The sequence below is a fragment of the Jatropha curcas genome, chromosome 5, assembly GCF_041381405.1.
Source record: "Jatropha curcas cultivar XTBG-Jc1 chromosome 5, XTBG_Jcur_1.0, whole genome shotgun sequence".
NCBI lineage: Eukaryota > Viridiplantae > Streptophyta > Magnoliopsida > Malpighiales > Euphorbiaceae > Jatropha > Jatropha curcas.
The window spans coordinates 18,779,483-19,067,840 of record NC_143155.1 but is presented as its reverse complement, the minus strand read 5'-3'; the positions used below and the strand labels follow the sequence as shown (position 1 = coordinate 19,067,840).

Sequence of the window (288,358 nt, the reverse complement as noted above, 5' to 3'; positions counted from 1 at the left end):
GATGAATTCTTTGAAAAAGAATGACACATATGAGCTGGTGAAACTTCCAAAAGGGAAGAGAACACTCAAGAACAAATGAGTGTACAAACCGAAGAAAGATGATGGAAACCTAGTGAGATACAAAGCTCGATTGGTCGTCAAAGGCTTTACTCAAAAGAAATGTATTGACTTTAATGAGATTTTTTCACCAGTTGTGAAAATGAGTTCTATTCGAGTTGTGCTAGGTCTAGTAACCAATTTGAATCTTGAGTTGGAGCAGCTTGATATAAAGACCGCATTCTTGCATGGGGATCTAGAAGAAGAAATCTATATGGAACAACCAGAAGGATTCAAGGTCAAGGGAAAAGAGGACATGGTTTGTTGCTTGAAGAAGAGCATGTACGGGTTGAAACAAGCGTCGCGACAATGGTATAAAAAGTTTGATTCTTTCATGGTGAATCAAGGTTACAAAAGGACAGATGCAGATCCTTGTGTATATGTCCTGAAATTCCCTGATGGTAAATTTATCATCCTTCTCTTATATGTTGATGATATGCTAATCGTTAGACCAGATGCACACATTATTAGCAAGTTAAAGAGTGATTTGTCAAAAGCATTTGACATGAAGGATTTGGGATCGGCAAGGCGAATTCTCAGAATGGAGATTATTCGAGACAGAAAGTCCTGCAGGTTATGGTTATCGCAGGAAAAATATATTGAACGAGTTCCAGAGAGGTTCAATATGAAGAATGCTAAATCAGTTAGCACTTCGCTTGCCGCTCACTTCAAGTTGAGTAAGAAATCCTATCCATCAACAGAGAAAGAAAAAGGAGATATGTCAAATGTTCCATATTCTTCAGCGGTCGGAAGTTTGATGTACGCAATGGTGTGTACAAGACCATATATCGCTCATGCAGTTGGTGTTGTGAGCCGATTTCTATCAGATCCTTAGAAGACACATTGGGAAGCAGTGAAGTGGATCTTCAGATACCTAAGAGGAACTTCAAAGTTATGTTTAACTTTTGGAGGTGAAAAGTCTGCACTTGTTGATTACACAGATGCAGATATGGCCGGTGATCTTGATGAAAGAAAATATACATCAAGATACCTATTTACATTCTCAGGGGGAGCTATTTCATGGCAGTCAAGATTACAAAAATGTGTTTCATTATCAACGACTGAAGCAGAGTACGTTGCAGCAACGGAAGCAGGAAAGGAAATGCTTTGGTTAAAGCGATTCTTTCAAGAATTGGTGTGCAGCAGGAAGAATATATAGTTTATTGTGATAGTCAAAGTGCGTTAGACTTGAGCAAAAATACTATGTATCATGCACGAACGAAACACATTGATGTAAGATATCATTGGCTTAGACTTGCCATTGAAGAGAAGCAGTTCCAATTGCGAAAGATCGACACAGACAGAAATGCTGCGGATATATTGACAAAGGTCGTTCCGAAGGAGAAGTTCGAACTGTGTGTTAAAGCGGCAGAGATGAAGAGTCCCACCATGTAGTCGGGAGGGGGAGAATTGTTGTGGGGTCCCTTCGACATGTGAGACCCACAGAAGTTTGAACAAAGAAAAAAAAAGGGGCACATTTTTTTTGTTGTTCAAAGAAGGCTGAAGAAGAAAAGTAAAAGGAAAGAAAAAATTGGCATGAAATTTTGACAAAGATGGAGAGCCGTAAATGAGTTACACATGGCTCTCTCGTAACCTCTTCTATAAATAGAGGTAGCGAATCCCTCTTCAATGTACAAAAACAAATAGAATAAGAATACACGATTAAGTGTAAAGAATTTTAGGAAATGGTTCCTAAAATTGGAAAAGAGAGAAAATAGTGAGGATTGTAATTTTGGGTTGTTTTTGGAAAACACTTAAAGTGCTACTATTTTTGTAATCTCTTTTGTATCTACTATTTTTAGTAGAAGAATTATTCAGAGTTTTTGTCCCGTGGACGTAGCCAATAACAGTTGAAGGGTGAACCACGTAAATCTCGGTGTTCTTATTTTTCATCTGGCATTTACGGTAATTATTTAATTTTTACCGTAGTTATTATTTCTGGTGGATTCGATCGTCAATATCCAATACGAAATTATTGGAGGTATATGTGGTAATAGTAATTTTAATTTTACTTTTACCACCGATATTTTTCTGCTGGCCCCACTCAGGATCAGTTATATTCCCAACATGAATATATGTATTCTAACTTGTTTTCTACAAACTGATTCTGCAATGGAGGCCTCAACAATTGATGCCAATGTCTTTCTCTTATAGAAAACTTGTGAAATTAAAAGCAACTAAATAAACTTAATTTGCTGCAAAACAAAAAAAGAAAATCCAACCTTTTCTCATATAAAGCATGTAGACTTGCAAAATTAACAAAACCGCTAAAAAAGAAAATAGACATTAACTAAAATGAAACGAAACTAATTGAGGCAGTGGTTATAGGCTTGTGTTTAAATTGCTAGGAGTATGACTGATACAATATTCTTACAAATTGATTTCCGGAAATAGAAAATGGCTATGAGGAAGAAGATGCAAAAATTGTTTTGATCAACAAACTTATAGCAAGATAAATTTTTGCAGTGTTTTTCAATTTTAGGAAACAACTTATTCGAATTTGAAACTCTTCTTAGTATAATAGTAAGAGATTCAAACTTTTTTAAATAGATAGATTACAAATTTTATAAAAAAAAAGGAAAAATAAATGTTAAAAAAGAGATTAAAAAATAAAAAATTTGTAAAAAAAAAAAAAGAAAAAAGTGAATGCTGAAAAAGTAGAGTGCTAAGTCAGCTTTTTAAAGAATTTTTTTTACTTCAAGATTATGTATATGTTGAGAACCAAGCTCTGATACCAGTTGTTAGGCATCAGCTCTAATACCACTTGTTGGACCTCAGGTACCACTTGTCTCAACTCTGATACCACTTGTTTGGCCCTTTCAATCAATTAAGAGAAAATTAACGCAGAGAAAAAATAGAAATGGGACACACAGAAATTTACGTGGTTCAGCCTCAACTGTTTAGGGCTACGTCCACGGGACAAGCTCCGAATAATTCTTTCACTATTAAAAATAGTAGGTACACAGAGAGTAATACAAAAATAGTGGCACTCAAGGTGTTTTCCAAAAACACCCAAAAACAATTTCCTCACTATTTTTCTTTCCCCTAATTTTAGGAAGGGTTTCCTAAAACTAGATATCTCTCTACATTTTTTTTTCTTTCTGCTGTGTGCTTTACTTGAGGCTTCGCTAACTCTATTTATAGGAGAGGTTAGCGAATGAGCCGTGTATAACTCATTCACAGCTTTCCATTTTGTCAACAATTGCCTGTAATTGTTGATTTTCCTTTTTCTTTCCTTTCTTTCTTTAAAGAACACGTTTTCCTTTTAGTGTGTGTCCCACATGTCAGAGGGACCCACAACAATATATATATATATATAGATTCTGAATCTATCAAATGGTGCGGTGAGCATTGAACACTTCCCTCTCAACAAATCAAAAACCCTTGATCTTCATAAACATTTAACAAATTCTGAATCCACATTCAACTTAGGTATAGACTAAAAATCAGAAGCTGCAAGTCGCGGCTGTTCAGTCCGGATTATTTATCCTATTTCAAATATCTTATTACTTGTGGTGAACGAGTCCCAAAATAAGGAGGACTCACAAACTGCACATCCATTTCACTTATGAGAGCCAACGACCGATGAATAAGACAGTTTATTGCCCGCAATCAAATAAAAATTTGAGTAGGTTTAATCCGCTGAAAGAGACAAGAGACAAGTTCAAGATTCATATTTCTCTCTTTCTATCTTTCTCTCTTTCCTTACTTACAGGCAGGCAAAGGAATTGATTTAGATGTTAATTTTCATTCTGAATACATTTTGAGCCAGCATAGGCCAGGTATGCTTGGTTTGGAAAATTAATTTTCCATTGTTATCATTTTGGTATCACATTTACACAGGAGTATGCCCGTGTGTCATTATTAAGTTCCTTCGTTAATAATTCTTTTCTGTTTATTTTCGTTGAGGAAGTAGTAAGCCAGCAATGGTCATTAATAGATGGTCATTGACGTTTCATATAATCAAAATAGAAGGTAGATGGGATTGCCAATGCAATATTACTTTATAAAAGATTTTTGAGTAAGTAGAATAATTTTCCTATCTCTCTTTATTATGGTATTATCTAATATTCTTCTAACCACTTTTATTATATTATTATTATTATTAGAAATAAATTTATCATTTAACTTTATCTGCTGAAGATTTTTTCTTTTATATTAGCATGATTTATGAAGGAAACATGAAAAGGAATCTAGAGCTGCATTTTCATTCTACTGTTGAAAGAAAATATTATGTATGGCTACACTCCTTCAGTTTGTAAGGAATATATTTATTATTTATTACTCGAAGAGTTGGCAAAACTATATAAGTCTTACCAAATTATATCTTAGTTGAATAAAATACAGAATTACACCAGAAAAAGCTATATAGCTCTAACGAGATGAACAAAGTCAATAGGCAAGTTAAATGTTGCTCGCCTTGCTGATAAAATATTTCATATGGTATCACATTAAATATGTAGTTAGCACATCCAAATCAATAAATTGAGTGATAACACCTCGAGCCATAACGCTCATTATCATCGAGCCACGACGCTCATCATACCAAGCCATGATGCTCTTCAGAGTTTATATGCTCATAAAAGAAAGAATACCCAAGCTTAATCAGCTACAGATGAATTTACAATTTGGTTATTTTTACAACTTTAGCCAAATGTTTTAATTTTGACAATATTGAATTTATTTTTTTTCGATTTTTCAGATTTTTAAAAATTATTTATTTTAAAATAAATTATTTTGGGTTACAATAATTCATTTTTTACTTTTAAAATTTAAGTTAAATGAAAATTATACTATGTATTCGTGAGTTATAATGTTATTTTAGTATTTTGAAATTAAATTCTCATTTTTGTGTAATATATTAATTATTAATTAAGTAATAATTGAATAATTAAATTTAAATAATAAATTTTACATGAAATAGCCTGTAATTTAGAGAATCATCAAAGAAAATCTAAATTTTGATTAAACTATAATTAATTATCTGCTATGTATGTATATGCAAGTACTTTGAAACAACTCGTATGATATTTCTCAAATTAAAAAAGAAAAAAGAATCGGCTAAAATTGGAAAAACAAACAAAGTTTAGGCCTTTTTTGGTTATTTAGCGCTTTTTTTTGCTGACATGGCATGTTGATGTGTCGAAGTGTCCCACTACTAGCAACATTAGGAATTTTGTAACGGACGTAGGACGGCAATTATGATTGCAACGAAAAAATAAGTTCGCTGCTATATTGACAAAATTAAAAAAATTGGCTAAAATAACAAAAGTGACTAAAGTTTAGGTTTTCTTTTATCAATTAGCTTGTATACTACATAAGTTATATATAAAATATAGGCATATAACAAAAAAAAAAAAAGCTTGAATTTCTTTATCTTTTTATCAATTCTAGCAAATTCTTTTAATTTTATTAATTAATACCACGCATTTAGTTTTCTGTATCAATTCTAGCCTCTGTTTGTCTTCCGTCAATTTCATACTAATGTAGCACTTATCTCTCACAAGTGGGTCCTATAGCATCTGATGTCAGCGTCAAGTCAAATATTCACGTATATTAAAAAAAAGCTTGAACTTTAAAGTTTTTATCAAATCTAGTCAATTCTTTTAATTTTATCAATCAATACCGCATACTAATTAATCTCTATCAAATGATTTGGTTATATTGATATTTATTCAATTAAATAGTTTATTAATTAACTATGTATATTAAGTGTCACGACCCGTTTCCATAGGTCGGACCAGCACTAGGGTCCAGGTAAGCTTAAAGTCCCCGAGGCCCGTAGTAAACCTAACTAAAAACAAATTCAATTATATCAATGTAAATTATAAGTATTAAGCCCATATTGCCATGAGAAAATAAACCTCATATTCATATTATAATTCGGCCTCAAATTATAACATCTTAAACATTTACAAATTAGCCCAGCTTACAATACACCATATTGATAATATGGGCTCACAGAATTATTTCATCTATATTAATACACGACTAAATGTATACAAATCCTATAACTGTCGAGTTCACTAACAGATATATACAGATAAGTTTTCGGACATTTATTTATTTAATGAATTAATACTAAAATTAGAGAATTCTTTTCTAACAGTGAAGGAAGCAGAGCTTTAGCTGGGATTTAGGAAAAACTAATTTCTGAAAGATTAAGCAAAAGAGATGTGAGTTTATTAATGAATAATAATTATTGCACAACACATGCATTCACACGATTGTATAAATAATTAAATCTAGTCATCCGACTAGTTATATGATCACGCGGTCAGTCACACAAATGGCATATCACCAGCACTCACAGTTATTAACATCTTCACATAATCACATCACGTGGAAATTGGTCTGTGGCGTCACCGAAACCCTTAATGAGCCGTCCTCACACATGGACCACCCTCTCATAACGTGTGCACCAGGGAGCCGATCCCCCATACAGCTAACCGGCCTAATCCTCACTTGACCAACCCTCTCATTGTATTTTTCATTCTCTCTTTTCTTTTCCATACCAACAGGAGGCCACCCTGTAGTTTCTCCATATTGTCCATATCATATCATCAGGTGTACACGGGCCGCCGATCTCCCATACGGCCAACGGTCTCGTAGACCGCCCTCACAAACCCATGGTAACTCACTTCATTCCAACTCCACACAAACATGGCAAAACATTGTCGCATCACAACTAATCAAGCATTGCAATTAAATGCAGACATATTGATCAATTAAACATCATAATGCAATGCACAATTAGACATCCATACTCAAATGCAAATAAATAAATAAGTAGTATTAACAATAAACAACAATGATAAAATAAATAATAATAATAAACAATAATAATGAAAATAAATAAATAATTGAATAATTAAATCAATAATAATGATAATAATAAAATAATTAGAGCACTTTATTTATTATGTATTAAGTTATAAAATTAATCTAAATAAACTTATTAATTATGTTATTAATTAAGACTAGTCTAGGTTCTTCAAAATTTCAGCAGCACCTTCCCTAAAATTTGACTAAACCTCAATTCAACAGTACGTTTTCAAAGCCCATCCTTCGGGCAAATCCAAAATAACTAACCCCGTCCGCCATAATTAGTATTCATTCATTTACTCATTCACTCAATTCACACAGCCCATCCGTCGGGTAATCAATCAATTTAAGTACTCATCCTCCTTAAACTTCAACCATAAATTTACAAACCAATTCCAATAATATCCATATAATATTATTTAATAAATCATAAGTTAACTAAATTAATAGCTTTATAGTAACTAATTTTGCTAAGCTGTTAAAACTTACTACCTATTTAAATTCGATTATTATATCAATATTGAAAGTGGTTAGACCTCCGAACCTTAATTTATCAAAATTTCGCATCTAACTGTTAACCGACTAAAACTCATCTTACTTTTCTTATGCACAACCAACTAGTTTTAGACTAATGATCATCTAATTAACTAAATAATTAATTCTAATTTATCTCCTCCTCAAGTCACCTAATTATAACATTAATTCATGTAGTTTATTTAACAATGTTAAAAATTAATTTATAACTACATTATACCAGATAACTAATTCCTAGCAAGGATTATAGTTGATTAATTATCTATGCAAATTCAATTTAATGAATTAATAGTTTTAAATTTGGAGTTTATAACACAAATCGAAAAATAGGTCTTAGGACTTACCGATTGAAATTCGGGCGACGAATCCAGGATCCACACGAGGAGAGGAAGATTCTGTCTCTTGGTGCCTCGACGGAGTGTCGCTGGACCCCGCCGGCGCCGCCGCGCAGGGTGGCCGGAAAAGTTAAAACCACCCAGAATTGACCGTTCTTCACGTCACCCCACTCAAATTTCATCGAGGAATCCGTTTTTGATGTCAGTTGTGTGAGGTCGGTCCTCCATCTGGCTGGAATGGCCCCTACAGTAGCTTGGTACCGCTATTAATGGTGGTTTCGCCATTTTTCATCAAATGTTCGATTTATCAAAGGGGAAATGTTCGTGTGGATGAGAGGAGTCGATTGAGCCCAACCCCAGCACTTGAAGTCGACAGAAATGATGAGATTTCGCCGGAAAACTCCATCGCACGGTGGCCAGCATTCCAGTCACGATCTTTCTCGATTCCAGCCCTTATCGCGCGAACCAATACCACAGAGGAGTTCGTTTCGACGAGAGGATCAAGATGGAGTGCTCGTATGCCGAATTCTGTGCCCGGTGGCCGGAGATCGCAGTGAACCAGAGGGAAGAGGCCGTCGCTCGAGAGGAAGAAGAAAAAGAGAGGAAGAAAAAAAAGAAAATAAGTCGGTTTCTAGATCATTCTGGTTCGATTAATCGATTTGGTTTGATTCAATGATTTGACTCAATTTTCGCTTGGTTTATGGATTTTTCACTGGTTTTCGAAAAATTAAGTTGGTTTCCAGGTTCAATTTGATTTATGAATAATTTTTTCTGTTAGATTCTAGAACACTTCCTTGATTTGTTCAATAATAATAATAATAATAGTAATAATAATCATGATATTTGATTTTAAGATATTTAATTTATATAGTAGTCACCCGCACAAATATATTTACTAAAATAAAACAATTAGTAAATTGGAGAAACGAGATTTCTACAGACTGATTTGACTAAAACAAACACTGTAATCCCTAAAACTATTCAATGGAAAGATATTACTCTTCTAGATGAATGGATATTGGAAGGGGTTGTACCTCCTCCTGTTCCAGACCCAGTAAAACCAAATGTCAATTTACAAAAAATTGAACAATTTGAAGATGGTAAAGTAACATTAAAATTTAATCGTAATTAAAGTATGAGGTATACAGGGTCATCTTCTTCTGTGACAACAGATGACAATGATAAACCAAGTTCCTCTATACCTTCTGTGATCTATGCTAAATATAAAGAACCTGAGCATAAACCTATTATTCAGACTTTGGTAAAACCTAGGTATTCCACTTCGGACATTCCAAATAAAATGAAAGGAGTAGATTATAGTCATTCTATCCCACAAGCAGTTTATAATCCTGTAGATAATTATGTTAATCAACAGTCCAACTTAGTAAATACATCTCCAGAATCACCAACAACTTCAGCTATAACTGAAAATGTTAGTGATATCAACAGAGAATTAAATGTCCTTAGTAAAGACGATATTGAAAAAAGTTTAATAAAAGAAATATCTAAAACTAGGAATTTAATAAAAATAAAAAAGATATTAAAAACTTATACTTTCGAAGAATTAAAATGTGAATATTTAGATTATAAATTAAGTAACTCAACTGAAATTAAATTTTTTGATTGGTATAACCTCATTAAGAAGAAACAATCTGATAAAAGTTTAAATCCAATCACTATTCGTGATAAAAGACCAGAATGGATAGTAAATGAACAAACAATAAAAAGTGATTTTCCTCCTAAAACAATTAGTAAATTAAAAAATCAAGATCATGAAATTATATGTGCACCATATAAAGTCGCTCGAGATAATGATACAAATAGTAAGATAATTGAACAAAATAACTTTAGTAATGCAAGTTTAATTTGTTTAAACTCACAATTAAAACGAATAGAACATATGCTAGAAGATAAACCTTTAGTGTCAGAAACCATAAAAGGAAAAGAAACTGTAAAAACTCACATGTTTAAACCTTATCAAATTTCTCAATCAAGTAAACAAGAATTTGTAAATAAATTAAAAGATCAATTGAGTAAACTTGAGGTTCATTCAGCAACTAATCAACATATAGCTCCTGACACTACTGAAGCCTCTAGAAATAGAAACACTATAGAAGAAAACACCAACTCTGATGACAGCGAACCTGACTCAGAAAATGATAAACAATTTGAATTAAATCCTATAAATCATCATAGAGAAATAGTAAATAGGGCACCAGACTTAGGCATTATTGATAAACCTAACACTATATCTCAATTTAAATATAATGCTTCAACAATCTATGAATGGAACATAGATGGTTTAAGTGAATATAATATATTAAGTATTTTGCAACAAATGACCATGGCTGCAAATGCTTATAAACCGCAGTCAATTATTTCTAATAAAGCTATTGCAGAAATCCTCATTGCTGGATTTACTGGACAACTTAAAGGTTGGTGGGACTATCATCTCACTGAACAACAACAACTAGAAATTTTAAATTCAATTCAAATAAATGATGAAGGTGAACCCATATATGATGAAAATGGTGAAGTAATTCAGGATGCTGTGTCATCTTTAATTCTCACTATTTCACTTCATTTTATTGGGGATCCATCTCACTTAAAAGATAAAAATGCAGAATTACTTAGTAATTTAAAATGTAAACACTTAGGTAATTTTCAAGAATATAAAACTACTTTTCTAACTAGGTTAATGTTAAGGGAAGACTCTAATCAAAGCTTTTGGAAAGAAAAGTTTTTGGCTGGACTCCCTTATTTCTTAGGAGAAAAAGTTAGGAACAATATTAAACAACAATATGGTCAACCTATACCATACAATAAATTAACTTATGGTCAATTAATTAGTATAACTCAAAAAGAAGGTTTGCAGATTTGTCATGACTTAAAACTTCAAAGAACAATAAAATATGAAATGCAGAAAACTAAAAAAGAATTAGGATCATTTTGTAAACAATTTGATTATAGTTTAAAATCTCCACAGAAATGTGATGGACAATGCTTGCGAACACATAAATCTAAAAAACAGTATAAAAATAAATATCATAAAAGACAATACAGGTCTACACCTAGTCAAGATAAATTTTATTCTAAAGAAAAATATAAACCTCATAGGAAGCCTAAAAGAAAGCAACAAGCTAAAAATTTCAATAAAACCTCTTATAAAGATTTAACTTGTTATAATTGTGCTAAAAAGGGACATACTTCAAAATTTTGTAAATTTAATAAAAAGTTAAATGAATTACATTTAGATGAAGAAGTGTTAAATAAAATCCACGAATTATATCTTGATTCTGATTCTTCAGAATCTGAGGTTATGGAAAGTGAAAATCAAATTGATGAATTAGGTACAACAACTAGTTCCTCTGATTATTCTATAAATATGTTAACTAAAGATCAGAGTATGCTTTTGGAAGTAGTAAATTCTATAGATAACCAAGACACTAAAGCTAAACTCCTTCAAAAACTCATTAAAAGTTTTGACGAAACCCAGATAGTAAAAGAGGATATAACTCCTAAAATTCAACATAATACTTATGATCTCACAACTATATTAAATAAAAATAAGCATAAAAAAGTAGAAGCAGAAAATTCCACTAGTAATTTAACAAATGAAGTTAGAAATCTAAAGAAGGAAGTTAGTGAATTAAAACGACAATTTCAACTTCATGATAGACTAATAAAGGTATTAGAATCTCAACTTATTTCTAGTTCTTCTTCTGATGAAGCAGAACCAGCTTAAGATGAAATAAATCCATTAGATGAAGATGTAGATCGTAATTTTCTAAACTTATTACAAGAAATAACTTCAAGAAAATATTTGGTAAAAATAAATATTCAGGTAAATGATTTTGTGATAGATGCAATTGCACTGTTTGATACAGGTGCAGACTTAAACTGTATAAAATCAGATTTAATCCCTAAAAGACATTGGTCAAAAACTAATGAAAAACTAAGTACTGCAAATAAATCTAAATTATAAATTATAGGTAAAACAGATGCACAAATAGTAAACCAAGGTTTAGAAATAAACACAGTATTTTTATTATCACCTCAAATAAATTATATGGTTATATTAGGAAACCCTTTTATCAATTTAATAACACCATATTCAGTTAAACAGGATTGTATTAAATTTAAAATAAGAAATAGTACAGTTAAGTTAGAATTCACTGAAAAACCTAAGAAGAAGCAATTAAATCTCTTAAAAGCTCATTCAATTAAAATATTAGAGATTAATTCTTTAATTAAATCTAGAGAAGAAGATTTAAAAGATGCACGAAATAATATGTGTTTAAACACAATTAAACAACAATTAGAGACTAAAGAAATACAAGATAAAATCACAATATTAAAAGAATTTATGGAAAAGGAACTATGTGCTGATCATCCACATGCTTTTTGGGATCGTAAACAACACATAGTAGATTTACCATATGAAAAAGATTTTGATGAAAAAACTATTAAAACTAAAGCTAGACCAATTCAGATGAATCCTGAATTAATAGAGCATTGTAAAAATGAAATTCAGGATTTACTCAATAAAAAATTAATATCTAAATCTAGAAGCCCATGGTCTTGTGCGGCTTTTTATGTCAATAAAAATGCTTAAATAGAACGTGGTGTTCCGAGATTAGTAATAAATTATAAACCATTAAATACGGCTTTAAAATGGATTAGATATCCAATTCCTAATAAAAAAGATCTTCTAAAAAATTTATATAAAGCAAATATTTTCAGTAAATTTGATATGAAATCTGGATATTGGCAGATTCAAATTGATCCTAAGGATAGATATAAAACTGCATTTACAATTCCATTTGGTCAATATGAATGGAATGTAATGCCTTTTGGACTAAAAAATGCTCCTTCTGAATTTCAGAGGATTATGAATGATATTTTTAATCCTTATTCTAAATTTTGTATTGTATATATTGATGATGTACTTATTTTTAGTACAACTCTTCATGAACATTTCACACACTTAAAAACATTTTGTATGGTAATTCGACAAAATGGTTTGGCCTTAAGTAAAACTAAAATGAATTTGTTCAAAACCAAAATTAGATTTTTAGGACACTATATTGAACAAGGTAAGATCCAACCCATAGAAAGAACACTTGTTTTTGGAGAAAAATTTCCAGATGAAATTACTAATAAACTCCAATTACAAAGGTTTCTTGGTTGTTTAAATTATGTCATTGATTTTTACCCTAATTTAAATTGTATGTTAAAATTATTGCATGATCGATTACGAAAAAATGCTAGTCCTTGGACCGATAAGCATACTCAAATAGTTCAAAAGATAAAATCTTTAGTAAAAGAAATACCATATTTATATATTCCTAATCCTACAGCATTTAAAATAGTTGAAACTGATGCTTCTGATATAGGCTATGGCGGTATTTTAAAACAAAAACTTGATAATAAAGAGCGTATAATCCAATATACTTCAGGACATTGGACTCCTGCTCAAGTTAATTATTCTACTATTAAAAAAGAAATTTTAAGTATAGTCATTTGTATAAACAAATTCCAATCTGATCTTTTAAATAAAAATTTTTTATTACGTATCGACTGCAAATCTGCTAAAGATGTTTTACAAAAAGATGTTCAAAATCTTGCCTCTAAACAAATTTTTGCACGATGGCAAGCATTATTAAGTATTTTTGATTTTGATATTGAATTCATTCCTGGTAATAAAAACAATATTCCAGACTTTCTTACTCGTGAATTCTTACAGAACAATGGGCAAGAAAAAGGATAAGGGAAAAGCCATTAAAGAAGAATCAGACTCACCCACTAAAGCTCTTTCTGAGCATTCTGAAGACCTCACTAAAACCCCAGCCTTAAACACTAAAACCTCTAAAGATCTTCAAAAATGGATTGAACAACTTAGTCAATCTCCTGAAGTTTTAAAGGCGTTGCAAGGTATAGCATCTTCTTCCACAGAGGATGCAGGTATGTCTTCTAAACTTAAAACGATCGTACCCGTTCATGGTACGGCTAGTCTGTCTCAAACGGTAGACAGTAAAGACTTATCAAATCCGTTGATGGCTGTGGATTTGCCAAAAATCCAGTATACCACTCAAGGTATACATAAATGGTTTGTTAAAAATATTTTTGATTATGAAATAGAAATCGAGGATGGATATAATAATATTAATCCTTGGTCAATTTTAAAACACTATTACCCTGAGGATTGGTATTTTAATCCAAATGATCTTTCAAAACCTTAGGAATATTATCATAATATCTTACTTGATACTGACTCTGTAAAAATTAAACATAATTTTGATCCTAAAAATAAATCTATTATTTTGTACTCTTCCATAAAAATCCACAGAGTCATTCATCCTAAAGATTGGCCTGCTCCATCTCTTTATACTCCAGTAAAATTCAAAGTTTTATATAAGCATGTGCATAGTACTACTTATAATTATTTTGACTATAAAGAAGCATGGGAAAAAGTTTTCTATATTCAAAATCCCACTGCTACTCATTCGTGGTTAATTTATTTTGATCAGTCTTTTCGTACTGATTTAAAGATTCTAAACTGGTTTAAAAAATGGTGGCAAACAAGGGGTTTATCCAATGATATTCTCCCTCCTCCTATCATCTCTTTATATCAGTACTTTAAAACCCGTTATAAACCTAGACCTGAAGAAGCCCATATTCCATCCTTAATGTACTATTGTATGGCCTTCTTTACGCCCTGGGTATATCAATGGTATTTGGACACTCAGTATGCTATAGGAACTCAAATTCCTATGTTGGTAAAACGACACAAGATTAAATGGTGGGGCTCTTTCAAGAACTCTACCACTGAACTTAAAATCGATCAATGGATTAGAACTAAACTTTCTGGTACACCTGCATTAACCTATGCTACAACTCTTGCTTTAAAGGATCAACCTACATTTGGAATCCAAAAAGCACAGTGTCAAGCCAGGTTAGCAGCGGCTAAAACACCTGATGAGTATAAAAGAATTTGCCAGGAAATGTTCCAGCAGCTTTCCACAGGTTCAGATTCTCCAATAAAACCCTCATCAAGTAAACCGCCAGCAGTCTCTTCAGATAAATCGTCATCCAAACCCAGTCTTAAAGGCAAAGCCAAATGGGTAGACATGGCGTCCTCATCTTCGTCAACATCATCATCTTCCCTTGTTTCAAGTAAAGATAGCAATGATGATATTCTTCAATCAATAATAGTAAAAAGTAAAACTGACAAAAAAGAAAAAGGAAAAGCAAAGTTAAAACAAAAAAGCAAAGTGAAAAGAAAAGAAAAGAAAAAGAAGGACACTTCGTCCTCATCTGATTAAAAGGCAGAAGGAACCTTATTCCTTCACGTGTCTCTACAGTAAAATTTCATGGTAAACAGAGTAATGTGCATCAACAGTAAAAAATAAACAGTCTACAGGAAAGAAGATTCTTTGTTTTTTCTTTATAAAGGGAGCCTCTCCCCTTGTGAAGGCATAAGTTTAGTTTTAGTTATTACCCATAATACCTCTCTCCTTCGGTGCTCCTAGTTCAAGTTGTAAGAGTTCAAGTTGGAGAAAGTCTAAATCTAAAACGCTTGTAAGTTTTAAATCTTGTATTTATATTTTATAAGTAAATAAAGTTTGTATTTTCTATTAAACTGCTACGAATATAAGTCCATGTTTACGGCACCTTTCTCTTCTCCCTCCACACTCTGACTTAATTCTGGGGATCCCAGATTAAGGTTGCAGGAACCCTAAACCTTTGTGCTAAATTGTTGATTAAATTCGTTATAAGTATGCTCTGTGGATGCAGCTTAGTCTGATCTTCCACATCAGAAATATTGTGTAAACTATATGTTAATTCTGAAGTAAAATCATACTTAATGAATTATATAAGTATTCATATAAACCCAATTAATCATAGTATTTTAGTTCACAGTTATAATTTATCTTTAAATATTTGTATCTGTATTTATTTAAATCCTAGTAATAATCTTAGCTCTCTACATATATATGACTTGTAATTCATTAGTCTTTATCTTTGGTTTTGTTTCAAAGATAGGATAAAAATTAAAAAGTATAAGTCTTTAGTCATTCTTTTGTTGAGCATAAGTCTAGTCTTTATTTTGTAAATATAAGTCTAGTCTTTATTTTGTAAATTAAAAAGTATAAGTCTTTAGTCTTTTCTTTAGTCTTTTGTTAGTATAAGTCTTTAGTCTTTTCTTTAGTCTTTTATTTTTGTGGTCTTTAGTTTTTGTTGTTTTTTATTTATTCATAGATTGTTGAAGCATTATATTTAAATTGAGATATAGTGTTAGGTTTATCAATAATGCCTAAGTCTGGTGCCCTATTTACTATTTCTCTATGATGATTTATAGGATTTAATTCAAATTGTTTATCATTTTCTGAGTCAGGTTCGCTGTCATCAGAGTTGGTGTTTTCTTCTATAGTGTTTATATTTCTAGAGGCTTCAGTAGTGTCAGAAGCTATATGTTGATTAGTTGCTGAATGAACCTCAAGTTTACTCAATTGATCTTTTAATTTATTTACAAATTCTTGTTTACTTGATTAAGAAATTTGATAAGGTTTAAACATGTGAGTTTTTACAGTTTCTTTTCCTTTTATGGTTTCTGACACTAAAGGTTTATCTTCTAGCATATGTTCTATTCGTTTTAATTGTGAGTTTAAACAAATTAAACTTGCATTACTAAAGTTATTTTGTTCAATTATCTTACTATTTGTATCATTATCTCGAGCGACTTTATATGATGCACATATAATTTCATGATCTTGATGTTTTAATTTACTAATTGTTTTAGGAGGAAAATCACTTTTTATTGTTTGTTCATTTACTATCCATTCTGATCTTTTATCACGAATAGTGATTGGATTTAAACTTTTATCAGATTGTTTCTTCTTAATGAGGTTATACCAATCAAAAAATTTAATTTCAGTTGAGTTATTTAATTTATAATCTAAATATTCACATTTTAATTCTTCGAAAGTATAAGTTTTTAATATCTTTTTTATTTTTATTAAATTCCTAGTTTTAGATATTTCTTTTATTAAATTTTTTTCAATATCGTCTTTACTAAGGACATTTAATTCTCTGTTGATATCACTAACATTTTCAGTTATAGCTGAAGCTGTTGGTGATTCTGGAGATGTATTTACTAAGTTGGACTGTTGATTAACATAATTATCTACAGGATTATAAACTACCTGTGGGATAGAATGACTATAATCTACTCCTTTCATTTTATTTGGAATGTCCGAAGTGGAATACCTAGGTTTTACCAAAGTCTGAATAATAGGTTTATGCTCAGGTTCTTTATATTTAGCATGGATCACAGAAGGTATAGAGGAACTTGGTTTATCATTATCATCTGTTGTCACAGAAGAAGATGACCCTGTATACCTCATACTTTGACTACGATTAAATATTAATGTTACTTTACCATCTTCAAATTGTTCAATTTTTTGTAAATTGACATTTGGTTTTACTGGGTCTGGAACAGGAGGAGGTACAACCCCTTCCAATATCCATTCATCTGGAAGAGTAATATCTTTCCATTGAATAGTTTTAGGGATTACAGTGTTTGTTTTAGTCAAATCAGTCTGTAGAAATCTCGTTTCTCCAATTTTAGGTTGTAATTTATATTTAGTTCCAAAGGCTGAATTCATAGCTTTATAATGAATTTTATAAATTAAAGCGATAGGAATAGATCCTTGCTTCATATTATAATTATGAGTTTTAATTTCTAAAATAATACTTTCTAATATATTTAAATCATTTAATGAGACAGTCATATCTGGATAGACCTCAAAGGAGATCGGTCCTTCACTTAAGCTAGTTTCAATTGATCCTAATAAAGAATCTTGAAAATTTAAAAATCCAGCATCTCTTATTACTGCAAGAATACTAGTATTTAATCCTTCTCTGGTTAAAGGTTTTATTCCTACTTGAATTAATCCTATATGAATATATTTATATTTTTTACTTTTATGATGTTACAAAGTTTTAGAAGACAAAAAAGTTATCCTTTCAAAGGGTTTACTTAATTGAAAATCTCTTTCTTCGGTTTTAATTACATAATCTGTTTTAAATAGATTAAATTTAGAAACTTTATAAATTTGTTCTTTATCAACTTTAGGAATTTCCCATTCATCAATTGCTTTACTAAAATCTTGCAAAATTAATTCATTTCTATTTATGACTCTTTTAATTTCTGAGTTATCTTAGTCTTCAGATCTATTACTACTAGCCGATCTACATAAGAAAGGATCCATTTTATAATATACGATAAAATTTTTTGACCACCTGGTTATACCCTTCCTGGTTATACCCGTTAGATGCCACTCACATGGGACTTACTCATGGGTTCAGTAGGCGTGGGTTCAGTAGGCAAAGCCAAAACCTTTTATTATATATCATAAAATGAAGACTTTTTATGTATCTCTACCACGTAGCACTAAATCTAATGGCTCTGATACCATGATAGACTAAAGACCACAAAAACAAAAGACTAAAGAAAAGACTAAAGACTTATACTAGCAAAAGACTAAAGAAAAGACTAAAGACTTATACTTTTTAATTTACAAAATAAAGACTAGACTTATATTTACAAAATAAAGACTAGACTTATGCTCAATAAAAGAATGACTAAAGACTTATACTTTTTAATTTACAAAATAAAGACTAGACTTATATTGACAAAATAAAGACTAGACTTATGCTCAACAAAAGAATGACTAAAGACTTATACTTTTTAATTTTTATCCTATCTTTGAAACAAAACCAAAGATAAAGACTAATGAATTACAAGTCATATATATGTAGAGAGCTAAGATTATTACTAGGATTTAAATAAATACAGATACAAATATTTAAAGATAAATTATAACTGTGAACTAAAATACTATGATTAATTGGGTTTATATGAATACTTATATAATTCATTAAGTATGATTTTACTTCAGAATTAATATATAGTTTACACAATATTTCTGATGTGGAAGATCAGACTAAGCTGCATCCACAGAGCATACTTATAACGAATTTAATCAACAATTTAGCACAAAGGTTTAGGGTTCCTGCAACCTTAACCTGGGATCCCCAGAATTAAGTCAGAGTGTGGACGGAGAAGAGAAAGGTGCCGTAAACACGGACTTATATTCGTAGCAGTTTAATATAAAATACAAACTTTATTTACTTATAAAATATAAATACAAGATTTAAAACTTACAAGCGTTTTAGATTTAGACTTTCTCCAACTTGAACTCTTACAACTTGAACTAGGAGCACCGAAGGAGAGAGGTATTATGGGTAATAACTAAAACTACACTTATGCCTTCACAAGGGGAGAGGCTCCCTTTATAAAGAAAAAACAAAGAATCTTCTTTCCTGTAGACTGTTTATTTTTTACTGTTGATGCACGTTACTCTGTTTACCACGAAATTTTACTGTAGAGAAATAGTGCTTGGTCGGCCATTGGAGCTTGCCTTTTACTGTAGAGACACGTGAAGGAATAAGGTTCCTTCTGCCTTTTAATCAGATGAGGACGAAGTGTCCTTCTTTTTCTTTTCTTTTCTTTTCACTTTGCTTTTTTGTTTTAACTTTGCTTTTCCTTTTTCTTTTTTGTCAGTTTTACTTTTTACTATTATTGATTGAAGAATATCATCATTGCTATCTTTACTTGAAACAAGGGAAGATGATGATGTTGACGAAGATGAGGACGCCATGTCTGCCCATTTGGCTTTGCCTTTAAGACTGGGTTTGGATGACGATTTATCTGAAGAGACTGCTGTTGGTTTACTTGATGAGGGTTTTATTGGAGAATCTGAACCTGTGGAAAGCTGCTGGAACATTTCCTGGCAAATTCTTTTATACTCATCAGGTGTTTTAGCCGCTGCTAACCTGGCTTGACACTGTGCTTTTTGGATTCCAAATGTAGGTTGATCCTTTAAAGCAAGAGTTGTAGCATAGGTTAATGCAGGTGTACCAGAAAGTTTAGTTCTAATCCATTGATCGATTTTAAGTTCAGTGGTAGAGTTCTTGAAAGAGCCCCACCATTTAATCTTGTGTCGTTTTACCAACATAGGAATTTGAGTTCCTATAGCAAACTGAGTGTCCAAATACCATTGATATACCCAGGGCGTAAAGAAGGCCATACAATAGTACATTAAGGATGGAATATGGGCTTCTTCAGGTCTAGGTTTATAACGGGTTTTAAAGTACTGATATAAAGAGATGATAGGAGGAGGGAGAATATCATTGGATAAACCCCTTGTTTGCCACCATTTTTTAAACCAGTTTGGAATCTTTAAATCAGTACGAAAAGACTGATCAAAATAAATTAACCACGAATGAGGAGCAATGGGATTTTGAATATAGAAAACTTTTTCCCATGCTTCTTTATAGTCAAAATAATTATAAGTAGTACTATGCACATGCTTATATAAAACTTTGAATTTTACTGGAGTATAAAGAGATGGAGCAGGCCAATCTTTAGGATGAATGACTCTGTGGATTTTTATGGAAGAGTACAAAATAATAGATTTATTTTTAGGATCAAAATTATGTTTAATTTTTACAGAGTCAGTATCAAGTAAGATATTATGATAATATTCCTGAGGTTTTGAAAGATCATTTGGATTAAAATACCAATCCTCAGGGTAATAGTGTTTTAAAATTGACTAAGGATTAATATTATTATATCCATCCTCGATTTCTATTTCATAATCAAAAATATTTTTAACAAACCATTTATGTATACCTTGAGTGGTATACTGAATTTTTGGCAAATCCACAGCCATCAACGGATTTGATAAGTCTTTACTGTCTACCGTTTGAGACAGACTAGCCGTACCATGAACGGGTATGATCGTTTTAAGTTTAGAAGACATACCTGCATCCTCTATGGAAGAAGATGTTATACCTTGCAACGCCTTTAAAACTTCAGGAGATTGACTAAGTTGTTCAATCCATTTTTGAAGATCTTTAGAGGTTTTTGTGTTTAAGGCTGGGGTTTTAGTGAGGTCTTCAGAATGCTCAGAAAGAGCTTTAGTGGGTGAGTCTGATTCTTCTTTAATGGCTTTTCCCTTATCCTTTTTCTTGCCCATTGTTCTGTAAGAATTCACGAGTAAGAAAGTCTGGAATATTGTTTTTATTACCAGGAATGAATTCAATATCAAAATCAAAAATACTTAATAATGCTTGCCATCGTGCAAAAATTTGTTTAGAGGCAAGATTTTGAACATCTTTTTGTAAAACATCTTTAGCAGATTTGCAGTCGATACGTAATAAAAATTTTTTATTTAAAAGATCAGATTGGAATTTGTTTATACAAATGACTATACTTAAAATTTCTTTTTTAATAGTAGAATAATTAACTTGAGTAGGAGTCCAATGTCCTGAAGTATATTGGATTATACGCTCTTTATTATCAAGTTTTTGTTTTAAAATACCGCCATAGCCTATATCAGAAGCATCAGTTTCAACTATTTTAAATGCTGTAGGATTAGGAATATATAAATATGGTATTTCTTTTACTAAAGATTTTATCTTTTGAACTATTTGAGTATGCTTATCCGTCCAAGGACTAGCATTTTTTCGTAATCGATCAAGCAATAATTTTAACATACAATTTAAATTAGGGTAAAAATCAATGACATAATTTAAACAACCAAGAAACCTTTGTAATTGGAGTTTATTAGTAATTTCATCTGGAAATTTTTCTCCAAAAACAAGTGTTCTTTCTATGGGTTGGATCTTACCTTGTTCAATATAGTGTCCTAAAAATCTAATTTTGGTTTTGAACAAATCCATTTTAGTTTTACTTAAGGCCAAACCATTTTGTCGAATTACCATACAAAATGTTTTTAAGTGTGTGAAATGTTCATGAAGAGTTGTACTAAAAATAAGTACATCATCAATATATACAATACAAAATTTAGAATAAGGATTAAAAATATCATTCATAATCCTCTGAAATTCAGAAGGAGCATTTTTTAGTCCAAAAGGCATTACATTCCTTTCATATTGACCAAATGGAACTGTAAATGCAGTTTTATATCTATCCTTAGGATCAATTTGAATCTGCCAATATCCAGATTTCATATCAAATTTACTGAAAATATTTGCTTTATATAAATTTTTTAGAAGATCTTTTTTATTAGGAATTGGATATCTAATCCATTTTAAAGCCGTATTTAATGGTTTATAATTTATTACTAATCTCGGAACACCACGTTCTATTTCAGCATTTTTATTGACATAAAAAGCCGCACAAGACCATGGGCTTCTAGATTTAGATAATTGAACAACAGATAAATTATAACTGTGAACTACATAAGAAATATATATATATATATATATATATATATATATATATATATATATATATATATTATTTTCTAAGGGTTCTCAACTCGGTAATTCCGATAATATGTTTTGGGCTTGAGCCCAACTCCGTAAACTTAGGCTCGAATCAAAATTAAACAGTATTTGCAATCCAAACAGTCGAAAATTCAGATTTGTAATTTTATAAAGATTCAAAAGTTTTGAAAATAAAAATTAAGGGTGTTTCATTAAGTGTCTAATGGGATTAACCAATTAGAATTCTATTTTACTGCAGAGTCTTTTAAAATGTTTATTTAATCAATTAGTATATTTAAAAATAACATTTTTAAAAGACTCTTTAGTAAAATTGAATTATAATTGATTAATCTCACGAGACAATTAATATACATAATTAATTAATAAACTATTTAATTGAATAAATATCAATATAACCAAATCATTCAATAGAGATTAATTAATACGCGGTATTGATTGATAAAATTAAAAGAATTGACCAGATTTGGTAAAAACCTTAAAGTTTAGGCCTTTTTTTTAATATACGTGGATATATAATTTGCCGCTGACATTGGATGTTGTAGGGCCCACTTGTGAAAGATAACTGCCACATTAACTGAACTTGTCAGAAGACAAGCGAAGGCTAAAATTGATATAAAAAATTAAGTGCGTAGTATTGATTAATAAAATTAAAAAAACTGACTAGAATTAATAAAAATGTCAAAGTTCAGACTTTTTTTGTCATTAAGCCTAAAATATAGTAATATTATTTGGTTCCACCTTTCTTATAACTGAAATCAGCAGTCCTGGAACCATGGTCATGCCTAGCATATACCTAATGTAAATTTTTTTTAAAAAAAAAAAAGTTCAAATCCATATAAAATTTTTATAGATGATTAGTAAATTTCATAAAATTCAGCATTCATGTATGTAATTTTCTACTTAGTGTCAAATTTATTAGAAATGAGAAATTTGGATAAAATGACTAAGTACACTTTTTTGTACCCTAACAAGTCAACGAAATCCTAACCTAATATTCAAAATAAAGATCGTTTACGTCCGAATTTGAACCTCATCCTCACCCTCTTTAATTTGTTACCTTATTTAACAATAGTGAATTTTTCACATAAGTAATTGAAAAATATTGCAGCTAAATGTGGAAAATCTACATATTGATTGGAGAGTTTTAAATTTCTTACAATATAATACATAAATATTGCAGTCAAATATAGAAAAATTAATATGTACCTGACAATTTGACTGTGATTTTCACAAGTGTACAAAATCGCAACAAGTAATATAGAATAAATAAAGTATCATATCCACAGGGATTGTATACCAAGTACCAAAATTATGTTAACCTATTATTATTTAAACGGCGATTTAGGGAAATTGTTTTAAGAAACTAAATTAAATAAATAAAATAGAACAAAAAGAAATCAAGTAAGAATATTTAACGAAAAGAAATCAAAGATTTAAAGGCAACTAGGGATTCTGATTTCACTTAATTCTATCCAGTTTATTCTATTAGTCTGATAATCAATTTTAATTGTTCAAGTAGGACGAATCAACCCTTAAATCACTAACAAGCTCTCCCGATGTATTGTTAGCTATTTTAATCCGGTCTAACTACCTATCTTCCAATAGCGCAATCAAACATGAATTAATCATTAAGTTTTATAGTCTGTTTTGTGAACTCATAACCTAAGGTTTTTAACTTATGAAAACCCCCCATGAGTCAAACCATATAGCTTCCGCATCAAGTTGTTATTCTCATGTAGTTTATTATCTTTTTCATATCAAAAACCCTTTTTCGGATAGTGATTAATGAAATAAATCAATCCAGGGGAGAAACTCTGCCTGAAAGCATTAAGTTCAATAATAAACTATACTTTGAACAAAGAAAAGCAAATCTAACATTATAAATTGAAATCGAATTTAAGCTACATCAAATCCTTAGTTTAAGAATTTAGTTCGACATAGTATTTAAATAAAACTCAATTAAACTTGAATATAATTCCATAATCAATATGAATGATGAAAAGTAAAACAAAATTAAGAGTTTAGAAATAAAAACTAGTCAACAGATATGTGGACGGCTTCCTTGAATCTTCATGACAAATCTCGAACACTTAAAAAGTCTTGGAGAAAGAGAGAAAATAATAGAGCAAAAGAGTGTAAAACTTGTGATGACCTCTACAATGAATGGCTCCTCTTCTTTATATAGACTTCCTAGGAGAAAATCCGACTTCATTTAGGAAATAGAATCCTCATTAAGTAAGAAATCTTCTTGGAAATAGAAAACTGTTTAGGCTTTGGATTGCTTCTCAATTAGGACTCTTCCATCCGCCTAAATAGGATTAGAACTTGATTTGCACGTCAAGAAAGTATCTCAGGTGGGCCCATGTAAGTGATAGGGACTGGTTGGCGTTCTCGGCTTAACACAGTACTTGATTCACAGCACGAGCATGCTGTGCGGCACGGTCAGGGCGTGCTGGAGTCTGAGTTCTAAGGACGATTTAGCATGGTTCGTGCTTCGGCAAGCACGCCTTTATGTTGATGTCCACTTTTGGCACAGGCGTGCCAGATAGTACGGTTTGGGCGAGCTAGAGTTTAAGTCTCCATTTAATTTTCTTTGAATCCAGCACGAGAGTGCTCCAGAGCATGCTCAGGGCGTGCTAAAGCCTAAGTGTTTTGCTTTATTTTGCTCTTTTCTGTGCCAAAACCTTACAAATTTCCTTAAGATCAAGTGGATTGTGATTTAAGGAAGCTTTACACAAAAACATAAATAAAACTGAAAATAAAAACTAAATAAGCAATAAAAAAACTAAAAATCCTAATAAAAAATATATTAAAAATACTATAAAAAATAAAACTATCACAACTTTAGAGGAAAAAATCAGCTATATCAATTGGTTATCCATATATTTACCAAAAGCAATATGTTATATTTTTATGTAGAAACTATCCATCAAGTAATTATGATCTTCTTTCTGCAAAGTGCAAAATAATATCAAATGTAAAAGTGGGAATCGGTATATATAAGTGGGAAAACTTTAGGATTGCTAAAATCTCCCTTACTCTTTATTGATTGATAGAAATGTTATTAAGGATTTTAATTTGATTAATTGAAAATAAAGGTATTCAATTTTGATTGGTCATATTGACAAAATAAGAAATTATATTATATACTATATAAGGTACATAATAAATATGGTAAGAATATAAATATTTTTTAGGATTCTACATTTATTGGTTAAAAAATAAAAGTAATTTGATTTTGATTGGTATATTAATTTCATATTTGAATTTAAATTCTATTAGATAAATTAAGAAATTATATTATATACTAAATAAGCTATATATTAAATATGGTAAGATTATAATACCTTAAAGGATTTTAATTTTATTGATTAAAAAATAAAAATAATTTAATTTTAATTATTATATAATATTATATAAGGTACAAATTAAATATGAAAGAATATATTAAATTTAATTATTATTTTTAATAAATTTTTAATTTGATTGATTATAATTATTTCTTACAAGTAACTTATTCTAAAAAAAATTATCTATAAGGAAAATATTATAAGGTTTATTATTTTATATAAAATGAGAATAAAACTCACTAAAAATATAAATAGAATATAAAATTATGATATAACATGATTTATAAGCAAACTATATAATATGCTGCGATATATGTTGTTTAATTTTGTCTAGAAACAACAATTAGAAACTAAAGAAATACAAGATAAAATCACAACATTAAAAGAATCTATGGAAAAGGAATTATGTGCTGATCATCCACATGCTTTTTGGAATCGTAAACAACACATAGTCGATTTACCATATGAAAAAGATTTTGATGAAAAAACTATTAAAACTAAAGCTAGACCAATTCAGATGAATCCTGAATTGATATAGCATTGTAAAAATGAAATTCAGGATTTACTCAATAAAAAATTAATACCTAAATCTAGAAGCCCATGGTCTTGTGCAGCTTTTTATGTCAATAAAAATGCTGAAATAGAACGTGGTGTTCCAAGATTAGTAATAAATTATAAACCATTAAATACGGCTTTAAAATGGATTAGATATCCAATTCCTAATAAAAAAGATCTTCTAAAAAATTTATATAAAGCAAATATTTTCAGTAAATTTGATATAAAATCTGGATATTGGCAGATTCAAATTGATCCTAAGGATAGATATAAAACTGCATTTACAGTTCCATTTGGTCAATATGAATGGAATGTAATGCCTTTTGGACTAAAAAATGCTCCTTCTGAATTTCAGAGGATTATGAATGATATTTTTAATCCTTATTCTAAATTTTATATTGTATATATTGATGATGTACTTATTTTTAGTACAACTCTTCATGAACATTTCACACACTTAAAAACATTTTGTATGATAATTCGGCAAAATGGTTTGGCCTTAAGCAAAACTAAAATGGACTTGTTTAAAACTAAAATCAGATTTTTGGGTCATTATATTGAGCAAGGTAAAATTCAACCCATAGAAAGAACTTTAGTATTTGGAGAAAAATTTCCAGATGAAATTACTAATAAACTCCAATTACAAAGATTTCTTGGTTGTTTAAATTATGTTATTGATTTTTATCCTAATCTAAATTGTATGATAAAACCATTGCATGATAGATTATGTAAAAATCCTCATCCTTGGACGGAAAAGCATACTCAATTAGTTCAAAAGATAAAATCTTTAGTAAAAGAAATACCTTATTTATATATTCCTAATCCTACAGCATTTAAAATTGTTGAAACTGATGCTTTGGATATAGGATATGGTGGTATTTTAAAGCAACAACTTGATGGTAAAGAGCGTATAATCCAATACACTTCAGGCCATTGGACCCCTGCTCAACTTAACTACTCCACTATTAAAAAAGAAATTTTGAGTATAGTAATATGTATAAATAAATTTCAGTCTGATTTACTAAACCAAAAATTTTTATTACGTATCGATTGCAGATCTGCTAAAGATGTTTTACAAAAAGATGTTCAAAATCTTGCCTCTAAACAAATTTTTGCACGATGGCAAGCATTATTAAGTATTTTTGATTTTGATATTGAATTCATTCCTGGTAATAAAAACAATATTCCAGACTTTCTTACTCGTGAATTCTTACAGAACAATGGGCAAGAAAAAGGATAAGGGAAAAGCCATTAAAGAAGAATCCGACTCACCCACTAAAGCTCTTTCTGAGCATTCTGAAGACCTCACTAAAACCCCAGCCTTAAACACTAAAACCTCTAAAGATCTTCAAAAATGGATTGAACAACTTAGTCAATCTCCTGAAGTTTTAAAGGCGTTGCAAGGTATAGCATCTTCTTCCATAGAGGATGCAGGTATGTCTTCTAAACTTAAAACGATCGTACCCGTTTATGGTACGGCTAGTCTGTCTCAAACGGTAGACAGTAAAGACTTATCAAATCCGTTGATGGCTGTGGATTTGCCAAAAATCCAGTATACTCCTCAAATTATACATAAATGGTTTGTTAAAAATATTTTTGATTATGAAATTGAGATCGAGGATGGGTATAATAATATTAATCCTTGGTCAATTTTAAAACACTATTACCCTGAGGGTTGGTATTTTACTCCAAATGATCTTTCAAAACCTCAGGAATATTATCATAATATCTTACTTGATACTGACTCTGTAAAAATTAAACATAATTTTGATCCTAAAAATAAATCGATTATTTTGTATTCTTCCATAAAAATCCAGAGAATTATTCATCCTAAAGACTGGCCTGCTCCATCCCTTTATACTCCAGTAAAATTCAAAGTTTTATATAAACATGTGCATAGTACTACTTATAATTATTTTGATTATAAAGAAGCATGGGAAAAAGTTTTCTATATTCAAAATCCCACTGCTACTCATTCGTGGTTAATTTATTTTGATCAGACTTTTCGTACTGATTTAAAGATTCCAAACTGGTTTAAAAAATGGTGGCAAACAAGGGGTTTATCCAATGATATTCTCCCTCCTCCTATCATCTCTTTATATCAGTACTTAAAGCCCATTATAAACCTAGACCTGAAGAAGCCCATATTCCATCATTAATGTACTATTGTATGGCCTTCTTTACGCCTTGGGTATATCAATGGTATTTGGACACTCAGTATGCCATAGGAACTCAAATTCCTATGTTGGTAAAACGACACAAGATTAAATGGTGGGGATCATTCAAGAACTCTACTACTGAACTTAAAATCGATCAATAGATTAGAACTAAACTTTCTGGTACACCTGCATTAACCTATGCTACAACTCTTGCTTTAAAGGATCAACCTACATTTGGAATCCAAAAAGCACAGTGTCAAGCCAGGTTAGCAGCGGCTAAAACACCTGATGAGTATAAAAGAATTTGCCAAGAAATGTTCCAGCAGCTTTCCACAGGTTCAGATTCTCCAATAAAACCCTCATCAAGTAAACCGCCAGCAGTCTCTTCAGATAAATCGTCATCCAAACCCAGTCTTAAAGGCAAAGCCAAATGGGCAGACATGGCGTCCTCATCTTCGTCAACATCATCATCTTCCCTTGTTTCAAGTAAAGATAGCAATGATGATATTCTTCAATCAATAATAGTAAAAAGTAAAACTGATAAAAAAGAAAAAGGAAAAGCAAAGTGAAAAGAAAAAGAAGGACACTTCGTCCTCATCTGATTAAAAGGCAGAAGGAACCTTATTCCTTCACGTGTCTCTACAGTAAAAAGCAAGCTCCAATGGCCGATCAAGCACTATTTATCTACAGTAAAATTCCGTGGTAAACAGAGTAATGTGCATCAATAGTAAAAAATAAACAGTCTACAGGAAAGAAGATTCTTTGTTTTTTCTATATAAAGGGAGCCTCTCCCCTTCTGAAGGCATAAGTTTAGTTTTAGTTAAATTAACCATAATCCCTCTCTCCTTCTTCACTCCTAGTTCAAGCTGTAAGCGTTCAAGTTGGAGAAAGTCTAAATCTAAAACTCTTGTAAGTTTTAAATCTTGTATTTATATTTTATAAATAAATAAAGTTTGTATTTTATATTAAACTGCTACGAATATAAGTCCGTGTTTACGGCACCTTTCTCTTCTCCCTCCACAATCTGACTTAATTCTGGGGATCCCAGGTTAAGGTTGCAGGAACCCTAAACCTTTGTGCTAAATTGTTGATTAAATTTGTCATAAGTATGCTCTGTGGATGCAGCTTAGTCTGATCTTCCACATCAGAAATATTGTTTAAACTGTATGTTAATTCTGAAGTAAAATCATATTTAATGAATTATATAAGTATTCATATAAACCCAATTAATCATAGTATTTTAGTTCACAGTTATAATTTATCTTTAAATATTTGTATCTGTATTTATTTAAATCCTAGTAATAATCTTAGCTCTCTACATATATATGACTTGTAATTCATTAGTCTTTATCTTTGGTTTTGTTTCAAAGATACGATAAAAATTAAAAAGTATAAGTCTTTAGTCTTAAAAGCAAGTCATTAGTCTTTAGTCATAAGTCTTTATTATTTTTAGTCTTTTGTAAGTCTTTAGTCCTTAAAGTTTATATACGATAAAAATTAAAAAGCATTAGTCTAGTCTTTAAGTCTTTTAGTCTAGTCTTTTAGTCTAGTCTTTTGTCATTAAATATCTTTTGGTTTTTGTTGGTATCAGAGCCATCAGAGCCATTGGATTCATTGCTACGTGGTAGAGATACATAAAAAGATTTCATTTTATGATATATAATAAAAGGTTTTGGCTTTGCCTACTGAACCCACGCCTACTGAACCCATGAGTAAGTCCCATGTGAGTGGCATCTAACGGGTATAACCAGGAAGGGTATAACCAGGTAGTCAAAAAATTTTATCGTATATTATAAAATGGATCCTTTCCTATGTAGATCGGCTAGTAGTAATAGATCTGAAGACTCCGATAACTCAGAAATTAAAAGAGTCATAAATAGAAATGAATTAATTTTGCAAGATTTTAGTAAAGCAATTGATGAATGGGAAATTCCTAAAGTTGATAAAGAACAAATTTATAAAGTTTCTAAATTTAATCTATTTAAAGCAGATTATGTAATTAAAACCGAAGAAAGAGATTTTCAATTAAGTAAACCTTTTGAACGGATAATTCTTTTGTCTTCTAAAACTTTGCAACTTCATAAAAGTAAAAAATATAAATATATTCATATAGGATTAATTCAAGTAGGAATAAAACCTTTAACCAGAGAAGGATTAAATACTAGTATTCTTGCAGTAGTAAGAGATGCTAGATTTTTAAATTTTCAAGATTCTTTATTAGGATCAGTTGAAACTAGCTTAAGTGAAGGACCGATCTCCTTTGAGGTCTATCCAGATATGACTGTCTCATTAAATGATTTAAATATTTTAGAAAGTATAGTTTTAGAAATTAAAACTCATAATTATAAAATGAAGCAAGGATCAATTCCTATAGCTTTAATTTATAAAATTCATTATAAGGCAATGAATTCAGCTTTTGGTACTAAATATAAATTATAACCTAAAATTGGAGAAACAAGATTTCTTCAAACAGATTTGACTAAAACAAACACAGTAATCTCTAAAACCATCCAATGGAAGGATATAACACTTCCAGATGAATGGATTTTAGAGGGGGTTGTACCTCCTCCAGTTATTGATAAAGTAAAACCAAACATCAATTTACAAAAAATAGAACAATTTGAAGATGGTAAAGTTACATTAAAATTTAATAAAAGTCAAAGTATGAGGTATACAGGGTCATCTTCCTCTGTAACTACAGATGAAAATGATAAACCTACTTCATCTATACCTTCTGTTATTTATGCTAAATATAAAGAGACTGAGCCTAAACCAATAATTCAAACATTATTAAAACTGAGATTTTCTACTTCTGATATTCCAAATTTAAAAATGAAAGGTGTTGATTATAGTAATTCAATCCCACAGGCAGTTTATAATCCTGTAGATAATTATGTTAATCGACAGTCCAACTTAGTAAATACATCTCCAGAATCACCAACAGCTTCAGCTATAACTGAAAATGTTAGCGATATCAACAGAGAATTAAATGTCCTTAGTAAAGACGATATTGAGAAAAGCTTAATCAAAGAAATATCTAAAACCAAAAATTTAATTAAAATGAAAAAGATATTAAAAACTTACTCTTTTGAAGAATTAAAATATGAATATTTAGATTATAAATTAAGTAACTAAACTGAACTTAAATTCTTTGAATGGTATAAATTAATTAAAGAAAATAAATCTGATAAAAGTGTAAATCCAATTACTATAAGAGATAAAAGACCAGAATGGATAGTAAATGATCAAACATTAAAAAGTGATTTTCCTCCTAAAACAATTAGTAAACTAAAATATCAAGACAATGAAATTATTTGTGCACCTTATAAAATTGCTCAAGATAATGATGTAAATAAAAAGGTAATTGAACAAAATAACTTTAGTAATGCAAGTTTAATTTGTTTAAACTCACAATTAAAACGAATAGAACATATGCTAGAAGATAAACCTTTAGTATCAGAAACCATAAAAGGAAAAGAAACTGTAAAAACTCACATGTTTAAACCTTATCAAATTTCTCAATCAAGTAAACAAGAATTTGTAAATAAATTAAAAGATCAATTGAGTAAACTTGAGGTTCATTCAGCAACTAATCAACATATAGCTCCTGACACTACTGAAGCCTCTAGAAACATAAACACTATAGAAGAAAACACCACCTCTGATGACAGTGAACCTGACCCAGAAAATGCTAAACAATTTGAATTAAATCCTATAAATCATCATCGAGAAATAGTAAATAGGGCACCAGACTTAGGTATTATTGATAAACCTAACACTATATCTCAATTTAAATATAATGCTTCAACAATCTATGAATGGAACATAGATGGTTTAAGTGAATATAATATATTAAGTATTTTGCAACAAATGACTATGGCTGCAAATGCTTATAAAACGCAGTCAATTATTTCTGATAAAGCTATTGCACAAATCCTCATTGTTGGATTTACTGGACAACTTAAAGGTTGGTGGGACTATCATCTCACTGAACAACAACAACTAGAAATTTTAAATTCAATTCAAGTCAATGATGAAGGTGAACCTATATATGATGAAAATGGTGAAGTAATTCAGGATGCTGTGTCATCTTTAATTCTCACTATTTCACTTCATTTTATTGGAGACCCATCTCACTTAAAAGATAAAAATGCAGAATTACTTAGTAATTTAAAATGTAAACACTTAGGTAATTTTCAAGAATATAAAACTACTTTTCTAACTAGGTTAATGTTAAGGGAAGACTCTAATCAAAGCTTTTGGAAAGAAAAGTTTTTGGCTGGACTCCCTTATTTCTTAGGAGAAAAAGTTAGGAACAATATTAAACAACAATATGGTCAACCTATACCATACAATAAATTAACTTATGGTCAATTAATTAGTATAATTCAAAAAGAAGGTTTGCAGATTTGCCATGACTTAAAACTTCAAAGAACAATAAAATATGAAATGCAGAAAACTAAAAAAGAATTAGGATCATTTTGTAAACAATTTGATTATAGTTTAAAATCTCCACAGAAATGTGATGGGCAATGCTCGCGAATACATAAATCTAAAAAACAGTATAAAAATAAATATTATAAAAGACAATACAGGTCTACACCTAGTCAAGATAAATTTTATTCTAAAGAAAAATACAAACCACATAGGAAGTCTAAAAAAAAGCAACAAGCTAAAAATTCCAATAAAACCTATTATAAAGATTTAACTAGTTATAATTGTGGTAAAAAGGGACATACTTCAAAATTTTGTAAATTTAATAAAAAGTTAAATGAATTACATTTAGATGAAGAAGTGTTAAATAAAATCCACGAATTATATCTTGATACTGATTCTTCAGAATCTGAGGTTATAGAAACTGGAAATCAAATTGATGAATTAGGTACAACAGCTAGTTCATCTGATTATTCTATAAATATGTTAACTAAAGATCAAAGTACGCTTTTCGAAGTAGTAAATTCTATAGATGACCAAGACACTAAAGCTAAACTCCTTCAAAAACTCATTAAAAGTTTTGACGAAACCCAGATAGTAAAAGAGGATATAACTCCTAAAATTCAACATAATACTTATGATCTCACAACTATATTAAATAAAAATAAGCATAAAAAAGTAGAAGCAGAAAATTCCACTAGTAATTTAAAAAATGAAGTTAGAAATCTAAAGAAGGAAGTTAGTGAATTAAAACGACAATTTCAACTTCATGATAGACTAATAAAGGTATTAGAATCTCAACTTATTTCTAGTTCTTCTTCTGATGAAGCAGAACCAGATAAAGATGAAATAAATCAATTAGATGAAGATGTAGACAGTAATTTTCTAAACTTATTACAAGAAATAACTTCAAGAAAATATTTGGTAAAAATAAATATTCAGGTAAATGATTTTGTGATAGATGCAATTGCACTGTTTGATACAGGTGCAGATTTAAATTGTATAAAATCAGATTTAATCCCTAAAAGATATTGGTCAAAAACTAATGAAAAACTAAGTACTGCAAATAAATCTAAATTAGAAATTATAGGTAAAACAGATGCACAAATAGTAAATCAAGGTTTAGAAATAAACACAGTATTTTTATTATCACCTCAAATAAATTATATGGTTATATTAGGAACCCCTTTTATAAATCTAATAACACCATATTCAGTTAAAGATGATTGTATTAAATTTAAAATAAGAAATAGTACAGTTAAGTTAGAATTCACTGAAAAACCTAAGAAGAAGCAATTAAATCTCTTAAAAGCTCATTCAATTAAAATATTAGAGATCAATTCTTTAATTAAATCTAGAGAAGAAGATTTAAAAGATGCAAGAAATAATATGTGTTTAGACAAAATTAAACAACAATTAGAAACTAAAGAAATACAAGATAAAATCACAACATTAAAAGAATCTATGGAAAAGGAATTATGTGTTGATCATCCACATGCTTTTTGGGATCGTAAACAACACATAGTCGATTTACCATATGAAAAAGATTTTGATGAAAAAACTATTAAAACTAAAGCTAGACCAATTCAGATGAATCCTGAATTGATAGAGCATTGTAAAAATGAAATTCAGGATTTACTCAATAAAAAATTAATATCTAAATCTAGAAGCCCATGGTCTTATGCAGCTTTTTATGTCAATAAAAATGCTGATGTAACGCCCTATTTTTTCTGTGTTGAAATAGTAGTTTATCTGTCTGTGAATAATACTGTCGGTCCGGGAGTCGGTATTATTTTGGTCCAGAAAAATTATTATATATGGTTACTATTTTATGTCACATTTTTGGAGCATGCATGCATGCATGATTTTTATGGGTAGAAAGTAAATAATGAATATTTTTGGAGAATTTTAGAGAATTAGTGAGTAGTAACTTAAGATGTGATATTAATTAAGGAAATTAGAGGCAATAGTTGTATGGACTAAATTTGAAATGGTGTTATATTAATTAAGGAAATTAGAGGAATTATTTTTATGGAGTAAATTTGAGAATTTTGTTGTGTTATATAATATTTTGAAGGAATTTAATTTGGAGAATATTTGGAGCCATTAGATTAGATTTACATTCAATCCTAGCCATCCAATTTTGGTGAAAAGTCCAAACTACCCTTTAGTCAACTCCATTATTTGAGCAATATTTTTCTTCCTCTTCTTCTCCATCTAACGTGAACTTCATCTTCTTCTCCTCCATTTCACCTTTAGCCTCTCTTTCTCTTCTCTTTGTTTTCTCCATTTTCTACTTGAATAATTCACCAAATTCACTCCATTTACCTTGAATAAAGTAAGAAAATCTAGAGATTAAAGCTTGAGAAGTGGTTTTTAGGGATTAATTTCAAGGAATTTGGAGAATTCATTAGGTGAAGTAAACTTCATTATTTTTGGATTTAGAGTTTTCTTTTAGCATATACATACTTAATCATGCTCCAATTTCTTCTTTTCTTTGTTTTCTTTGTTTTGATTTTGAGCTTATTACATGTAGAGGGTGGAGAGCCTTCTAACAAAGATAAAGGCAAGACCAAAGTTTAAGGAGCTTTGATTCAAGTTGTTTTAAAGGTTTGTGTTCATAAACACACTAACCTTACTTCAATTTTTGGATTTGTGAAGTTTGTACTACTTTGTGAAAATTTGGGATTTGGTATGAAATGATTTGATTGCTGGAATTCGGTTGTATAAATGTGTTCTTGAGTGTTTTCTAAGCCTACCTATATGTTGAATTTATGAAGAAATTATTTTTCTCTTCTTCTTCCAAAAGTGGCAGAATTTTACCAAGGGAAAATGTTAATGGGTGTGTTTAAGGACTGTTTTTCTATTCGTTTTATTTTCCCTCTGTATTTGAGTCCTTCATAAAAGTTGTAGGTATATTTCTTAGCTTTCCAACCCATCCTCGTGTGTCCAATTTTGATATATATAGCTCAACTTATGACTAAAACACCTAAACTGACTCTGTTGTAACGTACCACATGCAGCAATAGATTGAGTGACTATTTTGACCACCATAATGGCAAGATTAGGTGTTGAGCTCTTCATGAGATTTGTTACCCTGTGTCTTGAGATTTCCCTGGTGTTGGATTGGTTTAATTTGAGTGTCTGGTTACGGAGAAATTCAATAAACATTGGACTTGGTTCTGCTGAATCCGGTCTGGACTATCAGTCTGTGTTCCTAGCTTATTTTGCCTATCTTGCAGATTTATCTGGGTTATGGTTCCTTCATAACAATTGTATAATTGTGTCTTATCTTTCTAATGAATCTAATTTCATTCAATTTGGAGATATATAACTCAAGTTATGTATTAAAGCGTTAATGATTTTATGATTGTAAATCTTTTGATGAAAATTGATATTTTACGTGTGTTGCCATCGCAACATTGGTTTGTTGTGTTTTATGAGCACCACTGAGTTTTATACTCAGCGTGTTGAATTTTATCACGCGTAGGTTGGAGTCTATATTACTGATTGAAGACCAAAAGAGTAGCATCAGAGCTGAAGAGATATTTTGGTAGTTGATTAGTGTGTTATGTAATTAAGTATTATGGCATGTATAAGTAGTCCATTTTTGGAGACTCTATTATGTAATTTATACTGTAAGTATATTATTGTAAATTAATTGGGTGTATTTATTGGAAGATAGACTTGGAACTTATTTATTGTGCAGAAAATTCAAAGTAATATGTTTAACTAAATGTATCTAATTGATGCATACGCAAATGTTGTAGTTAGACCTTAGAAGAGTGTTATTGTGTTGTTCTTGGAGTTTGATGGAGTTTGGAGTTTTGAAATTGGGAGTGTTTTGTATTCACTTGTTTGGCAATGTCTATGTTTAGGGGAAACTCTTGCAGTTTTTCTATAGGTTTCTCCCAAATCATTTTTTTTTTTAAAAAAAATAATACTACTTGTTAAACTTGTGAATATTAAATCACTTCTAATTCATACTAGGATTTTCTGATTTATATGTTAAGTTAAGACGGTGCCTCCGGCACCGAATGTGACATCCGCCGTCGGGTCTCTCGGGACTGGGCGGTGGGTGTTACAGCTGAAATAGAACGTGGTGTTCCAAGATTAGTAATAAATTATAAACCATTAAATACGGCTTTAAAATGGATTAGATATCCAATTCCTAATAAAAAAGATCTTCTAAAAAATTTATATAAAGCAAATATTTTCAGTAAATTTGATATGAAATCTGGATATTGGCAGATTCAAATTGATCCTAAGGATAGATATAAAACTGCATTTACAGTTCCATTTGGTCAATATGAATGGAATGTAATGCCTTTTGGACTAAAAAATGCTCCTTCTGAATTTCAGAGGATTATGAATGATATTTTTAATCCTTATTCTAAATTTTGTATTGTATATATTGATGATGTACTTATTTTTAGTACAACTCTTCATGAACATTTCACACACTTAAAAACATTTTGTATGATAATTCGGCAAAATGGTTTGGCCTTAAGCAAAACTAAAATGGACTTGTTTAAAACTAAAATCAGATTTTTGGGTCATTATATTGAGCAAGGTAAAATTCAACCCATAGAAAGAACTTTTGTAACATCCTCTTGAGTTGAGTCGGGTTGAATCAAACCTGGTTGGGGTAGAATGGATGATAAGTGGACTTATTTGCATGGAAAGTTTAGGACTTGTTTGCCTCCAAACATATAGCTTGGGTAGTAAGTTGTGTCTTTGTACACTTGAGGTACTAAGTAGATATGTTACACAGCCAAGTCATTTCTTCTAGAGACTACCCGTTCTTATCAGCTCACTTTCCCATTTTCATATTCTCTTCTTACTTTCCCTCCCGTTTCCTTGCAAGTTTCATGCACGTTAAGCACTAAGTCCACTCCAAGTAAGTAGAATTCCTTGAAGCTATATGTTAACCACTCTTTAATTGAGTTATATTGGAGATGAGTTATGAGAATTCTTGTGTATAGGAGAAGAAAGTTCCAAGGCAGCAGAAAAAAGAAGTTAAAACAGCGCCCCAGCTTTGTGGCAAGACAGGTTTGATATCTCTTGTTATTTCCCATGTTCTTTGCATGAAAAATTGTGTGGAGTGTTGCTCATGAGATGATATGTTGCTTGTTGTTGGGTGGAAGTACTGGAAATGATGTGAAAACAGGGGATGAATATATGAAGCGGAAACAGAGTTTGCTGGAAATGTTACCAGCAACTTCATCTTGATTTTGAACCCATATAATGATAGAATTAGGAATTGTCATAGAAGAGTTATTTGTTCCTTTCTGTGTTAGCTTTACATGGGCTTTTGAATCATTTAATTTGGAGTTGTATATTGAGAGTTATGGCCAAAAGAACACAGACTGCAAAATCTGGAATCACGTCGCGCGCTCGTGCATACTGGAAAGCAAGTCGCGCTCGCGATTTCCTATTGCGCGCTCGCGACTTGAGTCAGGTAGCTCTCTGACTCTCAAATGGCACAACTCGCGCTCACGACTTTCACATGCGCGGTCGCGAGTTTGGCCAGAAGCTCTCTGACTCTCAGTGTGCGCATCTCGCGCTCGCGAATCACACAAGCGCGCTCGCGACTTCATCTCGCGCTCGCGACTTGTGCTGCGCGGTCATGACTTCAGCCAGAAACACACTGACTCTCAGGATGCACAAGTCGCGCTCGCGACTTTCACATACGCGGTCGCGACTTGTGCTGTGACCCTCTTTTGCCTTTCATTTGCTATGTAATTACATTCCTTTGCTCAACATGCATGCATCCAATCATTTTACAACAAAATATACAACATAAGAACATGGATTAAAACAACATGTAAGCATTTATATGGTGTGAAATCAAATCAATATGATGAACGATGACGTTGTGAAACCATTTATGTGCTATTGTGTTACATTGTTGACATGCTAATCTTAAGCTCCATTGAGGTTAGGTAGAAACCATGTAGATAAGGCTATGTCGCGACATAGAGTAGCAGATCTACGCCCCATACAGTTTGGAACTCCGGCTACAGGCCGTTGAGTGGATATGATTAAACCGTGCGGTGCAAATCCGGTTAGGGGCACCAAAACGGACATTATTGGCATAGGCGAATCCGGTTCGGGGCCTATAGCATACAATTTCACCCAGTTTCATACAGTTTATCTTATCACTTCGGTTTCACTATAACCTTATGGAGCCATTCAGATATCTTGACATAACATTTCATGAATTATACAGGATTATAAACAGTACAAAAGATAATCAAGATATCATGAAAGTATCATAATGTGTGAGCTTATATGTGCCATATATGTTTCCATGGTTCTTTCTATATATGTATGTGTTTAATTGTTTCTTTATTTGTTGAGATATCCACTGAGCATTATTTGCTCAGCGAGTTACCTGTTTAACTCGCAGGTTTTTGAGACTGGTCCATAGAGAGTCCGCGTACAACTGCTGCAGTTCATCTGTAGAAGACTCGGTCTTCAGGGTAGAAACTCATTTTGTTTTTCTTTTTATGGCATGTACAGGGCACACAGTTGGGCCCATTTCATTTTGTAAACTTGTATCATGTTTTGTAAATATAAATTACATTATTTTTGGAAATAGTACCAGCATGTTATTATATTCAATATACAGTATGTTTTCAGCATGTCAGATCATACAGTCAACCAGTTTTGTAACATCTCGACTCGGTTCATTCGGGTTAACGGGTGGACCGGGAAGGGGTGTTACAACTTTAGTATTTGGAGAAAAATTTCCACATGAAATTACTAATAAACTCCAATTACAAAGATTTCTTGGTTGTTTAAATTATGTTATTGATTTTTATCCTAATCTAAATTGTATGATAAAACCATTGCATGATAGATTATGTAAAAATCCTCATCCTTGGACGGAAAAGCATATTCAATTAGTTCAAAAGATAAAATCTTTAGTAAAAGAAATACCTTATTTATATATTCCTAATCCTACAGCATTTAAAATTGTTGAAACTGATGCTTCGGATATAGGATATGGTGGTATTTTAAAGCAACAACTTGATGGTAAAGAGCGTATAATCCAATACACTTCAGGCCATTGGACCCCCACTCAACTTAACTACTCCACTATTAAAAAAGAAATTTTGAGTATAGTAATATGTATAAATAAATTTCAGTCTGATTTACTAAACCAAAAATTTTTATTACGTATCGATTGCATATCTACTAAAGATGTTTTACAAAAAGATGTTCAAAATCTTGCCTCTAAACAAAATTTTGCACGATGGCAAGCATTATTAAGTAATTTTTGATTTTGATATTGAATTCATTCCTGGTAATAAAAACAATATTCCAGACTTTCTTACTCGTGAATTCTTACAGAACAATGGGCAAGAAAAAGGATAAGGGAAAAGCCATTAAAGAAGAATCCGACTCACCCACTAAAGCTCTTTCTGAGCATTCTGAAGACCTCACTAAAACCCCAGCCTTAAACACTAAAACCTCTAAAGATCTTCAAAAATGGATTGAACAACTTAGTCAATCTCCTGAAGTTTTAAAGGCGTTGCAAGGTATAGCATCTTCTTCCACAGAGGATGCAGGTATGTCTTCTAAACTTAAAACGATCGTACCCGTTTATGGTATGGCTAGTCTGTCTCAAACGGTAGACAGTAAAGACTTATCAAATCCGTTGATGGCTGTGGATTTGCCAAAAATCCAGTATACTCCTCAAAGTATACATAAATGGTTTGTTAAAAATATTTTTGATTATGAAATTGAGATCGAGGATGGGTATAATAATATTAATCCTTGGTCAATTTTAAAACACTATTACCCTGAGGGTTGGTATTTTACTCCAAATGATCTTTCAAAACCTCAGGAATATTATCATAATATCTTACTTGATACTGACTCTGTAAAAATTAAACATAATTTTGATCCTAAAAATAAATCGATTATTTTGTATTCTTCCATAAAAATCCAGAGAATTATTCATCCTAAAGACTGGCCTGCTCCATCCCTTTATACTCCAGTAAAATTCAAAGTTTTATATAAACATGTGCATAGTACTACTTATAATTATTTTGATTATAAAGAAGCATGGGAAAAAGTTTTCTATATTCAAAATCCCACTGCTACTCATTCGTGGTTAATTTATTTTGATCAGTCTTTTCGTATTGATTTAAAGATTCCAAACTGGTTTAAAAAATGGTGGCAAACAAGGGGTTTATCCAATGATATTCTCCCTCCTCCTATTATCTCTTTATATCAGTACTTTAAAGCCCATTATAAACCTAGACCTGAAGAAGCCCATATTCCATCCTTAATGTACTATTGTATGGCCTTCTTTACGCCTTGGGTATATCAATGGTATTTGGACACTCAGTATGCCATAGGAACTCAAATTCCTATGTTGGTAAAACGACACAAGATTAAATGGTGGGGATCATTCAAGAACTCTACTACTGAACTTAAAATCGATCAATGGATTAGAACTAAACTTTCTGGTACACCTGCATTAACCTATGCTACAACTCTTGCTTTAAAGGATCAACCTACATTTGCAATCCAAAAAGCACAGTGTCAAGCCAGGTTAGCAGCGGCTAAAACACCTGATGAGTATAAAAGAATTTGCCAGGAAATGTTCCAGCAGCTTTCCACAGGTTCAGATTCTCCAATAAAACCCTCATCAAGTAAACCGCCAGCAGTCTCTTCAGATAAATCGTCATCCAAACCCAGTCTTAAAGGCAAAGCCAAATGGGCAGACATGGCGTCCTCATCTTCGTCAACATCATCATCTTCCCTTGTTTCAAGTAAAGATAGCAATGATGATATTCTTCAATCAATAATAGTAAAAAGTAAAACTCACAAAAAAGAAAAAGGAAAAGCAAAGTGAAAAGAAAAAGCAAAGTGAAAAGAAAAAGCAGGACACTTCGTCCTCATCTGATTAAAAGGCAGAAGGAACCTTACTCCTTCATGTGTCTCTACAGTAAAAAGCAAGCTCCAATGGCCGACCAAGCACTATTTATCTACAGTAAAATTCCGTGGTAAACAGAGTAATGTGCATCAACAGTAAAAAATAAACAGTCTACAGGAAAGAAGATTCTTTGTTTTTTCTATATAAAGGGAGCCTCTCCCCTTGTGAAGGCATAAGTTTAGTTTTAGTTAAATTAACCATAATCCCTCTCTCCTTCTTCACTCCTAGTTCAAGCTGTAAGCGTTCAAGTTGGAGAAAGTCTAAATCTAAAACTCTTGTAAGTTTTAAATCTTGTATTTATATTTTATAAATAAATGAAGTTTATATTTTATATTAAACTGCTACGAATATAAGTCAGTGTTTACGGCACCTTTCTCTTCTCCCTCCACAATCTGACTTAATTCTGGGGATCCCAGGTTAAGGTTGCAGGAACCCTAAACCTTTTGTGCTAAATTGTTGATTAAATTTGTCATAAGTATGCTCTATGGATGCAGCTTAGTCTGATCTTCCACATCAGAAATATTGTTTAAACTGTATGTTAATTCTGAAGTAAAATCATACTTAATGAATTATATAAGTATTCATATAAACCCAATTAATCATAGTATTTTAGTTCACAGTTATAATTTATCTTTAAATATTTGTATCTGTATTTATTTAAATCCTAGTAATAATCTTAGCTCTCTATATATATATGACTTGTAATTCATTAGTCTTTATCTTTGGTTTTGTTTCAAAGATACGATAAAAATTAAAAAGTATAAGTCTTTAGTCTTAAAAGCAAGTCATTAGTCTTTAGTCATAAGTCTTTATTATTTTTAGTCTTTTGTAAGTCTTTAGTCCTTAAAGTTTATATACGATAAAAATTAAAAAGCATTAGTCTAGTCTTTAAGTCTTTTAGTCTAGTCTTTTGTCATTAAATATCTTTTGGTTTTTGTTGGTAATATATATATATATATATATATATATATATATATATATATATATATATATATATATATATATATATATATATATATATATTTCTACGTTAGTATATCTAAAAGGGCACCCGTTACCTGAAATAGCTGCTGCCCACCAAGAGAAATAGCTTCTACTTGACTTAAACTTATATATAGTAAACAAACTAACTCATTTCCCATCAAAATTTAAACTTAACAACAACATATAATTCATATCAAAGCAAAAACTCAAGGGAAAAGCTGAAATGGTCGCTGCCATCCAAAGTTTCGAATTTCTTTCGCCAAAATCTGCTGTAAATTAAATAATTGATTCATATAGGTAAGACTTCAGTTTATAGTTCGATTAAAATGATAAAGAAAATCAAGCATGGCTAACTGGCTACTGGGAATCTAACAAATGCTCAACTTTTCATAAAAATTTATAATAGAAGAAATAACCTAACCATTTATATATGGAAAGTCAGTTTATAATTCAACTTAAAATAGTAAAATCAAAGCTTCTAATTATTTACACTTAAATAGTAGCTAATTTAGGGATTTAAACTCTACCCAACTTGATTTATGCATCAAATCCTATACTCTTGTTCAAAGAATTCATTAAATGTATTAAAGAAGGGTGAAATTCGACTTACCCAGCTGAAAAACGCACTGAAAGACTGAGATTTTCCGATTAAAGTGACCGGAAGTGAACTTCAAAGCCAAAACCCACTGCTGCCAGCAATAGCTTGACTGGAGGAGACAACAATGGAGGATGAGCGGCAATCGCAAGCCATGATCGCGCATCTGCTAGCTTGCTGCGCTAGCCGGAAAGGGAAGAGAGCGAGGTATAGGAACTTCGCCGTCGACGAGACGAAGCTGGAGTCGACCGAAGAGAGCTGGAGTCGCCGGAAGATCGAGGAGTGAGTTGCGACGCGATTTCCAGATCGAGTCTCCTACAGTTGCTGCGTCAGCCATAAACGAAAAGAGAAAGAGGGGAAGAGAGGAAGAGAGGCCGGAGCTGTGGTGAGGCGACGGCACGACAAGGAGGCGCGGCGAGGAGGCGCTAGTCTCTGGTGATCGGAAAAACGAGAGGAGGAGAACGGCGAGGGTGAGGTCGACGCTGCTCCCCAAAGAAGAAAAGAAAAAAGAAAAGAAAAGAAAGGAGAATTCTAAAGCTTCTAGACCATTCCGGTTCGATTCGAACCGGTTTGGTCTAATTCTATGATTTGGCTCAATTTGCTTGGTTTTCGAGTCTTTCGCTTGGTTTTTGAAAAATCGAATTGGTTTACGGGTCCAGTTTAGCAATAATAAAATACTAGCTGGTATCATCTCATTGGTTGAAATAAAAATTTAGTTTTTGAAATGAAAATTCTACGAAATTAAATTTTCGGGTCGTTTCAAATAGACTCTCAAAAAACGGACGTGCTATTGTTTTTCTGCCCACTCAGGAAAAATAGAATTCACAGAATCAATTAAAGTCACATAGTAGAAGACTGTAGGGTGACTTGAAGAATTCTGAAAAGAATTTTGGTGAACAATTATGTGCTACAACAAGTCAATTTTTGTGTGATTTGTGTGGTTAGTTTGCTTTCTTACTTGTTTTGATCCTGAATTGTTTCCGCTGCTAAATTCCCGGCTTTCATCACTATTCTCTCTCTCTCTCTCTCTCTCTCTCTCTCTCTCTCTCTCTCTCTCTCTCTCTCTCTCTCTCTATATATATATATATATATATATATATATATATATATATATAATTTTAATTATTCTTGGCTATCACAGATTTATTTATTTTTGCTATCAATAATTTTTTATTTTTCTATCAAGAAAATATTCTTATTGGCTTAATAATTATATTTAAAATAATTTTATAGGAGATACCAATGATATGAAAGACCAAACTAATATTCAACATGATGATACTCACAAAAAAAAATAAAGTATTAGAGTGTTTGTGATACCAATGGATTTTTAAAGAAAATAATATTTGTTACTTTTAAAATACATATTATATTCTATTATCTATTTGTTTTTATATTTTATTTTAGAAAATAAATATTACATTCTCTAACATTCAAATTCTGAATTTCAGAAAATAAATAGTTGAACATACCAAAATCCTATAAATTATATATTATATTAAGTAAAATATTGTAAGAACTATGATTTTGATTGTAAATTTTACATTTAATTAACTATTTGACTAAATCTAACATTAAATAATAACTCATTGTACATATTATAAAATTATGATAAAATACGTTACGTTAGTGAACCATTTAATACGTCGAAAGGTAAAAAAAGACAACCATAAATCATAAAACTAATTAGATAGTTACAGGCTTTAGCAAAAAGTAAAAAAGATTTAAATGAAAAATACTCAAATTATAAATGATGCTATAAAAAATAATTCATATATATATATATATATATATATATATAATTAGTATAATAGTTATCGATCTATAATATATAATAATATAAATTGAAAATGTAATCAGCTAAGCCATGTTAATCAACGGTTTGAGAAAATTTATTATTATTTTTATTCTGTTGTTTTAATAATATAAACAGTTCATAATCTTATAATTTATAATAATAGAAAATTATTTATAAATTAAATTTATTTACTTGCAACAAATAAAAACCAACGAATACAAACTACGTGTAATATATATTCGATGTAATATATATTCGAAGAAATTAGTAATTGCACACCTCCTTATACTAAAAGAATAAATTTTAAAATTTTGACTTTTTTATAATATTAATTTGACATGTGGTTACTTTTGGAACTATAGTTTTTATATTTTTTAATTATTTAATAGGTGTTTAATTGATATAATTTTACAAATTGAGGTGTTCAATGAATTAAATAAAGTGTTTAACAAGTTTAATTTTATAAGTTAAAATATTTAATGGGTCTAATTAAAAGTTAATGATAACATAAAATTTTCTGTGAAAAGTACGTATTAAGCTGTTAAAAACTAATATTTAAACTTATTAACTCAATTACAAATACTCGTTAATGATTAATATTTTATAATTTATTATTAAAAAAAATTGTTAATGATTAATATTTTATAATTTATTATTAAAAAACTAATATTTGAACTTAATTACAATCTCAATACTATAATTAAATTATAATAATAAACAACTAATAATTGAACTCATTTATTGATTTTTGACTAATATTTATATTTAATATTAAAAATTAAAAAAATAATGTCTCGATATTAAAATAAAATATAATTTTATTAAAGATTAACATTTAAATACAATTAGAAATCATATATGATATATACAATTAATTAAATTTAAATTTATTATTAAAACATCATGGAGCTTTTAGATATTCGTCTAAGAGGTGGAGACAATTTAAATAATTTTATCAAACATTAAGCACTAAATAATTAATTTTTCTAAAAGTAAAAAGAAAAAAAAATGTCTCTCATCATGCAAGTATTCTTGGTCTTCTTCGAGTAAGGGGCAGGAAAACCCTTTCTTGCACAACAGAGCACTACAAAGCTTAAAGAGCTTTCCAGCAATTCACCTCTAACAACTATTAAACCCTTCTCCTCCGTTACATATCCCTAGTAAACGCAGCAGCTATATGGGGAGGCAGAAAGGAGAATCCGGCAGGAGCAAGTCGCGTCCATCAAGCAGCAGGTACTCAATTTTGCCCAAAACTTTTTATAAGTTTTACAATTTATGTATGTTTCATCACAAAAATCGATATTTATTTATTAATGATGATTTTGGATTTCATTCCAGTCTCGCCGCTTCGTTATTGCCGTCGTCGAGTTCTGCCGCCACCGTTGGATTTGGTGGTTATGTTGGCAGCTCACGCCTTGATATTTCTCTTGCTTCTAGCGAAGAAGCGAGCCCCTTTTTGGTATAACTCGCGCTCTCTTCTTTCTGTTTGGTTTTTTACTTTCAGTACATAGCTTTTTGGCGTTGGCTCTGTTAGTCTTTGTGGTTTGAGATTTGTGGTATAGTTAGGAGGAGTTTGGGGATTGTTATAATACAAATGGTATCTATAAGATTTGATACCTGTGCAATTACTCGTTGGTGTTGCAGGATGTAGACAGTGAAGTGGCACTACACTTGAAGAGGCTGGCTAGGAAAGATCCTGTGACCAAGGTAATTTATACACACAGAAAAGTATTTGGCGTAATGCATAAATTTAACCCTGAACTTTGGCCAATGGAGTTCAATCATGGCCCTGCATTTTCATATTTGGCAATAACTATGGAGTTCAATCATGGCCTTTATTTTTACATTTTATTTTGGCGAGGGGCGAAGTTATTACTTAAACGTGAAAGTGCAGGGTATGGAGTTCAATCACGACCCAGTATCTTTTACATTTTATTTTGGTGAGGGGCGAAGTTATTACTTAAATGTGAAAGTGCATGGTCCCAGCAAAGTTCCTTTTTTTGGGGGGGGGGGGGTGGCCGGCATAATGATAATCACCGAAAGTATATGATGAAAATATTTATATTTGTATGAGTAGATGTATATACATGTGCAGAAGCACACATGAGCATTTATCATTGTGGATGCTGGATTTGAACTAAATTGGCATATAATTTCTTGCAGTACAGTCTAATTCTCTTTTAATTCTTTAACAGCTTAAAGCTCTGCAGTCTTTGTCTGTTCTTTTCAAGCAGAAGTCTGGAAAGGAATTGGTGCTAGTTATTCCTCAATGGGTATGCCTCTCACTCTCTCTCTCTCTCTCTCTCTCTCTCTCTCTCTCTCTCTCTCTCTGCTCTTTGAGTGGATATTATCAACATGCTATCTAATAATGTAGTTTATTTGCTCAGTTGTTTTTTTAAAATGTAGTTCATCTCCTTTCTTTTCGAATAAGCAGAAATAAAAGCAATGCTTTAACTTTTTTTGTTATCTGTCCTTTCCCTGTCCACCTGCATAATTAGTTTCAACCTAGAAACTGCTATGGATATGCTATGATTGATGCATTTGCTTAGGTTATTGTAAAATTAGGAGTTATAGTAGAAGAGGAAGAAAGTGAAGCAATCTGTGGCCTGGCCCCAATCAACCACCCACTGCCCTGTGGGCGCTGCCCGAGGGTGTGTGTGTTCGGTGGCAGTATAAGGAGAATTATGTTTACGCATCTTGAAAGAATCATTATGCAACCCTGTTTGCTGATACTTAGTCACCTGTTATGTGATATTTATTTAATTATTATTGCATCCAGTTCTTTTAATTTTTTTATTTAAATTCTATTTTATCTATTTCTTTTCCTTCTTTTCCTGTGAGATTGAAGTGATAAAAAAATAAGGTTAAATTGTCGCCAAAGAAAAATCCTTTGTTGTCCATAAACAATGTGTACCTCTGTCTAATTATAATTATAATTACTCTACTTAATTTAAATTTGTTAACTTTCAGAAGTTATAATCAAGAAAACTTGTAGCTATACTGGTGGTGTTGGATATTTATATATATAAATCTCATATAGTTATTGATCTGTAACTATCTGTATGGAATGTTGAATAGTAGTCGAGGACTCAAGGTAGTCAAAATCGTTTTTTTAGCTAGAATTGGTGGATAGTCCATAAAATTGAATCATAATAAAGAAAAAGTAATATATATTTAAATAGGGAATACGTTACGCATTTACATACATCAAATTCTAAATAATAATTATAATTAAGTAAACATATAAGTAACTAAGTTTAATTTTTAAAGCTTAATATTTATAATGGAAACAAAATAAAAAATGATACAATTTTCATAATACAATAAGAATAATATTACAAATTATAATTATTAGAATAGATACATTATAAAACCATAAGATTTTATCATAAATTCGTAAACTTGTGTTGATTTTATTATTAGACACGAGATGTTAACCCAATTCTATTTGATTCAGAGTTTATGCATGTTTTGATTTGTTGGTGTGTGATAACTTGTAAAACTGTATATGATCGTATGATTCAGCTCACATTTTTAGAAATACAACGATGGTAGTTACTGATTCCACATTTTTTATGTGATCTTTGTGTTCTTACGCACTGTTTGTTTTTGCTTCTTGTAATTTTTATTTAGCTTTTGATATTTCTCTTTAGTCTGAAATTTGGCAATTTTTTATTGCTGTTAGGCATTTGAATACAAGAGGCTGTTGTTGGATTACAATAGGGAAGTTCGGCGATCTACTCATGAAACTATGAGTAGCCTTGTTGTTGTTGTCGGGTATGAACATTTGTTACATTTGAGATACTAACAAATGCAATTTGGTTGTTCTGTCTTTCTGTATGCTACCTCCTATACCGAAATATGAATGAAGAAAACTCTGTGCTTCATGTGCCTTGGATGTAAACTGACAAAAACTGTTGCATGCCTTTGTTCTGTTTTATTCCATTTTAGCATGATTCACATATGTTTTCCTCGGCTCTCAAAACATGTATGAGCTAATAATTTGTTTGTGGAACAACTTGTGTGTTTACAGAAGAGACTTAGCCCCACATCTAAAGTCTTTGATGGGACCCTGGTGGTTTTCTCAATTTGATCCAGTTTCTGAAGTTTCTCTAGCTGCAAAGCGATCGCTGCAGGTTTGATGTCACTTATTTTGATCTATTAGTTGTTTTCCTTCCGTTATAATAGGTCTGAAACTGTAGATACCTGTAAGTATTAGATTGTGTCGTAATAAAAAGTTTAATGCAGATGGTAATAAATATAAGATTTCATTTGTAAATAACAGAATGTCCCTGTTGTATGAAATGGAAAAGAGAAGTGCTAAGGTATTGAGCCAAGTCTGAACCCATACTTATAAGCATGGGGAGTCACTACTGGGAGTAGGAGTGGCAGTTTAGGCTTTCTTTCCTGGTTTACTTCTTGATTGACTTATACTCTCTTCTTCTCATATTGACTATTGTCAAGTTTCTTGGGGCATTTGAAACAATCTTTTTTGACTCCTTGTGGAGAATCAGTTTTTTTCTAGATATCTTTGTTGTGTTATAATTGAGAGGCTTTGGTAATAGAAGGAATGCCAAAGTGATTTTGAACTGCATTTTCTTTGTGGTTTTGTGTACCATTTGGATGGTGAGAAATGCCCACATTCTGAAATGCTAGGCTTTTTTTTTTATTTTTAATATGCTAGGGCACTAGCTAGCTGGTTTTCTTGGCTTCTTTGTGACCATGAGCTTCTACTTCACCTGCTTTTGTTAAGGTCTGTTTCAGTGTGATTTGAGGACACTAATTTTTTATTTTTTGTTTCTTTTTATATCTTGTAGGTTAGGAGGATATCTCATCCCATAAGTCATAATTCCCGATCCTTTTCCTTAATCACAAAACACTACACAGGAAGAAGATAGCTATTGTGTTGAGTCTTTTGACAGAATCTGAAATCACCCTTTCTGCCACCTTCTTTAGCCCCATCTTTTAAGTAATGACCAATGTAACATGTGAAACACCAATTCCAATTAAACTGTTTGCTATTATTCCGTAGGAGTGCTTAATCAATGTTCACTAATTCATTCAAATTGGTTATAATTAATATTGTTTTTTAAATGGGTCGCAGTTGATGGGATATTAATTGATGAGATTTCCACTTTTGAATGACTCAATTGAATAGGTTTTGAAAATATTTCCAGAAAAATTGGGAAAGTTAGACTATACAATAGGTTTGGAAGTAGCTTGCTAGTTTGTGTAATAGGAAAACCTTTGCAGAGCATTAATTGTTTGACAAAGATGAACTGATAATGATAATTGAAGAGTATTTTACTAATAAGGAGTGATAATCAATATCAACTATTGAAGAGCTAAACCAAGCCAAAGGTTAGAGCAAACTGACCTGTGAAATTTTGGATCACTCAATTTGGTTTCTTAACACTTGAAACTCCCGATAAAAGAAAGGTCACTAGTAACGGAAACAAAATAGATGGCATATCATGGGTTCTTATGTGACATTTAAGCCCATTAAGTATCTAAGTAGTCTCTCTCTCTCTCTCTCTCTCTCTCTCTCTCTTTTTAAGTCCCTTCAGCATGTTACTGTAACCATTGATGTGACATCCTAGGCGAATCCCACATCAGCTAAGTACAAGATGTAAGTGAAGTACATAAGAATAGGCAAGTCCTAGACTAGCAAGAGGCCTTTTGGGCTATTGTGTTGGTTCTAGTCCAGGAACAAAGCCGTGCATGCCTGAGTTGGTTTGGCCCAAAGTGGAATCTTGCTAGGCTATGGGATGCCACAGACTTGGTATCAAAGCCAAGCCTTGCCCCTCTGGCTGGTGGTGGGTCAAACCTCAACGAGGACGCGAGTCCCTAAGGGGGGGTGGACTATGACACCCTAGGTGAGTCTCACATCAGCTAAGCATAAGGTGTAAGTGAAGTACATAAGAATGGGCAAGCTTTAGACTAGCAAGAGACTTTTTGGGCTATTGAGTTGGTTTTAGCCCAAGAACAAAGTTGTGTAGGCCTGAGTTGGTTCGGCCTAAAGTGGACAATATCTTGCTAAGCTATGGGATGCCACAATTGATGACCAAAAGAAGACCTACTCCTGTCAACAATGATGAGTAGGAATCAAGGTTTTCACTGGAGGCATACTTCTAGGCTGCCATCTGCCCACTCCACTTCTTACAAGCATCTGAATTTTCATAATATCAAGAGAAAAACATGCAATGAACGTCACCCATTTTCTGCATGTTAAGATATCTTGTAAAATCATTAGGTGTAAAATTGAGCCCCAATAAATTGGGTCATCTGTGGCTCCCAATAGGTGCAGAAATCTGATTTTTTTTTTTTTTTTTTGGGGGGGGGGGGGGGGGGGAGGAGTAGGGGTTGTTAAATGGTTTCCTTATATTTGAGGGCTAAGCAGGCTTTTTCTCGTGCTTATCTAAAAGCAACTTAACCCTGTCATGCTCATGTTGCCAACCGTTTTGAAAGGATGGGATGCATAGTTTAACTTGAACAGAAAATACAAGATATTTTAGTAATTTCCTTGTGTAGAAATACCATTGTTTTTAAAGCGTTTCTAAAATTTTCATTAACTTTCTGCTTCCGTTGTTTGTTTTCTTTAATTAGAGTATTAATAATTTGAAAATTTTTCCTATTTGTTGTTTTAGTTATAATAATATTATATGTTATGTACAACAGGCAGCCTTTCCAGCTCAGGAAAAGAGATTAGAAGCATTAATTTTATGCACAACTGAAATATTTCTGTATTTGGAGGAAAATTTGAAGCTCACACCACAAAGTATGTCAGATAAAGCAACTGCTTTGGATGAGTTGGAAGAGATGCACCAGCAGGTATTACCATGTTGTACGCTTATCCTTCTCTTTGGTTTGAAATGGAAACTGGTGTATTGACCTGTATTTGGACCAGGACTGCCAAGGCCAGCCTGCAAAACAGGATGGGGAAATGGGTTTTTTCTTGGGTTTTATTCAGGCCTGCCTGATCCAAGGCCAGTCATTGGTTAATAAATTCTCAGGGCCTGATTTGAGCATACAAGCCTGCAAACATGTGTATGTGTTTGTGGGTATGGTATTAAATTTTGCCTGACCAAGGCTTAACAATCTTCATCTTTATTTCTGTATGATGTTCCATTTTTTTTCCATCAGTAGATTTTGTCATCATGGTTTGTTTTGCATTAGTCAGTATCATGTATGCTGAAAGTGATGGAGTTTGTTGGTTCTTCTATTGCGCTAAAAATAAAACCTGAGACTGTACATTATGTTTGAAACAAATAATTGTGTAATTCATTTAACTTTAGATGAATAACATAGGCAGAAATCATTTTTGAATAAATTCTCATTTTGTTATCTCAATTTAGTCATAAAATTTGTAGCCTTTTTAGTTTGGACTTGGATTTATTTATTTGTTATTTTTAATTCTTATATATATATATATATATATATATATCGTTGTGCTAAATGACCCAAATTGGGCCTGACTCACTGTAGTGGGGCAAAATGTCTAAAATGCCCTCAACATGTTCAATGCAGCGGATTTTTCTAGCAATATAGGACATTTTAGACATTTTGCCATGCTATAGTGAAAGCTGTGCCAGGACAAGTTGGGCCAACTATATTTTCCATATATATATATATATATATATATATATACACATATAAGTATTTATATATATGCATGTATGTATGTATTTGCAAATTCTACCAAAATTGGTAGAACTAATTTTATAGAAGGGTAACTTAGTGCATGAAGAATCTCACGTTTGTGGGCTCTGGAGAATGGTTGATGTACGCAACCTTCCCCTGCTTTTTTAGAGAGGATGTTTTGTGGCTCGAACTTAGGACGTCCAGGCCACAAGGGAGTAACTTCAGTGTTAAACCATAGCTACCCTCCAATCAACTGCACTAACTAAGTCTTAGTCCCAAACTAGTTGAGGTTCGCTATATGAATTTTTTGTTTTAAATACCCACTCTAATTAAGTTAATATCCATGCAAAGCAAACTGTAAGTCAGAAATAAATTGAAATATTTTTTGTAAAAATTTTTGAAGGGGAATTTTAAAATCATTTGATATATTAATAAATAGGACAATGCATGAGGGAACAAGAACTAACTAGGTCTATTACATGAATCTGTTGCCTCTATTCAATTCTGTTCATAGCTATATTCTCACTAATATCCAATGACCGTAGATCCTTAGCAACAACTTTCCTCCAAGTAGTTCTAGGTTGACCTCTTCCCCTTTTTTAGCAACCTCCAAGTAGTTCATTAGAGTAAATTTTGAAGCCAACATAGAATTTCATGTTGTATTTAGATTTGAAGTTGGGTGAGGTTGGTTGTTTGGATTTGTTAAATGTTTATGGATTTGAATTTGTGTGAAATCCATTAGAACATATGGAGGTTTCAAATTGTGGATTTAATAATTCTTGGCCAAATTGAATCAAATGACATTCAATTTTTATGAATTTAGGATTTAAAATTCAATATTTGGATTCCTAAATTTTAAATCCAAATTCATGAACCTTTCAGTATATGCATTCCTAAATTTAAAAACCAAATTCATGAATCCAAATGCCGGGTCATGGAATTCCTTTATTCCAAGTAAGCTATTAAAAAGTATGCTAATTACTCTAATGAAATTGATGAAACGAATTTCTTATTTTCCCAAAAACTCATGAGTCTTGTTGCTCATTTTCTTTTTCTATCATTGCTACTTGAATCTGCCTTATGCAACTGGAGGTGTGAAAGGAGAGAAAGTAAAAGAACATAAACCATGCCCTAGTCAAATAAACTCCAAAATCATTATCTTGATTAAAATTTTTTGGACAACCTTAGAATACCCAGACTTATTTCTCGTCTTTGAATAGAAGATATTCGTTAGAAAGTCTAGTGTTGACCAGCTTTCAGTTTTTCATACTTTTATCTGTATGTACTGTTAGAAGAGAGTCCCAGTGTTTGAATGTGTAACTTTTCCAAGATTGCTGTTGAAGGGAGTATAAAGCAGAGCAAAAAATTCTTCCAAAGTCTTGTTTTCTTTGTCCTAAATATCCCAACTTACTGTCATCTGCAATTTTGGGTTGGTCTTTTGAAATTCTTTAAAGAAATTCACAAAATTTATTGAGATTTAGGTTTCTTCTTGAAAGATTTTTCTTAGGCTGCAGCACTAGAGATTTGTGATTCAACAGGATTTTTTGATTGATTTGCACTGGAACTAGTTTGGGTTGTAACTGGTCTAATATAAAGCTCAGTATATTTAATTGCTCAGATTTGCAAGGTGTGCAGTTGTTATTTCTGGTGAATTTTTTGTAATCTTTTCTTGGTTTTCAGGTGATATCATCTTCATTGTTGGCATTGGCTACACTTCTTGATGTTTTGGTCAGTGTGCAATCTGAACGACCTGGTTTTGAAAATGTAGCCACTGAATCAAAACATGCTTCAAAGGCCAGAGCGACTGCCATTTCTTTTGCTGAAAAGTTATTCTCTGCTAACAAATATTTTCTGGAATTTTTGAAGTCCCAGAGTCCTGCAATTCGGTCAGCTACATATTCAGCATTGAAGAGTTTCATTAAAAACATTCCTCATGCTTTTGATGAGGGAAACATGAAAACTCTTGGTACTGCAATACTTGGCGCTTTTCAGGAAAAGGATCCTACTTGTCATTTGTCAATGTGGGATGCATTGTTGCTATTTTCAAAAAGATTTCCTGAGAGTTGGACATTGTTAAATGTTCAGAAAATTGTGCTGAACAGGTTGTGGCATTTTCTTAAGAATGGGTGCTTTGGATCTCAACAAGTCTCTTATCCGGCTCTAGTTCTATTTTTGGGAACTGTGCCTCCTAAATCTATAGTGGGGGAGAAGTTTTTTCTTGATTTTTTCCATAACCTATGGGACGGAAGGACCTTGTCCTCTTCAACAACTGCTGATAATCTAGCATTTTTCCGGGCATTTAAAGAGTGTTTCTTTTGGGCATTGCATAATGCGTCAAGGTGAGATTTTGTCCAGTTGTTCTCTTGACATGACATTCCAAGCTTCTGATGTATCCAATCACTTGTGTAGTAGTAGAGGGGTTATTGTTTCATCCTTTTCTTCTGTACTTAGAGGGCGTTTGTTTTGGCTTATAGGTCGGTCAAACTTCTTTTGAGTGAAAGTCATAAACTGAATGGTGTTTGGTTTGGCTTATATGCTAAAAAAAAAAAACTTTAATAAGTCAAAAGTCATAAGTGAGGACCTGAGGTACCCCTTCTGATTATCAACTTTTTTTAAAACTATTCATTGACCACATAAAATTCTATATTATCCTAATAACTTTTAAAAATACCAACACTATTCTCTGTTTAAACAAATTTGTAAACTTCTTATTTAATTGATATACCCTTTTTCCTCATTTTAACATATTAAATTACTTTCAATTGCTTGTGAACCAAACTCTTAAACTAATTAAAAATAAATTTTAAGTGGTTTTACCAAATACTTGACTACTTTTTTAAATTCAGTTATAAGTTAAAAATGCATTTCAAATTAAAAGTAGCTAGACCAAATACCCTCTTAATTTAGTCTAGTGTTAGGGTTTCTAATTTACCTTTTCCTTTAATGCCAGATATTGTGATAGTTTGGATTCTGTACGACATTTTAGAGTCGCTCTTGTTGATAATATCCTCGTAAAGCTTCTGTGGCAAGAATACCTGTTTTCTGTTTGCTTCAAGAATCAGAGTAGTGCATCCAATGGAATATCTGAGGACCTGTCTGAGAAAACCTGTGCAATATCTAACCAGAGGACAGCAGAATTATTGACTATCAAGTATCCTATGAACTATTTGCAAGAATCAGGGAAATGCATTGTAGAAATTCTTTCAGGAATTTATTTAATAGAACGTGATCTGCTCTCTACCTTTTGTGTGGCATTTCAGGAGAATTGCCTCAAGATGTTTCAGCTTAAAGACAGCACAGGAAGAAATACTGAAAATGTAGAACAGGTCATTAAATTTATGTTGTTGCTTGAAGAGCATTCAGTTCGGAAAGATGAAACTTGGCCTTTAGTTTATTTAGTGGGACCAATGTTAGCAAAGTGTTTCCCATCTATAAGATCTCTTGTAAGTTACTATTTCTTAAACATGACATTAGCAAGAATTAGTGAGCTTGTTGATTTCTTATATCTCAATTACCATTTCCCATATATCTTGCATTTTTGTTTCTTGCTTTGTGTTTGCCTGGATTTGGATTTGTGTTAACCTCCTAACAGACTTCATTGATTAAATTCTTCTGTCTAAGAATTTTAAATAGCTTCTCAAATATATTTTCTTTACATTCAAACAAGGGAGGGGCTTCTAATTTCATTAGTGTATTTTACTTTGTGAAATGATTGGAGCTTCTATAAAGTCATGTAAGTAGTTTATGAATTTTGAATGAAGAGACAATTGATCTTTTGTATCGGCTGGAATTTGAGTAGAAGATTTGGTATCCAATAGCTCATGTAAAGTTTGACACTAAACAGGATGGGATATAGGAAGGAGAAAATGGATACCTTTAGTCAGTTCTGAGTAATTTGGGATTATGGGTGACAGAGTAGATCTGGACTTTTGCTTTGTATCTCTGCTTTTTGAGTCTTTCATGGTCCTTGTAATGTTTTTGTGGTGCTTTGCGGCTTCCATTCTTCCAATCTTCTGTTGCACTATTGTTTTTCATACGTATTCATTCTTTAGTCTTGAGTATGTTCTGATTTCAGGACTCGCCGGATGGTTTGAGACTTTTATCAGTTGCTGTTTCATTATTTGGACCACGCAAGATTGTCAAGGAACTTTTTTTCTATAACGAAGGGCATTGCTCTTTTCCCCTTTCAGATGACAATGAAAAAGAACTAGAACCAGAGTATTTCATGCAAGTGTTCAAAGAAACATTTGTTCCATGGTGTTTTGTTGGATGCGATTCCTCTAGCAATGCTCGAATTGATCTGTTGCTTGCATTTCTGGATGATGAACATTTCTCTGAGCAGTGGACTGCAATTCTTTCATATGCAATCAGTCAAGCAAAGTCAATAACTGAGCTTGGGTCCCTAAAATCAGACTACTTATCTCTGTTGACAATGTTCTTGGAGAAAGCGAGAATTGAGATTACAAACAGTAAAGTGGGGCAAGCTTCAAAACATCGGCAGTGGTCCAACCCAGGTGACTGGCATCATGAGCTTCTTGAATCAGCTGTAGTTGCTGTTGCCAGTTCCTCTGTTCCCCTTCGAGCTTCAGCAGCTCAGTTTGTGTGGTATGTGAATTGGTGTTTTGCATTTATTGCTTTATTATACAGTTGAATCTAGTGCTGGAGATCTTAACTTCCATTGAAGTAAATGAGTTATAGACTGCATTACAGATAGGCATTATTTTTTTTTTTTTTTTTTTTTTTTTTTTTTTTTTTTTTTTTTTTGGTTGAGAAGTTGATGTTAGTTTCACATCATATGAATAGAGATGTTATCTTTGATTGGGTAGCATCCACAAGTCACAAGAGTTCACATAACATATAGAGTTATTCTTGTATTGAAATTTTGTTTGAGATAGCTTGTAATGCATCAATTCTTGCTTCAATTCCTTGCAAGCACTAATATGGCTAGCCTGTCTAAAGTTTGTCCTTATCTATATCACTTCCCATTACCTATTTCACCATTGCACTAGTTCAATGATTGCTTATTGGAAACAGAAGAATTTAAATTACATTTAGAAAGATCTTATACTGATTCTCTATTCATAATGACTTGTATACACAAAAAATTTAGTTGAGCTGGATTATTAGTAGTGTAAAAGCTGGTTGATCTTCTAAATTTCTAGGCTGATACTTCTTAGGTGCTAGTTGCAGCAAATGTGAATAGGTCTTGTGTTAACTAGTCCTTGTTCTGCTTATTTCTTACTGTGACCTCTGATATATTTATGTATATCATTCGCAGTGCTGTTCTTAGTGGCTCAACAAAAGGAAATGAGATCTCTTTTGTGTCTAGAAATTCAATGATTTTGGTATACAAGGCAGTTTCCAGAAAGTTGCTTGCTTTTATTTGTGATTCCCCTTTCAGTACAGTTAGGGATTCGGGTTGTGTTTTATCTGCTGGAGCAAACAAGTTTGCAGAGAATAATGAGATCTCTACAGACATGATTGAGATAGCTCACTTTGCATTAGATGTACTTAGTGGTAGTTTATATTGCTTAAAAACAGTCGGTGAGGAAATTGGGCTGGTTTCTTGTATTTTGGCTCAATTGTTTATCATGGATTGGGAACACACCATACAGGCAACAATAGATGATGCACTTGACAATGAATTAAAAAAGAAAATTAAGAGCCGGTCAGAGTTTGGTAAATCTTTGCATGATTTTCGCAGTAAGATAAATGACAAATTTTGGGGAAGTCTGAGCATTGACATTCTGAGCAGGTTGGGGAGTATCTTGGTTCAGTTTATCAAGTCTGTTGTCTTTAAGGAAGGTGGGGTTAATGCAAATAGAATCACTTCATTGTGCTGCGAATGGATGCTTGAAATTCTTGCATGTCTCTGCCATGATCAATGCGAGGAGCAAAATCTATTAGACCAACTTCTAAGGAAGGATGATATTTGGCCATCATGGATTATACCGGACTTGAGTTCGCCAGGAACAACTTCGTCAAATGCTGTAGATGTCTCTATTGATATTGATGTGAGTGGCATTTTTTATTATTTTGTTGCTCAGTTACTGGAATTAGGATGATTAATTCATGATACCTTCTTTCCCTTTATTTTATCATTCTTCTTTTCAAATTCTTTTTTCATTTTTAAAATCTTGGCATTGTTTATTTCTTTTTCATTTTAAATTAACCTATTAGTAGGAAACTGTATTCAACTTATAGCAAGAATCTGGAAAACTTTATTGTGCCAACTCTATGATCCCTTTCTGTGTCTTAAGTGGAAGTCCCCATTTCCGTTTGGTATTATTGATTGGTTTTGAAGTTCCTTATAATGATATTTTTGCTTCTTTCATGGTGTTTGGAACATTGAGGCATGCATAAAATGATCTAATTGATTTTGCTTTTTGTGCAAAAAGCAGTTGATGTTTAATGGGGTTATCCATTTTCATTTTCCGACTGCATTGCATTTTGTATATTTTTCTTCCTGCAGCCTATAATCATTATAACCTTGATATCTTCAAAACTTGTGATCTGCATTTTGCTCATTTTTAAGTGGAATCCTAGATAGCAAACCTTCTGATAAGTGGTTATAGTCTTTCTTATCCATGCAGTTCCAGTCTAATTTTAAAGGAGTCATTGCATACATGGTAGATATTGCAGTTGCTCCTGTTGTAAAATTTGTGCTCAGTATTTCATTATGATCAGGTTTTTAATGGCTGATTTGGTGATTTTTTTTTCATTATTGTCTAATTTTGACTTGATACAAGATTTATGAACTGAAATTTATCCCAATGGCAGGTTTCTGGGACTCGTAAGTTTGTTTCTTTAATTGACAAACTTGTTTACAAGCTTGGGGTTGATAGAGTTGTTACTGGTTATGTAGAAAGTACCCTTTCATCTCCTTTGAATGAAGCAACGGGTAAGGGTCTTACTTCTCGAGCCTGGCTTGCTGCGGAAATATTATGCACGTGGCAATGGCCAGGAGGCAGTGCTACCGAGTCTTTCTTGCCCCTTCTGAGTGCATCTGCCAAGAGTTGGAATTACTTTTTCCGGGAAAGCCTTTTAGATTCCATTTTCAACATCTTACTTGATGGCGCACTTGTTCATGGAGAAAGTGGTGGACACTGTTCATTCAATTTAACACCTGCTACAGGCAATGAATTGGACAAAATCGAAGAACCATTTTTGAGAGCTCTTATGTCTTTGCTTTTCACTCTGTTCAAAAATAATATATGGGGAGGAGACAAAGCCAGGGAACTCTTTGAATTGCTTTTAAATAAGCTTTATGTTGGTGAAGCAGTAAACCAGAAATGTTTGAAGATACTTCCTCTGATTGTCAGTGTTCTAATACAGCCTTTATGTCAGAGAAGCCTTATACCTGGTGAATCTACTGAGGATATTCCACTTCAGAATTCAGGTGAAAATTGGATGCAGCACACTGTTAAAGATTGGCTCGAGAGGGTATTATTATTCCCACCTTTAGTTGTATTGCAAGCAGGACAAGGTATATGCTTACCTTTTAGATTCATGAACTCAACTTTACCTTTTTATTTCAGTCTACTATTATTTTTGAATACATTTAGGAAATTGTCATATATTAATAAATGCAATCAGCTTGCTTATTGACATTCTGTTTGGTGGATGTCCATGCTAGTCCATGATATTACAGAGACACAATCGGAGCTCCCATCTAATGCCCCCTCTACCTGTGTTCAAGGGCTTTTGTGATCCTTTTCATTTTTGTGATTTATATGTTTGGACTTCTTTAATTAAAAGATTATTAATGTATTTTCTGTTTCTTTTCTTTCGTCATTATAGATATGGAAGACTGGTTCAAACTGGTTATTGCTTGTTATCCTATTAGTGCAATCGGCAGTACTAAATCTTTGAAGCTGGAGAGGAATATAAGTGCTGAAGAGAGACGACTCATACATGATTTATTTCAAAAGCAGAGACAGAGTTCTGGTGTCTTGGCAGTAGGTAAACAGCTACCTATGGTGCAGATGTTGCTGTCAAAGTTAATGGTTGTTTCTGTTGGATATTGCTGGAAAGAATTTACTGAGGAAGACTGGGAATTTTTCTTCTCGCAATTGAGGTTGTGGATTCAGTCAGCAGTTGTGATAATGGAGGAAGTTACTGAAAATGTGAATGATGCTATCACTAACAGCTCTACTTGTGACTATTCGGATGTTCTTAGGAAACTAGAGCACCTTGTTTCGATCTCTGACCTTTTTCCTATAAATGTTGCTATCAATGCCTTGGAATCGTTTTCTTTGTTTTATGAGGCATGGAGACTCCAACAACCAGAAATGAATGATACATACCTCCTAAGACTGGAAAGATGGGATCCAGCTCGAGATCGAATCCTAGAGGGTATTCTGCGCATATTCTTTTGTACTGGCCTTACTGAGGCCATTGCAAATTCCTATTTTCATGAGGCTGCATCTATTATAGCCACATCTAGGCTTGAGAATTCCTACTTCTGGGAGTTGGTGGCTTCAAATGTGCTTAACTCATCACAGCATGTTAGAGACAGAGCAGTGAGATCAATTGAATTTTGGGGGTTAAGCAAAGGGCCTGTAAGCTCTTTGTATGCAATTCTGTTCTCCTCTGTACCTGTCCCGCTGTTGCAGTTTGCTGCTTATGTTATTCTCTCAACTGAACCTGTTTCACAATTGGCTTTTGCTGAAGGTGCTACTTGTACATGGGATGGTGATATTACTGATGAAATAGATTTATGTCAGGTTGAATTGACATCCAAAAGAGAGTTCCATTTGAAGGAGGAATTATCTTGCATGATTGAAAAGCTACCTTATGATGTTCTTGAAATGGATTTGACAGCACATCAGCGGGTAAATTTGTTTACCTTTCTGCTTTGCTTCTATGCAGCTTTTATAGTCTCAATATTCATGTTGGATTTTAGTTATGGTTCTTATGCCTTGTATCTTCAAATTTGCAGGTAAATGTCTTCCTTGCTTGGTCTTTGTTGCTATCACATTTGTGGAAATTACCATCACAGTCAGCTGCAAGGGAGCAATTGGTACAGTATGTACAAGATTCTGCTAATTCAGGAATATTAGATTGCCTCTTCCAGCATATTCCTTTGGAATTGTGCACAGCACACAGTCTTAAAAAGAAAGATGTGGATCTTCCTGCTGGGGCATCAGAGGCTGCAAATGCAGCAACATCTGCCATAACAACAGGTTCATTATTGTTTTCTGTGGAATCACTGTGGCCTATTGCACCAGAGAAAATGGCTTCACTTGCTGGAGCATTATTTGGTTTAATGCTTCATGTTCTTCCTGCTTATGTTCGAGGTTGGTTTAATGATTTACGTGACCGTTCAATGTCATCTCTTATTGAAACATTTACGAGAACATGGTGCAGTCCTCAACTAATTGTGAACGAACTATCCCAGGTATGTATTGTTTGAAAATGTAATTTGGTTTCTTGAAAACAAACCTCTTTTCTCCAATAGATGGTAGTTCGAGCTTTTTGGGTTTCCAATTTGTGTTATATTGAACCGTTTTTTCTTTCTATTTCTCTTTTTAAAAGGAAAAAAGATGGAGAGACAAAGGAGATGAGTAAATTTTTTCTTGCATTTTTAAAGAATTATTTAGAACTTTTTGGACTCAACATTTGGAATACAAAAATGGTCGATTTATGAGTAATTTAAACCATTTACGTGGCTACTGTTAAATCGAGTTCCCATTATGCAAGCACTTGTTGGGGGAATTACGTGGTTCATTTTTTTTTTTAACACAAAATTTTCTTTCATAGTTATAGATGCTATTCTCTTTTTGGAATTTTTGACATACCAATTGAGGAAAAAAGGAAATTGAACCATGTCCAAGTTTACCATTTTCTGCATAGTGATTACAGTATTGTTCTGATATAATTTTCTTGATGCAGATAAAGAAAGCCAATTTTGCTGATGAAAATTTTTCAGTCAGTGTAAGCAAATCAGCAAATGAAGTAGTTGCTACATATACTAAGGATGACACAGGGATGGATCTAGTTATTCGTCTTCCTGCATCTTATCCATTACGTCCTGTGGATGTTGAGTGTATGAGAAGCCTAGGCATTAGCGAAGTGAAGCAGCGGAAGTGGTTGATGTCAATGATGCTGTTTGTTCGTAATCAGGTACTTACTATAAAACATTTTTTTTTTTTTTCATCTATTATTGTTTTGGAAATAGCTATATTTGTGGTACAGGATAGTATATTTTTCCTCTATTATTGTGTTGGAAATAGCTATATTTGTGGTACAGGATAGTATTTTTATAAGCTTGTGCTTTGCATTGTTCTGCAAATGGATGGGGGTTAGGAATGATTTGGTGCCTGAGCAATTTATTAAAGACATGGTAGTAGAATTAAAACATTTGAAAGAGGCATGAATTAGAAATATCAGAAATAGAGGAGAAAGATGACGAGGAAGAAAGACGCACCATCAAGCAAAAGCTTACAGCTAAATTTCCACAAAATGTTTAATTTTAAACAAGTGAGAAAGCTGTTAAGTGAATAACCTCAGAATAAGGAATTATAGATTACACAAAAAAAACATAAAAAATTATGAACATCTTTTATTGTGATTATCTCGAAGGTCTACATACCCTTTTCTTTTTGGATTCTACAGATAAAAGTCTGAATTAGAAACTCCAGTGTGAGTACTCCTGGTGAAATAGAACAAGATCTCTTTGCTTTTTATCTTTACGTTCTACTTGTTTTATGTTAATGTACATAGGCCTGGTCTTCAATCAAGAAAATAACAAGAAATGGCGATACATGTTGTTTACTTTTCAAAGGGGAATTGTTAGAAATTTGTGTGGGAATGAGGGGAGAGAGGTTAAAAGTGTAATGATTAATGTGGTGATGCTTCGGATAAACAGATTGTTATCTTGTGTGATGCAGAATGGTGCTTTAGCTGAAGCTATACGAATATGGAAGAGTAATTTCGACAAGGAATTTGAAGGCATTGAAGAGTGCCCCATCTGTTACAGTGTTATCCACACTACCAACCATAGTCTTCCTCGCCTTGCATGCAGGACTTGTAAGCACAAATTTCATGCTGCCTGCCTGTATAAATGGTTCTCAACATCTCACAAATCATCCTGCCCGTTGTGCCAGTCTCCATTCTGATCTAGGAATCATTTTCAGAGTTGAAATTTATGGATCTTGTCTCATTGACCGTAAACTAACAATTCCAAGAGGTTCATGGGGTACATGTACAATTCAGTGCAAAAAACTTGTAAGCTTCCCCACCTTTTCTCAGTCTCCCTCGCACCCACAGGGTGTATGCACGTCCATGGCTCCAATAATTTGCAAGTAGCATTGATCTGAATAATTGGTCAACCTGATGCATTTCATGAAGATTCTTTCCAGAAGGTAAGATACTGCTTACATAATGAAATTATTTTCACCTGCTCTTATGGCCCTGTTTGGTATAAATGAATTCCATAAAGTTGTGTGATTCATTTCCCTGTCTGGTCTAAATGACAATTTTTTCATTTTACTCGTACAAATCCAAGTTTATTCCTGGAATTCAGTGCATGTAAACCAAACTCTAATCATATTTATAAATGAATAATTCTGATTCAAATTCATTTTATACCAAATAAGGGATACACTGTGTCTCTCCTCTATTATGCTTTTGTCTCCTTGATGGATGATTAATTCTGTGGTTTGCAGGTTTTGCAAGCATGCTGAAAGTGTGCTGGATCTTGTTTATCATTGCAACCACTGTCTGGGATATCAGATTTATGGTGGCAGATGCGGCGCTCTGTACAAAATGAGAGATCAGCTTCGATTTTTGTACAATGAGATTCACTGATGACTCTGGAACAGGTTAATCAGACCTCACAAATAAGTTAATTTCATAGAAAATATACAGTTGACTGGTTTAGCTAGCTCTTCTCCGGATGGGTATTCTTCAAGAAGGTATGTAGCTGCATGCTGTAGCCAACTCAACTGTGACCTGGTGAGAGCAAAATAAAATTTCCTTGGGAACCATTTGAGAGTTCTGGATCAAAATGTACTTTTGTTCAGCTTAACAAAATACCAAAATCACTTGTCATGAAATATTTACCAGATAAAGTTCAACTCCAACTCAAATAGAGAGATAATCAATTAAAGAGTACTTACTAATATCAAGAGTTCATATTGGCTTGCAAGATTGGGCAATTTTTTTACTCGTAGCATTTAAATATTATGTATTTGGTTATTTTTATGATAATTTCTTTAGATTATGAAATTGAGTTACCGTGGGTAACTGAGTTCGTGTTTCTTGGAGTGTCTCATTGTTATTTGAACACTTGAGTTATGTTTGGTGCTTGTTGTGAATGAGATAAAATATAGTTTAATCAAATGAACTTTTGCTGAAAATACATTTGATTATTATTATTATTATTATTATATTCTAATATGGTTAACCAAACGTTCTTAAATCGTTTCACTGTCTGCAGCTTTCGGTAAAGCAACACAGTTTTTTAGAGCTTGTTTGGTTGGATGTAAAATAAGGAGTGGTGTAAAACAAGTGAGAGTTATTGGGATTTGTAAAATACATTGTTTGGAAAGGAAAGGAGGTAAAATAAGGAGTGGATATAAAATATCTTTATTTTACATCCTCCAATTTACTCTCCAAAGTGGGAGGAAAATAAAAACAACAAAGATGCAATTAAGTAAATAAATTTATTTTACTCCCACTCTTATTTTCCCTTCAAACTAAACAAAGAGCGTCAAATAAGGAGGTAAAATGAATAGTAATATTTTACTCTCTTATTTTACTTTCTCTCTCATTTTACATCCTCCTTTAATCCAAATAAATCATTAGGTCTACAAATAGATGATCTATTGTTTGATCGTTAATAAACAAACAATTTTTTTTTTTTCTTTCCCCAATTCAAATCTGACTATTTGTAAATAAAAATTAAATAATATTAATTTTTGGTTTGATTTACGTTTTTAAGAGATTTCTTTTAATCACGGTTTTAAAAAAATTGACGGGGAAACATAAAATCAAATAATAGATGAAAACTATAATCTCAATTAAAACATAAAATAGCACAACAAAGCATAATAAAGGGCACGTATAAGTCGACAATAGATCCAGATTTCAATCCATTCCTTAATGCTCAAATAAATAAATAAAACACATGATATTACCAAAATATACAATAATCAGAATTTTACCAAAATAGAGGGTGAAATCTTCTTTGCTAATTTTTTTTTTTTTTGAATATTTTTTAAGTCTGAGATTATTTGGTTAAATTGTTTTTCATTTCGCATTGTTTTAATAAATAATTTTTAAACAATTTAAAAAAATCTTTTTTCAATTGATTTCCCATACACCGGGGTGTGATCAAGTCTTTATTCTCGATAAATAGTTTTAAAAGAGGTACTATTATTGTTATAAACCCAATATAAAACTGTCACTTGAGGTGTTCCGCAAAACTGTTTTAATAGCTTCTCTGAAAATTAATTCAAAACGTTGTGTTAACGAAGATTATAAAAATAGTCTCTGATTGCTGCATCATGGTCCTCGTTTCAAATTTGGTATGACTATGAGAATAGATTGAGAAAATGGTATAAACAGTCACTCAAGCCTGCAATCAAATGACATGCGTCTAAAAGATTATTGGACAAAGATTCATCGAGCTTTTCTTTTTCTTTCAACTTCAACCATCTACACATATCTTGTGAAAATTCTAATATATAATGCAATCTGACAACTTTATTGGATATTTCAAACAAAAAGAAAAAATTTGATGTACATGTGCAAGATCGCGGCCAATATATAGTTGCGATACATTCTTTTCTTTTCTTGTTTATCTTATAATCGCGGCATAAGGATGGGATGCAATTCAAGATCTTTATAATTCTGCCCAGAAATATCCTGTTGTACATGTTCTTGTTACAACAGAAACAGCAGCAAGAAATTCTATTTTACTTTCTATAAATGCATTGAAAGAGTGACATGCACAGCCAAGGAGACCTACTATAACAGCCTAATGAAGGCAGTAGTCTTTTCCATTTTTAGAGTCTTGAATAACTAAAAATAGAGAGGCAAGGGCAAGATTTGCATCAAATAATCACCAAAAATCGTTGCACGAACACCTTCCATCCTTGAAATGATGATACCTGGTGGCATCTCGCACAATGATTTCTCTTTGTACAATACTGCAAATGAATTTGAGAACAGTATGGCAATCTCCACAAATGCGAAGATTTTTCACTATACGAATGATCGATCCAGGAACAGACTTGAGCAGGCCATATGCCACAGCCAATCTCTCACTATGCCAAAAAAGCTGCCTCACTTTCTCTTGCTCTTCCATGTCATGTAAAACAGAACTAGTATCAGGAACATAACCTCTTCTTCTCATCTCCCCTTCCAACTCCTTAAGCAAACCAAATATTTCATCCTTCATAATGTGACATGACTCCCCAGCAAGAAATACTTGAATTTCCTTCCCCAAGGCAATGGTGCTATAACCCGGTTTCTTTTTGACTTCCTTGGCTGCCATCAACTTCCTCACTGTCGACATTTTTTCCCACATTCCTGCACCAGCATAAACATTAGATAACAGTATATAGGTTGAAGGATCTTCTGGATTCAAGCTCAACAGCTTATTGGCAATTCTAAGCCCCATTTGGGTATTTCGATGGTGCTTGCAAGCACTTAGTAAAGCTGCCCATGTAGGTTCATCAGGCTTAAATGGCATTGCAGTAATGAGATTTTCAGCCTCATCAAGGTGCCCAGATCGGCTAAGAAGGTCTAATAAGCAAGTGAAATGTCTCAATGAAGGTTTAATTCCATAATCATCAATCATGGTGTTAAAAAGTTCTCGGCCTTTGTCAACTAACCCAGCATGGCTGCAAGAATAAATCAATCCAACAAAGGTCACCTCATTTGGTCTTACTCCAGCTAAAACCATTTTTTCATATAAATCTAAAGCTTCACTGGCTCTTCCATGCTGAGCTGCCCCGACTATCATAGAAGTCCAAGAAACAACATCTTTACGGATCATTTGAGCAAAAATGTATTTGGCTGCTAAAAAATCGCTACATTTTGCATACATATCAACAAGAGCATTACTTATAAACAAGCATGACTCATAGCCAAGTGCTATGACAAGGCCATGAATCTGCTTTCCAAACTCCAGTACAGCCAAATTAGCACAAGCACCTATAACGCTTGAAAGAACTAAAGGGTCCACTATATCAATTCCTTCTCTTCTCATTTCAAGAAATAAGTAAGAACCATCAATCCCATTTCCACTCTGCACTAACCCAGATATTAGAGCAGTCCAGGAATATAAATTCCTCACTGGCGCCATGGAAAACAGTTCCATAGCCTTTTCCTTTAATCCACTCGTGGCATACCCAGATATCATTGCAGTCCAAGAAACTGGACTTTTCGCCAAAATAGAATCAAAAATATCACGAGCAATATTGGGTAATCCACATTTTGCATACATATCAACTAAAGACGACTTAACAACATCATCATCATAAAATGGCGATAAAACAAATTGCGCATGCACTTGCTTCCCTTGCCTTATAGCGCCTAAGCTGGCACATGCCTTAACAAGAGTCGCATACACAAAATGGTCGGGTTGCAACATATCACATATAAACATGTTAGGGAAAATGGACAGAGTTCTATTAGGGAGGTTGGCTTGGTTGTATGCAGTGAGAATGGAGGCCCAAGAGACTTGGTCTCTGTTGGGCATTTCGTCGAACATGTAATCTGCATATTGAAGAAGGCCACATTTTCCATAAACATCGAGAATAGTATTCGGTATGGGTTTGGTTTCGTATATGCCTATTTTGATGACTTGAGCATGGAGTTTCTTGGCAATTAACGGGGTTCGGCGTTTGGCGCAGAATTGGAGTTGGTGGAGATAGTGAGAGATTAGCATGCATTAAGCTCTATTGTTTATTGTTCCCTTCGTTTCTTTAGGCAGCGGGTAGAATGGCTGGTCCAGCGGCGTTGGTTTGACGGCGAAGTCTAACATACAAGCGAGGAAGCTTTTCAGGGTAAAATGTCTACGACTTACAAGTGCATAGCGTATGAATTTTGCCGTTTCTCTCTTTCTCTCTCTCTCTTTTTTTTTTTTTTTTTTTTTTTTTTAATTGTGAATTTTCTCTTTTTTTTATTAATTAAATGTTTGAATTAATAGATCTTTTATATAAATGTGAACTTTAAGTTCTTAGAATGCTCATAAAATTATAATCTTTTAATTTAGGAATAAGAATAAATCTCAATTTGCTCTGGAAGTTAAAATAATATTTAATATATCTACAAATTAATTTTTTTACAATTTGTAACTCGCATCAAAAGAATAAAAAAATTTTAATTTTTTACTCAAAAAGAAATAAATATTTAATTTAGAACAAAATATAATTAAAAAATTAATATTGATTTAAAATATAATTAAGAAATAATTAAACAAAAAATAATAAATATTTTTTTAAATCAAATATTTTATTTAATTATTTTCTAAATCAAAAACAAGATACTGTACTTTTTTATAATTATTGTTATGTATTTAAATAATTTTTCTTTCCTAATTTTGAACTTTCTAAATGAGTTTTATCAGTTATGATTTTATGAAAAATTAAACATTTTGTTCTTTTAGTGCAAGCTTAAGGAGTAAATTATACAAAAAGTTATTATAAAAAAATAATAGTGAAATAATTTTTAAGAAACAAAAAAATAAATTCTTATTCTCCATAATAATGTAATGTTTAATTCAATCGAAAAATATGATTAGTGCAACTTGAATTTGACACAACTATAGCAGATTAAAATATATCTAAAATGCTTTTGTGTATATTACAGGCAAACGGGTTAAAATATCTAAAATGCGAGTTAAAATATTTAAAATATTTCTGTGCAGATGGCAAGCAAAATCTGCCGCATTGAACATATAGAGGCATGTAAAAGTTCCACCGCATTGAACGTATAGACAAGCGAAAGTTGCATTAGGCCCTAGTTGTGCATTTAGCACAACTCTAATTTAATATTCAAAATTTAAAATATAATATAAATTGAACAAATTAATAATAATTCCCAAAGCATATTTTTTTTATCATTTTTTTTTTTTGAGAGGGAATTTTTCTTGTCATTTACCTTTTGTACTAAATCGAAATAAAATACTGAATGGTGAATTTAATTTGTTAAACATAATTCAAATTTATGCTCTTAATTAATTACGTGGTATTTAAATACTTCTAATATGTTTGTAAATAACTTAAATTATCTAAATGTAAAAAAATAAATAAATCGAACTAATAATTGAATGATTATAAAACAAAATTTTAAAAAATCAATAGAACAATACATTCGCCGCAACGCGCGAATGATTTCCCTCGTGAAAATCTAAAACGAGATAACGGTTTTAAACAGAAAAGGATTCCTCTCCTCTGAGTCTCAAAATTGAGAAATCAGTAACATTACTATCTATTCATTATCAGATTTATTCACCGAGTCCACATTCACTGGCTGCTGGTTCTTATAGCCGCTAACTTCCTCTTCATAACGCTTTCTATCTGCTCGAGCCTTAGCTTCGTATGGTTCTTTCTCCTCCGCTGCAAATTAATTACAGAAAAACCTCAATACAGACAATGACCATCTAAAATAAGTAACAAGACAACTAAAATCACAAACCTGACAATTGTTTCCACCTATCTCCAAGAACTTTGCCAACCCCACCAAAAGCAATGCCGGGATGACTTTTCTTAACATTCTGTCATAGACATGTCAAAATTAGCAGCTTCTTCGAGCGAAGTATAATCCAACTAGATATCTTTGATTTGATTGCAATGGAAGAGTATTAAGCTCACCTCCCTTTCCATTTGCGAGAAGAACATGAAACCAGACATTGCCTTCTTTGGTGCATTTGGATCCTTTCTTTTTTTCGGTTTTTTCTTCTTAGATGCATCCTCATTTGCATCTTTGGATCTCTTCTTAGATGCTGGCTTAGAAGATGAAGGCTCCTTAGTAGATTCCTTTTTCATAGGCTTCTGAAATCACAATACATTTGATATAAGACATACAACAGATAAACATCTAAAAATTAGTTTCAGTAATGTCAATCTTATGTCTGCAGAAAGAAATTGACATATAATGTCTTACCTTTTTCTCACCATCGCTTTCACTAGCATCAGAATCGTCCTCCCCAGAATCATCAGTAGGTGAGCCTTCGTCGTCTTTGTCAGCAACAAAATCTTCATCCTGCAAATATTAGATTCATTTGAGTGTGTATATTTCTGTGTGTGCCTAACACATGCATACACATCCACATGTTACATAAATGAAATGAATTCCACCAGTTACGTTACAGTGTCTCCAAGCTTACGGAAGATATATCACAAATTTCAACATTAACTAAAAATTTCACCTCTTCGTCACTTTCATCTCCGGCTTCATTCTTAATACGCTCAAGATGCGGGTCAACAGCATCATCATCATTGTTCCGGAGAACAGCAGCCACTCCATTTGTGGTTTGCACATCACCCAGGTTCATAATTTTCATACCCTTCCCACTGTATGGACAAATGAAGCATAAAGCTACAGAATATGAAATCACAGCCAAGCTATGCACAGAAACGAGAAGGCCACATACCTAATGAAGTCAAAAAGATTATGGTACTCATTTCTCTGGATGTTCCGAAACAGATGTTCTTGTTCAGTTTTGAGTCTGATAAGGAGATCAAAGTAATGCATATTTGAGCCACCAGCAGCATGCCTCTCAAATTCAACATAATCAATCTTGCATATGCACCAAAGGGAAACTATTAGGAACAGGTCCAAATTGAATAAACAAATACTAGGAACAGGTCCAAATTGAATAAACAAATACTATGTATTACTCCACCAGCTAAAATAAAAAAACATTATACCTCTTCATGAAGAATAAGGGTTGGAGGCTTGGGTAAGAAGAAGAAGCTTTTCTCAAGTGGATATAAGAGGCCATCTTCAGCTTTCAATGACGACTTCACAGCATAACCATCTTGACAGCTACGGAATTTTCCTGGTTTAGTTACTTTAGCACCAGACAAGCCACGCAGTATTGCTGTAAACATATCATGAATGAGACCCTGTTTGATGAGCAACCAAGCATGTTAAGGCAATTCAATCTTGTGAAGAATTTGCAAGACATTCTCTCTCTGGACTTTAAATACAAATGTATTTGAACCTGTCTAGAGCAGAAAAGACAACATAAAGGCATAACTAGTACCTTATAAGATGGTTCTAATTTGTCCTTGTACTTTGTGCTCAAAAGGTCTTCATTTATTGACAAAGAGCTCTGGATCACATTGTCGGTATCAAACTATACCAAAAAATAGAATAAACAATAAGTGCAAGAAAGCAATAATTATAAGAAAACCAAATCCAACTGAATGATACCTGTAACACAATGTGTGGATACAAAGTTTGGCCCTTGCGGATTGGTGGATCAAGAGTGACAATAACAAAGGTATGTGGCTGGTTAGACTGTAGAAGGGAAAAAAAAGTCCATAATATTTTTCAAGAAAAGTTTGTCAAAGAACAAGCTGCAATGACTCTCAACTCAAAGGCAATCAAGAAAATACAGCATGATTATGAAGACAGAAAATAAGCTCATTGGCAGTTTCACAGACACAGCCAGTGCCAATAAAGATGGGGGAAAACCTTAGGAAGTAAAAAGAGGCGAACAACGCTGCTGTACTGAATTTTGAAATCGTTGGCCTGTCCTTGAAGCCGCAAGAATGACAAATGAAGTTCGACATTGTAACGACCCCTAAAAAAATATTTTTCATGTGATGTGCAAATACAGAAAGTAACATCAGAAAGCCAACATGTGAAATGCAACAACATTCAGAGACATGATGTCCCCTGGTTGTCTTCAATTTAGCCATGAAAGTATGTGAACATGTGTACATGCTGATTCCATGGTTTTTACCTTGGTGTCAGGATTGCAACACCATCAAATGTAACAACAGCCTCTTCACCTCCAGCACCAACATCTGCCATTGACATAATTTTGTCCCGGAAAACCTTGTACGAAGTTAATAGATAATAAATCATTGGACAGTTGGAGACTATACATATGCTTGAACCTGATACCTCCATTCAAAATTACTTTGTTATTAAATGAAGAAGCACATACAACAAGAATAATAAGAATCAGCAACTACCTGTGCAGGAGGATGATTTTCATCACCAACAAACTGGGCATTGTTACTAGGTATATGGAAACTTATCTCCATCAATGAGTCTTTCTGTAAGCATAAATCGCTACACTTTAAGAAATAATAATCTCACTTTTAAATGAAAAAAAAAAAAAAAAAAAACTAGAATTGATAAATTATTTCCCACTAGTCATATACGTTACAATCTCATAGCAAGTCAAGTGATGATTTGGGGAAGGGCCACCACAGGTAAAACCATGCATATGAAATGTTGCAAGACAACTAAGACTGTTCCAGAAGAATGAACAGTGTAAATAATAAAAATAAACCTCATTAGCTCCAGTTGTATCATCCACATGGAACTCCAAGATGACATCATTTTTCCCTTGCAGCTGTGTTTGTGAGACATCTGCTAATGATACTTCAAATGCTTGCTTTGAACCAACTGAAAAAGTGAGCATATTTCCTGGAAAAAGCATGCAAGTCGTCAAGACAATATATAAGCAGCACACATGCTATGAAAGTAGTAGCAGCACCAATATAAGAAGCTAACCAACCATCATAAAGAGCAAAGGTTGTATGAAATTAAAATGGCAAGACAAATCCAACTAGTTGTTCCTGAGAATCTAATGAAGAATATAGTTACCAACCATTTAGATCAACCTCTCCCCAATTACGGCCACTGACTGAAAGTTGCTTCTCTTCTGGTGTTATTCCACAAGTGCTCTGGAAATAATTGGTCAAGCTTGCAAGGTCCTATAAAGCCAGGATGAGAAAATAAATGACAATTGGGAAATTATGAATATCCTATACAATGTTTGTCAAGGGAAAGCCAAAAATAGTTCCATTAAAATGATAACTGAAAACTGCAACAGGTGAGAACCGGGATCATAAGACAGTAAAGACAACCATTAGAATATAAAGTTTGAAGGTGATCTTTTAGAGAATCTAAAATTATAAATGCATGCAGAAAATTAAATGTAATGAGAACTTGAAATAAATTACCATCAGTTTGTCAAAGCAAGCTGCGAAGCAGTATATTAATCCAGTAAATAAAAAAATATTGGTAAACAATTGCATGCATTTCCATAGTAATGGAAGCCACATCAAGTAATATGGAGACTTTGAGATGTGAAACTTTCCAACTTAATAATAACAACTGGAAGGGGGGGGGGGGTGCCGAGAGGGGGTTTGGGTGGGCTGGGATGGGGGTAAGGAGGAGACCTGATCCCGGAATCCAAAGAATTTGTAATACAATCCATCTTTGATTCTGACTCCAAGTTGATTTGTCCTTGGTACTTTCATCCATGTTATTCCTACAACATCAGCTTTATCTACTTCCACTGCTTTACCACCTCCTTGTTTCTTCCAAAGGATTCCTCCAGAATGTATCTTAAGCTGCCCAGGATTCTGCATTTCAAATTAGACCAAATAAACCACATCTATGAGATTCTACTTTTCCACTTTTTGACTATCATAATTACCAAAATTTAAGAGTTACTAAAAGCAGAAAAATAAATCAAATGGAAAACTAAACTTTGTAAAGCTGATAAAAGAAAAGAGAGCTTACGGTGCCTCCGCGGCCGCCGAGAGAGATATTGTTGAAGAGTTGACTGTCGGTCATTTCTGCTCTATCTATTAAAAAGAAAGAACTTTCAGATAAACCAAATTTAACTTCAATCAATCAATTCCACAAAAATTTGATTCTAAACCAGAACTGAAATAGGAAGAACAACATAACTATTTCAATTTCATAAAATATGTATTTAGTTTATTAAGCAACTGAAAATACTATAAAACCCATAAAGCAACACAAAAATGTACGCAATCAATAAATTTATATTGTATAATCCGCAACGAATGAGTTTGAGAGAGAAACAATTAAACAAGCAAAAATTTCAAAATTCACCAAACATAATTGTAAACAAAAATAAAAAAAAACAAAGAATTTTAATGAAACAGAACAACAAGCGGCTAGGATGGAGATGGTCAGAGACTACATTGTGCGACAGAGCTCGGCGGAGATGCTCACTGGCTTTCGAGCCACGGAGAAAAGAGAAGATGAGATGAGATGGTGGAAGAGAGAGAAAAAGAAGAAAGAAAGAGATAAATGCCATAGTTCGATGCCAAATTCAGGTGAGATTAGCTTAGTTTAAACACAGAGTATGGTTAAGGCAACGTATTAATAATTGCGGCATTGAATTTTTGAGACAAAATGGAAAAGTACTTCCCAAGAGACGAAAAGAAAGCAAGAAATTCAGTGGAAATCCTTCCTTCATTATTCCCTTGCTTTCTACCATTTCTTAGCAACCAAACAACTAGCAGGAAACAGAAAACTGACCTTGAAAAGAGTGAGACCACAGGAAATTTCAAAAGTCGACGGATCTTCGTTCATAAAATAAACATCAGTCAACAAATAATCCATACAGAAATGGTAGATTTCTGTTCTGTAACGAATATGATTGATTGGAACAGGAAGATTATACCTCAGACGGAAGAATCGGAAAACGCTAACCCTGCAATCTCCGATGATTTTCAATTTGCACTCGTGCCGTCTGTCACTGAGTCCTTTTTTTTTTTTATATAGATTAATTTTAATTAATTTTATTCAAAAAAAAAATTAACCAACCAATAATAGGTTGATAAGTAGTGGTCAACTAAATAATAACTGTTAGAAATTGAATAAATAACACTTTCCCTCTATTTTCCCTCTCTTTCTCATCTACCAATCAGTCCTTTTTGCTTTTGAAAAGAGGCTAATTGTCTTTCCTTCTTAGCAAGTTAACTATGAGCGTGATTTCCTCTGTTTTCTCCAAAGCAGCGCATTGGTTGCAGAGTGTTCTTAGAACATTGTTTTAAAAGCAAAATCTTCCATGGCAGCCAATGCTTGAAACACTCCCAGAGATTTTCCTCCCAAATTGTTGAAATAATTTTCTTTTAATTGACTTTTATGCTATACGATATATTCATCTCATGCAAAGATTAGTATTCAGTTGGAGGGGTGGATTCTGAAGCAGGGTATAAGCTCTCCTTATGAACACTTGGTCCTGACAGATATGGTACGCCCAAATTCAAATTCCATTGCTGTAATACTTGAGATGAGTTTAGAATAACAAGGGATATGAAACAAAGGAAGAAAGAAGAATCTAATTATCTTACAGAATACATTAGATATATAAAAGTATGGCAGAAGTAAATGACTGTAAATGTGATTCTCATTTTCTAAACTTTAATTTTGAAATCAACTTCTAAGTATACAGAAAATATTACTATTATATACTTTTGGCAGTTCTACATAGAGATTGCAATGCTATTAACTTTCAGTATCTGTTTGCTACACATGAAACACACTGATCAAACATAAATTTCTTCCCTCTGATGATCCACTGTGACAAATTGGCCTCAAACTATGTGTTCTCTTTCTAGCTCATTCAAAACAAAAATGCTATCCTTCTCTGGTGACATGATACGACAAGTCATCAGCCTTGAAGACTGTTTATGTCTCTTGTCGTTTAATTGCTCTACATAAAAGCCAACTGCTACTAAGCCTGAGGAAGAACAGACTGAATCTCATAAACTCACCCACATTGTATTAAAAAGATACAAAATTGGAAGCTTTCACTGTATAAGAAGTGAAGCAAATCACCAAATATGACAAAAATGAGAAACCAAAAATAGTGTTTAGTATAGTTCCTTTCTTCACCAATCATCCATGGAAACAAAGGGGTGTTCTAATAACCTATCAGCAGACAATCTCTGACCAACTCTTCTGTCGAAGCACCAACTCAAGAAATCCGTCGCTTCCTCTGAGACATGGTCAGGTATCGCAGGCACTCGATCAGTATAACCAATCACAAAAAGCATATGAGCTGTATCAGAATAATCCCAGACTGGTTTTGCTGTTAGCATCTCCAACACAACACAACCAAGTGCCCATATATCTGCAGAATAGTCCAGTTTTCTATCCTTGACCAATTCCGGCGACATATACATGCTTGTTCCTCTCAAACCGGAACACTCTGTTTCCTTTCCTTGCACTGCCATCGCCAACCCAAAATCAGCAATTTTCGCCATATAGTTCCCACCCATTTCGCCACTACCAGGCACAAGTAAGATATTACCTGGCTTGATATCACAATGAACATAACCGTGACTATGAATGTAATTCAAACCACGAAGAATGTCCCGCGTGTAATTCTGAACTACAATCTCAGGCAATCCACCGCCAGATAATCTAATATGCTCGCTTAAACTAAGACCAGAACAGAACTCCAAAAGCAAGTTGTATATCTTCTCACCGTTGCTTATCTCAGTTACTTCATCCCCATAGCAACGAACCACGTAAGGGCTTGTACCGAGATCAGAAAAAACTTGTTTCTCGTACTGAAGTGAAGATGAGCGATCCATTTTTGCTGATTTCACCGCCATTTGAAAGGGAAGATCAGAATCTTGCTTCAAGGGTTCTTTTCTTTCTGCGTAAAAAACAGAACCGAATCCGCCTTTTCCAAGTAAGAACAGTCTGACCCAAGAAACTCCATGCGAGCTTTCTAAAGTAAGGCCAGTAGTGATACTCTGCTTCTTTGCCATCTTCTTGACTGGCTTCTTTATCACCGCCATTAGAGAAATTGCGATAGGTTGTGGGATTTGAAGTATTAGATTAGTAGTGAATATAATAAAGAAACTGAGTTGATATTGATAAAACTAGTTTAGTCGGATACTTGAGAATCAAGTTTCTCAAGTATGAGTGTGACAGCTTCTGTTTTTACCGTTATTTTCCTCAACCCAGTAACTGGATTAGTATTCGGAGAGAATCTTAATCATCATTAAGATCCTTACATCGTTAATATCATTAATTTGCGGGATACACACACGCATTTAATGATACTAGTTTTCATCCAATCTTTTCATACATAATTTTTTTGTTATACTTATAATATTATTAATTATTTCAAACCACAATAACATTGAAATAAAAAAAAAAAAAAATTATACAAAAATATATCAACACGCATTAATCTTGACACTCTGTTAACACATCCATCCAGACTCTTCATTCCAATTCCAACTGGGAATCCATATCTAGTATTGTTTGCTCTCTTAATTAATTAAAAATTAAATTGTAATTGTGCTTACTTAATCAGTTAACGGATTAAATAAATTAACAGGTCAACAATAGGATTCAAATTAATTAAAAATTAAAAAAATAATTTAACATATTAATGATTACTTACCTCAAATGTAAGAGTAAAGTCATCTTGTGTAATTAGCATATCATTAGAATAATACTAGTGTTTTGATTAAGAAAAAAATATTTATTAACAAATAATAATTAATTATAAATTGCTTTGATAAATCTCGCGGCGTTTTAAAAATTAGAGAAACCTAGAAAATAATCAATTCAGAGAAATCAATAATTAATTAATACAAAAACTTCCTTGCTCTTAGCAATTAACAGTGTTGTCATGAATTTGGTGGAGAAATCAAAACAATTAGAGATCAACTCATCTTGATTAACCAAATTTTTAAAGATTTTAAATTCATATATTTATATACACACATAAGAATGATGGTAAAATAAGAAATTTTGGTGGTAAAAATTGAACATTATTACCCTTGGTTTAATGGTAGATACATTTATATATGGATTTATATATTTATATTCAGAAACAATAGTTTCTATAGATACATGCAAAATTTATTTATTCTTTGTTCTACTTTTACTATGCGCAATCTAAAAATGGGTAATTTTAGTCCATATAGATTAAAGAAAAGGTTTAATTATAAGAATCCAACGCTGATGGTTAATGCAAGAGTATAATTTCCCTAAGTGGAAACTGACTTAACTCTGTGTCGTTAAAAAAGAATGATAATTCTGGTTCCGCTGCTAGAAAGAAAAAGGGTTAATTGCATTTTAGTGTATGAATTATTTGAAAATTTCTATTCTATTGCATAAATGGAAAAAATTTACAATTTAGTATTTAAACTCCCAATAATTGAAACCAGTCCACATGTATAGTCAAAATAACTGTAAGATGGGTGAGCTGCACTTTTTCATTTTCTAATTGCTGCTTATGCGACACATCCAGATGACACGTGGACTGCCATGTGCATTAAAAATGAGGAAAAAGGAAGTTTACAAAAATGCGGCGCAACATTTTGTAATCTACAGGCAGTCAGCATTGATTCATAAAGTTTAAAATTAATAGAGTCTGCCGTCTATATAAAACTAAACACAGAAATTTTAAATGATAGTTATTTCTAAATTTTGAACCGGAAAGGAAAAAGGGAGAGGAGAATGAGATACAGGAGGGGGTATATATATTTTTTTTAATAGTAAGGAGGGGTATATTTTTAATCCACATGTCATCCAATGTGACGTACAAACAGTAATTATAAAATGAAAAAGTGAGGCACAACGATGCTACAGTTGTTTCGGCAATCCTTGTGGGCTGATTGCACTTAATTGTAATAATTGGAAGTTTAAACACTAAATTCTAAACTTTTTCCATTCATACACCAAAATAAAAAATTTCAAATAGTTCATACAATAAAATTGCAACTAACCCAAAGAAAAATAAAGAAATTATTTGAAGCAATTCGATTAAGGAGTAAAGGGTGGAAGATTTATCAAAGCAGAGGAGACTTTAGGACTCTATTACTTGAGCATTTGACGCAATATGATACTTTTGATTATCAAGTTGATGTTGATAGTTCTATTATTAATCCGAACAGGTACTCATCTAAAATTAGATTCTCAATCCCTAATGCTTAGAGATTATCATTGCATCCATCAGATATTTATAATCCGTTTCTTATGGCTACTTAACCAGGCCCTTCATTTTCTTAAGGCCACTTACACGGCCCTTTATTCACTTAAATTACAAAGCCGGAAGCACACAAAAAACTATTTTCTTATGCCTACTTAACAAGGCCCTCTATTATGTAAATCTATGAGTTCATGGACTGGCCTCGGCTGGGCCACGGATTTTTCAATCTGCAAAGAATATTATGAGTGTTTTTGAAGTCTATACGAAGCGTCTATTTGTAGAGATTGGCAATCTGCTCTCTCAACTTGTCCATGACTTTGTCCCTTCTGATTTTCATGGTTGGAGTCATCATCCCATTTTCAATCTGTAATAAAAGAATATAATTGAGGAAATGGCAAATGTTGCTTCATAAAATCAAACGAGAACAAAACAAAAGAACAGCTTACAGTAAAGGGCTCATCCACAATAAGAATTGGTCCAATTTGAAATGAACAGCCCGATGTCCTGCTCATCAAAGTGCTGAGTTAGATCAACAATTAATCTAAGCCAGAGAGTTAAATAATGCAAACTTCCTAACACATATTACAAGAAATCCGCTGCTATTGTTTTTAAATAAATCTTTTTGAGATTGCCACATCTTTCTGATTATTCTAAACTACAACCATCATAACAAGACAGCTTAAGGATTTCCATTTAATTAAAAGAGAAGTCCTTAATAAGTGATATTGCAGTTAATTGTTGATTTGGCATTTAAATATCAAGTTCAAGGGCGGTACCATTTCCTCAATTCTTCATCCACAAGAGTTGTAAGCTGTTCCTTGCTGAGCTCAGAGTCATTGCTATTTATAATAGACATCATTTTTGCAGCTCGCAGTACTTCTTCTTTGTTTGGAACAACTATAGCTCCAAGACGACGTTGATCCTGTATATAATAATATTAAACATATTCATCAACTGAAAAGTAAGGAAAATTTCTCAAAATATGTCCAAATACTGCAAACTACTAGGGAACAGATCATTCGAATATACTTGGCCAATAACAACAATTTGTTGAATTAGAGCACTTCTCATAGCAGCTTCCTCAAGCTCTGATGGCTCAACGTTTTCACCTATTTCATTCCAAAAAAGTTGGAAAAGACCTGAGTACCAATTTTCGTAGAAAAATAAAGTTGAACTAGATAACTCCACACACTGCTGGTTTAACATTCAAAATAGATAATAAATGTATAGAAGTGGCTTGAAATTTTGAGGTATCTGCAAACGACCTGATTCCATTAGATCCCTAATCAATGAAAATGTTCATGACTGCCACATTTATAAACCTAGCTTAATGGTGCAAACCATTTTAATAATGATGTGATCATTTTTTTCATCTTCAGAAAAGGCATATTACAAAGTCAATGATAAAAGAGAAGACTGCAGTAATCAATACTCAAGGAGAAATTGATAGTTTTTTAAAAAGGCTATTCAACAAATCTCTTTCCATTAAAAGAATGAGTGTGGTGACACAACAACAAAATATGCATTGTGCATTAGTGAAGTAGTCAAAGGGGCTGCTAATACACATGCATAATCTATATCTCATAAAAATATTTCACATTCTGAACGCATATCATTTATAATGAAATGAGGATCTCCTAAGAGAGGATTCGAAATTTCCCATGTTGTACTAGGAAAACCATATACTTGATTATACCTGTTGAAAGAACTATAGTATCCTTAGCACGCCCTTCAAGAACAATAACACCTCCACAACGACGACTTCGGCCAATTGAATGGTGAGGAGCAATCCAACCTATATCACCAGTGCTCAGCCAACCATTCTCATCTATCACTTGCTTTGTGGCCCATGGATTCTGGTGAAACATTAACACAAAGATTTAGAACAATTAACATTATGAGGAAGCAAGCAATCATAAATTCAACTTGACATAATGATCGATAGACAACTTAATAACAGAATAAATCCCAAAAAAAGGAAGGAAAGGAACTTCTAGACAAATCCTAGAAGAAAGAGCACATATGATTATGAATTTGAGCTCACAACATGACCCTAATCAGAGTAAAAACAGGTTCTTTACACCAGTAATTTGAGATTTCATAAATTGGCTTCAGTTACATTTAGTTTGTTGCTATGGACTGAAATAGAAAATGTAATAAAGGAACAATATGGAATGGAGTAATATTTAATGAACCAACCATCATTCTCTTTTTGACTCCAAGAATAAAACATTAATGCAATAGGACAATTTATTATTATTTATTATTATTTTCATTAGATAGAATGACTTTTGCAAGTTTTCCAAAATTTAGAACTTTTGGACACAGATTTTGATTATAATAACGATTTTTTTTTTTCCCAAATATAAATGTCTTCTAAAATGTCTAAAGACTACTAAAGGAAAAGACACCAATTATGGGGATTAGCTTGAACATCTTTTAAATAAATTCTAGTGCATAACTAAAAGATTAAGGCATTTCAACATAATAAATAGTGTTCATTCGAAAGTAAAATTCTTTCTGCATGCTTAAACAATATCCTAAATTTTAGAATCAGTTAGAACATTTTCCAAATTTTTACAAATCTCAATTGATAAGTAAATTTAAAAATATGTTTTTGATTAGATTTATAATATTTTATTGGATCGTGTAATTATTTAATAATATTTGAACAAATTAAAAGAGAATTCAACTAGTTACTTATAAATGAAAATATACACCAAATTGCCAGTAAATTACCAACTTGTAGTTCATACTTCAAGAAATTACTACAGTAAATTAACTTTTTTTTCTTATCAAAAAGAAAAAAAGATGAGTTTTTCAACTCCATTTCCATCCCACTTTTCCTATAAAAACACAGAAATTTAGCAAATGCCCTTACAAATATGCTAATAACTCAGCTTTATTTTTAATATTCACCAGAATTTAGACGATATCCATTAACATAATAAAATTTCATCTGACAGAAGAACGAAGAGTATCTTAGGGAAAATATCACCTTGTAATAACCTTTCATCACTTGTGGGCCCCTAACTTTCACGATCCCTTTTGATCCATCTGGAAGAGTTTCTCCAGTTTCAGCATCTACAACTTTGAATTCTGTATCTGGAAGTGGAGGGCCAATTGAGCCGAGAACCTTCACAATTTAAATCTGGAAGTGTTACGGAATACTTAACTCTATCTGAAGGTAGACATAATAGAAGAGGCAAGATAAACAATTGGAAGTAGATGACAAAATAAGATACATGAAATCATTGGTAATCTTAAAACTAGAGAAACAATTAATAAAAATATGAAAAAAGGGCTCCTTTAACTAATTACAAAACCTTTAAGACTTGAAAGAGAAGATAATTTAACATGAGTGGTCGAGGACAAACTCACACAGGACTCCTTTGAGGATGACAGACTAAGATCACTGGATTAGGCAAATGCGAGTGCTTTATAAGAGGTTGAATTTGGATCACATTTGAACAAAAGAAAGAACCCACTGATGGCTATTCCTAACTCTATATAGTGAACAGTGTATTCTATGTTAAAAAAAAAAAAAAAAAAAAAAAAAAAAAAAAAAAAAAAAAAGAAAGATTGGATTGCAAGCTAGATGTCCAAACAAAATTGTAACATAATCTCAAATGTTGCTTGAAAGGTTTAACATCCAAAAACCTATGTTGTTTTGTATAACACATCAAGCTATGTGAATGCATATAGACTTTAGCAACTCATAACTCTATATGACCTTTAAGAGAAAAAAAGCTGACTTCAACTTTGAACTTATTAGAGGCACATAATAATGACATGAAAAAAGATTAATAGAAAGCTAAGCTATAGCCAATATTAGAAATTCAGACCATAGTTCTGAAGTAAAAAAAAAAAAAAAATATCAAAATATGCTCAATTTAGAAAAGATTAGAGAAACCCTAATTAAGAGTAAATCAAAAGTTTCTCACATGGTGACAAAAAAAGAAAGACTAAAATTAATTTCACATGATTATAATGTATTTTTGACAACATAATCATAGATGGCTTCATAATGAAGTCAACTCTTTCTTAGCCCTCATGCCTTGCAAAACAGAGTATAGTTAGTGTATATCAACAGTTAGCTAAATTTCACTACAAGGAATATTAGTTGATACTTAATTCATTTTATGATCAGTAAAATTCAGCTGCAAGGATCATATCCCACTTGAAAGAAACAAGGGGATTAATAAATCATAGATGAAATCTATTGTAATTTCAGGATCCTGATTTTTATTTTAGTTTATGATAACCTTCTAAAACCATATCTTGGTTGGCCAACCAATCAGTGAGCCTTCAATGTTGATGCAATGCAGCAACAAATAACACCGCCAATAACAACAAACTAAGCCTTAATCCCAAATTAATTGGTGGTTTGATGCAATGCAGCAAACAGGGAAAAAGCCTCAATAGTATTTCTAGTATGAAAGGACACTTGTATCATGGATGTTGGACAACCAGAAAGAATTGATTAGGTTTCAAGTTCTTATCTTCTTGACCCTATATATATTTATATAGAAGACAAAAAAAATAAAATAAAAAATCATAAGTTTGACATCCAAATTTTTATAGGCATAAGATCACATTTCAGCATTGAACTGAGTGTTATGATTGCACTAATCCTAACATTAGAAAAAAAAAAGACGAGAAAGAAAAAAAAAAAACAGAAGCATGATATTATTTGTTGGATCACTACTGTGTATAAGATAGGTTGTTCATGGTCATCTTGCCTGGTTTGTCTAATTGTGATTCCATTGTTCGAATATGTGAGTATCCATACTGGTTTTGTATAAACTAATATGAAGTTTCCTCATACAGGACCATCTTGTGTACAAGCTCAAAATTTTGGAGTCCAATGCTCCAACAGCTATCAAGAAAACCGCCTTAGTGTTTAAATTGCAAAGTCAACTCCAAATTACAGAAAGTTTCAGTTGTTGCTTAATCCAGTCAACATTCAACTTAACAAATTTAATGTTTAAATTTCACATAAAATGTATGCAACTCTTACATTCCAGGTAGGCCGTCGAGCAGCAGTAACTGGAGATGACTCCGTCATGCCATACCCATTCTGCACTTTCACGCCAATTGCCTATACGCATTATAGACAATAGTATAAGATATCACAATTAAATCTCTCAGTTACACACCAAAGAATGAACCACTAACCTCAAATAATTTATCGACATACAAAGGTAAACTACCACCTCCACTTATGCCAGCCTGCAAGTACCATAGATGTCACAATGAAAACGCTTCACAAACAATGAAGGGTTGGAATAAGACTTTTCTAATTGTGTTTAAAGCTTTCAAAGAGTATTGCAAACTTAAATCGAATAAATCATTGAACCAAAGAGAAGAGAGCACTGATAAAAAAGAAGGGATAAAATAAGTGACAGAATGAAAAATAAAACCTTGCTTAATCCAATTGCAGATTGAATTTTACTGTAAACAAGCTTCGTAGCCAACATATGCACTGGAAACAAGATGGTGGCCAGGATTCTTGCCCATAGACAGTCCAACAGTGAAACAAGATGTGACGGTTGCTTCTGAGTCTGTGTCAAATACGTTCCCTACAATAGTAGGAAATTCATCACACAGCAGATTGTGTTGGCATATTTAAATTGTTAAAATTAATTTTGAGGAATATCTTGAGCATAAGCTAGATTTCAACTTTCATAAATTTGAAAAACAAAACTTTCATTCTGAAGATTAAAAGGCACCTAATCGACAAATCTCCCCAGGATTAGATCTGTAACTGGTGAATACAAAATGATTTTTTTTTCTAAAAAAGGAAATGAAGATTAATAAGGTAATGCAAATGATAACCATTGGGAACTTGAACTTGTACAAACTTATTCAAAAGAAACATGAGAAATGAACAGCGAACCCAACAAACCAGCAGTTTTAATGGGTTTATACGGGATTTGACTAATTGCATTGACACATACTTTATAAAATGCCTCGTGAAGGTGTCCTTAAGAAGCTCTAAGATAACAAGAGAAGCAGTTATATGCTCTAAGAATCACAGGAATGCAACAGTGAGTAACAGTGAAAGAATCATTCTAGCTCATAAACTTGGAGCTTCACAAATTCTAGCCCCATGCTTATAGAGAAAGCAGCAAATATTTTGAAGAGTAAAAGGCAAAATATTAAATTTCAAACCTCATAAATTCTCTTAAACTCCATGTATGCAAGGCTGACTTTTATGAATGTAAGTGCAACGAGTTTACGAATGGTAGAGCTCGTAGAAATCTGCTTTTGTATTCCTCTACATAGACAACACAAAGATCTTATGTAATGCATATAGAATCAAACATTCAATAAAATAAAGTAGATAAGACAACAAAACTAAACAGACAGTCAGATTTCTCAATTGTCAAAGCATCAAGGAATGCAATAGAAAATATATTGGTGTGCCCTTCATGGTTTTAAATAGTAGTCATCTCACGATGTATAGCACATTTACTAACACGAATTTAGCCCCCTGTTACATTATTTTCCATTTCTCAATGGCTGACTCACCAATCACCTAGCAAAGGTAGACAAAACATGTGAAATGGCCATTTATTTGTAAAATGTTCCTTTAGTTACTACTCACTTAGTACCTTGCATCTTTGATTAAATTCTTTTGCTGAACTTACATTTTATTAACCTATTGTGTATTTTTCAATCAGCATACTAAGGGTCTTAAAACATATACAGTATGGCAGCTGCTTCAGACTAATGCAGTCCAATTCAAGCTGACTCTGCAATACAGTTTTTGTTACCATTTTCATTATTGTTTTTGATTTTTTATTTAAAACACTGGTGCCTTTAACAACGGGATAGAGTTCGCCATTTATAAATTCATTGAAGATGAATATGCAAGGTCATGCACGCAACAAATAAATAAATAAAGCATAATATATTTTATGCATATTAATATTCAAGGAATAAGACACTTGGCAATGCATCATAAATCTAAACTTGAATACTAAGACATTCTACAAAAAATAATTGTATACTAGAAGTTAGATAATATCCAGAAAGTAGTCCTAAATTCCATCTCCCATTTAGGTCAATATTTCAATACATTGATAATCATGGCATTAAGTAATAATTCGTGTTTGTATGTTATTGGAAGCGATCAAATATAAAATCGTAGCATTAAGTTCGAAAAAAAATAACATTAAAATAAAAGCATAGGCTTCTACACATGGTAATGCACTAAGAATGATATAATTCTTTTGGTGGACAGACCTGTAGAGTGTCTCGTATACTAAAGGAACAGAGACCATGTAATTTGGTTGATAGCGCTGGAGATCTTCCTACCATAAAAAAACAATTGCAATTAAGGTAATATCAAATATGTCAAAGGAAGTAAACTGTGCATCTATTACAAATGACAACCAGAAGGTAAGATGAAATTAAAAATTAGGGCATACCTTTAAGTTTCTCACAGTTGTGTATACTTGCTCAGCACCATGTGCCATTATGAAATACTCGCAAGCACGCTCATATGCATGCCAAGGTGGCAGCATGCTTAGAAATCTATCTCCAGGTTCAGCAGGAACAACAACCCACAGATTATTTATCTGAAAAACAAGTGAAACTGGAAATAGCCTCAGCATTAAGTTAAAGCATTTCCTTCAATTGTGACCAAAAGAATCAGGAAATGAAAAAAACTCTTAATCTTGAGTTTGACTAACAAACCAGAAAAGATATTTGCGTAATAATGTATATAACCAGATTCAAATAGCTAATAATTGATCTTATAAACCCAAACCAGAAACAGATAATTGATTATAAACTCGTAACTCTCCAAGGAGCAGGTAGGTTCAGGCACTTGAAAGTACCCAACTTGTTGCCACCCCTAAGAGAAATTATCACTTAGAAGAGAGGAACAATTAAGAAGGTGAACCTTCATATTGAAAACCATAGAAAAAAAAAAAAGATTTGGCAAGGAAATTCTCAAGGTACCAATGACAGAGATGGAGACAGGTGAAGGGTGTAAGGGTAAAAAGGTGCTCTAGAACAGAAAAAAAAAAAAAAAAAAAAAAAAAAAGAACACCATAGGTGGAAGGAAAGAATGCCCCAAAATTTGAAATATGATTCAGGCTTTCAATCATGCAAAACATCTCAACTAAACTAAGGCCCCCTTTAGTTCAGCGACTGGGGCTAGCATTTGGCAATTGAGATTCCGACCGCTTAGGGTGTTTGGTAATGATATTCTATAGTTAGCAATTAGGTGTTAAAATGTTAGGTTGAAAAGTATAACTAAACCCTGTTTATCTTCAAATGTTAGAAATTCAAGCCCTAGAACCCAATTGGTAGCTTTTCTATAGAAAAGACATCTCAGATCAATTTAGTTACAAGAAAACCATAATCATAAACATGCAAAAAAAAAAATATATATATATATATATATATATATATATATATATATATATATATACTGAATATAAAAATCTTTTTTATTATTTAGAGCAATTTAACATTGTCTTGGTTTACTATGAAAAGCTAAAGGATATTTTTTTATTCAGAGAGATATATGCTAATCCAATATTTGTGCTTACATATAAATATGTTCCTTCAGTCATATCTTTGTATTATATTTATATAAATCCTAATAATTTTTTAGGATATAATTTTACGTGCATAATATGTGTTGCTTTATATGTTATTTGCATTTTTGTTGGACAAACTTACAATATAGAGTTACTATGAGATACATTTGCATATAGAAGTACTATTTATCGTATAATATAGAAAATTATACATTTTTAGTTGTCAATTCGCACAATTTGAATCGTTGAGTTAAAAAAAAAAAAAAAAATTTGTAATCAATTAGAACAGCTAATCATGTGGCCACCGATTGCTGGTCACCAACCATTGACCATTGATTGCTAGCTGCCAATAGCTAACGACAACTGCTGAAACAAATAACCCCTAATTCTTAATCCCAATCTAGTTGAATCCTTCTTTCCTTCCTTCTACTTATTTATGGCTACATCTGCAGAAAGGTCTAGCAATGTTAGATCTTTCTTCACTCCTTGACCACACATCATCCTAAGTCTCTCCTTTTTGTGACTTAATGTGTACAACATTTCACACTAGTGCATTTTTTGGTCTACAATAATATGAATAAACATCTCTATCAATCCCCTTGCAACTATGTCCAATCCAAACTAAACATATTACATATTCTCTTTATAGCTATATGTTTATTCTTCTGCTTTGACATTAAACCTATTATTCCCTTCAATGGTTCATTACATGGAAAATACAAGAAAAGAAAACGATAATGATCCTATTAGTTTTGCAGACATTATATATCCTACAGTGATTTGTAATGATGTCACAAATAATGGCAGAGGGAAGGAGCTAAGTCCCCATAAACTTCATTTTTTCCTATGCTATAGTTCCCCTTCTCAATTTCACCTACCTCTCTTGTTAGGCTATATTTTACTTTGCCTCCCGCAACCTCCTGACCCACCAAAATCCAAATTTCTGGGTCCATCAGTGGTCATATCTTTGCTCAATTCAAACCCATTAAATATCCAACCATTGAACTTATCATTTTAAACGGTTCATTTTATTTCTAATAATAAGAAAATATAGCATTGTTTAACGATTTGACAGGGGTTTCACTTTGACTCAAGTCACTGATTATAAAATAGACACCTATTTGAATATTTTGGAGTTTTTAGATAGATACAGACAATCAACCTTGTGCTTTTTGGCATTTCTAGCTTTCATGTGCTTCGAAGAGACTAAACACAAGTGAATGAAGTAACTTGCACTTTTTAGAGGCTCTGGTTATACAGTACAAAAGGATTATTAAGAATATGGAGAAGCTTAAATGTAAAGGCACTAGAACCTAAATCATCAAATAAGATATAAGTAACAAGTAATCCAAATGGACAGCCCAGCAAAAGCAGGTCCTCAATAGCAAAAAGAACTATTGCTAAAGAAGCTGATTCAGTTGCTAGTGGCAGTTTACTCTTGATTCACTGGGTCAGGATGTTCCTGTGTATGCAAAATTATTTTGCTACACATTAATTTATGGATCAAACAACAATAGTTTGCTCCACTTAATTAAAGCTAATAAAAGAAGAAAGGAGATAACGATAAACGAACCTGATGCAATAAATTCTTATGTGTAAGCATAACACCTTTAGGATTCCCAGTGGTTCCGCTAGTATAAACTATTGTAGCAATATCATCCAAGCTGATTGTTTCATACACACAGTATTGCCCTGCAATCAAGTCATTAGCAGAAATGTTGCCAATATCCTATTCTGTGCATTAAATATAAGTAAACTACTGCCCTTTTTCTTCCACTCTTTTTGACCTTATATTTTCTTTCTAAACATGTAAAAAGAAATCACAGAATGAGAGGAAAACTCAATTTTTTCTATGATATTCATATTCAGACATAATTCAGTTCAACAAAAGAAGAGATAGTTTGTTTTTCTGTGTGTACAAAGCACCAATTTCTACTTTTTTACTTCAGAAGTCATAATTTGCACCAACCATGAATTACATATGAGTATTAGTTTATCAAGACTGCTCATCTCAAAGTAACTTTTCTCAATATTATCATGCAGATTCCAATTTTGGCTTGGTAGATTATGCTCACAATGTTTTAAAATATTAAGGAGCAATTATAAATTTAGTGACTGGACTTTGTCCATTTCTCTATTTTAGTGTATCAACTTTATTTTTTGCCAATCAAACAAGTAAACTAATATTTAAAAAAAAAAAAAAAAAAAAAAGAGTTTGGCGCAATTTACCAATGGAAGAAAAAAAGAACTATTTAACCCAATTCCTTCATTTTATTCGTTTCTCCACACTGTTACCTTTCTTTCTTATTTCTTTCTAACTTTTTCTTTTTATTTTTTTTGAATATAAAGAAAATTATAAGTAATCTTTTTTAGATGATTTTTAAAGACAAGATATAAGACAATAAATAAATAAATAAATAAATTGAAAGGGGGGGATGAATTGAATAAATATTTATGTTTAATATCATTTATTGAGTAAAATAGTTTATTTGCAACACTTTGTCTGTTCAGACACTAAATTGATACAAAATAAAGTTTAGACATTAAAATAGAAAAACGAGCAAAGTTCAGACACCAAAAATTGAAAATACACAGGAGCCAAGCAGACACCAAGCATCAGAATACTTAGTATCAGCAACTACAAAACAGATTTAGAAAAGAAAAAAAATGTATATTCTATTGTTAATGATTCAATATGGAACGGTAGCAAATAGAAGAACAATCATATCAGCTAGTACACTGGCATGACCAAGCTAAAATAAAAGCAATTGAGCCCATGCTCCAGCAACTCACAAGAAGAAAAAAAAAAACGAAATTAAATCTTAAATAATACTATCAAATAAAATGCTCCATGAAACCTAGCTGAAGTAACGTGAAGGTTCTTAATATCCACAAAACCGTTATTAGAAAATATCTGCCCTTTTTGGGTTGCAGGGATGGGATTCAAAGCATGATAACCTAATTTTATATTTAGCAAAGGTATCCATTCTTCAATTCTGATCCAGTTTATTTATTCGAAATGAACAATAGGGATTCAGATCTTTTATTCCTATCCTTGGTTGTTTAGTCACAAGGATGAAGGGACAGAGGATAAGAAATAAGGAAAAACCAAACCCTTATCACCAGATATTCATTCCCATATGAGATTCAGGTATTAAAAACCAGGAAAGGGAATGATTTAATTCACATTTTCTCTTTTACATTCCAGATAATCAAACAGATAACGTGATGTAGATGGAACAAAGATAACTGAGGTCAGGTATATTGTGTACAACCAAAATGTCTATCACAGACATCAATGTGATTTTCTTATTTGGGAGTATGTTTCTTTTTCAACATTTTCAGACTAGAGGATTTGAGAGGACAGTCATAACTATTATGCAGGAATACATCTAGAATCACAACAATAATAATTTGAAGAATGAAGGCAATAACAATGATAGGCATAAATACCAAGATCTTCCATGCGACTCCGTCAACAGTTGACCCCCACAATCTCAATTAAGTTATGTATTTGTAGTCAAAAAATAGTAATTTAAGAGGTAAAAGTAATTGATATGTTGCATTTCTCAGTCCATTCCCATTTCCCCAGTATACTATCAAATTGAATTATTTTTATAATTTTTTTTAAAAAAATCATGATATAATAACCAGTCAATAAAACCATTTGATCAGTACTCTCCAACACAGCAACTGCAATGTAAAATCATATCATGACATGAGGCAATATTTAAAATTATACTATAACCTAGGATAACAATATTTAATTTACCTATATTAAGGAAACGAATGTGAAGAAAATAAATGGGTAGTTATAAAGTTATTGTCTAGGGTTTTTACATTTTCTATATTCGTTTTTCAACTTTATTTTTGTCAATTAAGTGTCTGAACTGATAAATTTTTCGAGATTAGGTGCATTTGGCCAGAATTTCTAGCCAAAATATCAAAATGGACTATTTTATCTCATTTTTCTCTAGATCATTAAGTTTTCAGTTTTGCTGATTTTATTTTGGAATGGAAAAAGAAATATAAGGAATTTTTGAGATTTCTTTTTAAAAAAGAAGAGATATCAAACAATAAAAAGTTTAGAAAAATTTAAGAAATAGAGATGAAATGAATGGATGTTTATGTGCGGTATCATTTATCAATTAAATTGTCTATTTTAATTTTCCAGTAAAAAAAATTGGCCAAATGCACTTAATTGAGAAAAAATCGGTTGTTTTAAACACTTAATTGATAAAAAAATAAAGTTGAGACACTAAAATATAAAAAGTAACAAAGTTCAGAGACCAATCATATAATTACCCTGACAAATAAATATAAAAAGGTCCCTAATTCCAAATGGAAGCAAGCAGGCCAACTCAAATAATGCAGCAAGTGAATAGACCTTATTATGTTTGTTTTCCATTCTATCAAATCACCCAAAATCATTAAACCTTAGAACCATGAATAAATAAGATGTTAGATAAATACCAACAACTTTGCTAGTTCAGTTTCCATCTTTGAGCTTTAACAAATATACTACTAATTTCCAAAATCTGTAATTAATAACATTCTTAAAGGAATTGTTTCTACCAAGCTTCACAATGGTATTGTAGGATTTACTGTCGACGCCCACAAATTAAGACAAACAAATGGCAAAACAAATTTTTTAGAGAAAACAAAATGGGAATTTAAACTGTGAACTTGAAAAAACTCATGGGGAAAATTATCCAGAGGAAGATCCAAAAAAATATATAATGAATTATTGAAAAAGGGCAACTTACTAGCATAATTGGAATCAAACAAAGTTCTACGGCTCTCTTGTCCCAATTCTATAATCTCTTTGTAACTAAACACGGGAACCCCTTTCATTCCACCAATAGCCAATTGTGATTTCTCTCCCCAAAGTAGAATGATAAAACTTATAACTGCCTTGGAACAAAATGTTTCTGAAATTCGATTGAACAATTCAGGACTGTCTATTGCAAGTGCAACACTGCAGTAATCAGAATGGACAAAATCAGCAACATTACCAATGCCATTACACATTGAAAACAGAAGAAATCAACAATACCAAAACACAGATGAATGCGAACCAGATGCACCTCTTTAAAAGCCTAGGAGTAGAAACCTGAATGATGTAAGAATAGGATAATAAAGCAAGAAGTTCAAATGCAAAGATTTGTTCTTAAACATACAACCACTCCCGCAGTTCAAATACTTCTAACCATTGTAAATACTGCACAATGGTAAAGTCTCTATGTAAACTTCCTTCCACAAAACCTTTAAATTTTATTTCAGGCAATACCGAACTCTTGCCACCATCAACACGCCTGTCCCCACCCCCAACCATCCCCAAGAGAAATAAAATAAAAAGAGTAACAAAAAAGAAAGCCATTTCCAAATAGAGAAAGAAATAAATACCACAATGAAAAAAGCAAAAAGGTTACAATGTGACCCATTGCCCTTCTAACACATAAAACAAATGTGAATCAATAATGCCTATTGCCCCTCTAACACAGATACTGCAATTCAAAAGCTAAATGCCCTTGCTTTCCTGAGAATAAAACAAAAAAAATATCGCGTAGATTTCTCAACTCTTTCAGATACACTAACTAAAGAAAGAAGTCAAATTCCAAATATCTATCCATTCAAAACACTTATGAACTAGAAGAGTTCAAGGTAGTATACAATTATCACCTAAAGAAAAACTTGAAAAGTCACACAATTTATGAAAATTTCAAATATGATATTGGCCCAGCAGACCCTCTAATTTCTTCCCTCTTTTCCTACATCAGTATCTTGCTCCATTCTATCCCTCCTTTTTTCTACCCTCCACAAGCCCTGCCACTCCTTTTTATTTTTTGCAATATTTCCCACCATGATGGATTTATTTAGGGGTGTGCAAAACATCCAGCCGAACCGAATTGACCCATGTCGGTTCTTAAACTAATTGGTGGTTCAGCTCAGTTTTGCAGAAACTAATTGGTTAGGCTTAGAACCAACCCGAAATTATAAAAACCGATCAAAACCAACTGGTTCGGTTCAAGTCGGTTCAGTTCAGATGCCAATTTCAATTCAGTTCGGTTCGGTCAGAAAATTTCAGTTTTACATTTTTAGCTGACCACTTGTCACCCCTAGATTTATCTTTCACATTCATGTATAACTCAATTCTTTAACTTCTACCTATTTGAACAATACATGCATGAATCAGATCCTTCCCTTCTATGTCAGACCCTCAAATCCGCCCAAACATTTTAAACAGCTCACTGGCAACAACAAATAAATTACCTATAAATATTAAATCAAGCTTATTGATACTCTATTTTTGAATATCACAAACACAAGCAGAACATGAAAAGAAATTCATTGAAAGGGAAAATCTTTTTCCACAAACCTTTCAGAGTGAGTGTATATTTGTAATAGCTCTTCAACAGAAGATCTAGATCCCCTTACAACATTAATTGCTCCCATAGCCATCATACCTAGGACAAAATAAGCATTAAGATGAATTTGAACCCTCAGCAGTTCAAACACAAATATACAACAGAAGACAAGTATGATAAAAGTTCCATAAATTGACACTATGTTTTTCCATAAAGCAAAATATGAATCAAGAAGCCAACAATGTCACTTTACAGGTATCCTATGGGAGCATAGTGAAGCAATCCTTTAAATATTAGTGAGGATATAGCTATGAATAGAACATAATGAAGACAAAAGATTCATATTGCAGACCCTAGTTACTTGTTGCTGCTTATTTTATGCTTTATTCTATTATTAATATATCAAATGATCCCAAATTCACCTTTCAAAGTGAATATTAGAAACAAAAGATTCATATAGCCTACCCCGACTAGTTTGTGACCAGGCTTAATTGTTGATGTGGTAGGAAGGGGGGTGAGGGAACTGTCAGGGTTTGAACACTTGACGTCTAGCGCTATGAAACAGGCATTCAACCACTGAACTCCGAGCCCAATGGTAAATAGGCATATTAACACTACAATAATTGATATCACGTTTGTTTTCCACACTAACAACAATCGATTGCCACAATAAAGAGGAAATATAGCTCCATGGTACCGAAATGTTGCTGACAATTTACAAGTTCTAAAAGAAACAAAGCGTTTACAGTAAATATCCCAGTTTCTAATGGGTTCAATACCACCAATTTAGTGAATCAAATTTTATTAGCTAAACAGAATGCCAAGAGTTTCACTTGTTAAGCGGCAGTACCAGAGCCTTTTAATTGTGAACTTTTTACATCCTAAATTCATATAGAATTTGATAACAGCATAGATATAGAATAACACAAAAATGGTTTGCAAGCAGAAATTTTAAGGCTTCTTATTTAGAGTGCCAGAAACACAATATCATTCTAAAATGATTAAAAAAAATGACTACGTCACTTTAGAAAGGGCTCGAGAATGGCTTTTGGAGTGTTAGATGCAAGAACATATTTAATGATTGAATATCTGTGTTCTTTTTCTAAATAGATGCAAATGTATCGAAATGAAATAAAATGGTGATGTCACATATTAGTCTATGTTCTTCGCTCCAATATTAGTCTATGAAATAAAATGGTGATGTCACATATTAGTCTATGTTCTTCGCTCCAATATTATCGATGTAGAGAGACTGTTGATAAAAAACATTCCAGTAAAGGGCTAAATATACAGCCAACACAGACTCAAATAGGTCTCACTCAACTCATACACAATAACAGAGATGCAAATATAGCAATACAAGAATAGAGAGGTGTAAAGAGAACTCAAGAATGTTCCCCACTTAATTAAACTTTTATGTACCTTGATCTGCTACAAGCCACCGACATGAATTATCAGCAAAAAGAGCAATTTTATCATTGGGCTTTACACCAATAACTCTTAGACCTTCAGAAAAATGTAAAATTTCCTGCTCCAACTGTTCAGAGGGAAAAGAATGACTTCATGAGAAAATTACTGAAACAAGGAGCAACTGATTTTCACAAACGTGCAAAGAACCAGAAATTGCACCTGTAGATGCACAATCAGCATCAGTTGGAAAAGAAAATTAAATAAATAAAAATTTGAGAGTTAGTAAAAATGAACCAAATGAATGGTCAATCTTGTTAATGGAGGTCCAGAATTTGTTTACCTCTTCCAAATCACAAACATGGATAAGAAGTAACTTTACAAATCAATCAACTTGTTTTTTCAGTTTTTCATTGAATGAAATTCCAGCAACTATTTTCTTTGAGTTGTATAATATCATACCATGAGGCCTCACCGACACCTAAGGATTCTCATTTGAAGCTTGACATTATCTTTTTCCCCTCTCTTTTACTTTCACTACAAACTTATCTGAAATTGAGCAGATAATTGAAGACTTCAGCAGCTCAAATCTTTACATTTTTTCCCTCTAATTCAATCATAAATCTTAGATTTACTTAGAAAATATATACCTCTATTTCCCTATATAAAATTGTGATCCAAACACCAGTGATGCAAGTTCTTCGGGTCACCCCCCAATAGCCACCCCATGTCTGCTATTGATTATCGTAGTATGTTGCAGCAATTGCATGGCAACCAATTGCACATCGTTCCATCCTTGTAAGTTAAACCAGGTCAGTTACTTAAAATTTCTCATAATTGAGTAGATTTAATAGGTTCAAGTATCATGATGCAGCCAAGACAACCAAGTTTGCAGATCCTTTGTTTTCAAAGTAAAGATTTTTTTTTTTTTTTTTTTTTTTTTTTTGTGTGTGTGTATTTTTATATTTTGGAAATTAGATTTTATATTTCCTATTTGGATGTAGCAGTACCTGGTTGAGAAAAGAAAAGCAGTACAATAAACACCAATTTAACCTGGTTATTTCTTGGGCTTCTAAAATTGGAATTTTTGGTATTTTAATTTGGAAGCCTCTGTGATTAGATTTCCTCTCTTCTTTGTTTTGCTGTCCCGTTCCACTACAACAGGTACTGTAATACTGTTCACAACTCAAAAAACAGCCACCTATTTTTCTTCTTTTTTTAACAATAGAATAGTGAAAGGGAGAACAAAGGAATAAAGAATAAACAAAAAAGAAAAAGCTGAATGTTCTTGTCATAAAACCAGGAAAATAGACTATCAGCAACTAGTTTTTATTAGTCAAAATCTGCCTAAGACTGAAGAAGTCTTGGACATAAAACCCAAATTGGATCCTCGCTCCGAAATGGTCAGGCATAATTAATTGTAAGCCATTACAAACCATACAGTACTATCATATACCAAAATTAACAAAGTGACGTGAAAATCAATTTAGAGTAAGACACAATCAGCCACATGTGCATTAAAAAAAAAAAAAAAAAAAAAAAAAAAAAAAAAAAGAAGAAAAAGAAAAACACCAAGTATTTCAACCAAAATAAACTCTCACCAAAAAGCAAAGCAAATAACGAATTCAAAACCATATAAACAAAACTAACCTGTCCATAAGTCATATTCGTAGGTGGATCATGATACGGATCCACAAGCGCAACCCGATCACCATATTTCTCTGCTGTAGTTCTCCAAATATCAGGAACTGCTCTCCACTCATCAGAGGCCAGCGCGACGCCATTTCTGGCAAGCAATGCTTTCTCCAAATGAGGCGAACACTTCCTTACCTTCTTCTCTTCTATCTACAAAATCAAAATACACTAATTAAACAAACAAACATATATAAACAAGAAAAAGCGCTAGAAAATGAGAGAATCACCTTGGTTTCGCAATAAACTCGAAATCGACGAATCGAGGACAGATTATTGCATTTTCTAAGGAAGATCCTATTACAGGTTCTGAAACTGTAAAATAACTTATGAGAGGCGTGTGTATGATCGATAAGGTTGCCGCCTAAGGAAGCCATAACCACTGTATTTGGAGAAGCAGAAGGAAAAACAGTAGCTAGTGGAGCCGATAATTCTCCTAATCGCGTACTCGATACATGTAAATGCAGTTATGGCGACAGTATCGAGAGGGGAGAGATATTTGGCGTTGGTTTTTCAATGTGAAGCGGTATTATCAGTACAGCTAGTAGCTGATTGAGTGAAATATTCATTTTTTAATTTTTAGTAGCCAAAAAGACAAGTTTGTAAATGATTTGGTTAACCGAATTTTCCTACTCTCTCGCATCGATAGTAAGTTGGCGGCCCTATCGCGGTTTTGGGGTGGGACAGGACCTATTTCCGCTGTTTGACAAACTTCCCTTACTCATTTATGATTGTTTTGTTTGGACGGTAGAGTAAAGGGAATAACGAGGGTATTTTCCTGTCTTTTGTTTGGATGGAGAATATTTTAAAGCTATAGTTTTATAATTTTAACTCAAATATATATTTTTAGACATGTAATATGAACGGTATTATTATAGTTATATACAAGCTAATAAAATTACCCGCACTTTGTTACCGATTTCTTATTTAATTTAATTTTATAAAATTAATTTTGTTGGTAGAATTGCTAAATTTATAATTTTAGTTTTATTGATACGATTGCTATTTATTGTTTGCTCAAAATTTTTATATATTTTTTCACTAAATAAAAGGTATATTCACCTTATGGATTTTTTTTAACTATTTTTTATTATATTTTAAACAAACGATTCATTTTTATATTTTTAGATTTTTGGAGTTTTCCCTTACAATGAAAAAACTTTTGGTATTTTAGCTATGGAGTGAATTTTTTAAAACTACCAATCATTTTTACATACATTTTATTTTTATCATTAAAGAAATACACATTGATGGATAGAAATCCAAAGAAGTTAGTATTAAGTAAGTATATTATAATTTGCTTAGTATTGCAGTTGCAAAGAAATGTAAAAATACTAAAATACCATTTAGTGAATTGGATCTAAGACATAAATTTATATTAAATCGGTTTTATATAAAAAAAAATTAATTAATTATCACATAATTCAAACTAACAAAATTAAATGTTAAGGTAACTTATTTATTAAAAAATATTAATCAAAAATTAGATTAATTTAGTTTACACTGTGGAAATGGTGGAGAAGCAAATGAAGGGTCATGCATGTGTGAGGTAGAAGACATTAGAGTGATGGAATTCGTTAGAAATACAAATAGAGTTACAATGATAAAATATTTGAAATGAAGAGGGGCAAAATAGTAAAAGCAAAAACTAAAATACTGTGCATGTGAACAGTAACCTCTAAGAATATGACAAAAAGGCAAAATAGAAAAAACATTAAAAAGATGTAGTTTTATTGGAAAAACAATGGTTGTGAATATGACAAAGCGCAAAATGGTTGGTTTTATTGGAAAAATATTATTTTATGAACAGTGTTTTTGGTTTTCACTTTAGTATATGTATAATATGTACCTTTTCCCTTTAATATTTTTGAATAAGGCAAAATCATTTTCCTCTAATATTTTCTTTAATTATTTTATTTCCTCTCGTATGTTTCTCTCATTCAAACATAGCATAGGAAAGGAATTGTCGTGATGCTATTAAAGCATCTCTAATGTTACTTGATTGTGATTGATGTGGCCTTAAACAGAAGACGTGAATATTAAAGTGATTGAACATTTATCTATAGGTAATGAATTTTTAAAATTGCTCTCTAATACTTCCTATCTGAGACACAATTTTCTAATGATATTTTTTTTTTCAAAATTATATGTAATCAAAATAAAACTATAACAAAAATACAATAAACTAAAACAAACAATTAGAGAGCCAGAGAGCAACAAATGAAGAAAAATAGTAAACGAACTAATTTTGCATCAAACCTATTGTCGCGACCTGTTTCCATGGGTCGAACCGGCACTAGTACCATATAACACTACAAAAAAAATAGCATTTTGCGACCGACAAATCGGTAGCAAAATGCAAGAAATTGGTCGCAAATTTCAATTAGCGATCGATCTGCGACCGATGTTGGTCGGTCGCAAAAATGCTCGTCGCAAAATATTTTGCGACCAATTTTTTCGTCGGTCGCAAAATTGAAAAAATAGGTGGCAATTGTTAGTCGTGTTTTCCGTTGGAAACGCTGTCGCAAATTGGTCGCAGAAAAAGTCTGTCGTAATTATGAAATTCGGTCGCAAATTGTAAATTTAAAGTTTTTATTTTTGGTCGCAAATCGGTCACAAAATAAAAAAAATAAAAAAAATAAATATTATTATGAAACCATAATTTTTTTGTACTTGTGAAAATTGTCATATATATATATATATATCACAAAAAAACTAAAAACCATTGTCTGCGGTAGTAACAGCGAGTAGATTTCCTTCCTTATTGAATCTCAAGCGAGGAAGACTCTGAAGCAGTTGATACAATTAAGTGTCTAGTTTTACAAAAATGAGCATCTTGCACAAGAGCGCTAGAATTAATCAAATAACTAACCGGCAGTCCACCATCCGCATCTGTGCTTGTGAAAACATTGGTATTATCGATATCCCAAAACTTTATCTAGCTATCTTCACCTGCAGCCAAAAAGTGGTTTTGTGTGGTGTCAAACTGCACTACACCTGCAGTTGATTTCTTTCTGAACCCAACATAGTGCCTCTTTATCGCTCCTTCACTTTCGTTCCATTCAACTAGGAAAGAATCCCCCTCTTTACTTGTTCCACAAGAGAATAATCTGAAAGAAGGGAGCAGAAGTGACAAATAATTTGTTAAAAAGACAAAAATAATTAAAAAGGCTAAGTAAAATGGCACCAAAGATTTCACAACAATATGCCCAAAAAAAAAGATCTAGAAACAATAAACAAATTATATTACAAGTTTAAATTAATTAAGGTTCAATTTTAATAATTCGATAATATTACCTACTACCATCAGCACTGTAAAGCATTGTAGTGCACCAGCTGCCTGGTGCATCATAATCAACTCTAGGTCCCACATTATCATATAGCCAGGCCTTTATTTTTCCATCAATAGCAGTTGCGAATACAAACTGCAAGTTCACAACTAAAAAGGTTAACGCCACTGTAACATGTCTTCTATAATTAATTTAACATGTAATTGATATTATACCACTAAAAAACCCTATTGGTAGACTGGCAGCACCACAAAGAATAAGATTCTAGTGGTTCGCTTTGCTACAACAAATATGGTGGAAGAAAAGGAGCAGGCCTAATTGGCAGAGAAGTTGGCACAGTCATTGATAAGGAATTGCAAAATATGCACCCTATATATCAGTGGCATTACAAGTTTTAACGAATCAAGGTAATTATGGATTATTAGGGTAAAAATCTTAACAAGATTGTTATTGGTTACTATAGCTTTAGTTAGCAGAAATGGAGCCATGGATGCACAAAAATGAAGAAATATAAATGGTTGGATATGACATCCATCATAAGAAGTAGTACGCATTTCAATGGAGGTCTTAAAATAAGACAATAACTGATTAGCCCTTTCATTTTTGTGACATACCTGAATGCTTTCTTTATGGTGAGGACATATAGAATAAACTGGAGCCTCATGACCTTCAAAATTAAATAATTTCCGTCCCCCTAAATCCCAAACCTGTTTCATGTCTTACATTAGAAACTCCATGTTTTAATTATCCGCCTGTGAAAATTAATGTTTTACCTTTATTAGCTTATCATCTCCACAGTTTACAACACACAGTTGTTTGTTTGGATGAGCAAAAGCCAAGTCATTAACACCCCCAACGTGAGCATCAATCTAAATTTTTTTTTTTTTAAAAAAGGCAAGTAAATCCTACAGTTGCTTACAGTTGCTAGCGTAGATCATTTGATCCATTATAAGCATACAGGTGAACCAAATGCTTATTAAATGCAGCTCCTGTAGCATAAAAAACAATAAGATGACAAAAAAAGCACCTTATGGTGCTAATTTCTTATTGAAGGGCACATACCCACAAGACTTCCATCAAAATTCCATGTTACACGGTTGACAGAAATTGGTGCATCTTTGACAAAAGACGCCTGCAAGAAACTCTCAAATATAAGGAGCAAAAACATTATCGCTTCAAATTCTAAAGTACTGCAATAGATGTATCCAATATAAGGAGCAATTCGACTTCTATACACGGTAACAATAATAATAAATATAGAATGCACCTAATTTCAAATAACCCTGTCAAATATACCAAAATCGCAAAAAACACATAAATCACAAAAAAAAATAGAAAAAAATAAATCGCAAAACTTACCTCAACTAGTGTCCAAATAGCGCGAACGGCGTTGAGGAGTGACCGGACCTGCAATGGAGCGGAGATGGCGGCGTCAGGTGGGCTGGAGCGGCGTCAGGAGGGGCTGGAGCGGCGCTGCGAACGGAGGAGAGGAGAGGAGAAGGAGAAGAAAGAAAGAAGAAAAAAGAAGAAGGAGGGTGTCTAGCCTTTAAAGCCCTAAACTTTGTCGGTCGCAAATTTCATTAAAATCGGTCGCAATTTTTAACTTTGCGACGTCGTTTTACTTCGCAATAAAAGTGCGACCGATTTGCGACCATCAACTTCGGTCGCATATAATCGGTCGCAAATAGGTCACAGACTTTATTCCTTATTTTGAAGCGCGCAATTTTGCGACGGAATAACACGTACTGGCAGATCGGTCGCCAAATCGGTCGCCAATTGGTCGCAACCTGAAAAACAAACTCGCGGGAATTTTTAGCGCTACAATTAGCGACTGTTTGTAAATATGTCGCAAATTGGTCACAAAGGTGCGACCGATTTTAGTCGGTCGCAAAATCGGTCGCAAATCGGCGATTTTTTTGTAGTGTAAGTTTGAGGCCCCGAGGCTCGTAGTAAGTCTAAACCACTAAAATTTAACCATATAAATATGAATTTCAAATATTCGATCCATACTGCCATGCACAGTAAATCTCATAATTGTATTATACTTTGGCCCATATATAACGTGTTAAACATTTTATAGTTTGGGCCCAATTATAATACAAAACATCCTTAATGTGAGCTAACAGATTCATGCATTCACAAAAATAAATAACTAAGCCTCCTGATATATTTTATCGGTTACAATCCTACAACTGCAGAGTCTATTAACAAATAAGTATAAATAAGTTTTAGTACATATAGCTACATAATTAAATAACTGTTAATTTTAAAAATTAATTTTCTAGCTCTGCGTGGAAGGAGACAGAGCTCTAACCGGTCAAAAGAATCTACTTCCTGGAAGAATTTAAACAAAAGAAATGTGAGTTTAACGATGAATAATAATTAATGCATAACACAAGCATTCACACAAAATGCTTCCTAAAGTACTAAAACGAGCACTCATCCAATGAAATAAATGGCACATCATCAGCACCCACAAATAATCACACCTTCAAATAATCAAACACGTGGAGATTGGTCAGTAGCATCACCGAAACCCCCGATGAGCCATCTCTAACCGAGCAAAAGAATCTACTTCTTGGAAGAATTTAAACAAAAGAAATGTGAGCTTAATAATAAATAATAATTAATGCATAACAGAAGCATTCACACAAAATGCTTCCTAAAGTGCTAAAATGAGCACTCATCCAATCAAACAAATGGCACATCATCAGTACCCACAAATAATCACACCTTCAAGTAATCAAACACGTGGAGATTGGTCAGTGGCGTCATTAGAACCCCCCGATGAGTCGTCCTCACACATGGCCCATCCTCTGATGACGTGTGCGCCAGGGAGTCGATCCCCATACCTGGCTGACCGGTCTAATCCTCACTTGACCAGCCCTCTCATTTCATTTCATTTCATTCATTCATTTTTTAGAACTCTCTTTTCTTTTCCATACCATCAGGAGACCACCCTATGGTTTTCTATATAATACATATCATCAGGTGCACACGGGGGCGCCGATCTCCCCATACATGGCCGACGGTCAAATTTCATACTTTCATCATTTTCAGAATCGTCCTCACAAACTCATAAAATTGAGCGAGATCGAACCTCTAACTCATCGGATTGGGCTCGACAGTGGCTGTATCTCCGCCTCTAATGGTGCTTTCATCCTCAATGCTCCATCGCCAAAATTAATGGAGGAAAATCGTTCAGGAGGCGACTAGGTGTCGATTGAGACCATCCCAGCACTTAAAGTTGATGGAACGACGAGATTTCGCCGAAAAACTCAATCGCATGGTGACACACCTTCCAACCACCATCTCTCTTCATTCAGGCAGCTATCACGTGAACCAAAGCCACAAAGAAGCTCGCTTCGATGAGAGGATCAAGGTACAGTGCTTGTTTGCCGGATTCCGTGGCTAGTGGCAGGAAAACGGAGGGAAAGGGAGAGAGGTGAGCGGCGTGCGCGCGAGACGAAGAAGAAGAAGAAGAGAGAAGAAAAAAAAATATGGGGCTTCTACACTATTTCGGTTCAATTCAGTGATTTAATTCGGTTTTTGCTTGATTTATGGATTTTTCACTTGGTTTTTCAAAAATTCAAACTGATTTATAGATCTGATTTAACAATAATAAAATATTTTTTACTGAATTTCATTGGTTAGAATTTATGATTAAATTTTTAAATGAAAAATCTTTTAAAAAATTTTTCCATGTCGTTTTACCTATGAAAACTAATCATTGTCATTTTCAAATCGAATTTGAGCGTGTTTTCTTGAACCTTTAGCCTCCAAACACTATAATATGATTTATCTCATTCTTAATTGTACGGTAGTCGTCGATGTTCAATTCTATTAGGCTTTTTATAGTGTTCGCTTTTGACTCCCTATATTTAGATATTATCTCTATCTTCTCTTTTCAATTCTTACTCCTTTTTAATTTTTTTCATTTTTTTTTAATTGATGGGTTTCAAGAACTTTCTCAAGCATTTGTAAGCCATAAGTGACATGTCGTTCTAGTTGCATAAGTTTTTTTAAGGATTTTACAAATGGTTTAGTAAGTACTTATGTTTGTCTTGCTTATTTTTGCATTATTGTTGTATGTGTTGGTTAAACCTTAACATGTTTGCTCTTAATGTTTTCATTATCCGTAGATTACATTGGGTATCTAAATATTATGTCAAGACATCATGCTAGCATAATTTATGTTTCTTTCTATGCTTTTATCCGTCCTAAAGTGTGATGAATAAGTTTGTTACGATCTGTCACCTTAAGCCGGACCACTATTAGGATTTGAGCGGGTTTGTGGCCACAAGGCCCGTAATAAGCCATAAACAATGTAAGTCAGTAATTCTGTTCACATAACTTGCCTCATGCCTAAAACAACAGTCTAATATCTAAAATGGAGGCTCATTAGGCTATATCATCTTATTAAATAACTCACTTCAATAACTCACTGGGTCTACATTACTTTATTACGTATTACCAAATTATATATACACAAGTAGCATCTTTCAATAACGTATTTCCTTTGTTCTTGATTTTTCTTAGAGTTGGAGTTCTCATGGATCACAATATTAAGGGTGGTATTAAAAACCTAGATTTGGGGGAGGATGAAGAATCGCCCTTTGAGTTTGCTCCATTGACTCAATCGGTGGCTCCTATTTTCGATTACTCTCTCTAGTCGACAGGTGACTAATTGATTGGAGGGTGAATTTTAGTGCTATGAAGAGTACATTAGCTAGTATTTGGTGTCCAAGAAAGGGTAGTTTCATACCTGAGATTGAGCCTAAGGTTTTTATTTTTTCAATTCTTTCACATGGTGGTTCGATGTTAAGAGAGTTTGGACGGACAGGTGCTCTATAGACTTTCAACAATTCCTTCCTCTATGTATCTCCAAATCTCCATATATTGGAATTGCATCCTTTCACAAATTTGTTGTAGTTTTGTGTAGTCAGAACCTGGTTAGTAGTTGGAAAATGCAGACAATAGTAGTAAATTATTTTTTAACCTTCAACTAGTTTTGCCTCTAGAACTAAGTACATTCATATATATTGGGATTTACTTCAATTTAAAGAAAAAGCATCCCAGGATAGCATTTTATAAGGGTGTTTAAGACTTTTAACTTCTTAAATGCGTAGGAAATTTGGAAAAATAACATAATAAATGAGAAGACATTTTATTAATTCAATAGACCATTTTATTAATAAATACAATGCTCTTTGTTATCTCATACATGTGTGTGAATTGAAAACAACTAATTAAATAAGATCTCCATCAAAATAACACTAGGGAACTTGCATAAATCATCTTCACACAGTAACACTAGGGAACTTGCATGACCCATGACCTGTTCAGGAGAGCATCCAAACAAATTATTTAATTAATAAAAGATGAACAAAAAAGAAATATTAGAGAATACTGAGTACCCATGTAAAAAAATAAATGACCGAATATATAAATTTACTCATGAACTTTACAACTTTAACCTTCTGGCACCTTGAATTTTGTGAATATCCTATTGTACAATTGAACTTGCAAATTTTGATAACATTACACACTTCACCATATTAACATCAATAATTTTTAAGGTTTTTAATTTTTATATGCAAAATATTTATTTAATAAGTAGTTAGCATAGTTTTTGGAATAATAATTTTCATATTTTTCAACTTTTTAATAGGTGTTTAATTAATATAATTTTACAAGTTGAAATATTTAACAAAATAATTTACAAACTGTAGTGTTTAATAGGTGTAATATTATAAGTTAAAGTGTTTGATATGTCAAAATAAAAATAAAGGGTGTCATAAGATTAAAATAACAAAGTTCAAAGGTAAAAATTTTGTATTCAGTCAAAAATAAATAAATAAAAAGTCATAAAGCTCACTAGGATCTGTGGTGGTCTGCTTTGCAAGTCCATTGAAGTAGCAACTAGCACCTTGACTCCTGAATTGAGCCCAATAAGAGCTAAAAGCATAACTTGCATGCCAAATCACAGAAATTGGCTCATAGCAATCATTTCCAGGAGCCAAAGCTTCACATGTCTCATTCCCTTGACTGCAAACAGTGCTTAATTCCCTTTCAACCTCCATTAAACCAGCCTCTCTTCTTACTACACACCACAGCTTCCCTTTATAAGGCCTGTTATTAATTCCTTCAGGCAATGGCTCATACTCAGATTCTTGTCTTTGCCCACTTAAATCAATGTCATAAATAGCCTTCCCATTTTCATTAAACACACCCCAGTGCCTTTCTGTTCCAGGGCCATCTTTTCTGTTTTCATTATATAACGAGAAAATAAATGTTGGTATCATCGTACCTGGTCTAGCTGGTGTCCCCATTGGAGGGTTGGCAGTCATTTTTTTAACTAAATTCCTATTATAAGTTGCTGCATTGTGAATATTAGCACCAGCTTGATCTATATCACCACCTGAAGGCCACCCAGTTTCTGATATAGCTAATTGGATATTTGGGTATCCTAATTTAGACATAGCAAAAATGACAGAATCCAACATTTGGTCTAACATGTTACTATAGACTAACCCATTTGCAGGGTCAGTGTAGCTTTCTCTTGATCTGAACAAACAAAACTCAAGGCTTGTACTTGTGGGATCAGCAGAATATGAGAAATAAGGGTAAACATCAATAAAGAAATAAGATTTAGTACCATTCAAGAATTTCAACAAAGGTGGCAAAATTGAAACATTTGTTCTGAATGTCCCATTTGATGGTGGAAATGTTGTTTGGAGTATATCCATAGATAATGGAGTACCAACTTTGATATTTTTAATGTTGTGAATTTTGAGTGAGTTCTTGATGTTTCTCATTGCAGGGACAAGATTAGGCCAGACATAGTTCTGTTCTTGGACTGAGACAGAACTGAATATTTCATTTCCAACAAGAATGAATCTGATCATAGTATTTGGATAATATTGGAGAACATTTTGTCGGACCCATTGGTTGGCTAAGGTCTGGTCTGAGGCAATCCTGATGATTTCTTGATTTGGGACCATAATGGATACCTGAATCTTGGAACCTGCTAAGAGTCTCAAGATTTCTGGGTCTGCATTGTAGAGCTTCACACGGCTTGCATTTATGGATTTGAGAATTTGGATAGATTGATAAGGTGATGGTAAGTTGCTCCCTAGTTGCCCATAGTTTATGCCCATCTTGCCTGAAACTTGTGCATCTGTTATTGTTGTGAGGGTGATTAGTCAAGAAAGAAATAGGGAAAGCTAAAGCATTTGGTGTTGTCTCTGAATCTTTGAGACTATTGTTACCAAATCTAACCCTTTGTTTGGAAAGGAGGGGAAAGAAAATATTAAAGGAAAAATGATAATAATAGAGGAAAATAATGAGAAATTGCTAATTTTTTTCTATAGTTATTTTTCATCCTTGTGTTTGGAAATAATAAAAGAAAGAAAATAAAATTAATTTTCTTCATTTGGAAGAGTAAAATTTTAGAGGAAATAAAATGTTATTATTGAAAAATTGACAATTATGTACTCATTTAAATAATAGACTATTTAAAAAGACTAAAATTCATTAATTAATAAGGGCATTTGGGTAATTTAATAAAAATGGTGAAATTTTCACTTTCCTTCATTATTTCTCTTTGAGAAATTCAAAACATATGAGATCAAGTAGAAAATAAGTGAAATATTACTTCATTCGATGTTATCCTGTCCTTTTCTAAATAAAGGAAAATAACTTTCCCTAAATACTTTTCATAGTTTTTTTTTTTTCCTTCAACAAAATACTCTTCAAATATTTGGCTCAGAAAATCTTACCGGAGAAAGCAAGAAGAAATAAGAAAAGAAACACAGTAGCAGCAAAACCGCCGTGGCCGTGGCCGTCGTCGCTGCTACCACCAATACCGCTTGTCGGCATTTCTCTCCAGCCTTAGATTAGTGAGCTCTTACTTGAATTCGCACTTATTAACTGTACATGTATGATATATTCTTATAGGGTTTGAAGGAGTAGATAGATTGCAAACCTAAATTTCAAGAAGCTTTCTTTAATTAGCCAAGCATTCTTTGTAAGAATGTCATAATTAAAACTAAGATTCCTTTGCTCATAATTATAAAAGACAGACATGCATATGTACATAGTCATTTGACAAGTGAAAAGATAAAGCTTATAAGGTAAAAGCATGGAGCATGGTAGTTAATTAGTTATAACTTGTAAAGGCTCTTAGGTAGACGTCAAAAAGGCTACGTTATAGCATGTTTAAAATAAATTTATATAACATTCATTTCTTTCTTTCTTTCAAGAATGAAAAATTTTATTAAGGCAGTGTTTGACAAAGCAGTGTTTGAAATAAATTTATATTAAACTAAATTTTATAAAAAAGAATTATCGTAAATAGATTTTCATATTTAAATAAACTATCTAATTCATTTTAAAATATAAATTTATTTAAAATAAAATGAATTCCTTATAGATTAATATGTACTTATTTAAAATGAAATGAATTCCATCGAAATGAATTTCATATAATCCGTGAGAAGTGGCTTAAATGGTTAAATATGTTTGAATTCAAAAAACGATCTCTGTAATATCAGGGATTTGATCTGTGAAAAAATACTTTAAGGAAAAGATAGTTATAGACCCTGAAAAAAGATTACTCTCGTATCTAAAAGGATGTGAGGATACTTGTAAAAATAAAAAAAGAAAGTGAATTTCATATAATTAATTTTACTCACTTGTACTTAAAAGCTACTGATTTCAAAAAAAACTGTACTCTTGAGATTTAGAGTTATTTGCAAATCAATTCTAACTAAATTTGATTAAGCATAATCAATTCTAAAAAATTAAAACTATAGAATTTTAAATAACTTTTCATTTATGCCAAACATGGTAATTTGAATATGTAAGTGAATTTTAAAGTATTTTATGGAATCTATGCTAACAAGCTCCAAGAAGAATCATTTGTAAACAAAAACCTAAGAAAAATACATGTTTGCCCTTCATTAACAATTTTTGCTTTCAATCTAAAAAGAAAAAAATCTCTACTTCCCCTTCGTCTTCCTAAATAGCTATCAAGTTTTAAAATTTTCTAGATGTTCTTTGTCGAGTATTGGGAAGAAAATTTGAACCTTAATCTATTGTCAAGTCGTATTTATAGTTACCATTAAACTATACCTTGTGCACGGTAGGTATAGTTAATTTTAAGCTATCCATATTCATATTTGTTATAATTTTAATATTTTTATCTATTTCAAATCCATTTGGTACTTATTTCTGAACTCAAAACTCGTGAATATCCATCCCCGTTCCATTTAAGATAGAAGCGGATGGGTATTCCATTTAAGATGGAAACAGGTGGGTATCCATAAATTTTCAAATATAAATACGACATTCTCAAATTTTAAACTAATTAAATTCTAACTTATTTAAATATTTTTTAATAATTTCACTATTTATATTTATTTCAAACCCATTTATAATTATTATATCCTCGTACAAATCGGAACAGGGTGAGTACTCATGCACTGCTTCCATCCCTAAGTTTTTAGTTTTTATTTTCTGTTCTTAGAAAAAAACATGTTAACATGTTAATGTATTTTAACTTTTTAGAAAACTGTTTTTCAAATATTTTTTATATTTTAATTTATATTCTTCTTTTTTCTCCTTTTTTTATAGAAGTCGTCATGATAAAATTTTATTGTTCATTATTTTCTCTTTGTATATAATCTATTGTCATTTGTTCACTCAAATTACTCGGACATTAATCTCATTTTCGTTAAAATTCTGTTACATTGTTTTTAAATAACTTTTTTTTAGTATTGAAAAGGAGATTTGAGCCTACATCTATTGTTAAGTCTAATGTAGTTACCACTTTACCACTAGATTATGTCTTGGTGTGCCATTTTTTTTATATACTTAATAAAGCACTACTCTTACTTTTTTTTTTTTTTTTCTATACTTAATAATCAAGGTTACTATAAAACCGGAGATAGTAACTTTGAAATTTAAAAATCGAACTACAAATTACTATTATTATTATTTTATTCTATTTTTTAACAAAAAAAAGGACTATTAATTGTGTCGGGTCATTGTTTAGATATTGACGTCCCGATTTAAGACACCTTCATAGGGCGCATCGATCTCTCCAGCACTTATGGGAGACCCTACCCCCTTCCTGTGGGGTCACGGAGTTGCAATCCTCAATCCATGATAGCAAGAGCGCAACCTGAAGAAGCCCACTTCAAGGCCAAGCTCCTTGACAGCAAAATCAATATTTAACACGATGCATAAGAGGATACACTTATGGAGCATTGAAATTATTTTATTCTCAAACTTTTGAATTTTTAATACTTTTATTCAATGATTAAGGAAGAGATATGATAATTGAAAAAAATGTTAACATCTGGAGTGAAGAAAATTAAAAATCTCAGGAAAAAGAATAGATCAGCTTTAGAGAAACAAGTGAAGATTGTTCTGTTTCTAATAAACAAAAAACTAAAAATATGCAACAATAACAAACATTAAATCTACATGTAATAATAAATATAACAAGTAAAAACATAAACATGTAATAAATAAATAAAAAAACATCATGTAAACTTAAATTAAGCAACCGCACGACCCACTCTGGTTCTCTTTATTTATTTATTTATTATTTTTTTTTTTAATAAGCTAAATCTGTCAAACTTGAAGGAAAAAGGCAAAAGGAATTGGGCAAGAAAGAAAAACAGAAGGAGGTTTGACAAAGATTCTTGCAACATGTTGCAGCAGTAGGAAAGTCGGTCTTCTATTCGCAACTAAAATGCCTTCCAGCACCAAACTCACTCACAATATTATAACAGACACGGCACAAAACATATCTCACTCTTCCAGCTAATATCCATCTCATTGTCAACTAATGCCAGATTGGCACATACATCCACATCAATTTGTTTTTATAAGCCATTATAAAGACAAAAAAAATATATATTGCTAACGAACTCATCCCACGTTTCACAAGCCTTTGAAAATCATTCCCAAATAGATATTTGGTGGATTGACTGTCGAATGAAAAATATAAGAATTGACCATTGAGGTTGAACAATACGTCAATACCCTTGCAGTATGAGAGTATGGACAAGCTATTTCAAAATTTTTATCACTGGAAATGTAAATTCACCTTAAAAAAAGAAATTCAATGACCTCTTATGAACACTTTTCAATACAATTTTTTCCTCAACAGCAGTCCAAATGGCAATATCAAACAGAACCAAAAAATAAAAAATAAAAAAACAAATAAAGATTTCCATCCGCTAGAGATAATTGACCAAAACCATAACATTAATAATGTAAGCAAGATCCAATAATATTATACATCCTTGCTCTTTTACTCCTTCCTTCCAACCCCACCCCCTGCCTCTTTCACCCACAGGAGAAAAAACATAGAAAAAAAGAGGAAGACCCCGCCTTTTGTAATCCATCAATAACCAATTCGATAGGTTAGGAACAATTAATCCAGTAAAAAGAACTTATAGCTCCACTGCTCAGCTTTTGTCCAATTAAGAATTTAAGGTCATGAAAGAAACAAGCAAAATGAATACATACAATGATACCTTGATAAACTTGTGATGATTGCAGGTGAAAATCCCCCCTCATTCTTTACCTTTCCTTCAATCTCAATTTAAAAAAAGATTCTTGATGTTCTCTTGATGTTCTCCGCATGTTATCGTAGATCAGTTGAATTAAATGACTCTGCAAAGCCTGCAGGCCTTGCAGGAATGCTTGACTGGGTCTGAGAGTAGGATGAGTCATTAAACATTGAGGAAGAACTTTCATCAGCTTGCCATCTTTGAAGAGCTTGTGGAAGGCTCAGATGGAGGTCGATGCCATAACCTTCATCTTCTTCTCGGCTAGTAGGTCTCCATTGCTCTACAAGAGGCCCCAAGACATTAACTGCATGCCCCATGTCAGGTCTTTGGTATGGCTCACGTGCAGTGCAATGTCCTGCTAACTCAGCCACTCTGTAAATGCTGGCTAGTGTCTCTTCATCCAGGTTGAGAGTCCGATCAATTGCCATTGGGATGTTGTCCTTGTTGATTAGGACCCTGCGGAACCATGAAACCAGATGAGATTTCTCATCCCCCAGGGAGTCCTCTAGAGCTTTTCTGCCGGTTATCATCTCCATCAGAACAACTCCAAAGGCATAAACATCCACCTTTGTTGTCACCCTTCCAGTAGCTGACAATAAGCAAAAAGGGATACTGCTTCATCAGAATGAAGTAACTAACTTTTCATCCAAAAATAAGTACATGAAAGCATGTTCAAATTCATCACATACGAAGAAAAAGTATGTTAAGTATTGAGAATTAAACATATGTGCAGACAAGTTCACAGGCAAAATAAATTAAACCGTATGTGATCTTCAGTTCATTACACCCCCAGAAGAAAGATATACATTCTAATAGCCTCAGGCATTTCACGAAAACATAATATGATGATAACTGCAAGAGTTCTCACATGAAGAAAAGAAAGAAGAAATCTTGAGAAAGAAAGGAAATCTGATGAAAATCGTTCTCTAGATAACACCTATAAAGATTCTCTAAAATGATACTAATTGCTAAAGACCTATACTTGGAGATATTTATGTTTGTCATAAAAATGTTAGCTCTAAACTCTAGGCTTCCTCAGTTTCTAGAATGTTAAAATATCGCAACAATAGTGATTGTACGTGAAGAAATTGCCAATGCATAATAAGATCAGGCAAATGGCGTAATTGCTAGAATAAATATACAACATAATTTACTTACCAGCATACTCAGGTGCAAGATAGCCAAAGGTGCCTGCCAGTCGTGTTTCCACGGAATACTTCCCATCAGGTGCATTTCTAACCAAACCAAAATCTGCCACTTTGGCTCTCATGTCATCCCCAAGAAGAATGTTTGTAGGTTTCAAATCTCTGTGAATGAAACTTTGCTGAGCTAAACTATGCAGATACTCAACTCCTCTTGCCACATCTAGTGCAATGGTAACCCTTTGCTTCCACGTAAGTGGAGGGTAGCCATGTTCTTGCCATTCAAACAAATGCTGCCCTAAAGTTCCACGCGGCATATACTCGTAGACCAAAAGTCTTTCACGGCCATTGACACAATAACCTAAAAGAGCAACCAGATGCCTATGTCTAACCTTTGAAAGCACAGCAATCTCTGCCTGAAACTCATTCATACCTTTGGTGCCCATCACTGTGGATTCCATCCTCTTTACAGCAATCTTAGTCCCATCATGCAACTCTCCTTTATACACTACTCCAAAACCACCTCTTCCTATAATATTACTCTCACTAAAGTTATCAGTAACTTGTCTAAGAACTTCAATTGACACTACAACATTTCCACCCTCAAACATCTTATGGCCACTATCACCACCACTACTCTGGCTATGTAATTCAGTAGGCAGCCCATTATATCCATTAACCCCACTTGGTCCTTCGTTCTTACCATTTGACTTAACACTCTCTTCTTTCTCCATATTCCCATATCTCCCACGCCTTTTCTTATATTTACACAACACAAATGTTAAAACAGCAACAAAAATGACGATAGCTATAACAATGCCGGCAATAATACCTCCAGATATCCCAGACCCTTTTCCTGAACCTGATGGAGATGTGCTCCCACTTGGTGCACTACCACTTGTGTCAGATGATCCCGGACCTCCACCTGTATTTATGTCCTTCCCCAGTAGACTGTTTCCAGGTTTGGTGATCAACTTCACTGAGGTTCGGAAGACCGGAACTTTTCCAGATAGGTTATTCCCAGAAACATCAAGTGTTTGAAGTTGTGTAAGTTGGGTCAAGCTAGTAGGAATTGTACCATTCAAGTTATTCCCATTCAAATATAAATTCTTCAAAGAAGTGAGATTGGCAAATGCAGGTGAAATAGTTCCTGTAAGACCCTGCTTTGCCAAATTAACAGTGATAACCTTGTCCTGCGGATCACAATTAACGAAGTCCCATCCAGAACAAGCATCATTCCCTACCCAATCATCAGAAAGTTTCACTGGATAACCAAAACCTTCAGCAACTTCGAGCAATAGAGTCACTTGTAAATCACAAGCCTTACCAGAAACCGTACAGTAATTGTTTTTTCCATCATTAGAAACCTTAACAGAGGAGCTAAAAGCAGGTGAAGGACCCTGCAATTTGTTATTTGACAAAGAAATATTGAGTAATTTAGGAAGAGAAGCCAAAGAAGTTGGTACTACACCAGTAAATTGATTATCCCTCAACTGCAAATCAAATAGGTTATCACATTTAGACAAATCTGGAATCGGACCAGTAAACTGATTCTTCTGCAGCCATACCTGAGACAACTGAGTCATTTTTGATAACACATCAATAGTACCTGATAAACCCATTTGCTGATTATTCAGCCATAAGTTCTGAATGTTAGAATTTGCCAAGGACTGAGGCAAAGAACCTGTCAAATTATTGTAACTCAACCTTAAATTCTGCAAACTAATCAAGGATCCAAAAATATCAGGAATGGAGCCGTAGATGTTTGCTTGGTTTGCTGTTATGTTTTTAAGAGCAGTTAATTCAGCAAGATCGGCAGGAAGTTGCCAGGGAGCAAGATTAACATTATTTCCAAGACTTAACTCTTGCAAACTGGTAAGGCCTTTAAAGAATCCAGAAGGAATAGAAGTGAAATTATTGAAATCCAAAAAAATACTTGCCAAATTAGAGAGATTAGCAAGCAGTGGAAGATCACCAGCAAGACGGTTGTTTTGGAGAGCGAGTGTCTTGAGCTGAGTTAAGGTAGAGAGCTCCGGTGGAAGAGTTCCGTCGAGATCTTGATTTGGAAGAGAAATAGAGGTGACTCTGTTAGACTCACATTTTATACCACTCCAGCTACAGAAGCCGGAGGATGACGTCGTCGACCAACCAGAAGGCAAAGGAGACAAGGAGCCGGCGAGTTTAAGCACGACGGCACCGTCGTCAGCAGCAGATGTGGAAATGAGGAGGAAGAAGAAGAGGAGGGAATGAAGCATGGCGGTGGCCTGAGGAGAGAAAGGGGAAGTAGAGACGGAGAGAGAGAGAGTCCAACGCCTGTTTCTTAGGTTTTAGAAAGGATTACTTGTAGGTCCTTTCCGCTTTCTCTCTCTCTCTCCCTCTCTTTCTTCTTTTTCCTTCCTTCGCAGAGGAAACAGCTAAGTTGGTTGGTTCTGTGGGTTGTGTTAGACAGCAAAGAAGTATTGGACAATTTGTGATTTTTATTTACTACCATGTCTGGAAATTTTTTCCTTTTTTTTTTTTTTTTTTTTTTTTTTTGAGAAATTCGAAAAAAAGAGAACTTATTTTATCTGTAAGAACCTTAAATAAGAGGTTTTGTTAGAGGGGTTTCATCAACCGTTATAAATAAACTTTATATCGACCACCCATATATTAAGCTCATTAAAAATAATTTTTTTAAATATTATAGTTTTTTTATTTTTTTATCGGTAAATGGTAAGAAATATTTTCATTTAAATAAAAAATTTGATTGATTTGAAAATATATTCAATTGGTATATATGTCGGGTATCGGTAAATCTTTTCCAAATATTTAAAATTTTGATTTTAAAAAATTAATTGTTTGATTTAATTTAAAAAAATAAAAATATTAAGATTTGAGTTGAATTTATAAGATTAAGTTCAAACTTATTTAATTCAACATAACCAAACGTAAATATGTACTCTCTCTGTCCCTTTTTTTTTTTTTTTTGTCCCAAAATATAGTTTACTTTCTTTTTTTGCATTATAGTTAATCCTTAAATTGTCTAATATACTCATTAAATTTTATCTTATTTTCAATAACCCTTGTTAATCCTCACTTACTATTCAAATATAATAATTGTTCATGTGTTATTTAAGATAAACATAATAAAAACGTTATATGAATAAAATTGTATTTTAGTCATAATAATTGTTATTTTTTAATCTGTGTAAAAATAGAAAATAATTATTTTTTCGGGAGTACTAATTTTCTGTATAAAGAATATTATGTTGAATGATTAAGTTTTTACACTTGAAATTTTATGTATTTCTTACACATATTAATAAATTAACAATTAAAATTTATTCATAAAATATTACTGATGTTGATTTATTTTTTATTATTTTTTCAATAACAATAAGGACTTCTAAATCACTCTTAAACCGCCAACTAAATTAAACTACATTTATAGATTTAATTGGCTAGAATTTTCAATCCTAATTATCAATTTTGTTTGTATGAATTCTCTAAATTGAATCATAAAATGCCATTTAGCTAGTACCTAGTAGTAGCAGCAGCAATAGTTTTACAAAATTATATATTTTGATGGGATTTTATATTATATTTTAAATTTTAGTTATAAGTTATAACTTGTCTCTATAAAATGGTAAAAGGAAAATCTTTCATACTAGGTATTTTATTATATAGTAAAAAATAAAAAATAATATTTAAATAAAAATAATCTTTTGTATGCATCGTAAATTCTTTCAAAAAATTTTGCAATATATATATTTATATAGTATTGAATCCCAGCAAAGCAAACTAACACAAAGTTATAAAATTGAAATGTACAAAAACCTAAACTTTTTAACTTTTATTTTATAATATTATAAAATATTTTGTAATTACTAAAATCTAAAATCGTAATGATATATGGAGATTAAAAAAATACAATGGTTATTTGAATAAAACAATAATATAGATATATATATATATATAATTGGTACTTGATTAAAAAAATTATTTATTAATAATTTTAAATCCTTAATTTTTTTTTTTTTTTTATGTAAATGATCATTGGTGCATCTTATTAAAGCATCCATATACAATCTTTTACGGTACAAAATTCTAGAATCTAAATCTTTTTCCCTTTCTTTATATTTAAAGTTAATTAAATATATAGTTAATCTTTTAATTGATTTTATGTTAAGTTATTATAAATATGCGTTACATATTGTTTGTACTTGTTAATTGTTAATATTTAATTGTGATCAAAATTTTTTATATAAATTTTTATGTTTAATTTGTTTTGATATTTTAAGGCTATGAATAAAAGTATCTTCACGATAAGTATACCAATAGAATTTTATTTAAAAGTGCAAAGAAATAAAATAACTAAACATTGAAAATAAAAATATATACTTTAACATTACTCGTCTTGTCTAAAAATGGAGTATTCGGGTCCCATCTATTTACAAATTATTCCAAGGGTTTTTTTTTTTTTTTTCTTTTAAGAATCTCAAATATATCTATGAAAATAACACTCGTTCTTTTATTTTTAGTTTTCTTATGACACCAATTATTTGGCAAGTAATATTCAAATGAAAAAAAAAAAAAAAAAGATATGGATCAACTAATTAATCAAAACTTTCAATATAAAATTTTCCTTTATTATTCTACTTTGTATGTTAAGTAAATCTCTAAGAATAATTTTTTTTTTTTTATAGCAAATGGAAAGATTAATCAATACAAGAGAAGACAATAACAGGAATTAATCTAATTCTTGGCTATATTTAAAGCTTTCATTGTTTTATTTTAAGATATTGTTAGGGATGAAATCAAATAGCCATCAAAATTTGATTTAAGTGAAGGGCAATAGTAAAAAAATAATAACGAGTTAAAATTCATAAGATATATATTGAATTAAATTGTTTTGATTACTCGGAATTATTTTATTGTATTATGTTTAATGCTTTCGTAATTAACAAACAACAACTAATAAACCTCCTATTATGAATTCAATAGTGGATTAATAGTTTAATTATTTGGTTCTCTTTGAAATATAATTCATTAATAATAAAATCAAGTATTACAAATACTCAATTAGACCATACATAGAATTTACTATCATAATTAATAGAAAGTTCACTGATCCTTCAACAATAAAAGAATTATCTATATTCTTTTGAATAATAAAAATAAAATTAAAAGAAACAATATTGAATTTTTCTGTTTGAAGATAACCTTAACTGATATAAATTTTTATAGTAGCAACTGGTCCTTTAATTGATTTGGATGACAAAATAATTTCTCCAGATCTTCTATGCTTAGATTGCTTTTTCAAAAATTTTGTTGCATATGACATACACGAATGAATTAAAGTCACTATGTGTTAATAGCATCAATGGAGGAACATGCTGCACTACCAGGCTCCATTGATCGAAGATATACATCAATAAAACAAAATCTAAATTCTCTAACGAAATAAAATCAAATATCATAACTTTTAAGAACAAACTTTCACAAATAAAGAACTAAACCCTCATAAAAGAAGGAACAAAAGAACTCCAAATATGGAGACAAAGCAACAACAATTAAAAAAAACATAGAAAAAAAATATCTATTAAAAGAAAATAGATATGAGTTTATTAAAAACGAATAAAAGATTAGGAGCGAGAAGAAAAAAGAAAAGTAAGGGGCTACTGCTAATTAACATAACAACGGCAACTCCAAACAAAAATTAGGGTTAGATAAAGCAGAGAGAAAAGAGGAAGAGAACTTCATTTTTTAAATGAAATTTCTATTAATGAATTTTGTTTGATTGAAATTGATAATTATATATAACAATTTATCTTCTTTGGTAAAAAACAATTTAACAAAATATGGAAAACCTTAATTGATTTTTATTAACCCATTTTATTCGGTCTTAATGGATCTAAATTTTTATTTTATTCTATTCCATTTTCCATCATGTTCCAAAAAGTGAGATTAAGATGTGACTATATACCCGTCGGGATAAGATTTGGACTCCATTTTTTGCCCTAGCATTTTGAGAAGAGAATAAAAATTACAGAATTTCTAATTTAGAGTAACACTAAAAAGATTATGAAATTAAACAAATATTGTACTTATATTGATTTAATAATTAAAGCTATTTAAAGTTACAACTAATACATACGTATTTTGATTATCAAAATTATATCCTTTTTCTTTTAGAAGGGTTATTAGAATTATTTCCACCTATAATGAAATGTGATAGCAAATATTACAATTTAGATAAACAGTCAATAGTTTATCTCCTACTTTTAAGAGATTAAAAATAAAAAATTTGATAATCTATTTTTTAAAAGAACAAATTGATTCTCCTTTCATCTCATTAAAATATGTTTATATGAATTAAAATTTTAATATATTTAAATCATAATTTTTGCGTAATATAATCTTATAATATTTTTCCAATATAAGAACATAGAAGGTCCATATTAAAATATTTAATTATTTCAACATTTGATTAAGCAATAATAATATATTTATTAATAAAAAAACATTAAATAAGAGTAAAATAGAAAATTATAAAATTATTTTCTTCTAAAATAGAAAATAGAAATACAATTTTGAGCGAAAGAATAATAAAGTAATTTTATTTTTGTGAGATAGAGAACGTATGAAAAGAGAAAAAAAATTAATCAATTGTCGTTTATTAGTTCTGAATTAGTTTGCAGTGAGAATGAAATAAAATTTATGTAAGCAATTTGCACCAAAGAAAATAAAATCATGTCGTTTTAACCTGTTATAGGAAGTTGCCAATATTATTATCTTATAATAATAATAATAAAATAGTCACGTCTTATTCAGCAAATAGACAAAAAACAGTCAAATCCATAAATCTCTCCTCTTATTTAGTGAAATTTTTAAAATAAAAAATAAAATTATTGATTGATAGAGAGGGTGAAGTGATGAACTAACTTTAACAACTGTGCTGAAAATTCCCTTGGGTCCACAGTTTTACGCGTGGGGTCTACAGTGCTGGGGTCCACCGCGTGAAGTTGTTGATTCCTTACTCAATCTTTGCCCATTTTTACGCCATGTGAATTGTGATGTGAACATGTAATTGAAAGTAATCAAAGGATTTTAAGTATCTAACATAAAAATATAAAATAATTATTTATAATAATGCATTCATTTTTTTTTAAAGGAAATAATAATGGATGTTTATTTGCTTTTTCCATTTGGAAAAACAAGACGAAGGAAAGGCCTAACTAGGGGTGGCCAAAACCGGTTTTCGAAACCAGAATCATTGGTTCCAAACCGGTGGGAACCGGACTGAAACCAGTGAAAACCGAAACTGGAACCAGTCTAAACCGGTTTAATTCTGGTTTCACCAGTTTTGGAACCGTGAACCGGCGGTTCCAGTTCCAGTCGAAATCGATGGTTTTAGTTCCATCTGAAATAGGTTGGAACCGTCCAAAATCGGCCAGAACCGGTCTGAAACCGGCCTGAATCATCAAAAAATAGGCCGGAGAATTGGCTGAAACCGCCGATTTTGGAACCATTGAGGAACTGAAACCGTTTGGTTCCAAACCGTAACTGAAACTGTTAATTTTCGGTTCGCTTCGGGAATCGAAACCGGCGATTCCGGAACCGTGGCTACCCCTAGGCCTAACTAACCTACTATTTTACCTAATTAGTTATCTTCCCATGTGTTGCACGAATTATAATAAAACTTTGACTTTTTTTTTTTTTTTAACAATCAAAAGGGTAATCTCATCTGACCGTAGGACGTAAAAATTTTTTCTCCTCTCAGCATAATATGCTTTTTAGAAGTTGAGGTCGTTTACCACCCCAATCAACACTTTATTTGTTATTTTTTTTTTATTAATTACTATAAAAAGTTACACTCTTATAATGAAATAATTTAATATTTTAATAAATCTTGGCCTTACAGAATTTTAGAAAATATTTTTTTTCAGTATCAATAATTTGGAAATGCACGATAGAGCATATTTCTCACGGTGAGTTACAGACTGAGTTCGAAAGCGTCAATCTCTAGTAATTATATGATTGACAAATGAATAATAAAGAGTGATCTATTAACTCCGTTCATGAAAAATTAACATACACACAATCCAACATAAATCAATATTTTCTCAAAATAAATTTAATTATTTTTAAAATAAAACAACCAAAAGTCAACTCTCAAACATGTTGTCCACACCTTTCTCATTTGACATTTTCTACTTCTTTAAACTTATTCTTTTATTTTGTAGTATTTTCTACTTTTTTTTAATATGTAAAAGAAAACATATTTTTCTAATAATTCTATAGAATTAGGATCATTTTTCTAATAACAAGAATGTATAGCTCTATGATTATAATAATTCTGTAGAATTTGATAAAAAAAAACCAAATTAATTCTAGTGTTGACTATTATGTTCAAGTTATTCTTATGAATTTTAATTATTTTTTTATTCGTTTGTTTCCAACAAATAATTTATCTTTGGACAGAAAATATTTTCCTTGAAAAATATATTGGTTACAATATTGAAAATTAGTTAAAAATATTAAAATTTCTAACTCATAAAATCACAAAAATAAAAAATAATATAAAAATTTCGTATTTTCAAAATTTTATTGTTAAATATGAGAATAATGAAAAATAATAATAAATTATGAAAATCGGCGGTGACCAGTGGTGGTGGCCTATAAAAGCCCAAGAAGGAAATATATGTTCGGGCCTAGTGCATTAATTGAGCGGATTAGATAAACCTAACGTTTACCTGAAACGCTCCGAATTTTTATTTTCGAAAAATTTCAAATTTTTAATAAATCAAAAATTTCAATTTTCAATTAATGGGCTATATATATACCAAATAATCTTAATTCGAGTCCAAAATTTTACGAGTTGGGCCCAAGCCCAAATAAAATATCGTAAAGAAATTTTGAATCATAAACAGTTAAAATTTTTGAGAAATAATACGAAACCCCTTAATTTAACTTATTATGAATATATATAAATTAATTATTCAAAAAAAAAATAAAAAAAAATAAAAAATAATAATAAAAATAAAAATATTGTTACTATTAGTATTTTTATTATTATTAATATTGAGTAAATAGAGAAAATATAATGGAACCAAACTAAATAATTAAAATAAATCGAACCGAACCTGAAAATCGAATTGATTTTCGAAAACCACACGAATAACTTGAGAACCAGTGGAAAAATCCGAGAATCAAGCGAAAATCAAGCAAATCGTCAAATTAGACCAAATCGGTTCGAATCGAACCGAAATGGTCTAGAATTTGCTAGAAACCGACTTTCTTTCTTTCCTTTTTCTCTCCTTTCTTCTTCTTCCTCCAGCGCGACCTCCTCCTCCTTCCCTCCCCATTTTCAGCCACCGGAGCCGATCAAGCTAGCCTCCTCGCCGTCACCTCCTCGCTGCAGTGGTTCCGGTCCCCTGTCTCTCTTCCGTTCCTGCATACCCAGTAGCCGCAGAAAACCAACGAGCTCGTGGACGGAAATCACGTCGCGTCTCTAGCTCGATTCTCCGGCGGTCGACTCCAGCCTCCTCCTCCATCGATGACAAGCGCTGAACACGGGTGAGTTGGAGTCGTTTGTCCTGGAATTCTTCGGCGGCGACGATGATCGTGGTATTAGACCACTGCCAAGCTCGATCCGGCTAATTTGAGGATCGATCTCACCAAACTAAGGTCGAAAATGGAGTCCTTGGTGAATTCTGAGCCGAATAGTATGATCGGTGCAAGTTTCTGGGCAGCTTTCATTTTCCGGCCACCATGGATGGCGGCGACAGCGGCAGTCCGGCGACACTCCGGCGAGGCTCCGAGAGACAGAATTCTCTTCTCTCCGAGCTGATCATGGAATCGTCGCCCGATTCTCAACTGGTACGTTCTAAAACTAAATTCTCAATTTTTTTTTTTTGCATATAAAGAACTAATTGATTAAAGAATTTAATTGAGTTATTAAATAGATTGAATTGAATAATAAGAAATTAAATTATTGGAATAGCTTAAATATGTATAGACATTATAATCTTTTGTAAATAAATTAGATGGATTAGTGTGTGTGATTGCGATAGCGGACATGCTTAGTTAATCGGCTTAGGATTTTAGAGTAATGTAATTGCAAGTTAGTAAAACCATCGACAAATAAAATTTACATGAATTATAATTATAATTAGAAGTCCCGACATGGAAATAAGAATTCACATATAGAATAGCTAGGTTATTGAATCCATTATGAATTTTTGGTGAGGAATTGATGACTCGTTAGTACGATAGTAGTTATTTTTGGTCGCTGGTTGAATTCTCGGTATGTTATAAGGGAACCTTTATTGTACCATTTTAATGGAACTATAAAATGAAATGGCGAAAGAATTGAGAAACCTGAACTTGCAGCATGCCATTTTAACTAACTAGCTTGAACAATTATTGCGGTATAATGCAAAAGAAGTTATAAATTAAGTTCTTGGTGGAAATGGGTTAAGTAGCATATGATGCAGGAGTTTAATCAATAACTCAAGGTTTCTTTGATATAATGGCAGCAGCTATTTTCTATCATTTATATGGATTATTGCTTGATATGGCATATTTGAAGTAGTAGATTTAATTCTTGTTAAAAATTAGTCGATTAGTCCTTAGTTAACTTGAAGCATTTATATTTAGTGGCTAATTTAAAAATTGATGAAGGTATAAATATGTGTTTGTTACCTTAAAGCAAGGATGAAGAAATGAATGTTGATAAAGAGTTCTATAACATTTAGAGGCTAGGTAGCTATTAAACGAGGATGGTTGAATTTAGCTCATTGATACAAGTTTTGTTTATAAATTGAACATTTATTTGACACTTCGTTAGAAAACACTTAATAATATTGATGGAACATGCTTGGAGGTTATTATAATTTGTAAATTAATTAGTGAATGTTGACATGGTAGTTTTGAAAGGAGGATGGGAATTGAATTGATTTGAATTGCCCGACGGATGGGCTGTGTGTATCGATTGATAAATACATATAATATTGTGATATTTGAGCAGGTAGATAGTCCAATTTTAGGGGAGGTGCTGCCGAAATTTCGGCAGAACTTAGACTGATTTTAATTGATAACATAATAAATAAGTTTATTTAGATAATTTTTACAATTCGATACATAATAAATAAAGTGCTTTAACTACCATATCATTATCACTGTTTATTATTACTATTATTATTATTATTATTATTTAATTTATCGTTGTTGTTATTGTTAAGATTATTTATTTAATTATTTAATTGCAATTGAGAATGGATGTTTAATTGTGCATTGCATTACAATGTTCAGCTGATCCATATGTCTGCATCTAATTGAAATGCTTGATTAATTGTGTTGTGTTATTGCTGTGCTTTGTTTGTGTGGAATTGGGATGAAGTGGGTCACCATGGGTTTGTGAGACTGTTTCTGTTATACGGATCCTGATTCTGATTCCTGTTATATAGATCCTGATTCTGTTTCTGTTAGCCGGGTAAATGGGAGATCGGCGCCCCCGTGTGCACCTACCGTTACCGTTACCGTTAACCACAGGTTGGCTTCTTTATTGGGCGCACCGGATAATCTAGATTTGATCGCAGCCCGCAGGGTGGCCTCCTGTTGTGAGCGCCTGATGATCTAGATTTGATGGAGACGACCGGGTTGCCTCCTGTTGGTATGGAAAAGAAAAGAGAGAATGGAAAAACAATGAGAGGGCTGGTCAAGTGAGGATTAGACCGGTCGGCCAGTATGGGGGATCGGCTCCCTGGTGCACATGCGAGAGGATGAGCCATGTGGGAGGACGGCTCATCGGGGGTTCGGTGACTCCACTGACTAATTTCCACGTGATGTGATTATATGAAGATGTTAATGATTGTGAGTGCTGGTGATTTGCCATTTGTATGACTGGCTGCGTGAGCATATAACTAGTCGGACGACTAGATTAATATATTTACACATTTGTGTGACTGCGTGTGTGGTGCAAAAATTATTACTCCTTAGAAACCTCACATGTCTTGTTTGATTTTTTTCAGGAAGTAGGTTTTTCCTTTAATCCGATTTAGGCTATGTTTCTTCGGCGCAGGGCAATAAAAAAATTTTTCCTAGTTCCATAATTATTTTGCTATGTAATTATGTGTATAAAAGCTATGTATACTAAGAGTTAGTGACTCCGCAGTTGTAAGATTTACATATATTTAGTTGTGTATTAACATAGACAAATTGATCCTGTAAGCCCATATTAGAATGTGCTTTATTGTAAATTGGGCCCGAACTTTGGAATGCTGTAGGAGATAAACTTGGACCGAGAAATAATAAAATATTGAGGTTTATTTTTCATAATCACATGGGCTGAATGTTGAAATTTATATCGAGATAATAGATTCTAGTGTTCCAGGCTGACTACGGGCCTCGGGAGCCTTAAGCTTACCTGGGCCCTAGTGCCGGTCCGGCCCGTGGAATCGGGTCGTGACATTACCAAACCCTTGAAATTTTCTTTTTTTCTTTTTTTTTTTAATGCTTTGATTTTGATTTTCAAGAAAAAGAATAAAAAATTTATCGATTTGGTTCAATAGATTTTTATTACACCAAAAAATAATCCCAAAATAAATCTCATTTCAATTATAGCGGATTTAGTTTGATTTGATTCAATTATGTACACTACTTAATTTTATTCGATTTTTTATCAAAAAAAATTAATTTATTGAGTCAGAAACAGTTGGATACAATTTCAATCAAACCGGATGCGTGAACAATGTTTTTTATTTTTTTGAAAATGACGCATGAACAATTATTAATTAAGAATGCAACTACAGGAGAATGATTAATCATTAATGTTCCATTTGTTTCTGTAAAATAACTTGCTTGAAAATATTTTTTACAATTTTCTGTTGTTTGGAGGATTCAGGAAAATAAGTTAATGAAAAATATTTTTCTGGTCAAAGAAAAAGTAAGTCATTTTTAAGAAAAATTACTTCCTACTTTTAAGAGTATAAAATATTTTTTGAATTTTGACAAACTTATTATGATCTTATAAATTCATATTTTTTTTTAATTTATTAATTATCGGTGGATTCACAACCATACTATCATTTACGATTTCTATTCAATATGCTACAAAGTCACGGTCTATAATAGCATTAGAGATGCTCTTCATTGCACTTTCCGCATCTCAAGGACTGGATAGAAAAAACTAAAGAAATAAAACACAAATATCCAATAAAAATCAAAGTAAGATAAATCTTCAAAATGAAGCGTTATGTATATGAGTAGTTGGTGGTTAGATGTCCATATTTTTTGAATTACACACGTATGACCTCGTTTAAGATTTTACTATTCACAATTAGAATATGTTCTTTATAATAAAATTTACGCCGTGTTCGACAATAGCTTTTAAGTAGCTTTAACTCTGAACATTATTTTTTATAGTGTTCGGTAATATAGTGTTTGAACTAGTTTTTAAAAGTTAAGATAGCGTTTTGTAAAAAATTAATCTATGTAACATTTAGCTTTTAGTATTTTATGAGAAGCTACTAAAACAGCTAACAGCTAAACGCTACTAAAACAGCTAATAATTACTAAAATAATTAATTTTATCGAATAGACTTTTAGAAACAATCTAAAAAACTTTCTCCTCGACAATCAGTTCACAATGCTATGAATAATCGTGTTTACTAATCAAATAAAATATTTTCAATATTCTTGTACATTAATGGAATTTACACCTCAGATCAAATGCATATTTATTAAACTCAGATACCACTTGAATCATATCTGCAATCGAATCCATTTCACATAAGAAGTAAGAAGCAACGAGTGACCAGAGACTTAAACTTAATTCATCTAAACTAATTATTAATAATAATTGTATTATTTGTCTTTTTCCTAAACTCATTTATAACCACGGAAACACAATAAATACATCAATCATATTGAACAACAAAGAGCAGTACCTTACCCACTTCCGTGTATAAAACTACAACCATTCAATTCAAATGCGTTCTCCACTAACTTGTAATAGGCAATAAAAAACAAAGTCATTTTGTTTTTCTTTAGCTCACGAAACATCTAGCGCTGTTCTGCTGCCACAATGAAAAATCCTCACGTCCTCGTAGCATCATTTCCCGCTCAAGGCCACATAAACCCATCTCTCCAATTCGCCCAACGCCTAGCTACAATGGGTCTCAAAGTCACCTTCGCCACTACCATTGGTGCTGACCGCCGCATGGCCAAAACCGGAATTCCTGACAACTTGTCTTTTGCTGCCCTCTCTGATGGAAACGACGACGGTTTCAAACCCATCGTAAACATTGGAAACTACATGACGCATGATCTCAGACTTCATGGATCACAAACTCTACGTCGTCTAATACAGCAAGCTTCTAATGATGGCCACCCATTTACTTTTGTAGTATACTCTATTCTCATTCCATGGGTAGCTAAGGTGGCGCGTGAATTTCACCTCCCATCGGCACTTCTCTGGAGTCAACCTGCCACGGTTTTCAGTATCTACTACCATTATTTCAATGGCTATGGTGAAATAATAGAGAAAACAATTAATAGTGCTACACTTTTGCTCAATTTACCAAATTTGCCAGTGCTTAGTGTCTATGACCTACCTTCCTTTTTCAGCCCAGCAAAATCGAACGAATATGCGTTTGTGCTTCCAGTGGTAAAAGAGCATCTAGAAATCCTTGATGAAGAAATTAAACACAATCCAAAATCAGCAATTCTCGTTAACACATTCGATGCATTAGAAGTTGAGGTTTTAAAATCAATTGATAAGTATAAATTGGTTGGTGTTGGTCCTCTACTGCGATCTGGTTCATTTGGCGGCAGTCTGTTTCAAGAATCAAACGGTTATATTGAATGGCTTAACTCGAAGCCTCAACGTTCAGTTATCTATATATCTTTTGGAAGCATTAGTGTCATGTCAGAGCAACAAATTGAGGAAATGGCAATAGCTCTTGAAAAAATTGGGTCTCCATTCTTATGGGTTATAAGAGAGAATGCCATTGTTAAAGAAAAGTTGAATAAAGGAGGACTGACAGTGCCTTGGTGTAATCAAGTGGAGGTTTTGTCTAACCCAGCAATAGGTTGTTTTATTACACATTGTGGCTGGAACTCAACATTTGAGAGCTTAACTTGTGGAGTGCCAATGGTGGGTTTTCCACAATGGACTGATCAAATGACAAATGCTAAATTGGTCCAAGATTTGTGGAAGGTAGGTGTTAGGGTGGTGGTCAACGAAGAAGGGATTGTTGAAGCTAAGGAAATTAGGAGGTGTTTGGAATTGGTTATGGGAGATGGAGATGGAGGGAAAGAAATGAGAAAAAGTGCTAAAAAATGGAAGGATTTAGCAAGAGAAGCTATTAATGAAGGTGGTTCAACGGACAAGAACGTCAAAGCTTTTGTGGATGTAATAACCTCTGTGGATGAGGTTGAAGAAGGTTGTTAGAATAGTTATATATGTTGGGGACTAGATTGAAGAAAGGTTTGCTAAGGTATTATTATGGTCTTGAATGTGACAATATTTCCTTTTCCTTTTCCTTTTCCTTTTTTTAAAAAATTTTTGTTCAAGTAATTGTCAAAGTTGTTTGTGTAACTAGCTCTTTAGGAAATTATTAAATAAAGTCCCTAATTATTGTCTATTATAGTCGTGTTTTTGATTGAAAACATTTAAAATTATGATCAAAAGAATGAAAAAAAGAAAATATTTTTATTTATGATCTAATTTTAAGAATAACTAATCACATTTTAATCTAATTAAGTGCCTAGTGCCCTTTGTTTTTTCTTTCAGTTACATTTGAACAGTAGAGTGAGTATATTAAGGGTCTGTCAAGCAAAATTAACTATTCTGTAGCGTTTAACTGTCACATGTTCGAGTAACTTTCCATGAAATGCTAAAAGGTAAATGTTAACTTTTTGTAAAACATTACCTAACATCTAAAAGTTAATTCAAATATTATGTTACTAAAAATGTATTACCAAACACAACCTAAAGCTTAGATGAACAGCTGGAAATCAGCTTCTGTTGTTTGGGCTCTCAATCATGGTTCAAAATGATAACTGTAATATTGAAATATTCTTAATTTTCAGCGTTTGGTTTTCCAACATTGCAATTACAAATCATTTAAAATTTTTAGTATATATCTCAAGATACGTTAATCTCCCTCGAGTTATAGAGCATAATTTTTATGGAGATCAACCCGCTTACTGTCCAATTAATATTTGAATAATTTGTAATCTTGCTTAATCCTAGGCTTTTTTTTTTTCTTTTTTCTTTTTTTCTTTTTACTAATCTAATCCATTTATGGAGTTGACAGATTCAAGTTTCTCTTCAATAAATTTTCACACTAAATTTGTCCCAAGAGTTGACAGATTCTGTTTAATTAAAACAAATTTTCATATTGCTCTTATAAATAGTTCCTACTAAATCAATTGAAAGAGCAATTTTCTGTTAATGATAATCCTTTAATTGATTTTTAAAGAACGAAGGCTTTACATGGTGGAAATTTTCAAGGCACACCATTGGTGCCTCTATGGATAATGCATATGCTGTTGCCTCAATTGGGAAATTAATGTTCGCTTAATTTACTGATCGTAACGATTTTTACAATAATGGGATGCCTTCAAATCTTTCCAGTGGAAGGAATCCAAGTTTGGATTATGGATTCACAGGAGCTGAAATTGCAATGGTTCTTACTGTTCTGAGGTTCACTTTCTTGTTAATACAGTTACTGGCCACGCGCAAAGCAGATAATCGAGATGTGACCTCGTTAGGGTTAATTTCTTTAAGAAAGACTCAAGTAGCTCTTCATATTTTGAAGCTTATGTCTTCGACTTTCTTATCAGCACCATGTCGAGCTATTGATTTAAGGCATTTGGAAGAGAATTTGAAGCATAATACTCTAAGGCCTATTCCGCAGCAACTTTTAAGCTCGTTTTAAGTATTTTGACCATTTCGAAATTTTATCTCTATGAATTGTAGTGTTTAGTAACATACATTTTATCATAGCTTTTTTGAAATTTATAAAGTTTTCTAAATTGTAGCGTTTGTTAACATAGATTTTATAATAAATTTTGTAGAGGTTTAGAAAATTTTTTATGGGACGTTAAACAGTCAAACGTTTAGCTTTTGATTAAATTTTTTTTTGACTATCATACCGATAAAAGTAAAAAATGGATGAGAAGAGAAGTAAAATATAGTGTGAAATATCCCGAATTTTTATTTTCAAAATTTTGGAATTTTCATTAAATCAAAAATCCGGATTTATGATAGTATGGGCTGTTAAGACTGAGTAATTTTAATTGAGCCTAAAGTTTTACGAATTGGGCCCAAGCCCAAAAACATATTATTCGGAATTTTTGTTTGGGTAATACTTAAAATTTCGATGAAAATAAAATGGAACACTAATTGCTAATTGATTATAAATGTGTTTATATATACGTAACAACTATATAAATTAATCAACCTAAAATTAAATATATTTGCTATTAATATTTTATGATTATTGAATAAATTGAGAAAATATTACGAAACTGAACTAAACAATCAAAATAAATCAAACTGGACCTAAAAATCAGTTTAATTTGTCGAGAACCACGCAAAGGATCCAAAAATCAATTGGAAAACTCGAAAACCAAACGAAATGAGACCAAATCACTGAATCGGACCGAACTGGTTCGAATCGAACCGGACCGGCCCATTTCTTTTCTTTTCTTTTCCTTTCTTTTTCTTTCTTTTCTTTCTTCTTCTCCTCCTTCTTCTCCAGCGCGCGACAGCTCTCCCTCCTCTCTTTCCCGTTTGCCGGCTAAACGGCCATCGTCTCAGGCAAGCAAGGACTCTAATCGCAAGAGCTCAACGAGACAATCACTCCGGTGGCCTTGGTTTGAGCGATGAGAGCCTGCAGCGAGAGAGATCGCGACTGGCAGGCCGCATCACCATGCGATGGCGTTTTTCCGGCGAAAAGCTCACCGATTCGTCGACTTCAGGTGCTGGAGATGGTCTCGATCGACTCCTCTCCTCCACATGAACATTTCCCCTCCATCAATTTGTGATTTTGCTTTAGTTTTGATGAACCACCATGGACGGCGTCTTGAAGGTGGCTGTGGAGGTCGATCCGGCCAAACGAGCCACTGGCTCAATAAATTGATGGCAGATTTGGATTCCTCACGAAAATTGGAGTTGGGTGGTGGTGACCTTACAATTTTCTGGGCGGTTTAACTTTTCCGGCCACCGTGCACGGAGGCGACGGCGGTGGTCCGGCGAGGACCCCGAGAGTCAGAATAATCTCCTCTTCGCGCGGGTCACGGAAATCAAATCTGATTTTCCATCAGTACATTTAAGGCTTAGTTGTCCATTTTTCGGTATAAAATTTACAACTTGAATTAATCAATTAATTGGACATAAGATTAATTGAATTATTAAAATTGGAGATTTATGAAATTAAATTGCAAATTTTGAATAAATCTCGAATTATTTAATTAAGGAATTAATCGAGTGTTTAAGTGAATTAAATTGAATAATATGAAATGTAGTTCATGAATATTAGTTATAATATTGACATTGAAATAAGAATTTTTGCTAACAATTATATAGGTTAATTTTCGGGATTTAAGAAGCATAAATAGGAGAAATTATAATGTATGGTATAGATAAATAATTAATGATATTAGGGAAATTAAAAATTAATTGGTGATAGGATTATCAAGTGCCTATGTATAATGGATGACTAATTAAGTGATGGTTATGGTGGACGGGATAGGTTAATGTGAACTGTTCGATGGATGGATTGTGTATTGACATGTGAAAAATATAAAATTGATTAGTACAGATCATAAGGGAAATGCTGTCGAAATTTCGGTAAAACGCTTAAGTAAGGAAACTCTTAAAAGATAGTATGATTAAAATTATTATCATTATTAAAATTATATTGTCACTCGTACTATTACTATTATTATTATTATTATTATTATTATTATTATTATTATTATGAATACCAGTATTTATAAGCACGTTTCTTAATGAATAACCAAATGTTTTATATAAAAGTAATAAATTTGAAATAAATATATAAATGAGGAAAACCCAATATATATGCACATATAATAACTGAATTAAATGACCGGTAACTAAAACTAACAAAAGAATGTGAAATATAAGTTTTTAAATTAAAATTTTTATTTAGAATTTTCTTATTTATTTTAGAGGTTTATAAAATTTCGAAATGTAAGGACAAAGGTTGGAAGCATGTGGCTAGACAGGCAGTCCCTTTCGAGGACAATAAAGAACTGTGAGTAGTGTTAGATAATTCGCCTCATCCGCCTGCATTCATGCATTCACGGTTAACTGTTATCATGCATTATTTTGTTGAATTACCATATTGTGCTGCACTGTTGTTGATATAAAAAAAAATTTCCTGATTACTTGTGATGTGATATTACTGTGTCTTGTTTGTGTGGAATTAGGATGAAATGGGTCACCGTGGGTTTGTGAGGATGGTCGGTAAAGTATGGATCTTGATTATGATGAAATTGTGAAATTGGACCGTCGGCCGGGTAAATGGAAAATCGGCGTCCTCGTGTGCACTTGATGATATGATATGGATGATATGGAAAAGAAAAGAGAGAATGTAAAAAGAATGAGAGGACTGGTCATGTGAGGATTAGACTGGTCGGCCAGAATAGGGGATTGGCTCCCTGGTGCACACGTTTGAGAGGATGGGCTGTTTGAGAGGACAGCTCGTCGGAGGTTTAGGTGACGCCACTGACTAATTTCCACGTGATATGATTATATGAATGTGAAAATAATTGTGATTGCTGTTGTATTGCCATTTGTGTGATAAACTGCATGATCATATAGTTAATTGGTGACCAGATAAAAATATTTTAGCATTTGTGTGATTGTGTGGGGTGAGAGGGTTATCTAACCCTACTCATTGAGTTTGGCGCTCACCCCTACCTACCTATTTTTTTCCAGGTAATAGAATGAAAGGAAAGCCCTATGGAGTTGAACACTTATTATAGAAGACTGTTAATGATAGAGATATCGGTGTAAATGTAAAGGTAGAGTTCCGCAATTGTATCCCAATTGGGTTGTAAATAAATAATAAAAGTTCATCTTTAAATATATGAACTGTATTTTGGAAACATATGTGAAATAAGTTAATGGGCCTGAATCCATAATTATGAGTAAAATGTGAGATTTAAATAAGTTAGGCTTACTACGGGCTTCGGGAGCCTTAAGCCCACCCAGGTCTTAGTGTCAGTCCGGCCCGTGGAAATGGGTCGTGACATAGTGATAGAAGTATTTATCTCTCGCTTCTAATAACATATATTTATAGGGTAGACAAAATAGTCGTTGTCCCGTTATGAATGTGAGATAAAGCAATTAAGCATTGAATGAGTATATTATAAATGCTTTCTTTGACCGAGTGCTATAAATTCTTTATTGATTTATAACGCCGGTGTAACTATTGTAACGCTCGGTATAATCGTTGTAATGCTCGGTGTAATTGTCGTAACGCTCGATATAATTGTGGTAATGTTCGGTATAATTGTTTATATTAAATATATTTAATACTTTTAATTTATTTATTAGTCTATTAATGTCCATCCCTTTTTCCTAATTAAACAATTAATTCATTTTTTTTGTCATTTTAAGTCAAACAGCTAATTAAACAATTATTTTTATAGAAATTTAGATCGCTATATAAATAGTTATCAGCTAAAAGCTAATAAAAAAAAAAAAAAACAGTTAATTAATATTGCAAAGAGACCCATTGTTTCATTGCTGTGTGAAGGAAAGAATCCAAATATGGAATGTCTGAAGGAATGGAAGTGCTCCTCTTCCAATTTGTTAACTGTACTTTTTACTTAGTTTTTGGGTTTTCAATTTTTTTTCCATTTCAAGATTTCTTTCATTCTTTAACATTTTTGTTTGTGGAACTGTATTTAATTTGTTGACCGGGAATATTAAAATAATTCGAAGCAAATCAAATTTCAAGAAGAAAAGTACAACTTTCAATCCAACGGTTTTCCTTTTTCTGGTTTTGGGGGAAAGGATCTTGGATTTGAATACATGCATGACCGTTATTTGCAGCTAATGGTTGAGTTAATTAATTTAATCCAAACATCTTTTTCAACTAATTCCAGTGAACTAATTTGATTGACGATAAGCAACATTGAATTTTATCAAGAAATAACTTTATAGTTAAAAATCATAAATTTGCGAAGTCAAAAATCACCGTCTATATTGCGTAGCCAGAAAATTAAGTTGAGTGGAGTCAAAAATATAATTTTGTTATTAATTAATTATATAAAATAACTAAACATTTGCATTTACTATACTGTAAAATATTTTATAATTTGGTGATACTATGATATTATTCTAATAAATCAAGATTTGCTCTATGTAGCCACAATATACAATATAAATTTGATTTTCACATCAATTATTTTTGTTAGATGAAATTTAAAATATTTTATCAATAGTATATAATATTTTGGACTCCATATCTTTTATACAAAATCTAAAAATAAATCTTAAAAGTTCTCAGCTCCGTATAAGGATCAATGTACAAACAACAATATTGATACTACAAGATCATTTCCCAAAGGTTATAGATAGATATAAATGTGATTAAATTCAAAAATTTCAAAGTCCTATATATTTATTTAAAAAAATATTTGAAAAAAATTTAAAATCTCAAAGATATGATTTTCTTTATATCTATTTTAAAAATTACTTTTAAAAAATATATCCAATTAAATCATAGAAAATTAAATGAAATTCAATAAATTTCAAAATAAAATAAAATAAAATATTGAATAAAAAGAGCTCTTGAATTTTCTCTTTATTTCACCTTAAATATAGAAAAGCTGAAAATAAAAATGATGGCAAATATGCTTAAATAGCCTTTTTTTTCATTAATTCAAACTTTTATAGCCTTTTTTTTTTCAAAAAAATTAGACTAAAAAAGAAAAAATTTTCATATTTTATACATGTCACGACCCGTTTCCATGGACTGGACCGGCACTAAGGCCTAAGTAAGTTTAACGTCCCTGAGGCCCGTAGTAAGCCTGAATCACAAAAATTCAACTATCTCAATATGAATTTCTACCATTCAGCCTACATTACCATACTCAATAAACCTCATAACTATATTATATTTCGGTCCCAAATTTTAACTTACACATTTCATAGATTGGGCCTAATTTATAATACATTACATTTATAATATGGGTCATAAAATCGTTGCACCTATATTAATACACAACTAGGGGTACATAAATCCTACAACTGCAGTATTCACTAATAGACAGATATAAATAGGTTCTTGTACATATAATTATATAGCAAAATAATCACTGAAACTAGGAAAGATTTCTTTCTAGCTCTGCGATGAAGAAACAGAACTTAAATTGGAATAAAGAGGAACCTACTTCCTGAAAAATTAAACAAAACAGGGGAGTTTTATAAGGAATAATAATTATTGCACAACACATGCATTCACACGAATGTGTAAATATATCAATCTAGTCGTTCGACCAGTTATATGATCAAGCTGACAGTCACACAAATGGCATAACAACAGCACTCACAATTATTAATAACTTCACATAATCACATCATGTGGAAATTGGTCTATGGCGTCACAGAAACCCCCAATGAGTTGTCCTCCCATATGGGCCATCCTCACTTGACCAGCCGGTCTAATCCTCACTTGACTAGCCCTCTCATTGTTTTTCCAATTTCTCTTTTCTTTTCTATACCAATAGGAGGCTACCCTGTGGTTTTCCATATCATTCATATCATATCATCAGGTGCACACGGGGGCACCGATCATCCCATACATGACCGATGGTATCAAAGACAGCCCTCACAAGCCCAATGGTGACCTACTTCATCCCAATTCCACACAACAAGGCATAGCAACGTCATAACACAAATAATCAAACATCGCTTTTAAATGCAAGCACATTAATCAATTAAACATTTTCATACGAGAGTACAAATAAACATCCATATACCAATTCAAATAAACACAAGAGTATTAAATAATAACATTCTATAATAATCGGTTCTTAAAAATAAATAAATAAGTAAATAAATAATAATAAAAATAACTAAAGAACTTTATTTTAAATATATTAAGGTATAAGATTAATCTAAATAAACCTATTAATTTAATTATTATATATAATTAGCCTAGATTCTAGTGAAACTTCAGCGGAACCTTCTTTAGAAATTGAGCTAAATCATCCGCTTAAAACTATAGTTCAGTAATAAATTCTCAAGCCCATCCATCGGGTAATTCATAATAACTACCCGTCCACCATAACCATTATTCATTCATCCAAATATTTACTCCATTCTCACAGTCCATCCATCAGACAAATCAATCAAATCAACCCATCCGCCTTGAACAATATTTATTAACCACCACACACACACACACATATATATATATGCACTTAATCATTCTAAAATTCTAAACCTCTCGTTAGTAGCCTATCCAAAACGCTATATAATTACAATAACATAATAATCGATTGACTAATGGTTCATTCCCTTTTAATTATGAACAGTTTACTAACATCATCTCATCATTGCACCAAAAGCATCCAAGATCAACTCATCCACAATTGTACCATAGGTTAATACATTCTTTAACTAACAACTAAATCACAAGTTAATAAAGATAACCAAGTACTTCTTATTGCTTCATGATTTACACTTAGAGGTAATAAGGCCTAATATCATAGTCATACAACCTAAACTTTCTAAATTTTAATTCACAACAATAATCAATTCTAGTTAACCTACGTTATCAATTATCTAATATAATCACAATTTCTAACGACTGAATCTCAAGTTCAAATTCTCCTAAAAACTCCAATTATTTTCACAAAATTCAAAACCTAATATTTCAAAGTCCTTCTATTACTTATTTATTAGAAATTAACTAAATTAACCAAAAATTTAAGTTTGGAATTTTTAACAAAAATGACAAACTAAGTCTTAGAGCGTACAGATTGAGAATCGGACTATGATTCCACGATCCGTGCGAAGAGAAGATCATTCTGTCTCTTGGGGCTTCAGCGGAGACCTGCCGGCCGATCGCAGAACCGCTGCCGCTGTCTGCCGTTCACGGTGGCCGAAAAATCAATTCTGCCCAGAACTACGAGATTCATACATCCTTAGACTCGAATTTTCACAGGGAGCTCGATTTTTTCGTCCGTTTGTTGAGCCAGTGGCTAGTTTGGCCGGAATAGGCATCGACAATCGCTTGGTGCCGCCATTAATGGTGGTTTCACCATTCGAGCTTCTTTATTGAAATTGACAGAGGGGAAACGATCTCATAAGTGAGGGGAGTCGATCGGTTCCCATCCTTCACATTGAAACTAACGAAAACGGTGAGAAATCGCTAGAGATCGAAAAGCACGAACTATCGATGAAAATGGGCACGATTCGCGTCAATGGAGGCCCTTTCCGTGTGAGAGGTGGTCGAAAATGTGACTAACAGCACCAGACGAGTCGACTGCCACCTCGCTCTCGCCGAGCCGTGGCCGGAAAAGGGGAGGGAGGGAGAGAATGGCGGGGCTGTCGTTGGGCCGCAGAAAGAAGGAGAGAAAGGAGAAAGAAAAAAATGGGTTTCTAGAGTTTTCTGGGTCATTCCAGTTTGAATGAACCGGTTTGATCCAATTTAGTGATTTCGGTCGATTTTTGCTTGGTTTTCGAAGATCGACCCGATTTACGAGTCCAGTTTGTTTTATTTTAATCAATTTAATATTTAACGCCCAATATTAATTCTTAGGAAGTCTAGAAGGTTCTCGATGAGGAATTGCGATACTATATTTTTGGCTTAGGCCCAACTCGCGAATTTGGATGCGGATTGAGTTTATACAATACTTGCAGCCTACACAGTCAAAAATTTTGATTTTTTGATTTAATAAAAATTTAAAAGTTTCGAAAATAAAATTATGGGGTGTTTCAATATATTAGTCAAATACTATAATTCCATACTTCTATTCTTTTTGTTAAATGAGAATTGTAAAAAAATTTCAAAATACAATAATGTGTAAATAATCCAAACATATATAAATAAAAAAGAAACAATATATTTTAACAAAATTATTTTTATTTCATTGTATTTAACTAATAGGCTCTAATAATAAATTGTTTAACTATATTTTAAAAAATTTGGAACATAATAAATTAGAATAATTTAATTTTTATTTTTAATATTTAAATTAAGGTTTTCGATTTACCTCCTAGAAAGCAATATCACGTAAGAACCTATAATTAAGAACATCAAAGTCTATTAATGAAATACCCCGAATTTTTATTTTCAAAAATTTCGAATTTTTATTAAATCAAAATCTCGATTTTCAACTATATGGGCTGTAAACACCAAACAATCTTAATTTGAGTCCAAAGTTTTGTGAGTTGGACCCAAACCCAAATATCTTGTCGGAATTTTCGATTTGAGAACAGTTAAAATTTTTGAGAAATAATATGAAACTCTAGCAATTAATCTATTATGAATATATATAAATTAATTATCCTAAAATCAAATATCATTACTATTAATATTTTTATTATTATTGAGTAAATGGAGGAAATGTTACGGAACCTAATTAAAATAATCAAAATAAATCGAACCGGACACGGAAATCGAATTGATTTTTTGAAAACCACACAAATAACCTGAAAACCAAGTGAAAAACCTGCAAACCGAACAATAATCGAGCCAAATCATTGAATTAGACCAAATCAGTTCGAATAGAATCGGAATGGTGTAGAAGCTCCGGATTTTTCTTTCTCTCCTTTTCTTTTCCTTTCTTCTCCTTCTTCTGGGGCCAGCGCGCGACAGCCTCTTTGTAATATCCTCAATTTTGTAGTTCTTTCTATTCTAGCTTTTTCGATGAATTCGATTATCCGAAAAAAAAAAAAAAAAAAAAAAAGGAAAACTTAGAATAATGGGAAACACTATATATTGAGGATATTAATATTAATTAAATGAAACATTAACTGATCTTTGCAAATCAATGTGAAAGCTTAAAGGAAATCAAAAATGAGTTAAAAGATGAATGACTTCTCGGTAAAGCACGATTTTACCCGAAAAGCCTGAAAAACGGTAATTTCCATACGATTTTTACCAAGTGGAGTTTAGAATATTAAATACACTTGGTTTATACCTAATAGGACTAAAGTAAAATGATTAAAAAGATTAGAGTGCCAAAGGATGAAGGGAAAACAAAAGGGAGGATTATAGTGCAATTTGCATTTAAAGGACATGGAAGGAATTTTTAATAAAGTTTATTATATAATTTTATTGAAGAAGAGGAAAGAACCACGACACTTCACTCATTGTTGCAGGCCAAACCGTTCAAGAAGAGAGGAGGAGGATTTTGAGTCAAAACCAAGCAAAAAGAAGGTGAAAATCAAAGAATTTTCAAGTATTTCTTAAGAAAAGGTTAGTTATTTTCACTTCCTCCTTCATTTCTATGGATTACTTTTTGAATTCCATGAACTTTGAAGTGAGGTGCTTGTTTGTGTAATCTGATTTGGTGAAGATGAAGTGATGAGAAGTGATTTTAAGGTGATTTAAGATGATTGAAAGTAGTTATGCATGAATTCAAAGTCTAAGTTGCATAAGTCACCAAGATGGATGATTTTGAGTTTGTTCTTGATATGCCATGAACTAGGGATTCTGATATTCTTATATTATGATGTTATGTAAGTAATAGAAGAGTTGGATTGCATGAATTTGTGCTGGAAGTGAGGTGAGAATGCTTAAACATATATAAATTATTGTTGGACATGTTACAGTTGGGCTGCCTGAAATTCAGCTTCTGTAATTGACCTATTTGACTAAGCAAATGAACTCCAAAATTTATGAAATTTGATATGGTGATAGACTGAGATGTTGGGTAGGTTGTGTTAAAATTTAAAGGCCATTGGATAAAAGGAAATGGAGTTATAAGTAAATCAATGCAGGCTGCTCAGCATGAGAAAAATTGAACTTCAGATTCTATAATTATGTCATTTAAAAATGAAAATGGGCTTTAAAAATTATGAAATTTTCCAGAACAGTATCCTAAGATGTTGGGAACATGCTGTCAAAATTTCAGGGCAATTGAATATGGGGAATTCAAGATATAGTCAACGCAATACCAGCTACTCAAATGCTGAAATTCTGCATGTCATAAACCTTGAACGAATTTAGCATGCTATTCACTTCTATTGTTTTCATTGTTAGTATTCTGTGTCTAGGATGTGGTTAAGTGTTGGATATGAAGTGTTTCATGCTTAAACTCAGATCATATAACACTTGGACAAGTATAGTGAAAATGAAAGAAAAAGCATGAGACTACATTCTAATGCTTAATTTACATTCTTATAGAAGTGCATGTGTGTACATTGTGTAGTATGATCTTAATGTGAGTATTAATATCATGCTACAGCTGCTGAGAGAAAGGGAGTTGAGGAGAGGGTGATTACTAGAGGAAAAGGGCTAGGGGAGCCATCTAGTTCCGGTTAGTGTATATTATTCCTTTCCTACTTTTATTTAAACAAAATGAAATTGATTTTGCAAAATATTTTCAATGGATTTGCTTTATGAATTATAATTATATTCATAAGTTTTTAAAGAGGAAAAAGATTATTTTGAAAGCATACGACCGAATGATATTTGTAAATGAATTTTATGATTCTTATACTGTGAAAGAGGAGGACGTTGGCCAATTGATATCTGTAGTATGAGGGGTGGCCGTGATTGAATGTTTTTAGCAGTGGTTGTGAAATGAAATGTTGTCCATTGTGATTTTGATACTAGTACATAAATGGAATGGTTTAAAAGTCTTACAGCTGATATAGATATGGTTATTACCCCGAATATCATTTCATTTGTTGAAGTTGATATTAAGATCGATTGAACATGGATGTCATCACTAGATGATATATGATTGATATGAAATTCTCCCTCCATGTTGAGGTTGTAGATTGCTCCCTCTTCTGTTGAAATCATATCACAGATTGAGGTTGTAGATAGCAGGTCTAGATGTGCACATTAGACACTGATGGCCCTCAGAATTGACTCTATAAAAGCTGTAAAGACCATATTATGAATTGATGATTTAAATGGTATTGATTTATTTTGTTTCTTATTTTCTTTACCATGGTGGATTTATGAATTGTCATTCCTTATTATTTTTATTAGTACACCACTAAGCCATATGCTTAGCGATAGTTGCTTTTGTACTATCGCAGGTAAAGAAAAGGAAAAAGAACCAAGAGAGGATCATTTTTATTTGATGTAGATAGTATGCTACTGATGTAGCTATTGTATATTTGACTTCTTTTGGAATATGTATGATGTATTAAACATTAATAGATCATCTATGTATATTTGAGCAGATTCATGTAAATTATGATTGTATGAATTTGAAAATTTATAGTCTATTAAAGTAATTAATTTCTATTATGTATCTAAGATTTGAACAGGACTCCAATATGTAATTAAATCATCCATGGACTTATGGGTTATGGAACCATTTTATGTTTTTAATAATATGTTTAAGAAATTATATTGAGATTACTAGTTAGTAAATTATAGACATTTCTTTCTAACAGGTGAACGAGCCAAAATAAGTTATACATTTAATAACTAAATTATTGCTACAAGATATAAAAAAAAATGAAGGAAATAAAAAGGTTTAAGTCCCTTGTAGTATACTTAGTAAGCATTTATAAGAATTAAGTGCTTATTAATTATATTACGGGCGACATGCCATGTCTTACAGTAGGGTAAGGTGTGACACTCTTTCCCCCCTCTCCCATCCTATTTTCGGCCACCGCTCGACGAGAGCGAGGTGGCGGTCAGTTCGTCTGGTGCTGGTGGCCGTGTTTCCAGTCTCCTCTCACGCGGAAAGAGCTTCAGTTGAAGCGAAATGGAGTTGTTCTCCTTGACAGCCCACGTTCACCAATTTCCGACGATCCACGCCTTTTCCGGCAGCTTGAGGTCACGGGACATGCTTCGATCGACTCCTCTCTTCCCTGCGAGTCTCTTTCTCCCATCAGTTCTGGCGACAAAGCTCGCCTGATTGAGACGCCATGAACGGCGGTGGCGAAGTCACTTTGTCGCGACCCGTTTCCATGGACCTGACCGGCACTAAGGCCCAAGTAAGTTTATGGCCCCCGAGGCCCGTAGTAAGCCTAAAAAATCAATTTGATTCGAATTGGTTTGGTCTAATTCAATGATTGGGCTCGATTATTATTCGATTTGCAGGTTTTTCACTTGGTTTTCAGGTTATTCGTGTGATTTTTGAAAAATGAATTTGATTTCTGGGTCCAGTTCAATTTATTTTGATTATTTTAGTTAGGTTCCGTAACATTTCCTCCATTCACTCAATAATAATAAAAATATTAAGAGTAATGATATTTGATTTTAGGATAATTAATTTATATATATTCATAATAGATTAATTGCTGGAGTTTCATATTATTTCTCGAAAATTTTAATTGTTCTCAAATCGAAAATTCCGACAATATATTTGGGCTTGGCCCCAACTAGCAAAACTTTGGACTCAAATTAAGATTGTTTGGTATTTACAGCCCATATAGTTAAAAATCGAGATTTTGATTTAATAAAAATTCAGGGTATTTCAATTAATTATAAAAACCATTGGATAATAATACTGCAAGATCAAATATAGAATATAAATATACATATTTCTCGAATTAAATTCATAAAAATATAATTAAAATGATATTCAAAATGATAAATAGAATTTATTTTCCCAACTTAAAAGGCATAAAACAAACATAACTAAAAGGATTTTCAGAAAGATAAATGAACCTATTTTCTCCAGTTAGAATGCATTAAAAATCCAACTAAAAGGATATATTAGAAATTTAAAATTAAACTAAAGCTAGTATAGAAAATCTCATTATTCCACATATTTCCATATTTATATATAGTATAGCCTGTAGATATAAATTATAGATATCACTCTATTCTCCTTTTTTTTTTTCAAAATTCAAAGGAAACAAATTGAGGTACGAATTAAAAAAATTTGATTGCTCAACTTTTATAATGTTTAATCAATAAATTGTATTAACGCTTTATTTTTCATTTTTATTTTTTTAAATAAAAATTTATCTAATATTTTTAAGTTTAAAAGTACTATAATTTCATACTTCTTTTGTTAAATTAAAATTATAAAAAATTTTAAAATACAATGTGTAAATAATCTAAATACGTGTAATTAAAGAGAAAGATATATTTAAAAAATTTTATTTTAATTTCTTTGTATTTAACTAATAGACTCTAATAGTAATTATTTAACCATATTTTAAAAAAATTCGAAACATAATAAATAAGAAGAATTTGAGTTTTATTTTCAATACTTAAATTAAAGTTTTCGATTTACCTCATAGAAAGCAATATCACGTGAGAACTTATAATTAAGAACATCAAAATCCATTAATTGTAAAAGTCATTGGACAACAATACTGCAATATCAAATAGAATATAAATATACATATTTCTGAAATTAAAATGCATAAAAATATAATTAAAAGGATATTCAAAAGGATAAGTGAAATCTATTTTATCAACTTAAAAGACATAAATCAAATATAACTAAAAGAATTTTCAAAAGGATAAATGAACATATTTTCTCCTATTAGAATGCATTAAAAATCTAACTTAAAAGATATATTAAGAACTTCAAATTAAACTAAGATAGTATAGAAAATCTCATTATTTTCTCCATTCCCATATTTATATATAGTATAGATAGATATAATAATGATGATAGTCAATTTGTACTTTAATGGAGGACAATTGGCTCTAATGTTTCTTTTTCTTATTTTTTTTAAAGACTATCAGATTATTTCTAGAAAATAAATTATGTTATTCGAAAATATTTTTCATGGAAATCATTATATTTTTCAAATGACTTATCTTTTATTATTTGGTTGTAATATTGAAAATTAGTTAAAAATATTAGAATTTTTAACTCATAATAATAATAATAATATAAATTTCATATTTTAAAAGTTTTATTGTTAAATACGAGAATAATGCGAAAAAAATGGTAAATTATGAAAGTCGCCAGTGACCCTTTAGTAGTGGCCGAGATGGCCAGTGGTGGTGGCTAGTGGTGAACAATGAGTAGTAGCAGTGGCTACCGATGATTAATAAATTAAAAAAAAATGGATTTATAAGATTGTAATAAATTTATCAAAATTTAAAAAATGTTTTACGCTCTTGAAAATAGAAAGTCATTTTCCTTAAAAATGACTTAATTTTTCTTTGACCAAGAAAATATTTTTTCTTGACTTATTTTTTTGAATGTTCCAAACTACAGTAAATTGTGAAAAAATATTTTCCTACGAGTTATTTTTACGAAAACAAATAAAGTCTAAATAAATATTATTGTCTTTTATCACTTGAAGGTCGGATGGTCTCTCTATTTTGCTTTTTCTATATATTTTTCCTATTTTCCTACAAAAATTTCACTCTTCAAAATTTCCTTGTGAAATTCCACATAAATATAGAAAATAAAATATCCATACTAAAGAGCCCAGCGCAATTAGCATTCCACATATTGTGGGTTTGGGAAAAGACTTAATTAACCTGTGTATACAGATTTACTTATATACCAAATTAATTATTAATAATAATTTTGGTTCAAACAAATCAATACTCTTCTGCCTTATCGAGGCCGACAGTTTAATATAACTCTTATTTGATTGTCTTAGCGTAGATAAATATTTTCATTGTGGTTTTTTCCTATTGGTGGGCCTACCGACGCTAATCTAAATTAACCACTAGAGGATTTTTTATTTCCAAAAAAAAAAAAAAAAAGCCCAATAAGCATTCTATGTAAAGAACCTTCTTTCTATCTTTCGGGCGGGGGTTTGAACCAGTATTATCCTTTTTTTTTTTTTTTGGAGAAATATTAGTAATATTATTCAGTATTATTCTAATTGTAATTGAATTAGTTTGATTTGTGTAAAAGAAAAAAAAAAAAAAAAGTCTGCGTTATATTCTCCTTTACTTTTCCAATCAGACCAGACGAACCTCAAGCAATCAGTCATGGCGTCTCACCTCCTCAGACGTTTTACTCAGATCCTCTCTTCCGCCAACCCAGCTGGATCCAACTCCGTTAGGGCTTTCTCTCCCGCTGCGACTCCTATCACCGCTACACTCTTCCCCGGCGATGGTATTGGTCCAGAAATCGCCGAATCCGTCAAACAGGTCTCTCTTTCCTCTCTCCACTTTTAAATTCTTATTGAGATGTGTGTAGAAAACTCAAATCCTAATTTTAATTTTCATTAATTTCCAATTTAACTATCTACGAATTATATGTTTGGCTGCATAGCAATCACTTGGTACGACAAGTGCAATTGCCATTCTTCTTTCTTCTAGATATCTAAACAGCAAGGGAAAGGGAATGGAATAGTTACAGTTACACTGCAATAATTCCTGTACTCATCTCAAATTAATTTCAGAATGATATATATCATACCAATTTTTTTTTATTGTCTGTCTAGATTATATGTTTTGATAATTTGTCGTAAAATAAATCTAATTTTATGATGCCATTCATGATTTTATTGTCATAATATAAATCTGGTTCATGAAGTAATAATTTTTCCCTTAAAGAATATTGTAAAATAATATTAATAATCATTTTAATTTAATATCTATATGTTTATATTTAAAGATATGTTATTTAATTTAATAATATTTAAAAATATTGTATATTGAAGTTAGCATGTGGAGGCAAACCAACTAATTAGAATGCAGCTAACAAAATAATTCCAAACTGTACATTATTTTTCAATCTGTCATGGAAATTATTAAAGAGAGTCAATTTTCACCTGGTTGTGAGTTTTCCATTTTTACCACATTGGGCTTTGGTTTGTGAAATTAGTTATGTTTGTTATATAATAATAATAATAATAATAATAATAATAATAATAATAATAATAATAATAATAATAATAATTCCCAAAAATTACTGTTTCCATATATATAACAGATCAAAACTCTGGCGCTAAGTGCTCTTGAAGTGAAGTTTATTTTTCCATTTTTATTAAAATTTGACCAAAAAAAAAAAAAAAAGAAAGTAAATACAGCCTGATTATATTAAAAGTTGGGTATCATCCTCACGTCCAGTTGATGTTTAAAGAGCTATGTAGGCATCCAAGGTGTTGAATTTTATCAGTTCAAGCAAGCTTCTTTGTTTTTATTTTCATGTTTGAAATAAATAGGTTAAGAAATTGTTCTTTACAATATCTGGTAAAATTAGGACTTTATTGCAGTCTTCATTTGTTGACCATCTTCTCAAGTATGTGTTGAGGATGCCTGTAATATTTGACACACAAGCCTGCACAATGGAGCTTTTGTAATTCTGGTGCAGAGACCGACTATGAAAACTGTAGCTTAATCAATTAAGCGGAGCACCTCAATTGAGGAGGCCATCATCAATTAAATAACATTTGCGAATTTGGAAATCAGTATCCTGTAATATGCGGTCATTTAGTTGCAGGAATATTTTTGATAAGAACTAGGACATAGTTTTTGCAATCAGATATTGATGGGTATGGTTTCTGTGGCTAATTAATTTAGGACTATGGGCAAACATATATTCCTGCATTTTGTTACCAGAGGTAATATGTTGGCATGTGATTATAACTTTTCATTTTTCCCTATAGTTGTGTACAGCTTTATTTCATATACTTCTAATTCTATGGCTATATATTATTATTTTAATGGTGACAGGTATTTAGAGCAGCTGAGGTTCCAATTGTGTGGGAAGAGCACTATGTCGGGACGGAAATAGATCCTAGAACTGAAAGTTTTCTAACATGGGAAAGTTTGGAGTCAGTTCGAAGAAATAAAGTAGGCTTGAAAGGGCCGATGGCCACACCAATTGGAAAAGGTCATCGTTCTTTGAATTTGACTCTCAGGAAAGAACTTAATTTGTATGCCAATGTCAGGCCTTGCTACAGCCTTCCAGGATATAAAACTCGCTATGATGATGTGAATCTTATCACCATCCGTGAAAATACAGAAGGGGAATACAGTGGTCTTGAACATCAAGTAAGTCTTTTTCTGCGGAGTGCTGATGCGTAATAACAAATTTCAGAGGTTTAATATTAGGCTGTTTAATCTTGACGCTAGGTGGTGAGAGGTGTTGTAGAAAGTCTCAAAATCATTACTCGCCAGGCAAGTTTGAGGGTGGCTGAATACGCTTTTCATTATGCGAAGGCCCATGGTCGAGAGAGAGTATCTGCAATACACAAGGCAAACATTATGCAGAAAACTGATGGTCTGTTTCTTAAGGTATCGCTTTAAATCCTTTTGACTTGAAAGGTACATTGCATATTTATCAAAATTTCTTCAAATTAAGTTGCTTAATTCATTTGTAGTGCTGCCGTGAGGTTGCAGAGAAGTACCCTGAGATAAAATACGAGGAAGTTGTTATTGACAACTGCTGTATGATGGTATGTGAATCTCTTTCTTTGAATATCTCTGTATTTAGCTTTTGTTTGGGAAAAAAGTAGGAGGGTAAAAAAAAGGAGGGAGAGAAAAGGAAGAGGGAAGGGGTAGAAATAATTTATTTTTTGTTTGGGAAGAGAAGAAAAATAGGAGGAAGCAGAAGAGAAGTGAGAGGTAAATATTTTATTTATTCAAATTACTCTGATCTCCATCACTTTTTTCCAGTGAAATCTTAATTTTGAAGATAAATTAGTAAAATGCAATGAGTTTCGCCATATTTTCACCTGAAAAATGTAGACCATAAAGCACTCTTCATTTTCTCCTCCTCTATCCCTTCATTCTTACCCGCTCCATTTCTCTCTCTCTCTCTCTCTTTTCAATTTTCACACCCACCCAGAGAGAGAGAGAGAGATAGAGAGGATCCAATTACATGCGTAAAACTTCTAGTTTTACACATTTTTTTAACCGTTGATCTAAATAGAGAGAGAGAGAGAGAGAGAGAGAGGGAGAGAGAGAGAGAATCCAATTACGTGTAAAACTTTTAGTTATACACATTTCTTCAACCATTGATCTCGATAAGATCTAATGATTTCTAATATTATTTCTGTCTCTTATTTACACCACCATTAATTATATATAGTATCTCTAATTAATTGTGGTATCTCTTATTTACCAATACTCTCTCTCATGATGGCTTTATATCCATGATCACCATAACCACATTTTAAGGTAAAATAAAAATTGGGAATATACAAAAGGACCATTAAAAAAAGAAAAGAAAAGACATAGAACATCAAACAGAAATTCCAGTAACTTGATATTTTCTTTGCTCTTCTTGCTTTTTATTGCCTTTTATATGCTTGAGCCTTCTAAGCCCTATTACTAATGAATCTTATTTCTTTCTTAGATGAATGTTTATTTTTGTTTTTTACATATATGTAATATTTCTTTTTCCAAAACTATAATATTTTGTATTTAATTGTTTGTACACATTGCACCTTCAAAGTTTCAATGTAAATAATACTTAATAATTAATAAAAGTTGACTCTTGGTTTCATAAATTTTTCATGTTGCAAGTCATGATATCACTTCCTCTGCAACGATTAATCAAAAGCCATAAAATAACTTCAATTAGACACACTCATACATTGAAAGCATAACATTTTGTTTTGCTATGAGTTGTTGCAGAAGCACACGTTGAGAATGAAAAATGGTGGGTTTGGATATGCAGCATAATAAGCCTATGATGGCTCAGTAAATGTGCTGGATCCCAATTCTGTTTGGTTATATGAATTGGTTGCGTAAACAATTATAACTGTGTATTTGTTGCTTTTGACACTGGAAAGGCATTACACTTCAGAAAGTTAGGCTGTTAGGTTATGTACTGAACTTTCTTTATATATGGAGTTGAGTTCTGAGAATTATTTTGCAAAAGGGATATCCTACCTTTAAAGACATTACAAATACTGATGATATTTCAAAATGATGTGGGTTCCATAATGGTCCTAATCAGGCATTACTTGATCTTGATGCATAAGCATATGATAGTTTAGTGAAAAAAATAAAAAAAAAAACTAGGAAAAAGAACGAGTTTAATACATTGTTTGGCAGGTTGTCATTTTATGATGTCAATTAATGTTCCTAATTTTTTTGATATTTATTATTATTATTATTATCATCATTGTAGTTGTTGAGTTGCGATTTTTTGAGATCTTTTTGTTAGCAAGTCTGTGAGATACAGCATGTAACTTTGCAAATTTATGTGATTTTTTTTATGTTTTTCTTGTGCAATTTTTTTTTGTCTTTTTATTCCCTTTTAAATCTTTTATTTTTTAAATTAGAGGTTTTACATGTGTAATCAGGTCCTATTTCATAATATATATATATATATATATATATATATATATATATATATATATACCCTTTTCCCCAAGAGGGAAAAAAAGAGAGAATGATACATCTGACTATTTATTTCTTTGTACAGCTTGTAAAGAATCCAGCACTTTTTGATGTATTGGTGATGCCTAACCTCTATGGTGACATTATCAGTGACCTCTGTGCAGGATTGATCGGTGGTTTGGGCTTGACACCAAGGTACCTGAAGATCTTCTTTCATTATCTCTAGTATATATCTGGCATAGTAAATAAAGGCACAAGGGGCTGTTGGAGCCTAGGTGCTAGCCTCCAGGCAAAGCGCACGCCTGAGTGAAGTCAGGCGCAAAAAAAAAAAAAAAAAAAAAAAAAATCTGAAAATTATTATTTTGAGATATTAAAAAAAAAAAAAAAAACAGTGGGAGGAAATTATAAAAACATGGAATGAAACACACAAATCAGTAAAAAAATGGTACCATGACAAATAATATTTTAAAAATAAGAGTTAAGATAAAGAGAGTAAAATCAAGAAAATGAAAAAAAAAAAAAAAATAGGAAGAGAAATTGAGAGGGGCATATCTCGATTGTTGTTGGCTAAAGACTAGATTGCCAGAGGTGAATGCTAGATGAAGGAGTGGAGGCTGGATTTTAAAGCACATTACTGGCTTTGGTGTTGCATTTTATTTCTTCTATTCACGTCTTTATTTTATTTAAGCAGATTCTGCTAGACAGCTTTATTTTGAAAGAAAACTCTAGGTGACTTGTCTAGGAAAATAAAAAATAGAAACGAGCGCCTTTCTTGAGCGTTAAGTGCCAAAAAGGCGCAAAAAGGTGCACACCTCTAGCCACGGGCTATGGCCCGAATGAAGTTGCCCGCCTGAGGACTGTTGAGGCGCAAGCCGTTGAGCCTTAAGTAAGGCGCACCTGAGGCATGCCTGAGGCGCCCCTGAGGCATGCCTGAGGCGCGCCTTTAAGAACTATGATATCTGACAGCTTTTACATCCCTTTCAGCTGCAATATTGGTGAAGGGGGCATTGCTCTTGCAGAAGCTGTACATGGTTCAGCACCTGATATTGCTGGGAAGGTTAGCATTAATTGTTTTTCTGCATTTTTCTTTTCACTAGTCACAATCTCTCGCTATAAAATTTTGCAATACGTTTTTACTAAGCGCACTTGCTTTATGATCTTGTTAATGGTAATACTATATTAAGAAACCTGTTGATAGTGTTGAAGGTATTACCAACCAAGAAGAATTTTCACAACTCTTTGTTTGATGAAGGTCCCTTATAATTAATTTATTGTCCTAGATTTTGGTAATCCAATACTAGGCTCTGTCAAGAAGTTCCATTTTTCAATGCGTCAGCAACTCCTTTCATATGGGTAGAGGGACTTGGGGGAAGCGTTTGAAGTTTTGGTCATATCCTATGGCTGGTGGGACTTGGGGTATGCCCTTCTAAGGACCTAGAAAAGGATTAATTATTTGGAAATTCTTGTTTGAAACTGCAGAAATTTCTTATGGTGGATTGATGGCCTGTCTGAGTACAAAATTGATGAGCTGGATAGTCAATAACTCTCAACTAGTTTAATCAGTTACATTTTTCTCTAGTTTGTTAGGCTGTCAATCTAGATATGAAGTATGATAGAGCATAGACTATAACAGATTTTTCTCGCTTAATTACTTATCATATGTCAATACTTTGTCTCTTATTTTTCCTATACTTCCTTCTTTTTCTCACGTCCCAACACCAATATCAGCACTAGTGAGCTCTAATGAGCTTAGTTACTTTGCATTTCTCTTTTATGATGATCAAATTCTTGTAGCATTAACCAACAGCAATTCCCATGGTTAATAAGGACTATAATGATGTCCTAAACATAATTGAGGAACTGGCTTTGTCTGTTGTTGTAGTCAGAAGGCTGTGGAGATCTATTTTGTTGTTGTAGTCTGAAGTTTTTTCTAATAGAGCTTTTTTGTTTTTTTCTTAGTATTTGTTTGTCAACATGGTATACTAACTTTTGCGGTTGTATGTCAGAATATGGCAAATCCCACTGCCTTACTGTTAAGTGCTGTCACTATGTTGCGCCATTTAGAGCTCCATGACAAGGCTGACAGGATTCAGAATGCTATCCTTAAAACAATTGCTGAGGGGAAGTATAGAACTGCCGACCTTGGTGGCAAATCTTCTACAACTGATTTTACGAAGGCAATATGTGATCACCTTTAAAAATTCCTTGATAGAATTTTGATTTGCATTGTTTCCAGCAAAATGGTTCACCTTTCTTTTGCGAGCCATATTTTGAAACCTGTTTTAGTTGTTTCCCAAACGGAATAAGACCGCATCACTGTGATGGTTGTAAAGAAGCTCGTAGGATTGCCCCTCTAAACAGAGGAGCTGAACGGCATTAAATAGTAGCTTGTTCTGCATGCTCTGGCCTATTTCAACATCTCAAAATGAAAAAATGATTGGATTCCTTTGGAGGATAATTTTCCATGCTGCAAGTTTTTTCAGGAGAATATTGTTGTCCGAATAACAAGAAATGAGGGTATACTTTATAATTTGGTTTTTATTTCACTTTTATCCCTATTCTTCTATATTTCAAGCATAAATTATTTCACTGTATTTCAGATAGATGAAGAACTACGTTTACTCTCTATTTAACTGTATCGCCATCGAAATGAAATAGGCTCTTTTCTTCTTTTTGATGCTCAGTAATTAGTAGTGTGAAGGCAGACAGAGGAAAACTTCTTGCTTGATCTTGTATTGCTTGCAAGTATAATACCCTTGAAACAATTAATAGCTGTAGTGATAATGACTTTAATACCTATGTTAGTGAAAGCTCATTTGTTAAGTATCTCGATGTCCTTGCAATTATAATCATTAAGATGAACCATTTGATAGTTCTGATTTATCATTAAGTTAGCTACGGTCATTGTTAGAGGGTGTAAACGAGTTGAGCCGAACTCAAATTTGGTAGGCTTGAAAATCAACGAGCTTGAATATTGTTAGGTTTGAGCTCGAGTTGAACTCAAAATTTTGAGCTCGGACTTGGTTTGAAGTTCGAGGCTCGAGTAAGTCTAAAATATATAGATATATATATATATAAGCTCGACAAGGCTCGATAAGACTCGACGAGTTTTCGAGATGAATACCTTTAGGCTCGAGCTTGATTCAAATTGAACTTTTTTGAACACCATTAAGCTCAAGTTTGATTCAAACTGAAGTTTTTCGAACTTTTTTCGAGCGGAGTTCGAATAGCTCGTGAGCTCGGCTCATTTAGACCTTTAGTCATCATTCATGCTTTGGTTGTGTTCTCATATTCGTTACTGTGTACCAAGGGTGGTTGTAAGTGAGAATCCCATCTCAATAAGAGAGCTGAGGAGGATTTTGTTGGCTGCAATCCACTTTTTCTTCTTTTTCGAAACAAATAATTCCTTTACATGGTAGTACAGAAGAGAAGATCATCATTTGGTGATGACTTACAATAAATAATCAAAGAATGGTACATTATTTGTATGTTGTGATGGACAGTTTTGAACATCTAGAGCATCCAGTATACGCGCCGCTGGATTTACTCTCGGATTTGGAGGGATTACTTTCAAGTGAGTTCAGATTCAATCACCCAAAGATTTCAAATGAACTATTGGGTTGGTGTTATGGAGGATTTTAAAGAGAGATTACTATTTCAAAGAATTAATTTAAAATTCAAGAAATGAATTTTAAATTTTTTATTAATTTCAATCGGATGAAGTTAATCGATCCCCAATTTTTTTGAGCCAATCGAGATGAGAATTCAAATGGGTTACTGGCATATCTGGATTGGATTAGAAATTTCAGGCTCTAATTAGAAATACAAAGTGTGCTATCTGCTTGACTTGCCAAAGCACACGTTCAGACTGAAGAAGTGTTTGTGCGCAAATTTTGCTTGTACACAGTTACTCAGGAAATTTGGAATGAGCTGCTCCATTTAACTGTGAAGGTGTTCATATTTCCTTTCTTTTCTTTTGTTCTATTAAGTATTCCCAGTTTTTTCACAGGCCTAGGAACCCTGAGAAATGATAGAATTTTACTGTTTTTGTAAATGTAAATGGAATTTTCTGAAATTCATTGTTTTCCAAGCTAAGTTACGCGTTCTTTACATCAATTGTTTTATCTACCATTAGTTGCCTCAGTTTGTTTTCAATTTCCATCTCACTATATATATAAAAACATCATACTCGGTCCAGAGCAGCAACTGCTTTAAAAAAGGAAGATAAAACCTGACTAGCAAGAAATAAAGGAAAACATCAAAGAGCATTACTTTTTGTCCAAAATAGAAACATGAGAGAAACTGACACTCGCATGAATCTGAAAGAATGATTTAGAAGGGAATAGCAAGAAGCTTACAACGCATTATCATCATCTCTCAACAACATTGACCAAACCTCTCACAAAACCGAAAGAAAGATAATCACACTAGACAAAAAAATGACAACAAAAGATCATTACATCTACAATATACGGCAAAAATTCACTTGCGACACGTGCTAGGCAGCTGAATTTCATGGAAATGGCTTCTGCATCTAATTAAAGCCGTCTAGAAAATGAAACCAATCCTACATATTCACGCTGGCACCACATCCATGACGAACCACGTTTTTACATACAAATCAAAAATTAAAAAAAGCTAAAGAGGTAAGATGTCCGCTACTCTGTCTTGTGCATCTACAGGCATTTCCCTTCCTGGGACGTTGATCTTTAAAAGATTCCCGAACCTGTAAAAACAAGTAATGGGTTATTCAATAAAAATATTAATTTGCATTCCGACCAAAATAAAACGACAAGTCATAGCAACCCACTCTGTTGGTGTAAACATGTTCTCATGCTCTGTGATGAAAGCAAGCAAGGCCTGCATTCGACCAAGATAATATTGAATTTAGTATTTGCAGTACAAAGGTTTATTAATAGAAACAAACTATGGTTCAGCTGACTTGCCTCAAATGGCATATTTAATAGTTCATAATAGGTTCGGACATGATCTAATCTTTGCTGTACAAATTCACTATCAATTGATGGAATAGCTGCGAGGGCCTGTAGTGACAATATTGCAAGGAATTCATATCAAAATTGGCAAGTTGTATTTTAAACACAAGTCAACTTTAGAGATGACGACCATCTCCTGGTATAGAATCAATTCCCAACAGGGGTTCTCAACTGCATAAGATACAAAAGTTCACCTGTTCTAATGCAATTGAATTTCGACATATCTGTTGCACCCCAAAAAGGTTAATTGATTTCATGTCAGCCAAAGCCTAACAAGACAATATTATTTCCAATATTAGTGCACAAGGGAACAAGTATTGAATAAGGGGGATCACATCTAAAATTTTCAGGAAAAACAGATTCAAACCTTGATAGATGCACTTGCAGCAATACTGCAAATTCCACCAAATATGTAAGTTCGCTTTATCGGTGCAACAAAAGGTGCCATTTCCTCATCTCTACGTGTTATCTGATACAAAGATGGGAAAAGATTAAAATTTAATTCCAGGAGAACAGCATATATAGAAAAATATCAACGAATTTTAGGTTTGGATCCTTTCCAAAAAAATTCTCATATGCTTTCAGAATTGCCACACATCCTCGGGAGAAAATAATTAGATCAAAATGCAAGAAAGCAAACAAAAGATGTCTCATCCTTTTTCTTCCATTATTGATCTTCTGCAATGCATTTCTGCACTAAACCAATTTCAGGGAGCACCTGAGGTTCCCTCTTTCAGTTTCCAACAACCTGGCTTCTCGGATATTGTTTGCAAAATGCAGCTCATATTTTGTATATCTATATCAAGTAGTAGTCTGCTGTATATACACAGCTTCATACACAAGTGTGCAATATATCTATGCACGATATCGCACTTGCTTATACAGGGAAATGTGGAAAAATAAAATTAGACTGTTCAATATTATGACAATAGAGAACTAAGCAACCTTTGTAATGCAGTGAGCAGACTACAAAAGAATGCACATTCAAGTGCTAAAATAAAATCTTTCATCATTTGCAGAGTCCATAGTCCACAAGGCCCATAATTTTCAAATGCTTATCATTATTAGACTTGTTAATAAATACCAGAATGCTATGTTGCAGTTAAATGAAATAGGATCCTCCATTGAAGTGCCTTGCCAAAGCACCAACATAAAGATATAGAAAAGACAAAATGATTCATGGTCCTTGTAACAATATTTAAATATATAGTAACGAATGTGAATCAGTATGCATTCCTGAATCTAATAAAGCAGAAAACCTCCAAAACATCTAAGAATACCATAAACTAGATTCTTTATTGTGGTAGCATATAAAATCAACATACCAGTAGCACCATCTACCAAAATAACACATATACTCTACATCCAAATCTTTGTCATTATAACAAGACTCCAGATCCCAATAGTACTTTTGCTGCCTATCATATCTAGATTTACAATTGTGGTATAGATGCGGTTTTCCACCCACAATGTTGATCCAAAAAGAGGAATGAAGAATACCACTTAGCTTTCTAGGGGTTTAAGGCCTAGAAGAATCTACAAATGCAATCAAATTTGTTTCCTAATCATGCAGACAGTTGTTAACATGTAAACATGTTTGACATTCAGCCACAGAACTAATACAGATAAAAACAGAAAAAATTAAGTAGTCATGCAAATGCGTATATTGATCCTTTGGCTCTCAAACACTGCATATCCCAATCTGGCTAGAATACATCATCAATAGATTGTCACAAAAGCTGTAGATTGCCACCTGTGCAGTGAGTGAAATGATGAAGTCATCTGGTTCTTCTGCATCTTGGTCTTCCAAGTACTCTCTGTTTGTCATTTCCTGTTTGAAGATATTTCCAATGCACAATTAATTTAAAAGATCTTGCTACCAACATATTCAAAGAATTCAGTTTATACACATTTTCCAAACCTGCATATGGAAAATAGTTTCCAACTGCATCTCTACACGCAAAACCTTCAGGCAGTCAATTGCCAGTTTTCTATAGTCTTCTGCAAATGCTGCAAGATTCTTGCCCTTATTTGATGTTATTAGGGTTGTTTGCTCAAGCCTGCATGTTTTGTCAAAAGTTTGCTTCATATAAGCTATTACACAATTTTCATTAGAGATTCTGCTTTAATTTTTCAAACTTGCAGAAACAATTGCTTCAAATGAAGACAAGGCATAAAATAAGCCCCTTCCCATGCATCTTGTTCATGATTGCAAAAAAGAGCATGTGAAAGCATAAAATATAATGAAAATCAAAGTACAATATAGAAGGCATATATCTGATGATGTTATTGTCTTGGCTTCATACAGAAACAGAGATTTGCTATTATTTGGAAAGAAATCCTATTTCGAAAAAGATTAACTGGAACATGGGTTGTTGAAAGCCTAGGGAAATTTGTATTTGGAGCCCAGACAAACAAAAGAAAAAAATTAATTTCAGATTATCAAACAAGATCAGGCATTGTAGCACAGTTAATCCCAACTAGTTGTTAAAGTCCATTTTCAAAAGTAGGCAACTTCACTGAAAAGGTCGAGTGGGAAAAGGCCACCCCATCATGTAGATGGTACCTGGACACTTCTAATTGAAGAACAATAAAATGACGAGATAACAGTGCCACCGACACAGGAAGCTCAAATTATCCAGAAGATCACAAGGGATATATATTATCTAACAAAAAAGTCAAAATAATTATACCATCTGAAAATGCAAAAATTATGTTCATTTCTTTTAAGCTAGCACTATCAGTTCATATCAATTAAATTCTGCGAAGGAAGATGAGAAGAATCCAGCATAAATTTATGTAACCATATAAACTTGCCTTTGAATTGAATCTGCAACATATTCCAATGAATCACTAAGGGATGCTAGCAAAATTAGTTTGTTATCATCGCGAATTAGATTTTCCTGCACATATAAAAGATAAGGTGTAATCCAAGTACTCCCAGTCTAATAAATATCTAGTAAGAATCTATGAACTAAAACTTCAGCTGAAACCTAAAATCTACCAGAGCTCATGACAGAATAGAATTAAAATTTTCAAAAATAACAATGACATCTTTAATGAGTTCAATTAAGCAGAAGGCTGGCAATTCCCCCCCCCCCCCCCCCCCCCCCCACAAAAGCGCTTCATCACTCTTTAGGGATGAGAGAAAAGAAGCGAGAAGTCATAACAAATAGCAAAATAAAATTATGTACCTACCTGCTTGATAGGCCGCAAATTCAAGAACAACTCACTCAGTTCCAATTCAATCTCAGAAGATTCAGCATCTGATGCATCATTCACCATATCTGACTGACCAAGTGAATTAGGCAAACGTGAGCTTGCTGGATCAAGTCGCATCAATTTCTCAATATCGTGCCTTCCAATCAACATGTAGCTCTGCTTCTCAAGAACTGCCTGAAACATGACCAACAAAAAACTATATATATTGACCGATACTATGCATGAATGAAAGAGAGAATATTTGGCATAGGCTCATAGCATATAGAGGCAAAGACCACCAGTAGACAATACGATTTTTCAGTAACACTAATGACAAGGCAGGATATAAAAACTCCATATGCATTCCAAAATTGAGTATTATATTCTATTTCTCTATTATTCCCCCCCCCCCCCCCCAATATTATTTTCACCAAGAGACTCCTACTCTTGTTAGGCTCCAAAAAAGTCAAGTTGTGCCGAGCTTTAGTTTACTATGGCTTAGGTTGTTTATGAAATGAGTTTTGAAGTCAAACTCAGGCTTAGCTCATTTATTAAACGAGTTGGGCTAAGACAAGCAAAAATCAAGTGAAACTGAAAGGAGTAGTCATCCCAATTCAATCTAGGCTCTGTAGGTTAAATATTCAAGAATTTTCTGCTACTTCCCGACTGTACTGAACTTATATTGAAGCTGTAGACCAGATATTACCACTAGCAAGAATTTGAGCCTCGTTTCCTCACAATTTGATATCTCAATAAAATAAAATAACATCAAGGATCTCACATTATGATTCACAAGCACAACAATGATACTCACTAAAATAAAACCAATGTCATCAACACAAGCATTCAACAGATAGAGAGAAAAATAACATCTGGACTAATGCATTCAAAAATCAGGAATAAAATCAACTGTATAAATGATATATTACAAAAACACCATTGGAAGCAAAAATAAAATACTAAACCAGAAGTAGAGACGTACACATGAATATAGACAAACAAATCCCAACCACATCTAGGCTAGAACTTAACCTGTAAATCTATTGCACCTATCAATGTTCATATGGTCAATGCATCATCAATGTATCTAGTAAATAAAAATAAGCTGGAGCCACTTAATTAAGAAACAGAAGCAAAGGAAGCATGTTAAGAAAACCCTAGAAGCTAAAACTTGAAAGGAGAAAGTTCCTCCATAGTATGAGGAACTCATTAAGGGGAACATATCCAAGAAAAAGGAGTTGTTATCCTGATGAGAACATAGATGATACAGACAGTTACCTTGCTGAAAAATATGTGATAGAATTTCAACAAATTTACATTAACAAAAACTATCCATTAGGGCCTGTTTGGTATCAATCCTGTTTCCTGTCTTATTGTTGCTGTCGGGTAATAATATTCTGGTAAATGGGTGAAGAAAGCAAGCAATTCATTGGTTGCACCAACATATTTTTCTCTTATAACATATCATGTAACAAAAATAAACAGATTTTAATAATATGATTTTATTGACAATTGATTAACAAAAACCAAAAATAACAGCAACTCCAAATGTTTTCATAGGTAAATTGCTAATAAAACAAATTAAACAATACATAGGAAAAGTATAATCATAAATTACGTAAGAGAAGTTACCAAACATTCTCCTAACTAAATAGATAGGAAAAGCGAAACTCCATACCTCCATGTATGATGTCCGGCATCTTTCATATGTTCGTTCAAGGAAAGTTTGCACATATTTCACAACGTCACTAGAAAATTTTGGCATTGCTTGGGCCCAACCAAGAACCTAGAGTAAATGACAATTGTAAATTAGATATCCAGAATTGCATAAATGTGTGAACTAAAAGTAATTGATATAGCATGCTAAAGTCATTCCATGACGTACAAAAACTTTACTGCCAAAATCTCATCAAATCCCAAGTATGCAATAAGCTGCATTATTCAAAAGGACTGACTGGAAAAATAATACTTGCCTCTTTTGCCAAGAAATCTATTGCCAAAAGTCCCTGCAATACAGGTCGACCCTTCTCAATTGAAGAAGTATAAGCAGTAGCAGTGTGTGCCCTTGGGCGAAATGCAGCAGGACCTGCAGTAGTACTTTATGTAACTAAATTTTGAAGAGCAGAAAAACTGAGAAAATCTTAACCACCAAGTAATTTAACCCAAATTCAGTTGACATTCAATGATCCCTAGAACTGATCATGAAGCATCCAAAATGCATTATCTGAAAACTGACACGCTGGTAAATTCTTCAATTTAAATATCTTTTACACATTAATAAAGTTTGTGAAATTTTCAGATGTTTATGTAGCTTTTCAATTCCAGCTTCCAATCTTAAAATTTGAAAAAGAAAGAGCTTATTGTGTTAAAACATTTCCATGCTGACAAATAAAAACACTGATATGTCTACATTCAAAATGCATTATCTGCATACAAAATGCTTCTTGATTCTTCATTTTGAATTTCTTTTTCACGTTAATAAAGTTTGTGAAAATGTTCAGATGTTAATGTAGCTTTTCAATTCCAGCTTCTAATCTTACAATTTGAAAAAGAAAGAGCACACTGTGTTAAACCATTTTCATGCCAACAAACAAAAGATGTCCTCAACACTGATTGTCTACATGTCACTGACAATGTAAGTCTTGATGGTTGCATGTCTGTCACAGTTATGCAAGAATTTTCTAGTTTCAATCATAGTGCAATACCTTTATTCCATGAGACCAACTAGAGTAAGAATCCTACATGGTTTAGAAAGGGAACCCTATATTGGATGTATCTGACACTCAATGCATGAGATAAAAGAATAAAAGATGAGTTTAGCCATTTGACTAAAAGCATTTCTTTCTACTTGATAAAGAGTTGTATATATTAAACAGCCAAAAAAAAGAAAAGATTCATAGAGTATGGAACTTTCTTGATATGGCTTGCTGAACACCCTTCCGGTAGTCCACAAACATAGTTGGAAGAAAGTGGTCCTTTATAAAGTTCTCCATAAATGCTAGCAATCCATCGTTTCTGCAGATTATTGTTGAAAATATAAAATCACATTTAAGATTTAAAGAGATCCCATAACAGGAAAAAGGAAGAGAGGAAGTGAATAAATTAAATTATGATCAGAATCATGCAAATAAACAGTTAAAAATATACAAGATTACAATTGCCACTTTACATCAATCATATAACCAGCTCGAAAAACAAAACAATAAACATAAAATTCATTCACAATTGTAGGGAGTTGGATTCTTAAGCTGAAACAAGAAAAAAAAGGAATAAAGAACATTTTGAAAAATTTGTCATTCTATAACACATGTATGGTTGATTCAACTTTAAGGAATGCATCAATAGGTAAGGCACAGTGTAGGGAAGCCACCAAGGTGTATAGACACTGCAGTACTTAGCATCAAAAACATATTCATCTTGTGAAACTAACAAATTAACTAGAATCATCCACCAGAGCTATTTTATTGACTATACATTTGAGTTGGATAAGTTGCATAAGTGAGTAACCAATATGAGAAAAGTGCACTATTATCAACTTATAGATGACAAATTCTTTGGGCTCACAAAGGCAAACAAGGACAGTAGAATATAATGGGCCATTGTGAATTTGAAGATACTGGTATTTATGGACAAAAAAGTAGCTCCATGAAGCACATTAATACTAAGCACCAGCCACACAAGCCTACAAGGGGTAAGTACAGGGCTTTGCAATTGTTGGGACCATACTTGTTTTCTTCTTTTTCCTCCTCTCCTCCTTCTTCCTTTGACATAATTACTGGGTCAGAAGCGTCTCCTTCAAAAAGTATTTTCAGAAATTTGGAATAAACCACCCAATATACTCAATAAGATCTATTTTAACAAATAAAGATCCTATCAGATTTCTCCTAAACACAAAATAGAACCAAGGTCCTTTCCAGAACCACACAACGCTTCACCTCAATATTCTCTGGCATAAAATATCAGCAATAAATCTCTCAAAAATTAGCACTAACCTTCATGTTTATAATCCTATGATGGACCTCAGTGATAGTCAATTCTAAAATTTAAATATTCTCACATATTGTGGTTAAACTGTTTATCATGAGAACAAGTTATACACAAGAATTACAAAAATGATAGGATTTTTTGACGACAGAGAAAATAGCTTGCCTTGGAATGAACCTATGAACCTATAGAAATCATTACAGCAAGATCCTAGGCGCTCATGGTTATTTTGGCCAATTGATTGTTGCCAAATGCAGTTAGCTCAAGTGAAGGTTTTTTCTGTTTCAGCTCTTAAATGGATATTACTACAGGCACCTTCTTAATTCCAGAATTTCGTATCACAACTCCTCTGCCATGAGAGAGAGAGAGAGAGAGAGAGACAGAGCACTGTCCTTGGAGAGTATCATGTTATGCAACTAAATAGCTAAACTGAAAAAAGAGACATCCCAGATCCAAGAACAACAGGCATCTCAATGCAGGAGGATTTTTAAATTGCAGGCTTTACGAAAAGTCAGATGCATATAATCCTTCCTGGTGTATGGATTATAGAATTCAAAGGTTCCATAGCCTGGAACCTATTTTGAAATTTGCACCACTACAGATCAGAATCCCCAAACTTTTTTTCTAGATAAGTTACTTTAAGTACTACTTACCACAGTAACCTTAGGCATATCTCTTGAGCTAAAAAATACCCTACTCTAGGTTATATGACATGAAGCAGCCTTGACAGTTGCATTATTTTGTAATTCAAACTGAAAACAACTCAAAACAAACAGCATAGGTGCCTAATTTGCTATTTCTTTTAAAAAAGATATTTAGAAATTGAACTGCCTTTGACAACCGTGTGATGGGAACACATTACGTTATAGCTTGCTCGCAAATAATAAAAGGCATAACTCAAACCAAAAAGGGGCATGGATGATCCTTTTTGGTTCATGTTGTTCTGTACGTAATTAAGTTACCAGTTAAAGATACTTCTTTAAGCACAAGATAATGCATTATCATAAAAAGAAAAAAAAAAAAAAAAAAAAAAAAGAAAGAAAGAAAGAAAGAAAGAAGGAAGAGAGGAGAGATTTTAGCATTTATTTCCTCAAATGTTCAACCGTTCTGTCTAATACTCAAGAAGCAACTCCTTGAGTAAAAAATTCACCCTTTTTGTATTTCTGCTGATATATTGATGATTTTTATATCAATAACTCAAATTTCAGAAACCATCCTAACTAGACAAGCAGTCAATAAAAAAAAAAAGAAAAAAAAAATCAAAACAGTAGAAAATACAATTTTGACACAGATAAAATATATATATTAAACCAAATAATGCTAATTGCACCATCATGCGAACAATAATGTGTAATTGTTGAAAATAAAGATCTTAAGCACTCGTTTTTTCCCTTTTAACACCTCCACATAATTTGACACCCATAACTACTTTCCAATCACGAGCATATGAAAGATGATAAAGAATAAAAAGAGTAAAAAGGACCCCAAGCTCACCCGAGTTGTGAATACTTTTTTGGCAGCATTGAAGCAACCTTATCTGTAAACTATAGAGAAATGCAAATTAGAAATGGCCAAGTAAAAAAGAAGGCCTGAACAAAGTTTCAGCCAGAATCTGGGGCAATTTCAAACCTGAACGACGGGCCGGTATACAGACGCTGCTAGATATAAGCCTTGCTCAGGCAAAACAGTAGCAGACCCATAACCTTCTTGTAAGACATTTGGACCCTTCCTACTCCAGCCTTGGCGAATGAGATCAACATCTAAATAATGGATAATATGGTCAACCATAGAAATAAAAAACTCAGAAGGAAAGCCAGAACCCAAATAATTCTGAGAATTTAAAAAATATGTATACTATGTAAATACACATGGCAAGACTGCAACCTAGTTGAAGCCCCAAATAATTCTGAGAATTTAAAAAATATGTATACTGCATAAATACACATGGCAAGACTGCAACCTAGTTGAAGCATCTTAAGAAGCAGAGTAAAGAACACAAGACTTAGCCGCATGCATGTTTAAATTTCAAACCTTGACACATGAATACAGTACTCAGTAGGACAAACAACTTTGTGCACCCTTCCTTATGAAGTAACAAAGCAAAACAAAAATCCAATACAACAATCCAGAAGATCAATAATGCAGCCAGATTCACTTATAAGCTAGCAAAGTTGAAAGACACTAATGCACGTACAACTGACAGCATAACAGTTGGGAATTCTTCAAACTTGTATCATCATTTAATTTCATCGTGGTTTTTCTAATACCATCCTCCCCCAGTAATCATCCTGCACAGGGGCGATCTAAATATTATTAACCTTTATTTAATTTGCCAAAGCCACTCTTATGACTATGGCCTGCACACTGCTTGAGACTGTCAATGTTACTGCAGACAAGGGCCAGTAACTTATGCTTAAAACAAGTGAATTAGCCTTACAATGGTTTTGTAACAAAGTAAATATTCATCTCATTCAACTGACAACAATTAATTCTAAAATCAATTTTAAAAAAAAAAAAAAACTCAAAAACAAAAATAAATGCCAATTTCTTTATAAAGAAAAACCAATCCAGATAGTATTGTGATAGTACAGAATTCAGCATACCCTGGTTATGAACCGATACACTAGCATCTGTGAACCGAAAAGCAAAGCTAAGACCATCTTCTGAACCATCCCTGTCACTCAACAGAATTAGCACAGGACCATTACATAATTTTGCTTAAAAAAATCATTGTTGATTACCTTCTGTCAGTGTTTTAACATATTCAGAAAACAAGGGATGGCAAGAAAATAAAAAAAATTATGAAAATATAAAGCACAGCAGAACCATATAAGAAAAAAGTTCTTACTTCTTTTCCTTGGAAGGAACCTTGCTTGCAAGTCTAGCAGTTTGAACAGCAGCATCTGCAGATGCAGCTTCAGGAGTTGCTCGCAGAATTTCACATATAAGTTGTTGGCATTCACTCTTTGGCACAAAGTATGAAAAAAAAGCATTCAACCTAACTTGAATGAAGCTTACCAGAAAACATTGTCCACAGGCACTTTCAAGAATTGAAACCTAATATTTGGAAATGAAATCAAGCATCAAAATGCAACAAGTTACCTGCAAAACCGTCAAGGAAGAGCCAATGCTGTAGCCTCCAGTAACTTGAGATGATTCAGAGTCAGGGTTCCAATTTACATCTGTTGCCATTGACTTTGGTGTGTTCATCTCAACATTCTGAGCAGATTTCAACTCCAGCAACTCTCCAACCACAACATGATTTTCTAACCATCACAGGGCTTAAGTATGAGTTCTGATTTCAAAAATTAACACAATGTCAAGTTCAATATCTTACCAAATATTCGAACTACAGTGTCCAAAATTGAATCAAGAAGCTCCTTTGTAGCAGCCTGTGCTTTTCCTGCAGGAGCCATCACTGGTGATACAGGGCTTACTGACAATAAAGTTGCTGACAAGGGTATCCCATTCTGACGCTTCTTTTTCGGCAACTGATAGCTTTCTAACTGTCCTTTCACATAATGAAGACCTGAGGTAGCAGTTTGGGCAGGCTGACAAATACCAGACCTTGAAGAGTTGACCAGCTCGGCATGAGCTTTTATCTTTGAAGTGATAATGTCATGAATTGTGGGTCGCAATCTCTGGCTGTTAAAGAAGAAAAGCAAAGAATTTATGCATATTCTTCAAATATAAATCAGATAAAAACGAAAAATATATATGTTAATAGAGGCAACTTAATATTATAGTTCATACAAAAACAATATTTTTACGTTATTCCACAACTTTGTATATTATACAAACAAAACACAAACCAAAACTTGGGTTTCATCTCTTATCCATGTATATCAACCAAGTCTAATGTCAACTTAATAAGACTATATTTTTTCTAATATTATTTGGGAGTGGATAGGATTTATCCTTTGAGTATAACTTTGAAATTGACCTGCTTATGAACAAAATTGTAGAAAGGTATAAAAGCCCATCCACAAATATATGTGCATTACAAACCACCACACCACACCACAAACATAGGCATTATGAATGAATTCATTCAATATTTGGAAACTTGATTGCTAAGTGAGAAGTAGAATTTTATGCCTGAAAATAATTCTCAACTGCAAACCCTTTTTTTGTTATGATAAGTAGTCAATGAGCATTAAAATAAGGACACAGTAGACAGAGAAACTAGACAGGTAATGAAACCTGATCATTTTCTTTTTCCTTTTTCAAGGGGATAAATAGGAAACATAATTTTTTACTTGGAAATGAATTTCATAATCTGTCAAAAGATTCAGTTTTTCATGTTACTATACTTTTTGAAGACGTGAAAGAGTGGAGAAGAAGAACAAAACAATAAACAAACCATTGTTTCCAATAACAGCAGTTGCAGGACAGCCATTATGTAGTAATTTTTTTGGCCTACTATTATATGTATGTCACAGATAGTTTTAGGGTGGTTATCACAACTGAAATGGACTACTACAGCCATTATGCCTGTTATGGGACATTGCATTTTTGCTTACACTCAATACAGCAGCTACAGCCATCCACAAGATATATACCCCTCATTTCCACAAGCCACTTTTTTTAAGAAATTAATTGTGGCTCTGGTAGAGATAATTACAGTATGGCCACAGCAATCCAACCTCAATTTTCTTGAAAAAATTAATATCCATGGATATCCCAAGGCTATATCCAAATGAGAATTGTATGACTAAATATAAAACTGAGCCGGAGAACCTCTCTACAAGAATCCAAACATCTTTCAGACAAATAGGATTTTATAACATTAAATAGATAACCAACCATATCATTGCACCGGCAGCTGCAACTTTGCCTAGCATGCAGAGGCACTCAACCATTGTCTGCAAATACTTCACATGAAGTGGAGCATCACTCTTTTTAATTGTTTCCTGCATTATGTATTAGATCCAGCCTGTCATCCCAGAAAAAAAAAAGAAGAAAGAGAGGAACACCACATGGACCATAAAGCAAACCAATGTACGATGTGATACAGTATCATACAATAAATTCATCAGGAGTTGAATTTGAAAGCCAACGGGGTACTTTGCCATCACTGCCATTTACCCTCATTGTTCCATGTCCATCCAAGTTTGCATCATCATGTGCTTCTAAAGTACCCTCCTCATCATGGCCATCAAATGATGAACTGAGAAGGGAAGTCAGATATTAAGTAGGAAATAAAAATATAGCAAAGAATAATCAAATAAACACTTACGTCTTTTTAGCATATTCATGCATGCTAGCAAAATATAAGATGGTAAATATTTTCCAGATTAATGGTGTAAATGTAAATAACAGAAAATGAAAAGAATTCTTGGAAAACAATCACATAACTGAAAACTAATTAACCGGAAAGAAACTGACAGAACCATTAAAGGGTTTTCTTCAAACTAAAATAACCAGTAAAGGACCTTCCAAGTTCCAAATGACATGAATTACAATATTGTAGTGCATATGAGCCCTAACTATTGGCTCAACTGTTTAAAGCAAACTCCACCTATGTGAGCCTAGCACAGAATAGTAGGTCCTAAGCCCGGGGAAAGGAGTGGTACAGTAGGTTGATGACCAGAGTAAAACTAATCAAACCACATTATGTATCCTTTGATTATATAAAACACAGTTGTGATGTGCCCACACTAGGCACGTGCTACATCAACATCTGGTGTAGTTAGAGCAAAGGGTTCCATCACATCGCTGCCTAGGTGTAAACGAGTATGAGCAAGGGTCCTCACATCAAGGACGCGTGTAGGTAAAGAAGCTAGTCCCACCATATCGATGCCCAGATGTGGTATTAGATAGGAAAGGTTTCCCTTATCTTAATGGACAAATGCAGGTAAAGAAGCTAGCCGAAGAGAACTGTTTTCAGTTGGGAAGTTCGAATATAGGTATGTTGACAGGTAGTCAACAGAGTTAGTAGAAACTTTAGAGAGGAGAAAGGTTGCTCTTACGTGTTTGCAAGAGAATAAGTGGAAAGGGAAAAAGACTCGAGAAATTGGTAATATAGGATATAAGCTATGGTATTGTTGTTTGGAAAACAATAGAAACGGACTGGGAATGGTAGAAAAGAGACTCAAAGATAAAGTGGTGGGTGAGAGAATTTGAGATAGGATTATCTCCTTAAGAATAATATTGGGAAAACAGAGATTCAACTTTGTTAGTGCCTATGCACCCCAAGTGGGATTAGATGGAGCATCTAAATTTAAGTCCTGGGAAGATATGGGTGTTTTAATGCAAGGGATCCTAACTTAATAAGTAGAGATAGTAGAGATAGTAGAGGCTTTGACAGAGTACATGATGGTTATGGCTATGGCAAGGGGACTTGGATTTTGCATTGGCTTATGATATAGTTTTGGCTAACACTTTCTTCAAAAAAAGGAAGTCATACTTACTGGAAGAAATGATAAGTATATGCATAAAGATTGCAAAGTCATACCAGGAGAGGCCCTAACCACCCAATGTAGAATAGTGGTATTGGATGTGAAGAGTAAGATTGGTACAAAAATGGAGAGTTTAAGGGAACCAAGAATTAGGTGGTGGACAATGAAAACACAAACCAATAGCTTTTAAGGACAAGCTATTGAAGGAGAATATATGGAACCTAAAAGCTAATGCAGAGGACCTATGAGAAGAGATGCGGGTTGCAAAGAAAGTGGCAAGTGAAGCGCTTGGTGTGTCCAAAGAATTAGGGCCTTGACCACAAGATTCCTGGTGGTGGAATGAAAAGGTACAAGTCATTAAAGCAAAACGAGAGTGGTATAGAAAGTTACCAAAAGCATCAAGCGAGAAAGCCTATGAAGAATATAATAGAGCAAACAAAGAAGCTAAAAGAGCGGTAAGCAATGTAAAGCATTTGCAGACTTGTACCAAAAACTGGAACCAAAGAGGGGGAGAAGCATATGTACAAGCTTGAACAATAGGGAGTGAGAGAGAGAGAGAGAGAGCAAGGACTTGAGCTAAGTTATTGAAGATATTTCCTAGCAGATATTAACAAGAGATAAAGAGATCAAAGAGAGATGGAGGTACTATTTCGACCAGTTATTTAACACAAGCCACGAGGACTTTATGGACCTTCATACCTTAGCAATGGAAAGAAACCTTAGCTACACTTGTAGGATTAGGCCTAATGAAGTCAAGAAGGCCTTGAAACATATGAAGGTTGGAAAAGTATGAAGCCGAATGGTATTTCTATAGAGGTCTAGAAGAGTCTTGAGGAAGTGGGAGTTACTCGGTTGACCAAGTTATTCGATGTTATCCAAAGAAAAAGAAAGATGTCAAATGAGTGGAGGAAGAGCACTTTGATATAGATATACAAGAACAAAAGAGATATTCAAAGTTGTAAGCACTACCATGGTATTAAACTTATGAGTCACACAATGAAGCTTTCGGAAAGAGTAATAGCACATAGACTCAGAGGCATTACAAAGGTTTCAGAGAACCATTTTGGATTTATGCCTGTAGATCTACAACGGAAGCTATTTTCCTTCTAAGAAGGTCAGTGTATTGAAGAAAGAAGAAGCATGTATATATGGTATTAATTGACCTATAAAAAGCTTAGGACGAAGTGTTGAAGAAAGTACTATGGTTGGTATTAGAGAAAAAAAGGAGCAATTAGAGATATGTATGAAAAAATGCATTCACAAGTGTGAAAACAGTTGAAGGGGTTACAAAGGAGTTCCCCATAACTGTTGGGCTGTATCAAAGAACTGCTCTAGACCAATATCTATTTACTCTAGTAATGGATGAGTTAACCAGTGATATTCAAGATGATGTCCCTTGATGCATGTTATTCGCAGATGATATTTTCCTAATTGATGAAACTAGTGAGAGACTAAACCAAAAGTCAAAATTATGGAGGAGAACTCTTGAGAATAAGGGTTTTCTGCTTACCAAAAGTAAAGATGAAATACATGCATTGTGCATTTGGCTTAAGGAAGAAGCAAGAAAACGAGGTTAGATTGCACGAAACGGTGGTGCCCAAATGCAATCAATTCAATACCTAGGCTTTATGCTTCAAATGGGGGTGTCTCATAGATGAAGATGTTACTCATAGAATTCAAGTGGGATGGATAAAATGGCGAGGTGCTACAAGTGTACTATGTGATAGGAAGATATCTAACAAGGTGAAACAGAAGTGCCACAAGACGATGGTGAGTCCGGAAATGCTATATGGGAATGAATGTTGGGCACCAAATGCGCAACATGTTCATAATATTCATATTATGAAGATGCCAATATAGAGATGGATATGTGGTCACACAAGGTTGAACAATAATAGAAATAATCGTATTAGACAAAAGGTTTAAGTAGCAAATGATGCAGGAGCATCCAAGACTAATTAAGAAGTTTTCTTTTTAGTTTCCTTCTTCGTTTAGGATTCCTAATTAAATTAAAGAATGTTAATTAATCAGGAATAATTTTCATTTTTCCTTCTTTATTTAGAATTTAGCTAAACAAGAATACTATTCAGTCTAGGAGTATTAGCTAATTAGGTCTTGAGATTGATGAAGTCAAGGATGTAAACCCTTTTCACGAAGCTGGACCCACAAATCGAGCAGCACGAGGTCAATTGGAAGGGTTTCCACTGCACGCCCTTGATTTGAATGGTGAAGGGATGAAGATTGAAGTAATTGATCTTCATGGAAAGTTACATGTAGCAGATTATTTAGATTGGGGAATAACAACATTGATGGGTGTTGAAGACCCTAACGAGAGTGAAAATGAGAAAGAATTCTCATGTTTTAATACTCAAAACAATGAATGCAGCAACAAGGTTCTTATGGAACCAATCTATGATGAGGAAGAACAAGAAATTGACATGGTAGTAATCCTAGGAGAAAGTATTGTTATTCAACATGTTCTTACTACACCTAAAATAGAACAACAAGAAGATTGAAACATCAAAGGTGAAAAAACAAAGGAAGATCTTTGTTCTTTAGAAAAGTATTTGCTTGTGGATATTAAATATTAGATCGCCAAAAATAAATTATTTGATGCAAGTATCCCATGAAGTTGAAATACATCTTCAAGCAAGAAGGCAGTGCAAATAAGTAAAATCTTTGTGTTGAACCAACTTTGCTTACTCGGAAAAAAGGTAGATTATTTGAATGCGGCTTGTGATGTTGTTTGCTCTTGCAAAAGCCTTAAGCACGTGGTATTCTAAGGAGAAGTTTAAACAAATTGATCCTATTCTCATGGCTGAAATATCTAAACTTTTCTTGTCGGAGCTGAGTTCTTTTCAAACCCGAGGAGAATGATGCAGGAGCATCCAAGACTAATTAAGAAGTTATCTTTTATTTTCCTTCTTTATTTAGGATTCTTAATTAAATAAAACTATGTTAATTTATAGGAATAATTTTCAGTTTTCCTTCTTTATTTAGGATTAGCTAAATGGGAATACTTTTTAGTCTAGGAGTATTAGCTAAATAGTAATACTTTTCAGTACAGAATTAGAGCTTATCCTAAATAATATACATAGGACAGCAGCAATTAGTTATGTTCGTTTTTTCCTCTATGAATTCAGAATTTTAATTCTAAGGCCATGTTTAGTACAAAACGAGGAACGTAGTAGGTAATGGAACGGAATGGGGAATAGAATTCTTATTCATGTATTTAGTATACAATGAATAGAAAGGAATGGAAGGAAAAATTAATGACTAAAATACCCTTTGTTTTAATAAAAGAAAGAAAAAGTGGAATATACAAATGGTAAAAGATAAAGGACATATATGGCATTTCAAAATATATTTATATGGAATTGGGATTCTTAGGGGGTAGCTAAGATTCCAATTCCTTAATTTATTCCATAATCCATTGCCAATTCCAAGGTTTAATTGCTACTAAACAAGTTAATTGGGAATATAAATACCATTCCTATTCCTATTCCATATACTAAACATGGCCTAAAGGTTTCTTTGAAACCAGTTATGTTATTTTGTTCCAACCAAAATACCATATTCTGGTCAAATTTTGAGATTTAATTGCCATATATTCTTCCCTTGTGTCAGCAGAAGTTGGAGATAAAATGAGAGAAGGATGTCTGAGATGGTATGGTCATGTGTTACATACACCCTCACATGCACCGATTCATAAATGTGACACTTTGGTTATAAGGAGTGCTAAAAAGAGAAGTAGACCAAGTACCATATGGCTGGAAGTTGTAACAAAGGATCTACAGTCTTTGAATATGAATGAAGATTTAGTTAGGGATAGGTCAGAATGGAGACAAAAGAATTCAAATAGGAGCCAAATTTAATTGTTGTTGCATGTTTTATGCTTTGTTCTATTGATTAATATAGCAAATGATTTTAAAATTTCTCTTTCAAATTTTTACCATATAAAGTATCTCAAAAAACCTTTCACACTTTTATATTTTTCTTTTAATTGCTATTATTTTGAACATAGCAGATATTGGAACAAAGGATTCATATAGTCGACCCCAACTAGTTTGGGACCAAGATTTAGTTATTGTTGTTGTTGTATTACAAGATATTTAGCAAGCATAGAAGGCTTCAAGAAAGAATACAGACTCAGTTCAAGATTGACAAATCAAACTAATTTATGAAAATGTAAACTATGGAAAGTCAAAAGTACTAAGAACCAGATAAAGAACAGGTATAAAGGAATCTTACACTCCATCAACAGAACCTGCTTTGTATGATCCGTCCATCAATCCATGATTGTCACCTTTCATTAATCTAGTTCTGCGAGACAGTGATTGTGAGTTACTCATTGTAAATGCAACAGCTGTGGTGGTTGGCAATTCATCATCTCTCTCATTCAAGCTTGAGGCAACTGAGCTGCAGAAAACAATTAGAGTAATCACATATAAATTCAACAAAATATTTTTAAATGTAGCACGCCCTAGTATTTGAAATATCTACTATTCTAGTGACGTGAACAATTACAACAACAAGAGAAGCTTTATTTAAAATGTCATGAGTTTTAATTAACAATGTAACTATATAACCAGAATGAGCATAACTTGGAATAGTTTGCCAACCCACAACCCCAGGATAGAAAAATTTTTCATGACAAACAAACAGATCAATAAAACCAATATTCCTACAACATAGAACACCAGTAAGAGTTCAAGCAAAACTTCTATCAAGTACAAAGAAGAAAAAGCAAAAAAGAGGGGAGAATAGGCTACCTATATTCTCCTTTGTTGTAAAGATGTGCATGCAAATCCTCCAAAATTTTATAGAAGAGAACTCCTCGCAACTTTGTCAGCTCAGATCGAACATCTTGAAGAGCGCCGACCTGGGGAAATTTGATCGCACTAGTATTATACATGCATGATAATTAAGTTCTCCAATTTTCCTAAAATAGATTTAACAGATGGGGTTATGTCAATATAAAAGCACAAGTAACAAGTAAATTGAAACAATTAAATTTCTATAACCCCTCAGGCTTCACCGAATGCATGTGCTGACTGGTAATTCAATCTTCATGGATAGGATGATGTTGCCAGACAGAAAATCAAATAATATCTAGGGATATATTAGTAATTCACACTTAAGATGTTGAATGATACAACTGGTATTGAACATTGAAATCAACAGTATAGAATTGGTGTGGTAATGTATTGATTGAAACTTGATACAAATAAAGTTATAATGTCTTAGGTACCGGCTACCTAAGAATTAATGTTAAAGAAAAGTAAATATAACTTTAACCCAAACCAAATAGAAAATTAAGGGACAGCTCATCCAATGAGAATTAGGCAGGATGCAAACAAACATACTGTTTGAAGACCCTCTCGCTCAAGCATCAGTGCTGACTGGACATGTACTTGAACTGCTGCATAGAACTGCTTTTCAGCGATGAGTTTCTCAATACGAGAAGGAACCTAAGTCACCAAGAAAGGAAAAGGGAAAAAAACAAAGTTACTTCAAATCCAAATCTAGGACATTAAAATAGTAAAAAACATGAGCAAGTACAATTACAGAAAAGGGCAGGTTACAATTGGGGAATATGGGAAAACATATATTTCTACCTTATGTAAAAAAAAATTTGCTTAAACAGATCACCTAGTGAATCAAATCCACATTATGCAGGGAGATTGAACATGAATTTCAACACACCTTAGCTATGCTCTCAATTTGATCTAAAACTGAGATTATATGCCGCAACGTAACAGACCGATACCATAACTGATGCAACTGCTTGCTTCGGGCACCAAGGCGCTTCTTTGCTTCAGCCAAATCAACCTTTAGTGTAGAAATACTTTCTGCAGATTCACTAAATAGACGCAAGATCTGAGGGGAAATAGTAGAAAATGAGAATCCAAGATATAGGAATCAGCTAGTTTCCTCAAATTTCAAAGAAAGAAGCCAACATGTTCAGGGTTTTTCACAAGCATAGGTTATAATGAATACAAATGGTCCAAATAGATACTTAAGCTGTCAAAAGTCATGACAAAAATTATAACATGCACAGTTAACATTTTCACTAACTTCATTTGAACCCCTTGACACCTCCATCAATTAGATTCTCACTTTTTACCAAAGGCCTTAATCAGGAATTTATATCATGATAAGACACTTTACGAAGAATAAAAAAAAAATGAATAATTAGAAATATATTTGAGAAGAGTTTCAAGAACAAAAAAGAAATACGTTTGAGAAAATAGAAGATACACTTAATGATTCTTAAAGAAAGAATAAAAATGAGCCAAACCTCATAAAAATGCCAATTACATATGAAGAATTTAAATGTCAAGAACAATGGTAGACCATAAGCTATCTCAAAGCTAGAAGCTCAAGTCTCTCACCATAAGACATGTATTTATTCTTCTCGCACTCTACAAACTCGGGAAAGAAAAAAAAAAGCACAGCCGGTCAGCTCTTCTAACTGTGCCAAAAGACCCTCTAATGTTAACAGGAAGACTCTTGGCTTTTTGTAATTTGCATACTTAGGAAACCCATCACCTGATTAGACTTGGGAACAGGAGACACCCCACACTGCCATAAAATCTCAGATGGGAAGCCCGACTTTCAGTCCCTACTTCCAGCGTATGTTAATAGAACTTAAATCTAAAAGCTTGGAATTAAACCTCTCAGGCTAACCATGCAAATGATTAAATAGTATGGAAAATAGCAACTTCTGATAAGAAATCACTTTTAAAGGCATGATCACCACTATAACACCTTAGCAGGCAAATTGGTCCGGCACATATTCAATAGAAAATTAGCTCAACCGTCCACTACAGAGAGAAAAACAGAAGTCTGTGAAGGCACTTTACAAGCACGTCCTACTCCATTTTATATATATATAATAAATAAATAATGCTATTCTCAAAATTGAGACCATATCCCCTCAAAATTCAATTTCAAAGTAAGCCTCAACAATATAAACCTGTAGTTGAGAAAAGGCCCAGCTTAGGAATAAGGCAAAAAATGGTTCTGAAAGTATTTAAAAGTATTTAAACGGAAATGTGCTACTCCTAATGTTACTGTCCTTGTTTGGAAAGCTGCTTGGGAGAAGATTATGATATTTGACAATTTGCCTAAAAGAGGTCAAACTTTGGTCAATAGGAGCTATCTCTGCAACATTCATTTCATTGTCTGAGATGTATTTGGCTTCAAATCCTTAAGGATTAGATTACTAACTCTCAGAAGTTTTTCTGTTGCTGCAAAGTCTATTTAAAATGGATTTAAGCCTAGTGGTAACATGGAAAAGCAAAAAAAAAAAAAAAAAAAAAAAAATTTAAGGTTTAATCATTCTGTATCTTGATGAGCAGAAAAGAAGAGACTTTAGGAGGTATGCCATTGTCATTAAGGATTATAAATATACGATAAACTTTGGGTTCATTAGTCAGCAATTTAGGATAACATAATTCCATCATTTTTCTAAGTAAGATAATTTTCATATCCAACATAGGCCACCACTCCAAATCTGTCCTTTTATAGCATTTATTATCTTTGGTTCTCAAACGAAAAGCTAGAGATAAAATTTCATTGACTTCAACATGTTTTACATGAAGATAAGTATGCATAGCTTTAGATTAAGACAATTTAAATAAATAAATAAATAAATAAGTTAAGAGGTTAACTAATTAACTTTCATATTCATTTCTCTGTAGGTAAAAGAGGTAAATTATCAAGAATTATAGATTTCTATTTTAGCTAATCCTAAGAAGAGCAAGAGTAATCAACTTGTCACTTGGCTTTTATCATGGAGCTTAAGAAGCTATTACTAATACAAAGAGATTAGCTGAAATTTTGTTACTGTAGTTGCATCTACTTTTCATAGAATATTTTGGAACCAAAAATCATAAGATTTTATTAGTGAGTTCTGAGCTCAATGGATAACATTACCAAAAACAGAAAAAGCCAATGACATGTGTTGTTAGCATCTCCAAACATGGTAAGAAAATCCAATTACAATTTTCAAAATATAATTAGTTAATGATGCGAACAGCATGTGTTCCACCACACAAAGCATATGAATTTTTTATTTTTAAGAACACACTAATCAATAACTAATACATTTAGAAAAGAACAAGCAGAAAAAAGGAAAAGCGGATACAGTGATGCAAGACATTGATAAACAAATTCAGAAAAGTTGAACAAAGACTTGTTACTAAAATTAATCAAGAAGAAGAATTTTAAGATACCTGAGAATAATTTTGAATTGCTTTGTTGAAGCCACCATGATAAGCATGCACAACTTCATCCACAACCTCCTCAACAACATCGCTTTGTTCCTTCAAAATTCGGACTTCACCTTCACGATCTTTAGATGTCAAAATATGTACAACATGAGGCAATGAGTCAAAGCGTGAAGTAGCTGCAGCCCAACTCTCATCAATCCTTGAAAGCTCGTCCCTCAAATACTGCAATTTACCAAAGAAACAGAAAAGGAAAATTGACAAAACAAGAAGGAATAAGAACTCTAAAAACCAAGTTTACATAGCTCATATAGTAATTTAAAGTACCCAGATGGGATGAAAACTCATACCCCACTTTTCGATACAAAGTAGATAAATTCCAAGTTACTCTTCTAGAATAACTCCCAAGAAAATACCACAAATTTATGCCTCAAAACTTACTAAATAGTACAAACTCTTGATTTGCGATAACCGAGAATTTTCACCTATGTCATCTTGCCTTTTTCTAAAATTTTCTGAAAGCCTCTATTGAGGAGACTCTTAAATCATGTAGAGCTTTGATTAAAGAAAACAACACTTTCTTATTATGGCTCCGCAAGGGATGTCAACATCAAGTTCTCCTAGAAAAGATGCATATGACAAAGCCAAATATTGATCTCCTTAAAGAGATTTTTACAAAATATATAATATATTATTGATTCCATGTCGGTTTTAAACCCAAGCAACAAGACTATTGTTGGTTTGAACCCAATTCTAATTAAAATCTAAACCACTGAACCGGGGCATACAAAATATCACTTCCATTAAACTCTAATAAGAAATTCTATCAAAAGAGCCTACCTCTTTATCAGGAGGAACTGGTAATCCATCAAAAATCCCCATTTGCTCTAACTTCCACATTAATAACCGTTCGGAAACAAGCTCATTCCCGCAAACAACTTTGTTGCTTCTCTTTGGCTAACGATACGGTCTAAAATCAAAGCTAGAAGAGACACAAATGGGCTGCAAAAATTGAAAAGCAAAATGAACAAATAAACATCATAAACTTCATTAAAAAAGAGACTATTCAACCGTTACATTTCTTCCATAGCTTCAATTAAACCTATTTCTGCCATTATCAGCGATCCAGATCGCCCGTTCCCTAACGCCGGTGCGTTTATGATTCACAACGTTGAATTGGTTGATCATATTTTTCAAAGAACAACAAATCAATAATTTCAGAAGGAAAATATTACCGAATTCTATGCTTTGAACTCTTGAGTTGAAGAATTGATGCAGATTCGCGAAAATGAATTTGATTCTTGAAATCCGAGACTTGTTTTTGAGTGTTGAATCTTCGCTAAATCTTCTAATACCTCTGTTGATTTGTTTTTCTCAGAGTTGATATAATTGAAGAATTGATTGATTAGAGCGAGAAAGAGTGTGTACAGAGAAAAGAAAAGTAAACAAAACAAATCCGTTTGTTAAGGATATGAAGAAAATGTATAAAAAATGAAAATTAAAAATGTATATATACGTACATATATATGTATATATGTATGTATAAATCTTTTTTTAGAGGAAATGAAACTGTAAATTACATTAAATGAATTTTACTTTCTGAGTGCATTTTAATTTATTAAAGTGAGACACGTCTCAAGCTTTGATCTACTTACTTTAAAGTAAATTACTCCTTTCATCCTATGATTAAATTTTAATTTTTACTTTATTCTTTTCTATAATATTTTTAGGTTAGTATTTTATTAAAATTAAATAATCACATTATTGAAATCAACCAAATTATAATTTTACTTGTCAAATAAACAAGTCAATTGGCTAATGTACAAATAGAAAGTTATAAGTGATATTTTAATTTTATTTATATTAAGATTTAATTAATAGTAACATAGTAATTTGACTAATATATTTGCTGGTAATAAACATATTAAATAAAGACAAAATAATAAGTTTTAAATATTATTCACTTCTAAAAAATGAAGCAAGAGAATAATTTGTGAAAGATGAAAAATGAAAATAGGACAAAATATATGAAAAATAAGAAATAATAATTATTATATATATTTATTGAATAATACAATGTCTCATAGATAAATACTATTACGATAATGAAATAAATCAATATTTATCATACACATCCAGTAAATTAACTAATGTAAGATGTAAAGTATGGCGTTTTCTTTTATAAAATTGATTTAGTGCATTCATTTTTTTTTTTTACTAACTCCTCTTATTTTATAAATTTTGTTTTGTTAAAAAAAATTTTTATATAAAAAAATTTAGAATAATTAATGAATGTGTCTAGTGATGAATGGATAATTTAGAATTTTTTATTTGTTATTATTTTATATTTCAATGTATTAATTATGATATTAATATTTACTATGTATAAACTATTGCTTTAATTTGTAATAAAGTAAAAATTATTTTAAATGTTGGCTTCGTGGTTTGAATTTAATTAATCATTTTTTTAATACAATTGTTATGACATTAAGGGTATGTTCGGCGAAATTAGTTGTTGTAGTAGGTGCTGTCTATTTTATTAGCATTTAACTATTAGCTGCTTTAGTAGTAATAGCTTTTCATTAAACGTGATGAGCTAAATGTTACATGAGTTAATTTTTCACAAAACGTTATCATAATCTCTAAAAATCAGTTCAAATGCTATATTACCGAATAGTTTTTTAATCAGCATTTTGAGTTTTGGTCAATAAAAAATAAGTTATTTAAAAAGTTGTTGTCCAACAAGGTTTTAAGATTTATAATTCACTTTGTGACATAAATATAAGCTTAATTTTTAAGCAATATTTAGCATTTTAATCAGTAAAAAATAACTATTTAAAAAGTAGTTGTCTGACAAGATTTAATATTTATAATTCACTTTGCAACATAAATATAAGCTCACTTTGCATTTTCACTTGTCCCATATAAAAATATTCTTATATAATAATGATTTTACATTTGTCCTAATATAAGGTTTACCCAAAATAAAATCATTGCTATATATCAATGAGGATATCTAATCTTCTAAAACCTTAGTTTTTACTTTTTACTATAGATTAAGTGAAAGTTGTGCTTCTAGAATTTCACTTTCTACTTTAGGTTCATCCATATCTATTGTTGTATGAAGTTCCTTCTCATTGATAAATTATTTTAACTGTAAAATATAAAATTTTAAAACCTGGTGGTTTTAAGCTTTTGTTGAATTGCAGCAACAATGAGCTCCTGCCATTTAGCTAATGAGCATCCATCTCAATTAGAGTGTTTGGTTTAAACACGACAGTTCTGTATATTTTATAAAGCAATCAGCGAATAACGTCTTCACTTATTAGCAAATATCTATTTTGAGTCTGATATTAAGGAGTAGGGTCATGTCCCTCCTAATCTTATATATGTTGCTCTATTTTTAGATTTACAACAGTGAACAACTTTCCTTAAAAAAAAAAAAACATTGTAATATATTATCATTAAGGCTAAAAAAAAAAAAAAAATCGAGGCACAGTCCTCTAAAATATCAGTTGTTTATATCATATTTTGATTTTTATGGGCTATGGGCTTAAATTAATTAACTAATGGGCCTGTAAACTAATTGATCGTTCTACGGTAAAACGGTGTACCGACCGCCGAGAATAAACAAATGGCGCAGGAAACTTGTAAAAAATAAGAGCGTTTGGAATAGTATTTAGTGTTTTAATTGAGTTAAAATATTTTTTTAATTAATTATTGTCTTCGGTAATGTCAATCTAGCATAATGTTTAGAGTTTGAATTGAATGTTTCATGAAATGTTATCTTTATTAATGTTTAGTGTTTTATAAAATTTTTTATAATGCATATGCCCATTATTTGTTTTTGCCTTGCTTGCTATGACTTTACCCTTTTTTGTTTTTTTTTTATACTAAACAATTAATCAAATTCTTATTTTTACATAACACTTTAATTTTAAACCGCTACATAAATAAATAATTATTAACAGTTAATATCTAACCGCTGAAAGCTACTGTAATAGCTAATATCTATTAGAACTGCTAAAATTGCCTAACATGCTCCAAAGCTAAACATTAGATGATTTAATTTTTATAAAACACAACTTTAACTTTCAAAGACTAATTCAAATGCTATGTTACCGAACATTATAAAAAAAAATGCTAAAAGCTACTAGAAAAGTTGTTGCGAACTCAGTATCTCTCTCTCTTTTTAAGTTGTTTTCAAGTATATTTTTCTTTAAATTTTTCTGGATAAATTATTCTTTTTAAATACTACAGTATTTTTCATTATTTCTCAATATAAAAAAAAATAGTTCAATAAATTTTTATAACACAAGTATTTATATGTTAAAAAATAATAAAAATAACAATATATGAAATTCAAAAATTAAATCTATGAAGATAATAAAAATTCATATCATACGTATATTTTTACTAATAAAAGTTATATTTCACGTATAATTATATTTTTTTAGAGAATAACCACATTTTTTTAATTGATAATGATGTAGAATTTTGGAATAATTTTGATGCTCATAATTTCATATTAGTTAAAAATAATTATAAAATTAATAATAGCAATATTTAAAATAGATCTAATTGAGAAAGGCATATTAGTATAAAATAAATTGCAAATACACAGTTTTTCCTAAGTCAAGAGTTGAAGTTACAATAATATAAATCATATTATTTTAATAGTGATAATATTATATTATTTTAATATATAGTTAGCTTATTTATAATATTAAAGAGAAAAAGAAATTATTTTTTGTTAGACAGGAGAAAAAATATTTTAGTTCGCGTTCTTAGAAAAAATAATATTTGAAAACTTTAATTCACCCATAAAAATAATAAAAATGGTATATAAAAATATGCTGATATGGCATCAGGAGTTACAAACACGTTATTCAACTGATGAAGCACATCCCTCCTTTATATCTAATCAGCAGAGTGTCAAATGTTCCATTCAACAACATTTGTTCCTGTAATCTTCACTTTTCATATTTTCCTCGTAAGAATTTCCATGAAGGTGATGCAATGACATACTAAATTCAGAATCTCACCAATAGCTCATGAAAAAACTAATTTCATTCAATGATTTGATTGAATATAACTTCATTGTATAATAATAATTACATTGCATATTTGGTAAAACTACTGCGAAATCTTTTACTCTGTCCGGTTCAATAAATTGCTTCCCTTGATCATGCCACCAATTACACTAAATTGATCAACAACACAATTTTTTACTATCACTCCTGATGTACCATACCTTGAAATAGTGAATTCATTTTCAATGTCTTCTTTGCAAGGTTGCGGATATCTTCTCGATTGGATTCAACTGATATTCGTACTAGTTCTTTTAAACCTCCTCCTGAAATGAAATCCTTGGCATTGTCCTCTACCAGAGATATTTGTGTTAGTAAACAGAGATGTAGAATTTCCTATAACAGACAAATAAGAAATGTGCACATCTCAACAAATGCATGCCACAGAATCAAGAACAAGTGATGCGAAATGTTACTACTGTGAAATGAGATTCATTATTTTCGCTCTTAAGTTTTACATTTCTTAGTTTCACTGAATCATAATCTCAATAAATACCAAATTAGCCATCACCACTTCTTTAAGCACATGCAGCCTAACAATTTTAACTCAAAAATTTAGAACTTATATTCTCCTTTTCAATTTGTTAAATTTACAAATCACTTTAGTTTATTCCTGTGCTAACATTGTAGCGGGTTGGGTAGAAAGAATGTCTTGTTATAAGCTTAGAAGACTTCAGTACACGAGAGTGATTATGGCTGAGGTTTGAAGGTCTCAAGGCCATCTTCTTTTGTACTTTTTCTGTCTAAACTCTCAAGTAAATAAGAGTTAGTATAAACAATGTAATACGTCCTTGAGAGGTTCTGTTTAAAAAACCGGCATTTTTTGTATGTGCCTGTGTTAAAAAATCTCTGCTCTACCCTTTCTCGACAGAGATTTCTAGTTGCTACTCGAGGAAATTTCTTAACATTCATTTTTCTAGAACTGAAAACATTTGGTTTCAAATTTTCTCCATCAATTTAAAAATCCTTATTATTTTATGTCAACACAGGAGCCTAAATGGGGAATTTTACCATTTTGGGCCAAATGACAAAGAGCAAGCTCGATATGGCGTCTAGTTGAAGCTGAAGTAGTGTTGGAGTTGGCAATCAACCATTCAAGAGTGCCATCCTCCATTAGAAGTGAATGACCTTTTCTATGCCCTGCAACAATAGTTTGTCACATTCATTGTGAGTAAAGATCAGTTGTAAGTGACCACAAAAATTACTGATCCACAAACCTTTAAGTATGCTTCGTGATTCGCATTTTGCAAAATTAGCCATCCCCCTTGCGACTTGTGCAATGACATCATTATTCTTGGATTTTAACATTTCCAAAAGAGCCTTCATGCCTCCATCTTCTTTTAGCATCGTATGTAAGTTTTCTATAGAATGGCAAATTATTTACATTGATATACAAAAAAACCTTCTATTTGATACATGAGCATGAGCTCTACAGCTAATGAAAACCTGTCTTTGTTCATCTTCACGCAAGATATAGAGAATGTTTAGCACATAATTATGTATTCAATGCAAAGAAATAGTAGAATTTTCAATGAGACCATAGTCCTAAAAGACAGGCATCATCTCACGCCATAGTCCATTTCATAACAACGCTCAGAATGTACTTTCAATGGCAATTAACTTAAAATGATTCCTCACCACAACCCCCCAAAGGGGTGGGAGCAGTTGGTGCATAATATTCATACTATGTAATTTATGCTAAGAAGTCCTGTATCTCATAAAAATCTGACTTGATTGTGCTTGATAAAACCTAAAACTTCACATGACTTAAAACATTTCTTTTTTCATTTTCAAAAATTGAAAAGTTATACATGACAATCTTTTTTATCTTCAGCAAATTGTTAAAATTATCACTCCTTTAGTCAGTGGCATAGCAAGTTTTGATTTATTATCCTCACTTTTTCCCAATTGGTTCCTGATAGAAAAATAATGAATATGACCTATGACTCTTTAAAAATTTCAACTTATTTCATGCTAGTTCTTTACAAAATTTTAGACCATATCTATACGGTTGTTTCCAGGGAACACAAAAACAGCATTATAGAGCTGTGGCTATGTGTTACTAGACATGTTCATGGACCAGGCTTGAGTTTGGAAATGTCGAATTTTCTCAATGCACAACTCACCCAATTCACACTTTTCTTAATAAATTGAAGTCCACGGCCTGCCCGCGAACAAGTCTAAGTGTTACCCTGTTTAGCATGCAGAAAAATTGAATGTCCAAGGATGTGACAGTAATACATTACAAGATCAGCTTACCATTTCCACATAAATTAGCTAGCCCACCAGCTACCATTCTAAGAGTTTGCGGATCATCTGTTTTGGATGCTGTTTTTGCTAGCAGCTTTGCACCACCTTTGCTCATTATTAATCCTTGATTCATTTCTGCAAAGATTTTATGATGATTGTAAATGATAAAAACTAACAGAACTAGTTCTCTAGACATCACTACCATATATTTTGCTTTAGAAAGGCATCATTAACTAATAAATTAATAGAAAAGAAGCTTAGAATATTTGATAAAAATTCTTCATGATTCAGGAGCAACAAGAAATCATGTTTTATAGCTTCACAAACAATAATAATAATAATAGCAACCAGCTTGTTTCTCTTAAAATGCAACCCATAGAGGTGTAATCTTTTGGCACAGGCCATGCCATGGCAATGCCCATTTTTATTTTACTGCGAGGATAAACCTATCTTATTGTAAGGAACTTGAAATATGAATAAGGCAAATTGAGACAATCAAATATGAATAAGGAACTTGAAGTATGTATCGACAAACTAAAATTATTTACAGTATTAATGATACTTGCCAATATTTGAATTGATTAATTTCACGTACTAGATACAAGTGGCTTAATCAATGGAAAATAAAACACATGAAATTGTCAATCCAAATAACTTCTTCATTTGTGTGACTACATGTGCATATATATATATATATATATATATATATACAAACACAAACACAAACACAAACACACACAGAGAGAACCTTGGTATTTATCAATATTGTTCGGATTCAAATTTCATTTGTGTAATCTATAGGAATTGTATTGAAAACAAACATATAGTTTGATAAAATCCAAAGACGACCAAAAACATAAATTCACCCATAAACTTTGTCACTTTAACCTAATGACACCCTCAACTTTGAGAGAGATCTATTGTGCACCCTAAAATTATGAATTTTGGTAGCATTGTACACTTTTCCACACTAACAACAATAGTTTTAGGGGGTTTTTATATGTAAAATATTGATTTGATATGCATTTAGCACAAATTTTGAAACAATAGTTTCATATCTGTCAATCATCCAATAGTATTTAATTGATCTAATTTTACAAGTTGAAGTGTTCAATAACATTATTTTGCAAGTTGAAGTGTTCAATAACATTATTATGCAAGTTGAAGCATTTTATATGTGAAATTTTATAAGTTATGGGTCATACTAAAAGTTAAGGGTGTTACAAAGTTAAAGTTACAAAGTTCATGGGTGAATTTATGTATTCGGCCATTCAAAAACCAAAAATGTTATAAAATATTGAAATATTTCTGACTCAGACTTAATGTGGGCCTCCTAATATAATGGTTCTAAATGGAAGGAATAAAAGGCATGAACTACAAATGCAATAACATAAACAAGATATATAATATACCATACGCCAAAAGAAAAATATTTAAGATTACCATTCATTGCCAAATTGGCAATGGCCCCGGAAGCCACTCTGAGTATGGTAGCATTTTGTGAAGATTTCAACAGCATAAGCAATGCGTCTAACCCTCCTTCCTCCACAATCCTTTCTTGATTAATATCTAAGAATACATAAAACTCAGCATTAGAAAAATTCACTATTAGTTTTCAAATAGTTAAACAAAATGAAAGTCACCCTATGAGATGTACAACCAAGAGAACAACAATGAAAAATACAAGAAATTGCCTAAAAAAGTCAAAATATTTTTTTAATCCAATCAACAATAACCTGATGTCGAGGTGTCAAGAACTTCTATAGAAATCCAAACTAATGTTAAAAAAATACAATAAATCTATAATATATATAATAATATGGGGAAACACATGAATTGACCAAGAAAAGCATTGCCATAATTGACATTTATGAAAAGTCATTAATAAATATTTTTAATAATGATATTTATTCAAAATATAATAAATAAAATATGCTCCTAATTGTAGACATGTCTGTAATATATTTTGGTTCACAATTAATATAAATTCATTTCTTCCTACTTACCTTAAGGATTAATTTATGAGTCTTACTACAAGAGCTTTATTTAGTCCTTTGTTGCTAATCTGAAGTTCCTTTACTAATGATGTATATTTTCTTGTTTATAAAAGCCTTGATATAACATCAATTTTGGATGCATCTAGATAACTAGTGGCCTTGCATTGTTGGAACATCCAAAAAATATATTGTTAAGGACTAGTTGTAAATAGAGTTCTGTTAGGAGTTAGATTCCTAATAGGTTTATAGTATCCTGTATATGTATATATATGTGACTCTATTGATGAAAAATATACAACAATAATTTTCCACATTCTTTTACATGGTATCAGAGCCACTGGGCTCGTTATTTTTTTTCTCTGCTCTTTTTTTTTGCGTTGAAACTACAGGTAGAGGTAGTTTTTGGTGACTGCCAGTCTAGGTCACCCACATAGGCTGGTGTTTTTGTCTCACCGCCACCCTAGGAAGAAGGCCAGGCCGCCGATCGGCTCTCCCTCCGAATCCGGTCACCGGAATCCCCGCGAGTGGGCTTCACGCGCCACTCGAAAGTTTCTGCCCTTCTTCACGCGCCGGCGCGTGAGGGCGCGTCCGGCCATCTTCGGTCACCGGCTCCAGTTTCCGGCGTCAATTCTGCCAGTATAGTGCAACCCAGTGTGTTGCGTCGGCTCTCTTTGACTTTTGTTGTGTTTTTTGTGCTGCACCTTTGCTGTCGCCTTGCCGGGTACAGTCTGAATTTGTGAATTTATATTGTGCTGCTGCCTATTTGCTATTCTGCTATCAAGTTACCAAGAATTGTGGTTTTCCTGTGTTACATTTGTTTTTGAGCGTTTCATCACAAATCATGGAGACTTCATAATCGAAACCTGTCATCACTGATGTGGTGCCATTACTGAATAGAATAACGGAATACAAACTTACTGGCTCCAATTTTCTGGCATGGAGTAAAACAGTTCGCATATATTTTCGTAGTTTGGATAAGGATGACCACTTGACCAATGATCCACCTGAAGGAGCTGCTAGGCAAATCTGGCTTAGAGAGGATGCTCGATTATTTTTACAGCTTCGGAATTCGATTGACGGTGAGGTAATTGGTTTAATTAATCATTGTGAGTTTGTTAAGGAACTGATGGATTATCTTGAATTTTTGTACTCGGGAAAAGGTAATCTATCCTATATGTATGAGGCCTGCAAAGGATTTTATCGAGCCGGCCAGCAAGATAAACCCCTCACAGCTTATTTCATGGAATTTAAGAAGATTTACGAGGAACTTAATGTTTTATTCCCATTTAGCTCCGATATTAAGGTTCAACAGACTCAGCGAGAACAATTGGCTGTAATGAGTTTTCTTGCAGGTCATGCTCCGACTTTTGAAACTGCCAAATCATAGGTTCTTTCAGGCAGTGACGTAACCTCTCTTCAGGAGACTTTTGCCAGATTACTACGTACTTAAGGTTCTCATACCCCTTCCCCTTATGATAATAGTGCCCTTGTGAGTCGTAATCACATAGTTAGACAGCCAGGAAACAGAGGAAGAGGAGGACATAACCGTAGTAATGGACCAATTAATCAGGAGGCAAGCATTCTTATCTGCCGTTATTGCCATGAACCTGGTCACACTAAACGGTATTGTAAGAAACTGCTAAATAAGCCCCCAAGGGTAAATATGGCCACTTAAGATTCTGCAGTTACTTCTTCTGAGAACACTGTAATAATTTCTGTTGCGGAGTATGCTGAGCTCTCTAAATACCGCTCTTCTAAGTCTACTGATTCCTCAACTGCTGCTGCTGCCAATTCAGGTACTCCTACTACATGTCTTATATCTACCTCATCAGAGTGGGTCATTGATTCTGGTTGCACAGATCATATGACAGGTAACTCTAGTCTCTTATCCTTAGTTAAAGAACCTGAACAATTTAATCGTCATGTTACTCTAGCTGATGGGTCCACATCTTCTGTTAAGTGTATTGGCACCGCCAATCCCATCCCATCTTTTCCGTTGTCTTCTGTTTTTTGTTTGCCTTGTTTTTTGTTCAATCTATTATCTGTTAGCAAAATTACTCGTCTACTGAATTGTTGTGTTAAATTTTATCCTACCTATTGTGTGTTTCAGGATCTTTTGACGAAGCGGATTATTGGTAGAGGACGTGAGTCTGGTGCCCTTTATCTTTTGGATGAACAAGTTTCGTCATCTCTGGTTTGTGTTGGTGCTCTCTCTCCTCTTAAGGTTCATTGTTGTTTGGGTCATCCTTCATTAACTACTTTAAAGAAGTTGTGTCCGCAGTTTCAGTCTTTATCGATTTTAGAATGTGAATCTTGTCAATTTGCCAAACATCATCGTTTACCTTTAGTTCCTTGAGTCAATAAACAGACTTCATCCCCTTTTGAGTTAGTTCATTTTGATGTTTGGGGTCCATGTCCTGTTATTTCTAAAACTGGCTTACGATATTTCGTAACTTTTGTGGATGATTATTCTTATGTTACTTGGTTATTTTTAATGAAAAATCGTTCTGAGATATTCTCTATTTTCTGTTCCTTTTGTGCTGAGATTAAAAATCAATTTAATACCTCTGTTCGCACATTGCAAAGTGACAATGCTAAAGAATATCTATCTAGTTCCTTTCAATCTTATATGTCACAAAATGGTATTCTTCATCAAACATCTTATGTTGATACTCCTTCTCAAAATGGGGTTGCAGAAAGAAAAAATCGACATCTTCTTGAGGTTGCTAGGGCACTCCTATTTCAAATGAAGGTCCCTAAACATTTTTGGGCGGATGCTGTCTCTACTGCATGTTTTTTGATTAATCGTATGCCTTCTTCTGTGCTTAATGGTGCAATTCCTTATAGTGTCTTGTTTCCTTCTAAACTTTTATTCCCTATTGAACCTCGTATTTTTGGTTGTACTTGTTTTGTTCGTGATGTTCGTCCACAGGTTTCTAAATTAGATCCAAAATCCCTTCGTTGTATTTTCCTTGGGTATTCTCGGCATCAAAAGGGATATAGTTGTTTCTCTCCCGATCTTGACCGTTATCTTATTTCTGTGGATGTCACATTTTTTGAGAATACTTCATTTTTTCCTTCTCCTATATATAAGAGTGAGGGGGAGGATGATGAGTTTTTAGTCTACACTATCCAACAATTTCCTAGCTCTCCTGCTCATGCTCTTGTTCCTGTTCCTGAACTTGCACCTGCTCCTGCTCCTGCTACAGCGTCTGCTCCTCCTATTCCCCCTCCTGCACTAGCATCCGTCCGCCCTCGTTTTGAACAGGTTTATTCCAGGAGACCAGGAACTCTTGACTCACTTCCCCTATCTATCGCTTCAACAGAAGATCCGGTTCCCTCCACTCAACCTGAGCCTGTGCCATCCACTGCTCCGTCAGACCTTGACCTTCCCATTGCTCTTCGAAAAGGTAAACGCACGTGTACCTATCCTATTTCTTCTTTTGTTAGTTATGATTATCTTTCTCCTTCATCTCGTTGTTTTGTAAGTAACCTAGACTCTGTCTCTATCCCTAAAACTGTTGTCCAAGCTTTGTCCCATCCTGGTTGGTGTGCAGCAATGAAAGAGGAGATGGCTACCTTAGATGCTAATGGTACTTGGGATCTTGTGCCTCTCCCGGCAGGTAAGAAAGCTATTGGTTGTAAATGGGTTTTCACAGTTAAAATGAATCTTGATGGATCTGTTGCCCGTCTCAAGGCTCGATTAGTTGCTAAGGGCTATTCTCAGATTTATCCCCTTGATTACTCTGATACTTTTTCTCCTATGGCCAAATTGTCTTCTGTTCGTTTGTTTATTTCTTTAGCAACTACTTTTGACTGGCCTTTACATCAACTAGATGTTAAGAATGTCTTTCTTCATGGGGATCTTCAGGAGGAAGTTTATATGGAACAACCACCAGGCTTTGTTGCTCAAGGGGAGTTGGGTAAAGTGTGTAAACTTCGAAAATCTCTTTATGGCCTAAAACAGAGTCCTCGAGCTTGGTTTGGTAGATTTTGCAATGTGGTTCACCAATTTGGCATGCAGAAGAGTACTTCTGATCATTCTGTATTTTTCAAAAGTACTAACACTGGTTTGATTCTACTTGTGGTTTATGTTGATGACATTGTTATTACAGGGAGTGATTCTACAGGCATTACATCACTCAAGTCATTCCTCCAGACTCAGTTCCAGACAAAAGACTTAGGATTGTTGAAGTATTTTTTGGGTATAGAAGTATCTAGGTGTAAGAGAGGCATCTTCTTATCTCAAAGGAAGTATGTCCTTGACTTACTAAAGGAAACTGGAAAGTTGGGTGCCAAGTCATGCAGTACTCCAAGGACTCCTAATTTGTAACTTTCTATTGATGGTAAGTTATTTGATGATCCTGAGATGTATAGAAGATTGGTGGGCAAACTGAATTATCTTACGGTAACACGTCCAGATATTGCTTACTCTGTGAGCGTCTTAAGCCAGTTTATGTCTTCTCCTACTGTTATTCATTGGGAAGCTTTAGGACAAATTTTGTGCTACTTGAAAGGTAATCCAGGTCGTGGCCTCCTTTACAGTAATCATGGGCATTTGGACATTGAGTGTTTTTCGGATGCGGATTGGGCAGGTTCGAAGGTTGATAGAAGATCAACTTCAGGATATTGTATCTTTGTGGGTGGAAACTTGATATCGTGGAGGAGCAAGAAACAAAATGTAGTCTCACGATCGAGTGCTGAATCAGAATATCGAGCTATGGCGCAATCTACTTGTGAGACAATTTGGATTCGTCAATTGTTAGAGGAAATTGGCTTCAAGTCATCCTTGCCTGCAAAGTTATGGTGTGATAATCAAGCTGCTCTTCACATTGCATCAAATCCAGTATTCCATGAACGAACAAAACATATCGAAATTGATTGTCATTTCATTCGTGAAAAGATACAACAGGGTGTTATCTCTACAGGGCATGTTAAAACAAGTGAACAGTTAGGAGATATCTTTACAAAAGCTCTAAATGAACCTCGGGTTAACTATCTTTGTAACAAGTTGGGCATGATTAACATCTATGCTCCAACTTGAGGGGGAGTGTTAAGGACTAGTTGTAAATAGAGTTCTGTTAGGAGTTAGATTCCTAATAGATTTATAGTATCCTGTATATGTATATATATATGTGACCCTATTGATGAAAAATATACAACAATAATTTTCCACATTCTTTTACATAATACATGATAAAGTATCCAACTACCAAATTTGGAGGCTAAGCAAAATATTGAAAGAAATTTTGGACTTGGAACCATCTAATTAATTTTGAAACTTGGTTAAATGTCTCCCACAAAATGATTGATAAAAAAATCTGTGGACAGTTAGTATGCAGAAAACAATTATTGGTGTCCTAGTGTTGACTTTTTTTTCCCTCATTGTTTGGAGTGAATCCACAAATATTTTCTTTTATACAACACGATAAAAGAAAAGGTGTGTGTTCAAGGGAATTCCAAAAAATAAGGAGTATGAAGAAAATACATGGGGGAAAACATAACTGTGGCAAAGAGAGGAAGCTCAGGAGGAAAGTTGAAATCTGAAGAATGCAGGGAGAGGAGAAAAAAGAGTAAAAGAATGGGGTAAAATGAAAAAAAAAAATTTAAAGGTTATGCATAAGTTAATTAAAAAATAAAACAAAGATTTGATTTTTGTGAAGAATAAGTAAAAGTTGGCCCCAATGAAAAAACCAGCATACCTTCAGCGGCAAGATTAGCAATCACTTTCACAGCATGGGTTTGGACATCAGAATCTTCAGATGTTAATAATTGTAGTATCTTTTGCAGTCCAACTGAATTAGTGAATCCCAGTTATTTGTTGTCAGGAAGTCTGAAGTAGGAAATCTGAAGAAACTTGAGCACATATGTATGGCTTGACATAAATCTTACCTTCTTCACAAATCTTAGCAATTGTTGCTCTCTGACAAGATAGTGTCTCCTTTGAGGGATTTGACTTGCACAATCCTTTACAAATATGTTCCTTCATGTATGATTTCTTATCCTGAATGAGGAATAATGTTAGAAAATATGAAAAATATTTTAAAGATTATTAAAAAATGCTTAGTATGATTAACCTCGAAGTTATTGTCATTTTCATGTGAGCTTTTCTTTAGTTTGGTCAACTCATGTTCCATGCTCTTTCGTTGCTTTTCTTCAGCTAAAAGTCTTCGCTTCAGGTCACAAAGTTCTTCACTTAGTGTTGCCTTCATAAAAAAAGGTTTTGATATTTCAATTGTTAGTACATTTTCAAGGGTCTAACAGAATATAAGATATACTATTGAAGATTTCATGTTAATGCAATTAAAAGGTATTGAAAATTCAAAAAAATATTACACACGCCATCCAATATTACAACCAGACCATACCTTCTCTTGTAACAAATCTTTGTTGTTTGATTTCAAGGATCTGAGTTCAGTTTGAGTGGTTTCATGCAGTTGATACATTTCTTGTAACTTCACCCTTAGTTCTTCAATCTCTTCCAAATCCTACATCAAAAAACAAACTAATATTTATCAGAACTACAGGTGTTCTAGATACATGATTTACATAGAATTCAAAAAATTATCACCACTACATGCCCAGGTGGGCCTACAAATGGCTTGTGAAATATGTCAAATGCCTAATTTACATTGTCAAAAAGTTGCATCTCTTTCATTCAGCCATGCCTTATTTTGCAAGTTACAGATTTCAAAGTTTTTTAGTTGAATAAAAACAAAGTTGTCTTCAGACCTCTTATGTGACAGAATAGAGGAAAACATGTATCATAGAACTACAAGAAAACGGTATATTTTGATGAACAAATCATGATACTTGATAAAGAGGAACTATAAAACTCCCGAACTTAATTATCTTTTGGCAAGGTATACAAACTAGAAGTAGTTTGAAAGTACAGATGCATCACCATGTTGAGAAAAGCACAAAAGACAAACTGTTTAGCAAAAGCATGGACCCAGTTTATCTTTTTATTTTCAAAACTGTTTTGCTTTATCACAGTTCCAAAACATAAAAAAGAATGTCAATGTTTTCCTTGGAAAAGCCAGTTTCAGAAACATCAAATGAATGTTTTCCATTTTAAGCATTATAGATACTCCAAATCCGATATGAAGAATCCATTCAACATGCACAATTTGAAGTCTCTAAAGAGTAAAAAACATCAGCCTGAACAATAAGAAAAGGTTCATATTTCTTGTCATTAAAGGAGAAAAATTTATGGAAATCAAGCTAAACTGAAAAGTCAACTCGTTTGTCTTATTAAATCTTATTGAGTAAACCTGAATTGAATCCTGATAATCACTATGAAGCTTATTTGCTAGATCTAACTGTTGTTCCACGCCTTCAAAACGCGCATGCTCATTCTCTAATTGCTTAACTAGCTCTGCTATTTTCTTCTCATATAGCTGTGTGGTTTCTGTGAGTGCTTTTTGGTAGGTGAAATTTTCAACCTCATGTTGCTGCTACCAACAAAAAATGGCATCAGGTTTTGTTATTATTTCATTAAAGTTTATGGCAAATGAAATTTCTCAGAATCAATTCTAAATCTTAAATAATATTCATGTGGATGAAAAAACTCAAGAAATAAATAAATCATAATTTTATAGATTGATACACTTTCTTTTCAATTCAAAGGAAAGAAACATATAATCCCAGAAGTGAACCAGTGAAAAAACAAGGATACTTAAAATTAGAACTGGAGAAGGAACCATGAAAATACTAACCTGGTTTGACTTCTGACTATCATTTAGGAGCCTCTTTGTCATATCTAATTGTTCTTCAACACTTTCAGTCAGAGCATGCTCATCTTCTAGCTCCTTATTTAACTCTGCTATTTTTTTCTCATACATCTGAGTGGTGTCGGCAAGTGCTTTCTGATACATTGAATTTTCCATCTCATATTGCTGCAATGCAAAAACACCATTATGTTTCTTTCATTTAGATTTAAGTTGAAAAAAATGGAAAAAAATTCAGGTAAGATGAAATATTTATCAAAATCTTAAACTGGATATATATGAAGGTGGCAGGAACATGAAGAATCTCGAAGGAAATATGATGTATTTTTCTTTGTCCTTCTGATTTTAAGATGTCACTTGACAAAAACTGAAGTCCTTCCCAAGTATAGAATGCATATAATTAACTCTTAAACTAGAGGAGTATAAATATAATTGTAAATTCCTAACCTTAATCGATTTCTGACTGTCAGTCAGGAGCTTCTTAACTAAATTTAATTGTTCTTCAATGCTTTCACAATGAGCATGCTCTTCTTCTAGCTGCCTGTTTAACTCTGATATCCTCTTTTCATACATCTGAGTGGTTTCAGCTAGTGCTTTCTGATAGGCAGAATTTTCCAGCTCTTGCTGCTACTAACAATCAAAACAACAGCACAAGTACTTACTTTCAAATGGGTCAAATTGTTTGCAAATTAAAAAACTGATTAGGTGTTACTAGCTTTAATTACTTTATCAAATGAATAAATGTAATTCTAAAAATATATGAGGCCTGAACCACAGTAAGTGATTTCTGAAAAATAAACTGATTAGGTGTTAGCTAGCTTTAACTACTTTATCGAATGAATAAATGTGATGCTATTATATAAAAGGCTTGAACCACATCAAGTGATTTCTGAAGAAATAAACTGATTAGGTGTTAGCTAGCTTTAAGTACTTTATCAAATGAATAAATGTGATGCTGTTATATAAAAGGCTTGAACCACATTGAGTGATTTCTGAATAGGCTTTTCTTGTTCCTGCATATATAACAGTGAAAATTTTCTCAAGAAAAAGTTGAAATTGAATCATCAAAACATGATAGGTGCCACATTACTAGAAGTGCATATTTTATAAAAATGTATAAATAAACGAACCAAGCAAGGTCCAACTCAATCATGAAAGTACCTGGCTATGTTTTAAACTCATTTCTAGCAATTCAATTTTGTTATGCATCAAATCATTCTGGTCCTTTAGATGGTCCAATTCATTTAACATGTCCTTCATCTTCAGTTCCAGTCCAGTATTTTCCTTCTCTATAAACTGTAAGGCAATGAAAATTTAAGGAAACGGAAGAATACTATTGAAATAAATATTTGGATAGAGAATAAATGTAGCCAGAATAAGGTGTTTGATTATAATGAAAGAAAGTAAGAACTATCTAGACATAAATAACTTTTAATTCATGACTTGCAATAAAAAGATATATAAATCTTCAGGGCAATGAACAATAAGAAACGATATGCAAGCTAGATAGACAACTACCTCGGACCTTGTGACTAGGTTTTTTTTTGTTTGAGCAAAAGACTCTTCACATTCTTTGAGCTGTTTTTCCAAGTCATATTTTACATTCTCTCTCAACTTCTGCTCCCTATCTATTTCTGCAGCAAGCTGATCTACCTGAGTCTGAAGTTTCCGACATTGACTTTCATAATCATATTCTTCTTTAAGCTTTACCATGTTCACTATTTTCATTGCCTGTAAAAAAGAACGGTTTAGGCTTTTGGGGTAAGTCCATCTTAACATGGAACTGCACAATAAAAATAACATGCAATGGTAGCCAAAATTGGAGAATTTACATGAGAAAACCATCATTAAACTTGAGTACTATTAGAATAGCATCATCGCATTTAAATATCAGACGAGAAGATGAAAGAAATTTATTTTATATATAAATATATGTTACAAAATTTTCTAACTCCATTCAACCTTAGAACCACCTAACTAATATTTTTGGAGAGCCTAGTGATAGGCAAACTTTTGCAAAGTAGCAGACTGAAGCCAGAATGAATTAACACTCAGAACACTTTCTATTTTATGACCTTTCCATGTACGATTACAAGCTGTGAATGGCTTTATGTTGCTATAAAATATGCATGTTAAGAATCCCACATAGACTAAATACCAAATCCACAAAGGCATATAAGGGTGGCAAGCTAAGCTAGCTAATTGGATGTTAAGAATCTCACATCGACTAAATACCAAATCAACAAAGGCATATAGGGGTGGCAAGCTAAGCTAGCTAATTGGTTAGTACTAACCTTTTAACATTAGTTGGTCCAAGCCCAAGTAAGCTTACATCACACATTTTCACCTCTTACCCAGTTCACCTCTACCCTTTCAATTTGTAATAATGCAAAACTCTCCAAATCAGCTCATCATGGTAGATACTTGTGCTCTTTTTTTTTTTTTTTTCTAGATTTCAGACAATTTCATACACCATGCCAAGTCTACCACTACATTCTAAAAAAGACAGGACATCCGCATTATTCAAGGACTGAGGATTCACCAGGAAAATACATCCCCCATAGCCTAGAATAACACACTAACCAACAACATGAATAGCAGATCGATTTCCCAGCTATGCCAATCTCAGTGTTGCCTCTCTCCATTTCAAATTAACACACTATGTTGCATTCCCTTCAATAAATCATAGATAAACAAGATGTAGAACTAATCCCTCATTTACACAATTGAAACAGGACAAATTTACAGTTTAAGTAGGACATTGCATTTAATTAAATTCAATGAAAGTAAACCGTGCAAACTTTGTTAATAATAAAATATGCCTATTTCATGTTGACTTTTCTCTAACATTAGTGCAATTGCATCCAAAGACCAAATTTGCAACTCAGTTAAGTCTTAAATCAGCATTAAGTTTCAAGGATTTGTGTCCACAAAAAAAAAAAAAAGTGGAGTATACATGGCATTCCTAATAACATTAAAACATCCATAACCATATACTTGCACAATTATTGAAGGATCAAATATCAAAGTGATTAAATTGTGAGACGCAGTAGAATTCCCAAATGATAAAATATACTCTTTAATATTTATGACTCACCCGTTGCCCAAACATAATTGTGCTAGTTGTCTCTGCATGATGCCTTAAAGATGGCCCAATTGTTATTATAAGTGAAGTCCTCGCAGAGCCTATTTAATTGGAAGGAAAAGTGATTTCCAGGAGAAAATTGAGAAAAAAATTTAAGATAATAATTCATCTGAAAAGAATAGAGTACTTGCAATGTATCAGTACCCATTGTGGCACTCAAATGTCAAATGCCCAAACAATAAGTCAAAGGATGTTATTCATCCACTTGCACACAGGATATATAATGTGATAAAACAGTGTAATCATGAAGGTATTACAAAACAGAATATCGACGTATCAATATCCTAGAAAACCAAAAATAGTTGATATGACATGAAGTTGCATTGGAGATAGCTTATGTGAATCCTGAAATTTCATATAATCATGTTCAACATGAAAAGCAAAAACTGAGACAGAAAGCATAAAGGAAGGATTAGAGAGATTGACCTCCAAATGAATCACGCAGCAATCTGGTCAACTTAGAATCCCTTGTGGGTATATGTGGACTATTTTCAGCTAATGCATTTATACATTTGCCAAGAGACGTGAGAGAAAGATTAATAAATTTGGCCTCTTCAAGCATGTGCCCTTCGCTGCCTGCACAACAAGGAAAAATCTAAGTATTTTTTTAAGAACACTGGCAAGTTTATGTAAATTTTCTTATAGGTATCATTTTATGCCATTAAACAGTAACTAAAGGAAAATTTAAAAAATGGCCAAAAAAATGGAAGAAGTGCCAGGTTTAAAGTAAAAATATCAATTTAAGAATGTATCACTGACAAACCAGACTTATCCAATCTTTCAGATCCAGCAAGATCCACAAGCAGCAACTTGCTTTTTCTAACTCTAGGTATGCCGTTGATGCCAGGTAACTCAGTTTTTTCATCTTGAGAATTTATTTCATCTACGTTTTGATGGATGGATCTTCGTACATAAACCTAGAATATCAAATAGGTTCAGATAATTAAGTTCCGATATCATCATTAATGAAAAACCATTATGGACATACTCTCAACAAATTTAAAGGCACATTTACCAAGAAAAGCTAAAAGCCTAAAAGAATCCCACCATTAGAATTGCATGACTTCGTGAAGATTCTGTATTCTGCCTTGTATTTGCTGCATGACGGTTTGCTTCACCAATTTGCAGTAGTTCAAAAAAATGATCAAGGTCTTGAACTTGGACAATTGTAGCACCAGGCAATGATACTTCCCCAGTCCTTGGATCCTCATTAATAGGGATGTTAATCTTTTCTGGGGCAAGCAAATCTTGTATTGACTCCATATACAACTGGAGCAATATCATTAAGTGAGAATGGAGAATAATTATACATAAATAAATTAAAGAAAAGCAACAAAAACCAAATGGTATTATTAACTGCTTTACTGATTGCTAATTTGTATTTGGTTATGAGCATGAGCAAGTGATGCTCATGATAGACAATCACATTATTTCTAGAACATGAAAAGTGAAAGATAAAAGTAACGTTGACAAGTTATAACTTGTAATAAGACTATCTTTTAGCATCATGTCATGATACAACAACATAGACAAATGTAATACAGCACTCATACCCAACCATATCTTCAGTTCATATTAAACAATCAAGCATGCTAACATGTAACAGGAGTGCTTCGGCACCTGTAAATAGGAGATTTCGATGACATCAGAAGCAGGGCTTGCATTAGCAATTATGTCCTCCAGAGCTCTGACCATAATACCACGCTCCGATGCATCAATTTTGCCCAATCTACCAACTGTATAAGTCTTTCCAGTGCCTGTTTGACCGTAAGCCATAACTGTCCCATTATATCCACTCAATACACTCTGCAAAATTGCATCAAAATTCACAGCACGCAGTTAACATGTCATCCAACCATTAGCAAATTTAATTGCTTGTGTGACAATCATATGCAAAGGGCACGCTGGCATAGAAAACATGTCCAAAGCAAATGCATAAACATTTAGAGATTCGAAATGCACATTCCTTATTTTTAAAAGAATATGTTGAATCACCAATGTCTTTAGCCTACCCTACTCAATCACTTACGTCAACAACAGGCTTTGCCACTGCTTCATAAACTCTCTTTTGAGAGGCAGTTTCAGTAAAAATTTCATCAAATCTGTATGATTCAGAATTCCAATTGTTTTTTCTCAATTTCAACCTTCTTAGCTGAATGAAACAAAGAAGAATCTTGATTAGGCAATTTTCATAAAATTATACATGTAAACTGAAAAGGCCCATATATAAAAAAATTGCATAAACACAATCATAAAAAGCGAGTGCCTTTTCACTTCTTAATGGCACTATCAAAAACATAGAATATCAAAAGCAAAAAAGAAAAAGAAAAAAGGAAGCCACCTCTGGCTGCAATTCAACACAATCAGAAAAATCAGCATCGGAAATGAGTTCTTCAGCATTTCTTGGTCTTAGCCTAACAGCAACTCTCACTCTTCCAGAATCTTGGGCCAAAAAGGATAATAGAGTCAAGAAATCATATGATTAAGCAGTACAAAGAAGTGAAAAAAAGAAAATCATAAGCAAGTTTCAAACGAAATCAAAGATTTCTCTCGCATTGCATTTATTTCTTTATTAAAATTTTGAAAATTGCATTTTATCCAAAATTTTTTCCCATTTCAATGAAAATTAGAAAAGAAAAAGGTAAGAACAGTGATTTTGCACAAGTTCCAATAAAAACACTCAAAAGAAAATACACTTCCAATCCAACACCAAATCCTTGTAGAGAGAAAGAGAGACCATTGTCGTCGTCGGAATGGAGAGAAGAGTGAGAACGAGAGTGAGAAGAACGTCGTGAAAGCCCAGCTTTACTGGAGCGATTTTGGTGTGCATTACTGTTACTATTACTAATACTACTATTATTCACATTTCTTGTACTCGAATTCAAATTCAAAGACGAAGACAAAGATCCAGTAGAAGAATGAGTTTGTTGCTGCTTTTCAGCTTTGTAAGACGCCAACGACGTCGTTCTGACATTAGCACCAGAAGCCATTGGTTTCATGGAATCAGAGCATCAGAGAGAAGAGATAAAAACATACATTTTTCAAGGCTGGATATTTGGAATTTAAACAAAAGAAGAAGTCTAGAGAGAGAAAGTGAGATTGAGGACGGCACGATGAAAGAGAGAGATAGAAATGGTTCCCGCGTTGTCCTGTAAGAGGTTTGGTGGTGTAGTTGTCATTTGTCAGCGAGTAACGTTACGGACGGCAAATGTCTTTGTTTAGTGACTGTTTACATACACAGCTGATTGAAAGAGACTCAGAGACGATCATTTTTCAAATTTCAAAATTAGTTTTATGGTTTTTATTTATTAAAATTAATAAATATATATTTTATATATTTAATATTTTTTATTTTATTTCATTGGTTAGGTCAAACACATATCTATCTTTTTATATAAATATATAATTTTTAAAATTTAAATGCTTACGTGACATATATTAAAATATGAAAGTGATTGATATGATATCTTATTTTTCATTATAATTAATATTTTTATATTTAAATAAAAATTAAATGTTCTTCATTAAATAATAGAGTTATAATTAACTAATAAGATTTCATTATAATTAATATAAAATAAAAATAATTTTTTTTAAATAGTTTTTATTCTATAAAAAAACTAATGGAGTTATAATCGAGTTATAGTTAATAAAAAATAATTAAATAATATAATTATATTAACAAATAGAATTAAAATATTAATTTCAATTCACTAAAATTTATTCATTAAGATTAAATATTCTTATACTTCATTTAATTTGAATATATGAGAATTTCAAAGAGAAAAAATAAATAATTAACTAAATATATCAATTGAATAATAATAATTTGCTTACACTAATTAATTGTGCTAATTAATATTTCAATTCAATATTTGAGAATTTAAAAAAGAACCTATAATTTTACCTTCCATCATTTAATCAAGAGTACATAAGTAAATTATTTAAATTAAAGCAACGCGAATTTAAATTAAAATAATTTTCATGAAAATTACATTCAAATTAATTAAAAAGTAAAAAATTATACAATTCACACATTGCGCGGATAGAAGACTAATTATAATTAAATTTAGCAGTCATCTCCCAATGTTGTGTAGGTTCAATTAAATATAGTTCTAGTGCATTGAAGTTTACTAAATAATTGTGATGGTAGATCTTTATTATATATTATTAAAATTAGTAATAATAGTATACTTGTTGATAAAAATGCTCATTAAATAGAAGAAGAAAATGAAAGTATTATCCTTTTTAAAAAAGGAAAATCAAACTATATTCAAGAGTTTTTTTTAAAAAAAATTATAATAAGAGACATGTGAAAAAGACAAGTGAATTTAATTTTATAGAGAGTGGAGTAAAATAATATACCATTAAATGTTAATTATATTTGTGATATTTAAACTTTTTAATTTTTTCTTGATATTGAACGGCAAAACATTTGCAATTGGAATTTTCGAATTATTAAAAATGTTACAATCAAATGCATTTTTTTTTTTTAAGAAATCAATCAAATGCATTTGATAGTATTGTTTTGCTGAAAAATTAATAAATACCATTTTACTCAATAAATTATGCTCCATCTTTTCTCTTTATTTAGAGAAAATTTTCTTTTAGGTGTATTTTTATATAAAGAATTTTACTCTAAATAGTAACTTTGGGATGTAAATCAAGTTAAAAACACTAAAAAGCTCTTGTAGTATATGTGTTTGTTTTAAAATTGAATCACAACAATCAAGGAAAGTGACATAAACAAATATTCTCAGCATTTAATGCATGCATATTTCAAGAGAAAAATTATCAAACAAAATTAAAGTTCTGATATTAAAAGTGAAAATAATGGCCACATAAATACAGAGTTATCCCATATATGTATGTTTGATAAATAAATGTCGACTTTTATCATTTTAAATTTGGCCATAACCGTTGGCATCAGGAATGAATATATGTCATCCCAAGTTAAATTTTGAAAACAGTCACGTTTTGTTTCTAAAAGTGCAAGTGTGTTGGAAATTAGAGTTTGGTTAGAAACCGTTCTCTTAAAAATCCCTAAAATTCACCCTTTCTCATATAACTATCAGTAAGCGACGATTCAATCGACGCTGGACGACTTGTATAAATCATGACAATAAATAGATTAATGTGGACTTTTATTAGTAGTAATTGTGCATTTTCTCATTATCTTTTGCTTATTTGTTGTGCACTTCTGAAGTCTTTTTATGGCCTTGTTATTATTAGTTGTACACTTTTTCAAATCTTTATAATGATTGTACTCTTTTATAACCCGCTTATAATGGTTGTACACTTAGTGGCCTTTTGTTTTTTTAGTACTTGTGCACTTTTTCAATGGTTTTTATTTTTCTATGTTAGTTAACAGTTGTAAACTTCTGTAAGCCATTTTGTGATCCTTTTATTATTAGTTGTGCACTTCTGTAAGTCATTTTGTACTCTTGTTATTCTTAATTGTGCACTTTTTCAATTCTTATAATGGGAGTACTCCTTTTCTAGCTCTATTTCAAGGACATTTAAAGTCATTGGAGTTATCTTCAGGGTTCATCCTTGCATTTTGCCATATCTTAAAAACTGTCTTCACAGATATACCAAAAGTGGTTGCAACTTTTTCATAAATGTGCGCCTTTTAACTGATCATCTTTTCACAAAGATTTTGACATCATCAGCTATATTTTTCCTTTTGTTCTCTCGTCTCACGTTGCTTTGAACTGTAACACCCCTTCCCGGTCCACCCGTTAACCCGAATGAACCGAGTCGAGATGTTACAAAACTGGTTGACTAAATGTTCTAACATGCTGATGTCATAATAGTTACTGACTAGTTTATTATACAGAAGCTGGATGACTGTATGATCTGGCATGCTGCTATCATAATGAATATATATATATAATACAAAAGCTGTTTACATTAATAATGTACTGAATATATATATAACATGATACGAGTGTACAAAATGGAATGGGCCCAACTGTGTGCCCTGTACATGCCACGAAAGGAATATATAAAGGTACACATCAAAATGAGAAGCTACCCTGAAGACTGTGTCTTCTACAGATGAACTGTTGCAGTTGTAAGCTGACGCTCTCTAGACCAGTCTCAAAAACCTGCGAGTTAAACAGGTAACTCGCTGAGCTATACGAGCCCAGTGGATATCTCAACATAGAAAGAAGTAATTAAGCACATACACATATAGCAAGAACCATGTAAACACATATGGCACAAACAATCACCCGTATTATGATAATGTCATTTTGCCTTGATGATCTTTCTTTCTATATATGATACTGTATGATTTATGTAATGTTATGTCAAGATATCGGTATGGCTCCATAAGGTTATAGTGAAACCGTAGTGATAAGTGAAATAAACTGTATGAAACTGGATGAAACTGTATGCTATAGGCCCCGAACCGGATTTGCCTATGCCAATATTGACCGTTTTGGTGCCCCTAACCGGATTTGCACCGCACGGTTTAATCATATCCACTCAACGGCCTGTAGCCGGAGTTCCAAACTGTATGGGGCGCAGATCTGCTATTCTATGTCGCAACATAGCCTTATCTACAAGGTTTCTACCCAACCTCAATGGAGCTTCTTATGTACATGTCAATAATATAACACCATAACACATAAATGGTTACATAACTTCATAGTTCATCATGTTGATTTAATTTCACATCATATGAATGCTTGTATGTTGTTTTAATCCATGTTCTTATGTTGTATTTTTGTTGTAAAATGATTGGATGCATGGATGTTGAGCAAGGGAATGTAATTACATAACAAATGAAAGGCAAAAGAGTGTCAAAGCATCAGTCGCGAGCGCGACATTCCAAGTCGCGAGCGCGAGATGCTTCCCAGAGAGAAGTCGCGAGCGCGTCTTCAAACCTCGCGAGCGCGAGAAATGCATTTGAGAGTCAGAGGGTTTTCTGGCTCAAGTCGCGACCGCGCAGCACAAGTCGCGAGCGCGAGATGAAGTCGCGAGCGCGCTTGTGTGATTCGCGAGCGCGAGATGCGCACACTGAGAGTCAGAGAGCTTCTGGCCAAAGTCGCGACCGTGCATGTGATCCTCGCGAGCGCGAGTTGTGCAATTGAGAGTCAGAGAGCTACCTGACTCAAGTCGCGAGCGCGCAATAGGAAATCGCGGGCGCGACTTGCTTTCCAGTATGCGCGAGCGCGCGACGTGATTCTATGCAGTCTGTATTCTTTTGGCCATAACTCTCAATAGCTAACTCCAAATTGAATGATTCAAAAGCCCATGTAAAGCTAACACAGAAAGGAACAAATAACTCTTCTATGACAATTCCTAATTCCATCATTATATGGGTTCAAAATCAAGATGAAGTTGCTGGTAACATTTCCAGCAAACTCTGTTTCCGCTTCATATATTCATCCCCTGTTTTCACATCATTTCCAGTACTTCCACCCAACAACAAGCAACATATCATCTCATTAGCAACACACTACACAATTTCCATGCAAAGAAAATAGTAAACAACATGAGATATCAAACCTTGACGTCAAAAGCTTGAACTCTGTTTCAGCTTCTCTTTTCTGCAGCTTTTGAACTTTCTTCTCCTATACACAAGAATTCTCATAACTCATCTCCAATATAACTCAATGAAATAGGAAATAACATCACACTTCAAGGAATTCTACTTACTTGCAGTTGACTTAATGCTTAACTATGTTGACAATGGAAAGAAAATGGGCGGGACAAGTAAGAAAAGAAGGAAAAATGAGAAAATGGGAAAGTGAGTTGATAAGAACGGGTAGTCTCTAGAAGAAGTGATTTGGCTGTGAAAACTCTCTAATTGGTACCTCAAGTATACAAAGGCTACAACTTACTACCCAAGCTATATGTTTGGAGGCCAACAAGTCCTAAACTTTCCACGCAAATAAGTCCACTTATCATCCATTCTACCCCAACCAGGTTTGGTTCAACCCGACTCAACTCAAGAGGATGTTACAGTTCTCCCCTTCTAAATAAAAACTTCGTCCCGAAGTTTACCTGTTGTAAACAAATGCGGGTATTGTTGTCGCATGGTTTCTTCTGATTCCCAAGTTGCTTCTTCTGTCTTATGATTCCTCCAAAGAACTTTCACCAATGCTATTTTCTTGTTCCGCAATTCTTTAGTTTCTTTGGCTAGGATCTGAACTGGTTCTTCTTCATACGTGAGATCCGGCTGAATATCAATCTCTTCCGCTGATAATACATGTGAGGGGTCTGATCTGTATCTCCTTAACATTGATACATGAAAGACATTATGAATTCGATCTAAGGTTGGAGGTAATGCTAGGCAATAGGCTAATGGTCCTACGTGTTCAACAATCTCGTATGGACCAATAAACCTAGGACTTAGCTTACCCTTTTGTCCAAACCTTAAGATCTTCTTCCATGGTGAAACCTTCAAAAATACTCTATCCCCAACTGAATACTCAATGTCTTTTCTCTTTAAATCAGCATAGGACTTCTGTCGATCACTTGCTTCCTTCAGCCGTCTTCTGATGATTTCTACTTTCTCTTCTGTGTCTCTCACCAAATCTGGACCCAAAATCTTCTTCTCACTAAGTTCTGTCCAACATACAGGTGTCCTGCATCTTCTACCATACAATGCTTCATAGGGTGCCATCTTGATGCTCGCTTGATAGCTGTTGTTGTATGCAAACTCCATGAGAGGTACATATCTGTCCCAACTGCCTTCAAATTCTATGACACATGCTCTCATCATGTCTTCCAGGATCTGAATGACTCTCTCTGATTGGCCATCTGTTTGAGGATGAAATGCAGTGCTGAAATACAATCTCGTCCCTAATGCTTCCTGCAGTTTACCCCAAAACTTCGATGTAAACCTTGGATCACGATCCGATATAATGGATGATGGAACTCCATGTAGTCGAACTATCTCACGAACATAAATTTTTGCTAACTTGTCCAGAGAATAGTCCGTCTTAACTGGTAGGAAATGAGCAGACTTGGTTAATCTGTCCACAATTACCCATACGGCATCATGCTTCCGCTGTGTCTGAGGTAAGCCAGTAACAAAGTCCATCGTGATCTGATCCCATTTCCATGTTGGCACTATTATGGGATGAAGTAACCCGGATGGCAGTTGATGTTCTGCTTTTACTTGTTGACATGTTAAACATCTTGCTACAACATCTCCGATGTCTCTCTTCATGCCTGGCCACCAGTAGCCTTTCTTCAAATCTTGATACATCTTGGTGCTACCTGGATGCATTGTATATGGACTGTTATGAGCTTCATGCAGAATCTTTTGTCTGACCTCCCCTGTCTGTGGTACAACAATTCTATCTGCATAAAACAAAACTCCATTGCTATCCAATCTAAATTTCCCACCATGATCTACCTGGACTTGTTTAACCCATAGGGCTATATGTGCATCTTTCTTCTGTGCCTCTGCAACTTCCTGCACCCAAGATGGTTGTACTTGCATCTGTGCGAGAATAGCTCCTTGCTGTTGTAACTCCATACTAATTCTCATTAAGCTCAAAGCATACAAGGATTTCCGGCTAAGGGCATCCGCTACCACATTAGCCTTGCCCGGATGATAATTAATGACATAATCATAATTAGCCAGAATCTGCATCCACTTCCGTTGTCTTGAATTCAAGTCCTTCTGTGTTGGTAAGTACTTTAAACTCTGATGATCTGTGTAAATGTAACACTTTTCACCATACAGATAATGCCGCCATACTTTGAAAGCTAAAACAATGGCTGCCAGTTCTAAATCATGGGTTGGATAAGTCAACTCATGTGGTTTCAATTGTCTGGAGACATAAGCCACCACTTTCCCATCTTGCATGAGTACACATCCTAACCCAATATGAGAAGCATCACTATAAATCTCAAAGTCTTTACCTGACACTGGCTGAGTCAACACTGGTGCTTCAGTCAACTTGGTCTTCAAAGTGTCAAAACTCTGCTGACATCTAGCATCCCAGTGGAATACAACCTCTTTCTTCAACAGTCTGGTTAAAGGTGATGCAATGATGGAGAATCCCTTTTACAAACCGTCTATAATAACCGGCTAAACCCAGAAAACTTCGAACTTCTGTGACATTTCTGGGTGGTCTCCAATCGACAATAGCTTCAATCTTCTTAGGATCCACTCTGATACCCTCTGATGATACCACATGTCCTAAGAAAGAGACTTCTTCTAGCCAAAACTCACACTTACTAAGCTTAGCATACAGCTGTTTATCTCTCAATGTCTGAAGTACAATCCGTAAATGCTTATCATGTTCTGCCCTGTCTCTGGAGTAAACCAAAATGTCATCTATAAACACCACCACAAACTGATCCAGGTATGAATGAAATACGCGGTTCATGAGATCCATGAAAACCGCCGGTGCATTTGTGAGACCGAATGGCATGACTAAAAATTCAAAGTGACCATATCGGGTCCTGAATGCAGTCTTAGCGATATCTTCTTCCTTTATACGCAACTGATGATATCCCGACCTGAGGTCGATCTTAGAAAACATACCTGCACCTTTTAACTGATCAAACAAATCATCGATGCGAGGCAATGGATACTTATTCTTAATTGTCAGTTTATTCAGCTGTCTGTAATCAATGCACAATCTGAATGATCCATCTTTCTTCTTAACGAATAATACCGGTGCTCCCCAAGGTGATACACTGGGTCTGATAAAGCCTTTATCCAATAACTCCTGCAGCTGAATCTTTAACTCTTTTAACTCTGCTGGTGCCATTCTGTAAGGTGCAATTGATACTGGTGCTGCTCCAGGAAAGACATCTATGGTAAACTCCACTTCCCTCCTTGGTGGTAACCCTGGTAACTCATCTGGAAATACGTCTGGATAATCACACACTGTTGGTATGTCTTGCACTTTTGACTTTTCTTTCTCTGCGTTTAATGCACATACCAAGTATGCTTCACAACCCTTCTGTATGAATCTCTTTGCTGCTATGGCTGATATCACATTACCCAGGAAATCTCGCCGCTTCCCGACTACTGTAATCTCTTCCCCTGCTGGTGTAGATAATGTCACCCTTTTCTTTGCACAATCAACTAGAGCATTATGTCGAGATAGCCAATCCATGCCCAAAATAACATCAAATTCCCTAAATGGCAACTCCATAAGATCTCCTGGAAATTCCTTTCCATGAATAACAATTGGACAGTCTTTGATCACCGTGTGAGTTGTTACCACATCTCCTAATGGATTAGTAACCAACATACCCTGACCCACATGTGCAACCGCTAACCCTTTAACCCAGGGTATAGGCACACTAATGTATGAATGAGATGAGCCAGGATCAATTAAAGCATAAACTCCATGATCACATAAAGAAAACTCACCAACTATGACATCTGGAGCTTCCTCATCTTCTCTGGCTCGCATGGCATAAACCCTGGCTGGACCCCTGGTCTCAGGCCTGTCCACAGTCTCTGACTGCTGTCTCTGAACTCCGGAGGTCTCGCTTCGACCTCGGCCTGCTATGAACGGTGTAGGAATTCTTGCCCTTTTAGGACAATCCTTCTTCTGATGGTCTGAGGCTCCGCATGTCCAACATTTACCAGTCACCAACCAACAATCTCCACCATGTCGTTTGCCACAATGCTCACAAGGTGACGAAGTATAACCGGCTGACTCTGCACCTCTACCAGTGCCTCTACCAGAACCTCTGCCTGAACCTCGACTCCTACTGGTAGAACTAGCCACCACTGATGCTGCTGGCATATTAGTGCCCCTGACTAAGTCTTGACTAAACGGAGGCCTAGAACCAGATGAACTACTTGCACCTCTGAATTTCTTGCTCTCCGGCTGATGTATACTGGGTGCACTCTGAGTCTGATCTCTTCTCTGCTGAGACCGCTGGCGTCTAGAACGCTGATTAGCCTGAATTCGCTCTATCTCTTGAGCTGCCTCTACCAAGGCTGAAAATTCTCTGAATCTGGAAGCTACCACTCCCATCTGGATCTCATCATTCAAGCCTTCTTGAAACTTCTTACACCTTTCGGCTTCTGTAGCCACTATCTGCTTACCATACCTGCTAAGTCTAGTAAATTCTCTTTCGTATTCAGCTACAGACATTCTGTTTTGTCGCAGGTATAAGAATTCTTTCCTTCTCGCATCTAGGTAAGCCTCGGTAATGAACTTCTTCTTGAATTCATCCAAGAAGAATTGCCAAGTCCGCTGATCTGCTGTAACTCTCTGTTGCACAGTGGTCCACCATGTATATGCCTCCTCTATCAGCAATGAAGTGGCACAAATTAACTTGTCTTCGGCTGTACACTGCAATTGTTCTAGAACTCTCGATGTCCCATCTAACCAATACTCAGCTCTTTCTGGACTATCATCCTTGTTAGCACTGAATTCTTTCGCCCCATATTTCCGAAGCTTCTCTAGTGGGGGCTTCCTTTCTCTTTCTACTACTATTGGGGCTTGCGGCATCACCCCTGCCATCTGTCTAAAAGTGTCTGCGAGTTGCTTTAACAGCACCTCTTGACCTGGTGCTGCTGGAGTCTCACCCTCCACTGCTCTGGAGGCGTGTGACTCACTCTCACCTTCCTGAGACATCCTCCTAAAATAATAACAACTGCTTAGTTCATCAGGATAGTCATGGCATGTACATTATACTGACTTATGCATTCAAGCCCGGGGAAATTAAACCTAGGGCTCTGATACCAAAATTTGTAACACCCCTTCCCGGTCCACCCGTTAACCCGAATGAACCGAGTCGAGATGTTACAAAACTGGTTGACTAAATGTTCTAACATGCTGATGTCATAATAGTTACTGACTAGTTTATTATACAGAAGCTGGATGACTGTATGATCTGGCATGCTGCTATCATAATGAATATATATATATAATACAAAAGCTGTTTACATTAATACTGTACTGAATATATATATAACATGATACGAGTGTACAAAATGGAATGGGCCCAACTGTGTGCCTTGTACATGCCACGAAAGGAATATATAAAGGTACACATCAAAATGAGAAGCTACCCTGAAGACTGTGTCTTCTACAGATGAACTGTTGCAGTTGTAAGCTGACGCTCTCTAGACCAGTCTCAAAAACCTGCGAGTTAAACAGGTAACTCGCTGAGCTATACGAGCCCAGTGGATATCTCAACATAGAAAGAAGTAATTAAGCACATACACATATAGCAAGAACCATGTAAACACATATGGCACAAACAATCACTCGTATTATGATAATGTCATTTTGCCTTGATGATCTTTCTTTCTATATATGATACTGTATGATTTATGTAATGTTATGTCAAGATATCGGTATGGCTCCATAAGGTTATAGTGAAACCGTAGTGATAAGTGAAATAAACTGTATGAAACTGGATGAAACTGTATGCTATAGGCCCCGAACCGGATTCGCCTATGCCAATATTGACCGTTTTGGTGCCCCTAACCGGATTTGCACCGCACGGTTTAATCATATCCACTCAACGGCCTGTAGCCGGAGTTCCAAACTGTATGGGGCGCAGATCTGCTATTCTATGTCGCGACATAGCCTTATCTACAAGGTTTCTACCCAACCTCAATGGAGCTTCTTATGTACATGTCAATAATATAACACCATAACACATAAATGGTTGCATAACTTCATAGTTCATCATGTTGATTTAATTTCACATCATATGAATGCTTGTATGTTGTTTTAATCCATGTTCTTATGTTGTATTTTTGTTGTAAAATGATTGGATGCATGCATGTTGAGCAAGGGAATGTAATTACATAGCAAATGAAAGGCAAAAGAGTGTCAAAGCATCAGTCGCGAGCGCGACATTCCAAGTCGCGAGCGCGAGATGCTTCCCAGAGAGAAGTCGCGAGCGCGTCTTCAAACCTCGCGAGCGCGAGAAATGCATTTGAGAGTCAGAGGGTTTTCTGGCTCAAGTCGCGACCGCGCAGCACAAGTCGCGAGCGCGAGATGAAGTCGCGAGCGCGCTTGTGTGATTCGCGAGCGCGAGATGCGCACACTGAGAGTCAGAGAGCTTCTGGCCAAAGTCGCGACCGTGCATGTGATCCTCGCGAGCGCGAGTTGTGCAATTGAGAGTCAGAGAGCTACCTGACTCAAGTCGCGAGCGCGCAATAGGAAATCGCGGGCGCGACTTGCTTTCCAGTATGCGCGAGCGCGCGACGTGATTCTGTGCAGTCTGTATTCTTTTGGCCATAACTCTCAATAGCTAACTCCAAATTGAATGATTCAAAAGCCCATGTAAAGCTAACACAGAAAGGAACAAATAACTCTTCTATGACAATTCCTAATTCCATCATTATATGGGTGCAAAATCAAGATGAAGTTGCTGGTAACATTTCCAGCAAACTCTGTTTCCGCTTCATATATTCATCCCCTGTTTTCACATCATTTCCAGTACTTCCACCCAACAACAAGCAACATATCATCTCATTAGCAACACACTACACAATTTCCATGCAAAGAAAATAGTAAACAACATGAGATATCAAACCTTGACGTCAAAAGCTTGAACTCTGTTTCAGCTTCTCTTTTCTGCAGCTTTTGAACTTTCTTCTCCTATACACAAGAATTCTCATAACTCATCTCCAATATAACTCAATGAAATAGGAAATAACATCACACTTCAAGGAATTCTACTTACTTGCAGTTGACTTAATGCTTAACTATGTTGACAATGGAAAGAAAATGGGCGGGACAAGTAAGAAAAGAAGGAAAAACGAGAAAATGGGAAAGTGAGTTGATAAGAACGGGTAGTCTCTAGAAGAAGTGATTTGGCTGTGAAAACTCTCTAATTGGTACCTCAAGTATACAAAGGCTACAACTTACTACCCAAGCTATATGTTTGGAGGCAAACAAGTCCTAAACTTTCCATGCAAATAAGTCCACTTATCATCCATTCTACCCCAACCAGGTTTGGTTCAACCCGACTCAACTCAAGAGGATGTTACATGAACAAAATTTTGGGATCACTCATATTATAGATAACCATAGCCATTTCGGCTTCATTATGTATATGATTTAAGTCTAGAGGATGCAAAGTAGTGGCCATTTTTGAATATAGTGTGATCGATTTTGTAACACCCATTTTCCAGTCAAGTAGGATTAGATAATGGATGCCACACTGCAGTGCCGAAGGTACCAAAACATGATTCTAGTCTTACATATTAGAATGTTAATAAAAACAATTTAGTTACAACTTTTACCATGTCAATAAGCCCATATAACTTAGAAAATAGTTAAGGTAAATCTTATAGAAAATGGCAAGAGTTTTCCTTTGTTTTAAAAAATTTTCCAGTTAAACTTAACAGTTAAAAATGTCCATTTATCATTGAGATTATCTCTCAAAAAGTTTTACTGAAGTTCAAAATACTCAAACATCTCATGTAATTATAAACATTGAAAACAGTATCTATAATATCTAAATAGTCTTTAAACCATAAACTCATTTAAAACTCTAAAAGGAAGAAAATAAGTGAAAACTTAAACTTATTACAAATTCCAAAATAAAACTCGAGTCTTAAATCCATAACTATTACATTTCCAAAACAAATTAAAACTCATAAACTCTAATAGTCCATATTTTGAAATACAAGACTGGGAACTTCTTCCTCTAATGCAAGATCTCAAGTTCGACTAGCACCGCCAAAGATGAAACCTACGTGAGATAAACAAAATCTCCCGCTAAGTATAAAACTTAATGGTGCTTATCACATGCATCTAATAATGGTGTCTGAACCATAGCATACATAGCAACATACAATCTCATACAATTACTATAAAGGCTCTCAAGTAATATGGTCACAAAAACAACAAATACCATACTCAAGTATTAGGGTTATGTATATATCTTACTATATAATCAATTAACAACCAAATCATAACTTAGATGGAAGTTCAAAACATTAAATCATTACTTATATACAAATGTACATATACGTATAAGACAAGATATTTCTATTCACAATCAATGCACCAACCACACAGATGTATACAATATTTCGAATTAGATCATTTTCCATATACTCATTTCGATTATGCTCATTTCATTTATATTCATTTTATTTTCGAGTCTTATTAGTAACTTAAAATAGAAGCAAAATAGATATCAAGTCAACTAACTGATAGTAGAGCTCTCTAGGATTGCTAACTGTCTTTATCATACTGGCATAAGCCTTTTCAATTTAGTAGAGCGCGTCTGCTCACTCATAGGACACCCACTTGTCTAGCATATGATCATAGCTTCAATGTCCAAATCTGTCTCAATAGCAGTGCTAGTACTTACCCTCTGAGATTTCATACTTAAGCATGCAAGATTTCCATAATCAAATGATCACATTTCACAACCATTTATCTAAGTGCATAATATAGGCCTAGTTATTCATAGTCTTACATCAATCTCATTCTTATTAGATTAACTCACATCACGTATTCTATATCTTAAGAATAACATTAACTTGTCAAAATATCATAACATTCTCATCATACACATTTACATACATAAGGAACCATAGGTAAAGTAAATGTACCTTTTTGCATTAACTCCAGATTTAGACTTGTAGTCTCGGTCTCTTTGTTCACATAATATTACATATATACATACATTCATCATGTCCTAATACCATTATACTACACATCCAAATAAATCACAAACTGCACATGCATTACTACATGCATTAACCATTTCTTTTCCTTTATTCCTTAAGGTATTTTAGTATGTATGAAGACTTGAAGATAAATTATTAGAATTTAAAAGAAAATGCTTAAAGTCCAGAAACTTTCACAGCTTAATTATGGAAACCAGAAATCATTGTGGAAAAGTTATTTTGAAGTCAGAGACTTTCATAACTTAATTGTGGAAAATAGAAACGAATGTGTGAAAAGTTGTCTTAAAGTCCAGAGACTTTCATAACTTAATTGTGGAAATCAGAAACAACCGTGGAAAAGGAGCTGGTAACTCTGAGACCACAACAAATCTACATTCTTCCATATTACATAATTCAACACCCAATTTTAATAAGTTAACCTTATCACATTAACATAAACTCATCTAAATCATCATCCAAAATCACAAAAAGAATTCCTAATTTGATCATCATAAACCCTAACTTTTCAAAATTATTCAAGTGCAAAATCAAATGCACAATAACAAGCAGTAATCTGATTTATTGCAATTTAAACACCAAATTAAAGCCAATTAAGTCTTCTCCTTCCCTTTATCTCACCTGGAAGGTTCACCACCCTCTACGAGCACACAACATAAAATCACAAGATCAATGATGCAACACTAACTTTTCTAATGCGATCTATGATGACAAAACATGAATTCTAATGTAACGCACACACACTAAATTTTAATTAATTTCATAAATTAATTTTTAATTAGGCTATAAATAGCCAAAATAGAATAAATAAAGAAAAATTAAAGGAAAATATGAAAAAATCATATTTAATTAGAAAAATCAGAAAAATTAAATAAATATTATTTTCATACTCCATTTCATTTTAATTGGTGCAATTAGAGTTTAATCACATCAAATTCCACAATTAGGCTTTCAAGGGTATAAATTCACAAACCTAAATTTCAAAATCATTTTTATGCACTAATGATCATATTCTAACATGTAATGCGTGAATAGATATAAAATGACACATAAAAACCATGAAAGTAACTTATCCAGATTGATTACCATGCCAAAAACCTATTTAGCATGTAATTTAGGCCTGATAAGTCCCCATTCAAAATTCAGGAAATCCAGGGCGTTACAGAATTTAGATGTTATGGAGAATTGAATAGATTTTCCTTTAATCAGATCATTAACTGTGATTTCATTTATATGTGGCCAAAGTTTAGAAGTCGAGGATTCTAATTGTAAACTCAAAAAATTTGGCTCAATATTCCATTTCATTTTGGCCGCAATGTATTGCATTTGGGCACTACTTTCTGAATTTTATTTAAATTTGGAGAAACCAAATTTTGCTTTTAATTTTCAATTTGAATTAAAAAACTATTTAAGTTTAAACGAGTTAAAGACAAAATTTAAGTCTTTCCTTCTTTATTTTCGATGAAAATTTTGAAAATTTATGCCTTCAATGAATAAGTTCAAATTTTGGCATTTAATTTGACTGTAAATTTTTTTTCGTTTTTGAGCACATATTATGTAAAACATCCCCATTCTAATAAAGTATGATAGAATTAATACAGAAGGTTGAAAGCAACGCCCAAAATGATATAAGTAGGCAATATATGCACTTCTTGGGACTGTTTTTTATGCCAGCTATTGTTGCCATAATTAATGAAGAAACTAAGGCATATTAGGGACAAAACTTCGTTTAACTAATTTTCTTAATCCAAGAGCTTTTTCTGTTTTCTCTAAATAAAGAGAACAGAGGGAGTATAAATGATGGAAAATCAAATTTGGAAAATTTAAAATGCTCAAAACAATTACTGCATTTCATTAAATATTTCATCCATTTCGATCATTAATTATTGAATTAGTGTGCCTTTTGGGACTCTCTCTTTATGAGTTGGCTCCATCATATTAATATTAATGCAAATTAAGGGGATATTAGGTAAAAAATGGAAAAAGTATTCATTTTAACTACCACCTTAATTCTTGTGCATTTTATGTTTTCTCTAAATAAAGAAAATAGGAGGGTAATAAATTTATTATTAAACTAGTGTTAGAACATGCGCAATGCACGGAGCAATATTAAAGGATAAAATAATTTTTTATACTTCGACACAAATACAACACGAAAATTACACGATTGACACAAACACGACACGTTTAACCTGCTTAATATCACAAACAGGTTAAATGGGTCGTGTTGACCCATATATAACTCGTGTAACCCGCTTAATATCATAAATAGGTGAAGTAGATGTGTTAACCTATATACGATCCACTTAACTTGCTTATAGTATTTTTAACTTTTAACCTATTTATCTCCAATCACATTTAAAAATAAATTTTCACACGTAAAATGCATAAATTCTTCAAGATTCATAATTAAAATAAAAAATTAATACAACAATAAAATTTAAATAGGTTTTAGTTGGAGTATTTATATCTAACACTAAGATTACCTCTTTACTCTTAAATAAATGGGTCACTCGTCTAACCCTTGTGTCAACCCATGACATAACACGTTTATATTCGTGTTATAAATTGACAACTCGTTTATGACACGAACTTGTTTAACCTCGATCTTAACCCATTTATTTCGCATGTTAGACTAATGGTATTCGCATGTCATAACTCATTTTGACACCCCTAGACCGCATCAAAAAATGCACATACACTATTAATGTATTTTTTAATAGTGATAATAATTTTAAGAATTTAACTAATTATATTGAAATAAGAAATTAAGTATTTTTTTATTTTATATTTATGATTTATTATAAATGATTGTTTATTTATTTGAAATATTAATGTATTATACTTATTTAGTGTAGCGTGTTCTAAGCGTGTGGATCTCCTACTTTTTTAAAAATTATCGTATCGCGTACTTTCTGGTATCACATGATGAAGTGTTTTTTAATTTATTTTTGTATCTTTTTTATTAATGAATAATCAGAAAAAATAAGAATGGACTAATTTTTTTTTTTGGAAAAACTTTTGCTACTTATTTTTTTATATAAAAGAAAAATAAAATTAATTTTTCTCTACAAATTTATTTTATAGTTTTTTATTTTCCTTCCAATTTGAAGAGAAAATTATCAGAATTCTTTTCTCTTGTATTCCTTTTCTATTTCCAAATAAAATACTTTTTGCTTATTAATATTAATTTTGTTTTTTTTCCTCCTATATGATATTATCTAAAAATATAATTATTTTTTTTCTTATAATCCGCACGATGTTCAGGGTAATATTAAAAGATGAAATAATATTTTATAACATCATTCAAAAATAGTAAAATTATATAATAAAATGATAAATTGTATCTTATTGAGATATGCTGAAAAGTTGTGATGCTAAGATATGTCTTCTTAAGTATCATGCGAAACTTTTCATAAGGTATGCAAAACCAAAAGTCATGCATGATATAACCTATATTAAAAAATGCATACATATTATTAATATATTTTTCAATAGTGATAATAATTTTGAGAATTTAACTAATTATATTGAAATAAGAAATTAAGTAGTTTTTATTTTATGTTTATAATTTATGATAGATGATTATTTATTTATTTGAAATATTAATGTATTACTTATTTATTGTAGTGTGTCCTAAGTATATGAATGTCCTACTTCTTAAAAATTATCGTATCCGTGTATTCTGTGTCTGTGTAACCTAGCTTCTAGTATATGAGACTGCTTCTTACATCAAGCTAATCAACCAATATTTTTTTTGTTACCAATAAAAATGAAGTGTGTTTTTTTTTTAATTTGCTTTTTTGTCATTGAAATAAAAATTTATTGTTTTTTGATTTTATGTTTATTATAAATGATTGTTTATTTATTTGAAATATTAATATATTACTTATTTAGTGTATTGTGTCCTAAGTGTGTGGATGTCCTACATTTTTTAAAATTATCATAACTCGTACATTCTTATCTCTTGTGTCATGTGTTTATACAACTAGGTCTTGGTATATGAGACTACTCCATATACTAAGTTAATCAACTATGATGTTTTTTTATTACTAATAAAAATGAAGTGTTTTATTTAATTTGTTTTTGTGGGATTGAAATAAGAAATTTATTGTTTTTTTATTTTATGTTTATTATAAATGATTGTTTATTTATTTGAAATATTAAAGTATTTTTTATTTAGTGTAATGTATTTTAAGCGAGTAAATGTCCTACTTTTTAAAAAATTATCGTATCCCATACATTCTGTATCTCGTATCTCATGTCCGTGCAACCTATCTCCTGATATATAAGACTACCCATACACTAAGGTAATCATTAAAATAAGAAATTAAGTATTTCTTATTTTATTACTTGGATTATTTGTATTTTAATTAAATTTTAATTTAATTTAATGTATTATCTTGATTGGATTTAACTAATAGATGTTATCATGATAAAAACATTATCTAAAAATATAAAATAACTTATCTTTTTACAATTGCTATTCTTACACCTTATCTTCTTATAACCGTGCTAAATAATTGTTATCCTCCTCATATTTGACAATTTCAGATGTTTACACTTGGCTTTCATATAATACAAACTGCTCTCTTTTATATATATAGATTAATGAATTCTATTGTGATTATATATATATATATATCTATAACTAGGAGATTTAAGTTCCTTTTGAGTCGTAGAACAAAAAAAAATTTTATTCTTCCAATAAATACGGGATCTTTCTTGTGTTCTCACTTTTATAGCAATTGAAGTCGCTTATCACCACAGTCAATACCTGACCTTGTTAGTTAACTCTCTGTTGGCTATTTTAGTTATGAAATTTTGGTTAATTTTTAGGCAAGAGTTTTGTCCTCTTTATATTATTTATATTAATTTTAAGTGATTAATGAAATTTTAATGTATTATATTAAAAAAATAAATGGATTGTTTCATTAATTTAGAAATTGTTTTGCAAAAATGTGTAATGCAGATTAAAAGTGTGTAATTAAGTTAGACAACTCCTATCAAGCTTTTGAAAGCGAAATAGAATTGACAGTTTTGATTCTTAGATTCTCTTCAATGGGAAGTAAGAATAATTATATTCTTAGAGAAGGAGGTTGTTAAAAAGCATTAAATGGAGGTTATAACAATGATTTATATGGTAATAAAAATTGCCACGTAATAAAAATTGGATCTTACAGAATCATTTTTTTGATTTGTCACATTATTCAAAGGTATCAAATTGAAAAACATATAATTATTCTGTTTTTTTAAAAGGTATACATAATTAAGTGACAATAAATTTTTTTTTCCCAAATCAAATTAATTTAATTTGAAGTTCGTAAAAAAGTTTAATTAATTTATTAAATTTTAAACTTAAATTGAAAATTAAGTAAAAGTTGACAAGTCAAATTAAACGTACCTTCCTTAAGAAAGAAAGAAAGAATGATGAGTTGGAATCTGTCAAGGCGATAGTTGAGGAATCTTGTCTGTCTCTTTTTGTTTCTATTGATTTGGACGGCATTGAAAAAGAAGTGTCCCCTAACTATACCAAAATGGATCCCACTTTTTTCCCAATTTCCTAAATTCCTTCATCACATTCAACAAATCTTAACTTCATTTCATGCAACCACAAACATCTCCAAACCTTTTTTTCTTTTCACTTTAAGTTCCAATAAATAGTAAAAATTACTAAATTATTCATATTAAATTATTCTTGAAATTAATTAAATATTTTATTAAATAGAATTATTAAAAGATTAAATATTGATATTTTAACTTTATTTATATCAAGATTTAATTAATGATAATGTATATTTAATTATTATATCTATTGACCAATAAACATATTAAATAAAGATAAAATAGTAAATTTTAAATATTTTACTTCTAGAAGGGTAAACGGGACAACAATTTGGGATGAATAAAAAAAAATAGACAAAAATTACAGGACATATAATCTTCCGGAGTTAAAACAAGTGGTTCTTAAATATAATGATTATTATTAATAAAGTTAATATGTGAGTAATAATTTCTATTTGTTCTAGATACTTCAATAAATCGATCTTTAATCATGGATGTTAAATTAACCTTTATTACTGGGTTATTGCATATAAAATTCATGTATTTCTCATATTAAATGAATTAAAGTTATATTACATGTTTTATAAATTTATTGTGTTTAAAGAAATGCTGCTTTTATGGATTTTAAATTTCTATGCAGAAGTGTTGAAAAAATTTAATATGCGTGTTTTTAATAAATAACAAAAAGGGATAAAAGTCAATCCGAATCAACCCTATTAAATTGAATCAATTCATTAATTTATAAAAATTTTAAAACAATTTTAGGAGCTAAATTAACCTAAAAAGTCAAATTTGATATTTTTAATCATTTTAGATAAGTTTAGAGGTTAAATTTGACTTTTTTGATCCGCTAAACAAGTTTAGGGCCAAATTGATATTTATTCCTTGGATTTTGTGGTAGCTTGCTAGTTAAGTTCTTTTACTTAGACACATATGCATTTTAATATGGCTCCCTAAAGAAAGAGGATACATTTGTTTGGCTCAACTTGTGTTAGGCACAAGATGGGTAGAATGTTTATGTATGATTGCATAAGGTAAAAGTGAGGATAGTGAAAAAAAAAAATGTGTACTTTATCTCAAATTAATTTACTCCATTAATAGCTTTTTCTTTCTCTCACTTTGAACCCAACTCTTCCTCTCTCATTCTCTTTCTTTTCTCAAACCAAAAATCCTCCATCTAGCAGATTTATAAAAACAACTTGTTCGTTTCTTTTAATTCCTAATCGTTCGATGAATCTCTCTATTATTCATTGATGATTCTAGTTAATCAAGAGAATTGGTGGATCAAAGTAAGGATAAAAGAGAGACGTCGTTAACGAATTTAGTAATATCTAAGATGAAGATACAAATGATGTTCGTTTTTGTATCCAAATCGGATTTCATTTTAGATTATAGGCCAAATTCAAAGGAGGTAGTGAGCCAATGCAAATCCAGAGTTGCATGCTTGGACTTTGGTTTAGAGAGAAAAAAAAAAAAATCTATACTTTCTCTTTTCTCCATTTAAAAAAAAGTAAAGTAATAAATATAAAAGGGCATTATAGAAAATAAATTTATTTGGATTTAAGAGGACATTATAGAAAATTTATAGGATCGTGTTGTGCCATTTACTTAAAGAGAAATTGTGGTTGTCACTTGTTTGACTATATATATATATATTTAGAATTTTTTTTTTTAATTAAAGAGGAGAGTCAAACCTAGATTAATTGTCAGATTGTATATACACTTACCAATAGAGTGTTCATTTAATATTATTATTGATAAAAAAATGTTATTGAAAAATATTAATGAGACTCCATCACATTTATTTTCATGCATTCTAATTATAAAAAGTTTAAAATAATTAAATAAGACTCTGAAACTTATTTAGGATGACGCTATCTAAAAACAAAATTTTAATCTAAATATGAAATAGATTGAAAGGTGATTAAGCTTTCTTAATTTTTTCAAGAGAAAACCTTTGTCACATTTAATTATTTAAATGCATATTTAAATATAATCTAAATTAATTTTTCACGTCTCCAATATCGCCTTTATCACATTGAAAAATGAACGAGAGACACTTCTTTTTAATATTATAGCATTTTTAGCATTGAGTTTTCATTAGATAAACAATATATATTTAAACATATTTTTGTTAAATAAACATGTCTCAAATAAAATTTACCAATATTAATCGAAATCTAATAATATTAATAAATAAAAATATAAAATAATTTAAAATTAGGACCATGCATTGCGAAGCTCCAACTAGTATAAAATGAGGGAAAAAAAACTCCCTTCCCTTAATTTTCTTCCACTCTCATATTCCAGAAGGGTTAATTTTAGTCCGAAAAACCTTGCAAATTCTATTATTCTGGTTTATTATTTTTACAAAATTTTAATTTGAGTATAATATATGTCTCCTTCCCTCGGTGGCCGGTAATACAACGTGAGATAGACCTCAAAGAACAGGAAGTTATAAATGAGTGTGAATCCAGCCAAAGAATAACAAGTGCAATCTAACCAAAAATTCTCTCAGCAGAGCATGTGAATGGAGTCCCACAGTACAGCTCCTGTGGCACATGCAAGTCGAGGACTGGGACTAGGAGAGATCTCATTCAATAAACAAGTCCTTGTCAGTCTCCTAGGTGATATGCGAGGGTGTCACCTTGTCTCTGTTTCTTAATCCAAAATCATAAAGTGTCAGTCTCCTAGGTGATATGCCAGGGTGTCACCTTGTCTCTGTTTCTTAATCCAAAATCATAAAGTATATTCTGCAAGATTAACTATTTTAATAGCCTGTTAATCTAAAATTATAGAATATATTCGGTAAAATTAGATATTTTGATAGCTTGTTTTAATAGCATTTAATTATTAATTGTTTAAATAGATTTTCATAAAATGTTAAAAATTAAATATTATATTAGTTAACTTTTTACGAGAAGCTACTTTAACATTTAAAAACTAATTCAAATTCTAATTCAATCAAAATGCTAAAAGCTAGTTAAATAGATGTTGAATACGGTCATAGTCGACAATCCAAAAATGGGAATTACTTGCACCGCATACAGATGCAACTAATTCTGAAAGGAGCCAGTGAAAAATGAATAGAGAGAGCTTTGTATTATCAGTAATTCATGGTGGGGGAGGACAGTTAAAAAATTATGGAGGGGTCAAAATTGAAAGTTCGAGTAAATTAAGAGGCATAATTTAGAGTAGAGCTTAAAGAGAGCATGACCACCTTGGCTCCCTCTCTATCTGCCAATGGAGGGGAAGGGGACCGGGAAGGTTTAAGCTGCACTACATGATTGACACCCCAAAAAGTATATAAATGCCTATATACATGTATATATTCTCAGTGATGAGTGTCATTACAACAGCATTTGTGAATCCTCAATTTAACTTCGGTTCTCTCAACTTTTTGAGTCTATGAATTAATCACCAATATGGCGATGTTTGCATTTGCATTTCCATTGTGCACGTAGATACTCAGAATAAAAAAATTTGAAGGTTAAACCAACATATTTGCATCATTAACAACTGCCTAAGTGTTTTGGCCTCTAGCTACAGCTTGCCTAGTTTTACTGGCCGTGTGACATGCTGTGTAATGGGAAGGCAGCTTAACCCACAAAATAATGAATTGTCACCTTCATGCAACAGGGGGCATGTGACTTAACAATTCTTGGTCATAAAGTTGAGTAGCAGATTGAACTTGCTGTCAGCGAGAAAGAGCTTCTATTCTAGCAACCAGGCAGCAACTAATTTCAACCCTTCCAACCCATTGTCTTCAGGTCATTTTTTTTTAGTTCAACATGCTTCCCAATCCTGAGATCAATAGAATTATAATTATATAAGATATGGTTGATTGCAATTCCATAATCCTGGTAGAAATTTAGATAGCAATAGAGCTTCGTCAACCAAATAGCAATGATATTCTAATACATGCTCCCTCAACTCTCCTAAGGTCAGTATATCACTACAGCTGCTGAGACCAAAGAGAGACATCAATATACAGAATACTTTAATTAGGGGTGCAAATCAGCCGAGCCGGCTCACAAACTGTTCGAGCTTGACTTAAAAAAAAGTTTAGAAAAGTTCAGCTCGAACCAGCTTGCTTAACAAATGAGCTGAGCTTGAGCCTAATGATATTCAGCTTAAAAGCTTGTCAAGCCTTATCGAGCTTATATATATACATATATATATATATTCGTAGAACATTTATTTTAGGCTTACTCATGCCTCGAGCTCAAAATTTTTCAAGTTGAACTTAAGCCTAAAGTTTTTAGACTTGTCGAGTTTTGAGCCGAGCTAAATTCTATCGAGTTGAGCTTCGAGCTTGGCAGGTTTGAGCTCGGCTCGGTTCATTGCACCCCTAGTAAAAATATCTGGGTTTGGGATAAAAAGTATGGGCCTTGGAGAGGATGGTAGTGGATTGTCAAGCAGGGGCAGGCCAGTCAACAGTAGTTGGTCAACAGTAGTTGCACAAATTCATCATTTAATTCATTAATTAAGGAACCTCTTCTCTCCCTCTTGTCTCTCTTTCTTTCTTTCTTTCTTTTATATGTTTTTATTGTGAATGAGCATTTTTATTGAGGGGGAAAAGTCTCTCTTTCCTCGCTCTTTGCCTGGCATACACCCACACAAACAAAATCCATAATAATGGTCTTATAAACAGAAATATCAGAGAGTTACCCAAGATCTGATGGAAGTCTATAACCACCAATTCGCACACGCTTCAATGAATAAACCTGAAAAGATAACAGTCATAGTTGATGTAAACATGAATTAGCATTAAAACTGAAGGATAGAAAATAAATATGGAGTGGCTCATAGTGCCTAATAAATAATAAGCCAGGCCACTTGAATTATTAATTTTGTCCATGTTTTATCAATGTTCAGATTCAATAGTACATATTCAATTCCGGATACTCAGTTATACTAGCAATATGCTATCAATTTCGATGTGCCTAACGGACACTTAAGGTTCCATTTTGGAAAAAGAGGGGGGGGGGGGGGGGAGGGGCGCTAGAAGAGGGAATGGGGCAAATATGAATAATATTCCAAGAACAAATGTGCCCATGAAAGCATTTAAAAGTTTCTCATCTCAAAAGCAGTTTGATGTAAGAGATTATGATACTATTGTGCAGAAACTATTCCTCTCTGAAGATATGTTCAATTGACATTACAAATGTGATACTTAAAAATAAGAGCAGAACAAATTTTTTGATATCTGAAACTGGCTTTATAAAAAAAGCAAACAGACCTCTAGTCCAGCATTCTTAACTAGTTCTCGAACTTCATGATTCCTCCCTTCATGAACCTGCACGATTGGTTCAAGTAAATAAAATAATCCTAATCACTTCTGTGTCTTAATCAGCTAGAATGAGGAAACAGAACTTTGACACAACAAAGGTTCAAGTCCAAGAAGACAAAAGAGCACATTATATAAATTAAAGAGAAAATTTGTTCAATAAATGCTTTGATAATATCATTAATCATCTGGATAAAGGAACCTCCATGACCACCATATAAGACATGGAAGATATAAGGAAAAACTAAGAGCAAGGCCAATTGTTCTGCGCAAACAAATAAGTATCTTACAATGATACATACATCATCCATAAATTGTTCCTCGATTTAGTTTCCAAACACACACAAAAAAAATTCTAATAGAACTGTATCATAGAACATATTGATCATGTGCCTTCGAACTAAGGCCCATCCTGATTCTATTATAGCTTTTCATTACATTAACTAACATATAATACAGTGCAATTTAAGTTGTGTAAAGAACATGCAAAAATTAAAAAATTCAGGAAAACCATTAGATTCCTTCCCAGCGAGCATAATGTCTCAGAATTGGTCCAAATCAAAATTTGGAAAGACAATGTATGCTTTAAAGGGTTAATTACATTTTGTGGTGCCTAAACTTTTTGATTTTTTCTATTTTGGTATCTAAACCAAAAAATTTTGCAATTGAATAGTTGCACTATTAAAAAAAGTGACAATTAAGTGCATTTGGCTGGATTATTTTGCTGGAAAATTAAAATGCATCATTTACTGAATATATGACATCAAACATAAAGACATACTCCATTCATATCTTCTTTTTTTTTTTTTTTTTCTTTTTTTTCAACTTTTTATTGTCTTATATCTCTTTTTTTTTTTAAAAAAAAAAAGTTTCAAAAAATTATTTTAATTTTCTTTCAATTCCAAAACAATATAAAAGAAAGAGAGAAAAAGAAAAAAGAAAGAAAGGTAATAATCTAGGCAAATAAATAAAGTAAAGGAATTAGATAAAATAGTTCAATTTGATTTTCCGGTGACAAATTCCAACAAAATACAATTACTTGCACAAAAACAATTAATTCAAAACTTAATTGCAAATTTTTTCTATTCAGATATCAAGGTAGAAAATATTGAAAAAGTTCAGACACCAGAAATATAATTAACCCATTTTTTTAATTATTTATTGCTATTGCACTACTTTTATTAGACATGTAACTTTCTTTGATGTTAATCATTAGAACAAACCTTGTTTTCTTTGTAAACTTCAAGACAAAGGTCATCAAGTAAGACTAATTGATTTTCTATCACAGTTGAAAGCATGCTTGCTAATTCAATCATTACCATTGTCTAAAAGACCACTTCACAATTAGCCAAATCTGATCCAATTCAAGAGCAACTCCAATAACTTATTATTCATAAACTCCATGAAATTTAGTTGGGATTTTGACCCAGTTGAACTCTATTTTTAGAAACAATCAAGATGCCAACTTTCAAAAGCAAAGCTCCAATATGAATGAGAAACAACTAATTTCTTGCAAAGACAATTCCACCACAATGATTCGTGAAAGTATGAAGTAATAAAAGAGTGCTGTATCTGAAACAGAAAACAAGTACCACTATACGAAGACGACGTCTTGAAATATCGGGCTGCCGTGGTAGTAACTCCACAGAATCTGGAGTGCAGTGTACACCCTCAACAATTGTTCCTTCGCTGATGGTTATCAAATGCCGTTTGTTTACCTCACCCTCTACTGTTGCAATGTATCTACAATTGGAAATCATGTAATTTCCTTGAATTCATGACAATTCCAACTTCTAGACCATATTCTAATAAATCATATGTAATGACTCTATTAATGTTTCAGACACCTTTAAGACACAATAATAAACATGGAACCATCTTTATTTTGACAGTTTAATCTAATGACCATTAGTTGGCAAGAAGAATGAGAAAGCACATGAATTCTTACTCCTTCGATAGTTTAAATGAAGGATGTGCAAGTGCTTGAGCAAAATCTCCTGCATATAAAAGCATTTTGAGTCACTACAAGTTAGCCCATTTTCGTTCCATTTAGAAATTCAGATATGAAGCTGCAGAGACATCAATGTACAGACCATCATTGGTCACAATAATCAATCCAGATGTGGCAACATCAAGGCGACCAACAGTAAAAAGTCGAGGTTTAGGCAATCCTGAATTTCTTCTTTCCTGAGTTAAACAAAAAAACAAACAAATAAAAATAAAACACATGTTGAAAATGCAAACATTCAAATCCAATAATCTAATTTCTCTTATTTTAATTTCCACAAAAAAATACCAAAATAAGCACTGATATAAAAACTTGCAAGCCGCACCTACCCAACCCTTGAAATAGTCATCAAACAGGCTGATCACAGACTTAGATTCTTTCTCCCCAGAGGAACAAATGTACCTGTCTTAATCAGATTACATTAATTCTGAACTACAATCACAGAAGACCCACAGAAATTAAGCAACGCCGAAGATATTGCTACTCACCCTTTTGGCTTGTTAAGAGCAAAATACACTTTTGGAGGCAATTTCTTAGGAAGTCGATTTCCATCGACATAAATGATATCCCTAGCAGGATCAACTCGAGTCTGAATATCATGACAAGTAATAAATAATAATATTCACAACAGAGCAACAAAAGAACCATTGCTTCAAGAAAGAGACATATTATTATCGGAAACTATCAGCTCACTTGAGGAGTATTGCAAACAGAACCGTTAACAGTCACTTTGCCTTCAAAAATTAACTCTTCGCTATTCCTTCTTGATGCCACTGATTAAAATTTTAAGACAAAAAAGTCAACAATTCCATAAAATATTAAGTGTTAAGGCATGCATGTCAGCATTTCAATGCAAATTACCTCCAGCTGCAGCAAGAACCTTACTAAGACGCTGCGGTGGCTCCCTGAAATTCTCATTGTAAAATCTCCGAGCAGCTTTGGAAAGATTCCGATCTGCCGGAGCGTTGGAATTTCCATTGGCAGCAAGCTCCTTCTTCACATTCTCCTTACTTTTCTTTTTCTTCTTAGCATTTTGTGTTTTAGCATCGGCGAGAGCATGGATGAGACGCTTTGGGGGGTGAGACTGGAGTTTAAGATTGCCATCATCGCCGCGGACAATCCAGGGAATGTAGATTTGACCAGTGGCACCAAAAGCGTCGGATAGAACTTCGTCGTTTTGGTTGGGAAAGTCTATATGGGGCGGTGGTTTCGGTTTGGGTTTTGGAGGGGCGAAAGAAATGTTGAATTCTAGAGAAGAAGAGGAAGAGGAGATAGAACAAGATATGCGAGGGACTGTACGGAGAGGTTTGAGAAGAGAAAATGAAGGTTTTGAGAAGATGAGGTTTTGGATTTGGAGAGATGAGAGTGCAACGACTGATGCCATTTTTGTTTTTGTCGGAGTTAATCCTTACGGGTTATGGAGAAGAAGATAGCAGGAAATGGATGAAGAATTGGGTTGGGCTTTGGGTTAGAAATAGCAAATGGGCTTTCCTTATTAGGCTTTCCGTTTTGTTATCCATGACAACAACAATGACAAGCACCCAAGGGGGAAATTTTCTTGTTTGGTCCTCTACAACTGCAACCAAAATTACTCGCATTGCATTGCAGGTCTTGCATTTTCTTTTTCCTTAAAATTTATTTTATTAATATAATTTTGTGTTTTATTTTGGCTTAAATCTAATTTCATAAATTTTTAAAATTTTAACCATTAAAAATCTCTTTAATGAGATTCAAAAAAAAATCTCTTTAATGAGAAAAGTAAATCAAAAGTATCCAATGGAAATAAATATAATAATAATTTAAGAGCCCAAAATAGGCTGTTAAAATAATATTTTTGCTTGTTGTTAATGGTACAAATACAAAAGTGAGAAAAAAAAAAACTATTCGCAATCGATAATTTTGCATTTAAAAATAAATAATATTAAGAAAATTAGACAATTTCTAATATATAAGCATTATAATTATAATATATCTTTTAATTTAAATATATTCATATTTGAATCCTCCATAATCAACAATAACATGGATAAAACATAAAAATTGAGATTTTTGATTTTTTTTAAAGCAATGCTTTTGGTGGAGGTTTGTTCCGAGACTATGTGGGAAATTGGGTTGTGGGCTTTGGTTTGAATATTGGTAAAAACTTCAGTGTTAGGGGCGGAGCTATGGGCAATCTTTATTGGGATTCAACTTGCTGTTAATACAGGAATCTCTAATTTACAGGTTGAAAGTGATAATTTGGTTGTTGTCCATATTTTGAATGGAGTTGTTTGGCCTCCTAGGTCTGTGTTAGCTATTGTCAAGCGCATAAAGGCTTGTTTGCAGTCTCAAGGTTCCTATCAAATCACTTACATTTACAGCGAAGCAAATTTTGCAGCTGACTGGATGGCTACTTTCTCATCATCTTTGGAGTTAGGCACTCACATCTTTGAAGATGCTCCTATTGGCATCTGTTCTATCTTAGAGCAAGATGTTAGGGGAGTTACTTTCTCTAGGCTAAGTTCTAGTTAGTCTCTGTATTTCTCTTTTATTTACCAAAAAAAAAAAAAAGAAGAAGCTAATCCTTTAGCTTGGTCGTCTGCGTTGCGTTCAAACATGTCTAAAAGTGAGTGACCCTAACAAAAATCAATAACCCTAAACGATATAATTTTCCATAGCAACATAAGTTTTTTTTTTTTCTTGAAGGAATAGCTACATAAGTTATTTTGGGAGGAAAAGTTAGCAAACTCTCTCTCTAAAAAATTAGGTAACTAGTTACCTAAAATAAATCACCTAGAGAAATTTACAAAGTCAATTCAATTATAATAGAAAGTGATCACAATCTATCTCTTCTGAAATTTTCAAAGACATTAATGTTCTCAAATTGAATTTGTGCAGGACCTAAATTTGTTGCATGATAGTTGTATTTGCATGTTTGATGTTATGTGGCTCTGCCTCTTACAAGAGAGGGTTTTGATTTGTCTTTTCCCACCATTCCCCATTAATAAGTTTATTAGGAATTACAATCATTGAAACATGAAGCTAAGACTTTAAAAAGTAAAAATATTCATGTTTATACTAGACTGCGGGCTACGAGGTAGCCCGAGAGGACTCAAACTTAAAACCTTAGACTTGGACTCGTCAAATTGGTAAAAACACTTGTAGTCAAGAGAACTCAAACTCAAAACCTTTGACTCCCTATTTAAGTGAGAAAACTAATCAAACCGCACCTGATCGGCTATTTTTATCTCCTTTTTATTGGACAAAATAGTCACTTGTGTTAACGTGGATACAAGGTCCATTAATGGGTACTAAAAGCAGCTTTTTTGAGCTTTCAACGCAATTCTTTTGGCAGAATGAAAGTCTTCAATATGAAGGTGGTGAGATAGAAGATTTCAATATCAATGATATTGAAAATGCTAATTACAATATGATATACAAGATTGTGAAATCATTATCAAATGGTTTGGTTATTGTTTAAGATTAGGATACTACACATGACATTTTGAAAATAAATCATTAGATGATGAACTTCATTTTTATATGGAGCATTTAGTTGATACAAGAGGTTTACTTTCTCACATTGGTTAAGCGAAACCGATAGTTTACTCACACATACTCACAACCAATGTGAAATTGTGTTATGTAGACAACTACCATTTATTTGGAGACAACGTCAGTTTCCTTTTTCTAGGGTCCAGAGGGTTGGAAAGTGGGATCTAATAAAGCCTTGGCTTCCTGATGATTATTGTATGCTTTTGGAACCCATCTCTCTTTTGGCGAGGCTATGAATATGCTAACTTAGAGAAGCATTTCTACCGACACTTTTAATGTTAAATCATCATACTCTATTGCTAAGGTACCAATTTTGAATTTGATACAGTCCCGAATCTGCGATCGAGTTATGGGTCTCTCGTAAGTGGAAGTGGAAGGTGTTTGCGTGGGTGAAGATGTAGAATTCTTTTTACGACTTATTTTGAATGAATGTAAGGCTCAAGTTGAGGGAACCTTAATACCTCTGAGTTGAAGTACTCAAGACTGTAATGATTTTCGAGATTTCTCTTCATTGATGTTTATGAATACAAGTTGTGTAACAACCATTGCTACATCAATGGAATCATGACCCAACATGGAGGTGCACCCTCCTAAAACAAAGGAAATAACTGAAATAGAAATGAAAGTGGAGGACTCCTCCTTACAATACGGAAATATTGAAAAAAAATGCTTAAGGAAAAATTCAACCAACAACTAAAGATAAATTGAATTGGTCAGCCTTTAGTTCTTCTTTTCCACGTCACCATCAGTGGGTTCCATACGTGGCTGCTTCTTACGGCCATGAGTGTAACTTGTGTACATTTGTAGTGGCATTGTATCAATACTTCCGGACCCCAAAGAAAGCTTGTCCTCGAGTTTGAATTGTGGATATCGTTTGATCATATCTTGAGCATTTTCCCAAGAAGCATCAGTTGGTGAAGTGTGGCTCCAGTGTATCAAAACTTCTGACTGTCCAACCTTAAAACGATGGTCCAAAATAGCAAGTGGTTGAGGAGGGTCATGAGCTGGAATTGGAGGAAGCTCTAGTTCATAATTGACATTGCCTTCATGGTATGGTTTGAGTGTGGAGACATGGAAAACTAAATGTAATTTTGCTTCAGCTGGTAAGTTCAACTTATATGCCATAGAACCAATTCGCTCTAATACCTCAAAAGGTCCAAAGAATTTTGCGGCAAGTTTCTGATTTTTCCTTGAGGCTAATGAAGATTAGCAATATGGTTGAAGACGCAGTAGGACTTTGTCTCCGATATTGAACTCTAATGGTCGGTGCAATTGATCATATTTAGCCTTCATTTTGTTCTGAGCTTCCTGAAGGTTGTCTCTGAGGTTTTGCAGCATGGAATCTCTTTTTTAGAGAATGACATCCACTGCCCCAATGGTAGGACTTCCAGGAAGATAAGATAATAGCCTTGGTGGTGGTCTCCCATATACGGTTGCAAATGGTGTGGTCTTGAGTGAGGAATGGTAGCTCGTGTTGTAGCAGAATTCTGCCCATAAAAGCTAATCACACCATTTGTTGGGTTGTGTACTTGTGAAACACCGCAAATACATCTCCACTGTTCGATTGGTGCCTCCGTTTGCCCATCCGATTGTGGATGATACGCTGAACTGAAGCATAATTTAGTTCTACACAAATGAAATAATTCCTTCCAAAAGGAACTTGTGAATGTTACGTCTCGATCACTGACCATGGTTTCAGATAGCCCATGTAATTTGAAAATATTATCAAAAAAAGATCGAGCTATACTTACGGCTGTATATGGATGGGATATAGCTAAAAAGTGCCCGTACTTAGAGAACCTATCAATCACCACCAAAATCACATTTTTTTTCCTCTGGAAGTGGGAATTCCTTCAATAAAATCAAATGAGATATCAGCCCAAATTTGCTGTGGAATGGGCAAGGGCTGTAACAGACCAGCAGGCTGCAGTGTCTCTGTTTTGTGGCATTGACAAACATCACAAGGTCTTATGAATCTTGCACCATCTTCTTCATTCCATGCCAGAAAAAATCTCTTGTTATTCGATGTAGCGTCTTTTGGTAACCTTCATGGCCTTGGTTGTGAAGTGCACTAATCACCAATGAAATTGACGAAGAAACGTTGGGAATGTAGACCCGCTCCTTGAAGAAAAGAAGCCCTTATTTTAGACTCCAGTGTTCTGTTGAATTGTCATTGTTTAAGGCTGAAATTAGCTATTGGACTTCTTCAGATTGTTGCTGTTCTTTTCGTATTTCATCAAATAAATCCAGATGAGGCATGGAAATGGCGAGAAGACTCTTCTGGTCTACATCCCAGCGCGATAACGCGTCTGCCACTGTATTGTTTTTACCAGCCTTGTATTCCATAGTGAAGCCGAAGGGCATCAACTTACTCACCCAATGTTGTTGAGGTGATGAGAGTGTGCGTTGCTCCAGTAAGAATTTTGGCATATAATGGTCTGTTCGTACCAAAAACTGCCTGCCCCATAGATAGGAATGCCAATGTTTGATGGCCTTCACTAGCCCAATTAACTCCTTTTCGTATGCTGGAAGACTGTTGTGTCGTGCTGCCATTGCTCGGCTAAAGAATGCTACAGGTTTGTTTTCTTGTAGTAGAACAGCTCCAATTCCTATGTCTGAAGCATCACACTCGATAACAAACATTAGTTCAAAATTTGGAAGAACTAAAATAGGTGTGTTAGTCATTGCTGACTTTAGTTTATCAAATGCTTGAATTGCTTCATTTGTCCATTAAAAGGAATTCTTCCTTAGCATGGCAATGAGAGGTGCGACTATAGTACCATAGTTAAGCACGAATTTCCGGTAATAGCCCATGAGACCAAGAAATCCTCTCAGCCCCTTAATTGTATTTGGTCTTGGCCAGTCTGTAATTGACACAATTTTTGTGTGGTTTACTTGCACCCTCTCCTATGAAATGACGTGACCCAAGTATGAAACCTGAGTTTGTGCAAAGGTGCACTTGGTGCGCTTCAGGAATAGCTGGTTTTGTGCAATATGTGGAACACTTGGCGCAAATGATGTAGATGCTCCGCCTATGTTTGACTGAAAACGAGAATGTTGTAAAAAAAAACCAAGACGAATTTACGTAGTTGATCTTTAAATATCTCATTCATCAAGGCTTGAAAAGTGGATGGCGTGTTGGAGAGCCCAAATGGCATGACCAAGAATTCGAAATGACCATGGTGACTTCGAGAGGTTGTCTTCTCGATATTTGGAGGATACATGGCAACTTGATAATATTCGGATAGCAAATCTAACTCTGTGAAGAACTTTGCTCCTCCCAATTCTTCAAGTAGTTCATCAGTAACTAGTATGGGGAATTTGTCTTTAATAGTCTTTGCATTGAGTTCCCTGTGATCCACACATAAGCGCCATGAATTATTAGCTTTGGAAACTAGAATTATCGGAGAAGAAAAGGGAGAACGGCTGGGACAGATGATCCCTTGTTGTAGCATGGCTGCACATTGGTGTTCTCTGCACATTGGTGTTCTATCTCATCCTTTTGTCTGTGGGGGTATCTATAGGGTTGTACCACCACGGGTCTAGCTCCAGGCTCCAAGGGAATTCGGTGGTCATATGATCGGCTAGGAGGCAGCCCTGTTGGTTGATCAAAGAGAGCAGCATTTTCCATCAGCAATTTTTGAAGCTGCGTGCCAGGGTCATTGGTTTGATGCAAGGAGTTGAGTTCATGATGCTTCTGCCATGGTCTAGAATGTATTCCTTTTAGTTTCACATGTCTTCCCTGTATGGAAAAAGACATACACATGATATAAAGTCCCATAAAATAGGACCCAGTGTTCGCAACCAGTTAACACCCAAGACAATGTCGAAGTCAGTCAATTGCAGCATAAATAAGTCCACTATAAAAGTATTTGACCCCAATTCAATCGACATCCCCTTGCAAATTCCTGGGTTATTGATTTGCTCACCATTAGCTACATTGACAAGTAACCCATCCTTCCCATTCACCTCAGCCTTCAATTCTACCACTTTGGAAACAGATACAAAACTGTGAGTGCTTCCAGAATCAATAAGAACGAGTACCTGACCTCCCTTCCAACGACCATTCAATCGCATGGACTGTATATTTCTCGTTCCCGTAATAGGATGGAGAGATATCTCCGGCGGCAGTTCATGCTCCGACTCTTCAGTTGATTTGTCCCTCTCTTCTAAGTCAATCCAAAACAACTTCTTGCACTGATGGCCTCGCACAAATGTTTCATCGCAATTGAAGCACAACCCCTTCTTCCTTCTTTCTTCCATTTCTTCTCTATTTTTATCAAAGGGTTGGTGCCAGAATCTACAATTGGTGAATTGCGTTTGTTGTCTCGATTGGTGGTAACCTTGGGATATATTTTTCTTTCATATAAGCGAGACATGCTCATTGTCGTTACCAGATACTATGGTTGGTGGAGCTCCACTTCAACTGATATGGACTCTTGCAATCCGCTGAGATACAACTGAATCTTCTGATTCTGAGTTAAGATTCCAGCTCTTGAAACCAACACTTCGAATTTGTTCTGATACTCCTCCATTGAACCCGTTTGTTTAAGCTTGGCTAGCTCCCCCAATTTGTTGCTTCGGATGGGAGGTCCAAACCGCAAGTTGCATTGGTGGATAAACTCTGTCCAAGTGGGATCCGGACTATCCTGCACCATCTGCATATACCATAGTTGAGCAATTCCCTCTAAGTGATAAGAGGCTACGCTCACCTTTTGGTCCTCAGGTGTCGATTGATGCCGGAACAAGTGCTGACAACGGCTAGTCCAACCTAAGGGGTCTTCCAGCCCATTGAAGCAAGGGAAGTCAAATTTTGTGAATTTTGGTATAATGAAGTTTCCTCCAGAATTTTCAGAAACTGTTGCACCAGAAATTCCCTTATCTCTCCTTATTTTTGCTTGACTTTCAGCACTTGAAGAAGTCAACTCCTTTTTTGTGGATTCCAAGTCAAGAGGCAAGGCATCTAATTTGGCATAAAGTTGCTTAACCTTCTCATTACGGGCCTGATCGGCCTACTGCTCGGATAAGAGTAAATTGAAGAGTTTGGTAAGCTGGTCTTGAACCAATTCGCCCATAACTACTGGCTCTGATGCCAATTTGTTACGATCCCAAATCTGCGATCGAGTTATGGGTCTCTCAGAAGAGGAAGTGGAAGGTGTTTGCGTGGGTGAAGATGTAGAATTCTTTTTACAACCTATTTTGAATGAATGTAAGGCTCAAGTTAAGGGAACGTTAATACCTCTGAGTTGAAGTACTCGAGACTGTAATGATTTTCGAGATTTCTCTTCATTGATGTTTATATTTATAAATATTTATACAAGTTGTGTAACAACCATTACTACATCAATGGAATCATGACCCAATATGGAGGCGCACCCTCCTAAAACAAAGGAAATAACTGAAATAGAAATGAAAGTGGAGGACTCCTCCTTACAATACGGAAATACTGAAAAAAATGCATAAGGAAAAATTCAACCAACAACTAAAGATAAATTGAATTGGTTAGCCTTTAGTTCTTCTTTTCCACGCACCATTAGTGGGTTCCATACGTGGCTGCTTCTTACGGCCATGAGCATAACATTTGTACACCTGTAGTGGCATTGTATCAATTCTTTAACTACTGTGTGGAAGTGCATTTGGAAAATTTCAGTTCCTTAATGCATTCGGTGTTTTCTTTGGTTAGTGTTTCAAGGTAGAATCAACAATTGAACTTCAAGCTTTGCTTTATAGTATCTATCTTGCCTTAGACATGGGTATCAAGGTTTGATATTGAATGAGATTCTATGGTTGCTAAAAACACCATGTAGTCCAATCTATGGTTGTTCCAATATGATCAATTAGTTTCATACTCTCCTTTATCGGGCATGGCAAGTTCGCATGAGGCATTGCTATGTGAGGCCAATCAAGTTGTTGATCATTTAGCCAATACGGTTGTTTTTTCAGCTATTGAGAAACAAGTTTTCCAGGTCCCTCCTCTTTCTGTGACTATTCTTCTGCAGAATGATCACCATGGCATGGCTTGGCCAAGACTAATTAGAATTGTTTAAGTACTTTTTGCTTTTGTTTTCCATGGTCTCCCCCTCCTTTGTAAAAAAAAAAAAAAAAAATTACCATATAAAAATCTAATTCATTAAATAGTTCCTTGTTTCTAATTAAATATTTTTTACTAAAATCTTAGATGTTAATTAAAGTTTAATCTTATAAATAATAATAATTTTTTTCGTTTTATCGTTTACTGTTATTTTATTAAACTTTTAATATCGTCCTATCAAATAAAACTAATTTAAAAATAATATTATTACTTATAATATGAATATTATTTAAATAAAGATAAATTTTAGTTAAAAATTATTACACATTAAATTAATATTAAAAAATCAAGATAATATGAGAGAAAAATTTATAATCATATAAAAATAAATTAATGAATAAATAAATAACGAATAATATTCTTAAAAAAAAAACGAGTAATAACAATTTATAATAAATAAACTAATAATTTGAAAAGCCCCTATTTGTAAAATAGAAAATTGGAAAAAACAAAATTCGACAAACCCGAAAGTGGAAAACTCAATATTCATCCACCTCGTTCCGTCTCTCCCGTCTTTCTTTAAAAACTAAGAACTACAACCTCACTAGTAGGCAAGAGCGATAAATCAACATAATTCAAAAAGGATTTCAATTTTGCAGTTAAAGAAAATTCAATGGCTCAGATTCCAAATTTAGACAACTCTCCCCTTAATCTCAAATCCCTCAGGTAAACAGACTCATTCGATCAGAACTGCATTTTTTTTTTTCTTTCTTAACTTTTGTAATCCTGTTCTATGCATTTCTATTTACAGGGAACAATCCCAAAGAGAGCTCGTAAACATCCTAAAGAATGTAAGTTCATTCATCATTCAATTGCGATTTGATGTTTCTGTTTGTTTTCCGAGAAAATTCATGAAAGTAGGAAAATATCCAAAATTCTGATTTATTTGGCCAGTTATCACACAATGTGTTCTTCTTTTACTTCCTTTTTCTGAAGTTCATTTATGCTGCTGAATTATATACTTCATTTGATGATTTTGGTTCGATTGGAATATGATAGATTCGGGGAAAGAAGTGCTTGGTTATTGACCCAAAGCTTAGTGGCTCCCTTTCGTTGATTATCCAGACATCATTACTTAAAGTAAATTTCTTTAACTTTGTAATAATGATTTAGTTCTAGTAACTTGTATTGTGGTTCTGATTTTTAAGAGTGTTGTGGACTTTTTTCTTTAATTATTTCTTTTGTAACAGGAACATGGTGCGGAACTGCGCCATCTTTCAGCAGAGCCAATTCAAACTGATTGTACCAAAGTGGTCTACCTTGTTCGTTCCAGGTTTAATTTGATGAGATTCATATGCTTACAAGTTCATCATGATACATCTAAAGGACTTCAGAGGGAGTATTATATTTATTTTGTACCTCGCCGTGAGGTTGTTTGCGAGAAGGTATGCTTTTCTATGACCACATTCAGATATGATTTTATATGGTCCTAAAATGCACATGCATTCATCGTCTAGACAAGCAGCATGGACAAAAGAAATGGGAATTGCCACATGACACGAAGTAACACTTGGACATGACATTTTCTGAAAAATTAGGACATGAGATAGGAGAAATATTCCAATAAAATACTACAATTTTTATATTTATAACAACATAACGATTTCAACGTTACACTGCAATCTCTTATTCCAAGAATTTGGTGTCAGATAAAAAATGAAACCAGATATTGTGTTTTGCTTGATGGATTTATTACCTTACGTTTTTCTTTCAATTATTTTGTAGATTTGTTAGACAAATAGAATTAAGCTTTTCTTTTGTTTTATTTCTAATTCTATTTTTATTAGTATGTTTGCTTTTAATATTATAGTGGTTGAAACTTGATCTTAATAAATTTTTAAATTTGAAATTAGCCTCTAAAGTTGCCCCAAAAGTTTCTAAATTTCCAAAATAACAAAAAATATAAAAATAATAGGGAGCTCTTTTTATAGTTTCTGACATGTTTGCAAGTGATTTATTGTCCGAAATGTATTTGGCCCAAGAACGTTAGCCTTTGAGAGATTTTTGTGCTTCCTAGCCTCTACATGTTGTGATGAATATTTATGGTTATGTAGGTCCTTGAGGAGGAAAAAGTTCATCAGTTGGTGACAATAGGTGAATATCCATTGTACATGGTTCCTTTGGATGAGGATATATTATCATTTGAACTTGATTTCACGAACAAGGTATGGCAGAATTTGCAATTTTTGTGAAGTGCATAATTTCACGTTTATTTTAGGATCTTGTTTCTTTGCTTATCCTTCACCTTCATCCTTCTTATTATCCCTTTTGTACTATCCTGGTTCCTGTTGATGCAGGAATGCCAAGTTGATGGTGGTACAAGCTCTCTTTGGCATATTGCTAAGGCCATTCACAAGCTTGAGGTGGGTGTGATTTCATGGATCCATTCTCTTTTAAACAAAATATTATGAAATACCACAAATATGGTTAATCATGGTTTATATGCTTTTATATTTATGGGAAAGTAGTGATTTGCAGTCTTCTTTTGGAGTCATACCACATTTGAGGGCCAAAGGCAAGGCATCAGTTCGTGTTGCTGACATTCTGAGTCGCTTGCAAACAGAAGAACCAGTCAACTCTTCTGATGTGATTATGCACCACTCTATATGTTTGAGCAAACCAACTTTACTAATTGGCTCTTTCTTTTTCCACTTGCAAATGTTTTACAGCCAACTACTGATTACTTATTTTGTTACTTCAGATGGGTGTTCCAGAGATAAATACACTCATTCTTTTGGATAGGGAGGTATATTGTCCCACAAATTGTTCCTTGGTGTATTTGATGATGCAACACAGCTCAAAACACACACATGTACATTCGTATGTATTCACAATATTGTCTGTGCTTATGCATGAAAGAACTATAATTTTATATTATTAATTGCAACACAACAATCTATCTGATCATTATTATTTTATATAATTAACAGCAACTTTGTTGTTTATCTGATCAAGAGGAGCCATTTAAGTTGTTTTTTTCGTAAACTGGAAAATGAGGCATCCATTAGATCTTAAATGTAGAGTATCAGGTTAAATAACTAATATTTGTAGTGGGAATCTTTGAGTGCAATTTTGGATGTTACTCCTAAAGACTGGCTGTAGCTGTAAATATAGATTACGAGAAAGAAGTTTGCCTTACTATACACTACTAGAGGGTGTGATTATGAAAATGTTTGTGTAGAGAGAGGCGAACTTTATACCGTATTTGAAAATTTTAGCCTTCTAGACCCTATAAACATTTGAGACATGTCAACCAAAAGTAGCATTAGATGACACTTCTCACTTCTGTAACAAAAGCAAACAATTTGATGTGATTGAGTTCTCTTCCTAAGAACTTAATCAGGTATGCATTTGAGTAAAGTATTAAGCTAAAAAATCCTCTTGTTAATTTGAATTTTCTGATAGTGATCTGCTGTAGAAATCAGCTATTAGGTTCTTGTTTCGATATATTACTTTTATTATGCTTCATATTTATGGTGTCATTGTATAAGTATTTTTAGTTTTAAAATGTTTACTGTTTGTTATTTACTATTCCTGTCCCAAATTGATAAAACAAAGTTATGATCCCATGGCTGCAGGTGGACATGGTTACTCCCATGTGTTCTCAATTAACATATGAAGGACTTCTGGATGAGGTAAAGAGTACTGAATATGGTCCAGAATGAGCATTGGAGGACTTTTGATTTCTAATCATTTGGAAGCTGAATATTTAATTGTTAATATAATAGCCACATTTAGGGTTGTAAATGATCCAAGCTGTTTGTCAGCTGCTTGAGAACTTGGCTTGATAGAAGCTCGGCTTCATAAGCTTATTGACCAAGCTATCAAGCTCGTTTAATAAACGAGCTTTATTGAGCTGGCTTGCGAGCCAGCTTTATTGAGCTGTGCTCACGAGTTCGCTCGCAAGCTAGCTCAATAAGCTAAGGTTAATTAAAATGACGTTGTTTTGATTTGGTAGATTTTGAGCTCGAGTTTCAGCTCTGCCTGTTTATGGGTATCAAGCTGAGTTTGAGCTTGGCTATTTTTAAAAGGGCTGAGCTCGAGCATATCCTTATTGAGCAGAGCTAGGCTCGGCTTTTTTGCAGCCCTAGTCACATTGAATGGATGAATATCATGATACTTGTTTCTAGTTAATCAGAGTAGCTGTAAACAATTATTGATAATTCGGTGCAGTTTTTGCATATTAACAATGGTTCAGTGGAGCTCGATGCATCTATAATGGGTGCTCAACAACAAGAGGGGAAAAAGATGAAAGTTCCATTGAATTCAAGGTAAAATGAAATATCTTGCTGAAATTTGTATTACAACAAAATTCCTGTCCTTATTTGCTTTTCCTCTCCAATGGATCCAGCATGTTGCGGGTTTTGAGCAAATGGTTATGACTGCTAGATAATATTAATGCTTGCAATGTGTTTCAAATGCATAATGTTGCTAATTATTATTTTTTCTTTGACAATAAAACAAATTTCCTCTTTTTTAGACTCGTTTACTTGACTATCTGGAAAAGGTAATTGTCTAAATGGCTGCTGATAGCTCAACTAAAACATTTCTTACTTAGTCATCTGGTGTCTGACCACCTCTCTTCCTCTCCATCACATTTTTTTTTTTATTTATCTGTCTTGCATATTAATCCAATGCATATGGCTTAATTTCAGTGACAAGCTATTCAAGGAGATTCGGGATCTAAACTTCGAAGTTGTTGTCCAGGTTGATCTATTCTTTTGTTTATTTTATTTGGAAGTTTGTTTGATTCCAGCACAACTTGATTTAATTCCAAAACTTTGTTATTTCTAAAGCTAAGGTTATTCATTTCCTTGGAGTTTTGTTTCCTTAGTTGCCATCTGCAGTATGATTGCAGGTCCTACGACAAAAAGCAACTTCTATGAAACAGGACTACACAGAGATCTCAACTACTGTAAGTGCTTTTTTTGGCATCTAAATAGTCACAGTACACATCTTTCATGTGTAATCACTGCTAATCAAATATCTATAACTAATTTAGTATTAGCACTTGCTACATCTGTGCAAGTCTGATTCCGGTTATTTCATTTTAATGAACTGGAATCAGAACCAAGAGGCTAAGGAACCGGAACTGAACCGAAATTTCAGTTCTTACTGTGTTGGTTCTGGTTTGGTTCTGTTCGGGTTCCCCAGGAACCGTGTACAGCCCTAGTACTTGTTTATTGTTATCTTTGCTATATAAGAGAACTACAGAAGTCAAAGAATATGATACCCATGGTTATTATTTTATAGTAAGAATGCAGTCTATGACTGCGTGTAATAAAACCTAATAAATGCAGCGAATATGAGTTACAAATTTAGATATGTTACTATTATTGTTGATGCCTATCATATTTTTTATGCTTTGCTTTTGAATTGGTTGCATGGTTCCATGAACAATCTCTAATCAGCTGCCATGTAATGCATACAGAACCAGACAGTTTCTGAGTTGAAGGATTTTGTCAAAAAGCTCAACTCATTGCCGGAAATGACTGTAAATCTTTCTCTCTCTCCCTCTTTCTGCTATGGTCTCTGCCACTGCAGTTCTAAAAATTTTAGAAGTTTTTTCTTTTAAAAAAAAATCTATTTAATTGTTTCAGAGGCATATAAATCTTGCTCAGCATTTGTCGAAATACACATCGAAGCCGTCGTTTCTTGCACGGCTTGACATGGAGCATACTATTATTGAGGCTCAGAGCTATGACATGTAAGTTGATTTGAACTTTTACCTCTAAATTTTGAGATCCACACTAAATGATACTATGCTTTTCACTCTTTATACCTGCAGAATGCAGATGCATAAAAATAGCTGCATCATTATGGCTCTTGTGATCTGTTATTTGATTATAAGTATTTTTCTTTATGTTAGAAAAACCTGGTTGATTACTAAAAGCCACATCCTATTACTCTCTGCCAACTGGATGTTTGGTTTACTTGAACATTTTTCTTCTTCTTTTGGTTGTTTTTCTCTGATGGTGCTTTTCCATATGCTGGATTTATTTTATTATGCATGTCTGAATTGCTTTCTAGGTCAAATTATTTTTTTTTTTTTGTTCAAAATTATTCTTCTAGATTTCTAGTTAATTCACTGAGGCATGTTATCAGAACCTTACCGTTCAAGATTCAAATCGTATGATTCGATTCAATATTCATGCTGAATGATTCGAATCTTAGGGTGAATTGGAAATTTATGCTATTCAAATTTTATAGTTCAAGTCGATTCTCATGTCCAATGATTCTCACACCCAACAAAAGAAGTTGAAAAGTCGATGTAGAGGAAGAAGAGAGGAGGACATACTTATAGTAAAAGATGAAGATGATGAAAGGCTCAAATTTGGAAATGACAATGAATGAATATGGATTTAGATAGAAAATTTAGTGGCTTGATAGTTTTGCTTTGTTTTTATTTTAAAATTTTTAACTTGATAGTTTGATATTTTGAACTTGGCAACTGAACAAGTCATTAAGTTCTCTTTCATTTTATGTTAGTACATGATTTGAAATTGAAATTTATATAAATACATTATTTGCAATGAAATTTTTAGTATCTTTTGGTAAAATTAATGGAGATATACCCATAAATATATATTTATTATTTTAATTAATTTTGAAAAGTTATACTGAGTAGTGCAATTCGATTCGATTCTTGATTCGAAAAGTATGAATTCCGATTCTCGATTTGACTACTGTGTAATGTGGTATTTACCTTTTTCTGATAGTAGCTTTGCTTTTGCTGTAATGATTTAAGTGTGGTATATCAAGTTGTGGAATAAAGAAAATATCCAAGAATTCTAACATATCTCCGTTATTTCTTACTCCATTCTGTTTATTTACCAATGCATGGCCTTTCGTGATTCTTATACTATTTCTTGGTGGCGATTTGAAAAATTCTCGTTTAAGTAAACCGGTAACTCTTTCTGTTGTACAAGCAAGATTGGTTGTATCAGCCCACTTTTTCTATAGGTTATATCTTTCACTCATGTGGTGTTAAGAACACGAGCGTAGGACTGAGTCACAGGGCGGTTTACTGGAAAGTCTATGTCAATCGCCTTTCCCTTATTTTGATTCTTCCCCTTATTTTGATTCTTCTTGCGACCTATTTTGCTAACCGATTCAAGCTCTTCAAAGGGAACTTGAAAACCTTGGACCTCTTTAGAGAGAGAGAGAGAGAGAGAGAGCTCCAATCTCAGGAATTTAATAAAATATGACTTAGGTCTTTTTATCATTTAATTGTCCCTTTAAATAGGACTAGTCTTATTACAAGATTAGGAAACCTATAGTTTAGACTCCTTAATACTGCAAAGCTCTGCTAAAAAAGAAATAACCAACATGGTAAATATTAAATTAAATACTCCTAATTAAAGACCTAAACCAAAATGAAAATTGAGATCAATGCCCTCGCCTAGAATAGGTTCGGCCCACAAATGCGCCCACAAATGCATCCACAACATTACTCCCATCCTGGACAAAGAGCTTGTCCGCAAGCTCAAAATCTAGATAAGCTTGCTGAAAATGAGCTAAATCTTCCCAAGTTGCATCGGAAGCAGCCATACCACTCCACTGCACTAAAATTTCTTTTCGACCCTGTAGGACAGATGCTGGAATATAAACCACACGGCCTTCATCAATAGGAGCAAGAGTGGAAGGATTAGGGGGTGAAGCACCCTTGAATGCCTTCAATAAGGAAACGTGGAAAACATTATGGAGCTTGCTATCCAAGGGAAGTTGTAGCTCATATGCCGTAGATCCAATTCTGCGAAGAATTTGAAAAGGACCATAGAATTTGGGGCACAGCTTGTGGCGCTTGGAAGGAGAGAGGGAATGCTGGCGATGGGGATGTAAATGAAGCCACACAAAGCTGCCCAGAGCATATTCCACATCACGATGGCCCTTGTCATAAAATTCTTTTGTCCTACTTTGTGCCAGCAGCAACTTGTGACGAATGTCATGCACAATCTGATAGCAGTTCTCTAAAGCAGTGTCATTTGCATCCACACGCGAAGAACCAGCCACATATGAAAGCAAACGAGGGGGTCCGCGCCCATACACAACCTTGAAAAGGGGTTGTTTGAAGTGATGTATGAAAGGAAGCGTAATAACAGTATTCAGCCCATGTTATCCATGCAACCCACTTACTGGGAAAATTCCCAACTAAGCACCGAAGGTACATCACAATTGTGCGGTTGAACGACCTCAATTTGACCATCCATTTGCGGGTGATAAGTTGTTGAAAGTGCATCTTGGTGCCACTGAATTGGAAGAGTTCCCTCCAAAAAGCACTAGTGAAGACTACATCTCTATCACAAGTAATAGTTTCTGGTAAGCCATGTAAACGCACAATCTGCTCAAAAAAATACCTGAGCAACTCGAACGGCGGCATAGGGATGTGCCAGAGGAAGTGTGAATATTTGGAGAAACGATCTACCACCACTAACAAGACCGTTTTGCCCCAAGACTTGGGCAGTCCATCAATAAAATCCATGGAGATGTTGGCCCAAATTTGTGTAGGAAGCTGGAGTGGTTGAAGCAACCCGGCAGGATTTAGATTTTCGACTTTATTGCGCTGACATACTTGACAAGCTGAAACATAGGCAGCAGTGTCGGATTTCATTCCCTTCCAATAGAAATCGCTACGGAGTCGATGAAGCGTCTTCTGAATTCCCTCCTGTGCACTATCGTGGTAAATAGATAAGATGGAGGAGAGCAAAGTAGAGGATGGCAAGAGGTAGAGTCGATCCTTATATAATAATAACCCATCCTTGGTTGCCTAAGAGTCTCCTAATGCAGCCTGTTCAGCTTTAGCATACATCTCTTTTAATGTATCGGACCCAAGGATCTCCTCCCTTATTGCAACATAGGCCGAGGTTGACTAATAGCAAATACTGATATCTCTTCCTCTAAACGGCGGGATAAGGCATCTGCTGCTTTATTAAGCTGACCTGCACGATACTCCACACGGAAATCAAACCCCATGAGTTTACTAAGCCAATGTTGTTGTGGAGGAGTATTAAGTCGCTGTTCCAGCAAGTACTTCAAACTGTAATGGTCAGTGCGAATAAGAAAAGGACGTCCCCATAAGTATGGTCGCCAATGTTGCATGGCTTTGGCAAGCCCAATTATTCTCTTTCATAAGCTGCTAATTTAAGGTGTCTAGCAGCCAATTGACGGCTGAAAAAAGCAATTGGGTGACCTGCTTGTTGTAAAACCGCTCCAATTCCTCCACCTGAAGCATCACATTGCACTATAAATTCAAGATCAAAATTGGCAATTGTAAAACTGATGGTTCTGATAATGCTTGCTTAAGTTTAGTGAGGGAAGTTAGAGCCGCCTTATTCCATTCAGAAGAATTCTTTTGGAGCATACTTGTTAATGGGCAGCCAATTGGCCATAATCACGGATGAACTTCTTGTAGTAACCGGCCAATCCCAAAAACCCTCTTAGAGATGTGATGGATTGCGGTTTCGGCCAATTAAGAATAGCCTGGACTTTATTTCTATCAGCCTCCACACTTGCAGCAGAAATCACACGTCCCAAATATGCTACTTGGTTTGACCCAAAGGAGCACTTAGAGCACTTTAAATAAAGTCTATGAGCACGCAATAATTTGAACGCTATTCTCATGTGTTTCAAGTGATCCACCCAAGTATGACTGTAAATCAAAATATCATAAAAAAGTACTAGCACAAAGTGACGCAAGTGATCATAGAGCACCTCATTCATAAGATCCTGAAACGTCGATGGGGCATTGGTCAATCCGAATGGCATAACAAGGAATTCAAAATGCCCATGATGAGTGCGGAAAGCCGTCTTCTCAATATCCTCGTGAGACATTCGCCCTTGATAGTAACCTGAGCTCAAATCAAGCTTTGTGAAGTACTTGGCGCCATGTAACTCATCTACCACCGGAAGAGGAAATTTATCCTTCACTGTCGTGCGACATTTAATTGACGATAATCCACACAAAATCACCAAGTTCCATCTTGTTTGGGAACTAACAGAACCGGTGAAGAAAAAGGTGATTTGCTAGCCCGAATGATACCCTGTTGGAGCATCTGATCACATTGCTTTTCAATCTCATTTTTCTGTAAATGAGGGTACCTGTAGGGTCGAACAATAATTGGCGTTGAAGACAAATGTGGTGGTCATAGTGTCGTAGAGGTGGTAAACCTGCAGGTTCTTGGAATAAATCATCAAATTCTATCAAAAGGTTCTCTAATTCCTCCTTGTGGTTAGTGGAATCACCAATAAAGTGCAAGTGAGAATTGAAATGTCGTTGCTGATCCTGGAACAGAATGTGCCTCCTCCCACCGAAAATTGCATTGTAAGTGCAGTAAAATCCCATACAATCGGCCCCAACATTTGTAGCCATTGAATACCCAATACAATATCAAAACTTCCTAAGGGAATAACATAAAAAACAGCAAAGAAATCATGAGAAGCAATAGAAAGTTGTACCCAGGAACAGACCCCCTTACTCTAGACCTTTTCACCATTGGCAACGGAAACGCTAGTATTTGGTAAATGATGAATCCGAAGTCCTAGGCAATGTGCGGCTGTTGCACTGATGAAATTATGTGTACTTCCAGAGTCCACCAAGCACAACAAAGGCTGCCCTTTGATGGACACCTGTAACTGCATAGTTCGCGCATGTTTTTGGCCCGTAATAGCATGTAAAGAAATTTCTGTCTCCTCTTCTTGATCTTCTTCAACACTATCTTCCAGCTCTACCCAAATAATTTCTCGCATTGGTGAGTTGCTGTATATGGTTCATCGCAATTGTATATGGTTCATCGCAATTATAACAAAGTCCCTTTGCCTGTCTTTCAGCCATTTCAGCGTGACTTAGTTTCCTTATAAATGGGGCTGGTGTTAAGGCAGCGATAATACTTGCTGTTGTCGGAGACATGGCCCCTTTTTGGGTGGAGGTTAGATGACCAGTAAAGGAATTAAGCCTTGTCCGATTACTTGCCCATGGTCCTTTGTGATTGCTGCCTTTGCGTAGCAGTAGTTGTTTTTCTCAAAAGCCCTAGCGAGGCTCATAGCCATTGCCAAATCAGGAGGTTTATGCATTTGGACATCCAATCTAATTGAATCATCCAACCTGGCCATGAACTATCCCACGTGTTGACCTACTCTGACATATGGACTAGCTCGGGCTAGCCTTTCTTGAAATTGTCTCTGATAGATTTCTACAGTTTCCATCTGTCGTAAGCTAACCAAGTCTCCCAAAGGATTTTTGCCCTCTGGAGGACTGAATCGAATGGAGCAAGAGTTTCGGAATTCGGACCAGTTCATATTGCGCCTTTCCACTTTCAAATGATAATACCATAGTTGTGCCTCCCCCAGCATGTGGAAGGTTGCCAGTCCAACCTTGTCTACTTCGTTCGTATGTTGGTTCTCAGAAAAATTGTTCACATCGATGTAACCAAATCAAAGGATCCTCAAAGCCATCAAAAGTTGGGAACTCCAGCTTGGTGTACCTAGGAACAACTGCGTTGGCTGCTGGAATTACTCCCCCTTGTGGGGGTGGTAGCATGCCCCGTCCATTGATCTATGAATTTGACGTCCTGCCAAGAATCAAGGTGCTGCCACCGCCGGTTTTGCCTTCCCCAGCTGTCAACTTATGCAGCCCAGCCATTATCTGTTGTAGCTCCTGAAATTTGGAACTGAATTGTTTGAATTGGTTGTCCAAGCGCTTTTCAATTTCAGAAACCTTGGCTTCTATCATAGACTCTGTAACGGCACGTTCTTCTTGTAACACTGACCTGATATCGTCGCGCATTGTGATTGGCTTTGATACCAAATTGTTAAGAACTCGAGCGTAGGACTGAGTCACAGGGCGGTTTACTGGAAAGTCCATGTCAATGGCCTTTCCCTTATTTTGATTCTTCTTGCAACCTATTTTGCTAACCGATTCAAGCTCTTCAAAGGGAACTTGAAAACCTTGGACCTCGTTAGAGAGAGAGAGAGAGCTCCAATCTCAGGAATTTAATAAAATACGACTTAGGTCTTTTTATTATTTAATTGTCCTTTTAAATAGGACTAGTCTTATTACAAGATTAGGAAACCTATAATTTAGACTCCTTAATACTGCAAACCTCTGCTAAAAAAAACAATAACCAACATGGTAAATATTAAATTAAATACTCCTATTTAAAGACCTAAACCAAAATGATAACTGAGATCAATGCCCTTGCCTAGAATAGGTTCAGCCCACAAATGCATCCACAACATGTGGCTTTCTTGATTACATGAGCCAATATGTCCAATCCTTGTGAATCGATTCTTGGTAAAGGTTTTGCCATATTTTTTGCTCTCATAAGTCAGAAGTCTGTGGATATCCCCATTCATGTCAAAATTGTTTTTGACTCGAGCTATCAACTATGAAAGATAATTTTTATATCTTTCTATATCGAAATATCAGTTGAAAAAATAATAGGCAAATTCCTGGATCACCCGGTAAGAATGTGGAGAAGAGCCAAAACAGAATAGTTCCTCCTACTCAAAACTAAGAGGGGATGCCGCGTACTACTAAAATCCGGTTTTTGCAACAGTTGCGTCGACTAATTTTTTCCTTTTTCTTTTTTCTGCTGAATAGGATAGAAAGTGGCCATAAAGGTTGGTACAATTACTGTTCTTACTCTATTTTGAAGTGTCATCCAGATTGGAACTGAACTTATGTGAAGGGCTAGATAGTATCTCTTTCAGCAAGTGTTTCAGGATTAAATATTTCCTTCGACATGCTTTATAATTTTTTTCTGGAACCAAATTGATACATAAGCATTGGAATTTAGCTGGGAGAAATGTTAGGAGAAATTTTGTGGGTACATAGAAAACATTATCTTCTCAAGGCTAGGAGATTTCTCATGGTTAGCTGCATGCTCTACTTCTAGTATCTCTTTTTGCTTCATTTTCTTCTTCCCCTTTACTTCCTTAATGGCAAATTATTTTGAGAGATAAGGATAGGTGTGGGTAAAAAAGAAATGAAAAACAGCAGGGTTTGGGATTAAAGTCATTGACCATTTTGAACTGGGTTTTCTTGCTGAATGGCTTTGCAGTTATATGTTCAAATGGTAACATCTTTGGAGGATAGAAAGATAGTATGTAGAGGATAAAAAGATAGTATGAAACACAGTGGGTGACTGGGTGGTTATCCAGAGAAGTGAAAGATGCAGGAGAGGGTAAGGTTAACGAAAATGAAAGCAATCAGGAACTCTTGCACTCTTACTGAGATTTTTGTGGTGCGGGGGTTGTTCAACAAATGTTAACTTAATTTTTCTCTTCTACAGGCTAATCTGTTCTTTTACTAGTCCAATTGTGCCAGATCATGAGTCAATGGGCATTTCTTAGGTTGCCATTGAGTTGATATAAGCAGTGGATTTGAAACATTATGCGATAGCGTATGGATTTAGAAACAAAGTTGTTGGATTATGCAGTGGGAAAGGAATCAAAGAGCTCCTGAGGAAAAATAATTGTCTTTCCCTCTTTGCAGATGACTCTTTCTTAGATGAGATTAAGATTTAGGTTTTGCGGGATGCTTGATTTTTTGTCCTGTAAATGATTGTTTGCTTGTTTTATCTCATCCCTTCTGAAATTGGCATGTTCCTTGGTTCCCTTTTGTGAAATCTTTCACTCGTGTAAAACGGAAAAAGAAAATATAGAAAGAAAAGGAGTTTCAAGCGTGTCCTAGAGTCCGTCATGATAAAAAAGTACTTCCCACTTAAAGTCAAATATGTCCTCTTGTTCCTCCTGCAAAATGAAATTATAATGATTGTAAATCTCTTTACAATAATTTTTTGCTTTGATGATACCTTGAATTGCTAGTTCCATGTCTTGTATTTTGGGAAACATAATACTTTTTGAGGGAAATGTTGCAATTTATATGCGTAAGCAGTTGTATCAACTATATGTTGTTCACTTTTCTCAAGCAAACTCTTGCTGTTATAAGCACCTGCACCTGATTAGGCATTTGCTGATGTTCTCAAGAACGAGGAACAATGATTAACTTGCCTAAAAGATTGTTGGGAGTAATTATGTGCGTACCATTGTCAAACTGATGGTAACAATTAGTATTATTTTAATTTCTACTTGCATAATACTAACTAGACCTATTTTAATTTGTGGGAAAATGTATTATTATGGTTTCCATGAAATTGGAAGTATGGTTTTAAATATCAGCTGAGTAACAGCAGAATGGAAATTGAGGAGGTCGATGCGTGTCTTGTGGATATGACAAGGGTGGTTTGGCATTCACTTGGGGAACAACATAAGAACTTCCAAAATGGGCAATACAGATTTTTTATTTGGAAAGAGATGCAAACGGAAGTGTGGTGAACTACAGGGTTTTTGTTCCCATGGGAAGCAGTTTTTTCTTGTTTGTCCTTAATGTAAGGAAGCTGTCCTTCGATTAATTAACATTACACGTAAAAAAAAGAATTGTAAATTTTGTCGGTTTTATTTCAATTTTTGTTATTATTTATTTTTTTCGTCTATTCTGTATATGGGATGCTCAGATACCTCATCTGTAGCAGCAGTGGAACTCCTTGACAATAAAAACTGAAAAGATTTTAAAGTTATAACATTTTCATAGGGTAAAAGCCCAAAACAGAACAATGCATTATTGTGTTTTTTTTTTTTTTGGTTTCAAATAGGTAATGCTTATAAAAGAAAAAAGAATCGAATAATTAATGATTGAGAAATTGCTATATTATTTTATATGATATTTATTTGGGTTTTTGTTCAGTTAGTATCTTGTAAGTTTATTAATAAAGGATCTTATTTATGGTCTTGATGAAGTCCTGGTAGTGGCTGCAGGTTCAGATTGATTCAGTTTCATTCTGAATCGTTTTTTCTATTTTTGTTACGGTTTCTGTTTCCATTATTCAAAACCCTGACTGGAAGTGATTTTGGTACTTTTTATTTTGAGATTTTCATTTTTCATGTTTGTTTTGTTGTTAACTTGCTGTTAAAGCTACTGAGTAAGCATTCTGTTTCATCATGCCTTTTTGACTTATAATTATCATTCTCAAGCATTTGGATTTTATTGACCAAAGAAGCTTTTGCATGCAGTTGCTTTGAGCACATTGAAGAATTGATCCATAAGCAGGAACCTCTTGTCAGTGTTCTAAGGCTTCTTATCTTGCTTTCTGTTACAAACTCAGGCTTACCCAAAAAGCATTTTGACTATTTGAGGCAAGATTATCTTGATTCACACTCTATTAGTTGGATACTAGACTTGTATAATATTTTTTTTCCCCATGTGATCATGTGCTATTCTAGTTATGCTGCATCAATATATTTGATATTTCTTTACTCCTGTTTAGGAAGGAGATACTCCACAGCTATGGATTTGAGCACATGGTGACTTTGAATAATTTAGAAAAAGCTGGATTGGTTAAAAAGCAGGTTCAGCATTAAGTTTAAGCTTTATTTTTTTTCTTACATAATTAAAGTCTAAATGAATACTGACAAGTTAAGGTTGGAAGGAGAATAAGGAGACTCATGGAAATGGGATTACTGATACTAGGGCCTCATTCTTGTTTTTGTTGTAAATTCTAGTAAAAGGGAGAGACTGACTACTTCTTGAGTTGATAGCTAGTCTAAAATGAATATTCCTTTATGTGACTGGACAAGAGGTCAAGAACCATCTATTCTGATCCCATTGTACATCACCTGAACCTTGCAGGACTCAAAAAGCAACTGGTTGACAGTCAAGCGTGCACTGCAACTTGTGATCGAAGATACTGACACTGCCAAGTACTATACTTTAATCATCTAATCTGTTTCTGATAATAAGATTACATTTAGAATGTTCCTGAGTCTTCCTTTTTCGGTTTGCTATATACGTGGCTTGCGTTTGAGCTAGTGGGCCTCATTCTTTCACTTCCAACTGAGGACATTATGTGAGAATCATACACTGGACTGCAAGAACGTTTATGATTTTTCAGTTTCTGAAGTTGGAAATTTCTGCAAATTATGCAAAAATCTATTTAAAAGTTTGCTTTCATGTCTTTTTTTTATTTATTAATTTTTCATTCCATTTTGAAAGCATTCAGTTAGGATGATCTTAATCATGCTTCTTCTTTTCTTTTTTATTAATTTTTGCCAGAAACATGAACTATCTAGGTTGGAAATAGAATATATAAGTTTATTATTATTATTATTATTATTATTATTATTATTATTATTATTTTTTTTTTTTTTTTTTTTTTTTTTTTTTTTTTTTTTTTGTGTTTCAAAGTGAATTAGAATGTATCATGACTTTCAAACAAAAAATTGACTAGCATCAAATGGTGTGTGTGTGTGTGTGTGTGTGTGTGTGTATGTTTAAGAATATGCTTTCATGCCTTTTTTTTCATTTCATTTTGAAAGCATTCAGTTAGGATGATCTTAATCATGCTTTCAGGGGCTGCTTTTCTATTTTATTAATTATTACCAGAAACAAGAAATATCTAGGTTGGAAATTGAATATATATGTTTATTGTTTCCAGATTTTTTTTTTTTTTTTTTTTTTTTTTTTTTTTTTTTTTTTTTTATGTTTCAAAGTGAATTAGAATGTATCATGATTTTTCAAAGGAAAAATTGACTAGCATCAAATGGTAAAATATACAATACATATATACATACACACAAACATACATGCATACATACATACATATATATATATATATATATATATAGTGTGTGTGTGTGTGCATATATCAATATGTATGTATGTATATTTATATATATTTCTTGATCAGAAAGAAACAAGATTTAGTTCATCTTGATTTTTCTTCTTTAATGTATTCCTTACGAGTTTTCCTTTCAACTTCTTTTAAAAAGTTTTTCATGTTTATTGATTGCAATTTACATAACATGCGTCTCTCATACCATTTTAAGCCATTTCAGAATTCATAAATGTCCGAATTCTTTTTTGCCTGCCAGAATAGATAACATCTTTTTCCCTCTCAAGTGTCATTGAAACAATTCTTTTAGCAGTCTGGATGTCATTCAATATTTTGCAAATGGAGTCTTTTTGTCTGTTCGATATCTTAACTAGGGAAAGAATACATTTACTCACTAGTGCACTTGTACAGTTAAACATGGAGTCTTGTTAAAGTTCTGTTGGTTTTCCTCCTAACTTTTGAATTTATTTTGTATGGAACAGCCCAAATGACATTTCATATGTCTTTTCTGGATATGCACCACTAAGTATTCGTCTTATTCAGCATGCTGTTCGATCTGGATGGTGAGGTCAATTCTGTATTCTTTAGATCTATTTTAGCTCTTGCACTACTTTTTCCTTGGATTGCTTGTCTACTCTCTCTTTTTTCTATACTTTATAACCAAGTATTAAGTTTATACAAGAGCAAGTTGGATATTTATTTGAAGTGGACAGATGAACTCCACTTGGTTTTTGGACATAATGTCCTGTGTACAATTGGCTTATTTAATTCTATGTCGGCTTATGCTTCTGCAACCTTTAGAGGGTACCTTGGAAATGCTTTCCAACTTGAACAGAGGGCATTTCTTTTTTAGCCTTTTTTTGTCCTGTGTTCTAGTTTGTAGTGGTCTTTTGAAATTGGACGATTCGTTGTACTCCATGGCATACTCTTTCTTTCTTGCTTTCTTTCTGAATGAAGTTTCTTTTCTTATAAAAAACATCTAATTTTCTAAATTTGAGATGGTTCATAAGAAAAGAGAGTTTTTCATTTTCAAAGTTTGTCAGGGTTGCACTTTTTCCCATTCTCAGTTGTGATACTGATTCAGGTACCATACCAATGAAACTATGACCCTGATGATATCTCTTGTAATTCTGGTCAGCTTTGCCAATTTTTTTAACTTTGTTAGCCAAGGATCTCTCTATGTTTCTATTTCACGCTAGTCATATATGTTTCTGAATTTTCAGTTGTGGCAGTTAGGCCTTGTAACTTCCTTCCACAGTCATGCTTGTTGATGTAACGTTTCCTGGTCATTTAATGAGTTGAGAATGTAAACAATTATTGATGAACTATTTGCTTTTGGATATATCTGCTAATAAACTCAACAAGTTCTCAGCACAACTCAACTCTCTGAGCCTCAGTCCAAGGTAGTCTCTGTTTTCAACAGGGATTTATGTCCTGTTTAGAACCAAAGTAATTATCAAAGAACAAATGGAAGTTTGGGTGTGGTTATTTGTGCAATTTAGTGTGTCAGCCTTTTAAATCATCCTTAGAAACTTATCAATATATGAATGCAAATTAATTAATTGATTTTTCATAATTCTTGCTCCCATTAGACCATTTGTATCTATATGCATTAGGATCACAATTCGTAATCTAATTGTGGTATAACTAAATAAATCTTTTCACTTTTTCATCTTGTTTGACACTCAAGGATAGCTGATGCTTGGGTTGGGACGCAATTTTTTTTTTTTTTTTGGTTTTTATTATGATAGTTATTTTCATGTTTGCAATATATTTTTTTTGGACTTGATAGATGTTTGTTTCTTTCTCAAATATGATGAATGACCCACAGGCGTCCCATGGAAGAAATTTTGAAGCTTTTGCCTGGACCACACTCGGAAACTAAGAGGGTCTGTGAAATTCCCTCCTCTTCTCTCTCTCTGACATGGAGCTGAAAAAGAAAAACTACAGATCCATAATTCTTTTGTTTGGAATATCAAAATACACCCATATATTTAAGGTTCACGTCAATCCTCCCGAGTCCCAGTTTTGATTTAATGGGACAGATGACAATTTTTTACTTAAAAACTTTAAAATCAGAAATTTCATCCTTATATTTTAATTATTGCCTGCTAATCTTTTCCTGGAGTTTGTCATTTCAGACTCCATTGTTCAACGGCACTTTTATTTTATTTTTTCAAAAACATTTTAGTCTAGTATGTAAAATAAAAATATCATAGAATTCTCTCTTGATATCTGGTTGTATCAATAGCTTGTGCTACTTTTGCAGGGTGGATTCTCAAGTAGTCCATCCTTCGACACATTGCACCGAGCTTCAGAAGCTACAAACCGGTATGACTAAACTCTCGTTTTCTGGTGTTATGCTTACCATATCATTCTCTATTTTGTGGATGTTGCCATTATTGTGAGGAGGTTACATTATCGAAGTCCCCCTACAAACACAAATATTAATCTTCTGTGACTGATAAGGACAACTAAAAGGGTTCCTCTGCTATGAGGTTAACAGAATGGGGATTAAAGGTTAAAAACAGAAGATTGATGTTATAATAAACAAAAATATAATAGAAAAATATGTAAAAGATATAATCAATAAATGTAAAAGATATAATATCAAAAAATGTAATATAATTTCAATATTGAGAAATACTCACAAATAAAAATAATTTTTATTTCATTATTATTGTAATATTATATTATATTATACTAGTGAAAGCATTTTCCTAAAAATAATATTATTTCATATAATTATTATTTTAGTATTTTATCATTACCATGTACTCTAAATTATAGTAATATTATTCTAGATTTTCATAAATAATATTATTAATTTTTAATACCGTTTGATGCATATAAAGGAAATACTTTTATATTATTTTACTGAAAATAATATTATATTTAATAAATAATAGTATTATTTATTAGAATATGGTAGAAATATTTTGTTGTATTATTTTAAGATTAGAAGTATTATTTTATATTTCATAAATAAAATTATTTTGATAGAATATTACTAAATTTAATACTTTTAAATGCATATAAATGAAACATTTTTATATCATTATTACCAAAAATAATATTATATTTTAATAAATAATATTATTTACTAGAATACAGTTGAAATAATTTTAATATTGGAAATATTTGTATTATTTTAATATTAGAAATATTGTATTATTTAATATTATATTAATGTAAATATATTATTATTTAATATTATATTATGATAAATAATATTTATTATATTAATTCTAATATTGATAAGATATTAATAAAGTAAAAAATGTATGTATATATATTTTTTTGCTCTCCATTCTTTTCCCCTTTAACCTACGGGGGAGTGGGTTAACAAAATTCAACCTCCCCCACAAAAAAAGGGGGGGGGGGGGGATCTAATCAAACAAGCGCAATGGAGGTTAACAGTTAACCTCCATTGCGCTCCAAACAATGTTAAAGGAGTTTTATGATGAGAAAGAAAAAGAAGATAATATTTGATCCATGAGATAGGAAAAGTATTTGGTTAGCTTAATTGGTTTAAAAGAGAGGAAAGGAAGGTATTCATTTATGATTTATCCTTTGATAATCCAATAGTTAGTTTTTAAAGTTATTCATGAAGGTAAAGTGCTCTGATTAAAATTATAATTAATTTGGGCAAAGGGATATCTCTTATTCCCTCAATTTGGGCAGGAAGACAAAATGAGGTTTAAAGGGATAGGTAATCCTTTGTCATCCTTTATTTTCCAAACTGCTTATACTCCCAAATAAAGGACAATTCTTATCCTACTCCTTATCGTTTCCTGTCCTATTCCTACTCTCAGATAAAGCCCAAGGGTTATAGTCATGAAACCACCATATGCATCTTGATGACTTCCTTCCAAATGTTTATATCATTTAGATCTTAATTTTTTCCTTTACTTTAATACTGATACAGATTAGTTGATGGAAGGCGCTCCTTAATACTCGTTGTATTCATTGGAGGGGTTACATTTGCAGAAATTTCTGCTCTCCGATATCTTAGTGCTCAGGTATGTTAAATAGTTGAACATGTATGGATCTATAATATATTGTATTGCGTATGATCATATGCTGTTTTCATATAAATCATCATCCCTTACTTCAGTTGGAAACTTCCAGAAGTAACTTGAACAATAAAGTTGAACCAGCTTGCCAAATTAATAAACAATAAAGTTGATATACCTACATTTTCCTAACAACAATCTGGGGCTTGGAACATTGAAACTTCTTTTCTTGGGTGCGCTGGTGGGTGACCATGCATCATTTCCACGGGCTGTCTTATGTTAAATTGTATGGGTCTATATTCCTGCACACTTGTGGAGGCCCTTTCATTTTCATTTTATTTTCACCTATTGTGGAAAACATTTATATCAAAGGATCCTTGCAATATGCACTTCACATGACTGGTTATTATAGTTTATTGTCTGCTTGGTCAAACTGATATGGGAATACCCATAAACATATTGGTGTAGGACGGCTTGGGGGACTTGTTCTTAAGGCTGACTTTTGGGTTAACAGAAAGCTAGAAAGGGCAGGTTTTTAGGTAAACAATTAGGGTTTTTATTCATGTTAAAAATCAGAGATTAAATAAAGAAAGAGGGATCATGAATTGTTAATATTACTGTGAACAAAGACCCAGCCAAGGTTAGGTCCTGATCCAGAAACCTGTTCAAAAGCTTGGAAAAACACCTAGAACTGGGACCAGAACTGGAACTGGGTCTACTATGAAATGTGTCTGAACATTACCCATTAATATGAGTGAGAAATAATATGAGCAGTTGAAAAACTTAGGCTTCACACCTAAATCTCCTTGGCATTGTACTTAAGGTTGAATTATATTATACAAACTGAAGTTGAAGTAGCATAAAAAGCTGGTTTTTTTATTCAATAACAAAACAAAATATAAACATTAGAAGCGTAGTTATTTATAGACTCAAAGTAAATCCTAAATCTTTGAGAAAAGGACTTCAAACCTAGCACTCATCTTCTAAAATTTTGGACTCCTTGGTAAACTAAAAGGAAAATAGTAACCTATTCTCAGAATGACTTTAAACTAAGACTTAAAATGAATAAAAGGACTCTTAAAGAAATAGGGACAGTTTCCAATGAAGTTGACAATGACAAAATTGTCCCCTTCGACTTAAAGCAATAGACAAGCTGCTAATTTATCTAAAGCATACACATTAGTAAGACAAAAACTGGAAAAATATACTGTAATGTCCTGAATAAAACCCATGTAAAATCTGTACCATATCTTGAATTTCTTAAATCTCTTATTTGTAGGACACATCAATAAAATTTTTGTATTGGAATCCAAAAGAACCGTTCCAATTGATCATTTCATTTTTGTTTTTCAGTTTTACTTTATCTCTACCTTCCTTTATTTGCTTTGTTTTTGTCAGAATTATGTTGCCCTCGCCTTCTCTTAATTTCTATTTCGTTTTTCTCTCAATTGAGGCTTCATGTCATCCGTCATCATCAAGTTTATCATCAGTTTGCACGGCCATTCAACTTCAATTTTCTTGAATGAAATAACAGTTTATTATTCAACCATATTTTTCAGATAATATCAAAATTGAAATCATCTAATATAAGCTCTACTGGCTACAAACAAGTTCAATTGTACCTAGCACAAGAAAGTTGGCTAGATCTCTTAAATATTTATAGGAAGTTATTTTATTGAAACAAAATTATAATCAATCAATTTTGGTGGTACAAAGAATTACTCTTACTCAATTTAGTGCTAATACCATAAATGAAACTAACCCTTCGACTAAAATTGTCTCTTACTTTTCTTTTTCAAACAATTGTCAAAAGGTCAGTTCTTAATATTAAATTTGGATTCCAAAGAAATTTATTGAACAAGAAGTTCATGTCGTTGAACTTTGGGACTTGGCCTTTGCTTGAATTGAACGAACATACTTGAGGTTGGCTTGACTGATAGAATAGAAGGAAAGGAGCCAATACTGAGAATTTGTCCAATATAACTAGTGTATGCATAAATGGTATATTCCATTGCATGCTAGATTTCTAGAAGGCGATTTTCATTCAGTTCAGAGGATTGTTGGAAGAACTGAACAATTCTTCAATGTATTTTAGATGCATAGTGACAATGGAATGAAATTCTTGTCCATTTTTGTTTTTCATATATATGCAACGCAAAATATTCATTTAATACTTGTTTTCAAGTGCTGTAACAGGGTCATAAGCACTTCTTGTGTTGATGTCTATGACTCTATGCGATTATGCCTTATTATTTCCCTATATTACTTTCCTTTTTTTTTTTTTTCTTTTTTGTCCTTTGTTATCCGTTTTTCAGGAAGGAATGGCATATGATTTGATAATAGGAACGACAAATATCACAAATGGAAATACCTTGTCTGAGACATACATAGAGCGTGTGGATTGATACAAGGTATTTTGTGTCATGAAACAATTTTGTGCTATAAATGTATCTGATTTTTACTATATTTCTTGTAAACCTTTTTTTTTAACTGTTGTTGACATTATTTGGTTTGAACTGGAGGAATTTTACTGGTTTATGTGAGTGAAAATTTCAATGCGCAGCCATTTTTTCGGAGATAACTTACCTTATGGATGTAGTAAATGAATGCCTAGTAAATCTGGCTCATATTAGTCTAAATATCAAGTTAGCTCATTTTAGCATTCTGCTAAACAGATAAAACTTCATTGTAGTTCAGTTTTTTTGTAAGATTCGAGTTCAACTTTTAATTAATTAATTAATTTAATTAAAATTTGAGTGCTCTATAATTTTCCTTTTTTTAGAGCACTCCTTAAACTTGAATGCTCTTAATTGAAGTCGACTTCCTTACATGAATTGGTTTCTTTCATTCCATTTGGTTTTGCCTGAACTCTTGAGAGGGAAAAAAAAAGGACATCCAGATCTTTCTTAATCAGTGCAATTCTTTCTTGAAAATTATTTTCCGGGAAAAAAAAAACGGAGTTTAGATTGTTCTTAACCTTTCTTTCTCAATAGGTGCCACTCCTATCTTTTCATGAATATGTCATTTCGATTTTTGTTTTTTTACTACTGCACGCACATTTTTAACATCCTCCTTTTCTTTTTTTTCTTTTTTTTTTAATTTTTCAGTGCAAAATACACAAAATGCATCATTTGTATTTTGCATGAGAAACTTTCCTTCAGCATAAATTTTGCGGGCATCTATTGTGTCCCTAAAGTGACAAATTTACTAACATGACGCCTGGGTTTTTGCTTTTATATGCATAAATCGTCATTTACCGTATAATTAATATAATTTTTAGAACAATATTATTTTAGGTTACTCGAGAGCTTTGAATTTTAAAATTTTTCATATTTCATTCGGTTGATACGGATAGTTTTCCACTGGAAGGGTCCGATTAGATGGACCAGCTTCTTCCCCCGGGGTCCTTTCACTTTTTGTTTCCGAAGACGTTTCCTCACGGATAGAGCAAAGCAAATAGGCAGTCCCTTATCTCGTGCCATGAAGAGCTAATCTTTCTACAAATAAAATAGGAAATAGGCGCTTGACTTTCGCGTTCAAGACTCAATCTTCTATTTTAATAGAGTATAAATCCCATGCTAAAGGACAATCTAGTGATAGAACTGAAGATAAGCCCTCTTTTAATGGATATCTGTGATGATTAACCTATCATACCAAGGTAATAGGAAAGACCTCTTTCTAAGGCCATCTCCTAAGTAGTCTATATAGTCTGGTGCTAAGCAGTCCCCGGGAATTGCATCCCTTTTATTATGGTCTTTTGAACTTGAATTTAAAGTTGAGCTCGAGACTAAAATATTCAAGCTCATTGAGTTTTAAGTCGAGTTCGAGCTCAAGCCGAGTTAAATTTTATTGAGTTGAGCTTCGAGTCTGATAGGTTTGAATTCGACTCTGCTCATTTACATCCCTAGTCATGATCCAAATTTATTATGAGCCAAGAATCACTTCCCTTTGGTATATTGCATTTACCTGAGATGTTTTGATCAGGTTCTTTCATTTAGTATATTTGGAATAGGTTTAGGTGCACAGGAAAGCCTATTAATTCTCGAGTTTTGGACATATTAAATTTTTCCTGGACTATATTAATAAAATAATAACTCTCATTGCTGATAAAAAATATTCTACATATAATAAAGATTCTATACAGAGCTTCAACCAAGTGCTTGTCCAATTCACTTCAAAAAAGGCCCAATGCAGGCTAGCCAAGAGTCCCATTTGGCTATGAAAGTAGCCACTGGTTTATAATGGCAGAAGCCAATAGTATAATGTTTGAATTTTTTTTTTTTTTTTTCTTTTCTAAAAGATATCAATGCATTCATGAGCTTTTTTGGATTGTGGTCCTTCAATTTAGGAGGATCACTTTATAGTACCTAAATTTTAATTTGTCATTCAAAATTATTCAAACTTCTATTTATGTAACACTAAAGGGACTTTAGTCACTTTCCATACAAACATATACCAGACACATGACATGACATGCCCGAGTGAGGAAAAAAATAAAATTAAAGGTCAAATGCATAATTTGCCTCTTATACTTTACGTAAAAGACCCTGTGACCGCCTATAGTTTACAAATAACTCATTATGACCTTGTAGAGTTCTATTTTCTAGTTATTACATACCGCCTATAGGAAGACGAAGAAGCATGCATTAAGAAATAGAGTGAGTCCCTTTAAACGTCCAACCTGACAATTTTTCTATTCTTCTATCTTATCTTTATCTTTTTTTAAAAAAAAAAAAAAAGTAAATAAAACCTAGGAAATTTTGCTTTTTAGTTTGGACAAGAAACCTATAAAGTTTTTTTTTTTTTTTTATATATATATATTTTGTTATTCTCTAACACTTAATAACTTTTTCTTTCTATCAAAACATCTCTTTCTTTATGTGGGTTTTGAGTTTTGTGTTGTTTTTTATTTTTTATTTTATTTTTTGTGTTTTTCTCTTTCTATGTTTTTTTTTTCACCTCTGCGGTCGAATACCACCACCACCGAGATGAATGGGCAATGTTTCGTGGCTGTTATCGAATCCTCTAAACGTTCATTTGAAACTATTGGGGATTGACAATGTTTCCTGATATAGATATGTTTCTTCAAATGGATTTTCATCGTGACCACTGTATCATCACTGCTGACAACATTGTTCCAGTACAAACTAAACTATCTCTGGTGCCAATTATCAACAATGAAATTTATTATAATTTTGATTTTTGAAGATCAAAGCTTTCCTCCTTCAACTATACAACACAGTGTATGTATCTAAATATCTTCTCTCCATTGAAATTTGAAATTCTAATCTTCCCATTTTATTCATTTTATTTTTTTTTTCCTTTTCAGATTTCTTCATCATCCGTTGATGTAGGAGTTGTCAATTTTTTATGCAATTTATATTTTTCGTTTTTTTATTTTTTTTTATGTCAAACAAGTTATTTTATTGGAAAAAAAGTTAGAGGATATTTTTTGATCACATGGAAAAATTAATTCGTAATAATTATTGCCATGAGCCTTTTTGATCAAACAACTCACTCACAATGATAATTTTAGCAAGTTATCTAATAAATACGAAATAGAAAACTACAAGTTTATAATAGATTATTCTCAAACTATAGGGATCATAAGATTTTTTACGTAAAGTACAGAAAGCAAATTATACATTTGGCCAAAAATTAAAGCCATATGAATAGGGTGGGTAAGATTAAAGCTGGATTCTCTCCTTGTTTTAAGCTCTTCATTCTCGCTTCTCCATCCTCTCTCTTGCTTGTTGCCTTCATATCCTAAAGGGGAAACCTTTTTAAAGGAAAAATCCTCAACTCATCAGCAAATCCTATATCGATCTTCCACAACCTAGCCAAATCCTTATGCACCATAATATCATATGAGATTAATCCACATCATCATTTTCTTGTCCATAACCTCATTTAATCATGAGTTTCGAAATCCATGAATGAAGAATTAAAAATCAGTACAAGAATTTTTGATAAAAAAAAAAAAAAAAAAAAAAGCAATTGTCAACCAAATGAGATCCTATGGAGAAGAGGTCTCATAGAAGATTGTTGTGGAAAAGATCCTAAGAATAATACAATGGGGTCTTTAAATTTGACAGTATAGCTAGAGGTCCAATAACCATATCTATATCAAAAAATAATTCAGTTTCACTGAGAACTTCTATACCTCCTGAATATTGGATAACCAACTGCAGCTTCAGCAACCAAGCTTCCACTCATAAATCATGCATTAAGGAAAGAAGGGCATCCTATCAAGTTTCACTTTATTTGTAATAGCTTGTATATACAAATACTGTGAACTGTCAGGGGCGGAGGCAGGCGAGGGCCAAGTGGGCCGTGGACCCCAAAATGAAAAAAAAAAAAAAAAAAATTTTAATTTTACTCCCATAATTGAGTAAAATTATTTTTTGCCCCTCTAACTATTTGGGCTGGGCCTACTGACTGTCAACAATATACGAGAAAGTATTTTTCACCATCTTTGTTTTCTCTTCAAATTGTATTAAATATGATGTAGTTTATCAGTACTTAATTTGTAGATTTTAATGGTTGAGAGTTATTTTTTTATTAATTATAAAATAAATCAAATTAATTAATTCTCCTTTTATTTATTTATTTATTTATTTTATCTTTATAAATTTTGCTATTTTCATTAATATTTATTTACTAATTTTCATTCTCATCGTTAAAAAATCATGATTCATTTATATATTTTAATAGCATAATATAAAACATTTCATTCGAGAATCTATGTATATACATTATATTATTTTCTTTTAATTTTTTAAAAATTTTCTTTAACCCTGCATTGCACGGGAATATTACAGGTCAAACATACATCAATGACCTTGATCTGTCTGTGGGCTAAGTCGCAGGCCGCAATTTGTGAAGAATAGTGTTAGCTGAAGCCCAGTCCTCGTCAATGAACAAGCTAACGTCCTTGCAAAAATGGTTACAAATTGCAATTACTTAATAAATAGACTCTCACTCACAGTCTATTTATTTTACCTTTTAATTTTAAATTCATTTTAATTTTTTTGAAAAATTAACCAGCCAATACACGATGAGTTGGTGGTCAACACTTCCCCTCTATTTTCCCTCACTTTCCCTCTCTTTCTCACTTACCAAACAGTCGTGTTTTGCTTTTGAAAAGGATAATTCTCCCTACATCCATTTCTTGAAAGCATTTGATTGCTGACTGATTTTATTACTTGTGCATTTTTGTATATTCTGGGAGGAACTCTGGAATTAGCAACTGTTTCTTCTACATAGTCTGTCTCCACACAGAGCAAGGCAATCTGTTGAGAGTGTTTGTGAAAAAAGTGTTATAAAAGCAAAATCTTCCATGACAATCAATGCTTGAAACACTTGCAGAAATTTTCTAACCCAAATTGTTGTAATTTTATTTTAATTGAATTTTTATGCCTCTGATAGATATTCAGGTGGAGACAAGTTCTCCTTATGAACACCTAGTCTTGACAGAAATGGTGTAGCACAGGAGGTGAGTTTAGAATAACAAGGAAGATGAAAGTTATCTTTTCTAACTCAAACCGACTCATCCAGTACATTTAAGGTTACTAGAGATGAACCAGACTGAGGTTTTGCAATTGCTGGAGTCTCCATAAGCCCTCAAAGCCAAAGTTGCTGAAGCAATGGAAGTGCTTAGAGAGGTTCAGCAGCAGGTTAATTCTATTTGTTGAAGTACTCAGTAGAGGACTGCATTATTATTTGTTGGCTTCCATTGTGAATTCTATTTCGTGGGGTGAGCTAGCTAGGCCCATCAATTCAAATGCTACAATTTCACAATTTTGCTGCATTTTTTACCATTTTGCAGTCATAAAAGCTACCTCAAAAGAGATGCTATCAACAAATTAAATCTTCTTCATTTCTTAACCCAAATTGCCTTTTTATGTGTTCCACTTGAAGAATATGAAGTGCATTTTCTTTCTAACTAGGCTTCCAAGTGATAATAAAAGAATTACCTCAGAGGCTCTTCTCTGAGCTACAGCTTCTAAGCATAAAATCACTCGCTGCCTTTCAGGCTCTGAACTAACTGGTTTTATGCAGAATGTAGTTGTTGGTGTTTCAAGTACAGAGATGAGATATTTAATGCACATACAAAAGTACATATATATATATATATATATATATATACTTGTGGAGAAAAAACAACATCAAAATGATCCAATAAAACTAAGTATAAAATGACTTTTTGCATGAAACAAAACAAAATCATTAAAAAGAAACAAAATTGCAAGCTTTCATTATAGTGTTTAGTATAGCTTTACAAAGAGAAGCAAATTACAAACCATAAATCTGCCAATGTCAAATCAGCAGACAATCTCTGATCAGCTCTTCTATCCAAACATCAACCCAAGAAATTCTTTGCCTTCACCGATAAATGCTTAGGTACCGCAGGCACTCGATTAGTATAACCAATCACTAGGAGGATATCACGACTATAACGAAACTCCCAGACTGGTTTTCCTATTAGCATCTCCAACGCGACACAACCAAGTGCCGATATTGTTGGTTAGGTGGCTTAGAATCCCACATTGGAAATTTAGGCTATAAAAAAAAGCCTATCTCCTAAGTTTTAATCATTCCAACTTTTCTTTCAATACCTAATGGATTAGAGAAAAAAAATATACAAATCGAGAGTGGAGAGAAACTTGTCTAATCCACTAGGTATCGGAAGACAAATTGGAATGATTAAAGGTAGACTCCTTTTAGAGGCAAACGACTTCCTGTTCCCTTCCTAAATTTCCAATGTGGGATTCTAAGCCATCTAACCAACAATCTCCACCGTGGTGAAATATAAATTTGTATATTCAATTGCCTGTTCAATACTTTGGATTCAAATTAATTAAAATTAAAAAATAAATGATTAAATTGTAATTGTGTTGGGTGTTCAAAATTTCATCTTCTTAGCATTTTCTCTAGAGAAATACTTAAAATGATAGCATTTTGGTTAAGAAAAAAATATTTATGAATAATTGATTGTAGATCGCTCCCACAAATCTTGTGGTAAAGATTTTTTTACCGCTTTAAGAATTAGAGAAAACCTAGAAACAATCAATTTGTAATATCTAATACGAAAAAGATTCATAAACTTCCTTGCTCTTAGCAATTAACGATGTCGCCATGATTTTGGTCGAGAAAAAATCTACCATCTAAGGGTATATTCGGCAATACTAGTTATTTTAGTAGTTGTTAGCGGTTTTACGAATTGTTAGCTGTTTTAATAGCTGATAGCCGTTAAATATTAGCTGTTAGTTATTTATATAACTGCTTAGAGTAAAAGTGTTTGGAAAAATATTTATTTGATTAGCCGTTGAATTTAAAATGACAAAAAGAGACATTTAAATATTGATTTAGAATTTTAACTTATGACTATAATAGCGAACTCATTATAAAAATAAAAAAGAATATCAATTTATAGCAGTGTTCTGAGAATTAGGCCGGTCAGTTAACCGGTAAACGTAGGATTCACTGAACCGGAGGGTTCAACTGGGTTCAATATGGTTCAACCGGATTTTTATGCATAATATTTTTAAATATATTTATTAAATAAAATTAAAAAAATATGTAAAAAAAAAAAATTGAACTCAAATAAAAAATATTTTCAAATTTGGTTTTACAAAAAGAATAAAATTTAGTACATAATTTGATAAAAAAAATAAAATATGAATAAATTTAAAACTAAAAAAAATTAATTAATTACCATAAATTATTTTTCTTTTAATTAACATATTAAGAATTTGGGTTTAGAACTAAAAAGGTTCAAAAATTAAAAAATCAGTGGGTCCAATTTTAAGAGCCCAAATTAAAAAAAAAAATCACATTTTTTGGAAAAATCCAGAAATTGAATCGAACTGATTTTTAAACGGTCAAGTTCATTGATTTTTAGCCGATTTTCATCCAATTTTTACCTGTTCAGGCTGATTTTTGAATAATTGATTTTTCTATACAATCCAGACCACACAACAGTTCGGTTTTTGGTCGAACTGACCAATCCGGTTTGATTTTTAGATACACTCCAATTATATAAGTTAAAATCATTATCATTTCTAAAATGATAATACAATTTCCTTACGTATTTCCCTATTAATTCATTAAATTTTTGTTTAAAATAATGTAATATTTTAACTTAATTGCAGACTTGCAGTACCATAGCAAAAGACTTTAAATTAATGTTAATATAAATTAATTAAGGATAATATAAGTTAATTAAGGACATAATTGTCAAAAAAATTTATTCAAAAATTGGAAACGCTACATATTAGATGGATTAACATTTTAATAAACGCAATTTTATCTGCTAACAACTATTTTATATACTACTTGTCACGACCCGATTCCATGGGCCGGACCGGCACTAGGGCCCAGGTAAGCTTAAAGCCCCCGAGGCCCGTAGTAAGCCTGAAACACTACAAATTTGCTATCTCAATCTAATTTTAAACATTCAGCCCAAATTTATAACATTTTAAACATTTACAAATTTCCCTGCTTACAATACACTATATTTATAATACAGGCTCACAGAATTATTTCATCTATAATAATACACAACTTAAAAGTATACAAATTCTATAACTGCGGAGTTCACTGACGGATGTATACATATAAGTCTTCGGACATTTATCTATTTAATTGATCAAAACTAAAATTAGAGAATTTCTTTTAAACAGCGAAAGAGCAGAGCTATAGCTGGAATTTAGAAAATGCTACTTCCTGAAAGATTTAAACAAAAGAGATGTGAGTTTTCTAAGGAGTAATATTTATTGCACAACACACGCATTCACACAAATGTATAAATATATCAATCTAGTCATCCGACTAGTTATATGCTCACACAGCCAGTCACACAAATGGCATATCACCAGCACTCACAATTATTAACATCTTCATATAATCACATCACGTGGAAATTGGTCTGTGGCGTCACCGAAACCCCCGATGAGCCGTCCTCCCACATGGCCCATCCTCTCATAACGTGTGCACCAGGGAGCCGATCCCCCATACTGGCCGACCGGTCTAATCCTCACTTGACCAGCCCTCTCATTGTTTTTCCATTCTCTCTTTTCCTTTCCATACCAACAGGAGGCAACCCGGTCGTCTCCATCAAATCTAGATCATCAGGCGCTCACAACAGGAGGCCACCTTGCGGGCTGCGATCAAACCTAGATTATCCGGTGCGCCCAAATAAAGAAGCCAACCTGTGGTTAACAGTAACGGTAACAGTAGGTGCACACGGGGGCGCCGATCTCCCATTTACCCGGCCGACGGTCCAGTTTCATAATTCATCATAATCAGGATCCATGCTTTATCGACCGTCCTCACAAACCCATGGTGACCCACTTCATCCCAATTCCACACAAACAAAGCACAGCAATATCACAACACAATTAATCAAGTATTGCAATTAAATGCAAGCATATTAATCAATTAAACATCGTAATGCAATGCTCAAGTAGACATCCAAGATCAATTGCAACTAAGTAAATAGTGTTAACAATAAACAATAATAATAAAATAAATAATAATAATGATAAACAATAACAATGAAAATAATTAAATAAATATTGGAATACTTAAATGAATAATAATGATAATATATAAATAATTAGAGTACTTTATTTATTATGTATCAAATTATAGAATTTATTTAAATAATCTTCTTAATTATATTGTTAATTAAAAATAATCTGAGTTCTATCGAAATTTCGGCAGCATCTCCCCTAAAAATGAGATTATCTACCTGCTTAAATATCAGCAATATTATATCCATCAACCATTACATACACAGCCCATCCTTCGGGCAATCAAACAAATTAATTTCCCTTCCTCCGTCCAAAATAATCACATCAATATTTAATCGTCAATGTCAAACTTCAACTTATTATATAACATTAAGTAAGTAAATAAACAAATAAGTGAAAAATAGCTATTTGCTTAACCTCCACTCATTACTAGTTAAACAATTTAATATAAATCCTTAACAATCATATAAAACTATAGCTTATGTATTGAATAATCATCAACTAAATTCGGAGTTTTTCGATACCAAAATTATATTTTACACATTAACTAATCAATCTTATAAATCATCTAGATATAATACACGTCTTTCGGCTTCTAATAACAACTAATACATATTCACAAACCATATAAGAATATTTATTAAATCATAAGCTTAGTAGAATTAGACACCTAATCGCTCTTAACCGACTAAGCACTCATTTTACTTTTCTTATGCATAATCAACTAGTTTTAGGCTAATTGTTATCTAAATATCTAATAAACTATTTCCAATTTATGTTTCACATTTGATTACCAACTATTATCTTAAAGGACTTAAATTCTAAAGTTTCAAAATTAATTGTATTTAACTAAGGCAGATAGTGATTTTAATTACACACTCATAATCTAATATAATCACAACTCTAATAATTATATCCTAGGTTCACATTCTCCTAAAAATTCTTCAACTAATTCACAGCATAATATTATAAATTTGGAATTTATACCAAGAATTAGGAACGGAGCCTTAGAGCGTACCAATTGAAATTTGGGCGAGGATTCCACGATCAGCACGAAGAGATGAGAATTCTGCCTTTCAGGGTCTCGCCGGAGAGTCGCCGGCCGGTCACCGGACTGCCGCCGCCGGCAGCCGTGCACGGTGGCCGGAAAGTCGATCTTGCCCAGAAATTTGCGATTGACACACCAAAATGCTCGAAATTATGCCAGGACCTCGATTATATGACCAATTTGAACTGATTGTGCCCCATTTGGTTGGAAATCGCCTCTAAACCTTCGGCCAGCCGCTCCTCTTTGGATTTTTCCGATCCAGGCGAAATCACTCAAGATTGAAGCTATAAAATAGAGATAGGGGAGGACAGGAGGTCGACCGCACCTGGCTCGTGGCTTGGGATCGTCGAAAACTTGAGCTGGAGACGCGATTCACGGTCGAGCGAGATCGCGGCCCTCCTGCGGCTGCTGCGCTCACCAGGAACGAAGGAGAGCGGGGAAGGGAGGCCTGAGCAGCTGCAGTGGTGACGCGTCGGCGAGGAGATGAGCTTGATCGGCTCTGGTGGCCGGAAACGGGAAGAGAAGGAGGGGGGAAGGTCGCGCGCTGTTGCTGGCGCAAGGAAGAAGAAGGAAAAGAAAAAGAAAAAAAGAAAGAAAAAATCTTGGGCTTCTAGACCATTCCGGTTCGATTCGAACCGGTTTGGTCTGATTCAATTTTTGGCTCGATTTGCAGATTTTCGAGTTTTTCGCTTGGTATTCGAAAAATCGAATTGGTTTACGGGTCCAGTTTAGCAATAATAAAATACTAGCTGGTATAATTTCATTGGTTGAAATAAAAAATTTTAGTTTTTAAATGAAAATTCTACGAAATTAAATTTTCGGGTCGTTTCTATAAACCTTTAAAATAAACAAGAAAATTCTAAATAAGAATTTTAATTCAAACACTTATATTTCACATTCATTTATTTATTTTGGTTACCGGTCATTTAATTCACTTGTTATATATATGCATATATATCTGAGTTCTCTCATTTATATAAATAACTATTCTAATTTATAACCTTTAGATAAAATCTCTAATTATTCGGTGAGGAATATTGTTTAATGATAATTATAATATTGTATAATATTTCTTAATACCTAAAATTTTAATCGTCACTACTTATTAAGAATATGATTAATTTAAGTCTTTATTAAGTGCTTTACTGAAAATTCGATAGCATTTCCTTTATAAACTGGACTAGCCAAATTTTATATAATCCACATGTCAACACATAGCCCATCCATCGGGCAATTCACATTAACTCATTTCGTCCGCCATAACCATCATTCATTCTTTCATTCAATTCACAGTCTATTCATCGGGCATATTCTTAATCAAATTAAATTCTCATTATAATTAATTATTCTATAACTATTTACTTACTAATAAAATTTCTAAATTTTACTTACAATATTATTAGCTAGAAATTTATATTTCAATACTGCTCTTATAGTTATAATTAATATTCATGGAATATATTTAACAATATCCAATTTAATTTATTTAACTACTTAATTAAATTCATTAATTAATTATCTCGGGATTTATTCAAAAATTGCAAATTAAGCTTTAGAGTGTACCGATCGAAAATCGAATTTGATTTCCGTGATCCGCGCGAAGAGGAGAACATTCTGCCTTTGCAGTCCTCGCCGGAGCCTCGCCGGCCGGTGGAGGAACGCCGCCGCCGCCGTGCACGGTGGCCGGAAAATTCAAATCTTCACCAAAATTAACAAACAATATATCATTTTATTCGTTTCGATGAGAGGATCACTAATATGTATTCAAATCAAGGTGGGTGTGAACTATTTGGCCGGAAATTGACCGGAAAGGTTCGGTGATACCCATTTTGGGTTTTCCGATGCCGGCTATTACAGTCGACGAGGAGGCCACCAAATGAAAGAGGAAGAAGAGAGGAGTCGATCAACACCTACCTCGACGCCTCAAGTCATCGGAAACGATGGGAAATCGCTGGAGAAGTTGTTGCAACGGTGCTAAATGTTTCGGTTGAGATTTCTCTCAATCCGGGCTCAAATCGCGCAAACCAAAGTTTAAATAGAACTCTTTGCGACGAGTAGATATTTTTAGAGTATCTATTTGCCGGATTTGGCTGCCGGTGGTCGGAGAACGAGAAGAAAAGGGGAGGGGGATTGTTGAGAGAGGAGAGCGAGAGAGAGACCACTGAGTCTCTCTTCTCGTTTCTCTTTTCTTTCTTTTCTTTTTCTTTTTTTTTTTTCTTTTTTTTTTCTAGAATTTTCTAATTGGTGGATGGGGTTTGGGTCGATTCAAGTCTGGTTTGGTTTAAATCATGGTTTTAGCTTGGTTTTTCAATTGATTTATGGATTTTTCATCTGGTTTTTGAAAAATTAATTTGATTTTTGGGTCCGGTTCAATTTATTTGATTATTTTGTTCAGTTCCGTAATATTTTCTCAATTTATTCATAAAATATTAATAACAAAGATATTTAATTTTAGGCTGATTAATTTATATAGTAGTTACATATATATATAGACACATTTTTAATCGATTAACAATTAGTGTTCCATTTTTTTTTTTTATCGAAATTTTAAGTATTACCCAAACGAAAATTCTAAATAATATGTTTTTGGGCTTGGGCCCAATTCGTAAAACTTTGGGCTCAATTAGAATTACTCGGTCTTAACAGCCCATATTATCATAAATCTGGATTTTTGATTTAATGAAAATTCAAAAGTTTTGAAAATAAAAATTCGGGGTATTACAGAATCTAAATTTGAAATAGATATTTTGAATTTGAATGAGGTTTAAATATAATAATTTACTAAAATTTTATATAATTTATTTATAAATTAATAAATTACAATTTAAAAAAAATAACCGGGGAATGAATATATATTTCTAAAATAATTATTAATATTGAATTATTATTATTATTTTGAAAATTTTTTGATTTTAATTTTTAGACTGAAACAAAGAAAATGTGTAAATATAGATAAGAAAAGGAATTCAAAATAATAATAATGATCTCTACATCTATTAATGAATTAAAAAATAAATGGGTTTGTAAAATAAAAAAATAATTAATTTACTTATATTGAGTCTTATTTTCCTATTCAGCATAGGATTTCTTATTCTAAACAAATTAAAATTAATTTTAGCATAAAAATAGAGAGAGACCGAAATATATAATTGACATGAAAAATTTAATCAACGTTCGCTAACTATCATGATCTTCTTTTCTTTTTTTTCCTTTAATCCGTGAAACACTGATGCGCTGCATAGAACTACAACAAAATCATATATACTCTTGAGAAATCAAAAAGCACCATGAAGAGTGCTTCAACTACAATTACAACAACACCCTCCCTGTTGATTTACGGTTTTTCCGGCTATTCCACAGTGCAATATAATTACCTTTTCACTTCTCTTTATCTGCCCTTTCGATTGATGTTCTATTTGTGAATTATAATGGAAAAATCTATCAAAATGGTAATTCTAGAGGTTAATTTGTCGAAATTTCTATGTTTGATTCTGGCGAAATGACTCACACCTATGCAAAATAAATGTAAAACGTGTGATCCACGCGATGAGATGAGTGTTTTGATGTGTAGATTAACAATTTGGCAGTGGTCCATTGGCTGCTCCAATGACACTATGGCAATACCCAAAATGGAGTTTTTTCAGCATATTTCGTAAATTATTATCATCTGGTTGAATTTTTAATTATGTAATGTGAGTGAAAGGGGAAAGCAAACTAAAGGAAAATAATTCTTAAAATTGCAAAAAAACATATTACTCATAATCCAAAAATTCTCAAGAAAATCAAATATTTATATTCAAAATGGCAAATTTTCTAAATTTTAGAACTGCAAATCTATCATCATAAATTTATATACTCTTCAAATCCAAAACTGTTGTTGGAGTTTTCTTCCAATTTTTTTATAATTATACTACTGAATCTGAAATTTAATTTCCAAAGCTCACAATTCATTTTAGTGATAGTAATGTGAAACTGAAACGTTGTAATATGTTTGTTCGGGTCTTTGAAGCAGCTATTTGCTTCTATTTAAAACTCGATCACAATAATGACTCTTCTATTTTACACGCGAATTTTTTGATGGGGTATGATCTTGTGAAGAAAATAACATCATTTAAGCGAACTTATCGTGTCACTTCAATATTCTAAAACTGTAAGAGAATGCTAACTCAGATTTTAAGACTCTATTTTTATATATTTTTATAAATAAATAAATAGGTAGATAATAAAGCTTGTTCAATTCAATAATCTCAAACCATAGAGCATTAATTCAACAACTATTTAGTGCAAAAGTCTTAATTAAACCTAATTAAGTTGTTACGTGAATATATTATTTTCAGAAACTTTCTACTTAATTATGTTTGCTCTTCACTGTAAATTTTGTACTTAATTCATTTTAGGGTATTAATCTATTTTCAAAAAGATAAAAATCGACTAATTATATTTTTTCAAATTATAGAAAACAAACTGTAATTTTCCCAAATATTAATTCAACTAATGTTTAATTAAAATGGAAGAAAGCTCAATTTGGTCCCCAAATTTGGATGTGATATTCATTTTGCTAAAAATTAACTTTTTGATGGTTTCACCCCTAACTTTATAATATATGAACAAAATACCCCAAATTTCAGTTGTCAAAGCGCGTGAAGCATAAACTATAAAAAAACACAGTTTGACCTTAATTTCTCGTACTCTCGAACTCAAAATTCTCCCTATCCATACTGTTCTTTCAACTCCATGATCTGAGCATCCCAGGTTGATTTCCCCTTTTCCATCTCACTTCTTCAAAATATACAGAATTTTGTCTCTTAAAACTCTCTCTCTACTTTTTTTTTATGTCTTATACGTTGGTTTTAATTCTCTATAGCTTTTCTGTTTTCATTATTGCTTTCTCTTTCTCGGATTTTTATGGTTTCAATCTCTGGATTTGTTTTATTTCTCTCTCTAGCTTTTTGAATCTTTTATTTACTTGTTTCATTTATTTATTTTTATTTGTTTTAAAACTTGTCCTAGAAAATAACAAAATTTTCTCTCTAGCATGTTTGTTTCGTTTTTTCTTTGAAATAAATCTGTCAGATGCAGCCTTATTGGATTGAATCACTCTCCGAGACTCAATATCCAGATGAAGAACTATGGAGAGTTGAGATGGAATAGGCAGAGATCCCTTCTCTTTTAGCTATAAGTCTCGAATTCAAACGCTAAATATGAGATCCTTTCAGATACTTGAGAAAAAACATTTTGCTCCTTTCTTTGAGCATGCATGGTACGAATTCGAATTAATCGGATTAATATATAAGTTTCGGATACTGAATAGTTTAACAAAAAAAAAGAATAAAAATATAAAACCTCATTGCTTATATATATATAATGTGGATACATGAGAGGTTGAATGAATTAGAATAACATTTTAAACTACACAACATGAGTAATTTTTCTATTTACGGTACAGAGAATTCAAAATTTGATATCTCTCATTTCCTGCATCTTTTATAAAAGATAGTAAACGGATTCACTCAATGATTATAGTTTTAATTCCCATGTCACTCAAAATATTCTAAATAAATACCAAAGTGCGCCTGATTCTTGACCTCTAATGAATGAGAAATGGACAATATATAAATTATTGGTATTATTATTATTAACGATTTAAAGTTTAAATTAAAATAAATGAATTTGATTGTCCTTTTAATGTTATACAAATAAAAATTTGGTTCCTGTCCCATCTATCCATCCAAACAAAACTAAATTATTTCTCTTCCCCTTTTAATTTTTCAAACACGGTTCGACAAAAATTTTCTCCTATTTCATTTACCGGTTAATCATTAACTATAACCAACTTACTAATAACAAAATAGATTATCAATAAAAGAAGGGTGAAAAGTTTTTGATTTAAGTCGTCCTAATTACAATTCGGTGAATATCATTTAAAAGAAATAATATTCACTGATAATATTATTCTGATTCATTTGATCTCTAATATTGAAAAAAAAGAAAATAGATTGCAATCAAATAAATTAAATGGGTCCATCTAAATATGTCATTTCTATTTTTTTTTTTCACAAAATAAAAATCAAATTATGATTGATCTAAATAAACAAGAAAAGAAAAAACAAGCTAAAAAGACAAGCTTTTCTTGTTTTTCTCCAAGCATTGGCCTCATAACGACAATGTCCACTTCTCAGACTGACCTAATTGTTCAGGTTTTGTATATCAAATATCCACCAGTCGTGCTGTGATTGAATTACTCTTCGCTCATGCACTGATCATGTGCTTTGGCCATACAACTGGAGTTGCGTCAATCAGTTTCTATTTATTGTTACAGATTTATTTGGACGAGTTCGGTAATCATAAACTAAAAATAAGAGATTTAAAAAAAAAAAAAGTATTTATAACCATATAGCGAAAAAAAATAAAATATAAAAATTTTTCATCTTCCTTCAGTCTGAGTCATTCATTAAGCATCAATCCGATCTAATCAAAATATTACCATTCTCTGTATTTATTTCGCACAAGACAACTGGAGCCATTATTATATCACACTGCCGTTTTCCTTTTTTTTTATTTAAGAATTGTCGTTTTCCTAATCTTGTACAACAGACACATATCTAATATCCAAAAACGTCATCACAAACGTCACCTTTTCCTGGCCATTCTTCTCTATTTAAGCCTGAAGATGAAATAACATGCACAGCCACTAATATCCAAAAACGTCATCACAAACGTCACCTTTTCCTGGCCATTCTTCTCTATTTAAGCCTGAAGATGAAATAACATGCACAGCCACCCATTTAGTGCACTCTCCATTTCACTTCGCTCACCCCGTGCATCCCACGCGCTAAAGAACCACCATCGCCATGCTTCAACCTCACTTTCTTCTCGTAACCTTCCCGACCCAAGGCCATATAAACCCAGCTCTCCAATTCGCTAAGCGATTAATACGAATTGGTGTTGAAGTCACTCTAGCCACCTCTGCATATGCTAAACGTCGCATGACCAAGACCTCATTTCCTAAAGGCTTGTCATTGACCACCTTTTCCGATGGGTATGACGACGGTTACAAGGGTAGCGACTCCGATGCCCATGACAAATACATGTCGGAGATAAGGCTTCGAGGCTCGGAAACTCTAAGTGATCTCATAATAACTAGTGCAAATGAAGGAAAACCAGTTACTTGTTTAGTGTACACGTTACTTCTTCCTTGGGCAGCTGAGGTGGCGCGTGCACATCACCTCCCATGTGCGCTTCTTTGGATTCAACCTGCAACAGTTCTTGATATCTACTATTATTACCTCAATGGTTATGAGGATATGTTTAGCAAGTGCAGTGATCCATTATACCGAGTCGAGTTGCCTGGACTTGAACCCCTAACTAGTCGCGACCTTCCTTCATTTCTAGTTCCTTCTAACGCTTACGCTTTTGTTCTTTCGTTGTTTGCAGAACAGTTAGAGATGCTTAACAAAGAAACCAATCCAAAAATATTGGTAAACACTTTTGATGCTTTAGAACACAGAGCCCTAAAAGTCATTGATAAGTTCAACATGATTGGGATTGGACCATTACTTCCATCTGCCATTCTTGACGGGAATGATCCGTCGGATACCTGTTTTGGCGCTGATCTTTTCCAAAACTCAAAGACTAGTTACAAAGAATGGCTAAACTCGCAACCAAAATCATCGGTTGTTTATGTCTCATTTGGGAGTATTTGTATCTTATCCAAAAAGCAAACAGAAGAAATCGCTCGAGGGTTACTGAAGAGTAATCGACCATTCTTATGGGTTATAAGGGAAGACCCAAATAAGAAACAAGAAGAAGAAGATGGAGATATAAGTTGTAGAAAGGAATTGGAAGAGAAAGGGATGATAGTGCCTTGGTGTGATCAAGTAGAGGTTTTATCTAATCAATCGTTAGGATGTTTCATATCTCATTGTGGCTGGAACTCCACACTAGAGAGCTTAGTTTCAGGAGTCCCAGTGGTGGCTTTTCCACAATGGACAGATCAAGGAACAAATGCAAAGTTGATTGAAGATGATTGGGAGATAGGGGTAAGGGTTGTGCCAAATGAAGAAGGAATAGTAGAAGGTGAGGAGATAACAAGGTGTTTAGACTTGGTTATGGGAGATGGAGAGAAAGGAAAAGATGTAAGAAAAAATGCTAAAAAATGGAAGGATTTGGCGAGAGAAGCTGTCAAGGAAAGTGGGTCTTCGGATAAGAATCTTAAGGCTTTCGTTGATGAGGTTTTGTCTTGAATTATAACGAAGAGAAGGGTGTTGGAAATGATTCCATCTTCTATCCTATGTTTCCAAACTCTCTGTCGTATTGGTTTTTAAATTTGATTTCTTTGTGGTTTATGGTTTGTTTGTAATAGGCTGCGCACAGTATTCCATAGAATCCAACCAAACCGAAAAAATCTATTAAACCCAATCGGAACAAAAGAGGATAGGTCTTATAAGAACCAGTACCACACCTAACGCAATTTATGTTTCAGGTTTTGGTTTTATAAAGAACGGCACCAGAACCGAATTGGAAAACCAATTTATAAATATTTTTTATTTTTATCTCTATTTACTAATAAAGATTATGTATACATTGTACTATTTATCTCCATTAGAAATTCACAGCTTTTGTTTTTTCTTTTTCAAAATCAAAACTGAAAATTCATTAAGAAAAATAAGTATACAAATTTGCTAATAACTCGCTTCAATAGCTATTTATAGTTATTGTTTGACTTCATAGTTTTTTTTACAAATCTTATTTAATTACGTACCTTCAAATTTCTTTCTTCTATCAAAGAATCCCATTTTTTTCTGCATAATTATCCAAATAATAAATATCATGAACAAAATCATCATAACAGTGAGAATAATAAAACTACAAACTGTCGAAATGATTAAATTTAAGAATAAAATTTCAAAATATGAGCAACAATAATCTCAATATATCAAAAATAATAACTCACATGTATATCAGAAGACACAAAATAATTATTCCAAAAAAAAAAAAGAAATATTAAAGAAAATTGGACTAGAAGGAAAATGAGCGACAACATATGAGAATTTTCTAGTGGCCGCCAATAGTAGAACTGTAGAAGAAAAGGATTTTCAGGCTTTTGAGACAGAAAGAGAGAGCTAAAGTGGAGTTAAAATATCTGGTTTGGTTTGTGGTTCATTTGGCATTATCTTGATTTAACTTAGTTCTTAGCTTGGTGTGGGTTTATTCTTTTGGTTTGGTTGCTTTTATCCTAAATAAAATACAATTTCAATTTTAATATTTATTTCATTTCATTTTATTTTTTTAATAATAATTATAGTAAAATTATAAAGTAATTATATTAGGTTATTATCATGAACAATAAACTTCAAAAATGATTCTATAAAGTTCTCCAACTCAATCTAGCCCAATAATGTCATTTTGGACTTAGGCCCAAATTCCTTGATCTGGGCCTAGCTTGATCGGGTTCTCATTGGAGCCTTAAGTCTCAGGATAATTTCTGGATTTAAATTTAACTTGTATTAGTTTTGAAAACAAAAATTTTGGTATTACAGTACTAAAACGAAGGTATCACAAAATTTTTCACCTGAATACTAGTGATTGTGGAGTCAGATGCTCAACTTTGTGTTCGGGCTGTTACTGATCCCAGTTATATGGACTTTTCCTCCTTTGGTTCTATAGTATCTGATTGTAAGTCTCTTCTTAGTGAGACCATTGATTTAGGTGTTAGTTTTGTGCGTAGGTCTGCTAATGGTGTTGCTCATGCTTTAGCTAGGGGTGCCCATTCCGTGACAGACTCAGTGGAGTTAAGGGTGGCCACGGTTTCAGAACCGGAACCGAACCGAAAATTTTCGGTTCCGATTTCGATTTGAAACCGAACGGTTCCAGTTCCTGTTCCGGTACGGTTTCAAAACCGACGGTTCCGATCGATTTTTCGGCAAATCACATGATTTTAAATTTTAAATTTTGAAAACCGGTTTTCAAATTTTAATAAATTTGTGAAAGTTATTTCTAAAAAAAATACACCTAAAAAATTAAAAAATGCTTCAATTAAATTTATTTTTTTAAAGACTTGAACTTAATTATTTTTTTTAAAAAAAGTCTTCAACTGAATTTATTTTTTGTTTAAAAAAGTTTGAATATAAGTTAAAAAAAAAAAAGGCTTAAACTTAATTTTTTTAAAAAAAAAAAATTAAGTTGCCTACATATCCTCTTGGGGTTTAGAGGAATCAAAGCCTACGTATTTCTTACTTACCTTATACCAATTTCACAATAAAATTTTTTTTAAAAAAAACTGACAGTTTCTAATGGCTAGAACCGCCGGTTCGAACCGGTTCCGAACGGTTTGTGAAACCGCCGGTTTGCGGTTCCAACAAAACTGGAACAGGAAACGAACCGGAAATCTCCGGTTCCGGTTCTAGTTCGGACCGGTTCCAATTCCAACCAATTCCGATTACGATTCGAGATCAGTTTGAACCATCGGTTCCGATTTCCGAAACCGTAATATGGCCCTGGGTGGAGTGGTTCCCTTCACCCCGGTGATATCTGTAATCTTTTAAGACTTGATAGTTAATACATTCCATCCATTCTCTTCCAAAAAAAAACAAAAAAAAAATACTAGGGTGAATTTATCCATTTAACCTTCTTAAATAGGTCATTGTTTGTAAAAAGTTTAAGCCTTTTAGGGGTTCAACAGTACTTTTAAGTATTAAGTTTGGATTCCTTCCCCTTAGAAACCGACAGAACTATTTCAATTCCCGCCAAAAAAGACCAACTCTCAGTTACGCTCCCGCCATTTTTCCTTATCTTATCCCGCCAGATTTCTCTCTCTCCAAAACTACCATTTTCCTTCCTATCAATTTTCCCTCTCTCTTTCACACAGCCATGGAAGAAACTCGACAGCTCGACTCCAAGAAACGCAAGAGGTCATTTTCTCCACATAATCCTTTCAAAGGTATTTTCACCCGCAGCAAATCTCAGATCTATCTTCACCGCCACCGCTCTGGTCGATCCCGCACCGATTCCTTTCGCTACTGCAAACACCACACTGAGCTTCGGTCACATTCGGCTGGGTTCCAGTCTCAGTCTCGCAACAGGAAAGTCAGACGAAAATCTTTGACCCAAAATTCTGCCGATGATACAAATGAATGGTCTTCAAAATCTATTAAAGATCTTCGCGCCAGACGGGTTTTCTCTCTAGCTTCTGTGGCTAATGCTTCTGGATTATGCCTTGATAGTAAAGAGAAAAATGTATCTGAGAAAAAGAGTGGAGAATTTGAAGATGGGTTTTCTTCCGATTCTATGAATTTGGAAGAGATGAGCTCCGGTTGCTTTATTAATGAAGAGGATATTGACCGGAAATGTTTGGATAGCAAGAAAGAGGAAGAAAATGATTTGCCTATGACTGAAGAAGACATAAGAAGTAATGGATACTGTAAGATTTCAAATGAGATTTGCGATTTCAATGAAGAATATGCGCAGGAAACACCTCCAGGTGCTAATCTTCAAAAGAGAGAGGGTCATCAATATATTAGTGACCAGAAAATTGGCAATAATTCAGGTCTCGAATCAGTATGCGCCAATTTGGATAGCAAAAAAGAAGAAATTAATTTGCCTATGGTTGAAGACGACGTGAAAAATGATGGAGATGGTAAGATTTCAAATGAGACTGGCGATTTCAATGAAGAATATATCCAGGCAACACCTCCAGATGCTGAGATCTTTAATCTTCAAAAGGGAGGTCTTCAAGACATTAATGACCAGAAAATTGAAAACAATGCTGGACCCAAATCTGTATGTAACAATCTTACACTCAATCTAAGTTTTTATTTGTGTAATCTTTTTCCTGCATAGCCATAAAGAATATTATGAGTTTTTATGCTAATTTAAGCTAGGTCTGGATTTCTGAAATAGGGTCCGAACCCTTGGTCTAGAGTTAAAGTGTTCAAAACCCCAGGCTCATTAAGCTATAGAAGATTGCTTCCTTACTTGAAAGATGCGGTCCAAGATAATTCTTGTAAGTGCTTTGCTCTTCTCAATTATTCTCAATCTGGTTAGTTAAATGTTAAGGTTTTGTTTGGTATAAATGAATTCTAAAAATTTTATTTAATTCATACTCCCTATTTAATTGACATCTATATTCCCAATTTATACATCATCTAATGTTATAGAGGAGCATTTTAGTAAAAAAACTAAACAAAAATTATAATTTAATTATATTAACTAGTTTTTTTTTTATCTACGAAAGTCAAACCAGTTATATATATGTGTGTGATGGAGGGAGTATGTTGTTTTATGTTTTCATTTCGATATAAATAAAATGTTCACTTTAACTTCATTAAATCAATTCTATAAATTGTGAATCAATTTTAATTTATATCAAAAAATGGGAAAGAAATTTAGAAATACTAATTAAACCAATTCAATGCTAACTTCTCTGTGATTCTTATCTGCAGGTGCTGACTCTAATTCAATGTCTATTGAACGCAATTTTGATTCACAAAAGGATCCTAGGGTATGTTCCCCCACCTCATTGGTTGATGAGGATTGTTCAACACCACCAGTTGATGAGGTGAATGAGAAAATTAAGACGAGGGATTGTGAAAATTTGGAAACCTTGAACCCTGACAGCTCTACAAGGGAAGAAAAGCCATTGAATGGAAGTAGCAACAGAAACAATTGCTATTTCAATGGTAAAAGAAAGGACTCCAATTCTAAAAGCAAAATGGTAAGATAATACAACTACAAAGAATAGTCAAGTTGATTATAAAACATATCATTATGTTTCTTGAACGTGCAAAATTCTTTCCGGTACTTTTAGTATTTTTGGCATGTTCTTTGTTCTGTTACTATTTTTTTCTAATTTAAGTTGGTTCATTATGATATAGTGTATTAATCCATGCTCACGACTGAAGATATTTAAGACTGGAAGCTCCTTTAGCTATCGAAGATTGCTTCCATATCTGATCGATATTGCTAAAGATAATTCTGGTAAATTGTCAGCTCTTTTACATCCTTACTTTGTTAACTTAGGCCTTTATAATGAAGCTTAACTCTGAAAACAATTTTTGTAGTTGATACTGGGAATGAGCATTACCCAAAATTTGAGAAGAGCTTAGAAGAAAGGCCGCTCTCAAAATTATCAATGTCTGAAATTGATGAAACTCCACTGGAGAAATTAAATGGTAAAAGTCATCATATGGAGCATGATGCTACTTCACTTACTCCGCAATTGGATATCTCCACGGCTGTCAAACATGCATCTTGTAGCAATCAACAGAATCTAATGACTGCTGATCTCAACTGCGAAACTCCAGTATCAAAGGATTCACAAGCGGAACAAAAATTGCCTGTTGTGGATATTATATCAAATCATAAAGATGGCCAGTCGGATAGTTCCCTTCCTATAATGAGTTTGGTTAGAGGGAGCAGTACAGTTACCATGCCATTATCTGTTGACAATGAAGAGGATAGTAAAACTTTAGTTGCAAAACCTGCCAATGGTGCAGAACCATTTGATGCTGGCAGCCTTTTTCAAGCCTCATCCAAGCTTGAAGAAACCAATCCAATGGGAATTCTTGCTCAGGATTTGAAGAAAGGCATCCTTAAGAAATATCGAAGAGGATGTAGAGGACTTTGCACTTGCTTAAACTGTGCTTCATTTCGCCTCCATGCAGAGAGAGCATTTGAGTTCTCCAAAAATCAGATGCAGGATGCTGAAGAAGTTGCTTTAGAATTGATCAATGAACTAACTGACCTCCGAAATACACTTGAGAAAGCTACAGTTGGTTCTAATGATCACCTGATCATTTGCATCAACCAGGTGAATACTGCTTGAACTCAAGATTATGCATTGACTTATACTTGCTGCGAATGTTAAAAGTTTTATGATCCTAACAACTTAGCTGTTCTTAATTAGTACAATTATGCATTTGCTTCACCTTATGACATGCTAGATGCTACTTTGATGTACTTTATTATTCATGTCAACTTTAAACAGGATTGACAAATTATCCAAAGGTAACTTCATCTCTCTTGAAATGAAAATCAAACAAGTGTCAGCTTTGAAACAATCCCAATGGCACGATAGCATGTCTAAAGCCTTGCTTTTAATTATTTTTAAACTGTATCTAATGATCTCAAGATTGGCACGTTATGTATGTATGTATGTATCTAGAGATGATAGTATAACGAAGGGAAACCAAGTTATAGGAATTTGAAGAACAATAGATTCCCCCCCCCCCCCCCCCCCTCTCTCTCTCTCTCTCTCTCTCTCTCTCTCTCTCTCTCTAATTTACCTTCAGTCCCCAGAAAATTGTCAAAAGAAGAAATTATCCATGATTGATGCTGTTATTATTTGTTTGGACAACACAATTCTGATCAGTGCATGATGATCCTTTGTTTTCTGGCGTATGACTTGCCCAAAATACTCAGTTTCATCCTTTTGGTTCTGGCCTTCAGATGTATGATACTTTCAGCTATTTCAGCCAATATACACCATTTTGTTTAAATTGTCACCTTGTTTCCACAACTTTATTTGTGTTTACAGGAACAGAAATACAAAATATGTGATAGCAATATGCAATCACTCCCAGGGCTTTGTTACTCTGTTGTGCTTTCCATTCATCTCATTCTTGGCATAATAGATGGTAAATAAACTCTAAATTACAGTTTTTTTCACTTTGATTCAGGTGAAAAAGGCTTGCAAGAAAGCAACTGAAGCAGAAGAACTAGCAAAAACCCGTCTTTGCCAAATGAATTATGATCTTAACATTCACTGCAAAATAACAGTAAGTGCCAAATACCATTTCAAGCATTTAAAACATTTCTCTCCTCCAACATTCACTAAAATCTATTTTATATTACTTTCAGTGTGGAGTGCGACCAAGGGTGAGATTTTCCAATAATGTCGAAGAAAGAATCATTACAAAGGTGAATTCCGAGCAATGTTCTAAAATTTTGAGATAGTAGGAGGTGAAAAAATTGCCATACATTTTTGTCATGAATGTTTGGTTCAACATACAGCATAAGTCATGAAGCTTTTTCACTCAGTGGTTTCAATGTAAATGGACATAGTACATAGATTGTTGTTATTATATGCAGAATGAGTGCTTAATTGTGTTTTATCCATGGAAACAGAGGGAAGCAGTGAATTTGTGTGAAAGAAAGATTTATCTTTTTGGAAAAAGAAAGATTTTTAAGTGCACCAGTTGCTCTTAAGTTTATTATTTATACAAAGGCTATGTTCAGCAATAGTTTTTCATACAGCGTTTAATGTTTTAGCTTGGTCAAAACAGTCCTTTATCATTCATAGTTCTGGGTGATCTAGCGTTTATACTTGTATTTAGAAACAGAACGGATTATACAAAGTTACTTCTTTTAATGTTTAATAAAACGCTAGTAAAACAGCTGTCAGTTACAAAAACAGCTAACAGCTGGTAAAACATTTAATTTTCCGGAACAAGGTTAAAATGAAAATGATTATTTGTATTCAAATTGATAAGTATCTGCTGGAAACTACTGACTTTTAATGACAGTAGGATGTATTGGCATCATTTGGGCAAGTCATACCTTCAAAGTGGGGGAAATGAGCTGTACAATTAGTGTTATTAGTGTCAAATGTTATCACTAGAAGAACAACTGTTTCAATATGGATACAGCTACAAATACTTATTGGTGTTTAGTGTTAATGTTTGTTTCAGTCACTAGGCAAGGATCTGTAGTTCTAGCTTTTGGCAATTGCAAGTCTTATATTCCCAGCATTGGATATGGGGCTTACACTAAGCTTGTTGGAAACTATTTTATGGAAAAAGAAATATCACTCGATCCTTATTTGGAGTAAATGAATTTTACAAAATTTTCTGGAATTCATTTATAAATTTATATTTTTGTATTTTATGTGAAGAAATAAAGATTTAAATTTCATGTCAATTTTATGAATTTGAATATGATTAAGTTAAATTCTATAAAAAGAGATGGAATTTTTGAATGAATTTTTTTTTAAATAAGTTCAGCAATTGACTAGTAAAAAAATATAACTGAGTATATCATGATATTCTCATTAAACTTGTGGGTAAAGAGTAAATAAGCTGAATCATCGCTAATCAAAAAAAGATGATAAAAGTGTTGTACCAAAAAGAGTTTAGAGTTTCTTAGAAGTCATGTTAGGCAACCGCTTTTGAGGCGGTGCTTATTAAGGTCAAACACTATATTCTATTATTTACGATATTTGGCAACTTAATGTTTAGAGTTTGAGGTAGCCAATTAAACTTAGCGTTTGCGACCAAACATTACTCCCTTCAATTTCAATATTTATTTGATGAAACGCTAATTAAACACCGATAATTACTAGCACAGCTAGCAGTGATTAAAATAATTAATTTTGTGAACACATCCGGTAGTTAAAACCATTTCTAGAGTATTATTTAGCTGTTTAAACTTTTTACAACTGCAATTATATGTTTAACTCGTTGGACATTAAATAATCTAGAGATTTGACACTAATCATTATTGGATATAATAGAATAAGAGTAAAATTTATTTTAAATCTCTTCTTAAAAAAACTCATATTTTGTAAAATTCCTTTTTTAATGGCTTTCAATTTTATAAATTATTTTTTATTATAAAAAATTCTCTTTAATTTCATGAATTTAGTCCCAATATTTGATGAACAAAATTATATCAACTAAAATTTTGGATTTTAATTCATAAATTTTTAACAACTATGATCTTCAACTCAAATATGTAGTACAAAAAATGAAGTTTAATAATTTATATTCAACATTTAAGTATAATATTTAATTTTTTTTCAAATACCAATATTAAATAGATTCAATTGGATAATTGAATCAGCTCACAGGACATTTGGTTCAGCCATTCATGTAATTGATAATTGATTTAAGTTTTGGAGTTTTTTTTGTATCTAATAGTTGATTTGTTTTATATTATATTTGAACAGCCATAAATATAATTATTGATAATTTTTTTTCAAATTAATATTTTTTGTGATAATTTAGTTTATAATTATTTAAAAGCAATATCTTTTTGTTAAACATTATTTTAAGAAATTTTAATTAATGTTTTTTATTTATATAATATATTAAAATATTCTCTTAAAAATTTGTAAAAAGATATATATCATTAACAATTATAACTTCAACTAGATAAAGGCCCGCGCATTGCGCTGGTTAATTACTTTATTGTGATACATACTTTGTTATTTAGAATTTAGAATTTATAAATTGTATTAAAATATTGTGGTGTATTATATTCATTTTCTCATATATTTCATTATTGTTGTATATTATAGTTTATAGTTTATATTTTATAATTGTAAATTGTATTTCATATAATATTAAAAAGACTCGTTTATATATAATTTAATTTATATATCCTATCTAATCTTTAAATAGAATAAATTAATTAATTAATAACTGAATTTTTTTAAACTAATACTTGAAAATAACTTGTATTTATAAAATCATTTAGTTATCTATTTAAGTAGTAATTTACATAGTCAAATTAGCTATACGTTTAAAATACAAAAATTAAGAATAAAATTTATTTGTAATTTTAATATATTCCAATATTGAGTATTGAAATTTTGTCTTCCTTCTTCCTTCTTGCATTAAGGCATGAGCTCTATCAAGCCACTCTAACTTATAGTTTTTTGAAATATTATATATCTTTCTATTATCAAATAGATAATAAAATAAATTTAGATAGAAATTTTGAAATATATGATGAGTATCATATTTCATTCAAAAAAGTCTTAAAGTAAAGATTAAAAATATCAAGCTTCCACTGAAATCATTGCATACAATTCAAATTTGAGTATAATAATTGATTTAACGTATAAAAGATGAGCTAACTTTGATAATTAATTTCCTTATAAAATTCAAATTTTTGGTCAAGTGGAATCTCAATAAATAGAAGACTCATCATGTTTGTAAGTACACGAAGAACTCAGTATATAGTCATATGAAAAAAAAAAATCTCCATGCTTCTCTGTTTTGCTCTACTCATGTATTGGATTAAAGTGTTCTTTATAGTTCTAATCTACAAATAATAAATCAACTAAAAAAAAAAAAGAATTATTCTTTTAAAAGTTATAAAATATAATTAATAAACCATCTTAGACAACAAATTAAAATTTGAAATCATGATAATTTAAAGAATCTAAGAATCTAAGAAGATTTTTTTTTTTTTTAAAAAAATATTAAGAATCGTAATATTTAGAGAATAAGATTAAAAATAAATTTAGAAAGAAAAAGGATTAATCTTGAAGATGGAAAAAATATAGAAAGGGATGAGAAATCCTTACCTGATAAAGGAAAGTCTAAGAACAACATTTTTTTTAAATCCAAATATTTGTAAAAAGACATATATCTCCACCTGCACCTGAAAATGTATATGGTAAGTAAAATAAATAAATAAAATTACGCATATGCCCTAGACACACAAACATAAAGAATATTTGCCCATATAGGCATCCAACTAATAATACCACTAAATTACTATTCTAATTTCTAGGCAAAACATAAATATATTTGCTTATTTATACAAATGGATTATATAAATAAAAAGAGCTACCAAAAGAATCTTATTATGAGTTTTAAGGATCCACAACTTGTTTTCAGTATCTGAACAATACTGTAAAAATAATGCAGGAGGACACGATCAAAAAAAGTGTAAGCTCCTTCTTCACAAATCTGAAAAAAATTCGAAGTGATACATATCTATTTATAGAAAATAATTTTAAAAATATATATATATATATAATTGAAACATAGAAAAATATATATAAAAAAAAAAAGAAAAAATCCAAAATTTTATAAGAAGAGGAAAAATAGAATGCTTACAAAGGAGAGAGCCGGTCAGCAATTTCAAAAAGTTTTTTCTTCGGAATTATATATATATATATATATATATAGTCATTTTATTTTCTAATAGCAACCGCCGTTAAAATTT

At 32.9% G+C, this 288,358-nt stretch overlaps 16 protein-coding genes, 3 long non-coding RNA genes and 2 pseudogenes across 26 annotated transcripts; 9 read left to right on the top strand and 12 right to left on the bottom strand.

Annotated features, from left to right (window-relative positions):
* The first annotated feature begins 46,003 nt into the window (after nucleotides 1-46,003).
* On the top strand, nucleotides 46,004-65,003 carry LOC105639122 (HEAT/U-box domain-containing protein). The gene is made up of 17 exons (XM_012223069.4): nucleotides 46,004-46,233; nucleotides 46,339-46,459; nucleotides 46,645-46,707; nucleotides 47,196-47,273; nucleotides 48,686-48,777; nucleotides 49,034-49,136; nucleotides 51,679-51,831; nucleotides 54,322-54,980; nucleotides 55,592-56,084; nucleotides 56,717-57,246; nucleotides 57,920-58,655; nucleotides 59,422-60,127; nucleotides 60,442-61,475; nucleotides 61,583-62,041; nucleotides 62,536-62,766; nucleotides 63,534-64,007; nucleotides 64,311-65,003. Exons 1-16 carry the CDS (start codon nucleotides 46,178-46,180, stop codon nucleotides 63,759-63,761), a joined length of 5,742 nt encoding a protein of 1,913 aa, XP_012078459.1. The 5' UTR covers nucleotides 46,004-46,177; the 3' UTR covers nucleotides 63,762-64,007; nucleotides 64,311-65,003.
* A 1,328-nt stretch (nucleotides 65,004-66,331) lies between these two features.
* On the bottom strand, nucleotides 66,332-68,743 carry LOC105639120 (Pentatricopeptide repeat (PPR) superfamily protein). Its single transcript, XM_012223068.4, has one exon. It carries the CDS (start codon nucleotides 68,540-68,542, stop codon nucleotides 66,710-66,712), a length of 1,833 nt encoding a protein of 610 aa, XP_012078458.1. The 5' UTR covers nucleotides 68,543-68,743; the 3' UTR covers nucleotides 66,332-66,709.
* Nucleotides 68,744-69,905: 1,162 nt separating this feature from the next.
* Nucleotides 69,906-75,420, bottom strand: LOC105639119 (FACT complex subunit SSRP1). Of its 2 annotated transcripts, XM_012223067.4 has the most exons (18): nucleotides 75,287-75,420; nucleotides 75,142-75,185; nucleotides 74,371-74,435; nucleotides 74,025-74,210; nucleotides 73,451-73,556; nucleotides 73,130-73,266; nucleotides 72,807-72,890; nucleotides 72,572-72,666; nucleotides 72,301-72,409; nucleotides 72,037-72,123; nucleotides 71,867-71,959; nucleotides 71,529-71,726; nucleotides 71,252-71,397; nucleotides 71,027-71,171; nucleotides 70,762-70,860; nucleotides 70,470-70,649; nucleotides 70,294-70,372; nucleotides 69,906-70,214 (listed from the first exon to the last, which is right to left on the bottom strand). In XM_012223067.4, exons 3-18 carry the CDS (start codon nucleotides 74,422-74,424, stop codon nucleotides 70,087-70,089), a joined length of 1,926 nt encoding a protein of 641 aa, XP_012078457.1. In that variant the 5' UTR covers nucleotides 74,425-74,435; nucleotides 75,142-75,185; nucleotides 75,287-75,420; the 3' UTR covers nucleotides 69,906-70,086. The 2 variants fall into 2 exon arrangements, with proteins under 2 accessions (XP_012078457.1, XP_089578252.1); XM_089722126.1 differs by lacking the exons at nucleotides 75,142-75,185; nucleotides 75,287-75,420 and adding an exon at nucleotides 74,801-75,112.
* Nucleotides 75,421-75,821: 401 nt separating this feature from the next.
* On the bottom strand, nucleotides 75,822-77,448 carry LOC105639163 (mitogen-activated protein kinase kinase kinase 20). Its single transcript, XM_012223136.4, has one exon. The coding sequence runs from the start codon at nucleotides 77,415-77,417 to the stop codon at nucleotides 76,500-76,502; it is 918 nt and encodes a 305-aa protein (XP_012078526.1). The 5' UTR covers nucleotides 77,418-77,448; the 3' UTR covers nucleotides 75,822-76,499.
* A 2,018-nt stretch (nucleotides 77,449-79,466) lies between these two features.
* LOC105639118 (putative acyl-activating enzyme 16, chloroplastic) lies at nucleotides 79,467-98,180 on the bottom strand. Of its 2 annotated transcripts, XM_020681303.3 has the most exons (19): nucleotides 97,551-97,690; nucleotides 96,551-96,695; nucleotides 96,363-96,449; nucleotides 95,916-96,030; nucleotides 94,505-94,592; nucleotides 92,892-93,103; nucleotides 89,699-89,817; nucleotides 87,004-87,153; nucleotides 86,819-86,886; nucleotides 85,742-85,847; nucleotides 84,991-85,149; nucleotides 84,746-84,799; nucleotides 84,588-84,668; nucleotides 82,566-82,703; nucleotides 81,264-81,423; nucleotides 80,597-80,676; nucleotides 80,344-80,489; nucleotides 80,014-80,071; nucleotides 79,467-79,931 (listed from the first exon to the last, which is right to left on the bottom strand). In XM_020681303.3, exons 3-19 carry the CDS (start codon nucleotides 96,363-96,365, stop codon nucleotides 79,839-79,841), a joined length of 1,830 nt encoding a protein of 609 aa, XP_020536962.1. In that variant the 5' UTR covers nucleotides 96,366-96,449; nucleotides 96,551-96,695; nucleotides 97,551-97,690; the 3' UTR covers nucleotides 79,467-79,838. The 2 variants fall into 2 exon arrangements, with proteins under 2 accessions (XP_020536962.1, XP_012078456.1); XM_012223066.4 differs by lacking the exons at nucleotides 96,363-96,449; nucleotides 96,551-96,695 and adding an exon at nucleotides 97,823-98,180 and having other exon boundaries at nucleotides 97,551-97,745.
* A 2,127-nt stretch (nucleotides 98,181-100,307) lies between these two features.
* On the bottom strand, nucleotides 100,308-102,472 carry LOC119369659 (topless-related protein 2-like). Of its 2 annotated transcripts, XM_089721957.1 has the most exons (5): nucleotides 102,242-102,447; nucleotides 101,945-102,014; nucleotides 101,497-101,589; nucleotides 100,890-101,017; nucleotides 100,308-100,702 (listed from the first exon to the last, which is right to left on the bottom strand). In XM_089721957.1, the coding sequence occupies exons 2-5, from the start codon at nucleotides 101,957-101,959 to the stop codon at nucleotides 100,531-100,533; spliced, it is 408 nt and encodes a 135-aa protein (XP_089578083.1). In that variant the 5' UTR covers nucleotides 101,960-102,014; nucleotides 102,242-102,447; the 3' UTR covers nucleotides 100,308-100,530. The 2 variants fall into 2 exon arrangements, 1 of the variants encoding a protein (XP_089578083.1); XR_016320992.1 differs by lacking the exon at nucleotides 101,497-101,589 and having other exon boundaries at nucleotides 102,242-102,472.
* A 3,558-nt stretch (nucleotides 102,473-106,030) lies between these two features.
* On the bottom strand, nucleotides 106,031-108,890 carry LOC105639117 (putative glucan endo-1,3-beta-glucosidase A6). Its single transcript, XM_012223065.4, has 3 exons — nucleotides 108,664-108,890; nucleotides 106,761-108,062; nucleotides 106,031-106,220 (listed from the first exon to the last, which is right to left on the bottom strand). The coding sequence occupies exons 1-3, from the start codon at nucleotides 108,761-108,763 to the stop codon at nucleotides 106,183-106,185; spliced, it is 1,440 nt and encodes a 479-aa protein (XP_012078455.1). The 5' UTR covers nucleotides 108,764-108,890; the 3' UTR covers nucleotides 106,031-106,182.
* A 3,245-nt stretch (nucleotides 108,891-112,135) lies between these two features.
* LOC105639116 (Leucine-rich repeat protein kinase family protein) lies at nucleotides 112,136-116,071 on the bottom strand. The gene is made up of 2 exons (XM_020681309.3): nucleotides 113,629-116,071; nucleotides 112,136-113,059 (listed from the first exon to the last, which is right to left on the bottom strand). The coding sequence occupies exons 1-2, from the start codon at nucleotides 115,865-115,867 to the stop codon at nucleotides 112,545-112,547; spliced, it is 2,754 nt and encodes a 917-aa protein (XP_020536968.1). The 5' UTR covers nucleotides 115,868-116,071; the 3' UTR covers nucleotides 112,136-112,544.
* A 6,741-nt stretch (nucleotides 116,072-122,812) lies between these two features.
* On the top strand, nucleotides 122,813-125,933 carry LOC149496328 (uncharacterized). The gene is made up of 2 exons (XR_016321021.1): nucleotides 122,813-123,473; nucleotides 125,627-125,933. It is a non-coding gene; the product is annotated as an uncharacterized LOC149496328 (long non-coding RNA).
* A 1,651-nt stretch (nucleotides 125,934-127,584) lies between these two features.
* LOC105639115 (UDP-glycosyltransferase 75C1) lies at nucleotides 127,585-129,241 on the top strand. The gene has a single exon (XM_012223064.4). The coding sequence runs from the start codon at nucleotides 127,681-127,683 to the stop codon at nucleotides 129,046-129,048; it is 1,368 nt and encodes a 455-aa protein (XP_012078454.1). The 5' UTR covers nucleotides 127,585-127,680; the 3' UTR covers nucleotides 129,049-129,241.
* Nucleotides 129,242-129,903: 662 nt separating this feature from the next.
* Nucleotides 129,904-130,540, top strand: LOC149496327 (phenylalanine ammonia-lyase-like; annotated as a pseudogene).
* Nucleotides 130,541-139,753: 9,213 nt separating this feature from the next.
* LOC119369644 (uncharacterized) lies at nucleotides 139,754-142,084 on the top strand. Its single transcript, XR_016320994.1, has 3 exons — nucleotides 139,754-140,074; nucleotides 141,066-141,137; nucleotides 141,871-142,084. It is a non-coding gene; the product is annotated as an uncharacterized LOC119369644 (long non-coding RNA).
* Nucleotides 142,085-145,547: 3,463 nt separating this feature from the next.
* Nucleotides 145,548-152,699, top strand: LOC105639114 (isocitrate dehydrogenase [NAD] catalytic subunit 5, mitochondrial). The gene is made up of 7 exons (XM_012223063.4): nucleotides 145,548-145,867; nucleotides 147,398-147,718; nucleotides 147,800-147,961; nucleotides 148,048-148,122; nucleotides 150,102-150,211; nucleotides 151,001-151,073; nucleotides 152,023-152,699. Exons 1-7 carry the CDS (start codon nucleotides 145,706-145,708, stop codon nucleotides 152,212-152,214), a joined length of 1,095 nt encoding a protein of 364 aa, XP_012078453.1. The 5' UTR covers nucleotides 145,548-145,705; the 3' UTR covers nucleotides 152,215-152,699.
* Nucleotides 152,700-154,330: 1,631 nt separating this feature from the next.
* Nucleotides 154,331-178,292, bottom strand: SEC8 (subunit of exocyst complex 8). The gene is made up of 27 exons (XM_012223061.4): nucleotides 178,066-178,292; nucleotides 177,671-177,832; nucleotides 176,837-177,055; nucleotides 174,303-174,476; nucleotides 173,963-174,067; nucleotides 173,369-173,478; nucleotides 172,848-173,015; nucleotides 167,221-167,365; nucleotides 167,002-167,108; nucleotides 165,533-165,840; nucleotides 165,298-165,461; nucleotides 165,044-165,159; nucleotides 164,799-164,869; nucleotides 163,825-163,955; nucleotides 163,690-163,739; nucleotides 161,126-161,226; nucleotides 160,185-160,297; nucleotides 159,890-159,997; nucleotides 158,209-158,406; nucleotides 157,828-157,913; nucleotides 156,932-157,070; nucleotides 156,764-156,841; nucleotides 155,378-155,479; nucleotides 155,205-155,279; nucleotides 154,963-155,058; nucleotides 154,827-154,876; nucleotides 154,331-154,742 (listed from the first exon to the last, which is right to left on the bottom strand). The coding sequence occupies exons 2-27, from the start codon at nucleotides 177,728-177,730 to the stop codon at nucleotides 154,655-154,657; spliced, it is 3,162 nt and encodes a 1,053-aa protein (XP_012078451.1). The 5' UTR covers nucleotides 177,731-177,832; nucleotides 178,066-178,292; the 3' UTR covers nucleotides 154,331-154,654.
* Nucleotides 178,293-181,878: 3,586 nt separating this feature from the next.
* MRH2 (Armadillo/beta-catenin repeat family protein / kinesin motor family protein) lies at nucleotides 181,879-200,235 on the bottom strand. 4 transcript variants are annotated; one of them, XM_020681312.3, is made up of 22 exons: nucleotides 199,780-200,235; nucleotides 199,384-199,484; nucleotides 199,072-199,194; nucleotides 198,663-198,848; nucleotides 198,090-198,311; nucleotides 197,806-197,959; nucleotides 197,469-197,618; nucleotides 196,995-197,083; nucleotides 195,416-195,628; nucleotides 195,059-195,193; nucleotides 194,345-194,521; nucleotides 193,886-194,065; nucleotides 193,442-193,621; nucleotides 192,536-192,655; nucleotides 192,245-192,373; nucleotides 192,060-192,171; nucleotides 191,870-191,962; nucleotides 185,614-185,739; nucleotides 184,180-184,305; nucleotides 183,138-183,281; nucleotides 182,932-183,060; nucleotides 181,879-182,213 (listed from the first exon to the last, which is right to left on the bottom strand). In XM_020681312.3, exons 1-22 carry the CDS (start codon nucleotides 200,039-200,041, stop codon nucleotides 182,065-182,067), a joined length of 3,300 nt encoding a protein of 1,099 aa, XP_020536971.1. In that variant the 5' UTR covers nucleotides 200,042-200,235; the 3' UTR covers nucleotides 181,879-182,064. The 4 variants fall into 4 exon arrangements, with proteins under 4 accessions (XP_020536971.1, XP_020536970.1, XP_012078449.1 ...); XM_020681311.3 differs by having other exon boundaries at nucleotides 194,345-194,524; nucleotides 199,780-200,234; XM_012223059.3 differs by lacking the exon at nucleotides 193,442-193,621 and having other exon boundaries at nucleotides 194,345-194,524; nucleotides 199,780-200,232.
* Nucleotides 200,236-222,516: 22,281 nt separating this feature from the next.
* Nucleotides 222,517-227,932, bottom strand: SVR1 (pseudouridine synthase family protein). The gene is made up of 10 exons (XM_012223057.4): nucleotides 227,373-227,932; nucleotides 227,205-227,284; nucleotides 227,000-227,100; nucleotides 226,841-226,913; nucleotides 226,597-226,690; nucleotides 226,452-226,500; nucleotides 226,096-226,246; nucleotides 224,456-224,512; nucleotides 223,885-223,940; nucleotides 222,517-223,017 (listed from the first exon to the last, which is right to left on the bottom strand). The coding sequence occupies exons 1-10, from the start codon at nucleotides 227,893-227,895 to the stop codon at nucleotides 222,957-222,959; spliced, it is 1,245 nt and encodes a 414-aa protein (XP_012078447.1). The 5' UTR covers nucleotides 227,896-227,932; the 3' UTR covers nucleotides 222,517-222,956.
* Nucleotides 227,933-232,238: 4,306 nt separating this feature from the next.
* On the bottom strand, nucleotides 232,239-235,646 carry LOC149496326 (uncharacterized; annotated as a pseudogene).
* A 941-nt stretch (nucleotides 235,647-236,587) lies between these two features.
* ATVPS33 (Sec1/munc18-like (SM) proteins superfamily) lies at nucleotides 236,588-259,400 on the top strand. 2 transcript variants are annotated; one of them, XM_012223056.3, is made up of 22 exons: nucleotides 236,590-236,802; nucleotides 236,888-236,927; nucleotides 237,136-237,216; nucleotides 237,327-237,521; nucleotides 238,191-238,301; nucleotides 238,434-238,499; nucleotides 238,615-238,722; nucleotides 238,838-238,882; nucleotides 239,715-239,771; nucleotides 240,310-240,407; nucleotides 240,792-240,843; nucleotides 240,995-241,051; nucleotides 241,568-241,630; nucleotides 241,737-241,843; nucleotides 251,206-251,328; nucleotides 251,460-251,541; nucleotides 251,822-251,892; nucleotides 253,286-253,366; nucleotides 254,635-254,692; nucleotides 255,073-255,134; nucleotides 256,732-256,825; nucleotides 259,135-259,400. In XM_012223056.3, the coding sequence occupies exons 1-22, from the start codon at nucleotides 236,750-236,752 to the stop codon at nucleotides 259,222-259,224; spliced, it is 1,794 nt and encodes a 597-aa protein (XP_012078446.1). In that variant the 5' UTR covers nucleotides 236,590-236,749; the 3' UTR covers nucleotides 259,225-259,400. The 2 variants fall into 2 exon arrangements, 1 of the variants encoding a protein (XP_012078446.1); XR_016320851.1 differs by lacking the exon at nucleotides 254,635-254,692 and having other exon boundaries at nucleotides 236,588-236,802; nucleotides 259,135-259,180.
* Nucleotides 259,401-267,265: 7,865 nt separating this feature from the next.
* LOC149496325 (uncharacterized) lies at nucleotides 267,266-271,591 on the bottom strand. Its single transcript, XR_016320782.1, has 2 exons — nucleotides 271,319-271,591; nucleotides 267,266-271,102 (listed from the first exon to the last, which is right to left on the bottom strand). It is a non-coding gene; the product is annotated as an uncharacterized LOC149496325 (long non-coding RNA).
* Nucleotides 271,592-276,004: 4,413 nt separating this feature from the next.
* Nucleotides 276,005-277,995, top strand: LOC105639109 (crocetin glucosyltransferase, chloroplastic). Its single transcript, XM_012223055.4, has one exon. The coding sequence runs from the start codon at nucleotides 276,256-276,258 to the stop codon at nucleotides 277,645-277,647; it is 1,392 nt and encodes a 463-aa protein (XP_012078445.3). The 5' UTR covers nucleotides 276,005-276,255; the 3' UTR covers nucleotides 277,648-277,995.
* Nucleotides 277,996-280,164: 2,169 nt separating this feature from the next.
* Nucleotides 280,165-284,651, top strand: LOC105639108 (uncharacterized). Its single transcript, XM_012223053.3, has 7 exons — nucleotides 280,165-281,182; nucleotides 281,303-281,405; nucleotides 281,845-282,116; nucleotides 282,277-282,379; nucleotides 282,463-283,211; nucleotides 284,080-284,178; nucleotides 284,261-284,651. The coding sequence occupies exons 1-7, from the start codon at nucleotides 280,274-280,276 to the stop codon at nucleotides 284,354-284,356; spliced, it is 2,331 nt and encodes a 776-aa protein (XP_012078443.1). The 5' UTR covers nucleotides 280,165-280,273; the 3' UTR covers nucleotides 284,357-284,651.
* The last annotated feature ends 3,707 nt before the right edge of the window (nucleotides 284,652-288,358 follow it).

What these genes read in the sequence shown, in the direction of transcription:
- LOC105639122 (XM_012223069.4), top strand. Translation starts at nt 46,178, where the DNA reads ATGGGGAGGCAGAAAGGAGAATCCGGCAGGAGCAAGTCGCGTCCATCA. An exon ending in CTGCAAAGCGATCGCTGCAG is followed by an intron (nt 49,137 to 51,678) that starts GTTTGATGTCAC and finishes TATGTACAACAG; the next exon opens with GCAGCCTTTCCAGCTCAGGA. An exon ending in TTGTGAACGAACTATCCCAG is followed by an intron (nt 62,042 to 62,535) that starts GTATGTATTGTT and finishes TTCTTGATGCAG; the next exon opens with ATAAAGAAAGCCAATTTTGC.
- LOC105639120 (XM_012223068.4), bottom strand. Translation starts at nt 68,542, where the DNA reads ATGCTAATCTCTCACTATCTCCACCAACTCCAATTCTGCGCCAAACGC.
- LOC105639119 (XM_012223067.4), bottom strand. Translation starts at nt 74,424, where the DNA reads ATGACCGACAGTCAACTCTTCAACAATATCTCTCTCGGCGGCCGCGGA. An exon ending in AATTAGAACCATCTTATAAG is followed by an intron (nt 71,727 to 71,866) that starts GTACTAGTTATG and finishes CTCATCAAACAG; the next exon opens with GGTCTCATTCATGATATGTT. An exon ending in AATCTTTTTGACTTCATTAG is followed by an intron (nt 71,172 to 71,251) that starts GTATGTGGCCTT and finishes TTGTCCATACAG; the next exon opens with TGGGAAGGGTATGAAAATTA.
- LOC105639163 (XM_012223136.4), bottom strand. Translation starts at nt 77,417, where the DNA reads ATGGCGGTGATAAAGAAGCCAGTCAAGAAGATGGCAAAGAAGCAGAGT.
- LOC105639118 (XM_012223066.4), bottom strand. Translation starts at nt 97,969, where the DNA reads ATGGCTTCCTTAGGCGGCAACCTTATCGATCATACACACGCCTCTCAT. An exon ending in AGTTTAAGAGAATTTATGAG is followed by an intron (nt 85,150 to 85,741) that starts GTTTGAAATTTA and finishes CTACTATTGTAG; the next exon opens with GGAACGTATTTGACACAGAC. An exon ending in TACTATAGTTCTTTCAACAG is followed by an intron (nt 80,677 to 81,263) that starts GTATAATCAAGT and finishes GGAATGAAATAG; the next exon opens with GTGAAAACGTTGAGCCATCA.
- LOC119369659 (XM_089721957.1), bottom strand. An exon ending in ACCATAAAGAAAGCATTCAG is followed by an intron (nt 101,018 to 101,496) that starts GTATGTCACAAA and finishes GTGAACTTGCAG; the next exon opens with TTTGTATTCGCAACTGCTAT. An exon ending in TACAGTGCTGATGGTAGTAG is followed by an intron (nt 100,703 to 100,889) that starts GTAATATTATCG and finishes CCCTTCTTTCAG; the next exon opens with ATTATTCTCTTGTGGAACAA.
- LOC105639117 (XM_012223065.4), bottom strand. Translation starts at nt 108,763, where the DNA reads ATGCCGACAAGCGGTATTGGTGGTAGCAGCGACGACGGCCACGGCCAC. An exon ending in ATTTCTTCTTGCTTTCTCCG is followed by an intron (nt 108,063 to 108,663) that starts GTAAGATTTTCT and finishes CAACAATAACAG; the next exon opens with ATGCACAAGTTTCAGGCAAG. An exon ending in GCAGACCACCACAGATCCTA is followed by an intron (nt 106,221 to 106,760) that starts GTGAGCTTTATG and finishes TCTCCTGAACAG; the next exon opens with GTCATGGGTCATGCAAGTTC.
- LOC105639116 (XM_020681309.3), bottom strand. Translation starts at nt 115,867, where the DNA reads ATGCTTCATTCCCTCCTCTTCTTCTTCCTCCTCATTTCCACATCTGCT. An exon ending in TCTTGCACCTGAGTATGCTG is followed by an intron (nt 113,060 to 113,628) that starts GTAAGTAAATTA and finishes GCTTATTGTCAG; the next exon opens with CTACTGGAAGGGTGACAACA.
- LOC105639115 (XM_012223064.4), top strand. Translation starts at nt 127,681, where the DNA reads ATGAAAAATCCTCACGTCCTCGTAGCATCATTTCCCGCTCAAGGCCAC.
- LOC105639114 (XM_012223063.4), top strand. Translation starts at nt 145,706, where the DNA reads ATGGCGTCTCACCTCCTCAGACGTTTTACTCAGATCCTCTCTTCCGCC. An exon ending in TCGCCGAATCCGTCAAACAG is followed by an intron (nt 145,868 to 147,397) that starts GTCTCTCTTTCC and finishes TAATGGTGACAG; the next exon opens with GTATTTAGAGCAGCTGAGGT. An exon ending in CACCTGATATTGCTGGGAAG is followed by an intron (nt 151,074 to 152,022) that starts GTTAGCATTAAT and finishes GTTGTATGTCAG; the next exon opens with AATATGGCAAATCCCACTGC.
- SEC8 (XM_012223061.4), bottom strand. Translation starts at nt 177,730, where the DNA reads ATGTGGAAGTTAGAGCAAATGGGGATTTTTGATGGATTACCAGTTCCT. An exon ending in TAGATTTCTTGGCAAAAGAG is followed by an intron (nt 159,998 to 160,184) that starts GCAAGTATTATT and finishes CATTTACTCTAG; the next exon opens with GTTCTTGGTTGGGCCCAAGC. An exon ending in GCCGGACATCATACATGGAG is followed by an intron (nt 158,407 to 159,889) that starts GTATGGAGTTTC and finishes GTCATGTTTCAG; the next exon opens with GCAGTTCTTGAGAAGCAGAG.
- MRH2 (XM_020681311.3), bottom strand. Translation starts at nt 200,041, where the DNA reads ATGAAACCAATGGCTTCTGGTGCTAATGTCAGAACGACGTCGTTGGCG. An exon ending in ACCTAGTCACAAGGTCCGAG is followed by an intron (nt 195,194 to 195,415) that starts GTAGTTGTCTAT and finishes ATTGCCTTACAG; the next exon opens with TTTATAGAGAAGGAAAATAC. An exon ending in ATAGTCAGAAGTCAAACCAG is followed by an intron (nt 193,622 to 193,885) that starts GTTAGTATTTTC and finishes TGTTGGTAGCAG; the next exon opens with CAACATGAGGTTGAAAATTT.
- SVR1 (XM_012223057.4), bottom strand. Translation starts at nt 227,895, where the DNA reads ATGGCATCAGTCGTTGCACTCTCATCTCTCCAAATCCAAAACCTCATC. An exon ending in GATTATTGTGACCAATGATG is followed by an intron (nt 226,501 to 226,596) that starts GTCTGTACATTG and finishes TTTTATATGCAG; the next exon opens with GAGATTTTGCTCAAGCACTT. An exon ending in GACGTCGTCTTCGTATAGTG is followed by an intron (nt 224,513 to 226,095) that starts GTACTTGTTTTC and finishes CCAATCGTGCAG; the next exon opens with GTTCATGAAGGGAGGAATCA.
- ATVPS33 (XM_012223056.3), top strand. Translation starts at nt 236,750, where the DNA reads ATGGCTCAGATTCCAAATTTAGACAACTCTCCCCTTAATCTCAAATCC. An exon ending in AACTTGATTTCACGAACAAG is followed by an intron (nt 238,302 to 238,433) that starts GTATGGCAGAAT and finishes CTGTTGATGCAG; the next exon opens with GAATGCCAAGTTGATGGTGG. An exon ending in AAAGTTCCATTGAATTCAAG is followed by an intron (nt 240,408 to 240,791) that starts GTAAAATGAAAT and finishes GCTTAATTTCAG; the next exon opens with TGACAAGCTATTCAAGGAGA.
- LOC105639109 (XM_012223055.4), top strand. Translation starts at nt 276,256, where the DNA reads ATGCTTCAACCTCACTTTCTTCTCGTAACCTTCCCGACCCAAGGCCAT.
- LOC105639108 (XM_012223053.3), top strand. Translation starts at nt 280,274, where the DNA reads ATGGAAGAAACTCGACAGCTCGACTCCAAGAAACGCAAGAGGTCATTT. An exon ending in TATTGCTAAAGATAATTCTG is followed by an intron (nt 282,380 to 282,462) that starts GTAAATTGTCAG and finishes CAATTTTTGTAG; the next exon opens with TTGATACTGGGAATGAGCAT. An exon ending in ACATTCACTGCAAAATAACA is followed by an intron (nt 284,179 to 284,260) that starts GTAAGTGCCAAA and finishes TATTACTTTCAG; the next exon opens with TGTGGAGTGCGACCAAGGGT.